This window comes from Tachysurus fulvidraco, chromosome 25 (genome assembly GCF_022655615.1).
Source record: "Tachysurus fulvidraco isolate hzauxx_2018 chromosome 25, HZAU_PFXX_2.0, whole genome shotgun sequence".
Lineage (NCBI taxonomy): Eukaryota > Metazoa > Chordata > Actinopteri > Siluriformes > Bagridae > Tachysurus > Tachysurus fulvidraco.
Genome location: NC_062542.1, coordinates 13848801 through 14137158, shown reverse-complemented (window position 1 = coordinate 14137158; position 288358 = coordinate 13848801). Strand labels below are relative to the sequence as shown.

The 288358-nt window shown below is 38.6% G+C and overlaps 9 protein-coding genes across 29 annotated transcripts in view; 2 read left to right on the top strand and 7 right to left on the bottom strand.

Moving 5' to 3' along the window:
- prex2 (phosphatidylinositol-3,4,5-trisphosphate-dependent Rac exchange factor 2) overlaps window positions 1–51654 on the bottom strand; it is a 106537-nt gene extending 54883 nt beyond the window's left edge. Inside the window, exons 1-17 of the mRNA XM_027174633.2 lie at window positions 51135–51654; window positions 32847–32918; window positions 32142–32264; window positions 28802–28906; window positions 26841–26942; window positions 23192–23353; window positions 18927–19060; window positions 18734–18837; window positions 14668–14817; window positions 14251–14395; window positions 8913–9013; window positions 8518–8621; window positions 8348–8397; window positions 3627–3702; window positions 2790–2862; window positions 1472–1614; window positions 128–220 (exon numbers count right to left, since the gene is read on the bottom strand). Coding sequence (XP_027030434.2) covers window positions 128–220; window positions 1472–1614; window positions 2790–2862; window positions 3627–3702; window positions 8348–8397; window positions 8518–8621; window positions 8913–9013; window positions 14251–14395; window positions 14668–14817; window positions 18734–18837; window positions 18927–19060; window positions 23192–23353; window positions 26841–26942; window positions 28802–28906; window positions 32142–32264; window positions 32847–32918; window positions 51135–51260 — 1863 coding nt within the window. The 5' untranslated portion in view covers window positions 51261–51654. The remainder of the gene's footprint in view (window positions 1–127; window positions 221–1471; window positions 1615–2789; window positions 2863–3626; window positions 3703–8347; window positions 8398–8517; window positions 8622–8912; window positions 9014–14250; window positions 14396–14667; window positions 14818–18733; window positions 18838–18926; window positions 19061–23191; window positions 23354–26840; window positions 26943–28801; window positions 28907–32141; window positions 32265–32846; window positions 32919–51134) is intronic.
- An 8819-nt stretch (window positions 51655–60473) lies between these two features.
- tnfrsf11a (tumor necrosis factor receptor superfamily, member 11a, NFKB activator) lies at window positions 60474–73792 on the bottom strand. 2 transcript variants are annotated; one of them, XM_027177371.2, is made up of 10 exons: window positions 73565–73792; window positions 68551–68629; window positions 68121–68246; window positions 67023–67166; window positions 65543–65627; window positions 65079–65152; window positions 64887–64988; window positions 64763–64812; window positions 63529–64249; window positions 60474–61361 (listed from the first exon to the last, which is right to left on the bottom strand). In XM_027177371.2, the coding sequence occupies exons 1-10, from the start codon at window positions 73637–73639 to the stop codon at window positions 61300–61302; spliced, it is 1518 nt and encodes a 505-aa protein (XP_027033172.2). In that variant the 5' UTR covers window positions 73640–73792; the 3' UTR covers window positions 60474–61299. The 2 variants fall into 2 exon arrangements, with proteins under 2 accessions (XP_027033172.2, XP_027033142.2); XM_027177341.2 differs by having other exon boundaries at window positions 60474–61366; window positions 73565–73791.
- Window positions 73793–78473: 4681 nt separating this feature from the next.
- relch (RAB11 binding and LisH domain, coiled-coil and HEAT repeat containing) lies at window positions 78474–121577 on the bottom strand. 8 transcript variants are annotated; one of them, XM_027174586.2, is made up of 29 exons: window positions 120962–121574; window positions 111582–111671; window positions 108453–108524; window positions 108247–108302; window positions 107979–108092; window positions 107125–107307; window positions 105458–105549; window positions 104923–105216; window positions 104559–104634; window positions 103360–103455; window positions 99714–99826; window positions 98682–98772; window positions 97776–97847; window positions 95534–95674; window positions 94999–95163; window positions 94360–94507; window positions 93991–94147; window positions 91728–91851; window positions 91554–91602; window positions 89112–89191; window positions 88577–88683; window positions 86530–86629; window positions 84477–84559; window positions 84040–84103; window positions 83780–83918; window positions 83150–83266; window positions 80492–80580; window positions 80083–80153; window positions 78474–78984 (listed from the first exon to the last, which is right to left on the bottom strand). In XM_027174586.2, the coding sequence occupies exons 1-29, from the start codon at window positions 121401–121403 to the stop codon at window positions 78864–78866; spliced, it is 3546 nt and encodes a 1181-aa protein (XP_027030387.2). In that variant the 5' UTR covers window positions 121404–121574; the 3' UTR covers window positions 78474–78863. The 8 variants fall into 8 exon arrangements, 6 of the variants coding, with proteins under 6 accessions (XP_027030387.2, XP_027030379.2, XP_027030389.2 ...); XM_027174578.2 differs by lacking the exon at window positions 84477–84559 and adding an exon at window positions 85629–85711 and having other exon boundaries at window positions 120962–121573; XM_027174588.2 differs by lacking the exon at window positions 84477–84559 and adding an exon at window positions 85629–85711 and having other exon boundaries at window positions 105458–105546; window positions 120962–121573.
- A 1048-nt stretch (window positions 121578–122625) lies between these two features.
- Window positions 122626–135777, top strand: LOC113660126 (centrosome and spindle pole-associated protein 1). Of its 6 annotated transcripts, none has more exons than XM_047808645.1 (30): window positions 122643–123230; window positions 123700–123772; window positions 123865–123968; window positions 124997–125077; window positions 125598–125693; window positions 125949–126295; window positions 126404–126502; window positions 126855–126928; window positions 127122–127218; window positions 127478–127535; window positions 127801–127815; window positions 128047–128357; window positions 128468–128586; window positions 128872–128959; window positions 129546–129660; window positions 129962–130109; window positions 130418–130570; window positions 131129–131241; window positions 131322–131462; window positions 131577–131714; window positions 131807–131917; window positions 131998–132064; window positions 132251–132377; window positions 132631–132761; window positions 133474–133611; window positions 133910–133953; window positions 134102–134165; window positions 134348–134442; window positions 134823–134961; window positions 135269–135777. In XM_047808645.1, exons 1-30 carry the CDS (start codon window positions 123189–123191, stop codon window positions 135478–135480), a joined length of 3540 nt encoding a protein of 1179 aa, XP_047664601.1. In that variant the 5' UTR covers window positions 122643–123188; the 3' UTR covers window positions 135481–135777. The 6 variants fall into 6 exon arrangements, with proteins under 6 accessions (XP_047664604.1, XP_047664601.1, XP_047664599.1 ...); XM_047808643.1 differs by having other exon boundaries at window positions 128014–128357; XM_047808646.1 differs by lacking the exon at window positions 127801–127815 and having other exon boundaries at window positions 122644–123230.
- A 365-nt stretch (window positions 135778–136142) lies between these two features.
- On the bottom strand, window positions 136143–182271 carry arfgef1 (ADP-ribosylation factor guanine nucleotide-exchange factor 1 (brefeldin A-inhibited)). 6 transcript variants are annotated; one of them, XM_047808637.1, is made up of 40 exons: window positions 181926–182271; window positions 167777–167807; window positions 166873–167029; window positions 166104–166250; window positions 163764–163943; window positions 163576–163629; window positions 159010–159289; window positions 158196–158312; window positions 157780–157967; window positions 155945–156078; window positions 153434–153668; window positions 152940–153039; window positions 152339–152478; window positions 152089–152197; window positions 149599–149800; window positions 148509–148620; window positions 147415–147620; window positions 146582–146666; window positions 146207–146372; window positions 145636–145787; window positions 144555–144683; window positions 144259–144417; window positions 143962–144106; window positions 143682–143772; window positions 143539–143579; window positions 142845–143014; window positions 142572–142723; window positions 141503–141675; window positions 141214–141374; window positions 140698–140828; window positions 140370–140499; window positions 140142–140277; window positions 139903–140041; window positions 139717–139801; window positions 139466–139586; window positions 138998–139137; window positions 138748–138916; window positions 137882–138020; window positions 137563–137680; window positions 136143–137476 (listed from the first exon to the last, which is right to left on the bottom strand). In XM_047808637.1, the coding sequence occupies exons 1-40, from the start codon at window positions 182047–182049 to the stop codon at window positions 137321–137323; spliced, it is 5604 nt and encodes a 1867-aa protein (XP_047664593.1). In that variant the 5' UTR covers window positions 182050–182271; the 3' UTR covers window positions 136143–137320. The 6 variants fall into 6 exon arrangements, with proteins under 6 accessions (XP_047664593.1, XP_047664595.1, XP_047664594.1 ...); XM_047808639.1 differs by having other exon boundaries at window positions 139487–139586; XM_047808638.1 differs by having other exon boundaries at window positions 139732–139801.
- A 4531-nt stretch (window positions 182272–186802) lies between these two features.
- On the bottom strand, window positions 186803–211148 carry cpa6 (carboxypeptidase A6). Of its 2 annotated transcripts, XM_027170433.2 has the most exons (11): window positions 210857–211147; window positions 203410–203485; window positions 199662–199786; window positions 199063–199177; window positions 195370–195471; window positions 195179–195283; window positions 191689–191799; window positions 190464–190554; window positions 188262–188464; window positions 187855–187939; window positions 186803–187559 (listed from the first exon to the last, which is right to left on the bottom strand). In XM_027170433.2, exons 1-11 carry the CDS (start codon window positions 210955–210957, stop codon window positions 187369–187371), a joined length of 1305 nt encoding a protein of 434 aa, XP_027026234.1. In that variant the 5' UTR covers window positions 210958–211147; the 3' UTR covers window positions 186803–187368. The 2 variants fall into 2 exon arrangements, with proteins under 2 accessions (XP_027026234.1, XP_047664317.1); XM_047808361.1 differs by lacking the exons at window positions 199063–199177; window positions 199662–199786 and having other exon boundaries at window positions 210857–211148.
- An 11562-nt stretch (window positions 211149–222710) lies between these two features.
- hephl1a (hephaestin-like 1a) lies at window positions 222711–237798 on the bottom strand. Of its 2 annotated transcripts, XM_047808720.1 has the most exons (20): window positions 237249–237797; window positions 234468–234712; window positions 231822–232034; window positions 231556–231732; window positions 231077–231331; window positions 230259–230430; window positions 229957–230096; window positions 228859–228990; window positions 228572–228777; window positions 227962–228115; window positions 227596–227808; window positions 226634–226844; window positions 226403–226542; window positions 225613–225741; window positions 225410–225510; window positions 225045–225270; window positions 224720–224859; window positions 224474–224627; window positions 223416–223448; window positions 222711–223268 (listed from the first exon to the last, which is right to left on the bottom strand). In XM_047808720.1, the coding sequence occupies exons 1-20, from the start codon at window positions 237407–237409 to the stop codon at window positions 223210–223212; spliced, it is 3261 nt and encodes a 1086-aa protein (XP_047664676.1). In that variant the 5' UTR covers window positions 237410–237797; the 3' UTR covers window positions 222711–223209. The 2 variants fall into 2 exon arrangements, with proteins under 2 accessions (XP_047664676.1, XP_027029214.2); XM_027173413.2 differs by having other exon boundaries at window positions 228572–228990; window positions 237249–237798.
- A 7489-nt stretch (window positions 237799–245287) lies between these two features.
- Window positions 245288–248849, bottom strand: LOC113658273 (serine/threonine-protein kinase pim-1-like). Its single transcript, XM_027170617.2, has 5 exons — window positions 248560–248849; window positions 248137–248261; window positions 246525–246575; window positions 246022–246400; window positions 245288–245918 (listed from the first exon to the last, which is right to left on the bottom strand). The coding sequence occupies exons 1-5, from the start codon at window positions 248624–248626 to the stop codon at window positions 245779–245781; spliced, it is 762 nt and encodes a 253-aa protein (XP_027026418.2). The 5' UTR covers window positions 248627–248849; the 3' UTR covers window positions 245288–245778.
- LOC113660098 (polyadenylate-binding protein-like) lies at window positions 248699–253457 on the top strand. The gene is made up of 5 exons (XM_047808425.1): window positions 248699–248711; window positions 252253–252424; window positions 252620–252770; window positions 252887–253069; window positions 253323–253457. The coding sequence occupies exons 2-5, from the start codon at window positions 252297–252299 to the stop codon at window positions 253410–253412; spliced, it is 552 nt and encodes a 183-aa protein (XP_047664381.1). The 5' UTR covers window positions 248699–248711; window positions 252253–252296; the 3' UTR covers window positions 253413–253457.
- The last annotated feature ends 34901 nt before the right edge of the window (window positions 253458–288358 follow it).

The following is a 288358-nucleotide window of genomic DNA, read 5'->3' as shown; positions in this document are numbered from 1 at the left end:
GAAGGGTGTCCTGGATGTTGCACTGAAATATCTTGAAAGGAATGTTCTAGAAAAATCTATCCTAGCGTAAAAAAAACAAGCCCAGACTCACAGCAGAGATGATGAGGAAGAGAATTTGCATATTTACCTCTGCATGAGATCCTTTTTCTACCGACTTGATAATAGGAACTCTGTTACGATCCTCGAGGGTGAAGCCGTACCCTCCGTCACTAGGCCTTATCTACAAGAAAGAAGAGCAGCGAGTTTACGACACGCGATAATGCTGAACTGAGCACAAGACTCGCAGAAGTGCTGAGCAGCCACAGCAGCTACACACTACATCAGGGATACTTGAGGAGAACTGAGATGGTGGTATGAAGATAGAAATAAATCTAAGCTCTGGATAAAATTCTTTTCTTTAACACTAATATATCGTGTGTTAATCATGATCCTGATTGTGTATATTAACTAGTTACAATGATATTTTAAATCCAAGAATTTAAAATCCAATATTTTTCAATGATACTTCATTTTTCGCTCTTTTAATTGAAAAAAATGACAATATTTTAAAATTATTTTAAAACAACAGTGAAAGCAGCAAGTGCCGTTGTCTGTTGCTACAAAAAATATTTGTATATTTTTATTTATCTATTTTACCCTGTTGCGCTTTAAATGTAGTCTGCATTTAGATCGTTATTATTACAAATTTGTATTTTATTTTATTTTAAAATCTTATTTAAAAAAAATAAAAAAAAGCATTTAACATGTCATACTGTGTATGATTGTGTATGTGACTCTTGCCTGTGAATTTTGCCTGATTCAGATTCAGAATGATTTATTGGCTCTTTATAGCCAGAACGAGTTCAATCAGAATCAGCATCTGATTTAATTAGAAAACTTTCCAACATTTAACACTATGAAATTTGTGTATGATGTAGAATAACAGCTTGGCCTGCTATGTTATTTATCTCCAGTATAGGCATTAAATCCCATAAATAATCTAAATTATAATCCCTAATCTCTAATCCATAATCCCATCAAAATTATAATCAAAATCTGGAATTATGAAACAGGCCACTTATTAAATTTATTCACGGGTTGAATTGAGACTACTGGTCATCCATCCGTCCATCCATCCGTCCATCCATCCGTCCATCCATCCATCCATCCATCCATCTATCTATCTATCTATCTATCTATCTATCTATCTATCTATCTATCTATCTATCTATCTATCTATTTATTTATTTATTTATTTATGTCTCAATCTTCATGTTTCGCTGAAATTCCACCATTAGTGCTGTACAGTATCGTTTCACAAATTCTCTCAGCTTTTTAAACACAAGAGCAATAAAAGACTTCATTCATAATTAATAAAATCCAATATAAAGGTCAAAGTCAAGGGACGAGCGGTGTGACCGAACAGAACGCCACCCAGCAGCACACGGTAACTAATTTCAGCTGTGCGACATTACAGCCGTGTATCTCTCACCAGCAGAGACTTAGCGATGACATTTTCCACTATTTTCAGATCGTGCTTCATGGGCTTGTGCTTGGTGTTTGATCCCTCCATCTCTTCGTCGGCGAAAAAGCGGAACAAAAGTGGCTCGTCCTTGAACTCGCTCTTCTCCAGCACTGGGAAAGACATTAGAGTTAAAGCGTGTTCTGTATTCAGACAGTGAGGAGAAATAAATCAGGAAAGGCCGAGCTTTAGGGAAATAATAAACAGACATGAAGCCAAGTTACGATTCTCACCCTGAACTATTATTTTCTTTTCCCTATAACAGCACTGATGTCCTGTTGTGCTTTATTTGTTTTGTACTACAATGTTTATCCATTTTTAGTTACATTAAATGCTGTCTCACATCTGTGAGACAGGGTTAAAAAATTGGTAAAAAAACAGCTGTTTCTTTTGTATATGTTATCTTAAATTAAATATGACTCTTACTGAAGTCATTAGATTTTCTTTGATAATCTGCTTTGGTGCTTAAGCTCTGATATTTGGTACTTAATTCAGGCCCCATGAACATGAAGACTAAACCATAAGCAGTTTCTGTATTAGAGACACTCTCTCTTTTCTCTCTCTTCTCTCTCTCTTCTCTCTCTTCTCTCTCTCTCTCTCTCTCTCTCTCTCTCTCTCTCTCTCTCTCTCTCTCTCTCTCTCTCTCTCTCTCTCTCTCTCTCTCTCTGGTGGTCAGGATAGTGGGGGTTTCTCATTGCTGAGAAAATCCCAAGTCAATTGTCTCTAAAGCAACAAGACCTAATGTCATTTTTTTTTCTATGTGTAAAACACCCCCAGAATAAAAAAAATAACAAGAATAATTTCTCCTTATTTTCCTCCATTTAACAAAATCAGCCGTAACGTCAATTTCTTAGGCATATAAACAAGTGTAATAACACATCGGCATGAACGCCTGCGATCAAATTCGGTCCCGTTTAATGGAAATAAATCCATCGGGGTCATTATGATCCATATATTCTGTAATTTGTCCCTTATTTGTGGGCAGTTGGACAAAGCTCTGTCCAACATATAATGACAAATGAAGTGTGAGTCACGCATGATGTGGAGTTTGGCACAGCGTGGCTCCGGTCTTAAAATACAAGGCTTGGAATCGGTAAACAAGAGGTCACTATGGCGACAGAGCGTTCACTGGAACTTACAATCAGCTGGACTAATTGGAGAAGGTTTGCAATGATTGGCTCCAAAGTAAGGTTCGGTTTAGGAGGCGAAATAATACAGAAGGGAGCCGACGAACACAGTGAAGCTTTTTGTTGTCTTTAGGAAGTGAGAGTTGCCAGTCATACTGTACCATGATGCATGAATCCGTTGTCGCACAGCTCCACCCCCAAGATCAGTGCTTCTTCTCTTGTTCGACAGTCACCCTTGAAAAGAGAGAGAGAGAGAGAGAGAGAGAGAGAGAAAAAGAGAGAGAGAGATAGTGTGAGTAAAAAGACAGCCTTTATTGTCTGCCCTGTCCTATTAAACCTCCAGACACTCACAGGCTGTTTATACTGCACGCAAACCCAGTACATTTACATGAAAAGTGACTGAAATGAGCTGAGAAGAGTCAGCTCACAGCCCAGGGTCATCAAGTGACACGTCTAAAGAAATGGCGTACATACATCTTTTTTCTTTTTTGTTTTTTTTTAATAAATAAGTAAAAAAATAAAGTGCTAATTCCTTTTATGGAGAAAGATCCCTTGTCAGAAATTTTGAGTTTAGCTTCTAATTTACCAGCTTACTGAATACTGTGATAGTTTTAAAGCTATGACGAACCATCTGCTAAAAGTTTAAAGTCTGTAAATGACTGTAAAATTGCTCTGTTATTTAAATGGGCAGGGTATTCACGGTACAAGATGAGCAATAATCCACCCACCGTCGGTTTTACTATTTTACGATTTGACCACTGTCTCGATTCCGATGAATGCAAGTCTTCATTACCAGAAAAAAAAAAAACAACTTTTTGCTCAGGCTGTGGTTTCACTGTTCTGCTATATTTCAGCTTTATATTTGTATTTATAAAAACACAGCCATCTTTGCATCTAGACAAGAATCTCTTTCTTTGGATCACTTCATAGCAAATTAAAATTTTCTTTTAAAAACAAACATTATAGATACAGGTATTTGATTAGAATTGTGGTCTTACCTGCGCTATGAGCCAGTCGATCAACTTGTTGGCCATCACTACAGATTTGTATGTTCTTAAATGGTAATCTTTATCCCTGAATGTACAAAAAAAAAACAACAGTTACTTACAAACAGCAGGAAAGTGATTCTAACCTGACCTCTGACCTCTTGGTCTGAGCTTTGACCTCTTGACAAGGCCGTTGAGAGAGCTGAACTTGGCTTTTACATCCTGACAGCCATTTCCTCTACATCCATCACGACATACATCAAGACTCACTTCCTGCCTTTTAGGCCCCACTTTCTCCTTCACATCGATCCTGAGCAGAGCTGTTCTGACACACGGTTACGGCGTTAACATCAACGTACTTAAAGAACGGAGGATCTCGTTTCTACAGTATTCATTCTTTCATTCATTCATTCATTTTCTACCGCTTATCCGAACATCTCAGGCGTCATCGGGCATCAAGGAAGGATACACCCTGGACGGAGTGCCAACCCATAACAGCGCACACACACACTCTCATTCACTCACGCAATCACACACTACAGACAATTTTCCAGAGATGCCAATCAACCTAACCGGAGTACCCGGAGGAAACCCCCGAGGCACGGGGAGAACATGCAAACTCCACACACACAAGGCGGAGGCGGGAATCGAACCCCCAACCCTGGAGGTGTGAGGCGAACATGCCCATTTACTACAGTATGATAATTTGAATTTCTAAAAATATGACTGTTTTTTGGTGGAGTTTCAGCCTTGGCACAGAAATATTTCAACCATGTAAAAAAAATGCAGTGGTAAAGTAACTGAGAAAAAAAGGGAAACTGTGACACAGAATTTGCTGAACTTTGGCATTGAAAATAAAATTAAAACATTAAAAATCCTCAACATAAATCCTCTCTACACTACAAGTGTTTGGCATTAGAAGGGCAACTTCTCTCAACCCCACATTGTTGACAATGGAATTTTTTCAAGACCCATAAAGTTGCTCTTGGCAGCTTTCAAGCTCTTGATTCGCTTATCTTAAAAGATCCAATATTTAAAAAAGAATAGTAGGATCAAAAGGTAATGAAGGGCTGAACTGGTGGTAACTTTTACAATCTTTCAGCCAGCTGAGGTTAGAAGGTAGAAGCGCCGATTTGATTATGTGATGTGGGGGAGTTGGTGGTGGGGGTGTTGGATTTGTGGCTGCATAAAAACTGGGAACGTGAGAATTTACAGTGTAATGAAGCTGAGATTTTCCCATGAAGCCAGGAATCTCCTGAGGTACACTCGGTGTGACTTGGATTGAAGACTGGACTGGAGGTCTTTCCCCAAACCCCTGGCTTCTCTACACACAAACAATTCAAATCTAAAGCATCGCTACTCTACAACATAATAAGCAAGGATGAAAATACTGCTATTTTGAAACAAAGCACAGCGCAATGTTTTCGGTTCTTTCTTACTATAAATTTCCTCACAGCATTCTGAGTCTCTCAGGAGGTTTTGGCACTGGCCTGTACACCTCGCCTTGAGCCATAAATTTTAACCACCGTGACTCGTTCATCTTAGCCTCAACCCAAAGCTGTCACAAATGAAGGGACAGCAGCCATATGCCTCACACCGGCACAATGTAATCCACCAAAGCAGCAGGCACGAATAGGTCACTCAAATCCTTTATCACCTTTTTAGCCTGTGCCAAAATAATAACAAGCCTGGATTTACAACTTCTTTTGTGGGTTTTTGATTGGGCCTGTGCCTTCTCTGTAGCTTTCCTTCCACCAAAAGTTTCTTGCTAATTAGACTGCAATCCGGAAGTCAAAGCAAATACACTGACTCATACACAATGTCTAACACACACACACACACACATACGCACACATCGTATATGTCCTTGAAGCCGCTCAAGTAAAAATACATGCACACACTCTGACACAGGCAACAAAATGACAAAGTACAGTCTGTCTTAAAAAAAACAAACAAAAAAACACATTAAATAATTTGGCAGACGCCCTTATCCAGAGCTTGATCATGGGCCCAACAGTGGCAGCTTGGTGGACCTTGGATCGGACTCAGAACCTTCCGATTGGTAGCCCAACACCTTAACCACTAGGCTACCACATGCCCACGTTAAAACTAAAAGTATGTTTAAGTTAAATTAGTAAATAGTGAGTGCTAATCAGTGGTAATGGAATTAAACTGTAATTATAGCCATGCAGAGGCTTTCCTTTCTTTCTCCCCAAATTTCTCTGAGGTAAATGTCCAATCTTCCAAAACAGGAACTAACCCACAATAAACAACCCAGTAGTACATCAACACTGATTGTGTGCTAGTCCAGACTTGCCATCCATCCTCTTCGACATTCATAGCTATTAGCGTTATAATTCAGATTAATATGCTTTTAACTAAACATATGAATAATAAAGGTCTGAGTTTTAACATTTAGGTGACTAAATATAAAAACACAGCATAAGCTAGTTAGATAACTTGCTAATATGTTGGTAAGATTTTCTCTTTGTTTAGAGACAAAGCAAAGCTACTGTATGTTGATCATGTAAACATGACAAATCTGGAAGATTGGACATTTACCTCAGAGAAATTTAGCGAGAAAGAAAGGAAAGCCTCTGCATGGTTATAAACACATTTTATTACCATTACCACTGATTAGCATTCACTATTTACTCATTTAATTCAAACGTACTTTTATCTTTAACGTTCAAAGATACTGATTAACAATATTTAAACTAAACACATGACTAATAATCATCTGAGTTTTAACAATAAGCTGACTGGGAAATATAAAAACATAGAATAAGCTAGATAATGGCTAAGGATAACAGTTTAGCTAGACAACATATAGCCAACAAATCATTTCGAGTGAAAACAAAGCCATCAGACAAACATTTACCTCAGAAAATGTGTCTATTCGAATGAAAAGCCTTTACATGGCTATAATTACAGATTCGACCCGGGAAGTCAATGCTGTGGTAAAACATATGGATATTAGAAAATAACGATAGAAGAAAACAATATACAGTAAGTGATACTATGATATTTACTTTGTACTGATGTTTCGGCTATCATGGTAACATAAAAACAATAAAAAATCCATGGTTCCACTATGAAAATTTTACAATAGTACATTTTTATGGTAATATCATGCTACTTTTTGTTAACTGAAGGCATTCACTACACGGAAATCAAAAACATGTGGCGCACACTCCTTTTTCTCAAACACAGCTGGTGTATTTTAGTGGAAAAAGTGTGTAATTGCAAAAAAGTGCTAGTGAGAGAGATAGAGAGAGACAGAGAGAGAGAGAGAGAGAGAGAGAGAGAGAGAGAGAGAGAGAGAGAGAGAGAGAGAGAGAGAGAGTATTTCATGACTCTTTTAATAGTGTGTCAAGAAAATTTAATGTTATTCGCTCTGGTCAGTGAGTTGCCCAAAGTCTCTCTCTGCACCTGTTGTGTTGTTTGCTAATGCTAGCTACAGATAAAGACTCTAAGATAAAGTGGGACTGATAACTTAATTGCCTTCACACTGTGTTTAACTGCTCTGCTGAATCGAAGCATTGTTTGCAGACTTTAAAACGTTTTTTCTGTGGTAAATACAATCAGAATTACACGACCGGTCTTTCACACCAGCAAGATGAATGAAAAACACCATTAGCACGGTATGCTTACCATCTGCTCCCAAACAGACCGAAAGCCTCACTGACCATTCAGCTTAGCATGTGAAAGGCAGAGGAAGTTCGATTTTGTCTCTCAAGGTAATGATTGTGTAAATATCATGAAAACGGAAAGCGCACTTGACGTTGTTTTAAAACAACGGTACACTTTTAACACTATTAAGCAGGTAGACGGACAGCTGGCTCTTGTTGTCTCAACTGCCTTTAGTTTGCTGCTAATCTGTAAAACATGGGAGACTTTTATATCTTTATTCAAGGAAGTCAGAATGAATGCAAGATTCTATGATTAGCCTTGGGTTAGCTAACATAAATCTCTAGCTAAAATGTTTAGAAGAAGAATAAAACCAAATCTATTCCAAATGGGTTGGAGTCTATTTCAGGGCCAGAATTTTTTTTAAACTGAAATTTTGTTGAAGAAACTAATTTCATAGTAAAAGTATTTTGGTAAGTTCTAGATGTTTAAATCAGAATTTTGCTTGTTTCAGGGCCAGAAAAAAAAGATTTGTAAACATGATGGTAAATAATGGAATTTAACTAATGAATAATTAGGAGATATATATATATATATAAACATTTATAGCAAATGTTATCAGAATTGTGGTGGAGCCTATTTCAGGGTCAGAAATTATGTAACCAGAAGCCTGAAATAAATAAACTGTCAAGATATATTGCATTCAAATAATTCAAATAGTATTTTATCTAAAGAATCTTTAGGACTATCTTTGTGACCCCTGGACTATAATCATTTTTACAGTGTACAGACTGAACCTTTAAGACAACAAAACAACAAACACAGCATAAGTTAGAATGCATGGTAAGGAAGACTAAAACTAAAGAAATACTTGCAAGTGCATTTTTTTCTGACATTAAAAGGCATTTTAGTTGTAGCACAGTGTCCTCTTGCTATATTTAGAGAGGAATAAGTAGCTAAGCAGCAGCAGGATATCAATCACAGCTGGTCGCGCACACGCGCACACACACACACACACACACACACACACACACACACACACACACACACACACACACAGAGATAGATATAATGGAGCTGAACTGAGAGAGCAGTGATCTTACCTGATCACTGGTGTGAAAAGACTGTGGAGCCGGCAGAACAGCCTCACACCCTGAGGCGAGGGCAAGAGAGATAGAGAGAGAGATAAAGAGAGATAAAGAACGCTCGTTAATAAACAAGTCTGCTATTTTGCAGACTGTAAGAGACACTGTGGGGCATTTTGTAAAGTTACCTTGGAGATGACATCCTGCATGTCGCTGCGTGGATGGTACGTGCCGTCGTCGTAGCGGAAACGATAGAGCACCGGCTCAGATTTGAACTGGTGCTTGTCTGTCACTGGAAACAGAAGAAGACATGGGAAAAGAAATGGCATGATTAGGAAGAAAGTATAGGAAAAAATGTTGGAAGGAAATTTGTGTTGACAGCTCACAGCTCACACCTCTATACAGTGGCACACAAAAAATGGATTCAAATAATGAATAATGGCTTCAACACAGAGTTTTTTTTACTCAGCAGAATTCGGCCTCAGCTGGGAGACACACTGTATTGACTTAGGATTTTTTATTTTATTTTCAGAGATAAAAAATATAGAACAGAATGTTGTATTATTTATGTGTGAATATTTACCGTGGTGAATGATGCCATTCTCTAGCAAAGCCTGACCCAGATGAACACCTTCTTCAGGGTTATCTGTCTCTCCAATTTCCATCAACCAGGCCACAAACTCACTGTGAACACAAAGCAAATTCAGCCAGGAAACACACTCACACACACACACACAAGCACAAGCATGCACACACTCACACACAAACACATACAAACTCATTACACACATATACACTCACAAATTCGAGGAGAAACGCAGTGCCCACGGACATCATGATCAAGATAATTTTTTGATTATTCTTGACTCATGATCAAGACAGGAGCACTTTTTCTACATAACAGTCATCCAGTTGAGTTAAGAATCAACCATTAAAGCAATCCAAACCCACTGCAGGACACACACACACACACACACACACACACACAAAACTAATGAACAACACACAAGCGCCTGCAGCATCACAGTGCGGAAAGCCAGCCATTGATAATGAAACACTAATGTGGTTTTAAAAACTCAATATTAATCACAACAAGGAAGAAAAATAACAAAGAACAGACAAATTGAGACAAATTCTTTAATCTAGTGTTAATCCCAACATCAGCCCTCCCTCTTCCTCTGTTCACTCTCCATCCACTCAGCCACCCACAAACATAAACCCTAAAACACACTTGGCCAGCTGAAGATCAAGCCTGAGGTTGGAGTTTGTGTTTGTGGAGCCCAGTGGTAACAAATGATACCGCAAGAGCGCCATAACACAACAGGCAGGCCAAGTTCAACATGTCTCATCCTGACTCTGACCCTGTGTGTGTATGTTGTGTATTAGGGAGGCTGTGTGTGTGTATGTGTGTGCATGAATATGCACGTGTGTTAGTGTTTTTGTTATATGTGTGTATTTATGTATATATGTATGTGTGTGTTTGTGTGAATGTTTGTATGTATCCATGTGTGTGTGTGTGTGTGTGTGTGTGTGTGTGTTCTGTGTACGTTTATGTACAGTATGCGTGTATGTGTGTGTTTGTGTGAATGTTTGTATGTATCCATGTGTGTGTGTGTGTGTGTGTGTGTGTGTGTGTGTTCTGTGTACGTTTATGTACAGTATGCGTGTATGTGTGTGTTGTGTGTAAGTATATGTAGGTGTGTGTGTGTGTGTGTGTGCTTTACACAATTTACACCCTGCACAATAATTAGGAGAAAACTGCGAACATTTTATTTTTATTATTTATTAATATTTATCCTTTCCTTTAAATGCAGTTGAAATCTCAAATCTGACTAATCAGAAGTTGATGAATTTTCTCTAACAGCAGATCTGACAATGAAAATCACAGCTTTATTTTAATACTATACTATATAGTATACTAGGACTAGTAGACTATACTACTAAGTCCAGTCTTAGTATCTTCTTCTTATCAGTTTTCCTTTACTTTCTTCAGTCCAGAGTTGGACTCTTAAACATTCTGCACAACAACTCTCCGTTTTGTGGACGAGCTCTCAAACCCATCTAAAGCCAACAAAGACACAGCGTACAGCCATAAAGTTCATGACTTAAAATAGCTCTCCACTTAAAAGGTTTGGAGAGCATAGAGAAAAAAATCTGAGACTCGCTCCAAGCCAAAGGCAACATGCTTTTAATCAGAACAACGTCACGTTAGATTTCAAAGAAGAGACAGCAGCAGTGGCCGAGAGCGACGTTTCCAATGTGGCCCAGTTCTTATCAAGAATTGAAGCATTTAGTGAACAGCTAGTCATGATGGTCAGCCTTGGCCAGCCTTGTCCTCGTGGTGTCTTTTCATTTACAGCATTTAGCAGACACCCTTATCCAGAGCGACTTACATTTTATATCATTTTTATACAACTGAGCAATTGAGGGTTAAGGGCCTTGCTCAAGGGCCCAGCAGTGGCAGCTTGGTGGATATAGGAATTGATATCACAACCTTCTGATTGGTAGCCCAACACCTTAACCACTAGGCTATCACATCCCCCAGCTTTCCCATGTTTATTCAACTTTACACGGGTCACTGCACCATCTGGCTTCTGTGATCTCACGCACACACACACACACACACACACACACACACACACACACACACACACACACACACACTGTGCTGTATTCCTCATTATGGGAGCCCAAAGTGTTTCCCATTCTGAAGGACGATTACAATAAAAGTCAGCCACAAGTATGAAGAGTTCTGTTTGAGCTTCGGCTTTTTAAAATCTCCAGTTACAAAATAGACAACAACAGTGCTGTCCTTGTTCACGATGATGTCTGGCAGTCAGATGGAGAAGCTGGCATGACTTAGGGTAATTTGGAGTGGCATATGGTCATTGTCTCGACACACTGAGGAAGCCTCGCTGGCATTATAAAGGCAGTAAAACCCGACAGGCTCCAACTTCTGAATAGGAATCTGCCTCGTTCGTAGCTTCCTCAGACGTTTCAGACAATCACAAACAACATTATTGAAAAAAGAATTTAAAGAGCTTTCCACTTCCTTCTCGTCAATTATCTCACTCTTACATGTTGTTGTGCACAAAAAATCATAACACAGCATCTACAATTTCTGCAATCATTAGGCTACGCTTTTCCCCATTTTCCAAAACATTGTGAACATCTGAGAGTCATCAGAGTTTACAAACAGCTCCAATCTCAGGGGTTCTTTCTTAAACAAAAAGGACAAACACATTTTGTTGTTATTTCTACAGCCCTCAATAACAGGGCATTAGAGATTTATCTGCTGAAAGCTTTCTAAATCGCAGAGTCTGCAAACAAGGCTCATTCCGTACAGCTTACATAATAGATTTGGAATTTCAGGGATTTCAAACCACTCTCTCTCTCACTCACTCCTTTTCTACCGCTTATCCGAACTACCTCGGGTCACGGGGAGCCTGTGCCTATCTCAGGCGTCATCGGGCATCGAGGCAGGATACACCCTGGACGGAGTGCCAACCCATTGCAGGGCACATACACACTCTCATTCACTCACACACTCACTACACACTCACACACTCACTACGGACAATTTTCCAGAGATGCCAATCAACCTATCATGCATGTCCTTGGACTGGGGGAGGAAATCGGAGTACCCGGAGGAAACCCCCAAGGCACGGGGAGAACATGCAAACTCCACACACACAAGGTGGAAGCGGGAATCGAACCCCCAACCCTGGAGGTGTGAGGTGAACATGCTACCCACTAAGCCACCGTGCCCCCCCGATTTCAAACCAGTATTCACTTAATTTCTTAAAAAGAAAAAAAAAGGAAACAAAAAACAAGTTGCGAATACGAATTAGAGACATTTCTTTCTTCTGATGACTAAAACAAGATTATTTCAGGCTGTATTGAGTCTCCACAGAGAGATGAAATGTGTTTAACCCTTTAGTATTCAAAATTAATTTGTAAAGGTTTTGCTTACAAAAGGATCAGAATAAGTAGTTAAAACGACTGGATGACAAAGTCTGTTATTTTAATGTTTAGTTTATGGCAATAAATAAGATACACCAATACAGGTGACAGAATAAACACATTCTTCTATAACAATTATTTTTTTTCTTCAAATATTTGAAGTAGATTACTTGGTCCACATCTAGGCAGAGGTGGAAAAAGTCAACACTTAAAGGTCATCATTTAAAAACAATGAATTCTTGAATTCAAAATACATTTTTACTTGATTGCACAATAAAGTAAAACATTTAAAAATTATTTTGATATTTAAATTAAAAAATTCATTCATTTTAAGTATTGAAATTTATCGGTCATCTGTAATTTTTTCAAGAAAAATTCTAAAATATTTACCAAAAGCTATGGTACTTTGACTAAAAAAAAACGCTAGATATTTGTGTTTAGTTTTTATGACCAGATATATAGTATGCTAATGAAGTAAACAGAACTCAGAAATAGAGAGTATACAGAAATAGCTAGCGTATAACTTTGCTGACTAGCTTTTAAATTTACTTTAGCTATTTACTTTAGGAATCGATGATAGGCTAAACTGGCATTAGCAAAGGAAACACAGTTAAAGTTCATTAATGTTAGCAAAACTATCCGCAGTGGCTGAGATGGATTTCATGCCTTTTAGGTAGGCAACGTATTAAATGTTTTACTGAGGTCCATCGTCACGTTCCTGTGGCTGAACCAGTGTTTATCTTCAGACACACATGAAGAGCTATAGCATTAATTATCTTAGCAATGTAGCATGAGAAGATTACCACAGATGGTACAATTCTTTGTTTTGTTTTTTCACAGATAATCTTATTTGGATGCTAGGAACTGAAACTGTAATGAGTTTGATGGTCTAATTCAAAAATTTAATTAAGAAGACTACAACTTTAAAAAGACTAAAAGAAAAGTATAAACACACCTAAAATAACTTTAGAGTAAGGAAGTACGACAGCTCCTGTATTTTCCAACCCTGTATCCAGGTCACGGTATGCCAGCTGTGGACCTCGAGTATAACCTGTTAGCAGGGTGTGAGGCTGCTGGGATTTCATTTGGCCTGTAGTGTGCTAGAATCTTGATTTAATCAAATCGTCCACGAGAAGCTTGCGAACAGCTTGTCAGTGAAGAAACAAGATTCGTGAAGGTCTGGATTTGATTTCAGCCTCAAGCAGAGGATGAACATGAGCAGTTCTCCTGGGAAAGCTCAGAAGGAAAAGAAGATTTCCAGGAATACTAAAAATGTGCAGGCGATGATGAATGAGATCCTGACTTGAAGCAATTAATAATGCCTGCACTGTGGATATTTTGAATAATGTGTGTGAAGGCACGCCACAAGAAAGGAAAGACTGTTCTAGCTCTAACAATCCCAGTATTTAATTGTATGTGATGTTTCCCTTTAATGACCTTGTTTCCCTTCTCAAATCTCAAAAAAGTCTGTGAGGTGCAGATATTTTTACCATGAAACTTCTAAGAGACAGAGAAAGAAAAAAAACAGATCATTTACCACAGAAACCTAAAAGTGGCAAAACAACAGTAAGAAATAAGCAGGTCTTCTGTTGTTTTAAAAGCTAAAGACCTGCCCACTTCGCTTCTACAGTATTACAAATGTGAAGTCTTTGAAGCCACAGGACAAAGTTCACTTAAAAGTCAGCACAAAGTGAGAGAAATCTTTATTAGAAGCAAATGTGCATCTTTTGTGTCTTTTCCTCAAAGAAATGTGTTTTTCCTGCCCTGAAAATTTGATTTGTATTCAGTCTTATGTTAAGGTTTATCTGAATAATCAGACAAGCCTAGTTTTCATGAGTCAAATATCTAAAGATAAATTTGAGATGTTGTCTCTTCTATCTGCTCTGTTCTACCTAGGAACAAAACCCAAGCTGTATCTTCCTGAGATTCTTAAAAACACCTTGAGTCATGAGACATACCTTCCTAGGAAGCACTTGGGAAAGGTAGTGAGTTTTCGTTTCCTGTCTTTAATGAGGTGGCCTTGTTTGCTCAAGAGGTTGTATAGCTTCTCGCCTTTCTCAGAAATCATCACCCAAGTGTCCTGCTCCATCCCCAACCTCAGTGCTTCAGGAGAAAAAGAAAGAGAAAGAAAAAAAGAACCAGCAATGAGTCATATCCTGCTGTGTGACCGTGAGTAATATTCGGTTTTATACACAAATGAAATAAAAAAGGTAACATTGAATATTTACCTCAGGAAAGCTGGAAAAACAGAGAAAAAAAGCCTCTAGGCTAATTACCACTTACATTCAAACCTTCCGCTAACTGCATCTGACACATTTAATTGGATGGAGCATACATTGTGTTATGGCTCGCTGCCTGTTATTAACATTACTCACATTTTCTCCTTTCTCTTTCCTTCAAAATGGCCTCTAGCCATTCCTGCTTCTCTTCAGCCGTTTTGGCCATGCACACAAACCACTTGTTCTTTGCAGTGTTATGGATTTTCCAGCCATTGTTAACGATGTTCCCGCTGCTGTGGTAGTCCGCTGTAATAGAAAAGTAGAAAATTGAACAGCAAGCTGAGACACTTTCTCTGTCATCCCTAAAATTCTAAAGTCAGAGATATCTTCTAGCAACTGTTCAGTTCAATTCAGTTCTATTCGTATAGTGTTTTTAACATCAGAATTTGCTGCAAACTGGATTACAGGAAAGACTCAAAATTCCTGCTCAGGAACACTGCTCAAAGCATCAACTGTAAACAGACTAGCATATTTTGCCTTTAAATGACTAATATTGTATATAGTATTTGCTTTATTTAGTTGAATTTTTGCTGAGGAAAGATAGATACACAGGGGCATTTTAGCCGCTTTGCAACTCTTTTGTAACACAGAGGTAGAAAATAAAGAACTTGAACTTTTTGTACTATAATTATATACTTACTGTATGTTCTGTAAAGCTGCTTTGAGACAATGGCCATTGTTAAAAGCACTATACAAATGAAACTGAATTGAATTAAACTTCTTGCTTTTTAGGTCATTCAAATTAAAATTGTGTAGGTGGATTTTTTTCCTAATCAAATTTTTGCAATTATTAATTCCAAATTATAAGCATTAGACAAACCTAGCAATATTGTGAAAAGAAGTTCTGGGACAAACAAAAGACTTTATGACTACAGCAGCAGTTTTTAAGTATAGTATCCAGACGAGAAGAAGAAGAGTAGAAGACATATCAGGAATGAAGGAATCCCAAAATTTACTGTAAGACTCAATGTGTACACAAAATGTACTGTAAGACTCAATGTGTACACAAAATGTACTGTAAGACTCAATGTGCACACAAAATGTACTGTAAGACTCAATGTGCACACAAAATGTACTGTAAGACTCAATGTGTACACAAAATGTACTGTAAGACTCAATGTGTACACAAAATTTACTGTAAGACTGAAAAAAATACATTGGGGAAAAATGGTGTTCTCAGGAGTTCAAATATGTAATATGTCATAAAACACTACATGAAAAACTACAAGCCTCATCCATCACCATAATTAGAAGATAACGAAGAGCACACACTAAACTTCAGACTTTGAGTTTATAAATGGTATAAAACTGCCCTGATTACATTTTACAGATCATGCAGTTTCGAACATAAAACAAGTTCAAAACAAAGGCTTCAAATCACAGCAGCACTTAGAAAATGTGCAGTTTCACAATAGCTCAGTTTGAGATTTATTTATTGTGGAACGACTATAAAAGTTGTTCCACTGAGTAAATTTTTCTTATGCTCTACAAACCACCCAGCGATTCGGACTAATGAAATCTGAGGAATTACTCTGTGAATTTTATGGGAGTAAACATGCTAACGCAAGTGAGGTGGTATTTTTCCGCCTCACTCTTTCCCCTGGATTTATAAACAGAGCATTCTCTCAATTTTGATCAATCCTGGCACGTACATAATTTTTTTCTTGCGACTATCGGGCCTGAACGTTGCATTGATTTATATGTCTATAGCTCAGCTGCAAAATCAGGCACACTACACCAGAAACACAGACATATTGATCTGTTTTATTCTACCAGCAGAGCAAGCATGTGGGTCTAAGGTAACCTAGGCAAGACACACAAAATTTCCTGACTCAGAGGAAGTGTAGGTTTTGCTGGTAGCATAGATATATTGTTCTAGAGTCTAAAATCAAGGTGTAATTTTGAACTTCAGTGCTAACCTAATTACTATTAATATTGCCTAATTCGGTTAGCAATCTAGTTTAGCTAGCTAGATTAACATAGCTGAGATTTTAACCAAATATTCATGCTGTAATGTAATACTGAGGTAAGAAAGTCAAACAGTGTATTTCTAAGTTTATTTATTTAAAATGGGAACAGTGGTTATGAGTGATTAGTGACTGGGAAAAATGATATTGAGTGCATGAGTGATACTGTAGGAACAATGGTGATGAGCGATTAGTGATTGGGAACAATGGTGTCCAGTGACTGGTTGTTGGAAGAAAAGGTGACAAATTATTCATCATTAAGAACAATGGTGATCAGTGAATGAATAATGGGAACAATGATGATGAGTGATTGGTATTCAGGAAAACAGTGGTCAGTAATTAGTTATTGGAAAAATGGAGATCATTAAATGGCTGATGGGAACAATGGCAATTAATCATTGTTTGTTTACAACCTAATTTCATGCAAGCGCAACTCAGTCACACTTTATATAACCAACCTATATTCAGTATATAAACACTCAATATAACCAGCAGCTGTGATGCATGCTACAATGACAATACTGCTCCTTAGGTCAATATCATATTAATGAACAGTAGCCAATACTTAATATTTTATCGTTTAAGAATTTTAATATGAACTTAAACTTCTCTATTGATCTTAAATTCACACTGCCATTAAATGAGATATAGACACTTTTTTGTGGAACCAGAAAAAAAAACATGCTACACTGTGCTTTACACATTCTATAAAAATTCAAATGACAAATCTTTCTACTTAACCAGAATATAATATAACAAATCCAAGAGACTTCTATATATAGCTAAAAGAGCCATTTTTTAAGCCACGCATAAACCACACCATCAATCACTTACATTATGTGCAAGTTAAGCTGCAATAATAACTATATTTCCCTTATAACTGGGGAGATTGTGGAGAACACCCATGAGCCTGTGTGCTATATTTGGCTTTGTTTCCTCCCCACGCACAGAAACTGATCTCTATTTAAAAAGCCTGATATTAAATCCACCAGAGGCCAAATTGCTTCTGCAAATATAACTGATAATCAGAGCTCCTCCACAGCCAAGATACACTCCGTTCTGTGTTCAGCAAGAAACTGAGCTAAAAGGATTTGTCATCTTGCCCAAAAAAAGGCATTTTTCTAACCTTTTGCTGTTGAAGCGGTTAGATGTGAACCCCACCCAGCTAGCAAAAGAGCAGCGCCCGATATAATGTCTTGAGGTTCGATACATCAGGCGAAAAATCATCATTTTTTTCCCCTCAACTCATTTGGAAGTTGGTACTCAATCGTACCCCGATGAACAAATGGATTTAGTTACAGCACATTACAGATGGGGCACAGATGTTAAAATATAGTTATACAAAGTGAAATAAAGTTGCATACAACTCAATTACATTACCAAAACCTCAAGGCATGCTCTAGTACATTATCACTCACTAAATTACAGTTTCAGCAAGACATTATAGCTGAACAGGGGACACATCTAACCAGAAATAGCACAACACAATTTGAAAATAGCATAATATACACTAATTTATTCAAATGGGGCTTCGCCTAAATAAACATGCATTCATTTGCATGTCTGAGTTATAAAGTTAAAAAATATGATGCAGATAGAATTTTTAAAAAATCACAATAAAGACACTTTCAAGAAAATAAATAAGTAAATAAATAAATGAAATGAAATGTGTGTGTGTGTGTTTATATATATATATATATATATATATATATATATATATATATATATATATATATATATATATATATATAAAACAATTGTGAAGTGGGTGGAGGTTAGGGCCTTCATCTCAGTTGTTCAAGTTCTATATCTTTTACACATATAAATGGAGCCAGACTCATTTTCAAAAGCCTTTAAAAAGCCACTCCAATGTATCTCACTTGTTAAAGCATGACAGACTGTTTTGGTTTAATTTTCTTACATTTGTTTCCGGGAATAAAATGAAACAATTTGCTGTGATTCTCTGAGCAATTTGGGAAATTTCTGTAATGAAATTCTAATTATAAATATGAATAAGTACACATAATTTACATAATTAAATGAAATATAAGATTCATAAAGTTCAAAAATGAAATCAATTTCATAAAATAAAATAAACTGTCATATATATATATATATATATATATATATACATATATACATATATAAATTCACTGTAAACTATGATACAGACTGTGTAGACCACAAACACTCACCTGTCCCGTCATCTACATTCTCCACCTCCATCACCTCGGTGTTGATTCGTCCACGGAACTGGTACCTCGGACCCTCATTAGCCGCTTTGCTGTTTTTTAAACGTCTGTCAAGAAACGCAAACGTCTCCAGAAAGGTTCCTGATACTCTACAATGTTCTATACAGTTCATAGTTTATAGTTTCTTGAGCCTCACCTGTTCTTCTTCTTGCAGTAGACCAACAGGTTGTCGAAGAGGAAGAAGACCCGCTCCTGGATGTTCCCTGCTGAGATCTTCAGCAGCACACCCTGCATAAGCATCTCTGTACAGCTGTCTGTGATGTTAGAGCCCTGAGCAGCGTGGGAGGAAAAAAAAACATTAGGTTTCAAGAAAACCCGCACAAACAGATCACGCTGAGCTTCAGAAATCACAGAGGAGGAATTTGGAGTGGAAACGTCTTTCTCCGTTGTATGTGAATGGATTCGAAAAGCCGACTGAGTTGAGCCATGAAATGTGACATAACAAAGCTTAGATTGGGACAAGGCCAAGCCGTACAACACTAACTACTACTACAGTCACTAGTTCTCTTCAGGAATGTCAAGCAGCGAATCATCACTTAGGTCAAAATTATAACACATCCAATTTATTTAGTGTGTTTGTTTCTGCTTTGAATGAGCCATTAAAGGTAAAAAAAGGACACAATGATTAAAGAACAAACGTTGAGCATTATAGCCTGCTGCTTCTCTCTTTCCCCTGTTTGTATAAACATTACGTACGTTTCACTCACACGCCATCCTCAAAAATATTTTGAAACCAGACTGAAACAAGTGGGTTATATGAGAAGAGAGAAAAAAAAGGGGGTCAGTAGGTAGGTCTATATTTTTTTTTTTTCCAAATTTCAATGTAAAAAAAAAGTAAATCGTGGCGTCACTGACTGGGTCTTCAACCCGTGCCTTCGGGCGCATCATTGCAAACCTTATTTTGATGCTTATTTTAGATGTATTATTGTGCCCGAGCCCGTTAATATTATTTTATTGCTTTTGTATTAGTTCTTTGAAGAGTTAAAAAAAAAAGGTTAGTCTTAACGCAAATTTACAACCGGCAAGTCGGTCGGAAAAAAAAAATAAAAATATTTGAGTCGGTCCTAAATTGACAGGGTCAGTCAGGTTACGGCAAACAAGAATATTTTTAAGGATGGCCTTATTTTGTCGCCCATTTCTCTCTCTCTCTCTCTCTCTCTCTCATAGGACAAACAGACACACACATTTGTTCCACGCACATTGCGCCAAAACTTTTATGAAACTCCCTGCCTGTGTCTGATTCATCAAAATTTTTATTTGGTGCATCTGTGTTGAATCAGTCATAAAGGGCAACCCAAGTGGTGCAAAATTTGCTAGTCAGCCGCTAGTAGGCTAGTAAGCTAGCTCAGGATTGTGTCCTGCATCTTGATTTGATTCCTTTTATTCCTGGAAAAATGTTCAAGAGGAGTCAATCCTGTCAAAATATGCTTCAACAACGTCAACAACAGGTTCAGCAGTTTAACAGTATAACTTACAAGTTAGTAAATACTGTAGCAAGCTAATTCACTTGTGCTAATAACATAAAAGCAGAATATTACAAGTTCATAGTGAGATCGCAAACTGAATTTATTGCCAAAGTAACAAATCTGAACCACAATAACTTATTAAAATTAGATATCCCAGCAGAGTTAACACATACTTTCATTTTACGCTAGTCCCTATGCACAACCTGCAGCCTTCAAAAGCAGTAAAGCAGTAACATGGTTAAAGTGACCGCAGGAAAGATGTCCCCTGCGTCTCTTCTCAGTTAGCCTGCAGGCCTGTGAGGACATACAGCTGTGCATCGGGTCAGCACTAACAAGCAATCATCTGTCTCTGGAAGGCAGGATGGAAATAATGACTCTCTCCCACTCACTCACTCACACACACACACACACACACACACACACACACACACACATACACACACATCCCATATCACTCCACCCTTCCACCCACACCCTCAGCATGTAGACAGTAAAGCTTAATTGAGTCCCTGTGTAGATTTTTTAGATGAAGACGGAGCTAAACGCTGGCAATTAATAAAAGCAGCAAGACGCAAACTACATACATGATTTCGTGTGTGGATGGGAGACAACATACACACACAAACACACACACACCATACACACACAAACACACACACACCACACACACACAAAGAAACACAAATACAAACACATGAATTTTTATTTATGATCTGGAGTAATGCTGAGGCAAACTGCCATTCAAGAACCACCAATGACAAAAATGGATAACAAATCGGCTTCCAAACATGCTCATAAAAGCTATTTTGGGCGCGGCTGTGCTCAGAACAGTATGTACGCCTAATTGATGAAAGAAAAAGCCTAAAAGAACATTTCACTCATGTAGAAGCTTTGGCCGTGCAAATGTTTATGATTTCTCGCCTACGAGACCGGGTGTGGCGGCTCCAAGGGCTTACATTTGTTGCAGGGAATTAAAAAAAAATAATAAAATCTTCCAAACAGATTTTCAAACAAAAATGGGTCCAAACTCATTTTCCAAAGCCTTTAAAAAGCCACTTTAATGTATGTCGCTTGTTAAAGCATGACAGACTGTTTTGGATTCTGCGGTATGTTTTTTACGGTGGTTGATGTGGATAGAAAACCAGGTTCAGATCATTTCAACATGCGCTGAACTCCACACAAGGTTTTTTTTTTTTTTTAGCAAAATGGCTGACATGAAAAATCAGCTGTGATTCTCTGGGCAAAATCTGATTTTAGCAATTTTCGGTATTAAAATCTGGAATATTAGAAATACACCTTTGTGCTAAATAAAATAAAATAGTACTGTAATATTTAACCAGATAAAGCACTGCTGTGTTAGCATAAAACCTAGCATAAAAACGTTTGGTATAAATAACATCAGAATCTATATGAAATTCCTTAGCTAGCTAGATACAGTTACATAGTTAGCATAACAGTTTGTAGGATTATGTAACGTTAATTAACATAAGTAGCCAGGTTTTCTAGTATGCTAGCAAGCAAACTTTTTATTGCGTGACTAAACCTGGAAAGTTAGCAAAGCTTGTAACATTTGAATAAATTCATTTATAATTAGAACCATAAGTCTGTCAGAAAGTTGACATTTACAAAGCTTTTAATGAGAAAACAAAAAACACACATTTTCAGCCTGCTAACAAACAAACTGATTGTTCTAGGGTTTAACCGAATAGCTAAAGGTGGCTAGCTACACACACACACACATACACACACATCCCATATCACTCCACCCTTCCACCCACACCCTCAGCATGTAGACAGTAAAGCTTAATTGAGTCCCTGTGTACTGTAGATTTTTTAGATGAAAACGGAGCTAAATGCTGGCAATTAATAAAAGCAGCAAGACGCAAACTACATACATGATTTTGTGTGTGGATGGGAGACAACATACACACACACACACACACACACACACACACACACAAACACACACACAAAGAAACACAAATACAAACACATGAATTTTCATTTATGATCTGGAGTAATGCTGAGGCAAACTGCCATTCATAAACCACCAATGACTAAAATGGATAACCGAATAGCTAAAGGTGGCTAGCTAAGATTCGTCTTTTTTATTGTGTCATTTTTTTATTTTGTCATTAAATAATTTTTTAGCAAGCTAGCAAACATTAAGAAAGCAATTTTTTGTGTGAGAAAACCACAGGACTCTGGTGTGAGACTAGAAAATGCTGCAGTCATGTTAACAAGTGTGTTATCTAACATTAAGTGGATTATTTTATAATGTGATTAAAGCCATGCATTTGTTAGTGAGCTAGCATATGTTCAGAAAGCTTATATAACAACAGCAAGTAAGAACTAGAACTAGATCATTGTGACCGATTCAGTTTAACAGAAGGGAAGTGTGCATAAAACATGGAATGATTAAAACACTTGGTTACCAAACATTAAAACTTCTCTTGTCCACCACAACACTAGCATTTCCAATCACACAAGAAGAAGCTTTCATTTTTGTCATATACATTACGCCATAGTGAAATTATTTCTTTGCATATTCCAACATTGGAGGTCGGGGTTAGAGCAACAGTTGCATCTTGGCAGTGCTGGGGCTTGAACCCTGATTCTCCAATAAGCAACCCAGAGCATAAACTGCTTGAGCCACTACTGTCACTAACAGCACTCACAAACATCTATATCCCTCATCGAAGCCGTTAATATTTTCCCCACATTAATACATCAACACAGTTAAGAATAAAACAGCTACAGCATATGTGGTAAATACCTGTGTCAGATTGAAGTGCCACATTTTCTTAAATCCACCCAGTAAAATGAATAATTGTTCATTTTTTTATATCTTTATAGAGCTGAATGCTTTGTTGCTTATAAAATACAGAAACATCTGAGTGAGATCGATGGAGTTTTGGTGAAATGTTGTACATACCTCCCATCCCTCGATGTGCGACTGCCATTCCTCCAGCACCTCCAGCTTCTCCATCTCTCTCTTGGCTTCGTTGATGTTCGAACACACCGCCTTCATCATTTGGAGCGACTCGTACACCATGGAGTAGTCGCTGTGCTTCTTTGGTGTTCGTTTCAGCAGTTCCTGAAAACACACGCACACAAACATATGTACATACAGACAATGTAAGAGAAAAGCATACACATCTGCTTATTCATGCAACTGCTCTATTTGACAGGAAGACAAGTTTTTGACTACAGGTTTGATTGTTGGTACCAGATGGACATGTCTGAGGCTTTTGAATATACTACTGATCTCCTAGGATTTTCATGCACAGAGCTATAGAGCTGAGACAAAATAATATGCAAAAGCAAAAATAAATAAATAAATTCAGTGAGCAACAGTTATGCAGATGGAAAACAAATAAGTACTCAAAAGTCCACTGGGAAAAAAAGTTGAGTTTACTTCACGTAAATGCGTACATTGGGTAGACTTAACGCAATTAGTTTTTCTACATCCAACATGATTCGATTATGGATTTTCAAAGCCCTGAATAAAATACAAACTCACATCTGAGATGGGTATCAAACCTAAAACACTGCTGTTCTGTAACAGACACATTACTGCCACACTGACGTTAAATATTATTTATATATTGTATGTGACTAGGAGCCTCCTGGTGAACCAGGGCTAGGGCTGGGTTCAATTCCCAGGCAGGGAGCTAACCCAGTCACCAAACAGCTAACACACACTGCTGCCCCCAAGCCTGGATAAAATGAGAGTGTTGCATCAGAAAGGGCATCTGGCGTAAAAACCGAATCACTATATGACTATATGTCCATCATACAGCGTAAAAACAAACAACCCTGACAGAAACAGAAAGCAGCTGAAAGAATAGCATTCATATACTAGAATGTACATTTCCTGAAGAAAAGGTGAATGGTGCATGCACGTGGCAAGCTCCCCTCATCGTGCTGAGTGTTTAGATATATGACATGTCCATGTTGTGCTAACTTTTTGATTTCGCTTACTTTGGGGGCGGGGCTACACGTGAATACCGGGGGGTGGGGGTGGGGGGTGCCAATACTTTTGGACAAATGTTGCTACTGAAATAAAACTTTGTCTGGAGTAAAGGAGCTGGTCGAGTTTGGTGTAAATCGCTCAAAAACTTGCCGAGTTATAAACCTCCAACATTTATAATGGAAGTCTATTGGGGAAAAAAAGCCACTTTGAACTACTGGGAATTCCGGAATTCCAATCGCTTATAAAAGTCATAGCACACCTCTCCTCAATGAGCCGGTCAATTTGACACCTCATTCATGAGACTAAAACAAAAGCTGAGGGACAAGTTACGTGCTGAAGTTTTGTCCGGCACAATAACAAGAATGTTGCTACGTGAATTCACTATGCTCACTCTACATTATTCAATCTAGACATTACAAACCTGTTAAATTATGTTCACATCAGCAACAGAATCATGTTTTGTTGAGTAACATCATATTTTTATGTAAACTTATGTATATACTGTAATATGTGTGTGCAAAAGAAATACATTTGTTGTCGTGTCTGGAGATTGAGAGTTGAAATTGAATCCCAGAGATGCCGCAGCAATCCGTACTGTAGCTGGGATTTGGCTGCGTTCTCTGTGTGGGAGGAGCATTCGTTCTCTCCCTAATCAGTCAAGCTGACACTAGCCAATGGTAGATGTCTGTGAGCTCATATATGTATAAGAAAAAGATGTGATGGGCTTCTCAGAGGACCTAACTGCTGTGGGGAAATTTGTCAAGACCAAATCAGGGAGATAAATAAGTAACCACTCTTTCCAACTGTGGTCAGCAGAAAAGCATCACAGCCTCAAAGACTCAAGATTCTCCAATCGCTAATCTCCGATCTCAACACACAACTAAAGAATGTTTTTAAACAATGTGTGATTTTCACCGGTGAAAAAAAACAAGGCCAAAACAGCATTTAGAGCAGGGGTGTCAAAATCTGGCACGTGTAATTATATTTGGCCCGCGAGATCATATCAAATGTGCATTACAGCTGACTAGGCCCATGCTCCACTAATACTATAAATCCCAGAATGCCTTGCCACTGTATTGACGCGTAGTCACGAACAGCAAGCGCGCCTCATTCTCTGTTGTCTGTCGTTAAAGGCAGGATCTCCGATTTTTGAGAAATGCTTCAGAAAACTGAGTCGGGCTGTTAATAAACAAAAATCAAAACAAACGTGTAGCCAATGAGCAGAAAGGGGCGGGGCTTGTCAATATGGGCAGAGAGAGTGTTCAGTGCGCATGTGTGATGTTAGCAGAAAGCGGTTTTAACATTGACATGGAGGGTAAAAACAAAGAAAGAAAGAGAAGAAAGGCTTACGGTAAGGCAAGAAGTAGGACGTGTTAATATAGGATCAGCTTTCCAGCGCTGAAGAGAACTGAAGGAGCAGGAAGTTGGCCACATATTCACAGATTGGAGTTTCCCGAGTCAATAACTCCTGAGCTAAACACTGTTACTACACAAATAACACCTCTTTTCTAGCGTAGTAATGTAGAGAGGCAGCTACAACCGTGTTTTGTGTAGTAACAGCGTTTAGCTCAGGAGTTATTGACTCGGGAAAGAACTCAGGAGTTATTACAAATCCTGTGTTTAAGCAAAACTAAAGTTTGTTTCCATATGAAAAAGGTTGAACATTACATATCAGTTAATTGCAGTTAATTTTTCAATAAATATTCAGTTTGGGCTGTGACTTTATCTCAGTTTTATATTTTGGCCCACTGTGAATTTGAGTTTGACTCCCCTGATTTAGAGCATAAACCCTGCTGAAATATACTAACACATAGAGAGCTCCTGAACTCCCACATGCAAAAACCCAAAGCTCCATCATTGTAGCTTAATTCTGATGTACAGAAAGGGAACATAGATCACTATCACTACGCTTAGTGAGAACGCTTATCTGTTCCAGCTGTGCGATCGCAAATGAAATGAAAGCTTCGTTGACATGAAAGAGCAGAATATCGTGGTTTTGTTACGCGCTCATGGGTGTTTAGCCTGAAGCATAAAGATATTGGAAAATGTTCTGGTTCAAAAATAAGTTGAGTGTCAGCAGCAGTGGTCTGCTTACTTTAAACATGGACTGACTTTGCTGGAGTACTTGACGGGACTGTATTGCTGACATTACCGCTAGTGTTATTAACAGGCTATGCTGTAAGTGAGGAAATATTTCACAACTTCAGGTTCAGGCTCTTAAACAAGACTCTTAAATCTAAATGGTGAAGTGGCTCAATGGGTTGTTCGAGGATTCTTTGAATTCTTTATTTTAGACACTGATGTGGAACTTTTAAAGGTTTTCTAGAACAAATCGAAGAAGGTTATCGATCTTTATGGCGTTAGATGAACTCTAAGCTTGGAGGCTCGCTTTGTCAATGTCAATGAACTTAATGAAGATAGAGTCTGTTGGCTGTGGGTTTGTAAAAAGGCACTTTAAAAAAGAAAACAACGAAATGAAAACCACATGAGACTAAATCTCTTCTCATGTAACCCACTTGCTTCAGTCTGGTTTCATGCAGTTGAGTTTTAATGCCCTAGGCAGGAGGTCAGCAGGCCGTAATAAGGGAAATAACAGATTTTCACTTACTCTGAGAAGCAGAGGATATTTGCAGATCCTCTGGATGGGAGCCACCAGGTAACCTTCCAGAGGAACCTCTGTGTTCTTTCGGCCTCCTAACATCATGCAGTTCTAATGAGGAGCAGAACAGTAGGATAGAACCAAAGAAAGTCAAAGAGCCAACAGAGTGAGAGAGAGAAAGAGAGAGAGAGAGAAAAAAAATGGAACAGAACCAATGAGCCTTATAGTGTACCATAAAAAGCTAAGACGAAATTAAAGAGGAGCTAGACACAAACAAAAAGCGCTTGAAGAAAGAAAATCAATGGATGTCATAGAATCAGAGAAATAAAAGAACCAATAAGATCTGAAAACATGCTGTAGACTAAAGAAACAAAAAGAAACATATGTAAAAATAAAAAAAAGTAGAAATGGTAGACGACTATTAACAATTACACAGAACTTGAGAGTACAGAGAGAGGACGATAATAATGAAACAGAACTAGGGCTGTGCGATATGGCTGAAAACTGTATCATGATATCAGTGTTTCATATTGGTCAATATCGATAATTATTGATATTTCTTATGACCCATTTAAAATAAGGACCAGGAGAAAAATATATTACATTTAAACATTTTTATTTTAAACGTATAATATCCAAAAAACTGCCATACTGGCATGCTGACTTTTCCTCTTTTATTTACAATTTCCTCGCTCGCTGCGGCTCATTTTCTGCTTATCAGTCACCAGTTACTGAAGAGGAATCCAGCAGACCAGCACAAGACTACGATATGGGGCAACCAAACTTGATACTGTTACATGATTGGCTGTTAGTGTGTCACTCCCTACGTTGCTAGGTTACCAGAGAGTGAATGCCTTTGTTAATGCAACCAAACTTGTTTTCTTCCGACAAAGAATAAAAAATATCGAACGTTTTATCGAACACATTTTTTAACGATATCGATCACGTGTCTATCTCGATACATATCATTATCGTTTTATCACCCAGCCCTAAACAGAACCAAAGAGAACAAACAAATACAGGACCAAATGGCTTCAAACCAAAAGTCAGTAAGAATATCAAGCAGGGTCAGAACAAAATCTGAAATGTACTAAGAAAGAAAAAGAAAAAGAAAAACAGAATCATCAAGTTGTGAGTAAGAACCAAATAGCAAAGAAAGATACAGAGAACCAAAGAGACAAATCTTAAAGGCAGTGAGACAGGGCCAAAGAAAATAATTAAAATATAATAATAATTCCACATAAGAGAACCATAACAAAACCAAAGATTAACTAGACACATCCAAAGAGAACCAGATCTGAGCCATAAACACACAACAAAATGCACAAAAATAGAACAAAGCAGCAGCACAATAATAATAATAATAATAATAATAATAATAATAATAATAATAATAATAATAATAATAATAATAATAAAGTAAATACTAAAGGACAAAGATTTAAAACAGAATCATATGGCACAGCAACGGGAATTGTAGTAAGACAGAACCAAAGGCTCAGCTGCTACAGTATACTTTGTGTATAATCAGATCTTCAGCAGCTTTATACAGTACACCACCAATGTTCACAATGTCAAGGCCATAAACTGCAGATTCAATCAAATTCTTTTAAAAGCATCAAACGTGCTACTTATTCCTCATCTATACCCCTATTATTAACTTCTAATATATTTAAAAAGCACATGAAGGATGTAAAGATCATCCCAGGTGGAAAGTGGAGAAAGAACCGTGGTTTGTCTTTGCTATTGTTAGAAATAAAAAGGTGGATTCATACAGTAGGTCTGCTCGGAACCACAACCTGGTTTTATGAAGCTTTAAAGACATGAACGATTGTCAAGTGCACCGAGGTGTGAGTACTGTAGGTATGCGAGTGTATATATCTCTTCTCTAGAACCTATATAGTGTATAATAATCAATACTGTTCATTTCAGTAAAGGAAGAAGGGACTGAGATTGATGCGAATACTTACCAGAAGACACGTGCGAACACTTCGGATCTTGTTAAGCTCCAGCAGGAGTCTCTGGGCTTTCTCGTGGTTTCCACAGTACTCATCGTAAACCTGAAACCTGGCTCTCTGAGGACACAAACAAAAATACACACAAGAACTTTAATGCTACTCAGGGTGTGTTACAGTTACTTACTCTGAAATTGAACTTAAGCCCACTGGAATATGGAATGTCCATCCATCCATCCATCTACTGTATATTCTGTATAGCTTAACCCACACTGGGTTCTTGGCACAAATGAGTCCTTCCCAGGGGACTTGGGCCATAAGATAAGGGATACACTGGTCAGGGTACAATCTCACACACACTTACACACCCACTCACACTCTACTGACAATTTAGAGATGCCAATCAACCTACAGTGTAAGTCTTTGTAGTCAATGTAAGCAGAGGAAACCTGAGAACCCAGAGGAAACCTTAAAGCACAGGGAGAACATACAAGCTCCACACTGAGCAGAAGCAGGAATCAAATCCCCAACCCCAGAGGTGGACAGTAAGCTCAATGTGCTAACCTAACTGCTAAGCCACCACGTTACAGTGGTACAGTGGGGATTCTGTGGTTAAGGTGTCGGACTACCATTTGAAAAGCTGCGAGTTCAATTCCCAGGTCCACCAAGCTGCCACAGCTGGGCCCCCGAGCAAAGCCCTTAACCCTCAATCGCTCAGTCATATCAAATGTAAAAAAAATTAGATAAAATGTAAGTCACTCTGGATAAGAGCATCCACTAAATGCCCTAAATGTAAATTTGACAAATCTCTTGTTCTTTCATTAGTAAGAGACCACAAGCATGAACTACATGTAGATCTCAGTGGGGAGTTTAAGATTAACTCAAGGTGTGCGTAACCAGACTCTGAATACACAGAACTTTCTACACATAAATACTGATTCATCTTTAGACTCAAGACTTGCAAAATTTACCAGACAGTCCTAATTTTATTACACATTGTAACCTCAGCGCACTTAAAGTGCAACTGTGCAACCTGGTGCAAACAGTGCAAGACAAGACAAACAAGACAGTGCAGGACAAAAGACAGTGCAGGACAAAAAACAGTGCAGACAAAGTTACAAGACAATACAAAAAGTACAAAAAATGCAATACACAAAAGACAGTAAACAGTAACAGAAACAGCGCCGACCGACCAGCGTATATACTGTATGTAAATACTGAATGTTCAAACAATATTTCGTGCAGTAACATTAGAATGAACACAGTTTCTTAGCAGCAGGTCATTTGCATAATATATAGAGTTGTGCAAAAAACAGCAAATGACTGAAATATTGTATAGTATGTGCGTAATGGCTGAGATATTGTACAATATGTGCAAAAACAGCTGAGGGTCTATGCAGTCCATACAGATGATGTGTGCGTATGTTGTGCTCAGTATAGTACAGTCCAGTTATTGAGAAGTCTGATGGCTTCTCAACATCAATTACTGTTTACTTTTAAAGTGATGAAATGAAATGTTTGACCACACGAAATATCCAATGCTAGAAATAAATAAAACACACTATGGATTTTTGTTACTTTGGCTTTTTGTGGAATATGTGTACATAGACGCAATACAGAACCCTAGCAGATTGACACACACTCGAATACTTAGCTGGAAAAAAAAATGTTTTTAAATCTAATCCCATCAGTCAGTGTGACAGAGTCTATTTGCTGTGGTCAGTCATAGAGAGGGTGATACTTATTCTCAAAAATAGCAGCGGTTATCTTGTGATTGCTGAATTATGTTTTAAGTAATGGTTGGCACTAAAAGATTCTGCCTATCGTCTTTGCGCAGGCCTACCACAGAGGAAGTGTCTATTTAACTTAGCTTGGCTTGATGGTGTTATTACAGCTCATGGGAGGTCTAATAGTGAGAATTAGCATACTGAGCCACCTGTCTAAGTATAGAATAGTAGATTAGAGATTGTACTCTACCCACTGTGATGGACTGTCCAGATGTTTGGCGATAGCATCGTGTCTTAGAGGTGGCCAAGACGAGCATATGTTATAGTTATCCAAAAAAAAACTTAAACCCTTATAATGACACCTGTGTCTTGGCAATTTATAAGGCAGTTATAAATTCTGTATAAGATGTCTGAAAAAATTGAAATTTTGTGATTTTAATCTCATCAAGTATTGTGTAGCTTTTCTCCATATACAGTAGTTAAACCCACTTTTAATGTAGCTCTCTCTCGGATCTTGAAAACTTCATATCCCCCAGGATATATCACATACACATGGAATGTACCATGAATGGTTTTTTTCACTGAGAGATAACCCTCCCGAGAGAGACTACAAAGAGACGAGGATAAGAAAAACGAGGGCTCGAAAAGGGACAGGACAGAACCATAACCGCAGCTGCACCCACCACTTCAGCCTCGCTACACACTTTGTTATAAAACATGTGGCTTTTCAATCGGATTTTTTCAGTCACGCTACGATTCGATGATAAAGTAGAAGCAGAACTCAGTGCTACAGAGCATGAAGTGTGTAAAAGTGTGTGATGTGGATTGTGCCATGAGAAAAATATTCTAAAAGGAGTAAATTATTGCAGGATTAAAAAAAAAAAAAAAAAAACATAAAAGTTTCCACAACATTAAGAACAAAGTAGACTGAAAAACTGGCGAATGTGCATTGTCTACATGGATTTTGTAAAGAGACGCAAAGGGGGTGGAGCTAAACGTTTGTAACGCTTGTTAATGTTGCTCATATGTCATAATTACGTCATATTTTATAATGAGGCTAAAGTCTTTAGCTCCAGTGAACGCTTACTAGCATATAAAAGATAATCTAGTACAGGAACACTAGCTGTTGTGTAAAAAAAGCTCATATAAGCCACGCCCACTCAAACACTTCTCTGGATGAATCTTAAATCTTATCAGTTAACTGGTATTTGAATTTTTTAATTCTTTAATCTAACTAAAATTGACCTTTTATTGGTTTATGGCTATAAAAAAATAGAAGTGCATATTCCATTTTTTTGGCCTTTGGGAAATATTTATTGGGAAATATTTATCATATATAAATAAATATACATTGGAGTTAAATATTTGTTATCACTTTCCTGTCTGTGCTAAAGTGACCAGAACTGTAGCTAGTCTCATATTTAGATAATGGACATAAATACATTTGATTGCTTAAGCAGTAACCAAAAAAACTTCCTAAAAAAGTGAGTATGGATCTGAAATGTGGTGAACCAGTTGATGATTCCTGTTTTTTTTTTGTTTTTTTTACTTTATTCCAGAAGGTAAATAGAAAGAATGAGAATGGGAAAGAAAAAATGTCATCATGTGTTTGATCTTCAGACACTTACAAAGTGAAGGAAGCAGCGTCCAATTTCGTGATGAGGGTGTGGGTCCGGCTGCAGCAGCTCCTCCACCATGGTCAGGAAGTCTCTGTGCACACACCGGATCTCCTCCAGGTTGGAGAACAGCACCTGGTGGGAGCACATACAAATTTAATAATACAAATCCATGGATGTAACAGAATGCATGTGTCTGAATTTTTGAACATTTTTCCTGGGTGATAAAGAATGGTTTCTGTACCCGATAATCTAAAACAGTCAGCAGATTTAGACTAAAACTAAGATTAAGACTCAGAGTCCAGTCTAGACACAGTTGAGTATCTGCTGCTTTCTACATTTGATATTTGTTAACCGTAACCTCTTTGTGACCCACAGCATCACATACACACACCACATCCTCCAAGAAAGACTCTGCTGTATGAGCCAAAACAAGCAGGACGCACAGATTCCATGTTTACGCCCCAAAGTAAGCAAGCGCTGTGCGTCACAAGCGCTCGTGGCCTTGCGACAAATTCTTCAAACTCATCAGCCTCCCCCGGCTGAAATAAACTCCAGCTGCTTCCTGTATCATCCTGTCTTTTCACCTTCATGCAAAATTAAACTATTTACAGTCTGGATTTAATTGCAGTCTGCAGTGTTTTAGTGGATTGCACCGATAACATTAGTTTTTCTTAAAGTCCCCAAAATATATCATGGTTTAAGGAGCAAACTTACCTTAACAGTCTCTTCTGTGATGTTTTTATCAATTTTAGTGACAGCATACTGGTTGAGGCGATGCAGGAATCCCTGTTTAATAAAAATAAACAGAAGAAAGCAGAAATAATTAGATATCACATATAAAGCAGAAATTGTAGTGAAAAGAGAATTATCTTATCAAGAGTCAAATGTCAGTAGAAAATATCAAGGCAGAAAATGAATGAAACACGTTAATTAATCAATCAACAGCAGAAGCAAGATTACAAAGGCGATACAGATACAGGAGCACTATACTGTATAAGCTCAAGGTTTGAGACAATTTATGGAAAAAAAAAAAAAAAAAGCAAAAGGAGCCGGAGGTTCCTAGTTGTTTAGAACAAACCAAGCTCAGGAAGTCAGCAAACCAAATAAATCATCTCGCAAATGTCGGCGAATGCTGACAAGACAGATTGTTGCATGAGGAAAGTGTTATCTGTTCTTTTATTTTATCAGCACCACACATTCGCTTCTGCACAGCCAGCAAAATACCAAGTCTCCTGTTTTATTGCAAACACTTGAGGTCAATCAGGTTTGTCCTTTTTTTAGATTTAGAGATCTTACAGAATCAGTGTACGCTTTTTAATCTATCTGACCGTAAATGAAAGCAATCCAACTAACCAATGGCGAAAGTTTGATTTTGACATTGGGTGGGACATAATTTATTTGACATTGGTGGGGACAACATTCCCCGTATTTTGTGCATAAAACTGTTGTTATGGTAACCTGCATAATCACGTTGCATATTGCTTCATACAGCGGAATATAGCTGCAGCCGACCTCAACACATTAGCGAGAAAGACAAAGCCAATCAAACAGCGACGTGGGTTAGAGAGGCAGGACACAAAGAAGGCAAAGGCCAATCATTTTAGAGAGTTGATTTACAGAAGCGGGATTCATTGCGGGGGTAAATCTGTTAACCGTTCGTGTTCCACAAGTTGCGCTATTTTTTCCAGAACGCCGTTGTAAAATATTTTCATCTTATTTAATGATTCCTGGATAAATGTTAAATGAAATAAGTAAAAAAGCACAAGACACAGACGGATATCAGTGGTTATGTATAAATATACATAGGCTTGGTCGAATTATTGCTAGGGACAATTGAGTGTTCCCTGGATATTGGTAGGGACATGTCCCTACCGTCCCTACCCAAATCGACGCCCTTGCAACTAACAGCAAAGATTATTAGATTGGTTAGTTAATATTCAAGAGCTTTTAAAACCCTTTTCCTAGAACATCGGAGTTCAATTCCATCAGCAAAATGGAAATCGACTAATCGGATATTTTCTATCAGTATACAGAATAAAGTTACGTTTATTGTTTTATTTCAAGTCATTACTTTGAAGCAAGTTGAAAATTTTACTCGATTTTTGATTTGAATTGAAGAAAAGTTATTCGTATATAAAATAGCAACAATTCAGTAAATTTCGACACACTAAAAAAAAAATCTTCCTAAGTAATTATAAGTGTGTAACTGCTCTTTTGAACAATTTGTGAATACATTTGTTTTTATTAATTATTTATAATAAATTCTAATAAGTTCATATCCAGGTCAATAAATGAAGGTATGAGAATTTCAGAATTAGTAACTTTGAGAGTTGGAACATTGCTTAAACCAGACGTTCAGACCACAATAAAACACTTTTACGGTAAATTATCTACAGTGAAGATCTACAGATACCGATTTCACTTCATTTTCTACATTCGGGCTCTAAAACGAAACACGTACTCAAGTCAATAAGGGAAAAAAGTTACATAATTTTCTAAACTACAGCTCGCTTACATTTGAGGACAAAAATCAGATACGCCTCCGTCCCTGAGGGAAAACATTCCCATCATCCAGAACGCCTGCTTTCCCAGGAGGTTAAAGATATTCAGTATCCACTATCCACATATATTCACTATGAATAAATCCAGATTTAAACTGTTCCTAATTTTACTTGTGGGTAAAAAAAAAAAAAAAAATTTAAGGAGAAAGAAGTGTTTTGTGATCATCAGTGACAGATCTAATAAAGCTGAGACACTAATCCTGCAGCAGGGCTAGAACACGTCGAGCTTCTTTAGCACAGAAAATCTGCTAAATACTTTAAGATTTAAAGCCTCTGAAAGATGTTTTATTTTGTGAATACGCATTTGTGTCATAGGATAATCAAGCTCTGTGGATCTGAGACATATTGAGGTTTCTCTGCTTGACTGTCCTACAAACTATTTTAATGACACTAACATAAGAAAATAAGGCATTTCCTGTTAGCATGTCTGTCCCAGATCTGCTGATTATCATTCTCCAATCTTCCTGGGATGATTCCAGTAAAGTACACAGCCAAATTAGCAGGTGAAGTCTCTCAGCTAGCATGCTAATTACAGAGCACTGAATCCACTGATTACAAGTGGCTCACATATTTCAACAATTACATTTTTAAATTGGTTCTGAAGGCAAAATGTACGATAGAATAGCCATGGCATGGACTAGACTGAATAATAAGATTCACTGTGGCTAGCTCTTTAGCATTTATTAGCCTTTGTGTGGCAAAGTGGTATCTGATTAGCAAGTCTAATTCCTACACCAATAGATACTGAATAAATATACACATATACTTTCTTACTTTGAACAAATTGGACTTAATGAATGCAGCTTTTTATACCAATTCAAATAATCAAAATTTCACTGCATATTCAGGTCACTTTATTGACTCAAATCCTATTTTTTTTTAACATAGTAATATCACTAGAGGTCAAATGTCTTGCTTAGGAGTATCATTTGAGCAAATCAGAAACCCAGGTGATTTTGGTTCATTGATGCATAAACTACAACCATCTCAGAACATTTTAATTCCAGGCCATAGCTCTGTTCCAAAGAACCCACAATTTTATGGTACACTAAACCCAAATTCCAAAATGCTCTGCAACCATGTTATTACAACCCCAGTTCTCTTAGCAGAACAGATAATTGCTTGCATTTTCCCAACCAATCCAACAATCCATAACATTTTTCTCTTGCTTTCCTGTACAAAATGATGCAGAAACAAAGACTAAAACTGAAGTGAGGAAAAACAGATGGTCAAGTTTAGCATTGATTTGTGTGAGAATAAAGGATCTGGGGTTTATGCTTGTGTAGCGTGAGCCTTGTATTGTACAAACCACTACACCGATAAATCAGCCGATTGTATGTGATTGAAGATGTGAAGGTTGGCTAGTTTAGTAGAAGTTTAGAAGAATGATGGCGCTGACCACCAGCCAGCAGTTTTCAATTTCAATTCAATTTAATTCTATTCATTTGTATAGACCTTTTAACAGTTGACATTGTCTTAAAGTTGCTTTAAAGAAGCATAGAAACAGAATAGAAATGGTAAAGTTTAAAAGTAACTTACAATTTATCTCTAACACTTACCCCTATCCTTTATCCCTAATTAGCAGGCCAGTGGCAAACTTACTGAGATGCTCTGGGGTAGAAAGAGAGGAAGAATGAGAGGAACCAGACTCTGAAGGGAACCCATGTCTGAAGCCACTGTTTTTTGGTTCGCAGGAGCTGCCTGGATGTTCAGTGGATGTTTATTCATACATTCATTCATTTTCTACCACTTTTCTGGTCACGGGGAGCCTGTGCCTATCTCAGGCGTCATCGGGCATCAAGGCAGGATACACCCTGGACGGAGTGCCAACCCATCGCAGGGCACACACACTCTCATTCACTCACACACTCACACACTACGGACAATTTTCCAGAGATGCCAATCAACCTATCATGCATGTCTCCCCGAGGCACGGAGAGAACATGCAAACTCCACACACACAAGGCGGAGACGGGAATCGAACCCCCAACCCTGGAAGTGTGAGGCGAACGTGCTAACCACTAAGCCACCGTGTCCCCTCTCACTGATTTAGCAAAACCAATTTTGAAAGGAAAAAAGAAAAATTTTATTGCAAAATATCTGTAGTTTCAGTGAAAAATGTCCTGTCAGAGTGTGTGAGCTAAAAACAATGCCACAGTGATAGAAACAGCTGTACAATGTTCGCAAGGGACCACAATATAATCAGTCCTGAGACTGGAGCTATAGTCTGGAGACTGTGGAGAAACCGAGCACCAGCTTCCTGTCAGTCTGTCTGCCTGTCTCACTATGTAGCTCCAAAGAGGGACGATGAACATCAGAGCACCGAAAAAAACACATGCTTTGTACAGTTCAGAGCCCGGATGTGCTTTCTTCAGGAAATTCTCCACTTGTAGGAGACCAGCACAATCAGAAGCAGGCGTCACAGCAATCAACTTGCCAGTATAGTTTTGGAATGCAGGACAGGAAGGAAAAGATGTGACTTTTTGACAGCTTGCTGGAACACCAACACACATTGACTGGCACACAGGAGTTTAGTGACAACAACAGACTTCATTAGAGACCGAAGTCTGTTTAACTTCTCACTAGTATGTACTCTGCAGTCAAAGAAATACAAGACACAGCTGATTCAGGACTCAGGATAGATATACTGTAGAACGGATAGAGACAAACTAAAAGAAAAGCAAAACAGGAAAAAATACTTGCTTTTTTCAAAGTGGCCTTAAGTAAAGCAAAAACAGTACCTCATGGGCATCCTGTCCTGGCAGACTATAGAAATAGTTCAGTCTTCACACACACACACACACACACACACACACACACAGAGAGAGAAATGCTTCGCTTGGCCGGTGCTCTGTGGAGGTTTGGAGCAGAAAATGCAGGATTTATTAGACACAGGCCAGACAACTGTCTGAACTAAAACTCAGTAGCTTTTCTCAAATCACAGTCAAATCTCTACATAATATTTTCCCAATGCCTGGAAAAACGTCCGTCACACAATACCTGGCTCCCTTCAAATCATCACTTGTTCTTGCACCTGCAGTCACGATTCAGCATTCCTTCAGGAGTTAGGAAGAACGTTTAGCAGGTGGATAACACAAGTCTCCGAGGCTCACTTGAGTTCACATGGGTTGCTATACTGTTTATAAGTTGTTCTACTACACCACTGTTAAATGCTTGAATCTGATTGGTCAGAAGGTGTTTAGTAATTTTCTACTTTCACCCACATCTCCAGATTCCCAGACCTTGAAGGATCAGAGCTGTTTTGTTGGCCATAATATTAGGTAGGTGGATTTAATGCTGTATATACAACACACACCAGACAAGAATGAAAAAATATCTATAATGCTGTAATGTGTTTCTCATAAACTGTGTATATTCAACCTTGTTAAATAAATGGATGTATGTTATGCAACACATCTCTTTAACACCAACAAATTTCATTCCAAGGTCATAATATCACAATAACCGGAAGATCTCTTGCTCCTGCACTTGTTATCTGGGTCTAGGTCTAAGAAAACAACAAAGATACTGAATGAACTGAGTGCACATAAAAAACACAGTCTTCCCTTCCTGACACAATAATATCCACAAGAGTTAATCACATAAGATAATATACTGTATAATAAATAAACACATCTATTTTATGTATTTAAAGATTTTTTCCCATATTTCAAAGGCCTAGGAATGGGCTAAAACCTAATACTACCGATCCAATACAGACATTTTCCCCTAATAATAAAAAATAAGCTTAATAAAAAAATATGAGAAATATTTTCCACTTAGTTTATACAAAAAATCGTAAGGAAGATTTGTGGATTGGTACAAATCCAGCAGTTAAGGCTAATATAAGTCTAATATCTGGGATATTTAGTATCCTGTTAGTACAGTGGCTTATGTTTTCACCTCTGGATCTTTTCCATAGTTTTCATAGGAACCGAAAAGGTATCATTTGCGACTCATTGGGATTGTATATCATTAATTTACACAAAATTGAAGTGGGGGGGGGGGAGATGGGGGCAGTACAGCTTCCCAGACTTGATAAAGTTACTTGCATAAGTATTTGCCCCGTTGCTGTGAAACTTTACATTACCTTCACTCAGAAGAATCGTTTGTGATATTTTCTATGCATCACATATGAGATAAATCAATGAGCGCTGCAAGGAATATGAATGAGCATGATGCATTACACAGAACTTCTTTGAAAGACCAAAATCATCTTCAATATTGGAAAAAAAAGATAATTTTAGTAAAATGAACCTTGCGAACCCTACATGGCTACCAGCTTTTCTTAGCAAACTGTTGCAATGCCTGTATTGTTATATTGCCACGTGATTGGTCACATGATCAGTGATTGCTCAGATGAGTTGTTCATCACTGTCAATCAGTATTACATTTTTTACTTCAACACTCAGATTTAACGCCTTAAAAGGAGTTTCACGTTTGCATGAATTTTTTTAATCCCATTTCCACTGCAGGAATCTTTTTTGTTTACTTGTTATTGGATTTTTTTTTTTTTACAAGATCTGTTATGTAACGTGTTACATGAGTTCATAACAGGGTTTATAAACAGGAACAGGGACAGCAGTACATTCTGTGCGAATAAAGAAAGACTTGTCATTGTGAATATGATCATTAGAAACAGACCGCTTTTGTTTCAAGACGGTTCAGTGATTCTTTGTTGTTTTAAGTAGTACGGAGTCACTAATTTGGTGTAGACAGCAAATTCTCTCCGAGGATCAGTAAAGTGTTTCAAGTTCAAAAAAACTTTGTTATTCTTGGTGGTAAATGCCATTTAAGGGATAAAGATGTTTTGGTGTGGTTTTTTTGGGGGTTTTTTTGGTGATTTAACATTCTGGAGAGATAATTTCACCCTTATCACATGGGGGGTGAGCTGGGTGATAACGTGAATAGGCTATGTCTGCAGGGTTTAATGAACCGGTGGAGTGTGAAAGCAGAGCAACAACCAGGAAAGTTTATCGCAAAGCTGAAGCAGCAGAAGCTTGTTTACATTTTGAATGCTAAAATCTGTAAGAATTCAAAAAATAGAATTCCTGCCAGCTGTTATGAGCAAGGTCATAGTTATGGGATCTGTGGTGTATGTAATCTCGGTCTCTCCTCAGTAGGTTAAACATGGCAAAATGGCTATCAACTGCAAAACAAAGGTTATCTGTCACAACCAGACCAAACAGGATGAAAGCCACGTTTGCGACTCCTTCATGAGGAGGCTAACAGCAGGTGACCGTTCGCATTCATGACTTTAAACAGAAAGTCCTCATGTGGGTTGAGGCAGTCAGTGCAGTGTGTGGGACCGTTGTTTTTTACAACATTAAAAATGTATGGCCCAAGCACACTAACAGTTACAGGAACTCAAAGATTTTTACATTACTTGCGCAAACTTTTATGGATATGTACAGTACTTGCGAGATGTGTTTACTGTACGTGCCTGCACCAGACAGGAAATGGATGCTGATTTTCTAGCTGTGGAGGAAAAGCTTCATTTATCAGCCCTGTTTCTGCATTGCATCAACAACACAGAATGCTATCCCTCGGTCTGCATACAGGGTCCACCAGCAGCAGCGACTATATCAGGCTAGAGAGACTTTTTGTCTAAAAGATACACAAGGACAATGGTGTCTTTTAGCGCAGCTCTTGACAACACCAGGACTCGTCTCAGCCGCAGCACAATGTAGCTACAGTGCTGGTAAATGTCCACAGGAAGGACAGACTATAAATACAGTTCTGATCATGTTCAATCTGTCCTTGGATATGCTAAAAAGTCATTTGCAGTTGTTCAAAGACTTCTGTGTGTATGCTATAGTCAACTAATGGTCCAAAATCCTACCACAAGACCGCAATGTGATTTGTTTTCCAGGATTCATTTGGTTGTATACTTATAAAAAGTTACATAATCTGTCATAAAGTTATTATACATATTATATTTAAGCTGTAAATCTGACACATAATCTGTCCATTATTTGTCAGTATGTACCGATAGGATAAACAATTAAAATAAAGCAGAGTTTGATAGGCAGCTCATGACAGAAACCGTCTCAGTGAGATGGAAGAGCTTGGGAGATCTCAAGCTCAATTCTAAATGAATCCACAGCCTGGTAACCAACGGAGCAAATCTTGCCTTGCTATCTGGTTGGGAAGGATGGCACACGATCACTCTTTCCTGTCCATCACAGTGACACTGCCCTGTTATGTGTCTCAGACGAAGCATGTGATATCCTTCAGTCTCCCTGGTTGGTAGCTGTCTTATGATAGTCGAATGACGTCCTCCTAATTGGAACGTATTTTGAAGAAGCCTACTGATAATGATTTCTTCTTTGGTAGAGGGTCATGTTCATCCATAGTGATGCTACTGGTAAAAAGTTGCTGGTGTCAGCCGAACACATTTTGGCGTACTCAATTCAATAAAAATGCAGCCTACAAGACTACAAATCTGGGGATTTCTTTCACTTAAGAAGCTTATACCATACATACTCCACTGGCTTCTTAGCTGCCGGGTCTTCGAACAAAGGAAGTGATTTGGGCTTATACAATGTCCTGTATTTTAATTCTGTCTCACCAGAGTTGCTTTTCGCAAAGCCTTTATAGCGGAAAGAAACACAGATAAACAAGGATTCAGGAGCAAAATACATTTTCACAACACCAGCTCCAATTACACTCTTAAAGAAGCATTAATGTTCAACAAATTCACTGACTAATAGAATTTACCTCAACAGTCAGCAAATCCTACTGAATATGCATTAGAATGAAGCTTTATATTTACTCCAAAGCTGATTATGCAATTCCATGACTGGCTGGATGTTGATTACGCTGACTAAGCTGGACTTTCTGTTACAAGTCTCGGTTGCTTTTTACCAGAACACTTTCACTGTCATTATTGTGCTACTGATTAGAACCTTGGTAACTATGAATGACCCACTTTTCCGGGAACAACCACTTTGAAAGTTCGACTTTGCTTTGAACCGTTGTCCTTGATTTTTTTATCCCCAATCCCTGTCACAAAATTGGATGCTGCAAATTGTGAAAGGTCCCCAAGAACCTTTTTATGTAAGTCCTTAGAGACAGGCATGAATGGGAATGAAAAGGGGAATGGCCGGGAAAAGGACCCCTTCGAAGGGCTCTGGGCTCAATGCCATCTTTGTATAATGGTAGAAATAGTGGCCTTTGCTAACCCGCCCAGCACGCCAGGCTCTGTCCTGTTAGAGCCTTCCTGGCTGAAAGACTAGCACAGACTACAGGAAGAGACATGTGGATGGCACCCTGCGAGTTCACCAAAACCAGAGATCAAACTTGATGAGCTATCCGATTGATTTGTCCTGGATCCATCCTAAAGCCATTGATTGTTCGGTCTGTAGGTTAAACCAAAGGTGGAACCTTTTTACTAAAGATGTATGATACAATTTCTTTAGATTTCTCTTCGAAACTGCTGAAAGCTTAAAATAGCCCACACAATGTGCTATAACACAGAGCAAGATTTATTGTAAATTAGTGTTAGGTCTACATAAAAATTGGAAGGAGGGTAAACAAGAAGTTCAATTTTAACATGTCAATATAACCAGGTTATAAATTACAGAGTTGTAAATATGGATGTTTATTAGAACAAAGGTTTGGTAGCATTTCAGGTGGTGGGCATTCTTTTGAGATTCTTTTGCCTGGCATGCTTCAACACTAGCTTCAAACATGCAACAGTAGCTTGTATTAATGCCCATTTCACGTAGTTTGGAGCCTTCACAAGTGGGCTTTGATGCCCCTCTAAGTGAGCACCTGTCACAAGGAAGGACAGCTGGCATGAGAGGACACATAGGCATCCTATTCATACACCAGCATAAGGATGCATTTACATAAGAATCGTCAGATCCCTCTAAATGTCTGTTTGTCTGTTTGCTGTGTTTCCTCCTCAGGCAGAGTTCAAATGCAGTGACAAAGAGGTCTGAGTCTAAATCTCTCCAAAAGCACAATGTAAAGCAAACATGCAAGACACGGGGTTGCATGTTGAACCAAAATTGCATGCTGAGCCAAAGGACTGAGCTGTAGAAATGTAAAGTTCATAGTTTTTTTTTTTTCAAATATTTTATATCTTAGTCTAGGATAATTGTGGTTACATGTACAGGTGATTTCCTGATTTTCTCAGACTTCAGAAACTTTTCTTTTGTATTGTCATCGAATTTCTCACCAAAGAATTAAACAGCTTTACATGAACATACACACCCCTAAATATAAATTATGCTCTCATGCTTTGAATTCGGTAAAACAGTCTAATTAAGTGAGAAAGAGCGTAAAAGACGAGGCTGCAGGATTTAAGTATTAAGTATTATTCTACGTGTTCTATGATCCTCCTTGATGGTTTCTAAAATGTTTGATTCACAATTGTAATTCTGATTCATTGACTAATTTGTTTTGCTTTTTTTGCCAAAGCTATGGAAAGGAGCAACAGCACAGGAAGAACAGAGCACAATGTAAAGCAGGGGAGGGCCAGGAAGGAAGGAAATCCTGCTTGCCATGAAACAAAAGCAAAAGGAACTCACCGACTGGAGCCCCTGAAAGCTCTCAGTAGCCCGCCTGACTCTTCACAAACCATGTAGGCTAAAGAGTGCTAAATATGCCATTAAGAGAAGGAAGATATATCCTAAATATCACACCTTATTACGTCTTGTATAATTGTTGGCTCTGCTGAAGTGTCGAGGGAAATCTTATTTTTGTGATCGAAACCGTGTAATACAAAGTGTATCCATAAAGACACCTTTCAAACACTTTCTTCCATTCTTTCATGGGAAATCGGATAACACCTGCATGATGAAAAGAAGTCAGAGATTCAAAAACAAACAAGACAGCGAATATATAAAGCTACATCATGTGGGAATCAATAGCTGTCTTTGTATGGCAGCTCTTTGTGTCTGTAGCCATTGGGGAAGACACACAGCATGCTATGTGACAAGAATATTCAAATCAAAGTGGAAGAACTTCTGAAGATTTTTCAGCAGAATAGACTCTAGAACAGATTGTCTGTTTGCTGAGAATAATGCACTACACACAGGCAGGGCGTTGCTAATTAGCATTTCCGACTGAGATGAGTCCCCTCAGGCTTAGCAGTGGAAAAAGTAATGTATGCATATTACAGAGACAAGAATCTAAACAATCCATGTAGACTGCATCAATCCAGCACTTCTGGTCAAGGGGAAATGCCTGACGAACAAATTCAGGAGAAACAGCAGAGTAAAGACTAGTGCTAGTGTTTGATTAGCCATGGTGAAGGTGAGGATGTTAGCTGTCAGCGCTCGTCTCCTTTCCAATTACAGCTGACAGCTTTTGCAGAGCCTCTGACAAATTACAGAGATGACCATGACTTCTTCAGAGCAGTGAATTCTTTCAAACATGTTTCTCTAAGCACTTTTCAGTGTTGTATAACCAGCTGTATTGCCAACATCTACTGAACATCTACTAATTGCAAGCAGGCACACATAGATTTATAATCTAATTTTGCCTGCTACAAGATTTTCAGTCACGTAAACACCATAATGCAAAATCCTAACTTGGAAATTTATATTAACACATTAATATTTATCACAACACAGTTAGTTCGAATTCTAAATGGATTCCTGCTCGATACATACGATCACTACATAGGGTATAATAATAATAATAATAATAATAATAATAATAATAATAATAATAATAATAATAATAATAATAATAATAATGGAGATCTTGTGGTATATTTTTGGTACAATAACATTTAGTATTCAGTAAATAAGAAAAAAACAGACGTTTAGCACACACCTATGTCAAGATGAGTCTATTTAGTTACTTATATTTTGTAACAAACATTATCATTAAATAGTAAATATATATATATCTATATATTGTAGCGTGTATTTCACATAAATACTCACATAAATGTAAACATGGATTTTAACCTAATAGTCAGATTATAGTAATTGGTGCATTTATACAGTTAATCTGTTCTAATATCTTACTTTTAAGGGTGAAATAATGCGTTTTGTACAATTTGCATCCATAGAAATTAGAAAAATCAACAAACAATGTGCTTCCAATCTGAGAAGAAATGAATAACGTGATAAATTTAACATACGTACTCTGTCAGTTGAAGTATTTTTTAAATAATAGTCATGCTGCTAACACAATGCTACCATGCTAAAAGGACTCTCAGTTCTTAGATTAGTCTACTGAGCATTTTTTTACTGTAGGCCTCGGTTAAAGAAAATGCCCTTTAATCAAAGCTGCTGTTTCCAAAACAGCAGGAGTGAAGATTAACTGGCAGGAAGATGTCAAGGAATGGGGTGAAGTGACCCCAGGAGGAGGGGCAATACCGCGGTCACTGCTTGTTCTGAGCATTCATACCCCATTTGGCTTCAGTCCTCGTCACATGCTTGAAAGTAATACAACAATTCGATTGGCTGCTCCTGTAGTAAACAAACTCCAGTGGGAGAAGAAAACTAACATGTGTTTCCAGGTCTATAAGGCACCTACTGTACTGCAGCACCTCCGACTTTTGGCATTAATAAAATATTCAATATAATATAGTAAAGTAAGAGATAAATACTCGCCTCTTTGCCTTCCTTAAGCTTTTCTCTACTCTTTGAACCTTCTGCTAGGACATTTAAGAGGAAGGGATTCATTTTTTCCCCATGGTTTCTGTCAAACTTCAGAATTAATAAAAAGTCTATGTTGTAAGTTATTTTAGACCGAAGTCTGGACCTCTGGATGGTTTGGTTTTTTTTTTTTTGGTTGTTTGTTTATGTTTTATTTTACCTTTCCTACCATGCAGAAAAACTTGCATGCCAAGGCCCAGTCAGCAGTGACGGTGGATCTCAGCTAACCTCAGAACGGCTCAGAATGAAACTTCTGCTTGAGGTTTCACCGTAAGCTTAATTTTCTGTTATTTTTACTTCTTATTGAGAACTTACATATAATAATAGACACTTGATACGCGCTATATGGCCAAATGCATGTGGACAGCTGACCAGCACATTTTGAACATTCCAGTCCAGATTTATTTTCAACATTGTGGAAAAAACCTCCACTCTAATGGAAAGGATTTCCACTAGATGTTGAAGTGTGGCTGTGGGGATTTGTGTTGATTCAGCTACAGGAGCATTATTGAGATCAGGGACCGATGTTGGTTCAGAAAGTCTGGGGTGCAGACAGTGTTCCAGTTCATTGCAAATATGTTCAGTGGGGGTGAGTTAGAGTCAGGGCTCTGTGCAGGACACTTGAGTTCTTCCACACCAAACTTGGCAAACATGGTGTCTCGTAGGAGGTAGTTTTCAAGTAATGTCATTTTGACATGTGAAGTGAAAGCCTCCATGAAAGCGTGTCCTCTGTTTCCTCTATCAGAGCATTTTTATAGTTACAGGCCTGAGTGGCTACTTGTGAAACATTCATGTAACATTTGAAATTGGCATAGAAGCCTATATTATCGCTCGATATATACACAGTACATTACAGCACAGTGGAATACTTTTCTTAACATATCTCAACAGAGGAGCTGGGTTTAGTGCAGGGGCAGCAATGATACAGCACCCATGAAGCAGAGAGGGTTAAGGGCCTTGCTCATTTGCCCAACAGTGGCACTTGGCAGTGCTAGGGCTTGAATCCTGACCAATTCCAATCAACAACCAAGAGCCTTAACCACTTGAGCCACCACTTACCCAGACTGCAAATGGACTGAAACTGCAGCATAGCAACAACAGCAAACAGTAGCACAGCAACAAGCAAAACTGCTAATGTTAGTATTAATTAATAAAATTAATTAATTAATGATATATACATATATATGATATATACTATAGTAATGATATATACATATATATGATATATACTATAGTAATGATATATACATATATATTGTACTTTATGCAAATCTACAGTAGCTTACTTGCTTATTTGTTTAATTTAGCTGACATAACTTGCAAGAGAGAAAAGAAGGAGAAAATATTTAATTCGTTTATATTATATAGACTTTCTCTAGCAGTTTAGAGCAATTTATTGAAGACATGCGAGTAGTCTAGTACACATTCTGCGGTCTGATATGTGAAGCGATTGGCGCCTCAGCAAATAAAATTGTAATACTGGTCCTGCTTACAGCCCTGCATGAGAAACATGTGACCTGCCAAATGCGAGTTAAATGCTAAAAGATTTCTCACATGAGACACAGCAGAAGAGATTGTGCATTGATGTAGGCCTATTTGTCATATTTATTTGTTTGCACATGTTAATAATCTATGAACAAATCAACAAGCTCAAAAATATTTCTTTTTTAAAAGCTCCAAAGAAATTAAGTCTTGAATAGTGATAATATTTACTAGCGCTCTGGGTCCAGTGCCCCTGATGAGAGTGTTTGAGCTTATCTTTAATGATCATTTTATTATGAGCTTTAAAAAAAGAGGAAAACAGAGTACAATCTGTAACATAACATTTAGCTCAGTTGCACAACTGCCTGTGGTGCATCCAATAAAAACAACACTGTAATATTATACATTTCCATGCTAAATATTTTTTTTACTCTGGAAACAAATGTTTCACTAGAGACCCAAAGGAGTAGTATACTGTACATTAAAACACTGCAAAGCCCCACAAGGAAGATAAAGCCAATTTCTTTTTTATGGTGCCACGATTTAATTTTTATGTGTTTCATTATCCAGCTTAAAAAACATGACATTGGGTGGTCAAGCCTTCAAGCCACAGGCCATTGAAGAGGAAAATGTTGCAGAGGGACTAGTTAATCGAGCCGAGGCTCAGTGGAACACACTCTACTCACAGGCAAATCTATTTTTCTACTGAAACCAAGCCGTTAAACGGATTTCCTTTACTCTCTCCCACATGTAGGCTTCATTAAAAAATCAATTAGGTAATTAAATCTTACATCAAATCAACAAAATGGGTTTTCCAGTACACTTGCAATGCAAGGACAGTTTTATACACCTTATACACAGACATGTCAAGATTCTTGGTTTCCAAATATATAAAATAAACAACTTCTTAAGAGACTCCCGCTATCAAGATGAACAGTTACATAAGAAATTCTAGGGAATTCATAGACACAGCCCTTTAGGACACTTCCTCTGTCTGAGAACCAGAGCCAAACACACTTTGCTAATTTTTTACTAAGACATTAAGTAAGATATTTTTTTTAGATTTATTCTGATTCTTAACCACATCAACCCATGTATGTATTAATTAGAGTAGGTTTCATATCATGTCTGACTTTGCTTTCTGGAATTCTCTCAAGAATTCTCAAGAAATACTCCAGCAGGATATATGGTTTATGCAAGAAGGCACCAAGCCCAGGCTCTCACGTCTGAGCCCCCTATGGCAATTTCTCCAGGCTTGTCTACTAGGAGCCAAAAGGTCTAGCATATACCCCACCCACCCAAAACCTAACAAACACAAATGCCCTCTGTTCAACATGGCACAGATCTCTTGGTACCTCCAGGCAAAAAAAAGCCTGAAGTAAGTCAATGATTTCTTAGGGTCGACCTCAACAGGCCTTCAGGGTCAGAGAGGAAGTCTGGTTAAAAGGGCTGGCGTAACTAATGAAGATGAGCTGTGAAAATGCTCAGTCCCACACCTCATGTGGGACTTGAGAGAAGTCTTTAATCATTGATGCCCTGGATGATGTTTTCATTGGAATCTTTTTCTTATTTAATGATTTGCATAGGAATATTTATCATCAACAAATCAAGTGATCAACCTACACTGTACACATCATGCTAATACGACCATCAACGTCATGACACTCATTGTCTCGTAGACTTCTAACTAGCCGGGTCTCTGACATAACTCAGCTTAATTGCTTTTCTGGACTGCGAGCCCTATGTCTCGCATCAACGGCTACTACTCTCTTTAATGTGACACTGAACATCGGTAGAACATGGTGAGTGAAAAAAAGAGTCTTATGCTCTAGTTTTTTTAGGAACTAACAGTCAAACATTACCTTCTATTCAATGGCATTGTGACTGCACCAGTAGTGTCACCCTATGACATCAGAGCCGCAATTATAGCAACAGTAATCTGTGAATAGCTGACACAGATTGCTAATAGGAAAAGAGCTTAGCTGTTAAGGTTCATTGACAGTGAGCAAAAGGTGGGGTTTAAATCTCAGGACTGAAAACCACTGTGGGTCCCTGAGCAATATCATTAACCCCGACAGATTCATTCCTCTCTATGCGAACACTTTCTTCTGGGAATCGGGTGTGAGAGAATCAAATTAAAGCATCGCTGGTGAAAGGTTACTCTAAAACAAATTTCAAGTATCCTGGAAGTTCCTAGTATTCTAAATGTATTAATTTCCCAAGGGACATATTAAAGAATATGTCCTGCTCCTTAAAAAAGTTAAGAGCTCCTGCTCCTTAAAAAAGAACCGAACACCCTGTATACGCTAGGAAGATGATTTCTAGGAAAAGCGGTTGTTGCATTTTGCCCGAACAAAAACAATCCCCCGTACCTACATTGAAACCATCTGTGGTAGAGGAATGCGTACAAACACATGGTGTGGGAAACGACTCTCCTAATGACACACAGCACAGTGCCCTTAGCCCTGCTCTAAAGTACAATTCCCACTGTTAACTGGTGGGAAAAGTGGATGCTTTTCAATATACAGTATGTACGCCTGTACTTTTGGGTCTTCAGAGTACACCTGATCTTACATGAGCGATCTTATAGAGTCTGTTTCCTTATCCAAGGCACGGAAATGACTCTTTTGTCTCGGATATACAGCAGCATTTTTTTAAAAACCATTTCCTCAACTTCCTGCCTTTGACTCTCTGTTTATTCCATAATACCATTAAGCATGTGCTATTCTTCCAGTTTTAGAAGGGATTTAAGCCTGGGATTATATAAAGGAGTTAAAGGAAGCAGTGACAGTCCAGGTGCTTTTAATACAGAATCTACCTGTGTTAGTGTTGGTATGCTGCCACTGTTGGGTGAGTGTTGTGCTTGGTACACACACATACAAGTTACACATATTTGCATGTATTTGCCATTCTAGACAAGATGGCAAGCTTTGAGACATTTCCTCCATTAGAAAACTTGATATGGTCACATTTTGCCCTTCTATCCCTTCCATCAATGATATAAACACATCATAGAAAGACCCACTGCATAATAACATATAGCATCATCTCATCTGTATAAAAAGACACTTTATCTTTTAAACGAATAATAGCATACCAGAGAGTGTATCTAGTCACTTTATGAATGAGAGCCAATGGAATAAAAAATCCACTCATACAGTTGAACACAATGGCAGGTTTTACACTGTTATGTCAGTCAACTCCTCCATTCCTCCATTAGAAAGCCATTCTTTGTTAATGACACCTCAGTGAATACGATGTATTGTACCCATGTACTACCCATAAGGCTTTGAACACTCGCAAACGCCAAACCCTGTCAAAATAGTCTTAGGCAAATGGGGTTCCCCAGAGGTTCTTTGGATGGTTAAGACCTTAATAGCAAGGAAACATGTCTAAATGGTGAAACCACCAGTTCACCAAGGGTTCTCCCTGATATTGTAGAATGGCACAAGCCATATATAATATAATATAATATAATATAATATAATATAATATAATATAATATAATATAATATAATATAAGGTCCAGATGGGACTTTTTGCAAACAAATGTATGTTCCATGGTTAAAAAACCACCACCAACAAAATCCCTAACACATTCTGACTAAAGGACTGAACATAATTCAGTTTAACTGCTATAATGAGCTTAAGACTTTTGACAGACCAATCCACAGATTAAGCCCAGGTTACATTAAATTGCTCACTTCAGCACTTTTTCTTGCTCTGCCATATCAAATTAAAAGCCAGTGAGTTGTTGGTTTAAAAACTTGAGTTAAGGAATAATTCAGATGCATCAAGAGAGGAAAAAAACACCGAAATGTGTATAAAGTTCTGGTCTGCGTTTACAACAAGTTCTCAGATCTGATTAGTCAGAAGGTGTTCTGTTCATTTCCTATAACAGCAGCTCTGAAAATAGTTTTGCACTTGCGTGTCATGGGAATGATATGGAAGAAGACGTGATCACAGGAACTAACTTGAAATGCCACAATATTACTATAAAGTTCATTATACTGTAAATGGAAAGGTTTTAATAGCAAATTGCTCTGGTGTACAGGAATAGGATGTACAAGAGGTGCTGTTGTAGGGAAAAATATAGAGACCTATGTCAGGTTAAAAAACAAAAAGTTTATCAAGATAAAGGTTAAAACAGCTCAAGACATACAGAAAAAAGGAAAACCATAAAAAGATGATTTTGTCAGCAATATCATACAGTTACTTTGGATTACTGTCTTATGCAATAAACCATGGTAATATATCTGTGATGTATATGTGATATATTTGTTATATGGTGTATCTCTGGTGTCTAGGTGAGATAGTTAGGCTTTATGTTGCCATACCGAAAGAAAGTGTAGGGTCTCCACATAATCCCGCTCAGTGTGCAGCAGTTCCCGCAACACGCAAACGCGCAGGCGCAGCTGCTTCTCCACATCCTTTGCGCTCTCCGCTTTACTCTCCTCACTCATCTTACTCCTGAATGCTTTTTAACTCAGATTTAAAAAAAAAAAAAAAAAAAGACCTCCACAGGTCTCCTTGAAACAAAAGACTTTCCGACAGAGACTTTGTGAAAGTTTACTCAGTCGAGAAGTCGTAGCTGGAGAGATAAGAGCATGATGAAAGCTGTCCGGTTCAAGTCGCAATAGTTCAAAGAAGCGGCGAATAAATAAAGCAGCAATCCAGAGGAAGGAGAAATGTCTGGATTTCTCTCCTGAAGTGTCCAAAAGTGTGCAGCAGTGGCTTTGTGGCCATCAGTCATGATCTGTGGTCCATGTGCCTGCCCACCATCCCACACACACACACACACACACACACACACACACACACACACACACACACACACACACACCCTCCTTCAGCACTGCAAGGAGAGGAAAAGCTCAAGCCTGGGGCTTCATGCCAGCACGGTGCAGGGGAAACACTGCTGATCACATGGGGGGCCATTACATTCCCACACTTTCCCACACTCCAACTGCACCTCAGATCTCTCTCTCTCTCTCTCTCTCTCTCTCTCTCTCTCTCTCTCTCTCTCTCTCTCTCTCTCTCTCTCTCTCTCTCCCTCTCTCTCTCCCTGACACACACACACACACACACACACGCTCGCACACACACACACACTGGCCTCATTCTCCCAAGTGGGCTGTGAATGACATCTAGCTATACACAGTGGAGTGGGATAAGGTTCCTAAAAGTTATACAAGACATGCACAACACTTATGTTTTATAAGCAGTGTAAAAAACAACAACAATGCTTTCATAAAATGTTATAGGTTACAAAATGATCAAGGCAGCATTCTAATATTCTCCAACATGGCGAAATCTTCTTAAGTCCTTTTTTTAAACATTGTAACTCTTCCTTTCTTTAATATAATCAACTTTCAAATATTCTTCAGTATTGTTAAATATTATGGATTCATCCTCAATATGAAATAATGTTATAACCGACAAGGTAATCAAACATTACGAACTTTCTCTTAATATGTTATACAATTACAAACTCTTCCTCAATATAAAGTTACAAACTCTGCCTCATTATAAAGTAGTTATAAACTTTCCCTGTAATCTTACATCATGTAGTCTTCCTAAATACAGTCTTATATTATGAACTCTTAACCAATATACAGTAACATCATAAACTGCTTTCTTGATGTCACCTAACATTATTATCTCTTCTTCAATATAATTCAGCAATATACAGACTTCTTTATTATAAGCAATGAACTTCATTCAAATAAATGAACTCTTCCTCAATTAATTTACAGTCTATGAGACATAATCCAGTATAATTTAACGTGTTGAAATTTGCCTATATAAAGTTAAATAGATTGATAATGGTTAAGTTTAAATAATATTAAGGTCTTGCACATTTAATGGCTTCTGTACAGATTTGTGGTTGGAAATTAATTAATTAATTAATATGAGGTAGGAGTCTTTGAAATGTGTAGACATGAGGGTGCAAATATGTGGTGTGTTTTTTGGTGTTCAGTTATATAACTGCTCTGGACACCAAAAAAAAAAACAACACCACTGAATAATGAATAATCTAGCATTAAGAAACTCTTCATCAAAATAATCCACATTCTGATGGCAAACTCTTCATTAATAAAATCAAATATTCTCTAATTCTAACAGCATCATGTGAGATCATCATCATCATTATTTTTGCTTCAACGGCATACAACATAGGTGGGTTGAGAATTGGTGAGCGTGAACGCCATAGTACAGTATATGATTTACAGATATGACATCATTCTTTCATCCAGGAAGAGACAACTCTAATCAGCTTAGGAATAGTTTATCATAGAATAAATGTGATCAGTAAAATAAATACCCCTGTAAAGTAACAATCACCCTGCTTTAGTAACTCTCTCTCTCATTTTCTACCGCTTATCCGAACTACCTCGGGTCACGGGGAGCCTGTGCCTATCTCAGGCGTCATCGGGCATCGAGGCAGGATACACCCTGGACGGAGTGCCAACCGATCACAGGACACACACACACTCTCATTCATTCACGCATTCAAACACTACGGACAATTTTCCAGAGATGCCAATCAACCTACCATGCATGTCTTTGGACCGGGGGAGGAAACCGGAGTACCCGGAGGAAACCCCTGAGGCACGGGGAGAACATGCAAACTCCACACACACAAGGCAGAGGTGGGAATCGAACCCCGACCCTGGAGGTGTGAGGCGAACGTGCTACCCACAAAGCCACCGTGCCCCCCTGCTTTAGTAACATGTTAACATAATAACATTTTGGGTGAAAAATATTGTGACATTTCACGAGACATTTTTGTTATTTTTTTTCTTTTTTTCTTTGAAGGAAAAAATATAGATTTGTATATGTGAAATCATAATCATGGAGTGGATTTGTTGCAGAAAATATTAAACCGAACCTATTGCATCATCATCTCGACATCTCACAACGGGCCAACATTTAGCTGTTCTGCTACATTAAAAGTAATTTTCTCCATCATGCTATTATTTCTAAACATCTCTCTCAGTTACTTTGAAGTGCACGACTCATACCCACTTGTGGACCAACAGAGCGTGAAACTGGCTATCAATAGAAGAAATAGACTGCAGTGATGTTCAACATTAGCAGCAATTCAGCCTGATAGAACATGTGATAGAACATAATTAGTCTTTGATGACTCTGAATGCTACAGAGCATTTTTAATAACCGAATAGCATCTTTATTTGCACAGGGTATTAACCAGGAAAAAAAAAAGGCCCCACTGACTGGTTTTCCCATAGACCCTTTTTTTTTATTAGACTGATTGAAATTCAATTGTACAGCTCCACATGGAGGGATCGAGCTCTCGCTGATGAATCAATGGCTGCCTGCTGACTCCGGTGTTTAATGTGGGCCAAATTAAAATAGCCCAATATATCTGCAGAGTCAAATATATGTTACCGTACAGTCAGTAGAGCCCATTAGAGGATCATATTTTATGCTGTTAATAATATAAAAAAAATTAATTTATTCATCAGTAACAATTTTATTCTGGTGGAAACAAAGTGCACACACACACACACACACACGCACACACACACACACACACACACACACACACACACACACACACACACACACACACACACACACACACACACACACACACACACACAGCTAATGGCTATTTACCATAGCCAATCCACCAAGTGTCATGTTGAGGAAACAGTTTAGAGGAAACTAGAGAACCTAGATGATGCTCACACAAAACATTTGATACAGACAGTAATCCAAACTCAGGGGTTTTCACGTCAGCTGTTACAAAAGATAGTCAGAAGGCGACCTTCTGAAGTTCTTGTGTTAAGGTTGTCCCCTTTAGGAAGCCCTTAAAGCCTTCAAGCAAATTGTTTCCATATCAGAAATACTTCCAAGAAAGAACATTTTAATAAGAGTTAAAGGTTGAGGACAAGATTGACGAAACCCTTTTATTAAAAACAATTGACAGTAGTGTCTTTATGGATGTTGTAGGAGAACAGGAGAGCTGTGGTTGGTAGACACTGCCCTCTTATGCCCACTACTATTAACACAACCGGATATAAAGACCCAGCTCTGTTCTGCTATGGGGGCAACTATGTATTAATTGATTGATCAATTGATCAATTGATCTATTTATCTATTTATTTATTTATTTATTTATTTACTTACTTATTTACTTTTTAAATTTACTTATTTGCTTTTTTTTTCTCTTTATATTTTGCTCTCATGCTTTAATTCAGTTTAGAGCAATGAGACACCACAAATCAATACAATGTTCTTTAGACTGATCTTTTCTCCCTTTAGAAAACCTTATCCATCCTCATGGGAGTAATGATCACACCCATGAAAAAAGTGTTTTACTGTGTTGTTTAATTGTCCAGTAGGTGGCGCAGGTATGCTGTCGGCTGTTGTCAATGTTGTCGGCTTATAAATACAAGACTTGAGAGAGAGAGAGAGAGAGAGAGAGAGAGAGAGAGAGAGAGAGAGAGAGAGAGAGATGTTGATCGAACAAATAGGTACAGGCCAAATTTATAGGAACTGGACAGATTATTAGGTACAGGGCAAATTATTGGGAACATGCCAGTTTATTAGGAACAGGTCAGAAATATCGAATAGTTCAAGTTTATTAGGTCAATTTTGCTAAAATACGGTGTCATAAAGGCAGTAAATACAAAATGACTTAAACACAGGAGCTTATAAACAGTGCTAAACTGATTAGTAATTAAATAGAAAATTTAATGGGAATTTTTAAGCCGCCTGTATGCAAAAAAATAAAATCACACAAAGGCTCCATTAAGGAAAGCTGAAGAAATAATCTTTAATGATCTGTAACTATTTAAACTTTGGCATATTTTGTTTTATCAATTTTTGATTTTTTATTTATTTTTATTTATTTTTTTGGAAGCCCTTAACCCCTTGTTGTTCTAAAGCACAAAAAGCACAAAAACTATGCATGTATCACCACTTGACATCACCACTCTTAATTTGACAATAAATAAAATTATTTTTCAGACCTCCTGCAATTACGCTACAGACCACTAGGGGTCCGCATAGACCTGGTTGAGTTACACTGAATTAAAAGATGCAGTCGTGTGCATTAGCAAACACTGTGTGTGATTATTATTATTATTATTATTATTATTATTATTATTATTATTATTAATAATAATAATAATAATAATAATAATAATAATAATAATAATAATAATAATGAAAACTGCACTCCAACAAAGCTTTCAGTGTATACACTCAAGCCCTTAAGACCATTTTATCATCTTAACTGACGTTTGTTAAATGATAGAAAGATAGCCATTAGAGTTAACATGGCTTTTTGAGCAGAATTTACATCAACATGATTTTCTGTTATACCTGGATGCACTAATGGCTTATGTTTCTCTCAGACAGGAAGCAGTTTGTGAGGCTAGGAGGTCATATGTCCGGCTTTTATCCACTCTTTACTAGGGCTCTACAAGTGTGTGATCCCTGCTGCTTTTCTTACTATTCACAAATGACTGCATGTCTGGTGTCATGTCTGTTAAGACACAACGATGTTTGGCCTCATTTCCAACAATAAAGAGTCATCTGTTGACCAGACGTGGTATATCTTACAACCAGTGGATATATGTATAAATCAAATTAGAGCAATTTTCAGTTTCAGACTAACACATTCATTTGTCAGTTTGTTAAGAAGCATGATTCGAGTGTTAAGACTAGGTCTCAGCCACATTATTTAAGAGTGCTTGAGAGGTATCTGAACCTAGTTAGGAGTAACAAGATGGCAGCAGAGAGGCAAAGTCCATGCACTTTCAGACCAAAGTAAGAATTAGTTTGAATTTGGATACAGAAAAATCTCAAAGTATTTTTATTGTTACTGACCAAAAAAAAATTTGATGCCTTCTCCTACACCACAGTTTGGTTTTATACTTGAATCTATTTTTTAGCATATTTCTATCTCTTAATACAGCTGGGAGTGCAATGTACTGTAGAATGACGTAATTCATCATCTAAATTACTTAATTTAAGTTTATGGCTTTTCTCAGATGCCCTTTACAGTGGAGGGTTAAGAGCCTTGCTCAAGAGCCTAGTAGTAGCATCATTTGAACTAGTCTCAATCAGTAGTCCAACATCTTACCCACTGAGCTTCCACTGAGATACAAGTCATGCTGTCTTGAAACTCGTAATTAAATGGTGTGCAAATTGTTGTAAAATATAAGCTGCCAGAAACGGAATGGTAAGAAGATCATCTTGCCTCACCCTCCCTACACACAAACTAATACTTACCACCACCAAAAAAAAAAATTCATCTGGAAAGTGCATTCTGTCAGAATAAACACGATCCACATCACCAAAAAAATGCTTCTTTCCAAGCAGCTATCAACAGACCCATGCACCACACCCACTCCCTGAATGTTCTGCACTGACATCACTTTAAAATTAAGCAGCAGCTTTGGACATTAAAAAAAAAATCCTTAAATAATCCTTACTAATGCAAATTCCTTGTCCATGTACAGTACACATGCTTGGCAGAATAAAGGTATTTGAAAAAGTAGGAATGAGTGTGTGAAGGTGTGTGTGGTTGTGCCCTGTGTTACACCAGCATGGCTGATCATCCGTGGCTAGACTATGACCCAGTTCATATGGATTAATTCATTAATTACTGACAGATCAATTAACATTCTTTAGCACTGCAGTGTGTTTGTTGTTCCTTATAAATCCCATTCAATTCTAAACAATTAGTCTGTTCTTTTTTCTAATCTTCCACTTTTATCCAAAGCCATATTTCCTACAGTACATACACGAGGTTACATGTTGATTTGTGCTGTGTTCCACCTTTCTAGCTTGTTTTTATTTTTCATTTCTCAAAGGGCTTTTCAAGTCTTCAGGTCACTAGCGGTGTCATGAAAACAAACACAGCCTGCTTTTAGCTTTGCTTTGAATACCTGTGGTTTAGTGTATTTACTGGTGTTTCTGTGTGATTTGTGTGTCTCCGAGCCTCCACCCATTTTACAAGCTCTGAAGAGTCAATAGTGAATCTGTACGTAGGCCCTCGTGGGATTATAGCTCGTCTCACAGTTTATGATCCTTCACCTCAGTTTTTATGGAATTTGGACCTTCATTTAGATGAAGCATCAAACCTGTGTGGATCCTGAGGCATCTAAAGATGAATCAGCTTCAGTTGGACTCTGCTACAGACATTCTAACAGGAGATGCCTACTACATGTGGACTTTAAAAACAACAAACTCATCATCGATACACAATTGTCGGACTGTATATTTATAATCACACCATCCAGTGACATTCAAATGAAGATGAGGTTCACTTTTAAGTCTGGTTCCTCTCAAGATTTCTTCCTCTTCCATCTAAGGGAGTTTTTCCTCACCACAGTCTCCTCAGTCATCTCAGGCTTATTCATTGGGGATAAATACAAACACATATAAGTCTAATATTAATCTTAAATTTCTCTATTAAATTAATTTTCATACAATATTACATTTTTTGGGGAGCATGGTGGCTTAGTGGTTAGCACATTCGCCTCACACCTCCAGGGTTGGAGGTTCGATTCCCCGTGCCTCGGGGGTTTCCTCCGGGTACTCCGGTTTCCTCCAGCGGTCCAAAGACATGCATGGTAGGTTGATTGGCATCTCTGGAAAATTGTCCGTAGTGTGTGAGTGTGTGAGTGAATGAGAGTGTGTGTGTGTGTGCCCTGTGATGGGTTGGCACTCCATCCAGGGTGTATCCTGCCTCGATGCCCGATGACGCCTGAGATAGGCACAGGCTCCCCGTGACCCGAGAAGTTCGGATAAGCGGTAGAAAATGAATGAATGAATGAATAAATTACATTTTTTTTGTCTCATGTTCTGTAAAGCTGATTTGAGACAATGTCCATTGTTGAAAAGCTCTATAGAAATAAAATTCAATTGAATTGAATTTGAATTTGTAGTAGAAGTCTCCCGTGTCCAGTAAGTTTTCTTGATAACATGTCTATGATGACTATGTCTATGACTCTGTACATTCACACAAATCCTCCAGCATACTTACTCAGGCTCTCCTATACTGTACACCTCATCTTCTCACTCCTGTCCTCCGATACACCCAGATCTCTGTCCTCTTCCCTTTCTTTCTCTCAGAACTCCTCTGACCGTCTTTATCTCTTTAACCTTTTTTTTTTAAAACTCTAACACAAGAACATTTCCATCAACAAAGTGTGCTGTAAAAAATCCGGTAGTTTCCACACAAGCGTCATCAGCACCCATGTTTCCAGATCAGGATTTCTCCCTGACACACGATCCAAATATGATGTGTTTGGACATGGGGAGCATCTGGGGAAAAAAAAAAGGATGAGCGTTGACCCCAGACTTGATCTTTAGAGCTCAAAGCTACGGTTATAAGCTACCTGAGATTACCACAGAAGACTCATTTACAGTGATATCTTGGGACCAGTAGACTTTACACAAAGCTGATCTTAAGTGAAATTTATGAAGATGCAGTTTTCCTGTGCTGGAGCGAGACTTTATTCGTCGAGGATAGTGGGCATGATTTATGCGGGACAATATAACTTGATAAATTATAAATTGATCTTATGTTTTATAATGTCGTTTAAGTAATTCATTCAGTGTTTGAGTTGCCATTGTGTGAGATCTGAGACATTAGAAGCTTCATCCTTGCCTTACGGTCTGAATCACCTTTCAGTAGACAGAGTCAATTTTGTGACTACTTTAGCTGCAGATTTTACATAGTATACTGTACTGTACCTTCTGTAGCTTCACCTAGAATCGTATAATCCTTTTAAGTTATAAACATACTCTATATCTTTCTTTATGCATAAGCATATACATTAAGTCTAGTCAAGAATATACTCATGTCTTTAGTACATGATCTATCATGAGGAACATCTAGCAGTTTAGGCATTTAGTGCATCAGGTTCCAACCCTGGTCCTGGAGAACCTCTGTTTTTAATGTTTCCCCTGCTATTTATCACACCCTGAGAGTCAAGGACAAGGACCCACTAGCATTCAAGACCATAACACTGGGTATTCACCAGATACAGTATTGAACACCGGTGTGATGTCAGTAGACAAACCACCACCACCCCCATTCGTGTGCTGGGGACGCCTGCGGTCACTAGTCGTAAATTTCAGCTTGACCACCTGGAACTAAACAGCTCTCATTCGGTCACTCTACTGTCCAGCACACTAGATGGCAGGCTGTCTCTATTCCTTTATCTTTCTGATTCCACCGCGTGTGCTAATATTTCTCCTAATGCGGACCATATGCTGGTCAGTCATAACTTCCTGTTTTGTCCAAGACAAAAGCATCAGTTTTTGTAGGTTGTTACAGATCCTAGTGGGAACAGTGTGCTGATTGGGTCTTTGCAATCAAGTCAAAGGCTTTTCATGTGGTGAAATGTTTCATGGTGACCTTATGACAGCTGCTCTCCATACACAGCTGTAATTATAGCTGGTTCAGGAAAGAATTTGAGGTTTTACTTCATATTCAATTAGCAGGGCTTGCACTGTAAATAGTTTATCTTAATACAGAAAAAAAGGCTTTGCTGTTGTTTTTGTAAAAAAAAATAATTATATGGATTTCTAGTCTCATATTCTGTAATCATTGTACACACACACACACACACACACACACACACACACACACACACACACACACACACACACATTACACATAGATCTCTATGGCTACACTCCTTTTTATTTCAGTGAAACTGAATTGTCAGGGCGGTGACTAAAAATGCCACCATATAGAACAAACAAACAAATCTAAAGAATATCTGAAAATCATAAAATTCCCTGATCAAAAAGTATATAATATAAAATACATTTTATACAAAAATAAGCAAACTGTCCTGCATGGTTCTTCACATTCAGATTTGAGTTGTTCCTTTTGGTCCATGAAGCGATCTCTCGAGAAGACGTTGTGCTCTAGCTCGCCTTTAAAACAGCTAAGAGCGAAGGGACATCCGGGGACAGGAACACTTTTGTTTGCCCTTCGGAAAGTTCTGCTTTCTCTGGATCTGTGATGATTTTGTTTGGCAGATGTCATTCAGCAGTTTGGCTCCTTGTTCCATTGATCCACTGTGTTTATTTGGCCTGGAAAGTTGTTCTGCAAATTACAGTCTGTGATGTATTTCGATGTAGAATTAACAGACAAATCATCATAGCATTAAAGCATGTAGATGCTGATTCCAAAACAACACGAAACATACTGTATATACAAATATTTAACAAATGCACAGCATTTTTAACAAACAGCACTCTGGATGCTTGGAAAGAAATAGAAGAGGAAAATCAAAGCTTCAGACAGAGAGATTTAACTGAAGGCGCTGGTTTGTCATTTCCTGCACAGGTATATGTCTCTCATGCTCTTCGGTGTGTTGGTAGGATTTGGGCATATTCTGAAAGCCGCATTCGGCCGACTGCTCCTGAACCGGACTGGCGTAAGGCTCTTCGTCTCCGCTGCTCCCCAGTGACGTCTGGCTGACGTACACCATGATAACATCACCCGTGAAGTTCATCACCTGGCCGGTGGAGATGAATGTGGTGTTGTTGTTTCCTGTCACCTGAGCTGGCAAAAAACACACGCAATTCAAATTTTAGATTCTTTTTATCTCTTGGTTGTAGACACACTTTATTTAGATGCTTATTTGTATATGAAACCCCTCCATTGTCCTACAGTGCACTTTTACACTTTTTGTGGAACACTGTTACAACCTGGAACTAAAACTGACTTCCTTCATTTTATTTATTTATTTATTTGTTTATTTGTTTATTTGTTTGTTTGTTTAAATTTTTTGTGGGGGCTTATATTTATCACAATTATTTAACGAATGAAAAATAAATAGATAGATAGATAGATAGATAGATAGATAGATAGATAGATAGATAGATAGATAGATAGATAGATAGATAGATAGATAGATAGATAGATAGATAGATAGATAGACAAACAAACAAATAAATAAACAAATAAATAAAACACATAGGCATTTTTAATGAGGTGATTATTTATGCTGAGACATTTACAGACTCGAGGACAGTTGTAATGTATGCTTGGTTAGGATGTATTTTATCACACTAATTTTATTTGTGGTATTTTTTTTAATAATGTCAACATTTTTCATTCAAAATGTGCAAATGGTTTGATGAATAAGCTGACTAAGCTTATCTGCTATGCTTACAGCTCATTTCTCTTTTCAAACTGTTGCAACAACATTGGAAGCACATAATCATGTAGTGTGTCCTGGTACTGTATGCCGTAGCTTTCTCGTTTCCTTTCCATGAACCTAAAAGGCCGAAGCTGTTCCAGCATGTCAGTGCTCCTGTGCACTAAGCTAAGACATGTTGTGTTAAGGTTGGTGTGAAAGAACTCCTACACCGAGACGTCTGCTGACTCAACCCCACTAACACCCTCGGGATGAAGTGGAACACAAGACTCTACTCTAGATATCATCATCCTACATCAAGACCCGATCTCACTAATGCTCTTGCGGATGATTGGGTGGAAATGGGCAAAAAGTCTCTAGTGGAAAGCCTTCCCAGAAGTTTGGAGTTCATTATAACAGAAATAATGGACTATATCTGCAAAGGCAATTACAAAAAGCACATTTAGGTGTGATGATCAGTTGTGTACAAAAACCATTGCTTTGGAATATTGTGAAATCTGTGGGTAGTCTGTAAAATACGGCACTAAAGTTTTCCTTTCCTGGAGTCAAAGCCGTATTAAACATGCACCATGCTGGCATGTGGTAATAACAATGATTTGCATCTCGTGCCAACATGTCACCACTGTTAGGCTCAGACGTCACATTAAACCATTGGCACAATCCGATTTTTATCATTCGAGGAAGGAAAAAAGCCGCTGAACGTAATTTGTGCCTATCTGTGTACTGTACATTTCACGCCTGCCTCTACATCCGTTACTTCAAACATCAGCTCTTAGTTAGCAGAAGATATATTTGGATCTTCTGGGTTAAAAAAATATACATAGTTTCCTTCCGCCGAGCACGTCGACAGAATTTTAGACAAGTTCCCTAAATAGGGTGGATTATTTTACTTCAGCAGGCACACGACAGAGAGACAGACTGGCAGTGAATCATTCTTCATACATCTTTTACTCATTAAGCCATGATTTATCACGTGCCAGAGCCCCGCTGACCACGTTGGCAAGGCTTGTTTTTTTTTGTTTTTTTACCAGTGCTGTTTACTGGAAAATCATTTATGGAGGAGCCGTGTTTATTTAATAATATATCACTTAATATGCTCTAAAAGGATGTATTAAAAAGGACTGTCAAGAAAAGAACAAAACCCTGTGATTCCTTTACGGTTTTCTTTCCGCAACGATTCCACTTAAAACACCACAAATCCTACACTATGGAGTGAAGTTAGTTAATGTTATGGGAAAAGGGGTGTTTATCATATCATACTTTAGGCCATATATATTGCGAAAAAATATACAGTAAACTGCACCAATAAATCACGCTGCCCCTATGACAGCAAACAGGACAGTTAATGACATGGTTGCCAGACTCACTATTTTTAAACCAAACTGATGTGTGAATTTTTAAAGTAGCATAAATGTTTCTTTTAATTTATCTTGAGGTGATGTGGTTATTAATGAAGTCCTTCCCCGATAAAATCTAACGTCACGAGTCAGTGTAGTGCAACAACAATTGAAATTTCACCATTTCATCACCTGGATGTTTTTATATCTACAGCAAACAGCCTTACCACAGGTAAGAGCAGCCTCAGAGCTCTGGCTTTGGATTTCCAAATCCACATCAGTTTTGGGCTGGTTTTTATCTGCGCTGGAGATAAGCAAGAGCCCCTGGTTGTTGCTTGGGCTAAGAGATGATAGCACGACAGTGGAATCGATGCTGCAACATTGCGGTTCTTTCCTGTCAAATGTGCTTGTGTCACTTTGTATATCCCTGACCTCTGACGTGGCCTCCTTCCCGGCTGCACTGCTGTAGTCCAAGTAGAGCTCCTGAGAGCCTTGCAGGCATCCAGGAAGGCTCTCAGTGTAGCAGTTCCCACACAGAGGAGACTCTTTCAGGCTCACTTCGCCTTCCTTCCTCGGTTGGGCGACCACGTTCTCCCCCTGAGCACAGGAGCAGCAGCCGGCCAGGCCTGTAGCCACCAGCTCACTGCAATCCTCGTTCTCTCCCACCTCCATCGGCTCCTTCATGATCAAGCAGCTGCAGGAGCTGCCAGGAAGCGGAGAACCTGGACCCTCAGAGCCCTCGCTGGAGCTGCCTGATGACCCATCGGCCTGATCCCGTTCCAGCTGAGAAGAATGTGTGGTTTTCTTGTTTCCTTGAGCCTTGTCTAGGCCAAGGGAATCACAATTGGCTTTGGAGCACATGCTCAGATATTCTGTGGTTCCTTCATCCCCCTGAGCCGTGATCTCGTACAGGGGGCGGTTGCTATGGTACGGTGGTGTTAGTGTTTCCTGGGGATGGACAGAGAAATAGTTATGAAAAACTTTTATTTTTAGCAAGATACATAAAATAAACCTAAAAAAAAGAACTATATTAATCGTTGCTAAGGTGAAGCTTTCTATAACATCACGATATCTCGTGTCATGGACATTCCATCACAATAAATGACACTAGAAATGGATAAATAAAAATAAAAATACAAATATCGTACTGGCGAATTGCTCTGATATAAAAGGGAACAAAATGTTCTTTTATAGTCTCGTGTAACTTAAATGCATTGTAGACAACAGTGTGCTTTTAATGTTGAGGCAACAGTTTGAGGAAGGAGCACACATGAGTGTGATGGGTCAAGGGTTCACGCCAGTTTCCTTCTCTTTTGTGGAGAACCTTTAAAAATGTGTGATTTACCAATCAGATAGCTCGGATCTAATGAGACACTGTTAGCTTCTGCCTGTTAAATGATTAATCGACTGATAGACATCGTATAAAATCTGAGCCACGATTTTTGCATCTTGTTTACTTACTTGTTGGATTCTGCTCTGTTTAATATTCTGGACACAGGTTTGTAGATTAACTGTGAAAAAAAAAAACATCAGCAGCAGCACAGAATGAAAATGTCAAATAAAAGCGTTTCTCAACCAATCGTACCTGAGAGGATGTTAATTTTTTCCTTGTAGCAGGAAAGAATCACTGCAAATATGACGATTATGGCACAGGGTATTGCCACAATGACCCACCATGTCGAAGGCTCTAAAGAGCGAATGCAGAAAATATAGATTAAAACCTGCATATATCTCATTTCCTTACTGCTGCGTTAAACAAACATGGTAGATCACGTACCAGAAGGCGGTCCACACACCACATCTGCTTCAGCGCTGCCCGGCTTTTCCTCAGTCTTGCTAATGGCTTTACAGCTGAAAACAGATCAGACTTATCAGCACAGGACCCTTCAGCAAAAACTGCCACTTCTTTTTTTTTATCAGTCTCGATCGTTCCACATACGGTTACCACAAAAATGGTCGACTAAGGAAAATAAGCTCTTTCCAAGGGAAGTGGTGGAGAAATTAGTCATACTACCGCAGTGTGGTAAGACTGCGGGGGCTTTTAAAGCGCCTGTGACCTGAGAGCACCGCCAGAAAAACGGCACTCGTGAGAATGAGAGCTGTAACTGCACAAATGAACCTTGTGTGTGTGTGTGTGTGTGTATATGATTCTGTGTGTGTGTCTGCAAAACATCATTTTAAAGCACAGGCTACTGACTGCAGTTAATTCGAACATCTCCAATGGCTCGACACGTTACTCACTCTGTCCATTTCTTGCATGCTTCTGCTGAGTTGGAATCAGAGAAATATCCATAGTCGCATTCCTTACATGACTGTTTGCCAGGTTCTTAAATTACAAAGCAGAGAAAAATAACAAAGCAGAAAGATATTAATGTACTTTTTAAGACACAACATCATGGTTTAACCACATAAACTGAGAGCATGTTATTCATCTTAAAGCAAATTTTCAGTAAGTACCATAAAAAACTGAATAACTACAGGAATACTAATGGGGAAGGAATGTAGTTACAAAAAATGACGAGGTTGACGGGCAGTAGGACCAGATACAATATCTACTACTTTAGGATTGTCCATTTTCACCAGTAACACCGCAGTATGTAAATACACGTTACTAGACTAGAAAAGGTTAAAATCTTCCTAAAACTGGGGGATGTGGTAGCTCAGTGGTTAAGGCATTGGACTGCTGATCAGAAGGTCATAAGTTTGAATCCAAGGTCCACCAATCTGCCACTGCTGGGCCCCTGAGCAAGGCCCTTAACCCTCAATTGCTCAGTTGTATAAAAACGTAAGTCACTCTGGATGCCAAATGTAAAATGTGTCTGTTTATTTCCTTAGCAGCATCTTTGATAGTAGTTTTGGCCACAAGGTTGATATATATACTGTATATATATATATGTGTGCAGGTTCTAATGATCATTACACAACAACTTTAGACAGGAACTTCTAAACTCGACGCACTACAAAAACAGATTATAATAAGTGTTAAATTGTTCATTTGGTTCAGTTTATTTCCCCTTTTTGGAAGTCTCACCTGTAAACACTGTGTCACTGTTAGAGAAAATGCTAGAAGTTTTTTCATCACGGTAAAATGTTCACGATGGACGACTTCGTGTGTGAGAAAATAAGGCTGTGTGTACAGCTTGTATAGACGATACACGACATTACACAGAACTACAAATATATAAAGTAAAAAGAATAAAGAATGAATTGAAAGATAGAAAGAGAGAAAGAGATATTGATAGACTTGGAAAATTGCTGTGATATAAGAAAAACAAACTCGTCACGATGTGCTGTTATTGTTGTTGTATTGTACGAACAAGCTTTAGATCTAATCTAATTAAAATCTGTATAATTAAAGGATCGAGTCGAATTAACCTTCACATAGTTAAAAACATTTCATATCTTTATCACCACTGATAAAATGCATAAGATCATCCAAACGAATGATATCGCACGCCATCGGTACGACGAAATCTCAACATCTGTACACTATGGTAACATCTCCTAGTTTGTGTCAAACCACAAACCACAGCAAGCCACCAATTCACCGAGTTTGTAATTATGAGTCATTTATTTTGAGTCACATCGATCCTTTTATGCTGGAAAAGAACCAAAATCAGCGCTAGTAGTTTGTGGAGTAGTTCAAGGCACTCATTTGTCAGTGTATCAAGAAAAGTAACTAATAACATTTGAGTTGGATGCAATGTGCATAAGGTCTTACCCCCTGCGAGTCCTTGGCCTGGAGGACAGGGTTTGATTTTATCACAGAACTCGCAGTAGGTGGTGGTACACTGGAAGCCGTCTCTACACCGACACGATTCAAGCTCTGTGTTGCTACTGGGAGTGGGACGAAAAAATCCTTTCCCTGTCACGGAGGGAGAGAGAGAGAGAGAGAGAGAGAGAAAGAGATAAAGAGAGAGAGAGAGAGAGAGAGAGAGAGAGAGAGGGGGGGGGGAGGAAGAGAAAGAGAGAGAGAGAGAGAGGGAGGAAGAGAAAGAGAGAGAGAGGAAGAGAAAGAGAGAGAGAGAAAGGAAGAGAGAGAGAGAGAGAGAGAGAGAGAGAGAGAGAGAGAGAGAGAGAGAGAGCTCTATTATGGCTTTATTTTACTGTTCCCACTTGAAAGTATTGGCACCCCCATTCATTAATATTTGGTGAAGCCTCTAATGGAGGATTTTTTTTGGAGAGTAACTTTTGTCACAGTTTTTTAACAAAGATGGAGTTCGATCTTGACGTTCCTTATAGTTTAAGGGTTGCACCTAGTTTTCAGTCGGGTCCAAACCCCAAAAATCTGGCAATGGCAAAACCTTTTGCTTTGTCTAATGATATCTGAGGTCATCTTGGTGAAAGTTTTTATCTAGTTTCAAGTCATAACCTCCTGGCAGAAGTAACCAGTATGGAGTCTCTTCTCAGAAGCCACTAAACTGGGAGGGAAAAAACCTAAAGCATCAGTGTTCCACTATAATATGTGTTTTTTTGTCTTTTCAACCAATGGCACTGATGGCTTGCATTTACAAAAGGTGTTGTTTTGCGACTCACGTGTCACTTTTCCATTCTGATTGTTCTGACATATTTTTTTAAATATTTATTAATAGAAATTCGGTGTCCTTGCCGTAACCTCATATTTACACTCTGTCCACTTGTTCATAAGGTTTCTGAAATCTATGAGAATTTTTTATTTTATATTGTTACGTCATCTTATTGTGTATAAAGTGTGTGTGTGTGTGGGGGGTTTCAGTTGGAGGCGAATTTTAAAGGGTGGCAATAATTATGGAGCTGATATAGCTTTGAGCCAATGGAATAATAAAGATGAATATCTGACCTTCGTCACAGAACTTCTGTGGAAGACACGCCTCCTCGGTGTTATATTGTGACTGGTACTCGTTCTTCCCACACGGCCGACACTTGGTGTCACTGTCCTCGGTGCAATAAGCAGACAGATATGTTCCTGCGTACAGGAGAAAGACTTAAATGTATTTATCTTGTTGAAGTTGTTCACATAGCTCCTGCATTATTCAGAAGCAGTGCAGAACCACTGAGCTGTTTTGATGAAGCAGAGACTAAACTGAGGTTTTTTTATCCTGGAAAAAGGGTTGTGTGGCTACGTGGGTGTTCCTCTTTTACACACACACACAAATACACACTTCCCCTTCAAATCTCAAAACATTTCAAAGCTTTATTCAAAGCTTTGTTTTGTACCAAAGTATTCAGAGTATTCTATAGCAAATGGAAAGGATTGGAAGATTATTTACCTGGTTTGCACATGCTACAGCATTTCTTGCTTTTCCCGAGGTACTGATTTGGAGCGCATGTTGGTTTGGCGTGTTTTCTCTGCAACAAAAATAATATACGAGTCCATTTACATTTACATTTACAGCATTTGGCAGACGAGTACTAAATGTTCAATCATGGGAATTTAGTCTGATAACCGATTACACTTAAACTGCGATGCTTTTCCTGTGTGTTGAATTCTAAAGCAATGTCATGCGACATCATGTGTCATGTGAGATGTTATACTAGTCGAAATGCGATCCATACGGTCGCTACAAGACCCTTTACAGAACATACACGCTAAACCTCTTTATAGTGTCAGAATCAAGTCTCGTGAGGTTTCCTGAGGTCATGACCTCAGAGAGTGTACGGGGTTTATAGCCACTAACCACTTCCCTGCTGATACCACAAAAACGTGCACAGGTTTTTAGCCGGAGAACAGTTTCGTCAACTAAAATGCAGAGTAGTAACATCCAAACTAAGGCACTGAATCGCCAAGATCAGCAGAAAGCCACGTGTTCCACTTAGTCGACTTTTTTAATGAGCTGCAAACGATATTTGGGTTCGATTCCAGAAACCCGGTTTGTTGTGGCCACGTACCAATGAACTTTGTAATTTAGTTTTATTATTATTATTTTTATACAGTGGTTATCACAGAAATAACAGAAATGATTGAACGACTCTCTAAGCCTCTGCAGACTCGAATTAAATTTACATTCGTTTTTATTTATTTGCCAGAAGCCTTTAACCGAAGCGACTCACGAGTCAAGCCGAATCCGATCAGAGCATAAAGTTAAGAAAGTTAAAAGCTCCAATAATCGCTGGGAGTTGACCTCACAACCTTCAACAACACTCCATGTGATCTTTTGCATCTATACAACATTTGTTAGACTGTATATTTATAATCACACCCCCAGTGTCACCCATATGAGGATGAGGTTCCCCTTGAGTCCGGTTCCTCTCAAGGTTTCTTCCTTACCACCTAAAGGAGTTTTTCTTTGCCACTGCTGCCTGAGTCACCTCAGACTTGCTCATTTGGGATAAATACATACACATTGTGAACTAAATCTATCTAATATTAATCTTGAATTTTGTATTCTATTAATTCTTTATATTATTCTTATAATAACCCTTTGTTCTATGTTCTGTAAAGCTGCTTTGAGACGATGTCAATTGTAAAAAGCGCTATACAAATTAACTTGAATTGAATTGAATCGAATCGAATTTTCTAAAACTTTACAGAAGTGAGTTGTTAGTATTTCCCGATGAATTTTATTTCCACCGGATTGTGGTTTAAACATCTAGAAGAGTAAAAGCACCCTGGAATATTTCTGGAATGAAAGGCTTTCATCCATTTCATCTTATTTCATCCATGGTATTCAAATATTCATTGATGATTTCCACTGTGTTGCATAAATGCATTTTAATTAGTGGTTTTTACATTTACATATCATGTAAATAATTGACGCCATGACCTGAAAAAACAAAATGATTTAGAAAGACAAATCATACAAATCTAAACATATTGATGTTTGTGGCCTCCGGAAAAAAACAACAACTTCTGAGTGGCATTCTGAGTTGCTTTTCTGCTCACCACAAGTTTCTGGCTGCAAAAATGCTGCTTACTCAACGTTCTTATGGTTTTCTTTCTCACATCCATTCTGTGTAACCTCTAGAGACTGTTGCATGTGATACTCCAAGAAATCAGACATTTCTAATCTGAATAAGAAATATGCAAATCTTCCTGATGAGAACCAACGACCATGCCATAAAGATTTTATAGAATTTAAAAGGTAAAGGTAAATATTATAGAATTATTACGTTTGAGTAATAAATTTAAGCAGAAGATGTGTAGAGTTGAGCTGAGAATAGTTGGAAACTTTCTACATCTAATTGTAAAGGGTGAGCTGGATCAATGTATTTAGGCACTTGCAGTATATACAGTATATATACATATATGTGTGTGTGTGTGTGTGTGTGTGTGTGTGTGTGTGTGTGTGTGTGTGTGTGTGTGTGTGTGTGTGTGTGTGTGTGTGTGTGTGTGTGTGTGTGCATACTTTATTTGTATAACAATGAATATTTTTGTGCACTTGCTTTTAATGCAGCACACGTTTAGAGTTTTGTTACAATCTGCGAGTGGACAATGAAGACCTAGTTAAAAATATAAATATATTTGATGGAATTTGTTCCTTGTGTCTTTAGCAATAGTGGGTTCATTAAAATAAATGAACTGTAAAAATGTAAAACCGTAACTGGTATTATACAGTGACCAAAAAATTGTTTTGGAAATTCAAATTGCAAGAATCACAACAATTCCACAGCCATCAGTGGAACTATATGTGAGCAGTAGTGACTCAAGCGGTTAAGGCTCTGCGTTGTTGATTGACGGATTGAGGTTAAAGCCCCAGTACTGCCAAGCTGCCACTGTTGGGCCCTTGAGCGAGGCCCTTAACCCTCTCTGGTCTGGTGGTGCTTTATCATGACTGACCTGATATGACAGGACTGATATGTGACAAAATAAAGGCTTCTATTCAGCCGAGGAAACACTTTCATTGTAGGTACTAAATTAACAACAGGGATGTGGAAGCTTAGTGATTAAGGCATTGGATTATAGAGCAGAAGGTTGTGAGATCAAATCCCAGAACCAACAAACTGCCACTTCTTGGCCCTTGAGCAAAGCCCTTAACCCTCAGTTGCTTAGTTGTATAAAATAAGAATAAATATGTATAAGGATAAGGATAAGGGTGTCTGCCAAATGTAATAAGATCGTGTTTTGATGTATTATACAGTACATAAGCATTAATTTCAGTATAAACATGTCTTAGAAAAATAAATCAGCCTAGAGTGTGTAAAGGTTTGACTGGAAGTGTATATAACAATATAACAACCTCTCTTGTCCAATTGTATGCTTTGTGCTATGATAGCATAAGTATGCCTGGAGACATGTTTCATTGTCTGTGTGGTTTCAGAGCCTGAATTCAAACGAAGCGTGAGAATGGAGACAGGAAACCCAAAGGAATGTCCAGAACTCATTTCTTATCCCTCTGCATCCAACAAGCAGGGTATAACAAGCGACATGAAATATTTTTGTTGACTAAATATATAAGAACATGGTCAGTGACACCCTGAATAATTACATGTTAGAAAATAAGCGTACAACGGTGACTGTTGTCCCAGCATTCAACCGTGTTCAGCTCGTCTTTCCAGAAACCGCTATATCATTTCAATCAATCTTCTGTTACAAACTGGGTGCCATAAGAGAGAGAGAGAGAGAGAGAGAGAGAGAGAGAGAGAGAGAGAGAGAGAGAGAGAGAGAGAGAGAAACACAGAGAGAAGTAGTTTTGTTTGTCAGTATTGGATCTCTTGTTTGAAACAACAGTATTACAGTCATGTCCATCACTCACGCAAGAACAACATGGTGCATTTTAAAAACCAGTTTTCCTCCAACCGCAGATTTTGCATAACCGCTACGGTGAAAGTTTAGACCTACTTAATTTAAAGCCTTGTCTATCAATGCAATGCATGTCTTCTGTTTAATTAAAAATTTAAGACTACTTGCAATGTGCACCTTGTGCTTAATAAACGTGTCAAAACAAAACTTCACTGTGGCCAAACCTTCTCATTCCTGTGAGAATCGCCTTCTCTGAATCGCTTCATCTCTCCGATTCGGTGCCGTCTGTCGAGCACAAGTTCAGACCCGCAGGTCTGTGATGCAACGTTAAGCAAGCTCGCATGCTTTTCCCTCAAGGGTGCAAGAGATAAGCAAATTACACAGCTATTCAGTAACGGGATAAAAAATAAATAAAGAATGAATGAATGGCAATTTGTTTAAGTAACTTTCTAAGACTTTGAAGCTACAGATTTTTGGATCAGGAGATGTTTTTGATGGGGATGTTCATAGTTTTGAACAGCTGGGGGTTTTTGAGTTACAGTTTTATTTTCACAGTAAGCTGTAGACAGTGACAGGTGAATGCAAATTCTTACATTTGATGAGATACTTCAATACTGGAGGCGTGCGTGTCAAAGTGAACACAAGCTTCAGGTCATCCTGGTGTGCAAACGAACATGGCTTAAATGTTTGGAAGGATGGAAAGGTTTAAAGCAGCGGTTCTCAAAGTGACATCTTGGAACCTCAGGCGTTTGTGATTTATTCATTTTTGTGATTTTTGATTTATTCATTTTTTGATTATTTTGTAATTATTAGCTGTTTATGGCTAATTCCTGGACATCTGACCTTTGACCCCCTAGTTTAATGGAGCAAATATAAAAATCTGTACATGTTTATTTGAATCCCAAAGCATTCATTCAGATAAAGAATCCTACTGAGTATGATCGCAAAATCAACCCCCCCCCCCCCCACACACACACACAGACACCCATCCACCCTCACACAAACACCCACACACATACACCCACACACACACTGTAATGGCAAGAAACACTTCCACATGTCAAGTTCCCAAGTTAAAAAATAAATACGCAAAAAAAGAGGCTGAGTGAGACAGAGAGAGAGAGAGAGAGAGAGAGAGAGAGAGAGAGAGAGAGAGAGAGAGAGAGACAGAGAGACAGAGACAGAGACACAGAGTTAGAGACACAGAGAGAGAGAGAGAGAGAGAGAGAGAGAGACAGAGAGAGAGAGACAGAGATAGAGACACAGAGAGAGAGAGAGAGAGAGAGAGAGAGAGAGAGAGAGAGAGAGAGAGAGAGAGAGAGAGAGAGAGAGAGAGACAGAGACAGAGAGACAGAGACAGAGAGACTAACAGAGAGATCTGGACTCATTTACAGCCTGTGGTTGGATCTGGATGTAAACCAACATCCACTGATTCCAGTAAAACAGTGCAAACAGCTCTGCACTTTAACTCCTTGTAATGACCATCTCCATCATCTAATGATCTCTGACAGAAATCCACGTGATTAAGCACAGATCATGAAGCACACATAGCACATGAGGCTAATATGCATGAAAAATAATGAACAAAAAATGAAGAATATTACCTGGATACATAAGGCAAAGACCAGGCAGTAGATCCAACCTCGAAATATCCAACTGGTGGAGAAATAAGCTCTCATGATGTGTGTGTAGTTAATACAGTGACCAAGTGAGATGTGTTTGTTCTCTCCCAGGCTTCTGCTCCGTGTGTGTGTTTGTGTGTGTGTGACAGGATGCCCTTAAAGTATGTTCAACTCCCACATACAGTGGGAACTTCACTATACAAACTCAGAGCTGCTTCTCTTTCCTCTAACAGCTAGAAGGGGAGGGGCAGAACTGTAAGTAGGCGTTATGTGGGCGGGCCCCATTCTGAACCACTTTGCTATTGGTGCAATGCAAAAGTATGCAAATGACATTGCTCCACCTTCGGTGCCCCGCCTTCTAAAGAGTCAAACCCTTAAAAAAAACAGCAGCTTATGCATTATATCAGTGTTTGGGGGATTCAGATAAGTAAACACACCATAAGTATATACATTTTTGTATATAACATTAGTAGCTTTTTTTATGTATTTTTTTTTTTTGCCATTCATGTTATTATAATTACTTATTAATTATGTATTTAGAGCAATATTGAGTTCTGGGTTCAAGTAGTCAATTAGTCAGTATTAAAACTTTAATTAAAAAAAAAAAGAAACACTTCCACATGTCAAGTTCCCAAGTTAAAAAATAAATACACCAAAAAGAAGCTGGATGAGACTTCAGAAAGAAATAGAGAGAGAGAGAGAGAGAGAGAGAGAGAGAGAGAGAGAGAGAGAGAGAGAGAGAGAGAGAGAGACAGACAGACAGACAGACAGACAGGGAGAGACAGACAGACAGGGAGAGAGAGAGAGAGACAGAGAGACAGGGAGAGACAGAGAAAAAGAGAGAGACAGGGAGAGACAGAGAAAGAGAGACAGAAAGAGAGAGATAGAGAGAGAGACAGACAGAGAGAGAGAGAGAGAGAGACAGAGAGAGAGAGACAGGCAAAGAGAGAGAGAGAGACAGAGAGAGGAAGAGAGAGACTAACAGAGAGAGACAGAGAGAGAGACAGACAGAGATCTGAATACTGACAATTAGTCAGTATTTAAACTTTAATTAAAATAAAAATAAAACAAATGTTGGTAATAAGGATGTATGAAACTGTTTATGTCATTAAAATATATATCATATATATTAATAATATCCAGAACATCTAAGCACTACTAAACACTACCAAATACAATGATTGTTAAAGTGGGGTTCATAAATCAGATCCATGGAGCCGATCATTTTTATGATGTTAAAGTAGTGATAATTACAACCCACAATAACAAGTCCTTATGTTTATTATAGACGTAATTAGTTATTGTAATGAATAGTTGCCTTTGACCAGTTGCTTGAACTGAATGTGTTTAATCCGAAGCTAAATATCTTCAAAAAGTCAAATGATGTCAACTTAAATATAATAGCAAATATTAATGCAAACATGGTCTCTGAGTGGAAAATGCTTTATATGTGAATCTGAGCTGGTCAGTGGGATTAACTTTACAGTTCTGCCCTACAGGTAATACTGTTGATAGATAAGGCTTAGTTGTAAAGTTTTCTGACATTAATGCATAATTGCCTTCATTTAATATAGATGTAACATTTATACTGTGCTCAAGACAGCCAGAGACACCACCAGTCGCTAAGTAAAAACAGATCCGTGTACAATAACCACATGATTATTATGTTAGTGATAGGTAGACTAAATAAGGTGTATGTCCTTGTGTTTTCCACATACATCCTGAAGGTTTGCATCTAATGTTAGTGATATCATGCAATGCGTACATACGGTATGTGAGTGTATTTTTTTTTTTTTTAAATTGTCATTTGTTTATTAATCTATCATCATTTTTATGATTAAAATGATAAACTATTACTCTACAGAGGACATAACCTCAAAATTGGCTCTTTTAAATGAACCAGATTAGATTATTTCATCATATACAGTATATTAAATAAACAAATATTACATTACAGGTAAAAAAAAACATGCGATTATAATCTGTACTTTTCCTGGTAATGATAACATGTCAGGGCAGCAGGGGATCAACAGTTCATCCATAACAAGACCTCATGGATCATGTATGGGCAATTTAGTAACATACTGTAGCAACCCATCATCCGTTATGTTTAGGTGGATGAGAGGAACACTGAGGTCCAAAACTCCTTGTGAACTACAACCCGGGTTTAGTGATCGACTGGAGCTCGCCCAGAGTCCCTGTTTCAAGGTTCACGGATCTTTATTTGTCACGTGCATATTACATACTGTACATGCAATGTAATTTAATTGTTTTCCTGTAGCTACTCGGCCCAACAGCGAAACATCAACAGAACCAACAATAAACTAAGGACATACCCACACAATAAAAAAAGAAAAAATAGAATATAACACACATAGTAAAAGTCTATGGAGAAATGTAATGAGGATGAGAAGCAGTGTGTAATGTTTTCCCCCGATAGTGCAGTGTGTGTGTGTGAATGTGTGTGTGAGGTATGTGAGTGAGGAATATGTGGACTCATTCAAATGTCCTCGTTCGGTAAATAATATCGGGATCTGGTTGTTGACTGCTTGGAGTATGGACTGCGTAGGTTTTCTCCAGGCTCTCTGGTTTCCTCCTACTGGCTATGTAATATTGGCCATAGGTGTGTGTGTGTGTGTGTGGTGGAGGATCCACCGTGATCCTGTCATTAAGGATAAATGAATAAAAATGTTTGCTCGGTTTCCAACCACTTTATTGCAATACAGAGCCAAACTTTCTGTAAATCTGGAACAAATGTCAAAACCATTTTGCTGGATAACGTTATTAAATACCACCAAAACCAATAATAGTTTCTCTTCCCGGACATCCATTGGAGTGTCTCTTATGGTGTAAACAAGCTGCTACAGTCAACTCCATTAGAAACTATTACACTAAGCTCAGCCCACATTTCGAAACACCTTATTCCAGGTATGACAAAGGCCTTTTTGTCTTTAATATCATAAGCCGACACAAACGGTAGATGACAGAGATAAAATTTGATCTCAACCCTTATCTCGTAAACCTACCACCTGCCTTTGCTTTGCACCTGTCTACCAGGCTGGATAGGGGCCCTTCCCATCCAAAGTTTAATGAACTGCTCTTCCTAAGTCTTTCAGCCTCTGGCATTGTCCTTCACACACTTCGGCTCCTCCTGCGAAACCATTACTGCCTGATTTGAATAACTGTCAGCTAAGGTGCTGTTTTTTTTTTCCTGCTGGTGCTCTCTCACCTTAAGAAGAGTTGTGCAACACTACATGCAAATCAGCACATTCTCTGGTCGTTCATCTAAAAAAAGATGATCGTGTTTCAAGATCAGGTTTTTTTTTTTTGGTTACGAAGTATAAAAACACATTCGGCAACTTTCTGCAACATTTGCGGGTTTCTTTCATGGAGAGAAATATATGGATCGGTGACAATGACAAAAAGGGAACTTGAGAATTTCTGTTCCGTTATGCATGGGGGAGGGAGGGGGAAGACAAAAAAAAACCCCAAAAAGACACGAGTATTGAACAGCACCTTCGATTGTCTCTTAAGCGTACGCTGTATTGTAAAACTGTACAATGTTTTGTAACCTCGATGTGTAGCTTTTTCTGTGCAGGAAGTGCACCTCTATACTATTATTTAAATAATAGAGTAAATCATTTATTAATAAAATATATAAGTAATTTAAATGGTACGTAAGATGCCGTTCAATCATAGGAACAATCTGTGTTGTACATGTTACCATAAAAATTGTATATTACAGACTACAAGATTTTTTTTTGTTGATATTTTTCATGACTTAAGATTTACAGCACAATTTAAAAAATGTATATATGATGTATTTAAAAAAAAATCATAATAATAATAATAATAATAATAATAATAATAATAATAATAAAGTACAGGCAAATCCTGCTTGTGAGATTCTCCATGAATATGGACACCTGCCAAATTAAACATAAATCTCTGGGATGTAAAATAAAAAAATCTCGTTATAGATTAGAAGTTATAGAGTAAACAACAACAACAACAAAAAAGCAATGAAAACACACAGAGGCTTAAATGTCCCTGTGGTTTGGGCAACGTCTCCACCTCCCTCTCTAGCTTTGGAAATGTTCCTGTTGTCTGACTCACGGTGTGCTCGTGACTAAGACATCCCACCTTACGGCATCTCCACGCACTTAGTACCGCATATAGAAAAAAGATCTCTATATCACGAAGCCTGCGATCGACCGGTAAGCGCTCGAGACTTCGAGCCGCACCCAGAGATCCGTGGAGATGAGAAAGCAATGAAAAAAAATTTATGCAAATATTCCTGGGTGGGAGAAATAAATAAAAACTCAGCAAATGTACTAATCAGGATTAAATGTTAATGATTCACTACAATATGCAAATCTATCGTTGAAAGTCGGAAGGAATGTCTTTACGCGACAGACCGTAGGCCGGAGCCCTCAGAAACAGCTTGTGAACTTTGAACCTGTGGAGATGAGAAAGCAATGAAAAAAAATTTATGCAAATATTCCTGGGTGGGAGAAATAAATAAAAACTCAGCAAATGTACTAATCAGGATTAAATGTTAATGATTCACTACAATATGCAAATCTATCGTTGAAAGTCGGAAGGAATGTCTTTACGCGACAGACCGCAGGCCGGAGCCCTCAGAAACAGCTTGTGAACTTTGAACCTGTTGCCGTTTAAACCAACGGAGAGGGTTTGCTGTTCATTGTTCGAACACCTGCCTGCTGATATCGTATCTTACACCACCTTCTCGTTTATAGATCTACACACAACAGTCCTTCACTTTTTTTTTTTTTTTTTAATCATGACACCAATTTCCAGTATACAGGATACAGGTATGTTCCTTCTCAGTGTATTATACAGTTATTTACGGTTTTGAGCATATCCAAAAGGGGAAAGAAACCCATTACACACACATATAGAAAACACTGCAACACATGAAAGAGCGCAAGACAGGGAAGGAATCCGTTTTCCACCATCGATTCAACAAAGAAATAAAGAAAGAAAGAAAAAAATTAGAAAAAAGAACGAAAGAAACGTAGTGATGGTAATAAAATATCCCAAAAAAAAAAACAAAAACAAAAACAAAACAACAGAAAAAAACAGTGCAAATTTCTTTGGATGTTTTTTCATTTAAGACATAAATAAGATATAAAACGGAGCCTATTTAATTTAATAATAATAATAATAATTAAAAAAAAAAAGGCAGACATTCGACATCTTCAAGTAGGAGGTCCCAGACAACAGAGGCTCATGGGAAACTTCCCCAGCAGCACTCGCTTCACTTCTTTCTCTGGAAAACGTTTGCCAGCATGGCGCCTGACGTGGTCAGCTGACCCATCTTACTCAGGAACTTGGTCTTTGCGTCTTCACCCACCAGACTCGCTGCGATGGACATGGACCTGAAACAAAGCAGACACACAAATATTAGCAAAACAACAACATGTTTCCTGATATGTACTTAATAGTACTTAAGTACTAGTACTGAAGATTGTTCTTAAATCCCGACTCTAACTAGGTTTCTGTTTGCCAGATTAACTTTATGAGAAGTCTCTCGTGCCGGATTTGCAGCCAAAGATTTTACTGTTTGACTGGAGCAAAATAAATAAATAAATAAAAAGTGAGTTCTGCAAATAATGATGTTTAATGATCTGTATGATATATATTATAAATAACTGGCTGTTTTTTTACTTGTATAGAAGCTAGAGAGCTAAATGTCTTGTCCTATACAGGGTCATGGGGAGCCTGGAGCATATCACATGGGGACTCGGGGCACAAGGTACGGGACATTCTGGACAATATTGTAGGGCTCAATAACACACTCATTTAGACAACTCAGAGATACCAATCGATCTACAAGACATGCCCCGTTAGCATGAAGAGAACATACAGCTCAGGGGCAGAGCCAAAGGGGTGTGAGGCAAAGGCTAAACCTGCAATAATAATATCACAGCCGTTATAGGACTGTTCCCAAAAGTGAACACAACTTGGTTTCGATCGAACGAGTAGCATGTTTGATGTTACAACAGAGACCCCCTGATAAAAATCTGGAATACTAAGACGAGTCAAAGTGAAGTTTACAGAAAGTGTAACAAGATGCTGTTCTGCCCTGAAGCCAGAGACTTGAAAATGGACATAGTTGGTTCGCCATAATCACAAGTGCCAGAGCCAGAGGCATTCACGCCTGATTGCTAACCCCAGAGACATTCGGAGTCAAACAAACGCTAGGCTCCAGAAGGTTGGTTTTTACAGAAAACAATAAAGCTGTCTTATTTGTAATTGTGACTGATGTGTATTTCTATCCTATTCACAATTATGTCTTATTTCAGCCAATATTAAAACTATGCAGGATTGTATTTTTGTTCTGAGGAAACTACTAGGATGTGATACGAAACGAAATGATATTCATCTCGGGAATCTGAGCAAACGAAGGCTTTTAATAAGAATAATAACATGTAGGACGGACACACGGACAGAAAGATGGGACAGTAAGCGCTCACCCTTGTGCCTCTCCCATGGCTCGGTTTTCCACCTTCAGCTCACACTCCTTAATCATGGAGCTGAGAATAACCTGGCGGAGAGACGAGAACAGAGCGGCGGAGTAAAATTAGAGCACTGCTGGGAACTGTGACACCATGTGGCCTGGCCGTTAGAGACACATCAGATGAGCATTAGTAGGCCAAAATAAATAAATAAATAAAAAAACACACATATTTTTTATATTAAAATATTAGCTGTAAAGACGGGAGAATAAACTGATTTCAGGTGACAGTGAGTTTTATTACAACACATAAGTAAGACTTGTAAGAGAGGCTGAGAGAAACGATCATGTCTACATACGAGAACAAATCTGAGAATCTTAAAGATATATAATTTAGAAGTGAACTCAAAATGTTTAGCAGGTTCTACCTCATGTTCTGGAGAAAGTTGCTCCATGTCGGTTCTTAGGCACCGCAGACCAGGAAGAAAATGATTGACCATGATCTCTTCCGAAATGACTGATTCGTGAGAGTTAAGGAAAAGACCGGAGCGTGTTGGAAGAATAATGCAGATTAACAAAATAACAGTGATGTAAGACTTGCGATGTCGGCATTAGACTCCTTCTGCGCTGATGGAACCGCGTAACACCAGAGATTAGCTACGGGGTTAAACACATTACATCAGAAAGTAGAAGAAGTCATAGATTTTTCATTTTATTTACCGTATCTACCGTATCTCAGCCACCGAGGATAAACTTATAAGCTTATTTTTTCTAATGACAGTATATAATTTTTATGTCGCTTTGTAGAAGCCAACATTCTGTTTACCTATTTATGCTTAGACAAAAATTTATCAAGAGTAACTCCTCCTAGGGCTTTAGAGCCACATGCACTCCCATTATAAACTTTGGAGGTTTAGAACTCGGCAAGCTTTCGAACTATCTACACCAAACTCGGCCAGCTCCTTTAGGGTGATACTCTGAACAAAGTTTTACATTGGTGTACCGACTGACCTTTTGGTTGTCCCGCAGCCCCGCCCCCAAATAAGCAAAATCAAAAAAACTTTTTACAACATGGACATGTGACATATCAAACCACTCAGAACAATGAGGGGAACCTCCTCACTGGTATTCTGATGACGTCACATGCTCGTCTCCACTTACATCCAAATGTTTTGGCACCCTAGCTTTCTGTCCACTTGCCTCCAAAAGTAACACTGACCCTTATGTCCACTTGCCTCCAAAAGCACCGGCCTTTGCGAATACTTGCATCGTCAAAGCCAACATCGAGGTTCGTCGCGACGAACTTTACAAATCTAGTTAGATATTGAGATGTTTGGACTATTGGTCACATGAATGTGTGTAAACAAAAGCATGTCCAGTTGTCGTTAAATATTTCTGAGATATAGTTTAATAGTTTTTCTAATGTATTGCGGACAGAACGGTTTATATTATTATTTAAGGTGTGGGGTTGATGTTATTTGGGAATCAGGTGTGACCTCAAGAGAAATGAAATATCTGGAACCCTGTTGCTAGTCTCTGCTTTGATTATCGAAAAATAATTGACATTAGTCTTTTAAAAACACTTTTCTGCTGAGCTCGTATCCAGACACCATGGCCCGCTATTTAACAACCCCTCATAGATAACCAGCTATTTGTTTTTAATATTCACTTTTTTTCCTCTTTCTTTCTTTCCTTCTTTCTTCAAACCAAAAAATAAATAAATAAATAAATAAAAAATAAATAATAAAAAAAAAAGACAAGGTGGTCTTCATGATCCCTTTCAGTCTGTGTTGAAGGAGGGTCTCTCTTTCACCAAATGGAGAAAACAACACGGTCCTCCCTTTTGTGAAGCACCACAAAACAGGACCTACAGATCTCCCACACGCTAGACACCGTGGTTAAGAGTCATTCACACGTGACAGGACTGATGAAATGGAAAGAAAAGCGAGAGACAGAGACGACAGAAGACAAGTTCCTATACGGATATAGAGATAGGAAATAAAACAGATGGACTGACAAAGACAGAAATGCTATTAGAAAGGAGTGAGAAAATGAGACAATGTCATAAAAAAAAAACAGACAGGAAAAAAAACGAAAGAAGAAAAAAAACCAAAAAAAAAACACCTACACATAGGCATGTGTGCTGGGAAACCAGAGCAGTGGGCCGATCCCGAGGCGCTCGCTGCCCACCGCAACATCAGAGAGCGGGCAGCGCTGCGCTTCACCATCCACCCTGCAATTTGCCATCCAGAAATGGCTGAGGTTTATTTGCTTTCGTTCCCTGCCAGCGTGACACGTAAACATTTTGAAAACGACGCCGTGCTTGGAAGAGGAGAAAAAGCCGACGTAGAGAACAAAAAAAAGAGAGAAGAGAGAGAGACACAGAGAGAGGGAGACAGAGAGAGGGAGACAGAGACAGACGGAGATGCCGCGTCAGCCGCAGAGCCTCCAGTCTGTTTAAAATAGTTGAACAAGACTCAAGAACAGGCAAAGGGGAGAGTCAGTAGGAGCTCAGACGAAGATTTACAGGGAAGCCGAGGGGCACAAAGGAAACAGCCCTGTGACAAAAAGCTTTATGGAGACCTTCACTCCTGCTCCACTGTCCTTCCTCTACGGTGCTACTTCTGACAGTCGTTCATTCGGAAGTAAAGGATTAGGAATCGGGTCTGACGGCGACTCAAAGCTAATCGTCGCATCTGAAGTTCAATAACAATTAGTAACAATATCGATGACTGGAAATGAAAAGCACAAAAGCGGGGATAAGAAAAATCTATAGATTGCGATACTTGGTGTGTGTGATATATGATGATAAATGGGTTTTAGAACGTTAATAATCACAAGATGTTTCAGATTATTGTAGGACAAGCAGGCAATAAGACCCATTAGACAAACAGACAAAGTGAAGGTCAGAACGTTTCCCAATACCCGTGTGTCGGAATGTTCGCCGGTTGTTCAGTCACTAGAATGAACCTAAAAGTCACAACAGTCTGTAAAGTCTTCTCTCGGAGAACTCGGAACAAACCAGTTGTGAAGGTTAAGGAAGAGATTGTGAGATTGTTTGCAGTTGATGAGAGCACAAAGGATACAGCAGCAGGAGAGAGCGCTGTAGGCCTCGAAGAGCTGACCTGCGATGTCCATGCGCTTGTTCTCCACCGTCTGCATGTTGTTACTCATAGCCAGCTTGTGCAAATGTGGAAGGACGACTGAGGACACAAGGACAGACACTGTGTGTGTGTGTGTGTGTGTGTGTGTGTGTGTGTGTGTGTGTGTGTGTGTGTGTACTGCTGAAGCACATCTCTATACAGAACAGATGCAAAAGCAATGAAGAAGATGGAGAACAAGAATGAGAAGGAGGAGAAGAACTAGAAGAAGAAGAAGAAGAAGAAGAAGAAGAAGAAGAAGAAGAAAGTGGTAAAGGAGGAGGACGAGATGGAAAAGAAGAAGAAGAAAAAGAAGAAGAAGAAGAAGGAAGTGGAGGAGAGGGAAAAGAAGAAGAAAGGAGAAGGAGAATGAGGAAGAGGGGGAAGAAGAAGAAGAAGGAGGGAGATGGAAAAGAAGAAGACGACAGAGGGGGAGGGGAAGAAGAAGTAGGAGAAGAAGAGGATAGAGAAAATGGAGAAAGAGAAGAAGAAGAAGAAGATGGAGAAAGAAGGAGAAGAAGAAGACGGAGAAGAAGATGGAGAAGAAGAAGAAGAAGATGGAGACCTCACACTTACACTCGTCTCTGAACCTGGGCTCTGCATTGGGTCCCACTCTGCCAAACGTCTTAATAATCTCCATGTGTAAGGAATGTTGGTCCTGATACACCGGATCTTCAAGAAAGGAAGCCAGCTGCATTTTCACTCTTTCCAGTAACTAATAAAAAACCCAAAACAAAACCATGATGGCTGACACGAGGCAGTTTAACGGCGCACACACAAACCGCTACAATACGACGTTTACAAAAGTCATTTTAACCATGAGAGCTGAACAGTACCTCTCTTTGTGTTACAGTCTCCATTATAGTGCCGAATGCAGGGATAGTGGAAATCCTCACAGAGCTGGAAGCATAGAAAAGACCATCAGGATGCGTTCACAACAAAAAAAAAAACAACCCCTTTCCCCAAAAAAAACCCACAACACAACCGTCCATCAGCCCAAGACAAGCACTGATGGATCATGTGGTAAGCGAGAGAATGGATAATGTCAGACGATCATGCCAACGGCAATATGGGAACATACTACTACTGTGACAAAGCATTTATATACACAGTATATATATATATATATATATATATATATATATATATATATATATATATATATATATATATATATGTATATAAAAAAAAAGAATAATGAAGAATTATTAAAAAAGAATGAAGAGACAGGATATTATTGGTGTTAAAGATCTCACGGCTGAGTTGAACTCACAATTCGGGACCACTGCACAAGGTAATTAGGGCCGGGGCTACCCGCTTGTCAATTAAGGCTTCATTCATGCCTCGAAGGATCAGCTGCAAACCGGGCAGATGCAAAAGAGAGACCGGGATATCAACATACACGCACACACACACACACACACACGCACACGCACACGCACACACACATGGCCCAGGACCTAGCAGGGTGAGGACTTGGAGACAGAGATAACAGAAGGGAAAGCTACGACTTTGGACCTGAGGACAGAGGGGCAAGCATGCCAGGAGCCACACGGACGGACTGACGGACGGACAAGATGTCTAGAGCATGCTGCTGCTTTAAGCGAGTGGTGGTTAATGATGATCGTGTAGGTGAAAGTGTTAGTAAAACACATGCGTCACACTTGAACAAAAAAAGAAATAAAAAGTTCCTTCAAGCCTGGGTTGTATCGGGAAAGCTCAGACGGAGCAGATTTTAATCCGAAATAAATATATTATTAAAGTCGTATGTCTTGTTTTTGCATTCTCAGTCCTATCTGATATCCGGTCTAACCTGAAGCACGTGCACGATGAACACAGACAAGACTGTCTTGAAAAGTTTCCGTCTATGAATGTGAAAGGAAAATTCTGAAAATATTTGCATCTTTAATTTGTTTCTCAGGAACGAGGCTACAAGAGACGGACGTGTGAAAATACTTTTCTGTGATAAACCTATTAAACCAGCCCTCTAATTAAAAAAAAAATTAAAACCAGCCCCCTAATTAAAAAAAAAAATCCGTGTCCAGTTAGATTTATATATTTGATTTAGAATAATTTTATAAAAAGAAATATTACACACATCTGCCTGTATTCCTGGAACTAAATGTACAGAGTACAAAGTTTTTAGAATTTATGTATTTGTTGTTGTTTTTTTAATTATTATTATTTATTTAGGTTTAAAAAAAAATTATATATATATATAAAATTTATTTTGAATTTATTTTGAATTTATTTTAAATACCAATTTGTTTGCTACTAAAACCTGAAACGTGTAAGTGTTCTTGTCTGTGGGAAATTGTAGCTTATACAGATTTTTTTATTCCGAACGATGAGATGGATTTAAAGCTTCCCGGGAAAACCGAGGCAGAGGGAGGTGTGTGAGTGAAGGAGGCAGGAGGAGACTTACATTTCAGGATCACTGGAGAGAGTGATAAGAGCCGGAACAACTCTCTGAGCTACTAGGGTTTCATTCACCCCCTTCACCAACAGCTGATTGGTCAGATCAGGGGTGATGTCACACAGGACGCATGGAAGGAGTGAGCAGAGAGTCATGGAACACCACGAGAGAGAGAGAGAGAGAGAGAGAATGAGCGTGAAAGATAGGAGGAAAACAAAAAAGAGAGCAGAAGAAGAAAAAGACAAAAAGAAAAACACTGGTAAAAAAAATAACCGCAGCACTGACACACACACACACACACACACACACACACACACTCACACACAATGTAACCATAACACAAAAGAAGTACATAGAAGGAGCTGACCACAGACTAATGAGAAACAGAAAAAAAAAAGGTTCAAATCAAAGTGATGTAAGAAGCCACGCCCCCGGCGCTACATTACAACAACAACCATGACATAGAGCTGATTTATGCTTCACTTTAACTAGCATGATTATTCCACAGGGAAACAGGGGAATGAAATGAGAACTTCTGCTATAACCATTCAGAATGATATCAGCAAGCGTGCAACAGAGCGTGCACACAAAACACACACACACACACACACACACACAAATATGCTTTATGCTTTAAGCTACGGCAGAGTCGTAAACTGCTGGACATTCAGTGAAGCGGCGTGTACAAGGAGCACAATGCAAGACACGGCGCTAGAGAGACGGGGATCAGCAAGACATCATTCAGTCATCATCATCAACATCATCATCATGACTTAAAACATTTAAACAATGCATGGTAGGTTAAAAAAAATGAGTCGTCGGTTAATTACTGATAGTAATTTAGAGCTTCAAATTGTTTTCTCTGATTCCTTAAAAAGAAAAAAAAAAAAAAAAAGAGAAAAAGTCTGACCTCAAACATGCGTGCGGCGGTGCAGCGAACGAGTGCGGATGTGTGAACCACGCCGTACCACAGTACGGTCAGCAGCAGCTCGTGGTAGGCCGGGTTTGCCCTGAATGCACAAATACACAAAGAATCAGAAAGATTGTCACATTCCTACTTCTTAGTCCAAATCGGATTTCTTTTTAGGCAAACACTGATGCTTTTTTTTATAATCCTACAAGGCATCAGTCAACACTGCGTTCCTCGCCGTCCTTTATAAGGAACCGGTTTGAACGTTGATATGAATCAAACTGAACCCTGGTGTCCAGCTGGACAGATTTCTCACCTCCCATCGCTCCTTTCTCTAGCAGTTTCTGTGTCAGTTCTCTGATTCCAATCCAAAAGACATAAAGTACATAAATACCCCACGTCATACCTAAACAACTCGTACTTAAGACCCCAAGATATCTTTTCTTCACTGAGTAATTTGCTAGTTAAATATGTTAGTTAATAACATAATGACTCAAATGTTACTGTATTCTTTTCTAGGAATTAACCATGACCCGGAACGCTCCCAGACTAAATTCTAGGAAACGTCAGTTTTGAGAAGCGCTGCTACCAGCGTGGGATCGATCGAAGCACAAGGTTTCAAAAAGTTTCATTCGATCCGGTTTGACGAGTCGACGGAGACTTGAAATCCTGCTGGAAAACGTCTCTGAAGCATTTACGTCAATTTAAACTAGATTATTCTTATTATTAAGAAGCAAGGTAGATCTAGTTAGTCGGATCGGATACAATGCAGCAGCGAGCCGCCAATTTATAACGCTTTGAACCGCAACGGCTTGGACTCCGTCCTCTTAAATAAAGGTTTCTTTGAGAAAACACGTACGCCAAGTTACATTGAAATGATTTGAACGCATTGTTGTGAATGACTTCAATTTCATTCTAAACGCATTGTCTTCCTTTTGCCTTGACAACGCTGTCATCGGTTTAAAGCACAAATTGAGCTTGAAAGCAAAGCAAAAGGATGAATAGAGTGTATTCTTCAATAAATATTATTCATTCATTCATTCTCTACCGCTTATCTGAACTTCTCGGGTCACGGGGGAACCTGTGTCTATCTCAGGCATCATCGGGCATCGAGGCAGGATACACCCTGGACAGAGTGCCAACCCATCACAGGGCACACACACTCACATTCACACACACACTCACACACACTACGGACAATTTTCCAGAGATGCCAATCAACCTACCATGTCTTTGGACCGGGGGAGGAAACCGGAGTACCCGGAGGAAACCCCCCCGAGACACGGGGAAAACATGCAAACTCCACACACACAAGGAGGAGGCGGGAATCGAACCCCCAACCCCGGAGGTGTGGGCCGAACGTGCTAACCACTAAGCCACCGTGCCCCCCACCAATAAATATTATTTGGCTGTTACTTTTGTGGCTTAGTATCAGATACGGACCTCCGATCGTGGGGACGGAGACGTGCGATACATCGTACGCTTAGAATTTAATCCGTGAGGAAAATTTTGTAGAATGAGAATTTTTTCGGAATGAGTCTCCGGTACCAGCGATAAAGCTGTCAGCGTATCCGACACGGAAACGTGGTTTGTGGTTTCTCTGGAACGGGACGAGCCGCTTGTTTTCGTCTCGGTGATCTCAAGAGTAAAAGAGAAGCGAGAGAGAACGGAAACCTGCTTGATTCACAGGCATATCGAATGTATCTATAAACGTCTAACAAGTATAACGTGTCCTTTATTCGATTAAAAAATAAATAAAAATACTGCACTAGAAGTGGAACAAGACACTTCCTGTGATCCACGTTTAGGTGAAAACGTATCTTGGTGATGAAGTCACAGACTACAAAAACTACAAAATAAATGGTGCATGTTTAAAAAAAAAAAAACCCAGCAACAACGATGAAAAGAAAAAAACAAACAACAAAGATAATCTTATTCCAAGAAAAGTGACAGAGGGAAAAAAAAAAACAATCGCATTTAACCAGATAAGAAAGCTAATGTTGACGTAACAGAGCGTGATGTTTACGACTGCCGTATGTTTTCCTACCCGAGTTCTACGAAGGAAGCTTTTAGACTGTCGAGAGGGGCATGAGAAAGAGACAGAGTAGTCATAACGTCCTCCAGGAAGCCCACTAACAGCTTTCGGTCTTCATCCTGGTGCAAAAAAGAAAATGACAGTAAACTTTGCTTATATGATTCGGATTGTCTGCGACGGAATGAGAGAGATTATACAAAATGTCGAGCAAAGTAGATTAATGTTGTCTGAAATAGGTTTATTTATATAGGTGCGGTCAAATAACCAATAAATAGGGAATCTAGGAGAATTATTTTGGGGTGGAAAATAAATAAATAAATAAACAAATAAACAAATAAATAAATAAACAAACAAATAAACAAATAAATAAATAACTATACAACACACAGAGTTATAATTAGAAACCTTCCCAAAAAAAAAAAAAAAAAAAAAAAAAAAAGTCTACCAAAAAATAAATAAATAAAATAAAAATATATATAAATTTTCCAAAATATACAAATCATTTTCCAACGACTGTAATAATAAAAAGGTGATTATGATCACTGACCTGGTTGTAGCACGTCAGGACCCCTGTTGCATAGATGGGCACGGTCGCCTTGGTCAAAATGCCATTACCAGCTGTAGCATCTGTTTAAAAATATAAATAAATAAATGAACTAATTTCTACAAATCTATTCATTGTTTTTATACATTTAGATTTATTTAGGAAATAATAAAATAGAAAAGCTTTTAGAAATGCAGCAAGAATCTCTAAACTACAGCTGACTCCCCCCCCCCCCCCAAGAACACTGAAAAACATTTATTTGTTTGTTTGTTTGTTTGTTACCCACCGACCTTTACTTACTTTGTTTATTTATTCATACGTTTATATATTTAATAACCTATTTACCTACTTACTTGCGTATTTGATCATTTAGATCAGGGGAGTCAAGCTCAAATTCACAGTTGGCCAAAATATAAAACTGAGATAAAGTCACGGGCCAAACAGAATATTTATTGTAAAATGAACTGCAACTGATCTGTACAGTAATGTTCAACCTTTTTCATATGGAAACACACTTTAGTTTTGCTTAAACACAGGATTTGGAACAACCAGAGCTTGTTATTACAAACACATAAGAAATTCAATTTGAAATAAAAGACACATCAGTTGTGTTCATTTCACAAACTTTGACCCTACACTTTATGACAAACTCTCCCTCAGATTTTGCGTCTCTGCTGCCACAATAAAGCTTTACAGCCTTTACAGCAGCTTCACTTTTTGATTTAGCTTTCATGAACGTAGTCTGCCGGGAAACCAGACTTTTTTTCATCTCCTCCGCCTTCTGGAGCTTCTGCTTTACGTCCAGGTCCTGATACTTCTCATAATTTATTGTACCAGCTCCCAACGTCCTCTGTTGGACGAAGCCTTTGGACGTCCACTGAGCCGAGGTCGACTCTAAGAATCCTGAGACATCTCCAGTTAGACTGTGTGATACTAAGGAGATCCGAAGTCCATGATCCTTACACCAATACAACATTTATCTGACTGTATATTACAATCACACCCCCCAGTGTCACCCATATGAGGATGGGTTCCCCCTTGAGTCCGGTTCCTCTCAAGGTTTCTTCCTTTACCAATTTAAGGGAGTTTTTCCTTGCCACTGCTGCCTGAGTCACCTCAGACTTGCTCATAGGGGGATAAATACATACACATTGTGAACTATATACATCTAATAATAACCTAGAATTTTTATTCTGTTATTTCTTTTTCTTTTATTATTCCTTATTTCTTTTATTATTCCTTATGTCTTCCTTCTGCTCTATGTTTATGTTCTGTAAAGCTGCTTTGAGACAATGTCTATTGTAAAAAGCGCTATACAAATAAACTTGAATTGAATTGAATAATGTTTTGTTTCATAGTGTCTTCTTATGTTATATTCTTTCGTTACAGACATGTTAGCTCCGTTAGCACACAAGACAAACAGGCCTGTCCATTATATCCGTGAACAGATAATCTGCCTCCCTCCTGTCCTGAAAGCTCCTATTGTCCATCTTTCGTTTGCCCATTTTTGTAGAGGGTGGAATTAACTTGCCCGATGTGACTAACATGGTTGTTAACGACTGTCAACAGAGAATGAGGCGCGCTTGCTGTTCGTGACTACGCGTCGATACAGTGGCAAGGCATTCTGGGATTTGTAGTGTTAGCGGAGCATGCGGCTAGCTAGCTGTAATGCACGTCTGATATGATCTCGCGGGCCAAATATAATTACACCAGAGTTTGACACCCCTGATTTATATATTTATTTATTCGCGTCTTGATTCTTCTCGATCTTTTCGACTTCTTCAACCTTGCGTAAAACACTGAAATACAAGCTTCTCGATCCCAGTTCAATTGACATTACTTTTAAATCCGTAATTAATAAATACGTATTAAAACGTAAAAAAAAAAAAACTATTAGATAAACGATATTCATTTCAAAAACTTGGAGAATTAGCCATTTAAAGAATATTTTGATTATGTATAATCAAATATGTGATTTACACAAATAATATACAAATTATTTATTTAATTATTTATTTATTTTTTAAATAGAAACATTTCCAGCAGGAATTTTTTCTCTCAAGTATAAATTGGACGTTTACGGATACAGTGGCTTTAAAGCTAAATTTTCCCCAAGCCTGCTACATACATAATACTCTCACTCGAGGATTGCAGAGTAGTATGTTTTTCTTTAAAGTTTTTATTTAAAAAAAAAAAAAAAATTAAAAAAATTCTCGACCGACTTGTTTTAGTCATGAATAGAGAAAGCTGACGCAGACCTGCGAGGAGCAAAATTCGACCACAAGCATGTTTAAAAAAGAGGACTGTTCAAACACCGGGTGAAAAACCTCACTTACAATCGAATGTAGAAATACAAATTTAACACGATATAACGGTGCTTGTGTGTGTTCTTTCTCCCGCTGACAGGAAAAGTGTTATTTTTAGGGGAAGTGAACTCTCACTTACCCACGTTCTCCTCGGATAACCGCAGGATTTCTTGGAACTGAGGCTTCACCTTCGGGATAAGAGACAGAGAATAGAAAGTCAGACAGCTCGAACCAGCAAGGCGAACTCCTATCGCTACGGCCAAAACCGAGTGATTAGACACGAGTTGCTAAATATAGATCTGCTCTGATTCACCTTGGTGTTAGTAAATGTTTTCCCGAACGTCCTGCACAGCCGCCAGAAGAATCTGGAGAATTCGTGCACGCAGGTGGTGGAGGCCACGTTGATGCGGCCGACGATCTCAATGAGCTGAGGAAGACTGTGGAGAGAATGTAGAGAGGGTCACATGCTAAAGAAGACCTCACACACTCACTCACTCACACACTCACTCCCTCACTCACCTCACTCCCTCACTCACCTCACTCCCTCACTTCACTCACCTCACACCCTCCCTCACTCACCTCACACCCTCCCTCACTCACACTCACTCACCTCACTCACCTCACTCCCTCACTCACCTCACTCACCTCACTCCCTCACTCACCTCACTCCCTCACTCACCTCACTCCCTCACTCACCTCACTCCCTCACTCACCTCACTCCCACACACTCACCTCACTCCCTCACACTCACCTCACTCCCTCACACTCTCACTCACACTCTCACTCACACACTCACTCACTCACACACTCACTCACACACTCACTCACTCACACACTCTCACTCACACTCTCACTCTCACTCACACTCTCACTCTCACTCACACTCTCACTCACACTCTCACTCACACTCTCACTCACACTCTCACTCACACTCTCACTCACACACTCACTCACTCACTCTCACTCACTCACACACTCTCACTCACTCACACACTCTCACTCACTCACACACTCTCACTCACTCACACACTCACTCACTCACACACTCTCACTCACTCACACACTCTCACTCACTCACACACTCTCACTCACTCACACACTCTCACTCACTCACACACTCTCACTCACTCACACACTCTCACTCACACACACACTCTCACTCACACACACACTCTCACTCACACACACACTCTCACTCACACACACACTCTCACTCACACACTCACACTCTCACTCACACACTCACACTCTCACTCACACACTCACACTCTCACTCACACACTCACACTCTCACTCACACACTCACACTCTCACTCACACACTCACACTCTCACTCACACACTCACACTCTCACTCACACACTCTCACTCACACACTCACACTCTCACTCACACACTCACACTCTCACTCACACACTCATACTCTCACTCACACACTCATACTCTCACTCACACACTCATACTCTCACTCACACACTCATACTCTCACTCACACACTCATACTCTCACTCACACACTCATACTCTCTCACACACACTCATACTCTCTCACACACACACACACACACACACACACACACAAACACACACACACACACACACACACACACCACCATCCAATGAACAAACAATATCTCAGGATTGTCTCTGATCTATCTCAGGATTGTCTCTGATCTATCTCAGGATTGTCTCTGATCTATCTCAGGATTGTCTCTGATCTATCTCAGGATTGTCTCTGATCTATCTCAGGATTGTCTCTGATCTATCTCAGGATTGTCTCTGATCTATCTCAGAACCATCCCAGCTTATTAAAAACAAAAACAATAGTTTGACTAAATCAATAAAAAGTAAGTAAACGTCATGGAACACAATGTAAGGCTTTGAATGGAAAAGATTGCAAATCTAGAAAATGTACTGTTTCCTTTACTACCTACAACAGAGAGAGAGTGAAAAAAGAAAGGATGGTAAAGGAACAAAGTTTATAGCTGATATAAGATAAAGACAAAAACAGAAACTTGTCTTGTGGACAATCCACAGCCGTAAAGGGACAAAAATAATAACGTGTGAACTTTAATGAATAAATTGTATCCGCTGACCATTCGTATAAAAATAACGAATCTTTGGGTTAATAAAAGTTGCTCACGAATCACAGACCTCTTATTATATATACTGGAAAACAATAAGTTTAAACAAGCCAAATTTTTTCCTTGTATTTCTTCTCAAGTTTTTTTTTTTTTTTTAAGTTTATACAGAGTCCACAATTCTGAATTTTATTATTCTTTAATATTGCCAAACCATGTAACACGAGTTCTGGCAGTACAGATGGATTGCTTCTGATGATGCCAAACACCACACAGAGTTAATCTGAACTTAAAAAAAAAATAAAATAAAAGAGAATGAAACAGAGATAGAGAAAGAGTTTGTTTGCTTTCTCCTTGTTGCCACATTCTTGTTCTGTCTCGATTTTAAAGGGAAGACTTGTTGAAATATATATATAAATAAAAAAAAAAGAGTGTGTGAGAGAGAGAGAGAGAAAACACGAGTGTGTGTGTGTGTGTGTGTGTGTAAGCTGACTCACAGTTGATTGACCACCCACAGCAGGCTGTCCCACCCCGTGGTACCCTCATGTTGGAGCTGATGCTCATATAGCTGCAGAAGTGCACCCAGCTGCTCCCTGCTGCCCACGATAAACGCCACGTCCTGCAGAGGAGATGCCGGGCGCGGGAACCGGGTCACTGTGGGGTCAAACACACACACACACACACACACACACACACACACACACCAATAAGAGCTGGGACCATATGATCACCCGGCTTAACCGCTGCATGGGAATGACAGGGAACTTTTATAGCACACCAAAACCAAAGCAAGGAGCTAAGTGTGTGTGTGCGTGTGTGTGTGTGTGCGCGTGTGTGCACGCGCGTGTGTGTGTGTGTGTGTTCACCCTCGATGGGAATAACGTCACTCTGTAGTGTGGCTCGGCTGGTGAATGGTGCGTTCTGGAGCACCACGCCGAACAGCGGAGGGGTTAGAGACTGCAGAGCAGAGAGGAACACGTGCAGCTTATGTTCATCCAGACTGTGTTCACCCTGCTACAGAGAGAGAGAGAGAGAGAGAGAGAGAGAGAGAGAGAGAGAGAGAGAGAGAGAGGAAAAGAAAGAAAGAAATATGATGAAAGAGCGAGAGAGAGAGTTATTATGACAGACACATATACATCAGTAAATTAGCTCTACTTGTTCCAGATCTGCACTCAGTAAATCATGAATAACAGTTGGGTTGTGCAGCTGAATCAGAATGAAGATCACTTTTGGCAGCACAATTTGCACTTACTTGAAATACCACATGATCCAATTTTACCCTTCAATAGGACGTGTTCTATTCATCATAACGCTGTCAGTTATTTCTACAGATATGCAGAAAACTTTTAAATGAAACTCAAAAAAAAAAGTATTCACTGTGTGAGAGAACATGAGAGAGACTATGTGTCATCTACTTTACCTATTGTATTTAAGTTGCGTGTGTGTGTGTGTGTGTGTGTGCACATGTGTGTGTGTGTGTGTGTGTGTGTGTGTGTGTGTGTTACCTGTAGCAGCTTCTCGAGGCGGTTGAGCAGTGAGGGGATGAGCTGAGACTGCAGGTTGCCAAGCTCTGAACTCCATGCAGCGAAGGCAGGAATAAACACCTGATGTGTGGCACCGACTACTCTCTCTGACAGATCACCCAAAGACAGTAGCATCAGCTCAAAGCCCTGTTTACAACACACACACACACACACACACACACACACACACACACACACACACCATCAGAATCCAAAATACCTTAAAAAACAGAATGGATTAAAGTCCTGCATCAGTATGGAAAGTTCTGCGAGACTTCAGACACAGTGATAAGAAAGCCAGAACACACACACACACACACACACACACACACACACACACACACACACACACGAGGTATCCAAGGAAACATACAAAGATATAGACACAACAACAACAACAACAACAAAAAAGGAAAGGGATGAATATATTGTGAAAGAAATACAAGGCCACACATTGAAACACAAGATAACACACAGGGATACACACACACACACACACACACACACACACACACACCTGGGTGTATTTGTCTGGGTCGTCAATATAGCCCATGATGACACCCAGACTCTTGACAACTGCCTCTCGCACCATATCGGCCTTGTCCTCCGCCAACATCTGCTGCAGCATGGAAAGCACCAGAGAGCTGCGGATCTCCTTCTGTACGTACACACACACACACACACACACACACACACACACACACACACACACACACAAACACACACACACTGTGGTTTAAGGAAAGGTTATAATTAGAATTGCAGAATCTTCTCGGTATCAACACTTTCACAATCACAAAGCTAAACACACAAATACGTAACAGCCTGTTTCTCACTAATGTGGCACCGCCTCCACGTACAAAGCCGCACCAACGCTTCGACTTGTTTAGAAAAAATTCTCAGAAGCACGGGAGTGTCTACAATTGCTCTAGGTTACAAAGATTGGTTAGAAGTGTGTTTCTATCATGATGGGAGTAGATCTTTGAAAGATTTCGGGGGCAAAACCAAGTAGAAAAGAAGGAAAAAAGAAAGAAAAAGAAAATATCTATTTACAAAAAAACAAAAAAAAAAACAAGGAAAAGAAGAAGAAAAAACGCTAACCAATTAAAATGAATAATAATTTGGAGTTTTTTTAATACTATGTTTTGTGGTATTCATTATTACCTTTTTAATAAGAATTGATTAACACTGTAAAAAATAAATACTAGAAAATATGTTCTTTTATTAAATGTTTGTGATACTGCTATTAGCTCTAAAACTCAATACCTCACAAAATAAACACGTTCAAATTTAATTCCCACAAAAATCCGATTTTCTGTTCTTTTTTTCACTCTTTCTTTCCCTTTTTTAAAAAACATTTGCCCATCTTCTTATATTTAGCTGCGGAAGTCCGAGCAGATCCTTCGAATTTTGACCGTAACTTGGTAATAATATGGAACTTGATAGTACACTGTTATTAAGTCATTTTGCAATTTTATTCTGCACAAACTTGGACCTTTAGTTATACCAGTTATTTTAAACGCATATGGTTTATTTGTGTGTGTGTGTGTGTGTGTGTGTGGGGGGGGGGGGGGGGGATGATTGTTCCTGGAATTGTACAAGTTTCCGAGCCATTTTAGCGACTTGGGCCAAAGTTGTGTTTAGGAACAAAGGACATCTAGACGACGCCAAGTTAGCTGCCACAAACTAATCAAAATCCACTGTGATCCGTCAGGGAGGCTCTAGAGATGTAGTAAAGTCTGAGCTTTTCACAGAAAATTATAAGACGATGCGGCGTCTTCAGAAATGGTTGTAAAATTGTTCACAATTTTAAGAAAGGAATCTAATTGATACAATTTTCCAATTTTGACCCAACTCCAACGATTAATGGACGTCTACTTCACCCTGTAAGCTTTTCTATAAATACCGGGTTAACATTAAACTACATCCAGTTCTTTTCCAGTAATGGAAAAATCTTGATAATGTGGTTTACACACTTACTGTAATGCATACAAATGAATCCCACTTCACTGTGAGGACATCTTGTTCAATTGAGAATCACTTTCACATAATAAAGTTGTGAACCAAGAACCACTGGAAATAACTAGAAGTTATAAAGCACACAGTTATACAATCCCGCTGAAGTAAAATCCGATTGACTTGTTGGTCTATTTTCACAATATTTAAAGGTTTTTTCTAAATTACCCACAATGCCATTTGTCTGAATTTTTAAATAGGCTGATGCAGCGGGGCTTTAGACCTTTAGCCTGCCCAGCTCACCAAAGCTGCCGCTAACAAACAGCATAAACAGCATCACCTCGAAGATCGCTAAAAGTCATACCTCGATGTTATAGCTGAAGACTGAACTTCCATATTTTTCTCCTATTAAATTGTATTGAACCGTTTGCTGGTAATGACGTCGTCTGACAAAAATACAGCACCAAACAAAATAGTAGCATCAGAATCGCTAAATACGTCATAAATATAAATAAAACTCTATTAATTTGGTCAGGGTGTTGTTTGTCCATGAGAACTGCTCCGCATGTTTTATAAAACTGCTGCAAATCCAAAAGGTTACGCGATATATTGTAGTTGTTTAAAGCATGACCGTTAACATTTGGAGTACATTTGCTGAGGGTGCGAAAATCCTGACAAAATGAGTTGTTTACGTTTGTGTGCCGACATGAACGTTCATAAAAATGCTTAAATGGGACTGAGCGATGGATTCGACGACCCCCTGGGTGTGACGTAGTCTCGTCAGTTAGACGAATGAGTCTTACCGGCAGATAGGGGGCCAGCGCTCCACAAGACTCCGCCACCAGCAGCCTTCTCTCTGGGTACTTGTGGTTTATCTGAACATACACACACGTACACACAAAAGCAGCCAAGTCAAAGAAGACACAACATGATAAAGTGAATCCATGGCCTGACCACATGATTGCTTTTCCCTTCATCGTGTTTACCAGCTTCTTCCCTCACATGACCGATCGTTGGATTGCCAAAGAGAGCTGAAAAGGTCTGTTTTGTGGTGTTGCTAAGATAAACAGGTGTACACTTACAATTAAATGAAACTACAAGGGCGTTTAGGGCTAAGAAACAAACTCTCTGAGGCCGTGAGGTTGGCTATGACTATCGCACAGGCTTTGATGACCAAACGGGATGATACACATCTGTAATACGACGAGTGCACTGTGTCTGTTTTTCTCAAAGTTATGAGAATCGAATGTGAGAGGAAGAAAACAACTTGTGAGGTCTGTTTGTCTGATCGTCATGTGGGAACACTGCACTGTGTTTAAATTAAGGTTTGCTTTGTTTTAGCAACAATAAAAATGGCTAAAGTTATAAAAGTATATAGTGATAAACACACGATAAACATTTCACACTGAATAACTGATCAGAGTTAAAACGATTTAGCTTTAGGTCTGTGTATGTAGGTTATATAGCTTTATATAGCAGTGGGCTTGGTGGCAGAATGGATGCGTATACCCTGAAATTAAATTGGGGGGTGGGGTGGGGTTTAATTAAAGGGTTGATTGTTCTATTCAAAAAGCTATACTGAGGAACAGAGCCAAATTTATCACTTACACACAACTGTGTATGTGTGTGCTTGTATATCTGTGTGTGTGTGTGTGTGTGTGTGTGTGTGTGTGTGTGTGTGTGTGTGGCTTAGGGGTGAAAGAGCCGACCTGTTCCCAGCACTGTGGTAAAAGTTCCACCTCCACCCGCGTTGGGCCCACATGCCGTGCAAAAGCCACACAGCCCATAAGGATCATTTGTCTGAAGGAGGCAAAGAAACAATGGTGGAGTGTTAGCAGTAACCACAGCAGAAATGAAAGTTATGTTAAAAACAGCACTTTATATGAAGCGTACTTCGGTGTCTCCTACATTACGAGTAACGGCAGTGAAGCTGTGAAACGGTTACGGTACTTTAACAGTGAACGGAGAGCTCGATTGAACACATCTGAAACATTATGAGTAATATGTGAGGTGTAGTCGGGAACTGGAGTATACTGGGAACTGCTTACTCATGCTTATTTATTTATTTATTTATTTTTTGCATTGTAAAATTCCAGTAGTAAATGCAATGCAATACTGTACATAGTACAATACATATAGTACACATAGGATCTACTCAAAAAAAGCAAACCTTCCACACATCTCGGATCACTGATGACCAGAGATCAGGAATAGAGAAGCAGAATTTAGCTTAAATGCTGCCCCAGCACCCAAAAGATCTCCGATATGCCCCATCCTATAAAGTCTAAAACTTTTTCCCCACATGGTTCTAAAATATGCTACATTAAGAGCATATAACAGATGAGGCTAAGAAAAGCAGAAGAAAACTGTTGGGAAAGTGGTCAGTGTTAAGGGGAAGATGGAGGAAACCAAAAAAAAAAAAAAAACAGGACAATTGTAAAAGAAATCCAGTTCCAATATGCAATAGATTTAAACCTGGGGCAGGTTCACTTTCCTAGAAGAGATATAGTTCAAAACCGAGTAGCTGAAGGTCTAGTCATAGCCCAGATTTCAGTAGAAGAACTGAGAATCTGTAGCAGGAACTGAAATGTTTGTTCACCAGTAATCTCTATGCAATTTAACAGAGCTTAGGCAATTTTGCCAGGAAAAATGAGCAAAAGGATCAGGCTCCAGATGAGTAAATCTGGGCTTCACTCTGTAACTACACCCACACAAACAGAAACACACACACACACACACACCTCTGCTCATCGTCTGGCCTCTTGATGAGGTTGAAGAGGATGTGCAGTAGCTGGTCTCTCTCTTTGGGCTCAGGGTGGAGGCAGGCTGTGCACAAGATGAGTGGAATGAGTTCCTACAACACAAACAAACACCAATGCAGGTGTGAGATTCAAATAAATACACACACACACACCTGTAAACACACTCGCACCTCCAGAGGGGAAGCAACAGGACACACTGGCACATGAGGGTCAAGGATACAGGGAACAACACAGGGTTCGCCGTCAACACAAAGGAGAAGGTCTGAAAGTGTGCGCTTGGGTGTGTGTAGTAAAAATACAGCAATATTTATGTCCTCTCAAAAGCATGGACAAATATTTGTGGAGGTTTTCTGACTTAGTTTTTAAATGGTTTCTATATTCAGCTGCTAGTCATGGTCATAAAAATCCCATCATCGTGTCACACACTGGGCCGTACGGTGGTTACTTATGACGCAGTCGTTCCATTTGGGGGTCGCGATGAATAAAGGAAAGCGCAGTTCTCTTGAGATTAATCCCTATCAAACACTGCTTGGTTCACAGCGTACACACCTTCAGGGCTGGGTCGTAAATAAACAAAGCTGATGAAAACACAAAAACAGGAAAGTTAAACAAATCTGCGGTGAGACTTCAGGCAGATTGACGCCTGTGCCCGTTTGTTTGTACTCCTCTTTTATTTCCTTCACTTTGACGGTACATTTTCACCTGCCAAGAGTTCTCTGTAACACCCCCTCCCCTCCCTCCTTCTGGCCTTCTGCATCACACTCCAGCTATGCTACTTATGTCCCTTTGAACTGAGTTAAAAGCCATAGCGTGTAGCATCTGGAAAAGGAAGACATGCATGCAGGCCGTTGGGAAACATTTTATTTGGCACCGGTCCACACGCTGATGTGCGGCGTACAGGAATAACTGTATGCTCCGGGCAGTCAATAAAAAAAGGGGGAGGGAAGTGACACACTGATCAAAAATATGCAAGGATGAACATATGGCTTAACTAAGCTCACAGTTAGTCTCTATTAGAAAATCTACATGAACATAGTGCCAAGATTAACGAGTTCATAAACACTTAACGCTGCGTGACTGAAAACAGACGTCTCGGTTATGAACAAGTCATTCATGCTTTTAAGAACAAGGCATTCATGCTGCGTAGAGAGACCCGATGCCGCTATTATTAGACTCGACCCGTGTCGGGCGTCAGGTTTTCGGCTCTAAGTGGACCCGTGAAGACCTCTAGCAGAGACCACACCTCCTTCACCAAGACTGATGCAGATATACAGGCATCCCTAATAAAGTGGTGCTGAGAGCATGTTTACATGACCAGGCCAAATCCACCAAACAGGAGGACAAATTATCCATTGATAGACGCCGATAGATGCGAGTTGAGTATGCTGACTTTGTATGCTGTATTGTGTCTGCCAAACCAAAACATTTCCAATGAAAATGCACATTTGAACAGTAATGCAAAGAATTTCTGGAATATCAAATGACTCACTAGAGCCTACAGCAAAACAGGTCCTGCAGCTGGGAACATCACGACAGGATGCTGACAGACGTTCTACGTATTACTCACGGACACTTAACTCTGTCCTTTCTGAAGAAATACTTATTATTTTACTAATATACAGGATGAGCGATAGTTCTGTAGAAGTCTTCAGCTATGGCATCTGCTATGTACAGTATATTAGCTATAAATGACTTGGACATGTTAGCTAAACAGTACTTGGTAAAAAAAAATGACTCCATATATACGGTTTATACAGTTTTAGGCTTTCGTGTGTCGACGGAAATCTATACGTCATCGCACCAATTTTAAGTAAATAATGTGTTCTGTTTGCTGGCTGTTCAGAATTGCAATTTAGATATGCTTCATATTAGCGCTTAAGGCTTCTCTTATTTATTACAACGTGGTAATCAGTAACTCAAGTTTCCGGGCAAATGTTCATAGTCATTATCTCTGCAATAACGTGGGCTTCGGTATTAAAAGCCTGTAACTGCAGCAGAACAGACAGGTGTGTAACTAACACTTACTTATTAGCCCATTGTTCTGTGCAGGGTGCCATATCACAGAGCCTCAGAGTACGTGTGTGTGTGTGTGTGTGTGTGTGTGTGTGTGTGTGTGTGTGTGGTGTGTTAAGAAACTGGACAGTTGGGATTAACAGACAAAGCTCAAAGTCCATTGAATGAAGGCAGGAATGAGGAAATTCCATGTCCTTATCCCGCCCGTGTTGTTTGCCTCAAAAAAGTTCTCCTGTTGTTAGAGAACACCACTATGCAAAGCAGGGGCGCAAGAGACATAGGTGGCGTCTACCCAACAGACGTGTGTGTGTGTGTGTGTGTGTGCGTGTGTGTGTGCGAGACAGACTCCGTTTGCACAAATGCATGAATAAATGTTCTATGAGTGTCGTCTAACAATGTAGAAGGTAAAGGTGGAATGAACATGAGACATCTTCTGTACTAAGATTTTCTGGCTCATACCATACCTAGTTCACTAGGACTCTTAGATCAGAGACCATACCTAGTTCACTAGGACTCTTAGATCAGAGACCATACCTAGTTCACAAGGACTCTTAGATCAGAGACCATACCTAGTTCACTAGGACTCTTAGATCAGAGACCATACCTAGTTCACAAGGACTCTTAGATCAGAGACCATACCTAGTTCACTAGGACTCTTAGATCAGAGACCATACCTAGTTCACTAGGACTCAGATCAGAGACCATATCTCTTTCAATGAGTGACACAGAGACCTCATCTTTACTTGGACAAACACAGAAGCCACAACACAGAAATGGATGCAGAAGCCACTCCTCCTTCACCAAGATTGTTCCAGAAGCCACATCTCCTTCACTGAAACCAAGGAGGAGGCCACACCCCATTCACTGATGCCACACCCGTTCACTGAAGCCAATGAGGAGGCCACACCCCTTCACATAGGCCACACACACTTCACCGAAATTTACAAGGAGACCACACCCCCTTCACTGAAACTGAGGAGGAGGCCACACCCCCTTCACTTGGGACTGATATATGTCTGCTTAATTGGGACCTACAGGTACAGAGAACACGCCTCATAAGTTTGATTGACACTTTCTTCACCAGGACAAATAGGCCACACCTCTTTTTATGTATAAAAAAAGTCTTTGTCTCTGGCTGAAGTATGGTTAAAAATGTATTTTACACAAAGTTATTTGTCATGTTTTAATGTTACCCAACAAAAGAAACTTCTGGTTTCTCTCTCTCTCTCTCTCTCTCTCTCTCTCTCTCTCTCTCTCTCTCTCTCACACACACACACACACACACACACACACACAAAGTGAACAGAGGAAGACTGGCATAGCAGCGTGCATGAGTTTCACTCACCTGACACAGATGCACAACCATTCTCTAATGCAGCAGAGAGACATGCACCAAAGCAGGAGAATTAATGAGCAAATGCAAAAAAAAGTCAATAAAAACTAACGCAGAAGTGAAAGACAGGGGACAAGAGATGTGAATTAGTGAAAGAAGATGAAAAAAAGTCCAGTCAGTGCTGAATTCTAATAGAAGACAGCAAATAAAAAACAACACCAACATGTGGTTTGGCCATGAAAGAGGCACGTGTGTGAGTGTGTGTGAGTGTGTGTGTACCTCACGCTTGGCAAGCAGGACATTAGGGACAATGTGAGGCAGACAGCGGCCCAGCATCAACATCACGCTCTGCTCACTGTCAGCGATACGTGACACCTAATAAAGGAACACAATGTTAACACACAACCACAGTAAAAAAAAAAAGAAGAAGAAGAACCCTAAAAAAATAAAATCTGTGATTAAACAAAAGCCAAACATTTCAGTTCTTTCTATTTTATCTTAATATTTGTAACAACCTTTCTATTTCTATACAGAAATGTTTAATTTCTAACTGTTATGGAAGGAGACTCTGGTCAGAGTTAAAGCTACAACTAGATTCTCCATAAGAAAGTCTTCTTCAGGACAGAAAGCTTTGTGTTTCCTTGTTTTTTTTGTTGGTTTGTCTTCATATAGGTGAAGAAACGTGTCTTTGTAGCTGCCATGACGTAAACGTTAACAGGTTCTAGCGCAGACTTTCCACGACACTTAACATAGCCTTGAATGACGCATCAATTTTGACTATAAAATGACTTCATATCTAAAATTCCTATTCGAGGTTCAATTATAATAACATGAAAATCTGCTGAACGGAGTTTTGTTTTTAACCAACTATGCAAACCTCTTTAAAATATTACATTTCATACAGATTAAGGGCTTTCCCCAGGTGATGAAAACCATTCTTTCGTTTTCAGTAAGAGCTGAGCGGGTAAGAATGACGCAAGTGGAGCAGGCAGTGATGTGGAAGGCTCAAGGCCAAGACATGTATGTGCCTGACTGTTCTAAAGAAAAGTTAAATAATTAAATATAGAAATAAATAATGAAAAAAAAAAATCACCTTAGTAAAACCGCCAACCTACGTAAAGCTTTCCACATTTCAAACTACATTTCCCTAATTCTCAAACAATCTGAGGATTAGAATTTAATGTTGCTATATTTTATGTCAGCTAACAATGCTAACCCTCGTCATTACTGTAAAATCACAAGAACATCATGGATTAAATAAAATCTGTTCATGTTTACAAGCTATCAGAGATGTTAAAATGCCATTTTGTTAACAAATGCTGAATGTCTGAGAACTGTGTGTGTGTGTGTGCGTGTGTGTGTGTGTGTGCGCGTGTGCATGAATGCCCAATAACAGCAGTGTCAGGTGGTCCATTAGGAAGAGCTGTTCTGTACATAGAGGTGTGGAGGTGTGGTTGGTGTAATCGGAGTGTGCTCACCTCAGAGCCAAGCCTGCTGTCAGCAGACATTTGACAGAAAGACAAAAGTGCTTGGTGGAAGGCCGGAGACAGCTTTCTGCAAAGAACACACAAAAGCGTGCTTTTACAGGCTTCCTCAGGGTTTGGTTACGTTCACAAGCTATGTGCTAATTGCTCTTTAGCCACTACAGAGCCTGCGTCTAGTGTGTAATCCTGAGTGGATTGTGACCGAATCTGATAAACAGTGCAGTGATGACACCTAGTGGTCAAAATGAGGAACACGTTTTGATCTCACAATTAATTTATTTATTTTTTTTAACAATTGAAAGAATTAAAATGTATAGAACTGACTCGTCTCGGAGATATTACAAAACATTTTTGTCACCTGTTTGGTTGGTCAAACTGTACAGGGCCTTTGCTGTGCTGGTCAGGGCTTTTAAACTTGCTGTGGTTGGGTGTAGATGAAGAGGAATTCTCGGCAGTAGTGATAATGGTGGTGGCGCTGGCGTTAGTGTTAGTGCTAGATTTGGAGTCTGCAGTAGCCTCGGTCTCTGTGACTCCTCGTATGTCCAGATACTGCCCGTTATCAAAAAGACCTTGCTCGCTCTGCAGCCGTGACTCTGTCTCGCCACGCTCCACCGCAGGCGCCGCCGTGTTCCTCTGAAGACCCTGGATTTCACTGAGACATCACATAATCGCCTGATTAAATAAAGTAAATCATTTATGGAGCATAATTATATTGCAAAACAATCAATCAGTCAAAGTAATGCTTGTTATTGAAATAAATACATGGAGTAATAACAACAGGACTAAGGCTGATTTATCTGAGCTTGCATGGGAGAGAAAGGGAAAAGCAATGGGGTATTTTTTTTTTTTTTAAATGATAAAACTTCATGACATTCACATTTTTCATCGCTCACCTTTGTAATTTTTTTATTTGCTCTGCTAGACTCTGTTTCTCACTGTTCAGCAGGCTGATCTGGTACTCCAGCTCCTGCACTACGTCTGTCTGCTTTGAGGGAAAGAGAGGGGGGGGGGGTCTTTAGTGTGTATGTACCTACACACACACACACACACACACACACACACACACACACACACACACACACACACACACATATACACATACAGACACACACTTCTTTGGATTGTTTAATATGCGTATGTATGTATGTATGTATGTATGTATGTATTTTCTTTAGATTTAAAAAAAATATATTTATTTCTTTTATTTTGCTTTAAATGTGATTTAAAGATTACATGAACATATATAATAGTCTATACCTGTAAACATAGCTTTGGCAACATTGTCCTATAACACAGTCATCATGCAAATAATGTTCATTTGAATTTGTGTGAGAGAGAGAGAGAGAGAGAGAGAGAGAGAGAGAGAGAGAGAGAGAGAGAGAAAGAAAGAAAGAGAGAGAAACAGAGAGAGAGAAACAGAAAGACAGATAGAGAGAAAATAAGGAGCCCTATTCTGAATATTATTGCAGTGCCAGAAATGTTGTATTTCTGATCTTTCCATAGACCTTCCACCTCACAATAGAGTCAGCGCTTATGTTATTTATACGGCTTCGCTTTCTGAGTGATGGTTTGGATCAGATCCATTCAGTCGGGCGTTCTCGCGAGTCATATGTCTGTACGTGTCTTACTTCAGTAAGCGCAATGCCACATGAGCTGACTCCGTAACCTGTACAAGACGTCCATTCATATACTATAAATACAAAGAATCACAGGAGTTTGTGAGCACTTTGTGCTCGTCAGTAACAGGTAGGGCGGCTGATTGGATCATCTCTGATTAACAGAAACACAGTTTGAGAGAGTATTTAGTTTATATAATAAAACACCAGCTCTGCAGAGACGTACTCCACTATTGCTGCATTCAATCAAACTAATCAATCGTCAGTCATTCTCTGACTGTAGCTCTCCATAAAGCTTTCAGCTAACAACAACAACAACAGATATGTTATTCAGAAATCTTTCACAGGAGCATTTACTGTATGTGGTGCACAGAAATCCTTAAAAAAAAAAAAAACGTTCACATCTGACAAAAATGTGTGTAAATCCATGTCCGGAAAACGGACACGGTTGGTTTGCGCTACGTCAGGTTACGGCTGACTCTAAACTGCTTGATGTCCAGATCTCACAGTTGGACAGTCATGCGATGAACAATGATTCAGTTCTGCTGGAATCTAATCCTGTTTGCTCAACATTCCCAGAAGAAAACATAGGTTTATTTATCTGAGAACGATTAGCTTCCTTCTGCTGCCCTCATGCTTCAGTACATAAACTAACCAGAGCTAATACGTCTGTCCAGATCAAAACTGGCATCGATACGCAAACAGTTGGAATGATGATAGAATTAGAAATAAACATAATGTGCATGTGAAACTGTCATGGTGTATAATGGAATGTTGGGTGTGTGTGGTGCAGAACAGGGACTCAGAAGGTCTCGAGTTCAAATCCCAGGACCTCAAAGCTAAGGATGCTGTAAATGTGCATGTGTGATATATAACCCAAAGTGTCCGTTACCTTTTTACCTTCTTATCCGATTCATAAAACTAATCGAATCCATGAAATGTACCTGTATGTTCTGCCCAGGCTCCTGGGTAATGTAATCCACCGGGAGGTCATCAGCGTCCACGCCAACAGCTACGTCTACGGTTTCCCGATGTGAATGTTGGCTGCTGCTACAGTTTCTGTAGAGCTGCAGCAGGTCAGGAGGTTTGGGAGTGTTCAAGCCCACGTCATCCCACAATTCAAAATCCTACGCAGCCAATAAACAGGAACACACACGTATGAAGTTATGTAGATGCCACATATAGTACAGCGTGAGAGTAAACATGACCACGGGAACTTTTAGGCGTTTGTGAGAATATTTTCCAGTGTAATAAACCATGACTAGATTCATCCTTTTATACTGTGGCTTGCATAAGTATTCACACACCCCTGATTTCACATAGTGTAGGACTCATTAATCAATACAAAATATACTAGAATACTGAAGTGTGCGTTGAAGAAAAAAAAAAGATATGACATAATTTGATGAACTATGTTGATCTATATTAAAATCATGTAGTCATGTGACCACAATAGAAACAGCTGCTCCTGGAAGAAACAAGACAACCAATAAGCTATCAGAACAGAACAGAAATGCTGAATCACCCTACAGAGCATTGTTAAAAAAAAAAAAAAGGCGGTAAAAAATATGGAAATAATATGATGCTTTAATACTAAAAAAGGATAAATAATTCCGAGTTTCAATCCCGACCTTGTTTTTTTTTTTTTTAACTATAAATCAGTTTAATATTTTTTCTAATCCAGGTCCTTTTCATAAATGAATAAAATGTGGAATGTTTTAAGGGGGGGTGAATACTTAAGCAAAGCCCTGACAGATTACTGCCACATCTCTAGATATGAATAAACTTTAAACATTACCTGATCGTCATTTTCATCAGAGAAGGTGATGGATGACAGCTTGTATTCGTTTTTTAACAAATACTCGTTCACTAAAAAATTTAAGGCTCGTTTCTCCAGGGGGCGGATGGGTTCCTACAGGGGAAAGATTTGAGGAAGAGGTTGAAGGGTGTGTGTGGAGGGTGGAGAGTGGGGCTATTTCCAAAGCAAGCAAATAATGGGGGAAAAAAAAGCAATAAAATTTAGCTTAGAGGTAATCCTTTTAATATTGACATAAAAAGACGCTGACCTGAATTTCAGGACTGGATTTGTAGTTTTTGCGCTCTTGGGACGGGATTTCACACTCTGAGCATGAGAGAGAGAGAGAGAGAGAGAGAGAGAGAGAGATAGAAAAGAAGGACAGTTGGCATGCGAATGGACACACTGCCCTCAGGAGCGAGTCAGGCTCCTATAGCAGTAAGCACCGAAGTGTGTGAGAGCTGTAAAGTACGCCACCTGCAGCCTGAGTCAGGTTGTTGCGCAGAGCCTGAATGGTCTCCTTGGCTTTCCGTAGTTCAAACTCCAGAACTGGACCGAGGGTAAGGGGTGGGGGAGGTCAGGGGTCACCACACACACACACACACACACACGCACGCACAAGCATCCAACCAAGAGAAAGGCACAACCAAAAGAACAAAGTATGGCAATGAAAAACAGATGAAGATAGAAATAAAATACAAGATTTGTTAGAAAAAACTGAAACAGAACCGAAACAGGGACATGCATATTATGGATCTAATGAACGCATGCAGCAGAGATTGCTGGGACAGCTGGCGAATTTTCACACGCAGCATTTGGGGTTCTACGATTCAGCTATCTGCTGTCTGACCCGGGATTTTTTTTTTTTATTATCATTATTATTATTTTTTAAAAACAGAACTAGAAAGTCAAATGCCAAGAAGAAGCTTGTTTATAGTTAACAAAAGAGATTATGTTCATGTTGCTGAGAGATGTTTTGAAATAAGTACAGCACCATGACAGCCCTTTACCACCAAATCGTGATGCGCTGATGCATTATTGCACCTACAAGCTTAAAGCATTAACATACAGTCCCTGGTCTTTTATTCTGTTGAAGTATTTACGAGCGATCGATTCGATCGTCTGAAACGCTTTGCTAGAGCTGCCTCAGAACTGCGGTAGATGACTCCTGCGTCAGCCTGTCCAGGATTTCACCATTTTGCAACTGCAGAAATGAACGCAAAGTCGAGCAAACTCTACGATGTTCGGAGGATCTTGCATTTTTACAAATTACGGCGGATTTTCCGCAGATTTGAACCGAGACGTTTCTTGTGACATCATCAAAGAGCCAAAGCGAGTTCATTGTTACGCGAACATGAAGACAGCGATCACAGAAAGTTACTAAATAGGTGTACATAATTTGTACATATTCTATGCATCTTTAGACTAGTGACGTGTTGGAGCTTTGGACTGTAAAATATATCCAGAAAAACACAAGTACTTCTTGTAAAAAATCTACAAGTCCATGTCTACTGCTGCGTAAGCTCACGTGTGGATACATAAAAATCGAGTACTTAAAATCAGGTCATGGTTTCAGAACCAGCTTTAGTACCATGTCGGTGTAAACTGGATATATGCAGGGCAAGACATAAGCACAAATTGATTAAAGTCAACTCTACCAAATTTCTTAAACTGTTAAATTAATCCACCGGAAAGCATCGCACCTTTTCTTCTTATGATACGTAAGATCTGTCGAAGCCTGCAGCAATCTTGCTACAGCAGCCTTTTCTGAGAAAAAGCACTGGGAGAAGAAGGATGGAGGAGAAGACACTTGGCATACCTGTGCGCTGAAGATCTGCAGAGAACACCAGGTCCTGCATTAAAAATCTAGGGCTTCCTGAATCCAGAAGTGGTATTTACTTCAGGATCGTACTAAAGAACCGACGACATGAGTTACACAAGCTGGGATTGTGTTCGGTAGTGAATTGTACCTCTGCTAAACACTTGTACTCGAGAAGGACTTACAGTAAAGACAAGGACCGGGAAGATTTCCTCTGCAGATCAGGAGAGCATAGGATACCGAATCAACGAATGGTAAAACTTAAAAGCAAGCAATATAAATAATAATAATAATAATAATAATAATAATAAAAATTAAATAAAGTGGCAAAGGGATGCTGGCCTGGAAGGATCAACACAGCAAGGAGAAAAAACAAAAACAAAAAAAAAAACTGGTGTTGGGACTCATCAGAAAGCCAGAAAAACCCCAGGTCAGACAGCCAGGGCTGTTGGATTTGGAGAATTTGCTGCAAGTGTCCAATCACTACTTTCTCTGGCTACAGGCTTTCTCTGCTGCAAGGTTCCTAAATCCCTCTACTTACCAGTGACAAACTGAAGTCCTATATATACACAAAATAAATATCCTAATATCATCCATTAAAATTATAATTGTTATTTGCTATACAATAAAAATAATCGTTTGTTCAAATCCTAATACTCTGCCTCGTTTTACAGAATAATTAACGATTTAAATACGGCTCTAAAATTGGATCTGCATATACACTGAAAAAGTAAAAAAAAAGTGTGTGCACAGAAACATTAGATAATAATAACTCGGTACACACTCGGTTCTGAACCCTGCTTTACCCTGATTCTGAGCTACACAGTTAAATGTTGTGTAATATGCTGATATGTCATATGTCAGTCTGGCTCAGTTCTAATCCCTGGCTTTTCAGTAAAGAACTCAACCCAGCAACCTAGTTGAAGAATGACTGCAAGGCGAAGGAGATATAAACTGCTGATAAAACCAAAATCAGAAGTAGGATTAATTACAACATGACTAATCTCGATGAGAAGTGATATCAGGGTTTAATCTTGAAGCGTCCTGCACTGTGTGTGTTTACTGTATCCCGTTGTCCTGCCCTGTTGCTCTGGTCTTACACCATATTTAAACGGTGTGCAGTGAAGTATACGTGAAGCTTCATATTTCCTCCTGCTGTACACATAATCCTAAAAGCTCATAGCTACTAGACCGCACTAACATACATATTTCCATATACATGTTTTGGTTAGTTAATGTTACGACTGTTTTTACGATGCATATCGATTATAGTAAAATAATATTTTTTACTATTTCTCTTCAACTACTTTAAAAATGGGCTAAGAATGATTCTCATGGAAATCGCAAGAGTCTATGAAACCTATGAAATGCTTTTCATTAGTATTTAGGCCACTTTCAGGCCTCTCCATGGATTCGTCCTGTTCGTCATCTTCAAAGAATGGGGACATTGAGCTGAAAGAGGCCCGAGCTGAATGCGTTCAGTGAAGCACGCTGCTCATGGTCTCATCGTTATTCAGAAGAACTGAGCATCACGTGGACGCTACACTTCCCCCGAACGGAGAGGCTCTGACGTTCCCTGCAGGACTAACCAAGATGTTTTAAAGTGACTATAACGTTAATGCTGACATCGTGGAGTCTTATAAATTAGCCGTACATTTCAGGATGACGAGCAATCAAACATCTGAGCGAACAAATCCCAAAGCTAAACACAGAATTCACTGTCTAATCTGGTTTTTGTTGACAACATCGTGTCCTATTGCACTGCTTCCCGTACTAAATAAACTTACCCGCAACCCTCTCGTCCGTCTCTCTGTTTCCGTCGTCCGAGTACCGTGTGAAATCCAGCGAGTCCAGAGTGCTGATGCTGCCTGCGCGATCTGCAAAGAAGGCAAAAATCAGTTACATCAGCATCTCTGTGACACTCCTCCCGTCGTCTTGACTCATCTACATTCACAACCCAACACGATCTCACGCAAAAACAACTATTCGATGAACAGAATTTTGCAACTGTACGCCAAATGTACTCAGTCAACCAAGATACGTTTTCTTGCATTAACTTCGTCAGATTTTCAGTGTAGCTACACGGCCAATGTAAGAGATGTCATTCCTATTAGAAATGTAATCCTATTGTACCAATTCTTTACTTTATATCCTGATCATACTGTATGATCAGTATCTACATAAGCCTTGTAGTCCGTTATAAAACTAAATAAACATCAGATTGACTTGGGTGATCAGCTAAAATCCTGCATGTTTGCTATTTCCCTCATATTTCTTGCTAAAACATACTGCAACATGTCAAACCATGGATTTTGTGATGAGCTCATGGGAATCTTCCTGCCGGAGTTTCTCAACAAGCTACAAATCACTCACAGAAAGATCCTTAAGCACCATACTGTCTTGTAATGATGTCCAGAGCATTATTTAAATGTCCTTCCATTTACATTACATTTTTCCAGCTTATCCCAATCCAAAACAAATAACCAGCAGGTATAAAATTAACCCGACTCAGAATCCTTTCTAACCGAACACGTGACACAAGAGCATTTTTTTTCCACTGATGCCCTACTTGGCTTGAACTCTTATCACTACATTTATTACCCATTATTACCTTCAGTACTACAAAAATCAGTAACGAAGACATCACCGGAGTTTGAGCCTGAATCCTCACTGACGCTATAAGAGCTCTGATGCTCTCACAGCATGTTCTGGGGAAGATGACAAGGGGGAAACAAGGGAAACACCGAAATGAGATTTACTCTGATTATGAAAGTGGACTTTAATACACACTACTGCCTTCAACAAAGCACTGATAAGGAGTTGTTGTTGACGTTCTGTTGGCAAACCGATCCCTGGGCGTGACTTGACCAGCAATATTCAGCTGGCAGGTCAAGCTAACTGCCTGGTGTAGAGCCGACAACCTGTCTCTAAATGAGCTGCTTGTTGACTTCAGGAGAAAACTTCAAATGTTCACTCAACCCCAGCTCCATCACCAAGAAAGCCCAGCAGCCTACATAGACTAAGGAAAGCACATCTCCCTCCTCCCATCCTGACTGTGTTTTACAGAGGGACCATTGAGATCATCCTAAGCAGCTGCATCACTGTCTGGTTTGGGAACTGCACCATCTCTGAACGCAAGACCCTGCAGCGGATAGTGAGGACAGCTGAGATCATCACTGGAGTCTCTCTTCCCTCTACCATGGACATTTACACCACACGCTGCATCCGCAAAGCCAACAGCATTGTGGATGACCCCACACACCCCTTTACCCTCCTGCCATCTGGAAAAAGGTACCGAAGCATTCGGGCCCTCACAACCAGACTGTGTATAAGTCCTTAGCTCTGTCTTTATTTTATTTTATCACAATCCTGGAGAAACTTTGTCTCATTTCGATATGTACCACGTCAGCTATATATGGTTGAAATGACAATAAAAGCTTTTTGACTTGACTTGACATGCTTTGCTCAGCACCCTAATCATAACTGGTGATGAATCGAGTGCCATTATCATGTGATTTGAATCAAATGTTACAGCTATTTGCTTTCTGGTTCAGCATGCTATTCGTTTTCCCCTGGTAGCTTGTCCACAAAAGTTCAGCTCATATGAAAATATGAATTAAAAACACATTAGCAACAACAGAAGCATTCATCGTACCATGCATGTCGTCCTTTCGCATACATTTCACGAGATAAGGAACGATTGTATGCAGTATTATGGAAATATCATCATAAAGGTTATCTCAGGGCACAGAAAACAAGGCTTTATTCACGCAGCGATGTGGGACATGAGAGCAAATCTTCCTTCTCTTACTTTATACACATTACATATAAAAATAAGGTGCATATTCACTTATATGACTAAGACCATGTCAAGCTTTCCTTTGATTAGAAGGTTTTATGATTGGATGTTATGATTAGATTGTTCTTCTAAAATATCCTGTCGAGTTAGCTTATTATGGTCAGCTAGCTCGCATCAGCTTCGATAATTATACATATTTCTGAACACGATTTAAAAGTCTGACCATCAAGAAAGTTTGTAAACATTTGAAATTGAAATTTCTGATAGAAGCCATGTCAGGCGAACTCGAGATATCTCTAGCTAAGGTTTACAGTGAACATATGAAGCAGTTAAAAATATGGCTTAAAATCCCTGAGACATCCCTCCATGTTAGCTTGCTTTATAACACCAATATATTCAATTATGTAAACATCTTTAACTAAAAAGTTAGTTGATTGCAGCGTTAGCTTAATGCTAACGGCACATAACCTGAACATTTAAGAATCTAAAAAATTCCCACCAGGTTAGGACTTGATAGCTAGCTAGCACTAGCATTAATATTGAAAAACAAACATTTACAAATACTTGTATTCCTCTCAGGAATCCTGTCAGACTAGCTCATGTTATCAAGCTCGCTAGCATTAAGTGTCAGTAATATAAACATTTCATTAAATGGCCTCTCATAGTTAACATATTTACCATAAGGGTCTTGATATCTGATATTCGATTCTAAATGTAGCCAAATTTTAACCTACTGCTCATATTTCCACCTTGTGTTATTTGACTTTTGACCATCTCTTTACCTACAGTGCATCCCTGAAACATTCCACCGTCTGCTTTTGACAGACTATGAACTTATTGTAAAGTCAAAAGCAGGTCACGTCAGTAGCAAAAGCAGCAGGTCACGAATAGACATAGAATAGACATGCTGAGGTAATGACTTTAGAAGTTCAGACACAAGAAGAAAAATAAACACAAATGCTCAAAAGATAGAACTGTGAAATAAAACAGAATGAGTGTAAATCACTTACAGTTACAAGGTAATGCGAGTGAAAACGGCTGCGTTCTGTTCTTTGCTTCGATATTCAGGTCCGCACCGATCTCAGAAAGTCAGATAATTTTACCAAGTAGAGAGATAACACTAACAGCTTTGCTTATGCTAGCTGTACAATCAGGGTTAGTAACATACAACGAACAATAAAACCTTATAATGTAAACCCTTGTACCATGTGTTAGCTGTAAGTTGGGTATGAAAGTTACTGTTTTGAATAAAAATCGCTTGAATTTAATAATAATATTGTGATAAATTATGGCACAAAATACTTTTCTGCGATATTATGGGATTGTGTAATATTTTGTAAAACAGAATTTTTTTTTTTACCATTTGTTTATTTTGAAATGTCTTTTTGTGGACAAAACAAAATTTCATACATTTACATTTATGGCGTTTGGCAGACGCCCTTATCCAGAGCGAATTACATTTTACATTGTTTTTTATTATACAACTGAGCACTTAAGGGATAAGTGCCTTGCTAAGGGGGCCCAGCAGTGGCAGCTTTGGTGGACCTGGGATATAAACTCACAACCTTCCTCTCAGCAATCCAACTAGGCTACCAAACCCTTTTTTGTAGCTTTTCTTGTTGCAATATTACCGGTTTTACTGGTAGTTTGCCAGCAAAAATTATATTCTGTCTTGTAATCCAGGCAAGCGTGTAATATTAGTGCCCACCTATAGGATGCACATCCAAAGTGAGGAAGAAAACCTGAAACTGTTTAACAATCCAAACCGGTGCTACACTTACTGAACAACCCAGAAGACTACGACCCCCAGAATGTAAATCTCCCTCTATCCCACAGGTAGACCTTAGCCAAGATTTCAGCAAAATCTCATTAACCACCCTAGAGTGCTGATGAAATTTTGCCCCTGACTGTGTATACGAGTGTGTGCGGCATGCACAATGACACGATTCAGCCCTAAAAGAGCACAAGGAGGCAAGAGACGAGTCTGCTTTGATGACTATCACACAGCTGCTGTGAACAAATGATCCAATTAGGACACACATTATGCGCACAGCGTTCGTTCGACCGAGCTGCAAATCCTCATCTAAAAATACTGCAGATTTTCACCTGTTTTTCAAACCAACATCTTTTCTCGATCTGTTAAAGTGAAATTCAGCGTGTGAGGAGATACAGTACAGTGAGATCAGGAAATGTGAACTTTTATTGTTATTGCTGTTCAGTGCTGGTAAAGATAAAGACATCTTAAAAGACAACGCTGCCAACGAAGACACATCAAGTCACATTAAAAAAGGCAGTTAAACTCTAATTGTTTATCTGGACAGGTTTTTTGTTTATTTAGCATTTTTACAAGCCGCTTCCTAACGGTCAGAGATAAAGACGCAAGGCTTCGCGGTTTCTCTGTAAAATGACAAACCGCATTTCTTTTCTTATTAACTTATTATCTTCAGAAAACTTGGTGCAAGAAGGACAGCAATATCTTGTTTTGAGGACATTCTCCTAACGTTAAACATAGTAAATATCAAACTATAATATTTTTTTAAACCAGCAGACTTTTCACGATCATTCTTAAATACATTAAGTCTCAGTTAGCTAAACCTTACTTATAGGTATTTATTAAAGAAATTTGTATTTTTACTAATTAAGAAATCAGTAGAGATAGAGAGATAGAGAGATAGATAGATAGATAGATAGATAGATAGATAGATAGATAGATAGATAGATAGATAGATAGATAGATAGATAGATAGATAGATAGATAGATAGATAGATAGATAGATAGATAGATAGATAGATAGATAGATAGATAGATCGATCCACCCTTGAACAGCAGATACACCTTTAATAGGCAAAGCATTTATTTATTTTCTATCTATCTACGTTTATTCTAGAATTATTATACTGTGCATTTATGAAACTTGAAATTTATGAAAGCTCCAGTTGACATTTTGGCAAATATCCCCAGCACACAATAGATGTGGAGCTGGGAGTGTGAGCCATCTGCTACTCCTTAGTAGGAAGTCTCACAGGAAGATGACATGCATTAGTAACAATAAAAGTGAAAAGATCCTGGATTCAATGCACAAAGCACACAAAGGGTCAATTAGACATGCAAATGTTCAACCACTGTGGTCCTCAAACAGATTGGTGGTGAAGCCTTGATGAGTGAACAGTAGTGATGAGGAGTAAAGCTTAAAAAACAACCTATAGCAGTGAACAGGGTAGTTATATACTAGCTAATGCTAGTTGCCTGCTAGTTAAGAAAACAATACGATTTTGTTGTGCACTACTATGTATAGAAGGGACAGAGGGAGATAACACTACTGACAATGCTCATAGTTAAGAAAATCTTTGTAATGCAATGTCCACTACATTTCACGATATACAAAAGATGTTCTTTTAACTAGCAACACAGCTAAGAGTGCAACACAGCTGACAAAGTAACAAAGCCATCACTGTGTAACTGCTGACACAGTGGAACATCGCTGACAGTGTAAGAGCACTGACACTATAACACAACCAACAGCATTAGAGCACTGACAAAGCATAAAAGTTCACAGTGTAACAGAACTGACCATGTAACGATGCATACTTAGTGTAATGGCTGACAGTATAAACAGCTCTGAAACAGTGATAGTGTAAACAGCACTGACACAGTTTAACACAGCTGACATTGGACAGCACTGACACAGTTTAACACAGCACCAGCACAGTGGAGAACAGCACCAAGTCAGTGGAACGCAGCGGACACGGTGGAACGCAGCCGACACGGTGGAACGCAGCCGACACGGTGGAACGCAGCCGACACGGTGGAACGCAGCCGACACGGTGGAACGCAGCCGACACGGTGGAACGCAGCCGACACGGTGGAACGCAGCCGACACGGTGGAACGCAGCCGACACGGTGGAACGCAGCCGACACGGTGGAACGCAGCCGACACGGTGGAACGCAGCCGACACGGTGGAACGCAGCCGACACAGTGGAACGCAGCCGACAGTGCAACAGCACCAACACAGTGGAACACAGCTGACAGTGCAACAGCACCAACACAGTGGAACACAGCTGACAGTGCAACAGCGCCAACACAGTGGAACACAGCTGACAGTGCAACAGCGCCAACACAGTGGAACACAGCTGACAGTGCAACAGCGCCAACACAGTGGAACACAGCTGACAATGTGTTAAACCTATGACACTGTTTACCTCAGCCTACTGTATGTGTTGCCTAATACTGTGTAACAAGAAAGACAGGGTATATCACAGTAGGCATAATGTAACTCAAATGAAAGAGTAACTCTGACACAATTACCACTGACTTTGTAACACAGGAAGAAGACAGTGATACGGTATAATACATCTGAAGGAGCATAATACCGTATAACACTGCTGACACAGCAAAAAGATTAAACCCATGTAGAACACTACACAGAGGGGCACAGATAAGAAAAGAAGCACACCCTGATTAGATAGATTCACTTTCTGCACAGTAAGTAGTCATTTGGGTGGCAAACTGAAGTCATGATATATTTGCATCTTATTTCCATCTCCTGTAAGAACAGCAAAGTTCTCCTGATGAGGTCATTTCCTATAAACCACCAGAACAATAAGAATAATAGAGATTTTATAATAAAATTAAGCTTGTATCTGTCTTTTAGTAAAGTGCTAGAAATCTCAGTGTTAAAACAAAGCAATTCAACTCACTCTCTCTCTCACACACACACACACACACACACTTTCCCACCATGAAAGGAAACGACTGGCATTGTTTTATTATATTACAGAAAGACTTACAGTTTTACACAATTTGTAATGACCGGTAGGCCGCTTGTAGCCCGATTAGTGTTGTCCTTACTGGGAAATTCTTTAATCTAGCAAGTATTTTCACAGCACTTGAGGAAACCTGAACCTCAGCCCTGTGTGCTGTTATCTTACACCAGTACTGAAGTACGCTGTGGGTCAAACACTCCAATCGCATGCGTAACCTTGACAAGAACTCAGTAAAAGTAGAAGCAAGTGGAAATAATCAAAAGCCATGCTGTGAAAGGTAAACAAGAGTCAGAGAAGGACACGGCATCAGAGATAATCACACTCAGCAGGAGGAATGGCGACTGGGAAAGAAAGCTCACGGTTATGTCGCGCACACAGGGTACAAACTGCAAATCTTCCACCGCACGTAGTTACGTACCGATCACATGACCGACACCGTTTTTCCGTTTCTTTTTATCCTGCGCCTGCATGGCTGGGACCATTGAGGGGAAAACTTCACAGGGATCATCAGCAATACACACACATGAAACACAACGTAAAGGAGATTCATCTCTCATCTACTAGTTAAAGAGCACTATATATGGTGTGAATCAAGAGCTTCTGCAACCTATATAATGTGCTATAACTCTAAAACAATGTGGTGCCAAATGATGGCTTTCACACCCTATGTAGTGCACTAGAAATCCACTTTAGCTTTATAATTCCTATATAACAATAACAGTACTTGAAAGGTATAAAATAATAGTTTCTGTACTCTCCTGTACATCCTTTTATAAAATAAAACTTCATGCATCCTATGAAGTGCACTATGGAAGCCGTTTAGGTTTGTCTTCCTGCTCACTATTTAAGTGCACTAGACATGGATGACTCCTACATCTTATATAGTGCTTATATTCGCTACATCGCTTGCACTACATAGGCAACAAATGATCTAATCAGACACTCTGCGTGGATGTCAAAACATTAAACACGGCTTGTTTATTATATGGCGTAGAATAAAGGTTCCTGGTTTCTTTAAAGTGCACTATGTGGCCAATAAGAAGCTATTTAGAAATAAACTTTATACACCCTGTGTAGTGTACTAGATATTTGTGTGAATTTTTTTTGTTTCACAATGTGTGAAATTCAGCTGTTTAACTGTAAAGAGTGTGAAAAAAAAATAAATCCTGTGCTCTATAAACTAGACTACTATGTCCATGTAGTGTGCTGGAACTTCAGCCCCTTATTTTAGCGAGCTATAACAATTCCTGCACCTTATGCACTGCGCTGTGTTTACTGTATGTGGAAGCCAGTGGAATGACACCTACTTTTGTTCCCTAAGATTTAAAGAATACAGTCATAAGCACACTTTATATGTAGCCTATGTAGTGCATTATATGCAGTAAAATGGGCACTATTTGGGATGTCTCCCTAAACCTTGCACAAGTATCATAGGTGTTTTGAAGGAAAACATTTGGAGACAAAAGTCATCTTTTGAATCCTTTTTATAAAGGTAATGTCTAATGTATAAAATATTTCACATGTCTGTGTACAGCCTATAAAAGTGCCCTATTTCCTGTTAACTGTACTGTTTTCTGCACTGTTTTCTACTCTGTATCCTACACTGTATCCTGCTACACTGTATCCTACACTGTTTTCTACTCTGTATCCTACACTGTATCCTGCTACACTGTATCCTACACTGTATCCTGCTACACTGTATCCTACACTGTATCCTGCTACACTGTATCCTACACTGTATCCTGCTACACTGTATCCTACACTGTATCCTGCTACACTGTATCCTACACTGTATCCTGCTACACTGTATCCTACACTGTTTTCTACTCTGTATCCTACACTGTATCCTGCTACGCTGTATCCTACACTGTATCCCGCACAGTATTATGCACTGTATCCCGCACAGTATTATGCACTGTATCCCGCACAGTATTATGCACTGTATCCCGCACAGTAATATACACAGTATCCCGCACAGTATTCTACTCTGTATCCCGCACAGTATTCTACTCTGTATCCCGCACAGTATTCTACTCTGTATCCCGCACAGTATTCTACTCTGTATCCCGCACAGTATTCTACTCTGTATCCCGCACAGTATTCTACTCAGTATCCCGCACAGTATTCTACTCTGTATCCCGCACAGTATTCTACTCTGTATCCCGCACAGTATTCTACTCTGTATCCCGCACAGTATTCTACACAGTATCCCGCACAGTATTCTACTCTGTATCCTGCACAGTATTCTACTCTGTATCCTGCACAGTATTCTACTCTGTATCCTGCACAGTATTCTACTCTGTATCCTGCACAGTATTCTACTCTGTATCCTGCACAGTATTCTACTCTGTATCCTGCACAGTATTCTACTCTGTATCCTGCACAGTATTCTACTCTGTATCCTGCACAGTATTCTACTCTGTATCCTGCACAGTATTCTACACAGTATCCTACACAGTATTCTACACAGTATTCTACTCTGTATCCCGCACAGTATTCTACTCTGTTTTCTGTAAAATGCATAATGATGATGAGGGTTTTGGGGATCAGCACAATGCTCAGATAAGAGTATAAATGAGACCAGACCGAGGTGTGTGACTTACTCAGAGCTCCAGCAGCACTGAGCCCGACACCCTGCTCTTTACAGGCCGGTGGTGTGGCGCTCTGCCGCTCGAAGTTGCCCGGGTTGGAGAAGTAATCACGCAGCCTGGGCAGCTCCCTGCCGGCCTCCAGCATCTCGGTGTGCAGCTCCAAGGCTGTGAGGATGTACTGATCTCGGAGCAGCTGCGCCGCGATGGCGTCCACGGACACCCGCGGGGGCTCAGCGCCGCTTCCCGCACCGAGGCCCGCACCTGTCCTGTGGCTGGACAGTAAAAGCGAGCTGGGATCCGTGTCAGTCGGCGGAGGGGAGAAGGGCCCTGGGCTCCGGCCTTGTGCCTCGTCACTCGGGCTGCGCTGCTCGCTGTCACCACCGTCGCGTCTCCGCCGCTCCGGTTCCTCCTCCGAGTCGCTTGTGTTAAACGGGTTGATGCTCCCCGTCGCCATTTTCTTAAGATTCCAGGAGAAGGAAGTGAGCCGCCTCGCCGGCTGATGGACTGAAGCTCGGGTCCGAACACTGACAGCTTCAGAGATCCGTTCGGCTGAATAGCATTTCAACACCAACACTGCTGTCGGAATTGGTGTCCCACCCGTATTCAGTCGCCCCGCCCTCTTCTCTCGGATTGGCTGAGCAGTTAATACTCAATAAAGCCACTGATTGGACAGTGAACAGGACGTTTTTATCACCATAACAATTATATAGTGTTATGGATGAGATGCTCCTGTTATTAGGGATGATTTGGTTAACGCGTCCTCCATGTTGACATGAGATTTAAATTAGTCTGTAAAGCCAATCATGTTAATATAACATGACAAATTCTGGTACAGTTTATATATTAGTCATTTTAGATACACGGCATATGTTCAATTCAATTCAATTCAAGTTTATCTTTATAGAGCTTTTTACAATAGACATTATCTTGTTTAGTCTAATCTGAACTAACACTATTTATAAACAGTAAACTTCAAAATAAAAAAATATTAATTTGTTCGGTTATCTGAGTTATTTTACATTAATAGCAATTTCACTGTCCAATCGGTGGAAGTGCGTATGAAACGCTGTCATATCATAAAGCAGGAGGCGGGATCGCCGGAATACAGGTAGGGAAACAAATAAAAGGCAACACCTGCCTCGGTTGTACGAACTGGGCTTCCGTCTGTTCCGGAAGTGACCTTTACTTGTTTAGCGTTTACTGGGGGGTGGATTATCTTGTCCGTCTGAGCCAGATTGGTTTTATATATAGATGGACGATTAAGCGTTCTATATATGATCTATATTTGTAGAAACAAAAGCAAGTGACAAAAGAAAAATTGTCGTTTCGAGCCGTTCACTTTAATTTACTGCGGATTATTGCGCCCTCTAGTGCCACTGTAATATAGCAGTAAGCTTCTGGCGGAAGTGGGTAGGACTTTTCCAAATTAAAAGTTCCAAAAGTACAATTCGACACTCGATCACAAGTTGGCTCTTTAAGACATTATTTAATATTGTAAATGATGACCAATTAGACTGTTTTGTAAACTATGAGTTGATGTATATTACCTTTTTTTATAACATCAGCTCAGACATTATTTGCAAATGAGTCTTAGAAACGATCGTATCAATGTATTTTAAATCTGGTACACAAACATAATTTATATCTAATATAAATAATAATAATTATTATTATCTTTGTTATTATCAAATCGTTTTTAAAATCTCATATGAGTCCACACTGATCTGCGTTTTTGGTTAACTCATTTTCCAAAATAAGCTACAAAACACGACTTTTATTTTGATATACCGTTAAGCCTCATTAGCAAATCGCGAAGAAACAGCCGCGGTAACGAAGCTACAACGCTAGATACTTCGTTTTCTACCGAACAAATACGGAGTAGAGGAACATTTTCTTGTTTAATGAAGCCTTCATGGCCGACTCTGGGTTGAAATAGTTAGAAAAGGAGGCTAAGCGGTCGCACCGAGTCCGTTATCTGAGTGTCTGGGAGTTTCAAATGAAGTAAGAATAGCGTGGTTGTGCGTGCACGCGCGCTCGCTCGGTTGCTATTCTGCGGTTGCCAGGATACAGTCGTGATGCTTGTTGGATTGGAAGTCTGATTGGATGCCAGGCTGATAACCAACATCAAGAGAACGTTTTTCTGCTCTCGAGCCTCACGAGGGAAAACTTGCGATGTTTGGTTGCTATTCTGATTCTAAATAAACCAAACAACGTCGACTTTGTCGAAGAAAAATCGAAGATGGTGACAGAATGTGGATACATGCCTTATATGGAAATGAAGGTACTGTGATTTAATCACTGTGTGTGTGTGTGTGTGTGTAAATAAGTGTGTGTGTGTGTGTGTGTGTGTGTAAGTGTAAATAAGTGTGTGTGTGTGTGTGTGTGTGTGTGTGTAACGATCTTAAATGTTGGATTGATGAATCTTGGATTGATCTCTTGTCAATCATGTTTTTAGCCACGCCCCCAAATGCATCTGATCATTAGGAGAAGCTTCATGTTTATAAAGTTATACCTTGGCTTTCTAAGAGCTGAATGTTAAACAGCGCCTGAAAGTTAGTTAAAGCACCATGGTTTTGTGTAAATGAACGTGTGGAAATGATTTCAGCATATAAAATACCATTCAGATCTTATTTAGCTTCACTGCTAAACATTTTTTCCCACAAATTCTACTTAATGCACTTTTTAAAAAAAGTAAAGCTGTATATTTATGAAAACCTCTCTTCTTTTTTTTTTATTTCGTTGCTGTTTAGTCAAGCTTTGCTCAAAATACAGAGGAAAACGAGCCTCCTGGCAAAACTACGTCACAAACCAAACAGAATAAAGGTATAAATCCTTCAGTATAATAACATCATAATTAATGTCCCGGTAAAGATTCGACATCATCGAATTGTTTTGTCTTTTTGTTTTTCTTTCAGATGATGGATATGGTTTAAGTTTGCAGCTGGGAGAGGAATATGAAAGGAAAAAGCAAAAGCTGAAGGAAGAGCTTCGCCTGGATTACAGGCGCTTTGTGTTGGAGGTGATCACTATTCATCTGTTCATCTTTATTACTCGATTCTGGTCAGGGTCACAGAATGGGACAGCAGTCCGTCACAGGTCACTTATTCACAAAGTGCAGTTTAGTGTAACCCATCTACCTGCTGAGCACACAGTGTTTTTCTGAAGTGGGAGGAAACGTACCACAGCTTTTAATACACCAAAAGAACCCAACTGTATGGCTGAAGTCTAATCCAGTTAAATTTGTCACACAGAAATACACAGTTGTTCTCGGGAGCAGTAAAAACATGAAGCTTTGAGTCGGTTGTGTTCCAAAACTAGGCCTGAGAAATATTTTTATACTGATTTGACTGCCTACTAAATAGAAAGCGGTAAAGCAGGGAACTCAGTCGGAGCTTAGAAATATCTGTTATGATGTTATGACCCAGAATCCTTGCAGGGTGTATTTAGTGTTGCCTGGCTTTTACCACACGTGATGTGGAATATCAGCTCATTAACAAGCCCAGGTGAGGTTACCCTAGGTGTCTAAGGAACAGTACAGGCACACAGCAGAGAGATGAACATAGACATGACCCAGTGTGTGACTGATTTCTGCTTCTGTGAAGAGCTCTCTGAACTATTTGCTTCGAAAAAATGGTTCATAGGAATGTGTATTTTAATTCAATTTTATTAATCTAAACTCTTTAAATCATGATCATTGTTTTTAGAGAAATCCAGACATAGATTAAGATCTTCAGTGAGAATGTTGGACGTAAAAGGGAGAGAAATAAATGTCCCTGAGACACGGCTATTTATTTGAGCTGGGAAGTGCATTGGGGACTGAGATCATAGAGAATTAATTAACACCCGCTGACCTATCAGATACGATGTGGTGTAGGTTTGCTATATAACTGATGTTTGTATTAGTTAGAAGTCTTTTTTGTATGCTCATTCATGTATGAAAATTATCAGGCAATTTAATTCTATTTCAGAAATATGATTATAAATTATTTTCATTTTTCTTACATTTTCTGAAGTTATAATAAATCACTCTTTGGTCTTGTATTCTAGAAACAAAATGTCAGTGTCAATGAGCCATTTTCTCAATCCCAAACACAGTCTCTCCTCACAAGAGAGAGAAGATCTACTAAAGTGAGTGTATTTGTGTGTGTGTGTGTGTGTGTGTGAGCAGTAGAGCTGGTAATCAAAGGAGGGAATTCATTATGTGTAAAGCAACACCTCGGGGTCACAATATAGTGATGAGTTTAACACGAACTGGAGTTTGTTCTCACATGTTGACATTGGAAGAGATTTGGTGTCCAGTAGCAACACCGCATTGTCATTTGAGTCTGTTTCTGTTTGGTACGATGCTGTTCTTCATTGTTGAGGTGGACTTGTATCTCAGGTATACTGTGTATTGTTACATGAATGTTGTTAATCTTCTCACTCCTATGTTCAGGCTGTACACACTTACCCAGAGTCATTTGTTATTTTTTTCGATTACTTAATTGTAACCTCTATCTAACACCTAATATCATGAGGCTTTATTATTACACCTCAAACTGAAGTTAAATGAACTGATATAAGAAAAGGTCATTGTTTACTACCCTTTGTGACTTGAATTCATAAATAAATTATTTGTGGTTAAGTTTATTTTGTTTTTTTTTATCAGGATACAATGCAAGGTGAGAGGACTAAGGACTACAGTCCGTTACTCCGAGGAGAGGAGGAACTGCAGAAGATACGAAAAACTTCAAATGCCCCACAGGTTTGTGTTGACGGTGTTATATTTAGACTAAATTATAGTGTAAATTAGCAAATGGGAGTAACTAGAGATGTCAGAAAAACAGGTTCCACCCTCAGCACTGCTGGTGCTCCTGGTGACGTCATATATAGAGTTCATGTGTCTTGATGACAAATTATATAGTTAAAACATTATCCTCATTAAAGTGTAGATATTTAAGTTTTGGGTAAATATTTAAACGATACAATATTAAGAAATAACATGGCTGTCTGGCTCTAGCCCCGGGGAAAAGATCCCTTCATCCCTACAACCTCATACCATCCATCGTTTTCTCCAAAGCCACGAGGACGCAAGAGTCCAGAGAGGCTGAAGTATTCCAAGAGAGACAACCCGATTGATCGTGTGTCTCATGCTGCCCGGATGCCAGCGAGAAGAGATTTGGAGGACATACCCAGACGCTGGCTAAGGAGGTACAGGCGGGAACGCTACAGCTCTGATGAGGAGCTGAGCTCTGATGATGAGGAACAAGAGGAGCTAGAGTTTCTGCAAAAGAGGAGGCCCAGACATCGACCTGAGCCTGCACTGGCTGGCAGGAGACACAGAAAACTCCAACACAGAGCTGATAGGTGTGTTGCAGTAACTTATTCAGTTCTGTTTGCAGTTAAAGATTTGTGCCGTCATAGACGAGACTACACTGAGGGTGTCGTTAAGATGAATGTATTTCTACTGGACAGGTTTACTCAGGAGAACAGAGAAGCGGAGGAACCAACCGTTAATGTAGAGGACCATCAAGAGGAAAACAGACGGACTCCACTGGCACCGATAAAAGCCAAGTACTGACAGAGCAACTTCGTTAATTGCATTTTTTTAATGTCAAGGGTTTAAACGAGGGAATTTTCAAGTGCATTAAATAGTGAATGAGGTAATGCACAGACTAAACCTCTTCTCTTTTGCATTTGTTGTGGTGGAAACATAAGAGTTTGTTGTTTTCTGCTGGTTTTTGAGCTGAGATTCCAGTCAGGCTTTCTGTTAAATCTCAGTCAGGGTGTCTATTAGCAAAAGAGTCGCAGTCAGCCGGAATGCAGAGAATGGATAAGATTTATTAGGCAGCTTCATGGTTAGAATCATCGATCTGTAGAACGATGGGAAGTGGTTTTGATTTTGTGTTTCCTGATTGTCTTGCAGTCCACTAGCACCAGCGCAAGCCAGAGCTGCAAACAAGAGGAACATGACCGAGTTTGCTACAGGACTTATGATCGGTGAGATTAATAGCTTCATCAGCTCTTCATTCCTTTATATCAGTATTTTTACACTCTACAGATGAGAAGTTTGTTCATATATTTGTTTCATATATCTGCAGTGCATTTCTGGGATTTAGGTTTCAAAACCTGTAAATGTGCTGGATCTCGCTTAAATATCGTCGTTTTTTCTTTTTAATCGCTCCTATTATAGGGGCTGCTGAGGGAGAGGAAGCTGTACAGAGAAGAAAGGAGCGCTACAGACAGGAGCTACTGGAGCAAATAGCTGAACAGCGCAAAAATAAGAAAAAGTGGGTGCACTGCACTGCGGAGGAACTCGTTTATCTGCCTTTCATACAGCTATTCTCATATTCCAAAACAATACCTTGTGTTCATCTCCTATGGCTACCGATAAATCAATGCTTTTTTTTTTTTTCTCTTACTAATGATGAGTCACTAAGACCGGTATTTGCCGTAGCCGCATTATCGCCGATTCACTGCATTATGAAATGGACTGAAAATGTTCGTCATAATATCGACGTTATTATTTATCATCGTTCTAATCTGTAGGGAAAAGGAGCTCGAATTGAGAGTTGCTGCTACAGGAGCTATCGACCCGGAGAAAGAGGTATTCGAGACATTACACGATGTCATTCTGTTACACTTCTGGTGCGCTGTAGACAAAAGTTGCTAAAGCATGCGACCTTGGGATAAAAGCCAAGTTAAAACATAGGCAGCTGACTTACAAAGTTACTTGCCTGTCAAAGTGACAAAGGTATTTGTGATCTGAACGCATGATCTGCTGAACTGATCTGTGCACATTAATTGTTTAAAAGCTGAAGTTAAATGTCGATGTGTGGTGTCTGATACCAGCCTTGTGATTGTGTTTTTAGCACCAACAGAAGCAGGTAACTGTGTGGCTCTCTCTTATACTGTAGATGGCAGACTTGTCTTGCTGGTTTATTTTTTTCATTACAAAACATTCCCACAAATTCCACTATAGACTTTTTTTCCTTCAGTACCTTAATTTCTTTTCTTTCTTTTTTTTTATTTTTTATTTTTTATTTTATTAGACTCCTATTAATACAACCTGCTTTTTGTTTCAGTGTATGACCGTGTACCTGCCTGGTCTCCCACAGCCTGACAGGATTAAACAGTTTGGTGCTGTACGGAGGGAGCATGAAGGCAGGAGACGAGACGTGCCCTACAAGCCTGGAACGGGACTGGACACCCTCGGGGCGGACATGAACAAGAGGACACAGGAAGTAGAGAGAGAGCCACCGGAGAAACCCCGCATGGCCTTCCAGTCTCCTATTCTGGAATACAGCACCGCTCTGGGGCACCTGGGTAACACGGCGAGCACCGGAGTCAGAAACGTCGGCGTTGCGGCGTTCAACAAAAACTTGCCCAAAGACTTCTCAGGAACTCTTGGAGAAATGGTTGCCCCCAGGTGCACTTTATTACCCATGTTTACATATTTTAGGATCATTTTGTCCCGTTTGATCAGTACGTTCTGCATCTAACCTATAAACTGTATTATTTGGATTGTTTTGCTCGCAGAGTTGCAAGAGTTGCTCCTCCACCTGCACCCACGCTGTCCGAGGCATACAGCACTCCGTACGATGAAGCCTACTATTACTACGGAGCCAGGAATCCCCTAGACCCGAATCTGACCAACTGTGAGTGGTTTTAACATTGTTTTGGCCTTTTGAATAAATCTAAACTTTTAATAGCCGAATTTAATGTGTAATGACTCTAGTGGACCTTCCCGAATTACTGCCAGTGTCAAATATGTCAAATCTTATTTAAAGGCTTTGTATTAATATTTATAAACTGTTTTTATCCATACTTTGTACATTGTATGGTATGTTGCACCATCCTAAGACAGTATGAAGTCTTTAAAGTAAGAGAGAGTGTGTGTGTGTGTGTGTGTGTGTGTGTGTGTGTGTGTGTGTGTGTGTTAGATGGACCTCCAGCAGAGCACCCACCGCCTAATCTACCAGTCGGAGCATTTAAATCAGTCCTTCAGCCTCCTGCTGGAGTCTTTGCACAGTAGGCGCTCTTTATCCTGTCTTTCAATCACTTGCTGTACATTTCATTTATTTAGCACCTTAGTGATCTTTTCAAAGAAGCTTCCTTCTAATGAAGCCCATTTTTATTTCCTACTCTTAATAAATGACCCTTTCAGCAGGGGTTCTGCATCTGGAAATCAGCCTCACAATATTTTGCTATAAAGCACTGGTCTTATTTGCTATAAGCAGCTTGTGCATAAAAGTCATAGAGCAGTGTAAAATAGGATTAAAATATGAATAAAGGCAGCAAAGAATTCGTTTTTCATGTCTGTTAAGCTTACTGGCCGAAAGTGATGTTTGCACTCTACTACTTTTTTTGTAGACCGGTTTTTCTCACCTAGCTACAGTCTGCTGCAGCGTTCGTCATATCCGATGCCTTGTGCTGTGTTTTTATATAGGACTAAACAATATCGCTTTCCCCAGGTCAGATTTTAGACATCACAGCCATGTCAGTTACTCCTACTCTTTGTTTAGCAGATTTCCAGTTAGACATCAGTTCATGGTTTGTGACCCCCCTCTTTGTTCTATACCCAGTAAATAAGAATACTTCTCAAATCTTTCTGTAGACCAGCTCCACAGTATGGCATTTCTCCTTCTGGAATTGGGATGGGAGCAAATCCTGAGCGGCACCAATATTCCAAGGACCGTACACAAAGCTACAAGGAGGCACTTCAACAACAGGTAAAAGATAAAGTATGCAAGCATGTGCACTGTATTGCAGGCTCAGCACAACTCGGTTAATACTAAAAATACTGAAGACATGCCTCTATGTTACTTTGGGACGGATCACGTTGGCATTATAAGCAAGTATGTAGCGTCGTATTGAAATCTTAAATGTGAGTACCTTGTGAAATACTGTGATAGAAGAAGAGCCAGCCAAGTCAGTCAGTGTAAGGATTTCAGTGTTTGGACAGAAATGGATCAGGCAGGAGTCGTGTTGGCATACGGAGACTAGCGTGTAGTTTTTTTTTTCCTGCCACAGATTGAAGAGAGGCAGGAAAGGAAGAGACGAGAGAGGGAGGAGCAGGAAAGGTACGAGGCGAAACTGGAGGCAGAGATGAAAGCCTATGAGCCGTGGGGAAGAGGAGGCGCTGGGGCTCCACTTAGGGACGAACAAGGAAACCTAATCAGTAAGACCACACTAATGCCTTAATGTTTTCTGTCTGTGTCTTACATGGTTTTGACTTTTCATTTCTGTCAGTTTTTAATCAAATCTAATGATATTCTACAATAGTTAGTGTCCTTTATGTCGTACAGCATCTGTTATTATCCTTACAACGCTGTACTCGATCTTAAAGTAATCGGCAATCCTGACATCTCTTTCGTAATAAAGTAAGATTTCCTTCAAGATTCTATTGCTAAAGCCTCACAAAAGTGTTTGGGGCCAGTTTTGTGCTGTATAAATAAATCTAAGTCCGCTTTCTTTGTCCATGTCTAGGTGATCTGAAGCGTATGCACAGAAGCAACGAGGAGGCATACGCCAACCCAGAGTCACGTAACAAAACAGAAGTAGAATCAGGGGAGTGCACTGGAGCCACAAAAAGGCCAGAGGATAAGGATTTTACTTTACACAGAGCATCAGATAACAAAGGTATACATGTGTAAAACCCTGTGAGATCAGAACTTCAAGGAAAGCTTTGGTCATTTTTTGGTCACAGTTTTTTTCTCTGACCCCGAATGTAGGTGAAATCAGCTAGTGAAGATGGGAATAAAATCAGTATTAAACGTCATATATAGATTTTTAAATTTGTTTTGTAAACAGTAAAGATAAAGGACAGTGAGCTCAGTGAGTTCTGCACTGCATTTAAGTGAGGTATAGAAAAAACGTGTTCAAATCGCGAGTGAGTGAATCATGCACTTTATCATGATGCTAATCTGCTAGCTTTAACCTTCGTTCTAGTTTAGCTTCGTAACTCCCGTTCAAATCTGACACATTATTATTATTATTATTATTATTATTATTATTATTATTAAGCATGATCGTTTCTTGACTACGAGGAAAGGGGAAAAAAATAACTTTTTTTTTTTTTTTTTCCATTTTTATACCCTAGATGGTATTTGACAGAAAACAAAATCCAGTAGTTTAATTTTGCATCAGGTTAAGTAATGAGTTTCTGCATTCGGGTTTTGATTAAATGTCCTCTCGCAGTTTCGTCCTTCACCCAGCCATCACCACACGCTCGAGGAAACGTGTTCAGCGAGCTTCCAACGCCACAGCAGCTCCGTGACCAGGAGAGATACAAGGAGAGTCTAAAACAGCAGGTATAAAGTGCTTTCCATTACATTTTAACCACATTCTTCTGAAAATGATTGAAGAGACCTGGAATTCTGGGCAAACACAGATAGAGGAGAAGCGGAGGATCGAAGCAGAGAGGAGAGAGAAGCTGCGGCTGGAGGAGGAGAAGGAGGAGAAGAGGCTGGCTGAAGAGAGAGTGCAAATGCAGAGGCAGTTTGAGGAGGAGCAAAAGAAGGAAAGACGCAAGGTGTGTCCCCAATCGTCTCTCACAAAATTAGAAATAAGACCTTAATATTTATGTACTTTAACACCCGAAGGTTCTGAAACGTTCAGCATTAGAGTTTGATTTCTTCTTTTGCAGGAAAACACCCGAGAGCAGGAGGTGAACCGGCAAGCTGAGGAGCGGCACAGGGAGGCCGAAAAGAAGAGGCAGGAAAAGAAGGGGAATGACGCATTAAAGCGGCAGTACGAGCAGGAAAGGCAAGCCCGGCTGGAACAGGTCCGTGCAGCAATTTGCTCATTAAGTGTTGTGCGTTTAATGGCACGTCTGTGGTTGTACTGACGGTGCAAACTGTTTTTGTGAACCCAAAGGAGTTCAGGACTCATTCACCACCCATCCCTACAATCCAAAAGAAATTAGGCCACCAGGTTTCTCCCAGACCGCCTTCAGTCAAGAGCCAACGGTCAACTTCAGCTTACTCTGTAAGTTCCCATCTTATGGGGTCTGATGGAATTTGTCAATGAGGAAAAAGCTAGAACGTGTTCCATGTGTCGTTCCGCAGGTTCGGTCTATTTCCACTCCCCAGTCCCCACCTGTTCCTGCACGGAGGAACCAGATCAGAGCAGCAGGTAACTCGCATCACCACCTCAGACTTGCCACACATTTGTAGAATTGTAAGGACATTTTCCTGTACCTCAGAATCACAAAAATAAATAAAGTGAGTGAAAGGATTTCTTTTAGTTACTGTTATTTAGCTACAGCTCTGAGTCAGTGGAAGAACCTCCAGTGGATTGTGTAACGAATGTGTGTTTTAGAGGAACAGCAAGATGTGATCAGGAAGTTATCATTTATGCGTCGGCACCTCCGAAGTGAGCAGAAACGGCTCGAAGGGCAGCTACAACACTCCGACAGAGAGGATACGCAAACTCCCTTGAAAAACAGGTAAATACACACATCATCCTGTGCATTAGCTGACATTCGGTTTACATGGCAGTCTTTTATGGATTATAGTAAATATTGTGTTCTAAAACAAGGAATTTTAATAGTCTATAATCCGTGTGTGTGTGTGTGTGTGTTTACACCAACACACTGTATAATCCTCTTTACTGTCCCACAGTGACAGGGCTTCTCCTTGTACTAAATGAATTGCATGCTAGCATTTTTATTGATTTATATAATTTGTGTGTGTGCACAGAGCGCAACCTCCACTCAACGCCTTTGACATAGCCAGGCTGCGGATGGAGATGCCTGTAAAGAGACCCCCTTCAAACACCAGAGCACTGAACAAGCAGATCATGCACGACTTCAACCAGCTCAAGTACAGAGGTAAAATACAGAGGGCAATATTACACCTGAACAGCTTCACACACCCATGCAAGATACACAGATAAGGGATTAAGTATCCCTCAGTAATGTGTCTAACAAGTGTACATCTGCATTTAAGAGTCTTTTCTGGGAAAAATGTATATATTTTTTGTTTTGTTTATTACTTTATTATTTTATCATTTTTTTTTTAATTAGTTTTCAACAACCAAGTGACAAATCAACTACATTTTCATTTGCTCTATTGTCTGTATTGCATTACATTGGCATTATACACCGATGTGGACATTTGAATACTGACGTTTATTTTACTCATCAACGTTTTAAATTATTTAAATTATTTAACCCTTCAGCGAAGGACGCAAAGGAAAACCTGCACTAATAACATCAAAAAAAAATTGCGGCTTTTCTGAAATTTAATTTAAAGTTATTTAAAGTACATTTTTGATACAATACTAGACACAATACTAGAATTGTATACTTTTAATACAAAAATAGATCCCTTGTAATTATGCAATGGACAATAAGGAGTATCCATTGTATCCACTGATGGTATTTCACCTGCTGTTACAAAATATCCCAAGCACATCATTTAAGCAACGGCAGTGTAAGAGGGATGTTTATTATCTTGCACAAGCATACATCAGGGGTGTTACAGTGATAGAACAGAGGAAGCAGAGCTGACCTTGTGTGTGTTTGTGTGTGTTTCTTACAGACAGCGAGTCCCGTGAAGAAGTAAGGCAGGCGTATCCCGAACCACCCACTGATGAGGCCAGCCTGGAAATCCAGCAGCAGGCTCTGCTCAGAGAGCAACAACAAAGACTCCACAACATGCAAAGAGCCAGAGCTGTCGGTCGGATCCCCAAACACGCACGCATACGATCAAACTCTCTTTATACAGAAGAAATTAATGGGTGATTGGATAAGTGGGTAGACATTAATAAGGGCTGATCTCTATCAAGTTATTTGATTTGAATGTTTGCTTAGCTTAGCTTTATAAAACACACAAACACTGTATATTTAAATCTTGGTTGAACAACATTCATTATTTTCCCCGTCCTAAATTATGGATGCGCGCGCGCACACACACAAACGCACGCACGAACGCATGCGCGCACACACTCTGTATTGACCTTTCTCTTTTCTATTAGATTACTTTGACCTGTCATCTCCCATGAAGCCTGCTCCTCTTCGGGTGAGTGCGAGCAGTGCAGCAGGACCTGACCTGCTTCTGTGTGACCTACATTTCTGTGGTCTTTCAGAATAACTGCACCGTGTTTCCTCTTTCCCTGCGAGCACTGTTACTGACCTGATATTTTTCGATGCTGTGGTTGAACCTACAGAGTAACGGTTATGCCGAAGAGGCCGAGAGAGACACACAATTAGAGTCCGAGAGTGCTTTTATCGGTGAGCTGATCTTTAAATAAAACGAAGATGTTAAGCTAAAGTGACGTTTTACCCTTTTCCCTGAGCTTTCAGTAATCTCGCTCCTCAAACAAGGCTTATGACCAGGCCGCGCTTGAAAGATTTTTCTAAATGCATGGTGTTTGAGTGCAGTGTTGATTAACTTTGTTCTTGTTGCTGTGTAGACGCTAACGGCTGTTCCTTACCCATAACACCGCGCTCCGATCGAATCTCTGCTCGAGAGAGAAGACGGCGTGCCAGGAGGAAGGACTACTCCGATGTAAGTGGTTATAGTGAAACTCCCACTGATGCGTCTTTGCAGCCAGAGACACCTTTTAATTGTGAAATAAATTCCACAGACTCCCATCAGTACAGTTTTTATATGAACGTAAACATTTTATTCACGTATCAGAATACAATTTAAATCATTTGAGGTGTGAATCAGAATGGGACAGAACAGAAATGCTAAAGTTCCACACTACTTGATTAGTCCTGTAATTACATTCATGGCTGGTTATTATTTTCTGTGGGTAAAATTGTTTTTAAATAAATGTGACCCCTTGCTGGCTGTGCTTTACCGGCCCCTGGTGGTCCTCGGGCCTTGAAATGAGAACCAGGTGACGTTCTGAGTGACACTGGTGAATATGGTTTTGTATTCAGGATGGAGAGACTCCCAGCAGAGAGAGGAACAGCTATTCTCTGGGCTCAGCAAACAGCTTCCAGCTGGACCGAGTGCGAGAACTGAACCATCGCAGGATGCGAGTGTTGGATGACATGAGTGAGAAGGACTGGAGATCAGGTGAGAGAGAACTCTGATTATTTCTGAGAGTAAGATGAGGTCAGAACATACAACAGTTGTGCTATTGCTTGACAAGGCAATGCAAATTTCACTAAGGGTTTCATTTAAAACATTTATTTATATCTAAATCATGACCGTAGCAGTTGGTGGGAGGACCAGATCTCGATTTCAGTTCATTCAGCTCTAGTAGAAAAGAAAACTGTCATAAGAAATGAATAAATCCTTGGGGTTTTTTTCCATCATTAATGTAAATGCTCTTAGGTTGTGTGTGTATATAGTAACTATTCTTATTATCCTTGGTTTCCAGGAGAAATATCTGCTGATGAAGGGGATGACCTTTGGCAGTATACTCCGTCTCCACCTTCTGCCGGTCGTGTTTCCACAACAACAGTCGCCACGGAAGCCTGGCTCCGCCCCGGCACCACAGAGGCACTCAAGAAGCTGATGGCAGGTCGAAGGCCGTCCAGCCGCGACCTGCCAAGAAATGAACGGGACGCGCCGTCCACTTACCATGGCTAGTGCACATTCCTAGTTTAATTTCAAACCAAAAAAGGGGCGTGGTAAATTTGCAGAATGTCTTCGTTTGGCTGTCGTGAAACAGTTACACGGGCCACATGGGTCTGAAGCCATGAGCTGAATCTCAAGTGGAGCAGTGTGTGTGTGTGCGCGCGCACCTCCTGCCAGCCAGCAGCAGTGTCAAATGATTTACTGCACACTGTTTCTCTGGTACAGATAACAGTAGCTAACTAACATCGCTATGGATATATGATTGTAAGATAATGTATTTTAAATATGGAATAAATTATTTTTCGACTATTTGGATGCATGTTCACTGAGTACAACTACTGATGTGCCATTTAACTGGGAGAACTGAACAGTTTCTTGTTCGGTATTATTATATCAAGGGTCAAATTTATGAGACTCCTTGAAGCAGGAGAAAAGAAAAGTGTGTGTGTTTGTGCGAGAGTAACTGACACTCCTGTGTCTGAGCTGCATTACCCCACTTCATGTTTTAAAGGCCCTCTGTCACTCTTGTCATTCTCAGCTCCCCCTTTTGTGGCCTTGACTCACTGTAAATCTGACACCTGATTTGACTTCTACATACTTCCAAATGCAGTAGGAATTTTTTTTAGCTTAGTTACACAAAAAAAATGGATTCAGGATCCAGTTACACAATTATAGCAAGTTGAGAAACTTTATTAACCTGTGTGGCCTGATCAGGATGTGTGGGAGCAGAAGCAGTAATGTACACAGTTGTACAGATCGTTTATTCCACATAGAAAACTTTACAGTGCTGTACCATTATACACTTATTCCACCGTAACCAGGAATGCTTCGGCTCATCCGTCTCTCAGAGCAATGGTTCAGTCTGTCCTATAGAATGCAACCCCATCCCCAAACCAAAGAGAAGATTTAAATATATTAGCTTTTTAAATTTGTACACATACAGTGAAGCTTACGTCAGGATTATATATAGACCAGTGACTCAGATGCAGCTCACGTTAGGGTGCAAGCTTTTTTTTTCTTCTTTTCTCTTCCCTTTAACCTCCCCTCAAGTTCCAGTTTTGAAGGATCCCAGATGTTGCCATCTTTTATAAGTTTTTACCTAAAAAAGCATCAGTACATATAAAATGGAATAATCTAACTATATATATATATAGTGTATATATAGTCGATATGGTATCAATTAGAAATCTTATTGGACAATCAGAGAGATGGCATAGTTAAATAAATTATCACAAAAGTAAAAATCTCCAGTGCATTTTGAAAAGGAAAAACGTGTGCAGCAAATTCAGAGAGAGGGGAAAAAAAAAAAAAAAAGATTTAGAAATAAAATCTAGTGTTATGGGATTATTTTACAAGCCACTTTTCTGTACAACTAGATCAATTCAAAGAGCTATTCATGCTAATGTTAGCCATTAGCGGTGCAAAAACAAAACAAAAAAACATTAGAATAATGTCGAGTAACGGCAGTTACACGTTATCCGAACTAATTACTAACTGTTTTACTGGATGGTGACCCCTTTCATCATTCTTCATTCAGCTTTAGGATCGTGTTGAAACAAAGTTTACACCATTTGGAATTATACTCAGGATTCTGAGCTTCTCAGAGGTCGAGGAGTTGAACAGTTTAACATAATCCGGATCTTGAAGGCGATTACGAGTCTTGTACAAACCCACGGTTGTTTCCAGTCTAGATCCGGTCTAGTCTAGAAGTTTGCTACGAGTACCATCGAGACGCTCTTCTAGAAGTTTCCGGGTGCATCCTTTCAGGGCCCCCAGAATGCCCTGCGTTTGGGAAGTAATTAGATTGGACGGCAGATAAAAGGAGCACAAGGGGCGATTTCGGTGGCGGTATCTAGGCCTGGTGCTCTGGTTCCAGCGTGCGAGCGATGTGGAACACGAGCCCAATTCGCAGAAAGAACTTCCTCAGCACGGCTCTCAGCTCAGGGATCAGGTCGAACTGCATGATCTCACACAGCAGTGGGTAGTAACGGGTGGCGTGGGCCTTGAACTGAACACACACACACACACACACACTTTATTTCTCCATCCAAAAATCGATGACATAATCACTATGGGGCTGAGGGCAGCACTCACCCTGTCATCACTGATCTTCAGCACTTTGGTGAGGAAGAGGAGCAGCAGGTTGGTCCAGGCCTCGCGATGACTCTCCGAAGTCAGCGTGAGGAAATAAGCCACGGCATCGCTGCACACGCTGCAGAAACACAGGTGAAGAGATCAAGGTATAAAGCTCTCCAATGTGCTAGTCTCCAAAGAAAATAATATTAGAGATAAACACACAAGTTCCCATGGTTCTCTCATTATATAAAAATAAAACAAAATCCATTGCCCTATTTTCTGGCAATCGAGAGTTTAAATCTGTGATTAGTGTGTGTGTGTCACGCTAGTGTCTTACTTGAGCAGCCGTCTCTGCACCTCCTCCCAGGCGTCCTGTCTGCTCGGGTCAGTGTACATGCGGAAGAGGATGCGCAGGCCACAGGCCAAGCTGCTCGTCTCCTGTTTCAGCAGGTTGGGTTTGGACTTCCCTTTAAAACCTGACAGAGAGAAAGTCAAAATTTAGGTTTAGGTTTTGCGCTCCAGAACAATGACAAAATTTGATGGCATCATTCTGCACTTCAACTTCTCATCAGATTTATTTGTCCAATTGATGTCCTCTAGACTCTGAAGTGTCCCACTCCAGTGAACAGTCAAGTAAAGTTCAGTCTGCACTGTGAGGTAAGCTAAATGCTACTGGTTATTTAAAATGGGGGAGGATCCACACAGTACTGTTACATGTCTTGTTACATTCATTCATTTATTCATTTTCTACCGCTTATCCGAACTTCTCGGGTCACGGGGAGCCTGTTCTGATCTCAGGCGTCATCGGGCGTCACGGCAGGATACACCCTGGATGGAGTGCCAACCCATCACAGGGCACACACACACACTCAATCACTCACACACACACACTATGGACAATTTTCCAGAGATGCCAATTAACCTACCATGCATGTCTTTAGACTGGGGGAGGAAACCGGAGTACCCGGAGGAAACCCCCGAGGCACGGGGAGAACATGCAAACTCCACACACACAAGGCGGAGGCGGGAATCGAACCCCCAAACCTGGAGGTGTGAGGCGAACGTGCTAACCACTAAGCCACCGTGCCCCCCGTTCTTGTTACAATGAAGTCTAATTCTTCTAGGATTTCTGAATTCAGTCTTCTGGCATGAACTAGTAACTCAGTGTAACGGTGTGTAACTCAGTAAAGTGTAGATACGCACCAGCCTTCCACAGCGCTGTCCTCTGTTCATTGCTGGAGTTGAAGGCTTTAGCAAAACGGTGCGACTCCAGCAGGCAGTCCAGCAGTTTAAACAGCTGCTCGGAGGTCAAGTAGCTGTACATTCCCTGATCCTGCGTCTCCACGTGGACGTCGGTATCCAGAGCATCTCTCTGTGCAACACACATTTGCGTGCGGGTGAGTGGATTCTGTTTTAAACCCACGGATTAGAAGTGCTTCGACACGTGTCGTACCTGTGCTGCTGCGAAGTTCTCGGCGTCCTCCTTCTTGCTGGTGGCCGGAAAGAATACGATGTTGTCGATGGTCTGGATGAGCTCCAGCTGCACCACACACTTAATGAGTAGTGCTGCAAACAACCTCTGCTCCTGGACCTCTGCAACACACACACACACGCATTGCTTGCATTAAGGGCGAAGGATTAACTGGGATTAAAATGAATGCACTGGTAAGAATGCTAATTATTATGGACTGAATTTCCATTCGCTCTGTGAACCACGGCATATCGATGAACTGTACTGTACTGAATTGGTAGTCATTTATGGTATGGAAGAAGAGGTACACTACGTCCTGAGCACATTCTCTACTGCTAAAAAATGAGTCTGGACTTAAAATAAACACCCGAGCACAAGTGCAGTATCTGTAAACCTGATTCTCTGCTAATAAACTACACACAACAGGACTTGTGCTGGTTTTAAACTTGCCTGAAGACAAACTGAACTGACTCTGTCTCCGATTGTCTGCCAGCGCCTTCTCCATACTGCTCACAGAGTGTTGGTCCTCTGGCCGGGTCTGGATGTCCACAGACTTCTGGGACATGGAGTCCTGTAAATGTCACACACATTCCATTAATCACTCACCGATATCTGATGTCAGTCTACAGAAGGGTCACAAGCTAAAGGAACGACCACTATGAAGCATGGAAGGTCTAATAGATCAGCTACAAAACTCGGACCTCTCGTTTGCGTACCGGTTGCTTGTCCGAGTCCAGCTGAGTCACGTGATCGCTGTCCGTTCCAGCAGGCTTCCACGTCAACAACCTGAGGGGGAGATGGGACACAAATAACCGACTCGCCCCTTTAAACAGAACAGATGTAGTGCTCACTGACTGGAACCAGAGAGGAGTGTGGTGGGGACTCACGCGTGTGGGATGGTGGTCTTGAAGATGTCCAGCATGCAGTTGCACGTCTTGTCCCATGTCTCAGCCGTGAACTTCTCTCCGTTCAGGATCACTACGTTTTCTAAGCAGTTGGTTCCGGACCTCGCCAGCTGCTCGTTGTCTGAAAAAGAAAAAAAAAACAGATACAATATTAATCCATACTACAGACCACACTGAAGTTCTCTTCATTCTGATGAACCTCATCTGGATAAGTTTCTCACCTTGCTGCACACACCAGTAGAGCTGAGAGAGGATGTTATCCAGCAGAACATCACTGAGAGACTCAAAGTACTGCGTGAAGACGTCACAGATGGCATAAAGTGCGTGGTTGCAGGTTGTGGTCATCCACTCTGCTTTCTACACACATACACACACACACACACACACAGGTTAATCTCTCATTACTCAACATCATGAGTCTACAGAGATAAGATGACTCTCACATTTACCTCGGTCTGCTGCTCCGGTAGCTTCATGTTGTCGAAGATTCTGAAGACGATCCTGAACAGGTCTTGCCACCAGTGTTTCTCGTACGTGTGACCGTAAGTCTTCATCACCTCAAACATCACCGTCAGACCCCTGGGGCAATTTAACAGTTATTTAAAAAGCAACAACAACAACAGTGCATTAATGTTTCTTACTTTGAGAATTTGGGGTTGTTCTGATATGCAATAAACACCATCATTACAGCCATGTGTGCAAAATTGAATGCATTCGATATGTGTGTGTGTGTGTGTGTGTGTGTGTGTGTGTGTGTGTGTGTGTGTATGCACATACCTGGTTCTGACATCCAGTTTGCACCTGTTGATGATGCAGGAGAGCTCGAACAAGATGGGGAACCAGCCTCGCACCCACACCCGGTCCTCTGGGGCTACATTCATATCATCACTTGTGTAGTCTTTAAACGCCTAACAAAGAGGGGAGGAGGACAGACTAGCATGATTACTACATCTTAAGCCTTTTGTTTTTATGTGGCAATGATCTGAAACTCATTAACAATAACCAGTGATCAGGTGGCACCTATCAGTGGCTTTAAAAAAATTAAAAAAAATAGGGGGAGGGTGAAGATCATTCACATTCATAAAATAAAAGATCAGTGTGATTATCATCGACCTGGCAACCCTCGTGTCTTTACACTGGATTCATCTTTATCAGACACGATGACTCCCCTAATCCTCTACCGTTGCCAAGGCTCAGAATAAACTCCGCTCAGTGTGAAATAAAAGGGTTTTGGTCCTCAGCCAGCCTCTATTTATTAAGCAAGATTAAAGTCTTGAGTTCATTAGCACTGACCTGAGGTCTGTCGGAGACGTATTTGGCGCAGTGGCGGATCAGACGGATGGCCTCCATGCTGGTGTCAGGGAACGCTGCGTTACAGGCAAACTCTGACAGACACTTAACGGCGTCCTGGAAAGAGTCGATGGTGGCAGGAAAGTGCTTCTCGAATACATTCGCTGTGGAACAGGAGAAACTGTGAGTGAGTATTCACACCTAAACAGTTTTGACAAAAACCACATGGTCTTAACAGACCACCCTCAGTCTGTTCGGGCTAAAACGGAACACCCGTGTTCTGGTTACTTACTGACGATGTGTCCAGTGGTCTGGAAGGCGAGTTCCACGATGCTCTCGTCCTGATCCGAGGCTGCCAGGTGGAACACAGAGAAAATATTCTTCCAGCCTGAGCGGATGTTCCCCGCCTGCGAGTTCACCATCTGAGCAATGCAGCGTACCACCATGTCTCTGATAGTGGGCGATCTGTGTGAGGTAAATAAAAAAAAGGTGTCAATAACACCACACACACACACACACACACCAATCTATTTTTTTTTTGAGCTAACACACAGACCGACAGCCTGATTTATTATCCACAGTGCTGAGCTAATCGTTTCCTACACGAGTGTGTGTGTGACTGCTTGCTGGTTCGGTTTAATAAGAAACACACTGCGGGGTCTGTATGACCTCAGACGACCTCTGATTAAAGCTGGATTAGGTGGGTGAAGTGATTTTATCGACTTCTACCTAATGCTCGTTCTTTTTTTGTTTGTTGTACGAAGCATCTTTTATTTATATGAATGTAGCGGGTCATTTTGGGAAAGAACTGCTACTATGTAAAGAATAAAACAGCTCAGGATTTTGGATAAATAACACTGATGCCACCATAAAGGTGTTTGTTTTCTGTGGTGTTCAATTCCTTTTAAATTCCTTTTTTTAATGTGTTAATTAACAAAACACCTTCTGATTTTTAACTGTTTATAGTCACGTTTAAGGTTGTGGAACATTTGCAACATACATTATTGCCTGTTATCGCTTACTTTATAGTAACAAAGAGCTTTGGAACTCTTTTTTTTTTAACTCTTTGGAAACACGTTGGAAAATTTACAATTACAAGTGCTGACAACGAAGGCCAACAATTTTACGTAAACGTTTCCTCATTAAAAACTTCACGATTTCCACCGGTACACGTGCGGCTTTGTTAAATTGCGTCACATCTGTCTTGCGTCCTTATGTAGGCTATCAGCTGATACTACAGAAACAATAATATATGTGAAAGAGCATGTTGGTATAAAAAGCTCTATTAATTCTGATTTGTACACAAGTACAATAAAGTGATTAACAACGATAAGTATTAAGGAACAGTGCACAGTGATTACCTGTTCTTTTTCATGATGTGCTCAAACGGCCTTAAGAAATCCTTCTGGAATCTGAAATTGGCTAGTTCTCCTTTCTCCAAAAACTTCATGGACAACTGCCGGAGTGAATCCACAGCGAAGATGGCGACGTCCTCATTGGGATTACAGCCCACCTGAATACAGCATGACGACAGAGAATGAACACGTTCTGCTTCCGGCACTACTCTCGGGACTCGAAAGCCACCTAAACAAACTAAAAATAAAAACCTTTCACACATGGTCTGTAAATCTGACCTTGTTGAAATGATCTCCTATTACTTCCCAGATCCTGGACCACTGGAGTCTGATGCGACCCATGTTGTAGTAGGAAATCTCTACAATCTTCTGCAGGCTAAACATGCGCGGGTGAGTCGGAGAGGCCAGCTCGTCCATGGACACGGCACACAGCCAACGCACAAAATCAACTGCAGAGGGAAAAAAAAAATTCAATAATAAATAAATAATCGTTTTGTTTGCAAATTTATATTTACTTCCACATTAGCAGAGAAAGATTTTTCCACACACAGATTAATTACAGTACTATGTCTGATGAAATAAAATGGACAGAACTGGCAGTTAAATGAGGAAAAATGCCTAATAGGACCTTATATAGTGTTTGTGCACTTATAAGTAACTTTATGTTGATTTCTAGAGCACAATTAACAAAGGACTGCTTTTCAAAAGCAGCTACATGGATATATAAAAATCCAGGATGTAAATTTTAGTACCAAATGCAAGCACCAAAATCTACCTAGGACAATATTAGAAAAAAAAAAAACATTAACTCTTAATACTTATTACTTTTCTAATTAGATGCAATTTGTTTCCAATTAAAGACAAATATTTCTTGAACATTCTTTTGATTGATAGACTGAACCCACTGCTTATTTAATCCTATAGAGGTGTTGTTTTGACTGGCAGTGTAATAATATTTAAGTCATTTACTCACCTATAGCATTACCGTCCAATCGAATGGATCCTGTGAAAATCCTAAAAACAAAGTAGGGAAAACAAAATCAAAGCAATTTGAATAAATAAACCGAAATGACGCGTCTGCGTTGCGTGAACGCTAGAGTAGGACATGAACTGTACCTGTCCACGGCAACCACCACACTCTGAGAGCTGGTCTCACCGATGGATTCTTGAATGCTAGCAATCTGCTTCCGATCAACAGTCCCGCCGACTAAAAACAAAGCAAAAGGATGAACAGGTGTTGTGCATATAAAGGAATAAAACACTTAGTGTCATGGTGTTATAGGAGAATAATCAATAGTGGGGTGGGTGATGTGACGCAATGCAAAAAGAAGCTACTGGAACTACACTTAACTTCAGCAAAAATAAATAATAAATGCAGCACTACTGGTGGACTGACCGATGCCCAGATACTCGTCTGAATTCTGCTCTTTGGTGCTAGTGATGAAACCCTCTTTGCCCCGAACAGTCCCGGATATGTAGCGAGCCTTCACCCCTGTGCCAATGAGCTGGGCCAGCTCTAACTGACTAATGCACTTCAGAATCTACAAAAAAAGACAGACACACACACACACACACACACATCCTCATAACTATGCATTATATAGCAGAATAAGCCTCTTTAGCAAGCAGGTCCCTTAGTTTGTATTCCAAGTGTTTTAGTAACACGATGTAGAAAGTGTCATGCAAAGCTCACCTCATGCCACGAGTTTCCCAGGTAGTTCCCATCAGTGTGAGCCACCGTGATAAGCGTCTTGATTGTATCGATGTTCTTCTGCTTCATCTCCGTGATCCCAGAGCTGGCTGTGAGCAAGGTGAATCGAGCCAGAGCCTGCACGTACGCATCTCTCTCCAACTAAAACCGAGCAAGATTCACAGCACTGCACGTTTAGCGTGTCGCTTCATTCTCATTCTCAACCTTTGCACCTACTAGATGTCAAACAGTGCAACTGATTCAACTGCGCTGCTAACTAGATTCGAGCCAGTAAGTACCTGTATGGAGAAGATGCAGGCTATTCTGATGGCACAGCGGATCCCCTCCAGGCACAGAGATGCTACCTCGGTGTCATCGCAGTCCTGCAGACCCACACTGAAAGCTGCCAGGAATGGTGTCCAGGCCAGCTACAGTGTAATCAAATGTATATCAGTCAGTCAGACTGTCGGAAGCCTTACAGACCCCGCACATCAAAATATATACAACACATGAATGCTGATGTAAGATATAAAGCTTTCGTAATTTCACAAGCAACATGATTGACAGGCAAATAAGCATGCCTCTTTATCATAATCGGTTGGTTGTTGGCAGTCCATTTTACGTTAATTGGGTTTCCTCCTGTTTATGGAGACTGACATTTTGACATCTGAGTATACTGTGCATTTTAAAAAGCTGCCTTCTGCTTGCGTGTACACTTCCACTGCATCTTAATCAGGACCTTCTAAAATAAATTATGGTAATGTGACATTAAACAAAATAAGATATCTAAGCCACGGTATCATGCATTTATGTACTCAGTGGTAGCTTTAATAAACTCTACAAGAAGCACAAAACCTCATCGGTAGTGCATCATTAATGCATCTTAAGGCTAAAAGAAAATCCAAGCACGGAGCAGGACAAAGCGAGTCGGCTTGTGGTGACTTACAGTAGTAACTGTCACCTTAAACTAATAAGTTAATTGGATTAAACCCTTGCATGGAAATGTATGTGACATAAAATCATGAGAAGCTGGAGATATGTGCATCAGACATTATAAACTCCTGTCAGGTCTCGATATGTAAATGAACTCGTTTACCAGGAAAGTGGATGGGGGGCTATTTTTTTTTTTTTTCTAATCTGCATATTCATATCTACATTTCCTTTCTACTTTACACCCAGCTTTTCCTGTAGCTCCTGGGCAAACATTTACTTTATCAAACAACCATTTTAGACTACATATTGCACTAAACTAAACTAGTTTTTAATCTGTACTGGTGCACTGGAATTGCAGATATGAAATCAGGATGAAACCTGAAGCCAGAAACCACAAGCGATATCAAACTCTCAGTGGCTGTGGGTTGAGACCAAGGTGTTTTATACCTTAAACATAGGCCTGACGTGCTCCAGGTGGGTGGCGCTGGTGAACGGGGCCTGAACGTGGCTCACAGCCTCCATCAGAGCCTTAGCTGTCTTCGCCATCTGCTCCATTTCCACGTTGTACAGAAGCCGTCTCTGTTTCTCACTGGCCACGCCTGTTTCAAACAGCAGCACAGAGAGTCATCTTTCTGAGCGACCTCAGAGCAGTGCTCACTGTCTGGTTCAGTGTAATAATAAGCTTCGTAAATGTATTGCACCATGACACTGCATTATTCACCATTTCATCATTTGCGAACAGTTATGCCATATAGTATATATATATATATATATATGATGAATTATATGCCATTATAACGCACTGAAATTCCAGAATAAACAAACATCGATAAACTATTTTGTTAATGTTCTTTCCATAGCTAAATATAACATCCTGACATGTGATGTGATGGCTTGTGAATGCTCACATTATATCGTGTACTCTGCCGTACTAATGGCTCTAATATCATCACGGACACACGCACACTTTCCAGCATTACGAATAAACATTTTTCATAGTGTCGAGTGCTAATCTCACTTTGTTTATTCGATTTGAGCGGCATCTCCTTCGTCTCCTTCATAGATATCTTCTTCCCCGCAATTTCATTGTAGATGGATGACAAATAGTCCTCCGGCAAATCTTTACTGTCATTGATCCCTCTGTTCATCATTATGTATTGCTCTTTTGTCATTTTATTCTTCACCTGTTCGAAGAAGGAATCAGAAACATGACACAGTCACTCCAGCAGTATGTTTCTGATAAGAACTGATTTATTTATATCTTTAATTTTTACATTGCAAGTCACATATTTACTGGGCACCATTTAGAGCAGCATATAGGCAGACAAGTGAAGTGTGTTTAATCAGATTGAGAGGTTCAGTAAACTTGTAACAGCAGACATGATTCACTCACCTGTGGACTATGAAGGTCTGTTGTCAACATTATTATTGAATAAGCAAGGACATACGCTGTGTCAGCACTCGCAAACAGGGTTTGTCTGCAAAAGAAAGGGGGATAAAACGTATCGCAATGTAGTCGCAAAGAAGGCGTGGTCTCTGCTCCTGTCAATCTAGAAAAGGAGGTGTGTTTTCTGTGCCTGTCAGTCTAGAAAAGGGGGTGTGGTCTGTTCTTGTCAATCTACAAAAGGAGGTGTGGTCTGTTCTTGTCAATCTAGAAAAGGGGGCGTGGTCTCTGTTCCTGTCAATCTAGAAATGGGGGTGTGGTCTCTGTTTGTGTCAATTTACTGAAGTCAATCTAGAAAAGGTGGTGTGGTCTCTGTTCCTGTCAATCTAGTGAAGTCAATCTAGAAAAGGGGCGTGGTCTCTGTTCCTGTCAATCTAGAAATGGGGGTGTGGTCTCTGTTCGTGTCAATTTAGTGAAGTCAATCTAGAAAAGGTGGTGTGGTCTCTGTTCCTGTCAATCTAGTGAAGTCAATCTAGAAAAGGGGCGTGGTCTCTGTTCCTGTCAATCTAGAAAAGGTTTGTTTTCTGTGCCTGTCAGTCTAGAAATGGGGGTGTGGTCTCTGTTCCTGTCAATCTAGAAATTGTGGTGTGGTCTCTGTTCCTGTCAATCTAGAAAAGGAGGTGTGGTCTCTGTTCCTGTCAATCTAGAAAATGGGGTGTGGTCTCTGCTTCTGTCAATCTAGAAAAGGAGGTGTGGTCTGTTCTTGTCAATCTACTGAAGTCGGTATGGTCTTTGTCAGTCCAGTAAAGGAATATAGAGATTTGAATCCTCTAATCTCGTACCGTTGGTTGCACTCTAAATATCTAGCAGCAAATTTCTCCATGAGACGATCAATTTTCTGGGCTTCTCCAGGGAGCCTGAAGCCCTCAAGAAACAGGCGCAGGGCCGACACAAAGTCCTTCCCTTGAAAGTCCATTTGGTCCACATAGGCATACATCACTTCCTTGTTGAAGCGATCGTTGTCTCCCAGAAACTCTCCGGCTTGGACCTGTGAAGAAGACGGAGAAATTAGCTATATATTAATTCTCTAAGTCTTTAAAATGTGTCAGGCACTCACTTATATACAAACAAATCTGTAATCTAAACAATGCATCGTTAAATATTAGTAATAAAATGAAAATTAGGCTTTTTCTATATATGTGACATGACAGTATGATATTGTTTGCAGATACCAATAGCTTATAAAACCCTTACAAGCACATTTATTGCTGATATGCATGTGTTAATACAACAGACAGAATTAATTCGTTCGCTTTGATTACTGAGCAATAAACCAGACAAAGCTCTAAATGATGGACAGAGGACATGTTGGTTCAGTGGTTAAGGATGGTTCAGTGGTTATACTGATCAGAAGGTTGAGGTTCAAGCCCACAAGCTGCTGAGACAGCAACAATGGGTCCTTGGGCAAGGCCCTTAACCTCACCTGCTCCAGGGGCGCCGCACTATGGCTGACCCTGTGCTCTGACCCCAGGCTCATTATAATAACCTGGGATATGCGGAAACTGCATGTCGTACTTGTATGTGACAAATAAAATTTGAATTTCATTTGATTTACATTCACGCTACTGATGAACATAATGTGATAAATACACATCTTGGCTGTGACTCTTGAGGCTGAGGAATGGCCCTGATCAGCTCCTGTTTTAGAGCAAATGTTAAGAGAGCTCTTTTACACACTCCGTGACTGTATGGGGAGACTCTTAAGGCCTAACAAAACCAGTGCTACCACTCACCCAAATCGTTAAGCTCTTTTTGAAATGGAAACATTTGGGTGAATTCATCAGGATGAGTAGTGCTTCTTGGTTTACTACTGTTATTAACTACCTTTAGGAATACGCTATTGGCAGAAGATACGCTAAGATACGCTAAGGCTTACAGAATCCAGCCTCTCTTCCTGATGTAAGAACTGAGCGATGTCCTCTGGCGTGGTTCCCAGCATGCCTTGCTCCTGCAGATACTGGATTCCCCTCTTTGGTTTCTTGTTGAACCTTGAACACAAGCGAACACACCAACATGTCACCATAAAACTTGTGAAGTGATGAATTTTCAGACAAATATATAAATAAAACTAGATTCTGCCATAGTGCTGTCATCTTTGCACACCAACATGGACGTGATTTGGGAGAAATTAAGTACTTGGGGGTGTGTGCTGTTATAGGACAAGACTCATTGACAGTGATATATGGCCTTGTGCAAAACTGAAGATTTTAGATAACAGCACATCCTGAAGTGTTCTATAACCCTTACTTTACAGCAATCTGCCAGCAATAACAATCTACACGATATTTACCTATGGATATAAATGTCTGTAAGACAAGTCGATTCCTGTTATTAAATTCCTGTTATACTGAAAACAGAAAGCATGGCGTCCTTCATCCTGATTACTATCCCGATTTCCTATTCCAGTCTCCTTCAGGTTATGTTAAATAAGGCCACGTTCACACTGCAAGTCTTAATGCTCAATTCAGATATTTTGCTCAGATCTGGGTTTTTTTGTTTGGCTGTTCACATTACCTTTTAAAATGTGGCCTATATCAGATACCAGTCTGAATCACTGTTTCGAACTGACCCGGATGCGCAAACGAACAATAACAATGACGTCACACGCAGCAATCCGTTGCGCTAAAAAGTTAGTGAGGTTATGAAATATTGTATTATCTGGTGCAAGCAAACATATGTAATGCTATAATGTGATGTATTCAATGCAAACATTATGAGCTGGTTCACGTAACCACTTTATATAACACTCTTAACACAAACGTTACCAGTCACAAAAAAGAAACAGCTGGTGCAAAAAAAAAAAAAAAAAGCCTGACGAAGTCTGACCTGGTCACTGAAGAAGTCTGACCTGGTCAATTGACCCCAGAAAAATGTGAACAGGGCCTAAAAGTCTATGATGCGTGTTTGTTTGGTGGGTTTTTTTTTTTTACCATCGATTATGCAGCTTGTATACAATGAAACCTTACAGGTCTATGCCTTGCTCGATGATTTCCTTCTGCTGTTTCAGCACTTCAAACTGCTCTGGATTATCCGTGCCGGACATCTGTGTGCTGTAGCTGCCGATGCCCGAGGAAGCTGTGGAGTCCAGAGAGTTAATGCTGCCATAGCGGTTAATGGTCTCTGGATGCTTGGAATCGTTGGCCTCCTGCTCAGAAGGTTTCTCCTGGCCTGAGAGAAAGCGAGAGACAGAGCGAGAAGGCAGTTTGATTCATTAGGGCTGTAAAAGTGTGTTGCTGTACACCGGCTCCTCACACTCTGCTGTCTGTATGAGGTTACAGAAGGTTATTCATAATAAGGAGGGAAAAAAGAAACTCGGAACAGACCACAAGAGCCAGATAAAGGCCTTGCAATCCAGGCCAGCAATGTGTGTGTGTGTGTGTGTGTGTGTGTGTGTGTGTGTGTGTGTGTGTGTGTGTGTGTGTGTGTGTGTGTGTGTGTGTGATGGAGAGAGAGATTGAGAGAGAAAGAAAGACAATGTTCCATGTAGGATCTGATTACATGTAGGAAACTCTTTTAAACATTCAGCACAGAGCCGTCACAGTAACGTGAGAGCCCTTGTTGCTTTCTCGGAGCACAGGGACCTCACACACGAACACCTGCTTCCTCTAGACTCTTCCTCTAGACTCTATTGTGCGTTGAAACAGAGAATGTCAGTCCCTCTGGAGTCTCGAAATTCTCTGTTTCAACGCACAATGCCACAACACTAAACAGTGTTGTGTAAGCTTTGAGGCACAAACCCTGACATCATAATCATCATAACATAGATGCACTGCTTTGTGTCCTTAAAGCTGCATAAGATTATCAAATGTATTTCTTGTTTTATGTAAATATCTGATTTCTTTTGAAGGAAAATGTATTTTAACCGATTGCTGATTGCTGATATTGTTTCCAGATTATTCTGTGTTTAACAGTAAATGATTCATTCATTTGTGCTATGGAGTCTTTGTCTAATTAAAAAAAATAAATCTGCATATTTATTACAAGCACAAGTTTTGTACAAGTTTTTTCATGTTGTTCAAATTAAAAGGTTTATTTTGCTGTGAAGCTTTCAAGAGAAAGAAAAAAAAGATTCTGGTAATCAAAAGGGCCGAAATTCAACACTCAAGACATTTGCTAGGGTTTAGAGAACACGGTGGTCATGAAAGAACATAAACAGTTCAATAAACTAACTATATGGACAGCAGAGAGCACAAGGATCACAGCCTTCTATCAATTATGCTTTAACCTGACATACCGTTACTATAGCAACGAGGCTAGCTAAATCTCAGTCGCTCATGTAATGTATGCTTTTACTTTTATGTGAGTCACAAACAAGAGACAGAGGACAAACAGCACAAGAGCAACAACGAAGCGCACACTTCAGCGACAAGATTGGTGTTATTGGGGGGGGGGGGGATACATCCACGGAGTTTTCCAGCAGTTTGTAACAAGACCTTTAATCTTATAAAACGTGTGTTGTTTTGGAACAAATAGACATGGCTTTCGGAAAGGTGTGTAGTGTTGGAATAAATGCTGATGAAATAAAAAGGAGAGAAATAAACCAAAAAAAAAATAAAACAATGCATTGTATATCTGCACTGTCTGATGAGAGGGTGTCCGGGCAAAACACCAACAGATAAGAAGCCACTGATCCTCGCTAAACTCGCAGCCTGTGTGCTCCATCGTTTAGGGCTTTTGGGCTTTCTCTGATTAGCGAAAGCTCCAGGGTTTGTTTGATTAAGATGGCAAGCTTGCCACAGGCACTTCTGAGATCACTTCCTGTATTTGCTCTAAAACACTGGATTTAATTCAAATACAGATTTCATGCACCAGCTGAAAGAAATTCGGAATGAAACTCTCTCACTTGCTCATTCATTTTCTACCGCTTTATCCAAACTTCTCGGGTCACGGGGAGCCTCAGGCGACATCGGGCATCGAGGCAGGATACACCCTGGACGGAGTGCCAACCCATTGCAGGGCACACACACACTCTCATTCACTCACACACTACGGACAATTTTCCAGAGATGCCAATTAACCTATCATGCATGTCTTTGGACTGGGGGAGGAAACCGGAGTACCCGGAGGAAACCCCAGAGGCACGGGGAGAACATGCAAACTCCACACACACAAGGCGGAGGCGGGAATCGAACCCCGACCCTGGAGGTGTGAGGCGAACGTGCCAACCACTAAGCCACCGTGCCCCCCTCGGAATGAAACTAAATAGGGAAAAAATGACAACCAAAAAAACTGCACACTTTTAAATGTTTTCAGTCGTGTAAATAGTTAAGGTACAGTAATTAATTTCCCACTCCAGTGAGGAAATGCCACGACCACTCCATAAAGCCATGACTAAAACCACTGATAGATAAATGAGGAATTTTCTATCCTCGAGATTAAAGAGAGACAATAGGAATAAGTGGGAATGACAGCAGGATATTTAGAGACGCCTGAGACGAAGAAGGAGCAGGGCTTACCAAGACTGGTCTGAGAGTTAGGGTTCACGTACTGGTCCTTACTCCACTCCACCATGCACTTGAGGATTGAGACAAGACACTCCAGACCCTTCTTTCTCAAAGTCAGCTCCTGCAGTTCGGAGCAGACTCGCATTTAAAACACGGGTCTATTCATAAAAGCATGAGCATTTCCAAAAAGCAAACCTAAATACAGACATATTAATGTATTATATTAAAAAGCACAGTAATTGCACAAAAGTATGCGATTTACCTGTAGTGTCGATGTGCCCAGTTCGTGGCCTCCGCGGCCCTGTGCGATCTTGGACAGGTCGTTCACTAGTCTCTCGAATATATTAGCAGCGTTCAAGTCACAGTCGTAATTCACATATATATCCACCACACTTTGGGCATCTGTAAAACAATGGACACAGAAAAATACAGGAGTTTAGTCTATGGTACAAGTTAGCTGTGATTTAGTGAATGTTCTCGTTTTACAGTGATTACAGTAAAGTGGGCGGGGCTCAAATTTCATACATGATGGCTGCACCAATAAGGCAACTACCAATGGTAGAGAAGAACAGCATATATAAAATGTAACTATAAATGGATAAAAAATAACAATGCATGTCGTCTTTTATAAAGCTGCTTCAGAAACACACACACACACACACACACACACACACACACACACACACACACAATGCTTGGAAAAACATGAGTTAGGGATACACACTGCTCTCCTAGCAGCTACAAAGTGTCACTCCATCACTAGACAAATATTGCATATTTCTAAAATAAATAAAACTGAAACCATGGCAACCAGATGTAAACACGAATACGTGAATGAAGTGGAAGGTCCGGGGGTTTCATACCTGCACATATTCTGGTGAGCGTCTGGATGACCATCCATTTGTGATCGTATGAGCTTGTGGACGTCTCGAGGATGTACAGAAAAATTTCTTTAAAGAAGACCTTGCGGTGAAGAGAAGCATAGAGAATGACTATAGAGAATCAGAGCTTCCTGCACAAGCATGTTTAATAAATTAGCGAAATCTTGCAGGAAAAAAGAAATGGAGGAATATTTTCACAGTAATTGGTATGGCTATACATTCTGCTGAATAAAAAGGAGATGATTAAATTCTTAACAGCCAGAGTTAGTTTTTTAACACACTCACACACTCTCACTCTCTCTCTCTCTCTCTCTCTCTCTCTCACACACACACACACACACAAACACACACAGCGTCTGGGAATGAATTACAAGCTGCCACAATACACCAGACGCAGATAAATCCACACTGTCAGCAGGTTAATAGCAGCAGGGGAGAGATGCATGCTTCATGAGGCACGGAGATCTGCACACTACCTCGATCTGCATTTTGAGGTGGGTTTTGAAGTTGGACAGAAGAGTAAGGAAGATGGACAGAGAGAGCTCGAAGACCTCAGGGACGGACGAGACGCCGTTTTTGGATAGCGCCACGCATAGGTACTGCTTGATGGCGTTGATGAACATCTCATTGGTCTTGAAGATTGGGCCTGCGTTCTGCAGGATGGAGAGCAGCAACTGCAGTGACAGCACTTTAGAGCGCAATTCATGGGATCTGGAGATGGGGGGAGAAGAAAAAAAAAATGAGGAACTGGTGCTGGTTCATTTCTGCTTCACAAATAAAAAGAAAATCCTCCTTAAACATCTTTAATCCTCCCTGAACAATTTAAAATCAATTTCCGAATCAATGATTCATATAGTAAACAATTCTCTAATGAAATCCATGTTAGATAATTCATGATAATGACAAATTACCCACAATACTGTTTGACTGAATACTGAATAATGGAATACTGGGACCTTTTCTGTGAGGCCTTGGATTGCTTATATGCATGACACAGAACTCGAAAAAAATGAAAAACCCAATAGAAAATAAATTCAATATGCATGTTTATTGTTTGTTTTTTCTTTTCTGAGTGGAACTAACTTTGTCTGCCAAGAACAAAACCCAGTTGAACACAAAACTACATGCTAGCATACGTAGCACAGCTAAATTTAGCATAGCATAGTGTACTCCAAGTCTTTCAAAGAATCTGTCTAGGCTTAAAGTGCTGAAAAACTTTCCTCTTAAATGGCCATTAAAGACAGGACTGACTGAAGTTATTTCAAGTGCGTCCCGGATGACTGTTATTTTCGACACCTACTGAGGAAGAACACTTCTGGGTCCTCATTATAGAGGGTGTAGTCGACTTTGCAGGAAGCCGACTGCGGTCAGAACTTTAGCTCCCGATAAACCAGGTAGAAGGCTTTGAGCTCGAGTGGGCGGCTGAGTATTAAGCGTTAACCTTTGCAGTCGTTCCCTGAATACAAACATCATACTTTAGGTTCTTTCTAAAGTTTCCACCTCCACTTAGTTTTGACAAACAGACAAGCAATTAATCTGGTGCTGAGAAGTATCGATTTGTTTTGGGGATAAGTAAGCGTTCTGCGCCGTACATTAAATCTAAACAAAGGCCAGAAATGGATCGTATGAACGGTGAGACAAGCGTGTAAACCGGGTACAATCAGAGCTTCGTAAAAAAACTCTTCTGTTATGTAATAAGGCTTAACACCTTATAACACACTTCTGAAAGCATATATGAGCATCACTGTGGGAAATCTCTGGTGCATGTAAATCAAAGAGCACGGCAGCTTTCGGATGTAAATCTGCAGAGGTGGAAGAACGCTGTGACTTTCAAACATAGGAAGAAAAATAAAGCTCGTACTGATTTTTTTTTGCGGTCTCTGATGACACGGAGGAATGAACAAGACCAATCTACTCACTGGAGTAGGGATTATAGGTTTCAACATAAGACAGTTTCTCCAGGTGGTTTTGTGACCGCAGAAATGAAAGCAGAATCACGCAAACAAAGTGATATTCTGTTGTGTTTGGAATTTTTCAGAGTTAACACCGATATTTGGCAGAGACGCGTTGTGTGACATCATCACAACATGTTGTGTGTTCGGCCAAAGTCCATTCACTTCTGTTCGAACAACTGGTAGGAGTTTAAAAGAAGAATCCATGTCACTGGATTCTTGCCACTGTGCCAATTCAAGCAGTTTTCCAAAAAAAAAAAAAAAAAGTTGGAGCAAAAAGAAAGCAAAATAAAGTATTTTTGGCTGTAACGATCAAAAAAAACAAAAACAAACTGGGAAATCCAGGAGAGTCGGATAAGCAACGCTGCTTTTTGGCACACTGCCCTCACTGCGTTCCTCTTCTGAGACGTTTTAATGCTGCACAGGAAAATAATCGACGACGGAGTTGCCGAGTGTTTTATTCCACTTACTCTGCAGCGACTTAACGGTAATTCCAGTCTCGGTATGACAGACCATAATGTGGTACTATTTATCCATTTCTACTTCCATGTGATGTATCGCTTTATTGTCTTGTTTTTCTTCTAAAAACAGATAAACTGTGAAACTCGGAAACTGGAGACTCCTTCCATAAACGTCTCCTCTCAAAAACAGCATATCAGTCCCAGCGCATTTCTTTCTATCTATACCTTGAAGCAGAAACTTCCGAAGAAGCGGTAATATAAAATGTATTAACACCTTCTGACCAATAGGAATCGAGAATTCAACGGCGCTATGGTACTGTATATAACAGGAGAAGTAGACCGCTAGGATAAATATGACGGTAATAATGACGACTGCTACATGCTAAATCAAATCAGACAAACGATAGAAACCAGACTTATAGATCCTGCGATCTTATTAGGATAATCCGATTCCTCTGTGAATCCATCGAGCAGACCATGTCGGCCATTAAAATGTTGCTCTTTGATCAAATCTGCGTCTTCTTTTACAGGAAATGGCTTCTTTACAGAGGACCTGTTGTTCAAGCTGGCTTACTTTGGATCGGGTGGACCGTCTGAAAGGGGCTTCATGGATAACTTGCAGAGCGAGCGGAACACCAGGAAGGCATCTTTTTGCAAAATGTGTGAGAACTTCGCACCCGGTGCAGGTCCTGTAGGGGCACCAGATTCCTGCAGTGAACAGAGAAAGATGTAGAAAATACTGGGATCATGGACTGATAGACTACTTTTAGCACCATGGTTAATGATGTTGACTTAACCTCACTGGCATTATTATTACTGCTACAGACACGGTGGGAAAAAAGAAAAGAAAAAACTATACCAAAAAGACTAATAAAAATATTTCTGAACAATAACAAATAAAAATTCTACTATATATAATTCCTACATACAGTAGAGGGACATTCATAAGAAATTCAGACAGCATTCGAGTTGTTCTGCATAATCAATGTGTGCTGTCTTGAGGTGAAATTAAAGTTTGCCGAATCTGTACTAAAATACATGTAAAGTAAAAAAAGTTATTATATCATACATACAAACATGGTGTGAATGTGATATTACAGACGTAAATGTGGGGGTCATTTAAATATTTCACAAATTATAATAAATAAATATTTTGTCTATTTCTCACAATTTAGTTATGTTTAATGAAAATGGTACTTTGATTATATGTAAAGGTTTATTAGGCTATATTAGTCTTTTAGGCTTAAACCACATACTATTCCAGACCTTTATTAAATACTAACACTACAGTTTAAATGTTTAATTTCTCCTCTCGAGTCATTTTAAAATCTACTGAAATGTCTTCCCGGTCTTCTGGATTTTTTAGGTCGGAGCTTTCAGTTTGAGACACGGCTCATGGCAATGTTTTCGATGGCAGTGCAAAGTTTTACAGACACAGAGACACAGGACTGTGTGTAACGTCAATATGCATGAAATTACTATGAATTTTACAGTTTGACTTGGAAATCGGACGGACGGGGATGTTTCGGCTCTGACGTGCCGTCTAGTGGAGGTCATGTTTAAAACGAGGTACAGGAGGTGTGTGGCGAGTGCGTGTACGATGTGACTGGTGCAAGCCCATGCAAAATGGTGCGTTGGGCCGTAACACACCAGCCGTGGCATGGAATATTTTCCTATAACGCAACAACAGCACTTCCGAACTGACAGGAAAACCAGTGCAAAGGACGTTCCTTTTTTTAGGTTTGTAGTCACTTACATAACACGTATGTTTGTCATGTTAATGGCTTGGGTTTGTTTTCATACCCAATATAAATAAATGAACCTCATTAATGGTATGATGTAGTTTCATATAAATGTGAGCAAAGTGTCCAAACACTTGTCAAAATGTGTGGTGAGCATATTGTAGTCAACATGAATAAATAAATAAATAAACAAACAAACAAACAAATAAATATAGTGCCAATATCTTCAATATAGTTTGTTTTTTTAACTAATATTTATTTTGTTATTCCATTGACCTAATATAATTAGTCAAATGCTAAGTAGGTTTAATCGGCTTATATTTGATTTACTATAATCCTTATAATAGGGAAAAAAAGATCAATCGGACTTTATTTATAAGATATCTCGACTTACTAATGTCATTTGTCGCAACGTGACACTGCTTGAGACTGAAATAGGTGTTAAATTAAATTCTGTCAGGAAAATGAGAAAAATAAGGAGTTTTATGTAGTGACAAGGATATCTAAGAGTCCTGGCTCTTGGGTCCCGCATTTTTCAGCTCTAACACGAGTCGACTCAGGAAACTATGATTATTAGATAATAAGAGCTCAAAAAAAAAAAAAAAAGCCTGTTAAGACTGATAAACGCATTTTGTCCAATGGCCAATCAGACGATTCAAAGAGTCACCTGAGTGTCGCTGGAGGAGACGGACAGTCTGTCGTCAGGCAGGGATGGCGTGAAGCTGGCTGAGATGGGTGTGCCAGGGATTCCATTAGCGTGGACGTTCTCACTGTCGCTGCTCAGACCACCTTCCTCCTCCAGCGATGTGGGCGTGGCCTCTTGCTCCACCTCCCCCCCTCCACTCTCCTTAGCATCTAAACACAAACAAATAAAAGGTCCATTAGTTTGGTTTAAGACGCATGGGTATGAGAATGCCACCTGCTGTGCCATGCGTTTACGGTCTTGAATTATATCCAAACAAAACAATGTACACAAGAACATCTTAATCAGATTAAACACAGAAGCTGTCCAAAGCAAAAAAGAGCTGGAGAGAAGAACTGCCACAGAAGAGAAATGTACAAACCAAGAATGAGAGATCTCACCTCCTGCCACAGTGCTAATCACCTCCTGCAGTATAGTCTGCACAATCTCCTGAGCTTTCTCCTCATAATTCACGTTCTCCTCTTCTACGGGAGCTCGTGAACCATGCTCAGCCGCACCTACAGAGAAAGCGATGCATTAGGTGCGGCTATGTTTTAAACGATCCCCTTCACTTTATAATTCAAATTTCACAATCATATGCATCTCTCTATTTCCAGACTTTCCTCTATTGGTCCTTATTCCTAAAATGAAAATATTCCTATTTTTTTAACTGCTTGAGAAATCAGTGTTTGCATCGTGGTGGCAGTTTCTAAAACAGAAACATAACCATATATATGAATATCTTTGTTCACACACCATCTGCTCCTCATTAAAGTGTTTGCACTTTCCTAACATATAATAATACGGTTATAACTCAGTAAATACATTAATAAATAATTTGTCCTTTGGCTCTCATTTTTGCATGTTGCCTTTCAGTTTAGCAGCTTGGAGATTAAAGATAAAAAGTTCAATTATACATAATGACTTTTAACTGGTATTTTTTTCTGATTTAAAAATAAATAAATAGATAGGTAGATAGATAGATAGATAGATAGATAGATGGATAGATGGATAGATGGATAGATGGATAGATGGATAGATGGATAGATAGATAGATAGATAAATTTAATAAATAAAAAGTATAATAAAAAAATAACAACAGCAATAATAATACTAATACTAATAATAATATCAATAATAATAATAATAATAATAATAATAATAATAATAAAAAGCGCTCCTTGAAGGAAGCTCAAAGATCAGAAAGATCTTTACTCTGTTCTGCTGCTGTGGCCTGGTCTGCTTCTGTCTGTTCGTTCTCTACAGGACCAAAGTCAGAGCCGTTCTCAGGCTCCGGGCTCTCGTAATGGGGTGATTCGCGCTCTGCCGGGGCACCCTCCACCCCTGACCCTGCGCTGACCTCCTGACCTGATGGACTCTGGCTCTTGGCCGGGGTGTCTGGGAGCTGTTGTAGCTGTGGGGACTCGGGTTCCTGCTGGCTGAGTGGAGAATGCTGTCTGTGCCTCTCCCTCTCCATCTGCTTCGCCTCCTGGAGCTGAACACACACGCACGCACATGAAAACACACAAGGGCTCTATTTAAACACACACACAAACACACACAGGCTTCTGTTACCGGCTGGTAAACGGTATTTATCATTCCCCTGGGCAAAACCACGCTGTGGAGCATCCACTTCTCTTCTCTACACAGCAAGCAAACATCTGCGTTCTCTGGTGAATGTAATAAAAAAAGGACTAAATATAAGCCTGAGATTTGTAGCACCAGTCTATGTGGGGAAATACGCATCTCGTCTATGTTCACTGTCGATTGCATGCAGCTAAACTGATAAACCGGTCAAGAGCAGAGCAGTCATGCTTGATCTGATGTGATGGAGAGATGGAGCACAATTCTGCCTTCAGTCAATCAAACACAGATGGGTTCGCTAACATGACGTCGGGTTCGAAGTAGCGAAGATGGCACTAATGGACAGTTTTTTTCTATTAGCATGCTGTACAGATGTGAAATAAATCTCATTTTAAGGTTGAATAGAGAGATTTAACTAACACTAAAAAAAATGATGTGGGACACAAAGTATTCCTGTATTGTGTATTTAATACGTACATTAAACGTAAATATAAACCAGTCCAGAGTCGTTTTTTGTTTTTGTTTTTTTGTTATTGCGACCAAAGATTTTTTTGTGTGCCTTTTTCTGTAAAAAAAAAAAAAAAAAAAAAACTACTTGAGTTGAAGAAATTGCTAGCACAGGATTTTTCCTTTAAACTTCTAGCAGTGAAGACACACATGTAATTACTGTCTATGATTGCTGTCCTCGTGTTCGTGTGTTATGACGTCCTAAGACTCCTGAGACTCTAAAGCTCTGCCCGAATCTGCAGAAAACCTACGAGTTCCTCTGAATGTCTAGGAGCTTGCTGGATTTTGCGATAATATCTGATGTTAATATAAAAAGACTGATAAGTCATGTAAAAAAATAATTAGTACTGTTGCCATGACAACTGAAATATTTTTCGATAAATTATCATTTTCCCCATACATGGTTCTGTTTAATATTTAGGAGCATCCGTGGAACAAGAGAAGTCTGCTTGTTAAAGCTGCTATAAATAGTTGCTTCCTTAGAACCGTCTTGTTTTTCTCTCACAAAGTTAATAAGAAAAAATACGCAATTTGTGTTACAGAGAAATTCTCCTTGGCTGAGAATTAGAGCCCACACACGTCTTTGTATCCGTTACTATACGAGCCGCACGAGCACATGTGTATGCTGTTACCGTAGAAACGGTAACCGTGTGTGCTCTCGGGTTGACAGGGATGCTTTCTCTCACAGTTGATCGCAGAGACTGTAGACTACTGTAGCTACACTTGAGCATGAGGTAGAGGGTAGAGAGCACATTACACTGGACGTGTGCACTACTTTGTCCTTGATAACTTTCCTGAACTATTTTTTTCCTTCCTTCGTTATTGCCTGTGTTGGACGTGCTATGATAATTATTTTTAATTACAATGCGTATTATAAATGGAATATTCTGTCTGTGTGGGCTGGCTGGGATAATTAGCTGTGAAGTGTGACACGGAGTGTGAAGTGCTGGAGGTGCAGAGCACGGTGAGGAGAGCAGCGTTTCATATGCAGCTCATGGAGGACTCCGTCCAACCCACTAATCACCACAAGCTTCTGTGCCTCAGACGAGCGTTTAAACTTTCAGGAAACGTTTCATAACACATTACTGTGTACTTCCCAGCACTAAATACTCGTCTCACAGTGGCAAGATAGATAATGAGTGCCAGATAGAGCACAAACGTGTAAAAAGGAAATAAGCTCCGCCCCCTCGGGCTCACCAAAATCTATTTGGAAAAACAAAAGTATTTCGCTTCAGGGCAGAAATGAGTGAAATAAGGTAATGCAACTGTGTCATGAGTTGTTGTTGTTTTTTTTGTCATGGAGTAACTCTTTACTCTGTCCTCTTTTAACCCAGAGATCGATTGCCCTGAAACCTCGAAACCCACATGAGGTTCTTTGCTGCTGTGTAATGGTCAAGTAATCAGAGCCACGACTTTTCTGGTCCTATTTGTCTTCACTGCATTTGTTTTACTGCTTAAAGCGCTACGAAGAGAAAGGCTGTAGTGGGAGTAAGTTATTTATTATTCACAAAGACCTGTGTGGAGATTCTTATATGGCTCAATCACAGACATTTCACTCCGTTTACAGTCGCTGAAGTGTAAGGAAATAACGATGGGGACATTCTGGGAACCCACAAAAATGGGTCTATATGAGATGCATTCAAACCTTATCTTTAAGAGAATATATATTTCATAAAGAAGTCATGGAAAGGATTTTATTTTCTTATTGCAAAGTTTATGTTGTGTAATGAGGAAGTCTGACTAAAGATGTCTAAAGACAATTTCTTCACACGGTGAATGTCACAGCAAGATAAAATCAGTGGAAGGCTACACGCCATAGACAAACAAATCTAAACCTAATCGTTTTACTGAGCTTCCATGTAGATACTGAAGGGCAGGTTCGACGTTTTCAACTCAACTCTGCCAATCACACTAACATTAACCATCTGTGAGGTCAGGTATGGAGAAGTGGGCTGTTAGCCCTTTTCCACCGAGGCAGTTTGAGTGCTGTTTCGGAGCCTAATTTAGAACCAGTTCTTTCTTTTTCGACAGCCGAAGCACCGGCTCTGAACCAGGAAAAGTGGTTCTTAAGTAGCACCAAAACGTTGCTGGTCTAGACTTAAGAACATGCTTGCGTCAGGGGCTGTGGGTGGGGCTACTGTTAGCACATTTGCTAGTGTACTAATGTTTAATACACTTACTTCACCGCAATATGATCAATTATCAGCACACATTATAGTAGGTAGCTACATGCTGAGGCTAACTTTTTTCCGCGTTAACGATAAAATAATGTTATGGACATTCTCAATTACAATCTCCGTTTATACAGATTACACGGAGCTGCACATACACGTTGGATTCGCCGCGTTTGGATGCCAATATAGGTTCACAAAGCCATGAGCATTAACAGTAAAGCAACATCTGCCACTGTTGATGTGTTTGTGTTTGTCGCTGCTGTGCTAACGTTGCTGTGTAACGTGACACGCATACAGTGACGTCAGACTCGGCTCTGTGACGGCTCTCTAGCCGATGGAAAGGCAAACCGGTTCTTAGAAGGTTCGCCAGTGGAACCAACTTTGAACCAGCACCAACACTAGCTCTGAACCAGCACCCGGGTCTTTCCGGTGGAAAGGGGTACTGTATTAGAGAGACACTCTGTATTTCTATCTCCAGTGGAAATATTTCTCTAGCACATATCTCAAAGTGCAATATTGCTTTTCAAAGCTTTAGTCCATTTCAGGACCTGGACAAACAATGGAGGCTTTTCTACTAGATGAATATTTAAATCAACATCTCTGAGATGAGGCTCTACAATTACACCATGCTGAACACAAAAGGAAGCACTTTAATATCTTCGCCCACTTTGATTACCTTCAACTTCAGTTAGAATGCTAGAACTGGATCCTTGCTGCACTTTATTGACAATTTTAGACAGAAGTTCTGAATGTGTGAAATAATGAAGCGTGGACTGTGATTTTCATTAAAACCTGGAGATATGGAGTGTGGTGCAATGGATCGGTGTTTAACAAGCAGCCCGTTCTAACATGTCTTTGAGAAAAGGCTTCAGGAGTCAATCGAGTGATGAGCTCATTTCTCAAACCATTACACATTATCAATAGCGACACCACAGATTGGATTCTGTTGTGATATCTGATCTAATCATATGGTGCTGCGAGCCTAAGGCGTGTGAGCTGCTTACAGTTTACACAGAACGTTCATCCTCGATGGTGTGACGCGAGTCATGTCAATGTTCGGCTGCGTATATGAAACAGCCGCTGCTGTCTGTGATTATGATTATAAATAAATAAATAAAAAATGTAATCTGGGTTGGGGTGAAATGATGAGATGATCATGATCCCAGTGAACCCAACTCGTCATCCTCATGCAGTCTAAAGTCAGCACACACAAAAAAAAAAAAAAAAACAACGCACACACTTAAAAACACACCCTAGCGTTACATCCGCACACTTCAAATCTCAAACAACTGAAAGGTAAGGCATCGGTTTGGACAGAAGAGAGACTGCAAGCAAAAATGGATACCGCAGGCACACATCAGATACAGAAAGAAAGAGTGGGGATAGAGAGAGAGAGAGAGAGAGAGAGATAGAGAGAGAGAGAGAGAGAGAGAGAGAGAGAGATGAAGCAGATGAAGCACACGAAAAAAAAAAATTCAGATCAAGCAAACTCAAGGCAGACCCTCTTGCTCTTTACCTGACGGTCACGCTTTCTGGATGCCATAGACCAACTGATCTTGTGATTTGTAAGCTAGGGTTCGAAAAGAAAAGGAGGAGGAACAGGAGGAAGAGGAGAAAGAGGTATCGATTAAGAAGAAAGAAGAGGTTAGATCAAGGCCACATGGCGGCGGGTATTTCGACTGACGGGTTTGAGGTTCGACTCACGGCCTGGTTCTCCATGCGGGCGAATATGACGTTGAGCATCTGGGTGAGTGTGGCTTTCGCTGTCGTCTGGTTGATGAGATTCTTGCTGGCCAGGTAGATGTTGTAGCACGTTCTGACGGCCTGCAGCACCGTGCCCTCGTGGATCTCGATGTGCTGGGAGGTCACCGCCGTCAGCAAGGCCTGAGGACGAAGAGGGGAGAAACAGTTTCAAATAGATCAGTCTATTGCATTAGACAGATAATACATAAAAGTATTTGCACCCCTTGTCAAAAAATTCTACAGTGCAATAGATTATTATTATTATTTTAAGACTTGCCAGATATTATATCAATCAGCCATGATGTGCATCCTTTTATCTGAATTTGTATAATAACAAAAAAAAATCATCATTGGCTTAATTTTGACTTTAAATCACACTAAAGTGATCTGATGCTTGCTTGACTATTTCTGAATTGTATTCAGCTTTGGAGACTGATGGTTTTATTGTTGTCTTTTTTTCATCTTCAAGAAAGGAAGCTAAAAACATAGCTATGGTTAAAAACAACAACAACAACAACATCAAATACAACAGAATGTGTAGGATCGTGAACCCATAATATACGACCTAATGGAATATCGATTAAAAAAAATCATCACGACAGACATGTTGTGTAAAAGTAAAATGAAATAACATTAATTAAAGCTGACAAGTCCTCAGGTTACTAACACCACGAGGGATTAACGTACTCCTCAGAAGCACAGTTACCAGTGCAAACCCTTTTCTTGCTGATCACATGATAAGTCTTTTTCCACATGCTAAGAATAGATATAAATATATAATGCTATATGGTTACAGAATCCTTCTGCATTCCTCAGTCTGCTTATACAATACAGACTGTAATGTTGTTCTAGACCAGTGACAGTGTACAGATTTGCCAGTAGGAGTATTTCAGGTTTAGGCAGTTCTTTATAAAAGACGCATCAACTTCCCGTGATGTGACCGGCTTTGGCTTTTATTTCTGCTGTCAGTGCTACAACTGCTGGAGTCCCTGTTTCACTCTGATCACAATGTACACCTCAGGGGCAAAAAGCACTGTAGCATATAGGAATACCTCTCTCTCTCTCTCTCTCTCTCTATCTCTCTCTCTCTCTATCTCTCTCTCTCTCATTCTCTCTCTATCTCATTCTCTCTCTCTCTCTCATTCTCTTTCATTCACTCTCTCATTCTCTTCCATTTACCCTCTCATTCTCTCTCTCTCATTCACTCTCTCTCTCTCATTCACTGTCTCATTCTCTCTCTCTCTCTCTCATTCACTCTTTCATTCTCTCTCTCTCTCTCTCTCATTCACTGTCTCATTCTCTCTCTCTCTCTCATTCACTCTCATTCACTCTTTCATTCTCTCTCATTCACTGTCTCATTCTCTCTCTCTCTCATTCACTGTCTCATTCTCTCTCTCTCTCATTCACTGTCTCATTCTCTCTCTCTCTCTCTCTCTCTCTCTCTCTCTCTCTTTCATTCACTCTCCCTCTCATTCTCTAACCTCTCATTCTCTCTCACTCTCACTCTCTCTCTCATTCACACTCTCTCTCTCTCGCTCATTCTCTCTCTCTCTCACACACATTCTCTCTCTCTCTCGCTCATACACACACACTCTCTCTCTCTGTACTATAAATCAAATGACAAATACACAATGACCGAATACTCTCAATACACTGGTGAACTTATTCGCCTCAACTCGGTATGCACCAGGAGGAATCGATTTATGTTTGATTCGGTAGGAGTCGGTTCAGACCGATAAAAGGTTTTCCACCATGGGAAAGTCTTCATGACAGACAGTTGTACACAATCCGGTTTCTGAATGACTTGACTAATTGTGTTTTTTGCTTATTACCTCTAAGAGAGTGGAAAACATGAGCTTTGTGAGTAAATTATGTTTAAAGCTGTTATTATGGTGAGTGATAACAGGAAGTGACTTGTATCTGGTATCGTGGGTGGATTGTGTGGCAGTGCTGCAAGTTTAGCAACTAGCAGAGTGTTTGTCGAGATTTCCTGCTGAGCTCTCGCTGGAACTGAGGCATGACTTGGAAGCATATTTTAATCAGAAATGATTCTCAAGATTTCTGTAAAACTGCTATCTGTTGTGGAAAACAAACAAAACTGAACTGAACCGATATCACTTACTACTGTAACCCCATTCCAAATCCAATATAATACACAATATCCCATAAACACCAAACTCCAACTGAGATCAGCTCTTCTGCACCCTGACTTTATTAGAGGCCGTAAAAAAAATGTGCCTGGTTTCACATATTCACTCCATCGGAGTCAAATAAAGTCTAAAAGTAGAAGCCGTTAAGAACCTTTATGATCTGAAGCTGAACTCCCTCGTCAGTCTGCGGGCCCTGGAAGCAGCCGCAGATCGTCTCGATGATCCTGTCGATGAGCTTCTTCCCTGGTGTGGTGCTGTCCGGCGTGCTGCCCGTCAGGTGACCATAAGCTATGAGTTTCTGCGGAAGTCAAACGGACAAATTGGAAACCTCGAAGCCTGCACAACCGGTATACATGTGGAGAATTGCAGTAAAGCAAACTACACTTCATTAAACTTATAGATTATTGATATCAGCCTATCATGTGGCAGCAATGCAATCATAAAATCATGCAGTTACAACTCAAGAGCTAGAGTTAATACCCACATCACTCGAGAATGGGATAAAATGTGATCTAGGAGACGCTCAATGTGCATGAGGTGCTCGGTGGGATATGCTTTTCTGTTTATCACGGCTGTACACAGTGGTATCAAACCGTATCCTCAGAACGTGAAATCCCAGGAGATTTTCTGAAATACTCAAACCAGTCCATGAGAATCTAACAGCCATGTCACATAAGGCGTTTTTCCCCCTCATTCTCGTAACCGGCAAGTTAACTGAGCCGTATTCGCTCTACGCTTCTGACAGCCGATTGGCTGATTGCGTTAAAACTCAAACACTCTGATACGACGGTTTGTACAGATTCTATTCCTAATGCAGTACACAGAAAGATGATCGTGAAATGTTTACAGAGTGACATGTTAGCGGTGTAAGCGTGCGTCCACCTGTACAGCTGATAACAGGTTCTGGAGATCTCACTGACCTGTAAACAGTCTAGTGACGTATTGACGATGCGAGGACATTTGGACTGACAGGCTAACTCGAACGGCAAGAAGTACTTATCCGCTTCGATGAAGGTGGTCTTGGATTTGATGGGAGGCAGGGTACTGGAACTCGACTTGCTCTCTCCTGCAGGGGGGCTAAACGAGAGAGGAAAACGAAATGGAATCGACTGCATCAACAAAGTCTGGGGCAGAGCAGTCGAGCGGAGCGTCGATCTTTACAGAATTAAACAGCGGATAGAGGAGAAAGCAAGCTGGAAGGGAATTGGGATGAGAATGAGAATAAGAGAGAAGGGAGGAAAAAGATAGACAGAGACACACAGTAATATTGGAGGAGTGGAGGAATCGGGAGAGGAGAAAAAGATGACAGCCTTTCTTCTCTTCACTCGTCTACTCTCCATCGCTCCCTCGCTTCCTCTCCTCTTTCTGCTTTCTTTCACTCTCTGTCTCTCTCTCTTCCTCTCCCCTATGACTTTCACGTTCTCTCTTTATCCCTCCCCCTCTGTCTCGCTCTCTCCCTCCCCCTCCCCCTCTCCATCTCTCTCTCTCTCCTTTATCCTCGCTCATTAATCCGGTGACAGAAGGATTTGACCCGTCACGTTTTTAATTGCTGGAAATGAAGCTTTAGCAGGATCACCAGGGAGAAGAAGACAGCAGCTGCACCTCGTCCCTGCTCTTTTATAAAAGATATATTAAAAAATATTAAAAAAAAAAAAAAAAGGCAAGTGGAAATCTCTCTTTGTGTTAAAGTAAGAGAAAGAGGGAATAAAAGGGATATTATGATGGTAAGTAAATGTGATGGGAGAAAATAAGGAATCCAAGTTGCTCTATTAGAAATAAGCTTTTTGAGAGAAGTCTATAATAAAATAACAAAATTTTGCTCACCTTAATTTCTCCGATTCGGCTTTTATTTCCTCTGTGGAGGACAGAAAACAAGACAGACACAAGATGAGCAACGTCACAAATAAAGCAAACGAAACATTCAATTACGTAAAAAAGCACTCAAACCAAATCTACAGAGACGCTCCTGCGCTTTCCCCCATTTCCGAATTTCACCTCCTCATGATCTGTTTGTTTCAATTGACTGACTGATTTTTAATGTACATTTTAGAAACTTCCTGAAGGTAAAACTGAATAAAATCCCATAGCCGGATATCGGACATGACGGATGCTACAGAGAGAAAGACCGTGGTACGACGTTTAGGATTACACACAGATGTTTCGGCTCGCTCAGAGTGTTTACTGCTGTAAGCGACTTCGAACAGGGAAAAAGCCTGAAAAGCTCAAACAGCGACTACAGAGGAAGATTCACAGGAAGGTGTGAAGAGATGGCCGGGAGAGAGGGAACGACACGATGGCCTTCGAATCGAAAAGAAACCAAATCAATTAAAAAAAAATACAATCGACAGCTGGCTTTGTGGCCGACGGCAGGATTTAACCAGGTGGAGATTAAATGCACGCGGTGATCAGCGGCCCGAGGATTTCAGGGACAGAAACAGAAAGGTCAGCCGTGGAAGTAACACAGCAGTACAGAGAGAAGGGTCTCAGGCCTCAGTATGGACACCGGCAGAGCTGAACTCATTACCCGTGTCAGAGGAGGGCGATATGACAGAAATATAAGACCGTGATACGTCAAGCTGTTTCAGTGATACATTACATAATGATTTATTACAATATATATGTGTAACTGACTGCCTGGAAATCGGTAGTGTTCAATAAAATACGTTAGAAATGGAGTTCACAGGCAAGAAAACACTTTTCAAGAATGTAAAGATTTAAAATGGTACCAAATTTTACCAGTTAAAAAAAATCATTGTAGAGATTTTAAATAAATGACTTCGAATGAATTTTTAAACAATTAAAAAAAAACCCACAAAAATAATAGATCAATATCAACTTTTATCATTTAACAATGAAAATGTTTCTACATCAAATCATCTGCCAGCAGTTTGTTAGGAATCAAATTAAATAAGTTAGTTCCAATAATAAAAAAAATGTAATAAAAAAACGACATTTTACAAAATTTTTCGACTTGATTTTATTTTTTGTCACGCAGTTCTACAACTTAGCTATATTCTGATCTGTTTGCAAAGACAAGAATATTATAGAGTATTATATTTGGGGGAAAAAAGTATTAAAAAAAAAATATTTCCTCTGAAAATGTGCGAACACTAAACTCTTTAAAATGTGTATCTCCTGTTCTCATCTGTGTTATGTATAATTTATGGAATTAAACACCTTTTTCAGTATTTAAAAAAAAAGGTTTGTTGGCAATTTGTTTGCCAACTTATGTATCAAGATAAGTATTGTGAAAAAACTATGTCCTTAACAATTAGCCGGTGTGTGTGTGTGTGTGTTTGTGTGTGTGTGTGTGTGTGTGTGTGTGTGTGTGTGTGTGTGTGTGTGTGTGTGTGTGTGTGTGTACAGTTTCCTCCAACAGGCTGATCACGTAATGAATCGGTCACTTTAATTGCATTTCCCATAGTGAGAATCTCTTATAAAGGGGTTTTTTATTGAGCACGTATCTGATGCACTACAATTATTCTCTCTACATTTATGTCTATAAAACTAGCGGATGCTAACAAGCTGTAGCGTTTCTCACTGCTGCTTGTTTCAAACAGGATAATCAGTGTTGGGGGAAGATAATCTGTTATTGCTAAATATATTAGTCATTTAGAGATTCCGTTAAAGTTGTAATGTGTGACAGCTTAGGAACGAATCTCCCTAATTAGAAAATGTGATTCTGCAACATGGAAAAGAAAAGCGACACGTTTAAAGTGAGCAATAAACGAGTGCTTTTATAAATACGTTAACTCCTTACTATTTACTACAGCTGACATTCGGAGGGAACCGAAGGATTTTGTTTTTTAAACTGCGCTTGGGAGCATCGCTGTCAGCATAACTACAGCTACTGTGCTCTGCACATCTTTGCTTCATTATATGCAATTTTTTTTATTATTTTATATTGTTAATGTAAACCATGACCAAGTCCCAAGGAAGTGAGTTTTCTTTTTATGGTATAGAATGAAATGATTTAGACTTTTTCAACTGGTTCAATTCCTCAGACCTTAGGCACACTGAGAAAGCCAAATGATTTCTCAAATGATTCTGCAAATGATTCCTTGAATGATTCTTATGACAATTCCAACAACCTACAACCTACTGATAACTTTTCATTTCCTGACTTATGGCATGTACAGTGACAAATATAAATGATTCCTCAAACGATTCTGCAAATGAACACGCTCACAACATATTTGATATGTTTGTTCAGTTAATTGAATTCCAACCTTTTCATTTCTTGACTTTTCATAACAGATACGGTGACAAATCCAAATGATTCCTCAAAACAATTCTCAAATGATGTTTCAAAGGATTCTTCAGACCATTCTTATTTTCACATTTCTTGACTCAGTTGACACTGTACAGCAGGGGTGGCCAACCAGTCAGAGACCAAGAGCCACATTTTTTACAGTGTTACAGCAAACAGCCACATCATACACATTGGCACACTTGAACGTCACCCCCCCCCTTGACATTTTGAGAACGAACTTTTGTTGACACAAATTGTTTACTCAAATGATCTTGCTCCTACTGGGAAACTTTGAGGTATTTTCATCCCACTCACATGCGTGTTTGACGAAAATACCGTATTGAACTCAAGCGAAGCGAACACGCACAATAAAAAGACACAAACACAAACTTCGATATGCACGTAAGAGCCGCATGAAACGGGGCAAAGAGCAGCGTGCGGCTCGGGAGCCGCGGGTTGGCCGCACCTGCTGTACAGCAACAAATCCAAATCATTCCTCATATGATTCCTGACTATGAGTTCATAAGATGAAGGTATGTAGCTAGAACAGTTAGCTTTCTTTGCTAGTCGTTTCTTTGCAAACAAAGCACATGCGGTATAAAGTCCACTGCAGGAACCAAAAAAAATTTAAAAAAATCCCATTATACACATTCTTACTGAGTTTCAATCCTTTCTGGAACTGCCATGATCTTACTATATGAACCTTTGGCTTTGAGCTGCAGGAGAAACAAATTCTCTCCTCATCCAAACACACACACACACACACACACAAAACGCTGCAGCCTTGGCAGCTCTCCAGCACTCACATTAACATCCAAAGAATGGAAGAGCACACACACACACACACACACACACACACGCGCACACACACACACCCACACTAACACAAACAAACAAGCACACACAAACACTATGAGCCTTCTGTGTCAGGCCAAGGCTTTAGCTCTTTAAGGCCCTGCTTGCAACACAACTGATAACAATAACAAAATCTACAGCAATGTACACAGGAGAACATCACGTCTGTGGCTTGTCACGTTGCCAAGAAACTAGAACCTGCAAAGCCATCTTGTCTGAAGACTGTCCCAAAGTGGAAAACAGTCATACTGGATCCGACAAAACTGATGTTCATATATACTACTGTGTGTTGTTCTTCTACTCAATACATGTGATATATTTATTCAAGTGTGCTCATGAATAATCGTTATAAACAAATTTCATCATCCAGAATAAATACATTAAAAAAAAGACAAGAACTTGAGCGTTTTTAGTTTTTCAAGTTCAGAGGGTCAGGAAATGCTTGGTGGCGCTGGCGATCGGAACGACTCTTAAAACTGAAGAAAAGGATTTTTATTTTGGAGGTAAAATAAGCAAAATAATCAAACGTTCTAATTATGAGCGGTTTGTGTCCCAGTGGATAGCGTAGTTAGACAAACCAGTCCAACTTCCCTGTCAAAACCGTCAGACATCTCGCTGTCAAACCTGCCGAAGATGATCGTCTTCCCTCTCTGTATCGCTCCTTCTCCCGCTATCTCTCTCGTGTCTTAGCTCTAGTGAATTATGAAGCTGAAAGATGTGAAAAATGACTAAAATCTCATTTCTTCTCCAAATGTCATCCTGCTCAAAGCACTCTGCACTATCCATTACACAAGAGGGAAATCTAATCACCTGTTCAGGTTCATTTTAAACATACGGGCCACAAGAGAGAGTGAGAGAGAGAGAGAGAGAGAGAGAACACCCCCCCCCCCAACCAAAAAGTAATTGTGGGAGAAAATGGAAGAAGAAAAAGCAAATGTCTCTTGTGGTTCCAGTTCTCGTTTGCTTCAGCGTGTAGCTTTGACATTTAACGGAGGAAGAACATACGGAGGCAGCTTTTTGTTTGAGTGGAAAAAATGTGACGTACATCCCAGAGGTTTTAGCAAATGAGTGCTTGAACTGCTCTCACCTTCACGTACGTTCCAGCTCACATGGGACGGTTTTATCTCTCGAGTTAATTCAATAAACTCAACAACCTGGCAGCCTGGAGAGCGACTTGCAGTCACCAATGTTTTACACTGAACATCAATTAGACAACGAACACTTACCACACACACACACACACATACACTCTCTGCTACATCTTCATCTTCAGGGGAAAAATAAACAGCAGGTCCAGGCGAAAGCAGCGGAGTGTGCCACAAGAGGAGCAGCTGGGAAAGCAAAGAGGGTAAACACACACACACACACACACACACACACACACACACACACACACACACACACACACACGCACGCGCGCCTGCAGCCTCTGTAACGAATCAAATGCCAACCTGTCAGTCCAAACACAACTGTGATAATGAGACGGCAGGAAGCAGAGAGCTGGGCATTCACTCTTCGATATTAAAGAAAGTTAAGAACTGGACAAGTGCAGAAAACAAAATATATCCAATTAGCGTCAGGTGAACATGCCTTGTTGATGAGAGTTCAAAGGAAAATGACCAGACTGGTTTGAGCTGATAAGTGGATAATGGCTCAAATAATCTGTCTGTACAGCTGTGATGAGTACAAACGCATGTCAGCAAGCAGAATCTTACAAAAGCAGTAGTCCACGTCAGGTTAATCAGACAACAACAGCAATCCTAGGCTTACAGAAGACGATGAGTTTGTAAACGATCATCTGATGGATTTATGAGTTCACCTTGGACAAAGACTGCAATGTTTTCACTGAGGCTGAGCTGAAACCACAACCACACTTTCTCTTCCTATATGCGCTTGAGTAAATAAATATCCTTTGTAGTAGCTGGGCCTTAGTACTAAAGTCCCCAGGTATTAAAGTTACCAGTTTGTTCACATAACGGTCATGACTAGTCCGTGGAAGAATATCCAGTCCACAGAGCGACACGCCAGGGAAACCGCTGACTAACAAGCGGAAGTGTACACCGAGGTTCAGCTCTGAGCTCCACTGTGTTTCTCCTGAGGGAAGGAATGTGATGTACTCCGTCATCTGGACTTTCATACAGGACCAAAGCACCGAGCAGACCAGCACAAATTTTCCGGAAGAAAGCTGTGGGTCTATATTGGTCTACATCAAACACCACACACCCACAAGCCAGAGCATAGCAGTTTAAGATGAATGGGAATCGATCCTGTGACCTTTTGGTCTCCTATGAGCAATTTCACTATTATAGCATGAGGCACAGATGCTTTAGAGAACCTCAGTTTAGTTGAGTAACAGGAAGTGCAGAATCTGACATGTATGAGGATGGTAGATGTTCACTTCTGATTTCACCTCTTGATAAAGTGTCATGAAAATGCCACGGGGGTCTGATGGTGTATTACCAAACATTAGTGTTTTAGAAAGTGTTATTACAGCTCATAGCAAGAAATGATGGTGATTCAAATAAACGAGTTCCCGGTGTCTTCTCCCTCCCTGCTCATCCTAAAGTGTTGGAGAAAGACTAGTGCTATTCGGGGTACGACAACGCACTCCAGTCGTGATTCAATCCATTTGATTCACAATAATGGATTCATGATTCAGTTAAATTTTGATTCATGAATCAATTCTATTTGATTCACTAGCTACATAATTCAAACCTATTTGATTCCTGATATTGGTTCCACAATTCAATTCATTTTGATTCATGATTCAATTCAATTTGATTCATGTATCACACCATGTAGCGATGGATTTCGAAGTTAGACATAAAATGCTACTATGCTGGAAAAAAATTATCGAGTTCAGCCGCTTAACAAATGTTAAATAAACGTTTCCTCAAAAAAAAAAAAAAAGCTTTTAAACTAAAAATCAAACATTGGAAAGTGGGCAGAAGAATAAAGCTATTATTAGCCAACACCTTCTGACTCATCACACCAGTGCTGTGGTACAACACAAATACTAACCATTCTGGACTTGAACACCTTTTAGCTTTCATCGTTTCGACTATACAGTACTTTCTGCAGCTAACTTTCCACTTTGTGGTGCATGATGGGACAGCTAAATGTCTCCACTGAGCAATTTGTATTTCCTATTGCGAGGACACCAGACAGAAATGTTTGCTCAGAAATCGTTTAAGCACAAGCGAACAATCTGAGACACTGCTTATAAATTTCCGGGACTTTCCGCTGCATTTGCTTCTCTCCCGTGATGGTCGTTGAGAATGAGAATTTAGGTGCTTTCTCTGGCAACATGCTCTGTTGCTATAACCTTCAACATCCTTGCTGTCCAAATCGGTTTGTCACGTGTTGTCGATAGAAACGATCCTACAAGCATAATCGGTGCTTCGTGCTCCTCTGTTGCCGTTGCTCTCACTAGCGGTCACATACGAGGCCTGAACAGCACCTCTGCAATCAAATAAGCCTCTAGGCTTTGCATATTTCAAACAAGACACCCTTCTGTGGAAGCTTTGCGTGTAACCACAGACACGATCCAGACACAACGATTGGTCACAGACACGACGATTGGTCAGGCCTTCTCCTAGAAGAATGGAAAGAAAAGCACCACAAAACCACACAGTCTCCTGACGGTGTAACATGCAGGTGCTAGTAATTTATATTCAGTATCTTATGCTACACTGCACCTTTCAAACAGTCTGCTACGTTCGGTCTGCTCGTGGGTTATCTTAGGTGTCAATCAAACACATAACCTTCCCGTTATAACAGTCCTCACTTCCTGCACTGTGAAAGGAGGAACACTGAACATTTACATTTAAGGTGTTATCCAAAGTGATTAACATTTATCATAGGGGGTTTTTACACCTGGTCACTTCATGTGTTTTCTCTGATCCGATAGTTATCTGATTTGTTAAAACTGTTCCATTTACATCAGGCCACATAAATGCGTCTCAGCGAATTGGATATCAATCCGATCTTTTTACTCCCGCCCAAAATGCAAATATATTTTACCTCATTTCGGGGGTAATTGAAAGGGAACACGCTTTGGTGTATGCGGTTGCTACAAAAAACAGCATTTACTGTTTGCTGCATTTTCGCTTTCGGCAGCAGTGCATTTTAAGACCAAACGAGACACCTGGGTGAAAGATCGGAGCCAGCGCTGTTGGGAAAACATTTGTTTCTGGCATGATGCATGACTCGTGAGTTACTTGCGAGTGACATACTTCCATTTGGGAGGAGTATAGCACTGGGTGAAAGGTATTCAGTAGCAAGTTCAACATCCAATGGAAGAAAAACCCATCATTTCTAATAACAATGCAAAAGGTCACATTTGGTACAGAAAAATCCTGAAGTTGTTTTTTTTTTAAGCCTGGATCACGATCCATGACTCGACAAAAGATTATAAAAAAATATAAGTTTAATAATAAGGAGAAATCCAAAAGGAATCCTGGGAATGACCCTAGAAACGGAGCACTTAGAATACAGCCTCATCCGAGCATCTTCTCTGCTCTCTATACGCTCGATCCAACTTAATAATTAACTCACAAGTGGATATTCCTCACCGAAAGGTGAAGATCCGGTGGTCTCTCTTGCTTCCACACACACCTCCTAATCGGCAGCTGCTCACAGTTAAGGAGGAGGTGGGAAAGTGTCTGCGTCGATTGTGAAGCAGAAGCTGCAAAGCACCAATTACACTTGAACACATGAGGCAACATGTGGGTTGTGAAAGTGCACTTGTATGTGATGTGGATAATTATACTGCTGCTGCTAGGACAATGCTTATGGCAGTTTATTTTTTAAATGCACATACTCGTGTGTGTGTGTGTGTGTGTGTGTGTGTGTGTGTAGACATTAAATAATGTTAAATTTACTAAGTCTTTTTTTTTTTAATTATTACACTCCGTAGAGAAGGAGCTATAAAGTCACATCCAGACCACACAGTGCCATCCTTTTCTTTCGGCTAAAGATAAACAGCGACGTAAAAGCAAACCGACCGGCATCTGTCCACACACACACACACACACACACTCACACACACACACACACACACACAAAAAACACCCCGTGTCGTAAACATCTTTGTTTACCCGGTAGTGCCTCCATTGTAGGGATACGAGGTTAGACTCCGGCCATGTTTTCCATCAGCTTCATGTTGTCTAACACTTCCACAAGCCTGCGATTTGTGTTGATTCAGTTATTCTCATTAACTTGTGCTGAAAGTATGATTAATTCATCACATCCCGAGATCGTATGAAATACAGTAGCTGAGCAATGGTGCATTATTTATCATGCCGTACCAAAGCGTGCAACAACAAACGTGTCTGAGAGTATGTGTCTGTTTCAAAATTTTCACCAGTTAATAATAATAAAGCTCATCTAAAATATCACGGTTTCACGGTTTTGAGCCCCAAAACAATCAAATAAACAAATCATCCTTTCGTTTAGTTCTGGTCAGCAATGCCGTGTTCTTCTGTGTATGATAAAGTAAGGAACGAGCTACGACAGGCAGCCGAGGTAACTGTGCAGCATGTTTACAACAGCAGTAGATTACATAGCCAAAGGGTTTTCAGCATCCCCTGAGAGAAGAAACAGAAGTCGCTCTAGCATGATTTAGGACGAGTCCAGAGGGATCGGGTTGCAAAATCCAACCTACATATTTGGGGGATTCTAATGAGATTTTTTTTTTTACCTTACATTACAAAAAACTGTACAATGATGTAATCAGCCATCTCATTAACCTTACAAACCTCATGCTTCTGTATAGTAATTTTAAGCTTGAACCCTGACCTTTGTATTCATGGGTTTTCTCCGATCCGATAGCTATCCGATTTGTTAAAACTCTTCCGTTTACATCAGGCCACATAAACGCGTCTCGGCGAATCGGATATCTATCCTATCTTTTGATTCCCACCCAAAATGCAGATATATTTTACCTCATTTCTGGGGTAATTGAATTGGTACACGTTTTGGTGTATGCGGTTTTCAGAACGCAATCAAAAAGAAGACGAAAAAACTGGTTATGAAGGTTATGCTACAAAAAACAGCGTGTACTGTTTGCTGCATTTTCGCTGGCAGCAGCAGCGCGTTTCAAGAACCGACGAGACACCCGGGTGAAAGATCACCTGGAAGTGACGTACTTCCGTTTGGGAGGGGTATAGTGCCGGCGTATGTGGCTTGAACAACCACATGCATTTACACCTGTCCAGTTTCATCTGATCGGATTTATATCCGTCTCGAAAACGTTTCGGAGGACATTTAGAAAAAGGACTTTTTACCATCGGATAGCTATCAGATCACAGGAAACGCATGAAGTGACCAGGTGTAAAAAGCCTGTGAGCCTTAACTCTTGAGCCCCCGCTGCCCTTATATTTTCTAGTAAGAACGCTGGGGTCAGAGTACAGAATCAGTTGTGACAGAGCAAAATATAATCTCAGGGGCCCAACAATTGGCCCACAATTGAATCCTGTCCTCCTGATCAATGGCCCGCAGATTTAAGCTACTACGACAAAATAAAATCTAATTTAGAAGCCTTCAATTGACACTAACTTGGTTCAACTCACCTGAGCTCACATGGTACTGAAAATAGAGCATGAAGAAATTTACGTACATTTTTTTACAGGACGTTTGTTACAAAGCAACTTGATTTCTGCATCAATTGCATCCATCCGGTGTCTTTTAAATTGATCCAAATCATCAGATCTGTTAAAGAACCTGCTGCTGAAGTGAAAGTGATTTTCTCATCAGCATCAACCATCTGCAGGAGATACTGAGACCCAGTGTGCCATTAAACAGTATCAACAACAGCAATTAAAATCAATTCAGTGTCATCCTAGGACTAGTTAAACAGCCCACCTTTGGATATCTTCTCCTATAAGTGCTCCTCCATTTCACACACACTCAATCCATTCCTCTCTCCTTATTTACTCTGTGGATGAAGTTTAATGATGTCTTCCAGACCCCCTCTCTCTCTCTCGCTCCCTCTCCCTCTCTTTTATAGATGAATCAGACTATAATAAACGAGTAGAAGTGGCCCGAGGTTTAAAGAGAGATGACTAAACGCACACTCCGAGCAGCTTATATATACACACTAGCTGCTTGTTTCAAACCTTTTTGGACGTTAATGAAATATGCTGCTATGTCGAGGAAGTTAAACCTCCTCGACACTGCCTTAAGACCTTAAGAGCCATGACACTGTTATGAATAAGACATGGAAAGACCTGTGGTGACGGAATGAAAGAAGAACGAGGTGATCAACATGACCGATAAATAATAAATGAGGATAGGCCGAGCTTTAGGATAGAATTTAGGGCAGACAAATAATTAAAAAATTATACTAACAATGTATAACTAACAATTATCAGGATCTCTCTCTCTCTCTCTCTCTCTCTCTCTATCTATATATATATATATATATATATTTGTAGTTAGATGTATAGAAGGTTTTGTTTTGTTAACTGCTGAAATAGATGTTAAGGAAAACTCCATAATCCAGAATGTTTGATGTGAATTAATCCCCATTTTTTCCAACTCTAAAATGTGTAGACATGCATTCTGAGGAAAAAAGAAGGGAAAGAAAGCATGTGCCTTCCCCGTTTTGTAAGAGCTCATTGTGCTTGATGAACAAAAGAAGCTCTCAGAGGCTCAGGTTCAGTTGTGTAATCTATAGGGTACCTGGCCCTGATTAATGAGACCGTGTCACCTGGACTGGTGACAGTAAAAACCTTCCTGAATTAAAGCCATTTATTTTGGCCAAATGAACCATACATATACAAAATAGGTTTGAATCTCCTTCTTTTCGGATGTGCATAATTTACCTGCTCTACTGCAGCCTATACGAAATGCACCACAGTTCGATATTTTCAGTCATACTACGGTTCTGTTGACTTTTTCAAAAGGCATTAAACCATTTTCTAGTGCAGCGTTTGTGTGATAAGATGTGCTAGAAAGCAAAATGTGTAAAGGTTAAAAAGATAAGTTAAAAAAAAAAAAGAAAACCGGAAGTAATTGTGTCAAACATATTTTAATGGGAAGCGACATTAGAAAGGAACTGAAGTTGAAAGCAATGGAGTAGAGAAGTATGAGATGAGAGATGTAGTGTTAATAAAAAAAATTACGTTTGTATGAAATGGGAAATGCAAGAGGACTAAAGTATCTTAAAGTGTAAAATAGATCTTTTTACAATTTTCATGTTTATTTAAAACATGCGATTACAAACCAAGATTTTCTTTTACATACCGCATATTCAAGAAGAACAAGGAGAAACAGAAAAGATTTTAAAATGACTTATGTAAATAAAAACATAAATAAGGCACTAATAAAATTAGAGAGGCGATTTTGCATTTCTCCTCATTTCCATTTTCTCACAGCCATCCCACATTTCATTAATGATAAAACTCTTTAATTATGCAGCACTCACAAACAAGGTTACAGGACTGTCTAAGAAATACAGCGAGCCACTCATATGAATTTGTTAATTTTATGACATCATAACTCATTTACACAGACCTGAGAACAACTTAGTATCTCACTTGGTCCTTCTTCGAACCCGTTTGTGTGACGTCGCCTATGCCTGTTTTCTACAGTACCACCACTCCAGATGTGATAGCTGTCACACCCCTAATTCACAAGTAACTCATTAACTCCAGACCTGTGCACTTCAGACGTCAGTGCCCCTTCAAGGACATTCCTTATTCTGAAATCCTAATATTTGAATATGCTAGGCAGACAAGGCATTGCTCGATAAAAACTCTCAAGCGTATGATGTAAAGAAACATGGAGCTGAGGAATGTGAAAAACGAGGCATTGGTGTAATCCACAGGCTGGTTCGAGATTTTCCCTCCCTCCCTCTCTCCCTCTTTGGGGGATGCTGAACTGGGACTTTGTGCTCTGGAGCTTCTTGGCACATTCGCTAGAGCCGCTGGCTTCACTTTGAGTACGCAGCCAAGACTCTGCTTGGCCCCGATATAACCCACTGCGAGCGTACTCTCCAAATGGCCACAGAAAAACTAGCCTAGGTGACATTAGCACAATATTCAGGTTTCCTTAACAACACTAGCAAAAATCCAGATTATAGCTTTTTTCTCACAGAAATAAAGAGCATCCAATTTACATAGAATGGTACGCAAATCTTCTTTAGTAATACTTCAATGAAGCAGTTAAGCATAACCAGACCATGGCATTTCTTTTAGAATGCTTGACTCCCTTTCTGTAACTCCTGAAAGCCCCATCTCCTCAACTCAGGAATCCTTCGCAGGAACTCAGGAACCCCCGTCCTTCAAACTACAGTATCAGACCCTTCACAGCAACAGGTAGAGACCTCTTTTGGAACACAGGAACCCTTCTCAGCAACCTGGGAACCCCCTCTCAGCAACCTGGGAAGCCCTTCTCAGCAACCTGGGAAGCCCTTCTCAGCAACCTGGGAAGCCCTTCTCAGCAACCCTTTTCCAGAAACTGGGAAACCCTCTTTCATCAACTCAGCCTACCCATCTTGGTAAATCAAAAACCAGTTTAAGGAACACATTTGCCTCAGGGGCATAAAGTCTAGTTTTGGTCCTAAGAATAGTACCAGGAACAATGTGACTTCCTTTGGCAGAGGACATATTTTTTTTGCATGCTAGGCTAACTACACCGAAGGTTGAGTGGTCAAATAGAAGATTAACCCAACACCCAAAACTCTTACAGTGTATACTTGTATACGAGTGTGGTTTAGGTCATCGTAAACGTTCCTTCATTACGAGGGGTAAATCAAAAGCTACTGGAAATTTTCATTAACACTTCCAGAACTCCTCTAAAACTTCATGTTTGCTGGACTGGAGGTCATGCATTCAAATCATAAAATCCACAAGAATACCAACGTTAACAAGGTCGATATCCTAGACCACAAGACGATGCGTATTTTTGGAATTACGCCACATACATGACCTGAGATCTACCGTTAATAAGGATGTTGGCAGGAGACATCTGACACATTAGAGCGATAGACAAAATCATATTACTTACACTTTCAGGACAGAACAGATTCTCAAGTGTGAGATAGTAACATTATGGAGTTGAAATATTTCTTTCACCCAAATCCCACTCTAATGAATAATCTCTCAAAGTTATTTCTCAACGGAATAACGATCAGGACACACGCCTGGGAGTGGGTGGGACGTATCACCTCCAGAAAGTGTGTAATTGGATGAAACCAACACTAGTACAAGATGAGTCATCATATATTTCATATCTTTTCTCAGGAAGGAAGAAATGTAAAATTAAACCGATATCATCTCTATAAATCCTACTTGAGAGGTTTTCTACGTAAACTATTGTATTTATTTCCTGAATTCTAAAACAAACAAACAAACAAATAAACAAACAAATAAACAAATAAATAAATATATAAATGAGAAAAAAGCTCTCCAACACCAACTTCGAGTGTAGTGTCAATCTTTATGGAGTTAATCCCTGCTGTATAAGTCTCCATGAGAAGAAGGTGGCTAAAAGATAGCAAGGTGGCTAATGCTAACAAGCTGTCAAATAGGGCAAAGCACCTGCTCATTTCCTTAGCTTGCTTTCTGTGCATCAGGCAAAGCAGGACACGAGATTATACACTGACATAACAACAAACACTCGCTTTCAGCTTTAATCTGCCTCCAGGATGAAGGGTGGTTATTAATTTGCCCTCGTCGAGCGAGAGGAACGTAAAATAACTTAGTTCAGTGTAATCCAATGCTAGCAGGATACTAGCTAACAGTTGTGTGTGTAGACTTTAGCCAGCTGTATTGAAGGCTGGTTTACCGGGAAGATTAGCAAGGCAAAACCACGAACTGGTTAATTCCGCCTTTTAACACTGTGTAAAAATGTCAAACCTACCTAATGCAACCTCACAGGCTTTGCGCAGCTGGGAGTGATGCGCCTTCTTCACCTCCTTATCGGCTAAGATCTTCTCCAGAGCTCGGGTTAAAAACATGTTCTTCGTCTTTTTGCCTTCATACATGACGCGGTGTAAAAGGTCCGAGGAGAAGATGGACCGGAGGAGGAAAAGCTGTCACTGACACACAACTAAATGCCCTTTTCGAAGCGGCCTGCGAGCGCTCAGCCTGAGGAGAGAAACATAAATAAAGGCTGAAAGGTGCGGAGAGGAGAAAAATATCCTTCAGTTCTCCATTAGCAACCAGCCTGCGCCATGTTGGGCGGAAACGACGTCACGGAGAGAGAGAGAGAGAGAGAGAGAGAGAGAGAGAGAGAGAGAGAGAGAGAATGAATGAATTAAGTTTCTAGTTTTGGAAGTTTTAGTTTTGGAAATTCTTTCATTTAAAACATTTAATTTAAAAAAATAATAATTCATTTACTTTCATTAAACTTTTCTTTTTTTTTCTTTCATTAAAATGCTTAAAAGTATTAATAATAATAATAATAATAATAATCTAACCTTAGAACTTTTAATAAACAAAATTTTAAAAAATGAAAATAGTTTTTGAAAGTAAAACAATAGTATTTGCAAGTTTGTTAAAAGAGAGCGTTATTTTGTTCATATGACTCAATTCTATAAACTTCACAACCCCTACAAACCTTTATACATTTATTCATAGTTTTGTCATTTTCTATTTTCTCTTCATATTTCTCATCTTGTATTTTTTGTACAAACTAGTATATACAAATTACTCCATTAAAAAAAATATCAATAGGGGAAAAAAAAGATTTTTATTGTTGCATGTACTAATCTTTATTTTGTTGTGTATTCCTTTTTTCCTGTTGCTGTGTCATTATAAGCCAGCATTAATTTATTTCCATTACAGAATTGGATGAGGGAGAAACAGAGAGATTATGCACTTTTATTATATGGAACTCTTTTGTTGTGTAATGTTTGTTGTTCTTTCATTATGAGTTATTGTTGACTTTATTAAGCACACCTACTGTTCCCATACATGTCTGTCAGTATAGTGTAAAACTTCAGTGGCTCTCTACACTGAAGGACGGGGCAGAAACATTTAGCAGCAGTTCATCTGAAGAGGAAATTTATTACATAGTATTTATAGGGCCTTAATTAGTATATGAATAAAAGCATTAATTTAAGGTTTTAGGAAATATTTTGTTTTGTCTTCACACAAATAAATGAAGATATCAAACCTAAAGTATTATTATTATTATTATTATTATTATTATTATTATTATTATTATTATTATTATTGAAGTTTAATCTGCAATCAATTTAAGTCTTCCCTAATCAAAAAAAAGTCTTCCTTGTAGAAAAATGAAATGAAATGTTTTGGTGGTCTATTTGCATTTAACACTATTTAGAAATAAATCGTAAATAAACCTCCAACAGTTACAAAGCTCTTATATCAGCCACATAAATCATTTTAATGCCCTGGAACTAAAATATTAATGTATAACCTGGTAATAAAGCTCTGTGTAAATAAAAGATCTTCTACACCTTTCTTAACATTTATGTAGTTGAATGAAAGTCAGAAATTATATATATTTAAACACATTCAAGTATTCAATAGTTTAAAAATGAACTTTTTTAACTAATGAAAAATGCTGACCATAAATTTGTCATGCTGAGTACTACATGGATAGCAAGTGCGCAAAGCAGCCATAAGAAAAATATTATCTCAAACGAACCCAGAATCCAGGCTTTGTGGTTATCTAATATTGAATGATGTTGGATTTAATAATAATACAAACTAATTTACAATGTAATAGCTAGCTAATTTCACTAGCTATATGTAACTAAAAAAATTTAAAAACTTGCTGGCTAATTTAAACAATTAATTTACAAATCTTTACTAGCTAGCTACTTTGACATGACAATTTTGAAAATGTAAATATTTTACTAATTTAATATGGTCATTTGGGTTAAATCATTTTGAAAACTCTTGAACTTTGAAGAGAAATGTTGATATTTTATGTACCGCTTGTCCTGAATGATCTCCAGCAGAATTAGAAAATAAAAGTCTTTGAGAAGTAACAATATTACTTAATTATATTCCACTTGTGAAGATTTGGGTAACTTTATCTGACCCATAATGATCCCTACTGTTCTCTTCTTTTCTATAAAGACAAAAATTCCATTAAAACTTTTTTTTTTAATTTTGCACTAAAGCTTTAATAAATTCTCCATGACGGTTTTAAAAGTAATATATACTGTAAGTTCACAGCTAATGAATTTGTTATAAAGGAACAAAGTGTCATGAACCTGGATCAGGCTAGATGTGTGTACAGGTTTTATTTGAACAGACAAACAAATGTGGAATTCAAAGCATGTGGTCAAGAACCAGGACCAAGACTCCAGAATGTAAAAATTTGTATATTTAAAACGGTTCATGATCATTTACTGAAATAAAATAATTAATTTACTTTATTTTAAATGAATGAATAACTGCCTAAATATGAACAGAATTAATAAAATTGCTGGCATGTGGAGCTTTCTAACCTCAGAACTTACAGTGTGTGTGTGTGTGTGTGTGTGTGTGTGTGTGTGTGTGTGTGTGTGTGTGAGAGAGAGAGAGAGAGAGAGAGAGAGAGAGAGAGAGAGAGAGAGAGAGAGATCGCCAACAGGTGTGGCTAATTAGAATCTGGCTATTGACCATGTGACAGCCTTTGTAGTGGAGGATTCTGGGTGGAGGCGCACATGAATCTATGTAGATTCTCATAATAATGTGTGTAGATTTTTACTTTATTCACTTTATTTCTATATCTTTTATCCTTTTATGCCTATGTTTGGCTGCTCATACAAACCAATTTCCCCAGTGGGGATTAAAAAGTATCTATCTATCTATCTATCTATCTATCTATCTATCTATCTATCTATCTATCTATCTATCTATCTATCTATCTGTCTGTCTGTCTGTCTGTCTGTCTGTCTGTCTGTCTGTCTGTCTGTCTGTCTGTCTGTCACTACATTCAGTACTAACCCCAATGATAGATAGACATGATAAATAAAAAAAATAATAAAACCCTATAAATTAAAAAAGACAACAAAAATAATAATGATAATGATAATAATAGTAATAATAATAATAACAATAATAATAATTTCTTTTGTTCTTAATTTTCAAGAAGATTTGATTAAAATCCTTGGTGTTTCTTATACAGTAGTTAATTAAGAGAAGGTTTACCTCCATCTTGCTCCGACCAAAGTGACCTTAACGCACCTGAAGCCATAATTACGACTTCAAAACTCGTAATTACGACTTCCCAGGAGCACTCAAACAGGTAATTGGTGAGGGTGATTTGGACCTGTGATTTGCTGGGGCTGATGGGAAATGTAGTCAGGAGACGAATCGGCATAGTCATGTCACATATACAGTAGGTACAATGTGTAGAAATACACCACCATGGTCCAAAGGCTCTAAAGTAATATGAGCTAATGTAAAATATCTTCCAAAGCCCGTATTGTGACATAAATCCATCAATAATCATTCATGAAACCATGAAGCTCAGATAAATAACATTATTTTATCTGAGACTTTTACCTGAGCCACTTTACTCTCTATAATTATACCCAACAGATGAATAAAGATGAGTCAAACAGGATATGAGTGGAGAGTAAACAACATGAGTCAGGAACACGGCATGATTCTGTGAAGGTCAAAATGTTTGGAGTGGTTGTAGAGGAGCTTATAGTGTTTTTCCGCATTATCATTATAATGATGAAGCATGAATATATGTGCTCTCGTATATGTGTTCAGTATATGCATTGGTTCATTTTAAATATCACGTCAAGTGGGACAATACCTTATCGTTTATATGGCAACAACTCACACAGAGGTTTGTATGGAGGACACTGTAGGTTAAAAAAAATCAGAGACTCTCTACGAGGAGTTGTTTAATAATTTTTGGAAGAAGGCTCCAATGACTTAGAAACAGTCACTGTAGACTGGAGGTCAAGATGTAACTACCTTTTCTATGTATGGAGGACTTTTTGAGTTCTTGGAAACATTGACGTCAGGAAAGAAAAAAGAGGGGCTGTTGAAAGCTGTTATCAGGAAATGTAACTATAAATGGATAAAAATTCCAATGTCATTCTTTCAATAATTTGTTAATTATTTTATTATAACACACATTCCAAGTGTCCTATTCCTTACACAGTGAAAGTATAAACAGTTTTTACAGCAAAGGTTCATGTGTTTCAACAGATAAAAGATTAAGAGATTAGTTTGTCTGTAGACAGTAGCACAAGATGAGCTATCCTTTCCCTACCTCTAAAATTCTCACTAAGCAGATCCATCGCCCTCTGTAAAACTCTCTGCCGCATCCCAAACACACAGCAGTCTTTTTTTCTTGTAAATGAATTATTAAAAGCAGATTGGAGTTTCAAAGGCGACGAGACGGGGCTTTCATTTCTGCGCGCCTTCAATGGGCCTGAATAAATCTGAAAGATGAGACTTCATTACGCAAAGATGCAGTACACGTTCAAAAAGGGTTCATCGGCTGATTTATCGAACTCTGATGCGACGTTCAGATTTATTATATGATCTGGCAAGAGCCTGATTAGATAAGTCATTAAACTGTAACTTTTGCAAAACTGCAATGCTGCAGCAAAAACTTGAGCAGATTAGGCTAAAGACTGTTTTCAGGTATCATTTGCAGGGATGTCAGACTTTTTCCACTTTCTCTCTCTCACACACACACACACACACACACACACACACACACACACGCATATATTTGTATATATGTAGATTATTTATATACGTAGATGTATTTAATTTTTAAGAAAATCTTGCAAAAAATCACTAGTATATTGTATAATACATTTATTATATATCATATGACTGTATTACAATAAAGATCAGTTATTAGCTTATTTCACATTGAACCCAGTCATTGATTAGATTATTTCTGTTACATAGACATCCAGAATTTTTAAAAAACAAGTACACAACATTTACACTCTTTGGTCGGTGTTCTTACATACTGTACTGACTTGAGGTTCTTGTTTCAGCAAGTGCTCAAAGTGGTCTGATTTAAAAACAAACAAACAAACAAAAAAACTGTACCAGGTTTCACAAACAGAGGCACTTCTCAAAAAAGTGCAATGGCAAAGATACGATTGTCAGACAAATGAGGTAAAAGCCTTAAAAATCACTGCATGATAGAAATGATGTATTATGTATTCAGGTTTCTTTGTTGTTTTTTGTATTCTCTGCTTTTAAGTATTAAAGTTCTTCAGCCAAATCCATTTACAATGTTCCAGCATCATCTTTCCTGCAGGTGTGAGTATAGGTACAGGCTTGTGCTCTGAGCTGGAGCACATGGCACACAGTGTAGAAGAGAGAGAGATAGAGAAAAAGAGAGTGCTATTTCATCATCTGGTGCATTTCTTCAGCAGGCCAGAAGCGATAGCTCTTACTGCCCTCATGGTCTCTGTGCACGTGGGAGCAATCAGGGCCTCTGGCAAGAGGAAACCATAATGGCCTGTATCACGCAGTTCGAAGGCGAAAGCGTAGGGGATGCCGTTCTTGTAGGCCCAGTCAATAGAACTCCCTGAGCTTACATCTGTGAAAGCAAAACGAATAAAACATTTTCGATGCTCTTATCAGGAAGCAAAATCGAAAAATGCTGAGTTAGTGCATGAAGTGCTAAGAAGATCTATAAGGAAATGAAGTCGATAATTGGTCGATAATTTGTTTACCAAAAAAATTTTTAAATTCAAGTTCAGTATGCAGAAGAAGAAAAAAAACTATGTATATATGTATTTAAATTATTTCTAAACTAACTAGCTGTTTGGTGGATTTTAGTAACATAATAGTACTTGTGTTCTACTTACTCCTACTTGAATGACATTACTCACACAGTGTGGTGGAGGCAGGGCCGTATCTGTATCTGACGCCGTACGCGGAGTACAGGGCACTCACTGCATTCTGCGCTGCTGTTTCCTGTGTACAAATATGCTTTTATAAATTGCATTAAAAGTTTTTTGATAATATATACAGATTTGATATATTTTCTTATTTCATTTTAAATGTAGTATTTCGTAAATGTAGTATTTTTAAAAAAATTGTGTTGCAGATTGTTATTATATAAAACCTCATAAAAAAGCCAATGCAGACAAAATAGCTCCCATTTTCACATTGATTTGGAAGCTTGCTTATGAAATCACTGTATCTTTAATAACTTTCGGAGCAAAAAGACAGCCATTTCCAAATAGCCCAAAAATGACAACCCCTTAAATAAGGAGACCTGCAGCTTTTGACTCACCACACAGTCAAAATTGGGGATGGTGCCATATTTGTAGGAGTAGGGATAGAGGAGCATCTGAGCGTAGGCGTGGATGGATATGTAAGCCTTGGTGTGTTTCTTGTGCTTGCGCAGGAAACGGGAGACGGCCTTCACCTCGGGCTCGGACTCTGGGAATGGGCCGCAGTAGGTGTCGTCACAGGGGTGTGTGGAAGCGCCTTCTTCTGTGGGAGGCACAAAGGAAATGTGTTATCAGGATGGCTTTTGATCGTTTTTTAGTCTCTGTGTTGGAATTCAGGGACGATGATCACGTAAGGTTTTGCTGAATCACGTCATGCCTTTGTGCCGGCTGTATTTCAAACTTAGTTGTTATGAACACCGCTGCATTCACGGTAGCCTTCACCGAGGCAGCAAATGTTTGTGTGTCCTTCCATTAGTGGTAGGAATGAGAAATTATATTCCCATAGAACTTTACTTTTCTTTCTGAAGAATGCTTTAGAATGAATAACTGCATAATCTGAGACTTTAAGCAGTTAGCGGTATATGGCTAACCCCTTTTCTTTCTTAATTATAGTCGTGTATTCAGATTACCAAACGAATTAGCAAGGTCATATTAAGATATCTAATATAACACAATAAAACAAGTCAATGCTATTTGTCTTGTAGCTAACTGGCTAGCTCACTATTTGGGAAAACATGGTGTACCTTAATTCATATTCATACATGAATTTTGTATGAGAATAACAATGTAAAGATGATTAATAGTTTATCAGGAATCGTTTTATACGGACTATTTCAATTTATCTCAATGTAATGTCAATCAAGCAAATATATCTTGACTCTTATTATGCTCCTTCAAACCGCTAGCATTGTTAAAGATAAACCCGTTAACAATTTACCATGTCTGCTTCTCTAAGATAATTAATTCCCACACAGTATTGTTTCAACCAAAATCCTGACCTCAGTGGATAAATTTAGTGGGTCTGAACGTAGGCAGAGTTCATAATAAGCATATACAGTCTACTCAATTGTTAATTAACACACTGTGTAAAGCAACCTGTGAATCTTACAAAACAGCACATAAAACTTACAAGTGAAGAAATGTAGATGAATATAAATATGGTCACTGTTTAGATAGATACCTTGAAATAAAAGGCTGGAGAAAGGTTGAATTAGTTGTAGCTTAGTGTGAGATCTCCAAGCAGAAAGGAGAGAACACATACACATATGCAACTCTTTTCTGAGCAGGACAGTTATAACTTTGTTATTGGGGACATAACTCCTCTTGAGGGTTTTCCACAAAAATCCTGGCAGCCAAACAATTTTCTATATATTATACATCAGAAATGCAGTCAGGTTAGACTATATTAGCCATACAGCTAGCATTCAAGGTAATCATTTAAAAGAACTAGTGTTTTGATCCTAATTTAAAACCCTCTCAGAAATCATGTCAGGTTAGCTTATGCTAATCATGTTGCTCATAATCATGTTACTAGCATCATGATTTTTTCTCTCAGAAACCCTGTCATGCTGGATAATGTTAGCCATAAAGCTAGGATTGTGATTATGACTTACAAGAACTAGCATTTTGATTATGACTGTCTCAAAAGTCTTGATAGGTGGGATTATGCCAACCATGCTAACCATGTTAGTCATGATTATGACTTAAACTCCTCTCAGAAATCATGGCAGGTTAGCTTATGCTAGCCTTAGTGATAACACTGTTACTATGACTTAAACGAGCTTGCAAGAATTTATGATTATGACTTAAAGAAACAAAATCTTTACAAATACATAAACATTTACAAAAGCCAGTGATCTTTTTTAAAGACTTTTTGGAGGTTTATTAATGCCATTTAATATATGCCAAATTTCCATGCAGTTTTACACGTTACCTATTCTTTCCAGTAATCCATCCATTCTTCCAAAAAACTGCTTTCCTCTTGAAAATACATTGAATTGTACTTTCTGTTTATTATTCGGGTCTATTGAGGCCTGAATAATATCATCTTTGAATCAAAACCATACGTTATGTGGAATATTATGACCAGGTACATTTGTTCATCTTTAATCAATTTTCCCTACATGTGACAATATTGTTACATTTTGCATTCTTTGACTTTTACTTACTGCTAATAAGCTGCATTTTACATCCTGCCCTGAATAAATAAATAATGTTTATTTATCTTTTTTTAGGTCAGAAATATCTTTTAGTCAACTTACCGCACCATCTCACTTTAAAGTTTCTGTTGGCGTCGACACCCCTGCAGTGGTACTTGGCTTTTTTGGATCGTGTTTTCCTCCAAAAGCGATCCTTTAATAAAAAAAAAAGCTTAAGCATGTAATATGAACCCAGCAACCACTGAACATTCCTCAAATAATAGCATTTGATTATGTATAAGGTTGGGAGCCATTTCATAACATTCTGGGTATTTGATATTATGGGAAACTTATTATTATTATTATTATTATTATTATTATTATTATTATTATTATATGATTATCAGAGAGTTCTCAGAGATAGTACATGGTTTCATAAAGATTCAAATAATTTCAAGGTAACCAGAATGTTAGGGAAACATTCTGCAAACCATCACCGGTTACCAAACAATTCCTTTGAGGTTTAAATTATTTACAATTTATTGAAATGTTATGTGAACTTTGCCTTGGGAAGGTCCCAAGAACTTTAAATAATTTAAGGGTTATCAGAACATTAGGAGAATGTTCTCCAAACTATCATGAGTTACCACAAGGTTTCTAAAAAATTAAAAGTTACAGGAAAGATAAAGATATGTATTTGTTACTACAAAATCTCCTGCCAATCGGTGTAGGTTACTGCAAGGTTCACAGAAAGTTCAAATAATTTAAAGGTGACCAGAACATTAGAGAAACCATTCTTTATACTATTTCGTTTGAGATTTAAATTATTTAGCAGCTAAGGAAATGTTAGGGAACATTGCCTAGGGAAGGATCCCAGATAATATAAAGGTTAACAGAGGAATGTTCTCTAAGCCCTAAACAAGATTCCTGAGAGATTACAAGAACATAAAGGGAACAGAGTACAAGAACTATTCCAGGTAAGTGCAAAAAATTCCATGAGATTTAAATAGTTTGAAGGTTACCAGACCATTAGCAGAAGGATTTCTAAACCATCACATGCTCTAATAGAGGTTTGAATTATTTAATTATTACATTTATGTTTGTGTGTGTGTGTGTGTGTGTGTGTGTGTGTGTGTGTGTGTGTGTGTGTGTGTGTGTGTGTGTGTTTCTGATTGTGCAGCGACCTTGGCTATGAGAAAGGTGATACATAATTTAGTTATTGGAAATTAAAATGAACATTCTGTCCACAGAAAGTTTTGTAAACCAATCGTTTTGAGCAACATTTGTAATTTTTCTAGTTGCCTAATCAAAACAATGCTGTGAAAATGATCAAGGAGAGCAAAAGTACACTTTTCCAGCTGTAGTGATATCCATCCACGTTGAACACAGGCATGATGTAGAAGTTCAGCTGCTTTAACAGTCGCCTCATGCTGGAGTCGTGCTGATAGGAGTTCAAAGCCTGTACACAGAGACGGCGGGAGGCGACACACACACACACACACACACACACACACACACACACACACACACACACACGAATAAACAAAAAGAAGTCTAATCTCCTTCAGAGACAGAGACCCAGTGCTATAATAACTGCACAAGGTCAGACACTGGCGACTGCTGAGGTAGGAAAGTAAATAATCTGACGCTAGACTGTCATCTTTTGTGCACTCTTTATATTTGAATCTGAGTTATTGCAGGCAACTCTATGTTTTTATAAAAATTTTTAGAACAAACTCTGATTGGCTGGTTAGATTGTAATCTTTAAAATCGAGAATTTTTTCATTTCATCACTTTCGACCTTGGCAGCAAGAACAGTGTATAATTTACAAAGCACAAAATCATATTGGTCTAATCATCAGCTAGCTTGTTCATATAAAGGTTCATAATAAAGCAACAGCAAAAGAAAAAAGAAAAAAAAATGTTTTTTCTATTGTTATTTTAATGATCCTGAACTGTGTTAATTAGCTGGTAGGATAAAGTAATGAGAGGCCATTATATAAATATACTGAATATATATTAATACTGAGACAGAGAGAGAGAGAGAGAGAGAGAGAGAGAGAGAGAGAGAGAGAGAGAGAGAGAGAAAGCGAGACACACAGACAAGGTGAGAGAGAAAGAGACAGAGAGACCGAGAACGAGACTCAGAGACAGAGACAGTGAGAGAGATAGAGACAGAGAGAGAGAGAGACAGAGAGACAGACAGAGACAATGAAACAAGCAGATAGGTACTGAAGGTGACTTTGACATGTTTAACATGCTTTATTCTGATAAATGTATAAGAACGGTAAAATCAATTACAATGATTTTCAATCACTGCTCACACAATGTAAGCAGTTAGACACAAAAATGGGTTGTAAATGTTGTAATCAGTTCCAAGTTCTGACAAACTCCAGAGACTTTGGGTTAAAACTGATATCCTGACTTATTGTGTATCTGTGTTGCATTTACTCTATCATACTGTATTCTATCAGCTGTTGTTTTAATAATTATATATATATATATATATATATATATATATATATATATATATATATATAGATAGATAGATAGATAGATAGATAGATAGATAGATAGATAGATAGATAGATAGATAGATAGATAGATAGATAGATAGATGAGAAACACATACAGTTTAGTGAAGAAAGCTCAAGTGCTTGCGGAAGTGAGATTTAGTGAAAGCCATCAAAGATGAAGGATAGTGTTGTTCCTCTGCCACACTGTGGCATAATAAAGGTACTGAAACACAAGCATCAAGACACTTTTCCATCGGTTATCAGAATATAATTTCAGTACTACATATTACGCACAAACAAAAACTGTAGCTGCTTCAGAAATTCTAGAAATTTGAAAACAGATGCAAATGTCCAATTTTGTTATATTTTAAAAACAATCATTTCCCTTCTTCCTTTCCTTTTACTTCTTTTCTCTTCAGCAGTAATCTGTCTGACATCTGTTTATTTTTGAAAGCTAATCAGTTGGATTATTTTAAAGTTCTCAAATTCTTACTTCTGTGTGAAGAGCAACAAGGACTTAGCTTAATTTGATGGACAAAAGTTACGTCATTCTTTCATAAATTTGAAAATAAATAAATAAATAAATAAATAAATAAAGTAAATAATAATCATCTGGCCACATCGTCACATTGTACTTTTTGTTGCAATTTGATAAATATAAGAATCAAAGAATTTAAGTAAGGCATCGTGGACGTTTGAGAAATATAACTTGATTATATAATTATACCAAATGATATTAAAAGCAACTGTATTTCATTATCATTAAAAAAGATAAAAAATGACGTGGCAATAAGCATCAAATCGAACATCCTTGCTTTAATACCTCATTTAATCTCTCACTCACTCACTCACTCATTTTCTAGCGCTTATCCGAACTACTCGGGTCACGGGGAGCCTGTGCCTATCTCAGGTGTCATCGGGCATCAAGGCAGGATACACCCTAGACGGAGTGCCAACCCATCGCAGGGCATACACACACTCTCATTCACTCACACAATATGGACAATTTTCCAGAGATGCCAATCAACCTACCATACATGTCTTTGGACCGGGGGAGGAAACCGGAGTACCCGGAGGAAACCCCCGAGGCACGGGGAGAACATGCAAACTCCACACACACAAGGCAGAGGCGGGAATCGACCCCCAACCCTGGAGGTGCGAGGCGAACGTGCTAACCACTAAGCCACCGTGCCACCCCCCATCTAATCTTTTCTATTAAATCAAATGACTCTAATCTAATAACCTGTACATTTAAATCTACTTTTGATAAGAAATTTCTCCTTTCATATTATTGTCATAAGGGAATCTTTATCTGCACAGCTCCTGTCTATTTCTATCTCTGAAGCCTGAGAGAATATGGCTGGATCATTTTATCACCCTGGAGCTTCACAGCTGACGTGAGCCGAAACTAATGGTGCAGAGTGGATTTTAGTCTGTGAAGAACTCTCTTGGTCTTCCATCCAGTTTTGCTTCAGGAGAAGGGATTATACGGTAGCAGTCAGAAATTTCGACATAATCTGCTCACAAAAAGTTCTCTTTATGTAGTATCTTATAATAATAATGAAGATATTAATAAAAAAATATCGCTGAACTTCTCATCCCGGAATTATTCCTCTTTTGGGAAGGCTTTCCATTAGATTTCCATTCCAAAAGTAGACATGGTGTAGTCAAAACAACCTTGAAATGAATATGCTAAAAACTGTGAAGATGATAGTGGATTTCAGGAAAAACCCTTCATCTCTTCCTCCCCGCTCCATTCGCAATAGCCCTGTGACAGCTGTGGGGTCAATCAGGTATCTACTGTAGCACTACCATCTCACAGGACCTGGAGGGGAAGACCCACATAGACCCCATTTTTAAAAAAGCCCAGCAAAAGGTTATACTTCCTCTGCCAATTGAGGAAGTTTGATCTACCCCAGGAGCTGATGATACAGTTTTACACAACTGTGATTGAGTCAGTCCTGTGTACATCCATTACAGTCTGGTTTGGTTCAGCCACCATATCAGTAGGCTGCAACGGACTGATAAAACAGCTGAGAGGATTATTTGTGTTCCCCTGCTCAACCTACAATAAATGGACATGTAACATAATCAAAGACCCTTACCACCCTGGACACAGTATGTTTGGTCTGGTTTCAGTGAAAGAAAGTAATAACACTAGAGCATACAGAAATATTCTTAACAATTGTGTGCTTCCAGCTTTGTGGCACCAGTTAGAAGACGAACCACTTATGGGTGTATATGGGTGAACCGCTTAAGGCGTATACATACATTTCTCCAAATAGTGTAAATAAGGATGTTTAGATGATGTCAAACACTTACTTCCTTCACAAACCACTGACAGAAGGCAGGGCCGATCCATTCCCGCGCATGAACGCCGCAGTCCATCCACACGGCCTTCTTACTGGTCCGAACCCGGTTTCCTAACTGATATGAGAGAAGATCGGTGATGTCAATAAAGTGTACGCTTATCAGATGATTGTACAACATTATGTTTGGTGTCTCCACTTTACCTGAAGCACGTAAAGGGGCCGTCCTTCATAGGACCGTCCAATAGAAAACAAGTCCACTAGGTGTGGGTGTGTCTGGTTCATTTCAAACATCCAAGTCTGGATCTGTAAGAATTTTAGAATTTATGATTATTTATATGACAGTTCACATATAATTACTGTAACTCTCTAATGAGTCCTGCTGTATAAAATGAATAAATGGACAAAAGTGATGTGTACATACATATATAGATTAAATGACCGATTGTTATTTTATCCATAAATTGTTGCATTTAATGCTTCCACTTATAGCTTGTTACAAAAAAACCCCATCCTTAGACTTTACCATATCCCATCTTCTGACTGTTAGAAAGCACTGACACTGGAGACTCCTTCCGTAATTTTTAAATAAATATCTCCTTACACAAACAGTCACCATATCAATCATCATTTAATGTTTTTTTCTGTTGTACACAACACATTTTACTATTTAAATTTGCTTATTAGTCCTCTTCAATTATGAACCGTTAGAACCGATAACGTGTTAGAATGAGCATGTTAATATAACTGTTTATGTAATCATACAAAATTAGTCAACATTTTCTGACCAACCAGAATTAAGAATTCTTCAGCACTGGGAAAAATGATCATAAATAAGTCATAATCATCAATTTGTTTGATGTTTTTATACAAAAAAAGGATTTATTAAAGTTGCCTTAAAGTTAGGGTCTCCGATTTTTGAAAGCCAATGTTAAATCATATAAAATCACCAACACAAACACACCCCTAACCCAGATGGGTCCCACCCCTGTATTGATAGCTCCGCCCACACATACATACTCAACCCAGTTAACTAATGCAAAGAAATGTTTCTTTATCATAGCTGAAGAGAAGAAAAATACGATTGCAGATAAACAAACAAACAAACAAAAATGACACACAAGCATAATCATGTAAAGGACGGCATATATTAGTTCTGTGTAACAAAGCAAAACCAACGTTACTCACCTATCGAGAAGGAAAAAAGCGCCTCGGCGTCTTAAATAAAGCATATTCACAGATTCGAGAGTCCCGGGTCAATAACTCCTGAGCTAAACGCTGTTACTACACAAAACGCGGTTGTAGCTGCCTCTCTACATTACTACAATATTAAAGAGGTGTTATTTGTGTAGTAACAGCGTTTAGCTCAGGAGTTATTGACTCGGGAAACTCCAACCTGTGAATATGTGGCCAAATTCCTGCTCCTTCAGTTCTCCCCAACGCTGGAAAGCTGATCCTATATTAACACGTCCCACTTCTTGCCTTATCGTAAACCTTTCTTTGCTTTCTTTCTTTGTTTTTATCCTCCATGTCAATGTTAAAAACACTTTCTGCTAACGTCGCATATTGACAAGCCCCATCCCTTTCAGGTCATTGGCTACACGTTTGTTTTGTTTTTTGTTTATTTTTCGTCTCGACTCAGTTTTCTGAAGCATTTCTCAAAAATCGGAGACTCTACCTTTAATTTGTGTTTAAAGTTTGAAAATATGAATAAATGTTGATTTATAGCTAAGAAAGTATATCAGTAATTGATAGACATTTGATCTGACTTATGTTTACCTGCTGATCACTTTTTTAATATATATTTTTACAGTAGCAGAAAATAGAACGACAAACTTAGACTTCTAGCTTAGAAACTGTAAAGTAAAAGTTGATAAGCATGTGAAGGCAGAGAAGCCTGTTTTCATTCTCGGTTCAATCATCACAATACCTTAAGATCGCTCCTGCTAACAAGCCGCCATTATTTATTTAACACTTCGAGGAATCTGGTGCAGCTCCTGTCAAGATGATGACAGAATGTTCCCGAATATCAAGACGTGTGCAAGATGTGTTATTAAAGGGAGCCTCATTCATCAGTGCATGGATTGTATGGTCTTGACTACAAAGTGATCTGAGTGAGCATGAAGGAGTTTGTCTGAAGGCTTGAAGCTCTGTTTGACACAATGTGTGGTGTGGAAATATAAAACTAGTGCATTAATATATAATGTGAGAATTCTGATCTGTAATACAGTATCATTGGTGATTCGATTCCAGCCCTGGGGGTTTCCACTACTGTGATTAAATAAATAAATAAAATAAAAAAATTCATGAACTAAAATGTGCATGGAAGATCCAACATCCAGCTGGAAGAGTCTCTAATCTTTAAAGGAGGTTTCACCAAATAATAAATGTGTGGGAGCCAATAATTTTGAAGTCTTTGTTTGGCAGGAAACTATTTGCACTACGTTTATTGGTAAATAAACGAAAGTGAAAGTGACGTGACATACGGCAAAGTACGGTGACCCATACTCAGAATTCTTTCTCTGCATTTGACCCATCCAAAGTGCACACACACAGCAGTGAACACACACACCGTGAACACACACCCGGAGCAGTGGGCAGCCATTTTTATGCCGCGGCCCCCGGGGAGCAGGTGGGGAGTTCGGTGCCTTGCTGAGACTCGAACCCACAACCGTAGGATTACGAGTCAGACACTTTAACATCAACCATTAGGCCACGACTTGCCCCAACACAACACATCTTCTATTTCTAGAACTGTTGGGTTTAATAATAATAATAATAATAATAATAATAATAATAATAATAATAATAATAAACTTTTTTTTTCTATTGTGTATTTAAAAGTACCATCTCAAAGTGCTTCACAGAAGAAAAAGGTAACATACAATTATACAAATAATACGTTAAAATAAGTAAGATATAAAAACACACCAGATAAGAATATAATATCAAAACAAGTAAGTTAATAAAATCAATTTCAAGTAAAAGCTACCCTAAAGAAATAAGCTTTAAGGGAGGATTTAAAGACACTAATGGATTCTGCTTGCATAATCTGAACAGACAAGGAATTCCAGAGTCTTGGAGCTACAGAAGAAATTGCCCTATCACCCTTAGATTTTAAACAAGTATGTGAGACGATTCAAAGGCCAGTTTTTGAAGAGTGGAGAGCAGGGGTGTAGGGGGCTAAAAGCTCAGTAAGGTAGTGAGGAGCCAAACCATTCAAAGCTTTGTAAGCAAGCATAAGAACTTTAAAATCCACCCGAAATCTGACGGGAGCCAATGTAAGGACTCCAAGACTGGAGTGATGTCATCCCTTGTACTGGTTCCAGTCAGGATTCGGGCAGCTGAATTTTGAACCAGTAATAATTTAGTGCTCCTGTATGTTTAAACTCCACCTATTAGTCATTGTATAATATATTATAAAATGAATGGATTTTTCCCTTCGTATTTAAATTTTTGCTTATTTTTCTTTGAGTGTGCCAATAATTATGAGTAACTGATGAATTACTTATTCAAGTTGTCTTGAAAGCAGGATAAAAAGCTCTCAAATGTGAGCCCTGGGCTCCACTTGGAGAAGCAATTGGATTATAATTGAAGGTGTCTCTTGTCTAGGAGGCTGATTGGGGATAAAACCCATGAGAGATCTTTCATTTGAGGTGGTTGCTTCTGATGATACGTGGTCTGATTCTGGAAGCTCGCATGTCATCCTGGTTTGGATTTCTAACAGGACTGAAGTGCTTCTTTGAGTATCTTTGCTTCTCGATATGAACACGGACATCCTGCTGTGTCGATCATGTTGAGTTTTTCAGCGTGATCGTTTAGCTTCATCAAGACTAGTCACCGTTTGTCATGAAAACATACAAGAACTAATCGAGATATCTCAGCTTCTTTCCTCACCTCCTCCAGAGGATGATACACTTCATAATCATACCGGAACACTGATCTGCGCTTTCTGTTTGACCGATACCCCGTCTGTTTCTCCATTTCCCTCTGCACGTCAGAAATAAGCAGTCTGTTGGGAACAGCAGGGGGCAGAGTGCAGTGAGACACCAAAAAAAATAACTTTTCACACAATCTGTTACTTTACAGTGTTCAAGAACGATACACATTTATACAGGCTTATAGCAAAGGAAGAAGATGACAGGAAATTGTGCAGCATATCATGGGCTTATGAATCAAAATATCTAATATAGGTTTCTGTGACCAAAAAAACCCACCTCAGTAATATGTATGTTTATTCCGTTTATTCCCATTACCGAATTTATTTGAGCAAATCTATTTATTTATTATCAGAGCATACCCAGATACCAGTATATATAGTGTATGTCCAATGGGAAATGTTTGAATAAAAAATGAGGGGAATTTTAGCCAAAAACGGCTGGATGGCTGATGCGTGGAATGTATGATGAACGTCTGCCCAGACCGGCATCCAAGCCATGGGCCTGCAATAATCTTAGACAACTTATGAGGACAGCAAGCCTAGAGGAAAGTCTTACTCATGCTGAACGTGCGCCCGTCTGAGCAGATTTTTGAGACGTGCTGTCTTGTCTCGTCCCACATGGACGTCTACCTCTTTTCCCTCGTGGATAAGGTTAGAGCTGCTGGGCTGCCAGAGGTCCACCTGCACAACATCATGGGGTCAGATGCAGCCAAGGACCCATACGATATTGATATCGAGATTTACAATGAAAGCTTTAATGACATCAGTAACATCAAAATTTTATTGGTGTGCGTTTGAAGTTACAAACAGAGAAAGAGAGAGAGAGAGAGAGAGAGAGAGAGAGAGAGAGAGAGAGAGAGAGAGAGAGAGAGAGAGAATGTGTGTGTGTGTTCTAACAAGCCACACAGTCCAGCAAAATGAAAACATATGGTGAAACCCCCTATAGTATTCCATGTCTCTCTTCCTAATCTGCAGGATCATTGTTCTTGTCTTACCAACCAGCTCCAAACATGACCTCTATAAAGCTACACACAGGCAGAATATAAATCGCTCGTCTTTTTCCTACAAGTGTCCTTCGGTTTCACTTTAACGTTAAAAGCCACTAAGGGTGATGATATCAGCAAGACTTAATGGTTAGGACACATGCCTTACACCTCCAGGGCTCTGTGATGAGGCCGGGGTGTCCCCCAGGCTCCAGTTTCTCTGTGACCCTTTGCAGAGAATGGAGGCATGGATGGAATCAGGAAGGAGGCTAATACTTTTGCTCAGCACTACGTTAATGCTCCAAAAGTCTTAACGCTTTGCTCTGAAGCTATTAATAAATCAAACAAAGAGCTCTGACAAGATACAGAGAAACTCCCACCAAATTGTAGGCATCGTACTCCATGTATGTGTGTGTGTGTGCATGTGTTTGTTTGTGTGTGTGCGTATGTGTTTGTGTATGCATATGTATGTGTATATGCGTGTATGTGTGTGTGTGTATATCTGTATATGCTTGTGTGTTTGTGTGTGTGTGTGTGCCTAATCCCACAGCTCTAGCTCAACAGCTGCATCCCATTTCAGTACAGCAGCATGTTTGCTTGCACACTCACCTTTTAATGCCTCAACTGTTTTTACACACTCGACACCGGAGAAAGTTTAGAGTAATTAAAGTTCTCCTTGTTCTACTAGAATCGTGTCCCTCAAAGCGCTAGAGTCCGGGTTTAATTCAGAAGTCCTGGCTCTCTAATAGACCACGTTTACTGATCGTTCTGATAAGCTTTTCAAATTTCAATAAAATACCTTGGTCCGTTTTTATGCTGCTTATGATGCTGTAATTCAATCTATATTGATCATTCATAACTATTAACAATCTCAAAGACAAATGAACAAAAATAAAAATAATAAAAAATTTGATTATATAATGGCTAATAGAGTATATTATATTATATTAAAATTATTATATTAAAAATAACAGTAAACCGTTTTAGAAATTTAAGACATTCTGTTGATGTAGTAATAAATGTCATAGTACAATTTGTTTCTTTCCAAATTATTGGCATCCCCACATTTATTAATTTTTTTGTTGGATCTTGCCGGCAGCTCCTTTACAGCTTGAGTTCTTATATATAGTTTGCAATAACAGACTTTCTGAAGCTAAGAGCAGATTAAAACAATAAATTGGAACATTGTAGCTTGCTTGCATTTATTCTAAATACTACATATATTTTTGTATAAAGTATCTGATTATTTATATTAAAATAAATACTTTTGCCAAAATGATGTACAAGCTAAAGTTGTCATTAATTCATAAATATTGTTTTTTTTGTCTGTTATTAATAATGGAAGTTTCCTCAAATAATTATTCCTAATAATTCATTTAAAATAACGATTAGCTGTTTTTTTAAGAGCAACACAATCAGGCAACGTTTCCTGCAATCCTGCAGTAGGCAAATAAATATGATATGATGTTACAGGCAATGCAAATCTGAGGCAATGTCCACAATGTCCAAAATGTCCAGCTGCCACAATAAACAAACCCTAACTAGCAACTTTTATACCGTTCTGATTCCAACCTGCCTCGTGTTAGCGTGAATCATCTCTAAGTAAACGAAAGGACCTACAGGCAGCTGTGCAAACATAACATACTTGTCCCTGAAGTAGCAGCTTCCAAAGCATGCCGAGTCAATTTGGGCTCGAGGTCAAGTGCACGTTTCAAATATTTGTGACGCTTTAGACGAGACGAGACACTACGAAGTTTTTTTGTCCTTCAAGCATTTTTAGATCGTTAGAAATCTTTCATTAAAATACCGCAAATTTCGCCTTTTAGAAATAATTTTTAAAAAATTCCTTTATTTGGATTTTACTGCTTCTTCACTCACAATCACATTTGTATATTGTATATAAAATGTGTGTAAAATTTGCATTTATTCCAAACATTATAAAGAAAAATGTATCCGGTAAACACAGTGATACAACTAAATAAAATATTTATGTTAATCACTACATCGTTTGTGTCCAGATTTTGTAAGGGTGCCAACAATTATGGAGTCACTGACATAAGGAAACATTTCAAATGCCTAAAAGCTTAACTTAATACCTTCAACCAGCGCAAGTGTCTTCTGTTTTATTCTCAAACAAAACTAGAAACTAGAACAATCCGGCTCTTGATCCTGTAATAAGAAACAGCAGCTTTCTCTGTTCTAAACAGAACATAATTATTCCCAAATGGAGAATCTCTTGAGTGACTTGCACATCCTCCAGACTGTGTTTCAGTTCCACTGGTAACACACAAACTCCGGTTATCTCTGTATATCGCTTGTGATTGCCATTACTTGTTCTTCATATTCAAATTTTATTTAATGATGATACCAACTAACTGTGTTCAATGGAGTTAAAATATTTAAATTCAACGATGATATCAATTAATTTGACTGGAAGTCTGTTTTATCTACAGCATTTTTATTTTTATCACATATACATTATAGCACAATAAAATTCTTTCTAGACCCAACAGTGGCAGCTTGACAGTGCTGGGGTTTGAACACAGATCCTTCGTGCAATAACCCAGTGCCTGAACCGCTTGAACCACCACTGCCCCATTTATTCTGCTTAATGGTCTGGTCACTTAGACAGCAATCCACATGTAACCATAAGACATCCATCTATCTATCTATCCATCCATCTAATAATGCATGGAGTCTATCCAAGGGGACTCGGGCACAAGTTAGGGGACACCCTGGCTAAAGTGTTGACTCATCGCAAAGCACAATCTCTCTCTCTCTCTCTCTCTCTCTCTCTCTCTCTCTCTCTCTCTCTCTCTCTCTCTCTCTCGCACACGCACAGTAAATACAATTTAGAGATGCCAATCAGTCTATAAGTAGCATGTCTCCTAACTAGCTAACTAATAATTCAAAACAATGGGGATTCCATCATATTTATTCATAACTGCATTAAACTGTAAAACAAGAACTACTACGCAGTGACAACTTCATACTGTAACACACCCACCAGCTGTGTCATAAGTTATCCAACGAATTGTTGTTGGCACAGGCTTTACGTCGGATGCCCTTCTTGACACAACCCTCCCATTTTATCCAGGCTTTCAAACGACACTTCAGTGTCTGGGTTAGCACCCTGCCCAGGAATCAAACTCTGGCCATGGCAATGATAGTGCAGGATCCTGACGCTGGACCACCAGGAGGACATTGAAAATGATCAACGAACAAGCGAGGAAGTCACATAGCATACCCCGAAGCAGACTTCACACTGTGTGTTACATGTACAAAACTGAGGTGTTAATGAGTAAAATAAAAATGACTTACCGTTATGTTCTGGAAAAGCTGCTGGAGATAATGGATCTCCCCTGGACTGCTGGGAATTATTCTCAGTACCTGATCACTGCAATAAAAACAAGGTTACTAACATGAAGGTCATAAATCAGACAACGATCGATGGTTAATGCGCACACATTTATAATTACAGTCATTACGTTTACATGCACAGGTGGTCCGAAAGTATTAGACTTTTAGTCATATTGACACATGATCAGTTAAACAGAGATTGACATAATCCAACTACAGGATTCTAATATTCAAGGATTATTGAAATCCTTATCAAACTTTTGTGACATCTCCGAAGACACGAGTGATGCTAGATTGACAACGGAGACATACATGGAAAAAAGAAACAAAAAGGTATAAGAAAGAGATCTCAGTAAAGGTAGTAGTTATAATTGTAATAGTTCGAAATCATTGCGATGAATCTATTTTATTGACCTTGTTGTAAAAGCTGTATTCGCTCGTAAGCACAGAGCAAGCTGCAGGCCTGAAGCACTGCACTGTTTGATAATTGCATTATCACTGTGGTAAGAATGTATTGCATGAACCCGGAGGGAAATTCCAAGCATGTGCATTCACATTGTAAACAAACTACATCCAAATGCTACGATAAACTATTATTTATTCCAGGACGTTTCTCAGAAGAAGTAAAGTGAGCTACTGTGTACTCGTAATCAAGTGGAGTTCACGGATAAATCATCCTAAAAGTCAGAGCTAGAGTGTGAAAGTTTCCAAAGCATGAGTCAAAGACCTACTACTTTCACAGGAAAAGGCCCATAGGCGACGAAACGATTTTGTGACTTGGTGCTAACTGATTCAAACTGAAGATTTAAACAAGAAACATGCACATTAAACAGATTTTATTCCAGTTCAGTTTATATACAGTATAATAAATCGATAATATCAGTGTCGTCACATAATTTGTTTCGTCGATTAACGATTGAGATTAGATTAAAAATCTTTTTTTTTCATGTAAAATACATATAGGTCTTTCTAATCAGAAATATAACCGGAAATAACCAGAAAGTTTATAGCAAGTTTTAGAATTGTAAAAAAAAAAAAAATAGAAAAGAAAAAAGAAAGCAAATAGAGGAGATTTGCCATTTCTTAAAAATTCGATATGTTAGGTCACAATGATTAAAAATGTACAACGTAGTTGCTTTTAACACAAAACGCGGAGTCCATGCCAGGTCGAGTGCACACTGTCCTTACAGCAAAAAGGGGAAAAAGAGGGATACTGCATCTGATAGGTTTCCTGTGGGGTCTAAGATTTCCTTCTAAAAACCACAAGGAAGGTGAATTGGTGACTCTAAATTGCCCCTAGGTGTGAAACTGGGGTGTAACTGGGATCACATCCATGGTGTATTCCCACCTCGTGAACGGTGTTCCTGGGATCCAACAACCACAATCCACAATCTGTTCCACCAGGATCTGAGGAAGCCCAGAGAGCAGATAAAATGACTGACAGGAGGTCTAATCCAAACACAAACAAGCATTCTCATACACACAGTACTCAAGTTCTGAGGTCATGGCTTAAACCTAACCAAGCCATGACCTCACATTCTAAACGTCTTCCAGGTCAGTTGTATGAATAAACCCAAACCCAGAAGTTCCCTTCTGAGTCTGGTCCTTCTCAAGGTTTCTTCCTTATGTCATCTCTGGGAGTTTTTCTGCCACCATTGCCTCAGGCTTGCTCATTAGATATATATGTTACAGATAAACAGTAACTTAATTTTAAACTTTTTAAATTTTATACTGCTTCTATGCTTTCTTAAAGCTGCTTTCAAACAATGCCTGTTGTTAAAAGCGATATACAAATAAATAGAAATTTTAAAAAAAAAAATTTTTTTTTAAAAATTTTTAAAAAAAGAAAAAAAAAGAAAAAAAGAAAAAAATGCCTTTAAATGCACCTTTATAAAAAAAAACGCACCTTACTTCTAGCACGCTTAGAAAATTTAACTCTAAAGGGACAATTATGTAGGTGTGTTTTGGTGTCTGTTTCTGGGATATGACACAATACAATATCTGCAAAATAGCACTTCTTGAGCTGCGATGACTCATTTTGCACTTTCCTTTAATCAAATCAGTCCACAAATCTCAAACACCTATTGACAGCCCTCTACCTGTCTTTGTTTTTAGTGAGCAACATCAGCCTTCCAGGCGAAGAGGAGATGAAAGATGGTCTTTATGGTTTGGCTGACACCGACACGTTCCATGACAAAGGCTGGGGGAAAGCAGACAATGACACCATTTGCATCACTGAATACCTACTTCTAATATTAGCAAGGGGGTAATAAGAGTGCAGCAAGTCAAAGCTGCAATTGTACTCGCAGAGGGAATTGGCGATTTCTTCCCTAATATACACCCTGCGGCACTGCGAGCAACCGAGGCTGCTCCATGATGTCACAACTATAGTGTTTCCTTTGTGCTGGGCTGATTTGTGTCAAATGGTGTGGTTGGAATGGTATTAATGGTATTTTTTTTTTTAGATAACCTGCAGGGTGTGAGGTGAGCTCATACCTGCAGAGAGATGATATCTCGTTTAAAAGGAAGAATATTCCAATGCAAACTCTTAATTCAATTAAGCTTCTATAATGATATTGACAACCTCTAAACAAGCTTACTTAATCAGATTATAAGATGATTAGTTAAAAGAAGCAATTGTCCTTATTTATGGTGGATTTTTTTTTCTAAACATGACAAGAATTATCCTGGGAGAATAAAGGTTATCACATGATAGTAAAACTGACTACAGGATTTATCTGCACAGTTCCTGAGTATATGAGCTTCATGTTAGCCTAGAAGTGATCTTAGCCAAACATAATTGTTTGCCTAAATCTAAAAACTACTTTGCTGGACAACTTAAGCTATCCGGATAATATATTTTCCATTTAGCCTACATTTGGCTAGCTAGGTCAGACAGCTCCTGATGGAAATGTAACAATGTCTTATCTAAATAATAACTAGCTTTGATTCAATAGCTCAACTTAGCTACTGCTTGGTTAAGCAGTATATAGCCACTAGCAGCTAACCTACTGAGCTAGCATGAGCTTGTTATTAAACAAGGCTAGTTTCTCAGGTCTCATCAGTCATGCTAGTCAGCTAAGTTAGCTTGGTTGCTGTTACTTCTCCAGTACTAGGTATTTGACTACCTGATTTATTAAGCATTCAATAAACATGCTCATTGTGTTTAATTATGCAAACACGTAACATTGTCAGACAATTGCTGGCACCAGCTGACTGCCAGGTAGTGCACACCTCACATTACACACGTTACATGCATATTTGTAGGGTCATGTCTGCTGAATATTATATAAATAGGTCATTGGCTTCTGACGGATTTGTTTGTTGCCTCTGAGATTGCAGACTCCTTCCCAAAAAAAAACCTCTCTTCACAAAAATTTCACACATCCAAAAAAATCTGTTACGTTATTCATAAAAATTCTGGTCCACTGTTGAAGTATAGTGTATGTTATCTTAGCTTTGGCATAACAGCCATAAATAAAGGAACAAACCCAAACAGATCATATATCAATTTGGATATTAAAATCTACCCCTGTGCTGTAATGGCTCACACACTCCGCTTGCCTTATTTTACACCCTCTGAAAGGTAAACGCGAGCTATAAGCCGCAACACAAAAACAGTCATCCCTACTGGAATTTACTCCAGAGTTCAAGCACGTAAGCTGCCACACGACCTTTACAAACCGCAAACCTAAATCAACAGCATCTACAAACACACATGACAGGGAAAGAAAGACCAGCATTCCTACAAGTTGTATTCAGCGTGTCTATACTTGTCTCGTCCACGTCAGCGGACACAGAGCTGTCGTGCTATTTTCACACGTAATTAAAACGTCGCTATTAGGCATGAGCTCATAGATGATTATATGATATACCATGATATGCAGTATACAACATTATCATATGCAATTAAATGTTTTAATATCAAAATCAGAGGAATGAAATCAGACATTTTCGATCAGTGGGTATAAACAAAAGTGTGAGACGTGTGTTTTTCCCTCTGTTGATAACCTTATACAGAATTTTAATGGTTAAAGTAAATACCTTCAAATTTTCTAAGCTCATGAATTTGAGTGAATTTGTGTGAATAAAACAAACTGGGTTTTTTTCTGAACTTCCTATGAATAAATAATACCTACATAAACACTACAATTCTTAAAGCCCTTAGAGTCTACTGTCTGTCATATGAACTTCATATTAACCACCATTGTGGAGTTATGACAACAAAAAAGGAGCAAATTCCATTTTTTTGGCCTCCGGGAAAAGGTGTTAATTAAAACATTACTACCAACAGGTTTTGGCCACGCCACTTACAGATATATTTACAGATATTTAAAGTACTAAACAGATAAAGATTGTGTCATTGTGTAACACACCTACAGCCCATGGTCTAATGTTTCTAGGCTCTGTCACTGGAATGGTGTTTGACACCTAACTCTAGTTAAACATAATTACATCTGCTGTACAATTTAGAATTTATATTCTTTGATATTATGGGGAACAGCATTTATATTCAACATTTATATTGCCTGAGTAGGTAGACAGCAATGTAAAGGTGATGTTTGTGAGATAAAGCCTGCTCCATACGGAATATATCAGTTACAGCCTTAAGATATTTAGCGCTTCTTCACAACTTGGTATGATTTACAGCGTGCATTGTGGCTTTTATGTAATGGCCCGTGCTCTTTTTTTCTTCTGTTATTCCTCCATGCTTTGACACAGTAAAGCTGGAATCCTTTTAACAAAATCCAGGAGCATAGATTTATGAAAATATAGGAATCCATGTTGATTGGCTTGCTGCCTTTCATCTGACGCTAAAGCACATCTCAGGCTTGGTGATATAACGTAGTTCACAATAATTTGTTTCATATAATAATGTCATATTAAATAGATTACTGTGTTTTAACCCCATAATGTACGTACAAGCGTCTCATCGATTTATTCATCTCAAACCATATTTCCAGTATCTAATAAGAATTAAAATTATTACACTACGGCAAATAAAAAGCTGTCACTTCCTATATTGCTGACCAGTTTCTGCAAGCATGAAAAAAAAAACCCAGGAAATCTCACTATGAATGTCTGCCGTGACACTCATACTGAACATCCTTTCAACACACTTAATACTGTTTCATTTATTGTACAGAAACATTGATTGATAATCAGTTTGTCTCAGGGTTCCTCACTGTCTTATTTCTTTTATTATTCGTTATTTCCTTTATCATTAATTATGTCTTCCTTCTGCTCTATGTTTATGCTCTGTAAAGCTGCTTTGAGACAATGTCTATTGTAAAAAGCGCTATACAAATAAACTTGAATTGAATTGAATTGAATTGAATTGTCTCGGTAGGTTGTCCCCTGCCTCTGTGTTCATTAGGGATTTTGATCTTAAACAATAAAGACCTAATTATAAACTGATTATTCGTACATGCCTAATCCGTTTATTTTCTCCTTGTTACTAGTGTCTCCTTATGTTTGACCAAACAAGAAAATAGAGTGTAAAAATACACCAGAGGCTATCTGTTGGCATTTAAGGCATACGTGTTTAAAATGTCACATCAGCTATCTCTGTGTTTACTTTGTCAGCGGAACATTTCCTACTGCTCTTTCACAGCTACTGCTAATTACTTCCTGGAACAGCTGGAAAAAAGGAGTTTTTTAAATGTATTTTTAATGCATTTCTTTCTACTTTATGAGAAATTCTGCGTACAAGTGCACGTGAAGCTCAGAATTGGAGATTAGAATTATTAGAATTAGAGTGAAAGTAAGGAAAACGTAACAATTGCAGCTTGTTAGTTAGTGAACATAAGGAGATTTATGAGATGTTGAATCGAAAATATTTTATTGATATATAATGTTCCAGCATTGCATTGTTTTGGGATCTCAAGCGCATGAGCTCAATTTCTTCATTTCTGTGATTTGCCTGAGAAGGACTGCTGGAACAGAGCAATACTCTCTGATCAGAATTGAAACTGTAGTAAAGCCTTGATTAGAGAAGCAGTCCAAAATGACTGAGAATCACCATCAGCTAAAAGTTCAGACAATCATACTTTATTTCCAGTGAAGACACAATCAGAGATGTTTTTAGCATGAGAAAGGTATCCAACAGTTACTACCCAATTCTCTTCAACACTAAGTATTATTATCTAGAATCATGGCTGGTTCAGTGTTCCCAGATAGTCTGTTTCGATCTCATTCGTGCTTTTAAACCTGCCACAAGTCACAATAAACCATCAGCAACCTGGATCTCCTCCAAATGAATGTTAAGACTAGCTCTGCACAAATCATGAGCAATCAAACTGCAGTCTGAATGATATCAACCAGCCCGTTCTTTACTCTGCCAATTCTGTCATGTTATAATAGGCCTTTTGGCAACTCTAGAACTGATTCTATCAAGGCTTTGGTGGTAGGTATTTAATGTTATTAGATATAGCTTAATTACAGTTTGGAATTTGGACTCCACAATCAAGAACCGCGCATGTGCCAGACCTTTTTTTTTAAAAGTGCTTCTACATTACTCAATATTTATGTGACATAAATCACATGCAACTATCACTAAGAATCTTTATAGTACTTTGCATAACATTTATTGAAAACTATTTTAGTAGTCTCTCTATAGATTATGGCTATATTTACTGGCTGAAATTATTTCTTGCAGCTACTCCATGCACAGCATATATATTAGCATACAAAATAATATCATAGTTTTATTTAGACATATAAAAAAAGCTGTAATATACTTTTGGATACAGCCTTCAGATATACACATACACTTTCTTCACAGGTTATTTTGTCAGTAGAATTTCTGAATCCTGACTCGGTACATAAGAGTCGATTCACACACAAGCATGATTCGACTAATTAGAAAAATGAATAAGAATTAAAAGGAATTGCGTACAACATTGGGAAAACGTAATAAATGTTAAATGACAACAGACGTACAATAAGACGAGATCATCACTGCTAGAGAGTCTCAGGAGTATCTCATTATAAAGCTTGAGCAATATTTTTATTATGGTAAAAATCTCTGTTTTTCATCATATCAAGTGTAACACTATGCTATGGCTATGGTGCTATTTAATAGTAAATTAAATCTTCTATATGGCGTTTTTATGGATTACTTAACAATATCCAAAAACTTCCCAGCGCTGTGCTTTACGTTTTTATGGAATTAAGTAAAATATTTACTTGTATTCGTTTCTTGGAATCGACTCCTCAGCTGTTCAATACAAATCGACTCAATTTTATATTCTCCTTAGGTTGGTATTGTTTCCATGAGGAATAGCAGAGATAAGAAGAAGAAGAAAAACACTCTCTTATGTGTACTTAGTTTCACAAGAGGGAAATTAGTGAATAAGTGAATAAGTGAATAAGTGAATGAATGAATGACTGTGTCAGCTTCACTCACCCCGAATAGCGGTTGTTATAGAGACGGGCGCTCGTGGGCTTACAAAACACAATCCATCCGAGGAGAAATGCAGCACACGCGCTCTTAACTTCCGATGCCATGTTAAAGTAATAAGGAATAAAGCGCTTTGCTGCAGGTTCCTCACATTATCCAGATCTTCATGGAGAGATGAGAGGGAATGCTCCCGGGTTTGGCCCTGGTTCACGGACTGTAGAGGTGTGATAAAGCTCAGGTGGGGAACATCGCGCGCTCATCTCGACTTTTTAAAGCGCGTGCGAATCGCACCACGTGACCCGGTGTCCCGTTTTGGGCTAGAGCATTATAACGGGGTTGCCAGATTGGTCTTAGAGAACTTTATCTGTATTGTGAATAAACACGGTTATAAGCTTGAAGATTGAAGAAAGAAAGAAAGAAAGAAAGAAAGAAAGAAAGAAAGAAAGAAAGAAAGAGTGACGAATAGACAGTCAGTCACTGGCAGAAAGGTAGATGAATTAGAATTAGAGAGATACAAGTAAATAGATAGAGTGTGTGTGTGTGTGTGTGTGTGTGTGTGTGTGTGTGTGTGTGTGTGTGCGTGTGTGCGTGTGTGTGTGTGTGTACGAGTTTGGTATTGATACACAGAAACCCAGATACATAAGAAGAATAAATCACATTTATGGTTAAGGTGTTGGATTACTGATCAGAAGGTCATGAGTTCGAATCCCATGCCCACCATGCTGCCACTTCTGGGCCCCTTAGCCCTCAATTGCTCAGTTGTATAAATTGAAATAAAATGTAAGTCACACTGGATATAAGGGAGTCTGCTAAATGCCATCAGTGTAAAAGAAGGATGATGTAATTTTCCCTAGCTAATTGTTGGGCATTATAGCAACAATTTTTTTTGGACAATTTAGGAGGTCCTTAATCCACAAATTTATTAAGCTTCAACTCCAGATACGCCTGATACAGGTAATAAAGGCTGTATGGATATAGAAAACTCTGTACTATTTTGAACTTTTTTTTATATCGATGTCCAAAACAATCCACAACCTGTTTTCATGCACTGTTTGAATACTGACTTTTCGATGTCTGTTGCCAGGTTTGGCAAATAGGAGTCTGGTACCTCCATGATCTGTGTTGTGTTAATAGTTAGTTAATAAGTATATGCTTTCATTCCATAAAATATTAGAAAAATCGCTTAAAACTATACAAAATGTGCAGGACACAGATTACCAGTATACACAAGAGAACCCCAACTAGATCTGTGTTTTTCATGACATGAGGAGCGCTATTTGATTTACTGTAAAAAAAAAAAAAAAAAAAAGTATGTTTATGTTTTCCATACATTTTATCTTCTTCATTTCTCTGTGGAAAGCATAACAAGATTTGATTTGCATATCGCTGTGAAGGGATTCTCTAAACAGAGGCCTCCTCTTGACTTCTCAGTCCCTACATGCCTGCAAAAGGTTCCTGTATTTATCAAAGAGTGCTGAGATTAAAAGTCTGACTCTCAGGCTTTGTGTCTGAATGGCAGCCGTACATTTTTCACATGCTTTGCTCTCTGTCAACAGCACACCACCTGTTTGTCACTCAGTTGCTTGTGCAACAAATGACTGGCTGAAACACACGCCGGCATGACAGCATGGTGCCCAGATTGTGCCAGCCCCCTTGCATCCACAAAGGGCGGAAATGCTACTCTTTTTTGCCTCTCGCTTAAGGCACTTTAATGTACGAAACAGACTGGAGCCTTTTAGATATAAACAACATCAACTGGAATTCAATTAAAAGCCTATTAAATGATGTTCTCTCACTTTATTGGCACAAACCTCAGTGGCTATTTGCTCTGTATTTATTCATCCAAATGGGTAAAAGGGGAAAGGAACGAGGGCGTATATGCTGCAAAAGCCATTATAGTAATTCATTAGGCATTTACTTTACCCTCTCCACTGACTCATTGCAAATCATGGACTTTGAACCTGCAACCTATCAGTGACTCATATATAAAACAAACATATGTTAATTTCTATCTCTAAAGTTACAACTTTACAACAAGAATTCTTCCTAAAATACTAGGGTTATGTGACTATTATATGGATGTCACATTTATAATCCTCTTATTGTTAGAGTTAAAATAGGTGAGCATGCAACCTACAAATCCCCTGAATGACCGTTGACAATAGAAATGATAATGAGCACATTAATATAAACCTGAGATTTGACAGAAGATCAGAAGAACTTCTGTTACAGGAAATTAATCATCAGAATCTTCCTAAACAGAGTAAAGAATCCCAGTCTGCTGTGGCATAACTGCAATCAGATAAATCTGGCAAAGTTTAATAAGACAAGAGGGATTTGTATGATCTGATTACAACACTAAAGCATGTGTGTGTGTGTGTGTGTGTGTGTGTGTGTGTGTGTGTGTGTGTGTGTGTGTGTTATTTAATCCAGTCATAATGTTTAGACTATAAAATTATAGATGATGTAATTCAGTGCCGAGAAAGCACACAAAAAATAAATCTACCACCCCGGCGCTCCTCGTCTGGGTGAGGTAATACGAAGACGTACAAGCGTATCATTATCATTAGGTTCTTGCTGAGCTCACCTGAGCTACGTAATCAGACTGTTTAGTGGATTCAGCAGATTCTGTCTCCGGAGGTAGGAAAGAACAGAAAGGTAGATATGTTGGTCAAGGGGAAGGAGTAAAAAAGTATTAAACCCCTACTGAAGCTAAGACGGTAGCAGGAATGTTAGTAGAGAAGAAGAGTATTAATGTGTGTGGAAGATTGGTGACATGACAACCAAAAGAGCCATAAAATAGAGCAACAAAATGCTGAAAAGAAAGAATCATAATTATCTGCGTAACTCCGGACAGCAGATAATTATGTTTCTTACTGTACAGTATGTAGACTCATATTTCTGTAGAATCATATCTCAATAGATAATTATGATTATGTTGAGTTCATTGTGCACTTGAAGTCCTAGTCCTCTGTGTTGCTCTATTTTGTGGATCTTGTGGTTGTAGAGCAGTGGTTAAGGCTGTGGGTTGTGGATCAGGGTTTAAGCCTCAGCACTGGCAAGCTACATCTGATGAGCCCTTGAGCAAGGCCCTTAACTCCCACTGCTCCAGTGGTGCTGTATCATGGCTGACACTGCATTCTGACCCCAACCTCCCAAAGTTGGGATATGTAAAGAAAGAATTTCACTGTACGGTAATATATATGTGACAAATATGTCTATGATGTGTGATGAGCAGTTATGTGTATAAAAAAATCACAGATGTGATATTTAAAGTTATGAATAAAGTAGCACTGCTTAGGTAAGAATGTGAACGTACAAATTTGTTGTGCAACATAGCTATCATCAATTAAATGTCACCGTGGAAAATTACAGCATTTACTTTCATTTCATTCCAAAAACCTCTCAACCTTTTCGAAGCCGCACTAAGACGTTTTTGCTATCCGCGCCTCTGGGCTGCAATATCCTGAAGCTAAATGACCCAGAGGTGTTTGTGAGTAGAGACGTACAGTCAGGAACACAGGAACATATTCACAAACTACTGCACAGATTCTACTCAGGGTTTGTGGCAGGATGGAAAAATGTGCTTACGTAAATAAAGACCATAAGGAGGCAGGATTTTCTTGAGTACTTAGAATTGGGCCTCTGAAAATGTCCTTAAAACAAACATGGCTACAGGGCTGTTCTGTGGTGTGAGGTTTGGACCACCTCTGTTTTTTTTAATGTAGGTTTCCTCAGACCAGTATGAACATGGAGCAAGAAAATTAGGATTCACAAACTTAGACAACACATAAAGCCACAAATTCAATTCTTATTGATTGTTAATTTTGATAATTTTTTTTATCATCTTTAAAAAATATCAAATAAAAAAATATTGTTGTTAAAGCTTTGAAGAAACATTTATTTTCATTGAAAGAAGAAGTCTACAGCCGCTACACTTTTCCATCAGTCTTCAAGACTTTGTGCTGTTCGTTTTCTCTGTAACATAAATACTGCTTTTAATGTCTTATAAATTTAAGATATCAGAGAAAAAAACGAAAGGTTGAGGTAAAGACTGCTGTAGCTGATATAACGTTAGTGATAACAGAAACTCACTCTTTTTGTATGAAACCCACGGAAATAAATTGATTTTAAACAAAATATATGTTTCCTGCTTTAGTTAATACAGAAACGACATCGCTGGAAATATTTATGGGAGATGATTTAAACATTTCACAACAGTATGCTCTGTCTTGTTGGATATCAATCCAGTATCAAGGGTCAATTTTCATATCAGCAATTTCTTTAATATTCTAAGTAATTTTATTAAAAATCGTAATGTAAAATCTTGGATTAGTCAAAAGTTATTGAAAATTGAAGCAAGGCAGTCTTTATACTAGAGCAGCACCTTGAAGGCAAAGAAGATAATTTGATGGTTGAAGTTGAACAGCAGAGCTATGCTCGTGCATGCTGTCTGCGTAATCTCTTTTATTGCTCTTCATTTTTGCTTTTGTCAGCTCGGATGTTCAATGTTTTTCCTCTTGAGACTTTTCTTTTCTCAGCCTGACAATGACAATAAATTAAACGTGTTGCGATGTGCAGTCTTTTTACATTGTACTGCCTGATGCATCAGAACCACAATGAAGCTCTGTCTAAAGTTCACAAATGGGAACCAGCAGGAGAATCCAAAAAATAAAAATAAAAAATGAAACCCCTTACGTAAAATGGAGAGATTCGTGTGAAACAATAGATTGGTTTCAACTGCAAGGGCTGTCCATGGACATGTGAATGTCACCAGGCGATTTGTTCAGACAGCTTTATGCTGATTTATGAGCTTTGTTTCTGCAAAGTGCACGTGCAGCCCGCTGTGTCTGGGATGGATTAAATGAGCATGGATTGGTTTAGGACTGAGCTGTTACCAGCGAGGTCATGGTGGCAGGAAATGAAACGAGAAGTGCACGTGAAGTTCAGCCTCTTGTCAGACAGGTTATTAGACTTCCTGTCCCCTCTTGTCGTCCTGCTGCAGGTCTTCTGTTATTATCTGATTCACCGGAACCGATGAAGCAGCGACAGCGTTCTGAGCCACGGAGCTCTTTAAAGGGAGCCAAAGCCACATGTTTGGATGCTTTCCCACTCTCTCAGCATGCTGAGCAGTTGGGTTTCATGGCGACATTTGTGAAGACTGTCTCTCTATGTAGCTATTGTGTTACAGCGCTGAACTCCAGACAGAACACTTTTGTTGCAGGAGGTATTAAATCATCGGCCTGTGGGAGACTTCAAAGCTCGCTCCTCAGATCTAAAAGGCTCCGATTAAGCTTTTCCAAGGCGCTGTAGATGAACGGATCATATCCCTTTTCTTCAGGCCCCCTTTCCTTTGCTCTTTATAGGGTATATACGATCCTGTCCACCTTCCTGTGTTACCACAAGGCACATTATCAGAGCCTGTTTACTAAATACGTGGTGTTGATTTCAAAGTGTAACCATAAATGCATTGATGAGTGACAATATTAAACAGCTCTTGGGTTGAGGGTTTGATGGGCATTTTAAATTGGAAATCATGAAGATGAATTACTCACTGTTCTTGTGGTTTACTACTTTCTTCATGGGCAGGCAACTGTATGACAGAGAAATCTCAGGATCAGTGCTGCTATTCTACAAGATCCTCCTTTTTCACCCTTATTCTTTCCAATTAACATTGACCTGAGTTCTCAAATCTGAACCTGGTCAGAAAAGTGACTACTTTTCTCAGTACAACAGCAGCTCATACATTAGTGTCACTGTAACTCAAATCACAAATCCACTGTATATTAATACACAGGTGCAGAGGAGATGTTCAGCCATAACATTACATCCACCTGCACGATACTGCATATGTACTTCTTGTGCCACCAATACAGCTCTGACACATAAAAGTATGTATCATCAACAAGGTTTCCCAGCAGAACATTGCCCAGAGCATTACACAGTCACCACTGGCATTCTATCCATAGTACATCCTGAACTCATCTCTGATGTAGAGGAAAACATGATTTGTCAGACCAGGTCACTTTCTTCAATTGCTCCATGGTCCAGTTCTGATGCTCACATACCCATTGTAGTAGCTTTCAGCAGTGGACAGCCATGCAGCCTGATAGGACAGGACCAGACCAGACATCAATGACCCTTGGGCATCTATGACCTTGTCGCCAAGTCATCTAACCATCACATTTTGCTTAGATCCTTTTCAGTTTTCCTGAATCCATTGCATCAAATTTGAGAACTGACGGTTCATTGGTTAACTAATTTATCCCACCTTTTACTAGACAGATGGTCCTGTAATAAGATAATCACTTCACCTGTATTAATGTTATGACTGATATATATATATAAAACATTTTAGGAAGGAGTCCCCAGTGTCAGTGTAAGTTTCTTGATTGATTGTTTTCCAATAACAGCACAGATTTGCTACCTACATAGCAGAGGTTAAGTGTAGGTACATAAGGGCAAGTTTTAACAAGTATGTTGTGGGACATTGGCAGAAAAATAGCAAGCACATTTTCACAGCATTTGGGTCAAAAACACTACAAACCACATCTAAAGGCTTTCAGTGAAGTGGCCCAGCTGTGTGTTCTGGTCTGCATCATGATGGAGATACGGTTTCATCAGGGTTGAGCTGTAGCTGTGTACTGGCAGCCAGATTTGGATGAGTTCATCGCCATCATTCCATCGCAATATGAGGGAAAGATGAAGTTGTAAATGCGGGCCAGAATACGCCATTTGCTTTCTGGGAGACTTTGAATACCAATGAGTGTTCACTTTGAGAAGGAATGAAATGGAAAAGATGATAACATTTTAATATCCAGATGATCATTCGTTGATTTTTATAAAACCAAAATGAAAGCGAAATGATTGACAGTTCTAAATCTGGGGCTCGTCTTTTCCCGTAATAAGGAAAGAGTTGACAATTGAGATTGTCAGTGTGCAAAATACAACTATGCAAGAATGTTTTCTATTTTTTTTAAACAAGACTATTATTCAGTGTCTGCTTTGTATATAGTGCTGGAGTGGTGCTCTTTCTGTTCCAAATAAAAACCAGCTGTACAAAAGATTTAAAATAAGCATTGATGCACCAATGGAGAAAATAGCATCCCTGAATATCTGGTCTATTTAAAGCCCTTCTAACAGACTTTTAGGAGATCCTTATATATGTGTGTGTGTGTGTGTGTGTGTGTGTGTGTGTGTGTGTGTGTGTGTGTGTGTGTGTGTGTGTGTGTGTGTGTGTGTTTTAAATATCATCTGTTCATCTGTGAAATATTAAGTCCTAACCAGAATTAAAAGAGCACTTTGCCATGTAGCAGATAGACTGTCCAGATAAGTGCGGGTTTTCATCAAATGTAGCAGACAAACCAAAGAGCTAGAGACTGCTCAGAACTGTGATTGTCAAACTAGACAAGATTAACACACAGGCGAGAATACACTCTAGATGGGTTACCATGCACATTCACCCTTAGGAACATCCTATTGGAGGCGTAAGGAAATTGGAGAAACCCCATATAGACATGAGAACATTGGAAACTCCAAACAGACCACAGAAAGAGCTCAAGATCACTGAAGCAACAATGTTTCTATACCACAAACATTATTAATATATTTGTATAAAGCTCTTTTGCATCTATTATTTAGTTTTTATTTGTATTTGCACAGAAGTTTCTTGTCTGGGCTGGACATCTGAGTTACAACTTCATCCCTAGTACTCAGAAAGAAGGTATGATTCACACACAACGTTTTTTGGTCAATTTTTAGTTAAATTATGGGACGTAATGTGACCGAACCCTGGCCTACTTAGTGCCGTGGGATGTGGGCTGGAATGAAGCAACAGAAGCATTCACCTGAAACATCAAAAGCATCAAAGCTGTTCTCTGTCATCAATGCAGGTCATGGTCTGCCTCGCCAGATCTTACATTATTTTCCCTTTTTACATTCTTTTTTTTTTTTTTAAACATTTTTTACTCTTTCACTGTAAAAATAAATGTTTAAATAACAATGCTGTATAATTGATGTGTAAAATAAACTGAAAAATACTGCAACCACTGTAACAAATATATCATATTACAATTTATATAACATTTTGTTTGAGAGTCACGAGCTGAATTTTGCCATTACAGCTGATAATATTGATATTAGCATGAACATGGATGCTGACTATCACTAATGCTAACATGTACCCTTCTGTTAAATCATGAATGATCAACAATTAATAGAGTTCATATTCATTTATATCTAATGATAAATTAACCAATGATGTTTTCTTCAGTTTGTTGTTAGTAGATTGACAGAGATACAGGATTGCTAGTTAGCCTATCTATCATGCTAGCTAGCAAAAAGGCATGCTTTTTTCTCTCAGACATTTCTAACAGGATGAATTTTAGACCTCAACAGATAAAAAAGTCAGACATTTAAACTTTTAGTAAGTATAGATCTAAAGAATGGAGAAAACAACAGACTAGACATCTGATAATTTATTCTTTAGTAGGTTGTATGTTGTCATTTCCTACCACAGAAGCTATGCATAAAGGCTGAAATGATAGAATAACCATACTTATTGAACGTTTTAGTCAGAATAAAATCAGCCAGGGTTAACCTACATGTTTCATTTGTGCCGGCAAAAAGGAACGATCAGAAATGACTGTTCCTAATAAAACTTGAAAGACATCCACAGACTACAGAACTTCATAGAGGCCACAGAGACCAGTAGTATTTGGTACATTTTGTACAATTTTGTTCCCGATAGTACAATCCGCCTATATATAAACCCAAACTCTTCTAATTTAATTTTTCATATATATTTAGTTGGGTTCGTTCCTTCTAATAATCACAAGAAAACAGTATAAACTTTAAAGGTCCTACATTTGACCAAATAATTGTTTTATTTGTTATTAATTAATTTTATTGATAAGATTAATGGTTATCATCTGTTCATCGTTATATCTTAGCATAATCAAAATAATAATATTCGATCATTTGGCCTGTTCCTAATATTCTTGCCTGTTAATAATTTGCTTTTGCCAACTAACCCTAAAATCCGCAAATATCCACTAGATGGCGACTTGCGCGTCTAATTTACGATTCCACACTACCCTAAAAGCACTAACCCGCAATTCCGCAGAGCTCCACTAGATGGCGACTTGCGCGTCTAATTCACGTTTCGCCCTCCCGTCACAACAGACGTAGAAGAGTAGCGTTTCAAAACATCCGGCGAGATTGAGGGGGAAAATGGCAGCAGATAAAAGCTCGTAATTGTTGTAGCGTTCCTACATGCACTAATAATTCTTGCAGACAACGACACTTGAGTTTCCACTCGTTTCCCACCGGCGTGCACCTGAGAAATAAAGCATTTTAAAGAGTCTGACTAGTTTTATGATGTTTTCTCTTATTATTTGTTTTTACAGTGTTGTTTTAACAAACTTTTTTTTCCTCACATCATCCAAACTGACTAATTTTCAATAACTATGCTGTCATTGTAAAAACTAAATGGATTATATATTGGACAAAATATTTAAAAAAAGATACCTGTAACAATGTCTTCCTCATATCAGTTTATTAAGCTTTGAAGACCAAGTCATCAACCTTTGTCCAGTCTCCTGTATTTTCTTGCTAGGAAATATTCACTAATATCTTCCTACACTTATTCTAATGTAGTCCTTGATCTTTGGCAGGAGGCACAAAGAGATGATTCCTCAAGCTCTGAGGAACAAAACATCCCTATGGTCCAGAACTAGCCTTTAAAAGAAAAAGATCAAGACTATGTTTGTAAGACATCAGAATGTACTACAGACACCTCATATTGTTATATGACCAAATTTAAATGTAAAACTTTGTTAAATGGGTGCACGGTGGCTTAGTGGTTAGCACGTTCGCCTCACACCTCCAGAGTTGGGGGTTCGATTCCCGCCTCTGCCTTGTGTGTGTGGAGTTTGCATGTTCTCCCTGTGCCTCGGGGGTTTCCTCCGGGTACTCCGGTTTCCTCCCCCGGTCCAAAGACATGCATGGTAGGTTGATTGGCATCTCTGGAAAATTGTCCGTAGTGTGTGAGTGTGTGAGTGAACGAGAGAGTGTGTGTGTGCCCTGCGATGGTTTGGGACTCCGTCCAGGGTGTATCCTGACTTGATGCCTGATGACGCCTGAGATAGGCACAGGCTCCCTGTGACCCGAGAAGTTCGGATAAGTGGTAGAAAATTAAAATGAATTCTATTTTGCTGTTTATACTTTATTTTTAAACGTAAATGCTCACACTAAAGGTGTGGGCATATCAGGTTCTGTGGGAGGTGGACCAGCAGAAAGAAGAATTTCTGAGGTTCACCATAAAAAAGGAAGAACCTGAAGATGAAGTCTACCAGTGTAAGCAAGCAGAATGCACTACTTTTATTATAGTGTTTTATTTTGTGCCTAAAAGTATTTAAAAGTTAATGATCTTTGAATTGCAGGTGGAGCTACATCAAGTTTGGAGTTTATTATTTATAAACCTAAATAGCCTTAATATATTGGGTTCATGTTCATAATTATCTATTACTACTAATAGTAACAGTATCAAAAATAGTAATACGATTTCTAATATCATTTTACCACTGTGTATTTTACCCTGTACCTGGAACTTATTTCTGCTTTGTTTAAGATATACTGTATGCCAAAACTTATCACAAATCTTTATGTTTAAATAGTATCCTTAATTGAGAGATTGCCTGACCTGAATGTTGTAGAGCCGTGTCCACGAACAAGGCCAATCAAGCACACACACACACACACACACACACACACACACACACACACACACACACACACACACACACACACACACACACAGGTACTGTATTCACAAGCATGCAGCCGATAATGTGTGAGTGCAGAGAAACTCATCTGTGTGAGCACTTAACATGAAAGTATGTAAACTAAAAGAGGAGCCGCGTAGAGGCACTAGGGTATATATTGAGGGGAATTTCTTGGGGAAGTTAGAACTTTTTGGGGTGCATGCAGATGCTCTTTTGGGTTTTCTATCTGATTGCTTTTGACTTAGAGATTTTCTCCTTGAGCTCAATGGAATTGTTGGCTGAGTGACTACAATAAAGAAGTTTGCTCATTCTCATTGCTTTATTTGCATTAATTATGGTGTTATCATTCAAGTTTAGTTAAATAGCTAATATTTGACCATATTATATTATAAGTACAATTCACCCTGTGATATGTCCACTTGGAGATGGGCTCTAAGTTTCGACACTGCAAGCACTGAGACCTTAATGTTTTCACTCGCTCACTGATGTCTACACCTTACTTGTGAGTCCAGATGACTCACAAGCACCATGAGCTCATTTCTGGCTCATACTGCTCCGTGAAAAAACGCCATAATGTAGTTCACCACTTGCATTACAGAGCAGCAAGTACATTAACAGAAACCGAACTAGATTACATTATACGTGTGTGTCTTCCTTTATGCAGATTATTTTAGTAGGTTATGAGGTACTGATATAATCAGATATGAAGATGTGTTAGTCTAGTGCTTAAGGTGTTGGACTAATCGGAAGGTTGATAAAAAGGAGCACCGGATGTGAGGAATACATGAGTACCAGTACCAGAGTTTAAGCTGCAGGAATTATTTTACTCAGCAATGCTATCTCCAAACACACCAGCGTTTGGTTTTCTCATAAGAACACTTTCCAAATACACCAGAGAGCTTCTGTTACACAAATACATTTAAAACACACAAGTGCGTTAGCAAGAAACAGTCTGCTGCTCTCTAGTGAAATCACAATATAAATGTCAGTGAAAGAAAAGTGTCATTTTCAGATTGTCACACAACTCAAACTGTCTTGAGTTTCTTCCTCCAAAGTGAAAAAAAAAGAAATCAACCTCCTTATCACTTCGTCTTTATTGCAAATAATAATAATAATAATATTAATAATAATAATAATAAAAATAATAATTATTCTAGCATGCTTCAACACTCCAAACTATCCGTGATGTGTTTTTTTTTAGCATTCAATCATTAGAACATTTCATATATCTATTTATATAGTGCTAAAATACTGAAGAAGACAAGATGGTGCAGTTTTGTGAGCAGAAAAAAAAATTCACATTTTAACACTTTTCAACAAAGAGGTTAACATAAGATGTATAAATTTGATCAGAGCTTTACAAGCTCAGCTCAGAAGAAGTGTAGATGTAATGCATAAACTGTACATGTGCAACACTACGGATTTGGAATAAAAAAAAAGGTTACTCTCTCACTTTTTTGTGAGTTACTTAGTGCATTTACTTGTGTACTTTCTTCTCTTCCCTGTTTCCATGGAAACCTTAATTACTAGTGAAATCACTTCGGACTGTTCTCTTGAATTGCCTCCTTATCCGAGTCATTGGAGCCAGAATGACAGAACGACGAATAGCAGCATTTGTGGAAAACTTGCACAGCCTGAAAAACAGTGTATTTAAATCAAACAAACAAATAAACAAACAAACAAAAACAAAACAAAACAGAATATGCCCGTAAATAACCAAGAAAAAACGAGATCTTTAGATTATTGATTTCATAGCATTTTATAAAATAAAATGAACCTACCATGTCCACTTGGTCCGTCGTTTGAAACTTTAGCTGAATTAGGATGAAAAAAAAATATTCATAGTCACTTATACTAAATGGCAGAGAGTTTGTCTGTGCTTTAAGAATAGCTTTTATTTTATACTGCAGTTCCTTTTGGCATAAATACAGCTTAGAGGACAATTAATATGGTATAATTCTATTTAATATAGTCCTGTACAAGTCCTGTCCTAGTCTTTATCCTAATACAAGTCCTGATTTTGTTTATTTAGCTATGTATTAGTTGTATACTGCAATACCATTATCTGTATTTGGTTTTAAACCAGATAGTTGGTAGATATAACTACCAACACAGCCAGAATGATGTTCTAACCCAGTCGCTATTTTTATTTGTCCCTGATTTTAGTTGGTTCTGTGTCAATATATAGCAGTGTAAATTAAAACTCCTGTAAAGTCTTGTAATAAAACATTTGGGACTCCAGTCCCAGTGGATGGCTTTACATTAAAGCAGATGCCTAGTAAACCTGGCAAGCTTTCTTAAAACATTGACTAGTACGTATATACTATTCTGTAGTGTTCTATAGTACGTATATACTATTCTGTATTTGTATCTTGTTATCTGTATTTGTATCTCGTTACAATTGTCCAGAATTTGTTTTTGTTTTTTTGCTCATTTTCATCAGTAACCACTTTGTACATTTTAGGGTTGCTGTGGATCTGGAAATTATTCCGGGAACACTGAGTTTGGAATACACCCTGAATGAGACACCAGTCCATCTTACAGCTTTATTATGTAAATTAGCAAATTGGAAATAATCTAATCATTGATTTAATTCAAGAAATTGGGTCTTGAAATTTTGAGTCAATTTACAAATAAGTTTACCCATTTTTTAATTTATTAAGCAGATTTGTTTAAATTGAACAGTAATATATCAAGTTCTGTCGCTAAGACAAAAACAAACATCATTTCAGTAAACATCTTCTATGCTTTGCTACATTTGCTACATTATGGCAGTACAACTCATAAGACCAATATCTCAGAATATTTCCCAGAGCCAGAATTTTTTTGTAAATCTAACCATCGATGGTGAAGGTTGTCTCCATGCCGGCGTGGATGTGGTCTGTCACATGGCAGTGAAGGAGCCACGTCCCAGGAGTTCCTGCTACCAGTTCCACGGTCTTAAATGTCCCGGGGAATAAGTCATACACGTCAGCTCTGTGGGGGAAATCCATCTGAGACAGGAGAGAAGTGATATTAATTACACAGTATACATAATAAAAAGGTTATGTATATAAAACCTAAATACAGTTAAATAAATGTATACCTTGTATATGAAGCTCTGAGCGTGAAAGTGCACTGTGTGCATATCTATCTCATTTCCCAGTCCCATTAAGTACCATTCAGTCTTATCTCCTTCCCGCATCCTCAAGCCAAGTAGATTCGCATACAGCTTTCCATTTATGCCTGATCAGTGCATGGAGAAAAGGATATCATAAGAAATCAGGCAAATTCAATTTGTATAGTGACACATCACTAAGCAGCTTAGAACTTTGTATTAATGTAGATTTACTGAAAAAGATAAATAACCACTTTCAGTCTAGGGTTTATTATATCAACTAAATGTAATTTTTTGGCTAAAAGTGACTAACCGTGCATCATGTTACTCTCCATAAATCCTTCATCATCTTTGTCGAAAGTTTCTTGGCTCTTGTTCAGGTATGTTTCCATATTGTTCTCTAGATACCAAGATTCATTTTCATCAAAGACCATAAAGAGCAGAGCGAATTCTTTATCCACGTCTTTACGACGTCTGTCTTTGTCTAGAGTCCCTTTACGACACACAACCAACGGTCCAACTAGGCCACTAGCCAAATCCTGTCAAGGTCCACCAGACACAACAAAAATAATACAGACATCAACATGCATTGTTTCCCTTTTAATGAAAAGAAAACACACCTTGAAAAGAGGTAAGCCAGACAAGAAGGCAGTCCTAGCGTTAAAAGGTATGCTGTACCTTGACAAAGTCGGCTGATGAATAATAAGCGAAGGTTATACAGTTGGGATCGGTGCGTCCAGGACCTGAACTGATAGTCCAGTTATATCTCATAACCTCTTCTAGAAAACACACATACACACAAATATTATTTAGCATGCAAAGTAATGTGTTTGAGAATATCATTAATCATCAGTAATCTGTATTTAAAATGTCTGGTTTACCAGGAGAAACAGGTGGAAGGTGTTGTTCATTGGCCTTCACACCATGAGCATGAACTGAATATGGCCTTGTGGCTTTGTTCTTAAACACAACCTGCAACCTCTCACCAACCTCTACCCTGAGAATTGGACCTGCAAAAAAAAAAAAAAACCTAAACTCAGCAATAAATGATCCAATCTAAACTTTTCTTTGTTGATGGGGTCATCCCATTAAGGAACATCTTTAGACCTGGGATGTTGCTGTATCTTCTAATCAGCTTTTATTTTAAAGCTTTGTAAGAACCGCTTCATTATTTTTAAAGGTTAAAAATTTACCCTGGCGACAAGATAATTAACCCTAGGCATGCTAATTATAATATACTCTTATTATTCTTATTATTGTTATTATTTTTATTAATAACAACAACAACAACAACAACAACAACAATAATAATAATAATAATAATAATAATAATAATAATAATAATAATAATAGCACTACAATGCTCCAACACAGTTAGGCTGAATCCTGAATTATTTTTTAATTTACTACATAGAGTATTGTAGTAAATTAGTAGATAAATTACATTTACCTGATATTTTTACATCTGTTATTATTAAATGTGTTTTTATTAAATACCAAATTTCCTACATTATTTGAAAGAACTTTAAGGAGCACAAATTAAAAATGTAAAAGTAGAGCAGTAAAATCTTAATATTTTAATATATTTATATATATTTTTTGCTTCATTAAAAGCATTTTCAACTAAGTATACAAATAGTATTTACAATGTAAAAACAGTGTGTATTGTACCCAGAATGCCTAGATGCTCTTCATCAGAGCCTCTGTGCTTCTTGGTTGTAAAGGTGTCATCTGTGTACTGGCGATACACCGCCTTTTTGTATTCGTGGCCAATCCGGCTCTCAGATTTATTCAGGAAAATGTTTCCAGGGCTGGGGAAGGAGATGGAAATACAGAAAAAAATATCAAATAATGTGAGAGATTTGTACACACTGTATTTGGATCCTAGTGACCAACACTGACCTTTCATTTAGAATAGACATATGTTTCATCATCTCCCATGTCCGGTTCGGGGCGTAGTTCCACACCACTTCTTCAGCAGCCAAATAGATATATACATCAGGCGTAAACTCAGATTTAGGTTTCTGGCTCTGTGTGCAGCTCTTGACTGTGTACAGATGACGCATGCCACCACTGTAGTGATCGGTTGTACGACAGCTCAGCCCAAAAACACCTTGAGTTAAAAAGTCCAAGAGCAATGTCAGCAGTTTCGAATGAAATGATGATTCATTTAAATTCATAAAGCAAAGCATATCGACATAAAATCTGCCTTCTATAGAGTCACAATGTGTGAGTTGACTTTAATAAATTCTTGCCATACTTGCATGACTTGTCGCAGGACCAAGAGATCACTCTCATAATAATTGTGGCAGTAGGAAGGGTATACTTATTTATTCACCACGTAGTTTATGAGTATTGTTTACTTTTTAAAAAAAACCTGAAATCTGAAGCGGTTAAGGCTCTGGGTTGTAAATTGGAGTATTGGGGTTCAAGCCCCAATACTGCCAAGCTGCCACTGTTGGGCCCTTGAGCAAGGCCCTTAACCCTCACTGCTCCAGTGGTGCTGTATCATGGCTGACCCTGTGCTCTGGCCCCAACCCTCAAAGTTGGGATGTCAAGAAAGAATTTCACTATGCTGTAATGTATATGTGACAAAAATACGGGATTCTATTCTTTTTTTGTCATCAACTTAGGTTATTTATTTGTGTATGGAGTTTAGTAAGGACCTCACAATTGCTATGTACAGATAAACAAAACACAGAAATGAACTAGGGTTGTACTTTCTTTTTCACAGGACTATACCTTGAATGTTTAAACCTGAATACAGATACGGACATGGATATTTTGAGCACTAAACTGGTACAGATAATGGCAATATTTCTATTATGAACATTTTTATTATTATAAACTTGAAGCTAGATTACCATTGTTGTCTGGTACCATGGAGACAGTGACACTGGTGTGAGGAAACAGGTTGAGTGTGTCGTGTGTAGTGCCTTCCCGCTGAAACGTGTTTCCCTGGAAGTAAACACCGTGGATATCCACCTCTGTGCCCAAGCCCAGCATGTGCCATACAACATGATCCCCCTCACACAAGTCGAGGCCAGGAAGGTTCCCGTACATGTAGCCGTTTACACCTGAAAGGGAACACACACACGCGTACACACACGTGTACACACACGCACATATCGGAGTGGGTTGAACCGAGTACATTGTAATTGATTAAAAGAACATGTACATATATACATACTGTTTCATATTTGATATATACAAACAGCCGTAGTGCTTACAGTGCATTTTGTTGCTCTCCTGAAATACTGGATCATCTGGGTCTGAATCATCACTACCAAACTTATCCGTGTTATTTTGAAGATACCATGAGATATTCTCATCGATCACAGTGAAGAGAAGAAAAAACTCTTTCTGCACCTCTGACCCGATTTTCTACACAACACACATACAAACACAAAAAGATGGGTTCACATTAATACAAGAATATCATCATCTGTGAGGCTTTATTCATTAATGAAGTAAAAAATGTCAATTTTCTGGATAGCTTTACAGAGAGGGTGAAGACTAACATGTGATCATCTGACACATAGAGATCTCACTTTACTGAGGTCTGTATTTTAGAGAGAGAGAGATAGAGTGTGTGTGTGTGTGTGTGTGAGAGAGAGAGAGAGAGAGAGAGAGAGAGAGAGAGAGAGAGAGAGAGAGAGAGAGAGAAAGAGAGATATTTATATACTTATACTGCTAAATCCCATTTACATTTTTCCAGGAGTTTTCACTTGCCAGGTTTGAAGATTTGCTAACAGTAAATCTTTCTGTAAATCTCATTTGTTTGTAAACAATGCTCATTAGATGAATAGATGAACTGATGTAGGTGTGTTGTAAAAGTACCTGTCGTCCACTCTCATCCAGAACTCCTTTCTTGCACACTTGCAACGGTCCCACCAAACCAGAGTTGGTGTCACGGACAGGATCTGTAGCAGAATAGTACAAGTATGACAGACAGGGTGGGTCACTGGGTGAAGGACCTTCTGTCACCCGCCATCGATATGTAAATGTGTGACCTGGTGCGACACTGGCACCTGCTTTCTGAGAACCTGAAAAGGGACAAAGGAAAAGTAAGATGCTTCCACTCAACCCGAGAGGGCTGTGTAAACCAAAGGATGTGTTTGTCTTACCATCCTGATACATGGCTCCTTCGTAAACTTTATCATACGCCAGGCCATGAGGTTGTAAGCTAAAGTTTTTGAATGCCTTATTCCGAAAAGTTACCACAATGACATCTCCAGGTTCACCTCTAATCACTGGGCCTATGAATGACAAAAAAGATGCAGGGAAAATGACCCTGATACAAAAGCATGCCATTTTTTAAAAATGACTAGTACCACATTAATCACATTTGTCATTGTTAGATATGAGAATGTGAACAATGACATGACTAATATGTACTTTCTGTGTAGTTATCGTAATTTTTGAATAATCGTAATTTTTTGAAAATTGCATTCCTTTTCCTCACAATTTTTTTTATTACCATTTCATGTTCACTTTTATTTTAGCACAACTGCTTTAAGGCATGCCTAATCCAAGACAAACTGCTGCTCATAGAACAATACTTAGCAGCTGAAATTGCTTATACATGAACATTTACGGCATTTAGCAGACACCCTTATCCAGAGTCACATACAACTGAGCAAGGGTAAAGGGCCTTGCTCAGGGGCCCAGCAGTGGCAACTTGATGGACATGGGGTTCAAACCCATGACCTTCCGATCAATAGCCCAACATCTTAACCACTGAGCTACCACATCCCACTTGCTTGTAGGAGTGTATACATAAACATACCCATAGTTTGTAGTGTTGGTTCAATGGTTTAGGGCCTAAATGGTTTAGGCTATTCATCAGAAGTCTGGGGCTTCAAACCTGAGCACTACCAAGTTGTCACTATTGGGGTCCTGGGATAACAATGATCTTAAGGTGCTGTATCCTACTCTCTGACTTCATAACAAACTTGGATATGCAAATAAAGAAGTACAATATGCTGTAATGTGGTGAATAAAGGTTTTGTCTTCGGATGGTCGCATTAGTATATTAGTATAATATAAATTTGAGTGTATCATCATTGTCCCTAGCTGCTGGGTTGAGAAACAATTGAGCAACATCTCCAGCACTATGGTCAAAAATGTATAATAGCTACACTTGTGGCATGCTCTGCATAATAGCTACACTTGTGAAACAGTTAGTCACAGCATATACACTTCTAGAAAATGTGTCAGTTTACCCAGAAATCCAAGATGGTGTTCTGAGCCATGTTGTTCATGCTTGGTGGTAAATGTGTCATCACTGTAAGCAACATATCTGACTTTCCAGAACTTCCCTCCTAGCCTACCAGCCTCTTTACTGAAGAATTCTGCAGCCATACTGCAGTGGGAGAAACAGAAACCATACACACATACAGACATATTTAAAAGTGCGTTATGACATTATGACATTTACAGGCTCTATGATTCTGTATGTACAGGCAGAATCAAACCAGTTGGTTGTGTGATCACCACCACAATAACCATGTGCAAGTATATTCACCTTCCCTCCTTGTCCAGTTTTTCACCTGTGAATTTATTTATACCAGAAGGGCCGTAATCCCAAATCACCTCCTCAGCAGCGATGTAGAAATGTCTTTCATGGCCGGGAGGTACTGTGGGTGCAGATTTACCCTTCTCACACACAGACACCTCGTAGAAGCCCTGCATACCTGCTGCTCATCAGCAGTGGGGGGGAAATGGAGGATGTGGTATAAGGCAGAATTCTGATTTACATATGAACTTAAAATACATAATCCACTTACACACACACACACACACACACACACACACACACACACACACGCACGCACACACACACACACACGCACGCACACACACGCACGCACACACACGCACGCACACACACGCACGCACACACGCACACACACACACACACAAAGGCAGATGGACCAGGTGCATTCAAGAGTTCTATTTTTGTTTGAAGTCTAAAATGCTCTACTGAATTCATGCTATTTTACTTTCAGATACCATTGCAAAGTCTGATCTGTTGGTTTAACCAAAAATAAAACCCCACTAAACTTAAGATATAACATAAATATGAATATTCTGATTGAATAAATAATTATTGTGTGCATCAGAAATGGGATCCCATGCAACACACAAAGAAGCCTTCATTCATTCAAATGATAATGATAAAGATAGCTGCTTTGCTTTATACCAAATTGACATCTTTCATATGTATTTTTGTGTAAGTTTGGAATCCAAAGGCTACAGCTATTAATTAAAAAATTAATAACTGATGTTTTATTTTCTCCACCAAGTGGCTTTTATTTAAGTTATAAAAACAGAAAAAAATACCTTTCATGTGATCATTAACTTGGCAGCTTAACAGCCACTTCCCTATTGTCATGGGAACCATTTTTGCAGTAACAAACGTGGCAGGAAATAGGCTGAGCACATCCGTACGGTGGCCCCGATCGAGCAGGGTGTGACCATGGAAGTAAGCAGAATGAATATCTACCTCGTTTCCAATTCCAAAGAGGTGCCAAGAAACAGTGTTTCCAATGCACACATTCAATGTCGGCAAGTTACCAAAAACATAACCGTTGATTGCTGGGAAAAGAGAAAGAAATCATTCAGAAAAGTGACACACTAGAGGACTTCCCACTGAAACTGAAAATACGGATGTAAAACTGTCTTTGTATTACTTGTCAGTGGAACTGAAACGTACTAAACGATTAAAATAAAGTCTTTGTACTTATTTAACCCCTAGATTAGACGCTGATCTCAACAATCAAAGTCTTAAACAAAGAAAACACTAATGCTGAACTGCTTACAGTGCATGAGGTTAGACTCCTGAAATTCTTCGTCTCGTTTATGATTAGCAGCATCAGGGCTGAATCTGCGAATGTTCTCATCAAGATACCAACTTAAATTTTCATCTACCACGCTGAACATCAAGAAGAACTCCTGATCCACATCAGAGCGCTTTACTCCAGTGCTGTCTAGAACTCCTGAGAGCAGAAGATGTATGATGCACGTTAAAGCAATGTTTGTGTTGTGTGATACATATGCATTTGCAGAAGTGTGTCCTGAAGCGTACCCTTATTGCAGGTTAACAGAACCCCTATAAGTCCTGAGGCAATGTCTCTAGGTGCCTCTACATGGGAGTGGTAGATCCAGGTGAGGCAGCTGGAGTCAGATTTGGTGGGGGCGAACTCTTCTGTCACCTTCCAAGTGTATGTGTAGTTTTCACCAGGAGCCACAGCATCATCTTTCTTAAAGCGACCAGATGTACCATCCGGGTAAAGTGCACCTGGTAAACAGTACATATTGTTCTCAACCAACACAAACATTTCTACAAATTAGTAGAACTCTGGAAGAGTAAACTCACGTAATATTTTTGGCAAGAATAAGATCATTAGCTAACTAGCCAGATAGTATTATAGTGTGTTTAAATAATACTCTGGCTAGGAAAAAAATTAAGAAAATGCCTCCTCAATTCCCTCTCAGAAAATCTGAGTAATATATAATATGTAATATAATAATATATATGTAATGTATAATTAAAGTTGATGATTAATGATTAAATTAAGTTTTAGCTTTCTACAAATCAAAAATTTCATATATCCTATTTTTTTATTGTGGCCGGCTTGTACAAAAAAAAACACAAAACATGGATGTTCTGGTAAAATATGCTTGCATTAATCCGATAGAGAATTAACTTTAAGTTTGTTTCTTTAGTATATTTTCCTCACATATCCTGTAAACCAAGCTCATTGTCATGTAGTCTTGGGTGTATTTATAGAGTGTCTTTCCTGTGAAAACATTTAGCAGAGCTCAATTTGACCAGTATACTTTACCAGTATACCACTGTATCTATCTCCACTTTTTGTTCTCCTTGATATGCAATAAACTAGGTCTGAAAACCACAACATGGTACTCTCCCATGTGTTATATTTTTGCCATCACTGCGTTTTCTGACTCACTGCGTTTTCAATGCTTTAAGAATAAACTGTAAGTTCCCTGAAAGATGGATTGCCATGTATTCTAAATATTTTACAGTTAATTTCCTGCCAGGCTGAACTTTGGCACCACTTCCAACAAGATTGCCTGGTCATAGAGGTCAAGGTAAAACGCTGAGATACGTGCTGACTAGCTACGTCTACGCCAGTAAATTCTGTTATTTCTCAGTTTCACAATATGGGCAAGCAGGTCCACAAAAAAACTACACACCTGGATAATGACAAACATACACTACAATGAATGAAGACAATGACTAAAGATAGGAGAAAAAGTAAAACTTAATGTAACTTATGTTGCCAGTTTTATCCTGATCAAACTAATCAGTGAACCCTCGTGCCCTGTGACTAGACTTGGGGTCATCCTGGAGGAGTCCAGTGCCATGGAGAGAACATAGGTTTTGAACATAAGATTCAACATAGGACAAAATTGAACAGTCAGAGGATTTGCAGTGACTTTATTCTCCTGGCACAAGTGGATCTGAAACTGGGCTCACAGAATAAATATCTAATTAGATGTTCTGCACACTGTAACGTTTTATCCCTTTAACTTCACCCATCTATTTTTGCACAACATGCAAAGTCAACAGGACTCTGAACAGTCTTAAAGTTTAAACAGTAATCATTAGTGGGATTGAACTGTCTCTCATTGACTGTAGCATATTGTAGCATATCACATAGCATATTGTGGTCACAAAGCTCAATGGGCAAGGTTTCCTCTGAGAAACTAAAGATTGCAACAGCTATTACACATGAATGTAAATTAAGACCAATGTCGCAATGGATGTGGGAAGAGTTGCATTCGAATTCAGACTGCGAAAAACCTGCCTAACAAACGTGAAGTTACTTGAATTCCTACTGTTTTAAAGACATTTTCTGGCATCGTTGGCAGAAAAAAAAGGATCCAGGCCAAAATAAATAGCAAAAAACCATGCCCTGGGATTTCACCGAAATCTCCTGACGGCAAATTATGTCCTGTTGATGAGTACTAAGAAATGTCATCATTATAAATTATTTACACTAAATTTGTCATGCCTTTCCAAAAAACAAAAACAAAAAATCAATAGATATAGTCTGAGGCCTAAAGAGCTTATCCAATTAGCTCTGAAACAGAAAACAAAATCAATACAAAAACATCTTTACTAAAAGCATAAAATGCTGGACATGACTGATCCAGTAAAGGATCTTTGTGTGTGTTGCCTCTCATTCTGACTCATTTTCTCTGTCCAGGTCATTCCCGGAAACATACAGAGAGTTCATTAGGTTATTATTAGAGTTTCTGTATGCTGTTGCACAACTGAAGGATTCTGGTTTGTACATGAGTTTGAAAAGATAATGCAGATAAGTGATAATGTTGACAAGTGTTAAGAAAGTAACACTGCAGTGTAAGCAGATTGAGGTGAGTTTTGCATGATACAGTATATGCACTTTGTCCAGTGCAGGAAATTCTCTAGATCTCATTACAAATGAAAGATTCACTATGCAATACAACAACAGTATACATATTATTGATATATGCTTGTCTGCAATCCCTTGAAAATGTACTAAAGGACAAATTGGTACGTTCTAAAAAACAAGACAATTTCTTATAAAGGTCATTTTAAAAAGGTTTTTGTCTTTCTGTCTTGTATCTAGTCACCAAAAAGAAAATGTCACACTTGTTAGAATACTTGTGAATGTGTGTTTCACAGAACCCTCCTAAAATCAACAACAGAGACCAGCCCTACCTTCAGAATCCTTTTCATAGAAGACTCCATGAGGATGGACTGAATACCGTCGAGACGCAAAGTTTTTCACGTGTACCACAATGTCATCACCCACTTCAGCACGGATCACGGGTCCAAGGATTCCCAACCATTCTGGCTTTTGGACCTCAGTAGAGAAAGTATCACTTGTGTACTGTTTATAGACAGCTTTTTTGTACACACTACCAATCCGGGTCATACCCCTTTCCAGAAATATGGAGGCGTCCCTTTTTGAAATGAGAGGAGAAACAAAAAAGGAGAAAGAGTAGTCATAAATATCATAGATAAATATTTTTAGGGCAAGTCAGCTAATAACATTCATGGTTTTAAAATGTTATACATGGTTATTATACATAAAGCTGCTAGCATACGAGATGCTTTTTACAGAATGTTTTTTTTTTTACCCATAAGTTATAAATGAAATTCTGTGTTACATCAGATGATGCAAAAGTAAAATAATTTTATGAAATGTCATGAAAATAAAATATCAGTATATAAGTCTATGCACATAATACATGTACTGGCTCTGTTTTATTAGAAGCCAAAGTCATTAAATCCATTAATCAACTGGCAAAAATCAGTTGAGTGAATAAAAATTTTGAAACGTCGCAATAGTGATTTTACTGCAGGATTTTAAACTGAATAAATGATTCACAATAATAAGATGGTGTTTGGAGATGCTTTAAACTGGCAAATAAATAATAAAAAAACACTGAAGTGCGAGAAACCATTACAGATCATCTAACAATGCTAGAGACTTAACAATAGCAACATGGCAAAAATACATCATGATGCTGGACAATAACAGAGACTCCTGAGTAAAACCATAAGGCACTTTAAAATAGCTTAATGGTTTTTATTTCCTGTTTAACAGAAACCAGAAGCTGCACTAAATTTGAAGCTCAAATGTGAACAGGGATTATAATGTGCAAATGGATTCTATTGAACTCCATCCAAAAGGTTCTGGCACCTCATAATCCACCCCTGTCTGTGTTAACAGTTTATCACATCCCTTACCAGAGTCAGTTAAACAAAAGACTGTCATGTGAGCTCTGAATTTGCAAAAGATAACTTGGGTTAAGTCCAAGTGTCTGTTAATATGGTAATCTGACACCACACTGATAGTGCTTTGGTGTTTTTCAAATGTAAAGGTCTAACTTAAAGTACCCGTTAGCATTTGAAATGGTCTCAGACATTCGAAATTGTAAATCCTTGCTCTATTCTAATACTAACATTCACAAAAGATGTAACAGAACAAAATTTGGTTTCAGATGTAAATGGCCACATTGATTCGCACAAAACAGGCTACAGTCAGGGTACTGTCCAGGGATGGTGTTGCCTCATAAACTTATCTATAGACACACATATAAAACTTAAAGGTCGAATAGGGTGAAGGATTGTATATAACAAAGCCACACAGCTCAGGAATGAAGAAACCACACACTTTCTTTTTTTTCATTCACTGATTTGTATTCACAAATCTCTGGAATCTCTGGAAAATTGTCCGTAGTGTGTGATTGCGTGAGTGAATGATTGTGTGTGTGTGTGCCATGCGATGGGTTGGCACTCCGTCCAGGGTGTATCCTGCCTTGATGCCCGATGACGCCTGAGAAGTTCGGATAAGCGGTAGAAAATGAATGAATGAATGAATGAATGTTAATAAATCTGGTTTGCCCCAAAATCCATGTTTTGACTTCTTCTATTGTGTGATATCTGACCTCAGTCAGACCACAACAAACTACAAGAAGGTGGTTTGGAAGGTGCCCCTAAGGGTGGTCTTAAGAGCTAAACAGATCGGAATTATTATTATTTTTAGAAATGATCAGTTAAAAGCTAATTGCATCACTGAAAACGGTTCTGTTTTGGGGAAGTAAAAAAAAAAAACTAAAACAAGTTAGTTCCTGTTTCCTCTGTATTTTTTTTCACTCTTGAAATGACCATAATGATTCATATGTCTTGAAGACTTTAACATTGTGGAAAGCTTGATGTTTTCTGTGCAAGACATTTATTTAACATTTATAGAAGTACTCTTCTGTGTCTGATCAAACACACATGCGCCTTAAGTCTGGCTGCATGAAAGTACCCTGCTGCATCCTGCCATCTGATAAGAATTAAAAACATGCAGCAGAAACATCAGAAATCAGTCATCTAAAACGGGAACAAGTTGGTTCTTTATGACTGACTCTCTCATGGGTAAGACATAAACTAAAAAAGACAGTGAATTTAATCTGAATAATCTGTGAGTATGAACTGAGACGATTCTGCTTTTTTCATTCTGATACTTCTGCTTAGCATGCTTCTGCACATCTGGCTCACTTTCTGGATCATGAGAGGATAATCTAATGCTGATTTGTACTGAAGATCCGTTCACCACAACAGTAAAAACAGGGTGGTTTCCCATTCCGTTTTCCTCCTCTCAAAAAAGTCACCTCAATTGAAATGTAAATACATCCGCTTAACCTATAAATTTGCTTTCCGAGAATATCAGTTATTAAAAGCGACATGCAAATACAGTTTAATGGAAGATAAACAGGGTGTTAGATGCAGTGCCAGACATGCAAGCTCATGGATGCATCCGATCAGTGAGATCACTCACAGAGAGACGTTTGTGTTGTTGTTATTTTCTTTTTCTACTTTTCTTACCCCAGATAACAAAAAAAAAGCATATATTGAAGTCAAAACGCTTTTATTTACACCAAACATTATGTAAGCCACTTGACATGTTCAAATGGTGTCTATTAAATACAAAACAATTGAACTTACGGGTCTTGATCAATTTTCTGGCCATTGATAAGATTCTTTCCACTCGCTGCGTAATTCCAGTCCACCTCCCGAATCCCGAGATAGTATGTCCTCGTAAGACACCGGCACGAACCCAGAACGGTCAAAAACGTCAGAAAAAAACTCACGATACTTCCATTCATTGTAGGAACAGTCGCAGATGAGACGAATGCTCAGTTTTAGCTCGTTTTTTCCCCCAGTATGAAGAGACGCGAATGAGAAGAGCAGAAACACGCGTCCGCAGTCCCAGGACTCTCTCTCTCTGTGTGTGTGTGTGTGTGTGTGTGTATGTGTGTGTGTGTGTGTGTGTGTGTGTGTGTGTGAGAGAGAGAGAGAGAGAGAGAGAGAGAGAGAGAGAGAGAGAGAGAGAAAGAGAGTGAACTTCAAAAGTGAAAGTAAAGAGTAAAGCCTCGTCACTGACACTGACAGTGACTCAGTGTAGACGTCCTGTTTTTCTCTTTTGAGAAGATCGAAAAAGTGATAATCCGCACAAGTATAACGGTTATTTTCGGTGTATCCGACAGAGTCAAGCTTTATGGTGGCTTTCCGGTTACTTGTTTCCTGTCTTACGTATAATCAAATCTTATTGGCCGGGCGCGTGCACCTCATATCACACGTGCATATCAGCAACTACTGCAACTATTATATAATACTAATATTGTTGGTGATAATAACAATTTGGTCATCAGGACGTATTGGTGGCTTAGTGCTTAGCACATTCGCCTCACACCTCTAGGGACGGGGTTCGATTCCCGTCACCGCCTTGTGTTTGCGCGGAGTTTGCATGTTTTCCCCGTGCCTTTGCATGTTTTCCCCCTGCCCGTGAGTTTGCATGGCTTCCTCCGGGTACTCCGGTTTCCTCCCCCGGTCCAAAGACATGCATGGTAGTTTGATTGGCATCTCTGAAAAATTGTCCGTAGTGTGTGAGTGTGTAAGTGAATGAGTGTGTGTGTGCCCTGCGATGGGTTGGCACTCCGTCTAGGGTGTATCCTACCTTGATGCCCGAGGACGCCTGAGATAGGCACAGGCTCGGGTGACCCGAGAAGTTCGGATAAGCAGTAGAAAGTGAATTTGTCCACTCATTCCTACGTATATCTATGTTATGATATAAATGTTTGACTATTTAGGATGTAAGAATCACTAAGAGAAGTTGCATGTTTTAATTGATTACTCCACTTCCTTGAAACTACTTGATAAATACATATTGATCTTACAAAAATACAATATATTTGAGTCAACTGCAGGATAGCCACAGGAATTTTGTTTCCTAACTTTAGCTAAAGAGATAAGCTGTAAGTGATTTGCTCAACATGAGAATGACTAATTTGCCAGATATCCTGTACAACAATAGACTTTAAAAAAGCTAAGAGCAATGCATGTGTCTAGCACTGACAAAGCTCTGTTTAGGAATGTAGATTCAATCCATCCTATTGTTTATCTTTGTTTCCATCATACAGCCCAAACTAGGACACGTGGCCTGTCTCAGTCATTGGTTGAATCTTTGTATGCACTGATTGAACAACAACAACAACAACAACAAAAAAAAAAAAAAGAAAGAAAAAAAAAAGAAAAAAGAAATACTTTGGCAATACTTAAAACACCCCTGAAGTAATTAGACACTCTTAAGAGCCACAGAAATACAGTTTAATCTGCATCTCTATTGTAACAGCTAGTTAGAGCTCATGCACAAAAAGCCCTTGTTGAGCTATGAGCTGAAACTGAACAGTGTCTCACACAAACATTCAGAGCAACTGCTCTGTAATTCCACACCGGTCTCTCAAAACCAACTCTGTCTGGAGTGAACTGTCTGCATAATCAGAGGAATTGTTCTAAACGGGAATTTGTTCTTTATAATGTCTTAAAAAATATCCTAACTGAAGTTTAATCTTAAAAATAAAGGTGCATTTTTTGGAGCAAAGCCAAAATTAAATGAAATAAAAATAGATAGATAGTTAAATATTCTGTATATTTGTACTGAAGATATAATATATGACACTGTGTATATAATGTCTATAGCACCTTGTATTAGGGATGCTCCGATCAGGATTTTTGCCGAGTACCGATTTTTTGTCATGGTGATCGGCCGATACCAATTCCGATTCTGATGCTTGAAGTTTATATAACCGATATGTAAACTGTCTGATCACCCTTAACTTTTTTCCAGATAAAGAAATGTTGCAAAGTTTGGTTACTATAAATGTTGCCTTTGTTATATTTTTTAAGTAATATATCTAATGTAACTATAGTTTTAACAGAGTACTAATAATCACAAAAAAGTATTTATTATACAGTGATCATTTTAATATGCCTTTACAATGGGGTTTATGCATAACACTATGCACATCAGGATACTTAATATGAGACAAAAATTAATAAACAAAATGGAGCCGGCTGATGCAACCCACAAGGTTAACCCTTGATGCAACCCATTTAAACTCATAGGGGATACGATAGTGCTCCAAATGTCAGTAGTTAAACTCACCACGGTCACATGTTTATGTGGCTGTAGACGATTTGATATAACTCTAGGAGAGCAACATCAGTAAAATATTAATCATTTTAAATCCAATGTCTTCTGTGACTGACAGAGGCTGGTGGTCAATGCATATAAATTCCATTATCTTCACGGGTTATTTCCTTAGCTTTCTTGCTCTCTGGTGTGTACAGTTCGTGTTTTCTTAGAATGTCTATAATGGATGGCTGAGTGAGGGTCGCATTATTAGTTACCGTTGCCTTTTCTGCATTTTCCAGTTTTTCGTATTCGCCATACGACTCGCAGCGTTCTTAAGTGCCGAATGAGGTCTGTTATATTAAATGTTTTTTGGACAATGCACCTCCATGTGAGATTTCTTTGAAACATAAACGGCAAATAGCGAATTTTTCATTGTTTCTCGAAACGCCATAGTAATTCCAAAACATTGGCGGCGCAAAAACATTTACGTCCCCACTCATAGTCTACGATCGTTTCCTAAGATCGGCCAAGCTTAACGAATACCGATCGAGTCATAAAATGTGATTATCAGCCGATACCGAACTTTGGCCGATCGATCGAGCATCCCTCCCTTGTATATCTTGTATATCCATACCTGAATATCCATAGCATATTCATCTGTATACTATCATGTTCATACTGTAAATACTGTACTCATACTGTACTGTAAATACTGTACATCTTGCACTTTCTGCTTATTGCAATTCTGGTGAGAAATCAAAATGTATTTTGTTGGCTTGTACTTGTAGATGTGTAATGACAAGGTTGAATCTAATCCAATATAAAGATAGATAGATAGATAGATAGATAGATAGATAGATAGATAGTTTATTATAATTCTTGAAGTCATTACTCAACCCATTCTCATTTTTGCAAAAATGAACTAATTCGTTTAACTAATTAAACTTAATAGTTAATGATAATAACAAGGTCAATAGAACTAATTCATTACATAATATGTTAAAAATAATATGTTAAAGAATGCTTTTCTTATCTCTGTCTTTGTCTAGATGCATGTCTAAACATATTTAGTAGGGATTCATTCTGTTTTTTGCTCCTCTTGAGTATTAAATCTTTTCCTGCATTCACCCAGTTCCTATACATTATTAGCCAAAAATACTGCACTCACCTTTCCTAACAACTCATAAGGCATTAAGTCCTGAAGCACGTTCAAATATCTCATTATCCTTGATACCTAAATACAACATGCAAATCTGGTTATAAAACCAGCAACACGAGTCTTTTATGACAGATGGTCATTCAGACTTTTGTTCCTCAGACGTCCATGTGTACAGAAAAAGTAAAGAAAAGGGTTAAAGTACACTGAGATCTGCTGAATCTGCCCTTTACTTTACATCACATTTGACACACCTACAGGTATGTAAGATTATAGAAGTATATCTAACAGTAACTGTTTAATGTTGTTACATCCAGGGACATATTTGTACTGTTATCTGGTGTTGGAATTGTGTGGGGGTCTCCCCCCCCCCTGTTTCTTTTTTGACTCCTCCCACTTACCATTTAACAGGTAACTGATTGATTGCCCAGCTGTGCCAGCTTACCACTCACGAGTGAGGCTGTATAAAGCCAAGAAACCTGGGTCAGAGAAAGAGAAGGAAAAAATGCTTGTGTTGGAGGCCTGCTCAGATCGTTATGATAGCTGTTATCTTGTTTGATGAATATGTTTTTTTTTAATGTTAGCAGTTACTTTCATCTGATTGTTCTGTTTTTGTGCTTTTGTTGATGGTATGGTACTGTAGCAGCACAGCGTTACTAAAGATGAATTTACTACCTTAAGTGAGGCTTATTTGTTTTATTCTCTTTTTTAATTTGTTTGGAGGTTGTAGGTAGGTGTGGGTGACATTTTTGTTTATTTCAACTTTTCTCTTGTTTTGTGGTTTGAAAGGGAGTTAGGAAAGTTTATTTATTTTCCTTTTTTCTCTGTTTATTCGGTGGTTTTACTCTCTTAGGCAGCCTGCCTTGTTTTGTTCTCTCTCTCTCTCTCTCTCTCTCTCTCTCTCTCTCTCTCTCTCTCTCTCTCGCTGGCTGGCTGGCTGGCTGGCATATAAGTTTTGTAAATAAACTTTTGAAGGTGCTGTGGCAGGGCTTGGACTGGTGGTTTAAAATCATAGTTACTGATAATTAGGCAGTGTGGATGAAAATTGTTTTTAATGAGATTATGACCTATAACATAGTACATGCGAGCACTGGTATATTATGTTATGTGAACTTATTTCTTGTCTTTATCTCAAATGTTTTTAAATAATTTTTTTTTTGAAAAGCTTTAAACATTCTTAGAAACACTTTGCAATACAAAGTAGACTGTTTCAGTGTTCCAGCTAGACACATCAGGCCATTTTTAGCAGTTGATCTATACCATGGAGGGAAAATTTTGAAAGAGTGAAACTATTTGTTCTAAAATAATTTTTAAAGAATTGGCATTGTAGTGTAAAAGAGGCGTGTCCACAAACTAATGTATACTGATGCATGGAGTGTGTGAATGTGTGCTATAATGCACTTATATTTGTAAGCTATTCCTTTACAAACATTAGCTTGTTAACTAGCAAAACTACCATAAAAGTTAAAACAGTAATCTTTTAGCTTTGTTCAGTTAATAAAAGGTCAGTGACTAAATTCAGCCAGAATGATGTAGTAAGATTATATCTCCACCCGCTTCGAATGTTATCACACTATTGAATGGATGTTATCAGTGGTTAATGGGATCATCGATATGGTCCAGTTGGGGCATGCTGAAGCGGGTGCTGCATCACAGACTAAATGCTACATACATAGCGTGTTTTCTTTACTTTGTCTGTTGGTATATGTGTATTCATAAACATTTTACCTGTTATAACAGGAGAAAGGAAGAGATGGGAAAAACACATACGCACTTCACCAAGTTCCCCAGGGATTTTTCCCACTAAAATCCCTTGAGAAGCGATATTCAGTTTCCAAACAGAGGTCCCACGCAGTGACAATACAAAATCGCATTTTTGTTAAACAATCACAACAACATTAGATCAAATTAAATAAATATGGAAATCACTGCCAGAGTAATTAAGAAAAAGAAACACAGATAAACAAATGTGCAACAACTTTTGTGGGTGCCACATATGCAACAATACACTATATGTTTTCAGCATTAAAATATCTGTTTTTCAGTCAGCAAAGCATGCAACAACCAGAGATTGTTTATTTTTAACATGAGAAAGGTTTAACTTTATGCAGATATTGAACAACTTGGTGCAGTGCCTATCCTCTCTAGGTGCACTTTCTACTCTAGACAGAAGGCTGATACTGTACCTGGCACAAATGCTAACTTTGTATCATTCACTGCAACCTAATTATTTAGTACTTTTACAAATATACTGATGAGATAAATAAACAGGTTTCAGAAGAATACTTCCAACCGTCTGCTTGGCTGATCTGCACTTTATTCTTGGATATTTTTTGGCTTCTTCCATGGCAGGCAGTTTTGTTTTACCTACAAGTTTTATGGATACAGTTTTACAAGCTTCTCACGTACAGCCTCAATGCCAACTGAGTGTTGTGCCTCCATCTACTGTAGATTTCACCTTTAATGTACACATCACTGGTTCACCATCACTAATTAAAAGACAGTGGCTGTGCTCCAGAGGCAGCTTAATTTTGAAAAGGGCTAATTGGTTTCAGTGGTAATGCTAGTAAAATATTGCTATTAGTATTAACTTAGACTCTTATTTACTGTCATTGTCCCTTGAAGTTTAAATCTTTCATTGTTTGAAAACTTAAGGGAATAGCTTTGATTCTGAAGGTTACAAAGTGCTAAATTGGAGACTCCATGAAATCCATGAAAAATATGAAACCAAAAAATAATGCCATCTTTCAATATCACAGCAGAGTTGTACCTTTTCTTTGTCTTTTGTATGTTTTTCTGTGAATGACCTCTCCACTGACAACTATTCATTAGCCATTGTAGCTCTCAAACATGAAAGCAGACAGGGCCCAGAGAGGACCCACATTTTCAACAAATGCAAGAGCAAATGCATATTGTAGGTCATCTGAACTTCTGAACTGATTTAACGTAAAGCTCAAGAGCCTCATGGGCTTGGTTAGTATCCTCTGGGCTAATATATATGTATATATATACAGAACACACACTTGTTACATAAACACAGACTTTTATTTTGTACACAATTAATTGCTGGACAGCTCTAAAATTGTCATGTGGTGTAAAATTGGATTGTTTGTATAATTAATATATGTAGAGATATTGTAATATTGACTCAAATCATGTATAATAATTATATGTAGAGATATACTGATAATATTGCTGTAATAAGGAATTATTTTGAAACATAAAACGTGTATAACAAACAATTTCCCTATTAAAAACATATTAAATCTCTATGAAATACATGTAAACAAAATGTAAATAATGGCACTAAATGTAAATAAATCCTATATGACTAGCATATGATTTAATCTAACAACATTATATGATTTGTATATGAATATCATATATGTCCTATATTTTCTGCTAATACCATACACCGTTGCATACTGTCGTCATGTAGATTTCATATAGGACTTCTTACATGGGTGTTTTTTTATGGGTGTTGGACTTTCTGCACTGCTGAACGTCTCTCTCCTCTACTTCAATTTGAGAGCCGGAATGAACCTTACTGCCCTTTAAAATGCTCAGCAAGAGAATAATAGGGTTCAGTAATGGCGCGTAAGTGTCTTAACACACACACATGCTCCACAGAATGGTGTCAAATCCAAGCCCTGATATAATGACATCCAAGTCAAGCCAGAATCTATCACAATCAACATATTTTATTGTGAGTATGTTAATCTTTCCTTAATTTTTTGATCACATCACAGAGCAGAGTCATGTACAGTAAAGATGATGGTGAATGTAATCTGAAATCCAAGTATCTTTACCCAAGCATCACACACCACACTCTTGTGGACAAGTAGAGCCACTCTCTGTTCCTGTTAATGTATTTCACTGGAGATAAGGGACGATTAGAGACAGTGAAGCTCATTGCACACAGTGTAATTGCGCCCACATTGATCTTGTGTGGCTTGAACATCAACTTGGGCTACTGTTTAATAGCAAATAAATTTGAAAATGTTCAAAATCTGGATGATTTTATGTCACTGTCTGTCAGGGATGTTCTTGCTACAGGGATATTACTAAATTCACTAGATCATAGCCAATAGCCTAATTTAAGTGTGAGTCAAATGTAATAAGGAATTTTCTTGAATGAAAAAGCATGATTTCTTTACGTTTTTTTTATGCACAAACAGACTTGTTGAGGTTGTATAGAATTCGTAATATTAGTATGATAATAAACATAAGTAGACTGCTGAGCATGATTCTTAATTGTGCATGAAGTGTGAGAAAATCTGGTCACTCTAAAGAATTCATTAGAATTTCAATTAAATTTAAAATGTATGGGATTGTGAATAAGGACTTTTTCATTTGTCGAATGTTGAAAGGAAACCATTGCACTGAATTTTAACTCAAGCACTTTTATTATCATATCATATTATATCAATATATCACATTCAGTAACTTGAAGCATTAAAGCTTTGCTTTCTTGTTACGTCCGTTGATCATTTTCAATGGACGTTAACCTGCTTTTCAATACAACTACAGTATATATGAATATTTACTTTCCTGGCAGATGAATGAATAACGCAGTAGAGTGCCTTCTCATTTTTTTATCCATGGATGGTCTGTCTGGCACAGTTGTCCACTGTTGCATAATATTAGACTCCTTCTGAGAGGTAGAGAGACACTTTGGAGAGTGTAGCGATGCCAGATACGGCAAAGGAAAGCCTGCACAGCCAGCGCCTCTCACAATGGTTCATCATACTCATCTACATGGAGGTCTACATGATGCAGTGCAGGCACAAGATTGACAAATATGTCAATAATTTAGAATTTGAGAGTTTTTTTTACTCCTGCAAAAGTTCCCTTTGTGATTCTGATTTTTCTTTTTTATTCTGGAGAGTGAGATCATTAGATAATTAGGGGATTATGACATGGACTAATGTACAGGTGAATATGGAGTGTAAGATTCTTAAAAAGGCATAATTATCCAAAATTCTTAAGTCATGCAGCTTCCAGCCTGGCACACACTGCGATACTGCTCTTGGACATTTGGTGCCTAAAGGTACAAGATCGAGCAACAAACAAACATCGGCACCATCTCAAAAGTGACTCTCCACTGCATTTTCTTTCATTATATCACATATCTATTATGGACTTACCTGGGCTGTAGGTATAGGGAGTTTCCTTCAGCAGGTCGCCAGCTCCAAAATCAATGAGCTTCACCTGAAGCGTCTCGGTGTTGACGAGGATGTTCTCTAGTTTGATGTCATTGTGGAACACTCCTCTGGCACAGCAATGACAAGCTACCTGAACCACCTGGACCATGATGTCCCTCGCCAGGAGTTCAGGCAGCTTACCTCCGTGGAGTTCACAAAAGTCCAGGAGGTCCATGCAGGGGCTTGGTTTTTCTAATATAAGCACCAGGTAGTCCTGGACCACAACCCATTCCAGCAGCTCCAGGATTTCCGGGCAACGGACTGGCTGGGAGACCATCTTCATCAGTCCGACCTCAACGGGAATGGGAGTGGTCTCTCCACTCTACAATTAGAAGAGACACAGTTACCATGGATATAGAGTCATTACATTTGGATAAAAGAGATTAAGGCTTCAAGCACTTGTTATTTGGACAGTATTGCTTCTCTGTTTCTTAGAATTTACTTACGATGGCTATCATTCCCAAGTAAGGGTCCACCTTGGAAACTTTTATGGCAACCTGTTGACATTCAAAAAACAATTAGACTCTTACGGGTGTCAAAGTGACCACTAGGGGATGAATCAAATCCTCTAAAAACACGAAAAAACCTATTTACCTAGTAAAGTTTATACTCTCAATGTTTTTTAAGCCCACACACAAAGCATAATATGATTCACAGCCTTCATACTATTAGAAACTGACCTAGGTGGCGCTAGACCAGTTTTTCCCTTACCTTTAGACGCTTCCCTTTCTTCACTGGGGTAATATATTCCAAAACAAATATTCCACAAAAATCCACACAGGTCCAAGGAACTGGAATCTGTAAGCCCTTTAATCCAAAACGCTTTGGTCGCGCCGCAAATATTCCGTTTGTGTTCCGAAAACTGGAAACAGTAGTGCGCCATCATCTTGTTTTGCCGCTCTAACGTCTCATTGGGGTATTCAAAAATTCTAAATTTACGTCATATTTATAGCCCAGAACCTAACGAATCAAACAAGCCCTCACTTGAGCCAATCGGTGCTTGTATTGCAGAGATAGACGGCTGGGAAGCCAATGATGTCATGACATAATTTTTGGGAACCCGCATTTGACTGACAATTACTCCTTCCAATAGCAATGAAATGGGCCGGGACCTCTACAGCTCTTTAGCCAATAAGCGGACGATTCCAACGATACGCAACGTGCCGTGTGTTCTCTGGCAGTGTCTGCGTGAAAAAGCTGCGCAGAAGAATTCTTGCGTGATCCTTGACCTTTTGTCACTCTCACAGCTCAGGGTGTCAAGTTACAGGCCTGTTTTCACAGCAGACTTGTAGACAGAGAGGCTCTGTATGTTTTAAGCCTTTTAAACTGAGCATGCAGTCTATTAATTCAAAGTTATACAGTAAACAAGTACACAAAAACGCTGGACCAGACGATCATGTCTGTAGAAAAATATTTTTATTGAAGCCATTTTTGGGTCTTTTGACTTGAATTTTTTTTGGTGAAAGCCAAGACATGTGGCTATGACCCTCAGTTGTTATTTGGTCCCTAACATGTTCCAGAAAAATAAGATTAATCAGTTTATCAGGTAAACAACCCAGGCGGAAATGAAAACCTTCCATTCCAGCCTCTGTAACTTTGCGCTAGTAAGGCCTAGAATCAATCTGAAACTAGTTCCTGAACCTAGAGAACATCTTCTTTCCAATGAGACCAGGCTCACCCCTGTGTGTCAAAGTATGTGGAAGCTGTACCACTTTTTGTTGGGTAGGTCATGTAGGCGAAAAACCTGGTCCTGAAGAGGTTGGAAAAAATGAGGTCCAGAAGAGGTTAGAAAAAATGTTTACTACAAGGTATAATACTTGTCATCTTCTGGAGGTCGGAGTAGATGCAAGTGCCAAGTTATTTATTTATCTTATTTAATTTCATTCAAATCATCAATTTAAAACTTGGCAAGCAAAAAGACATTAATTAATTGAATCAAATAATCATACATTATTCTTATTAAGAATTATTTGTATGACTAATCAGCTTCGCTTTGCATGGAACTTGGAAAAAAAAAGTTTTAAAATCTTATATATACACTGTGTATGTCCATATTACCTCGGTGCCATCCGACAGTCGAACCCCTGCATATACTGCACCTTCACCTCCTTCACCCAGCAGTTTGTCTATTGAGTACCTTGACTTGATCTCCTCCACCAAGTACTCAAGTCCTCTGTGCTCACCTGTGTTGTTAATAACAATTATACCATGAGTGACCTTTTCTTTCTTTGTTTATTTTTAAGGCCTGTGTCTCTAAGCATTTACCCAATAGAGTTAATACTTTACAAGGCTTTCCTTCCGAAGAGCTTTAATACAATATAGAGGTATGTGTAAGCATTTAATTTGCTATTAAATATGTATATACATTTATTTTGTTGGATATTTTATGTGGCTCTGGTGCGTTTTAAAATAATTAAGCCTAAAGATGTCGGCTTCAATGTTACTGCCTTATACCTTAAGTTGCTCTGTACCCTGACTTACCCTCTGCGCTCACGCTGTCCATCTCCAGAACAATTGGCGTCTCCATGCGCTGTGCTTCAAATGTCATTCTCTTCGTTGGTATTAGAGAAAAGGACTTTCAAATAATAGTTTTTGTAAATAGACGAAAAGCTTTTCAAGACGGAGTGCAAATAGTCAGTCAGTGTGTTTTTAAAACGTGTTGTCAAGGTGATTCGTACAATAACAACTTAAATATAATCATGTACGTAGCCGCGTCAGTGTTTTGATTTAAACTCAGCAAATTTTATTCCGTCCATATAATGACATGATATCTTCATTATAAGATTCAATACACTGTAGTTTACAAGTCTCTTTATTTCAAGTCTCTTCGGTCATGTTGGATCAAAACACTTCTTGTGTCTCCTGTACACTGTTACATATCTGTGTATTGTGATGAGATGCTGGGAATCAATAAAACACTTCAAATATAATGGACAAATTAGGAAAAAATCTGTAAACTTAACCCCATTATTGTTTACCTTCAAAAGTGAATATCATCAACTTTTAGCTTCACTTTGTCATTTTGCTTCAATCAGTGGACTTTTTATGAATACTGTACAAACAACTATACCATTAATAATCAGTCCAAAAAGAGATTTGTAACTTACATAATATTAGACTCCAGTAGCATGTGTGTGTTTGTGTGTGTAGTCAACCATACACTTTACACACCTGAACTCCTACAATAATAGCCTTTTACTGATAATTTATGATGCTTAATGATCTAATTTTCAGTAATTATGTCAATTTTTCCTTTTTATACTTTTTTGTCTTTTAGAGACAGGTTGTATTACAGTGCACGTTGCAGTGATTGTTATTGCACAACGATAATTCACAGTAAATTCTTAAAGTTTAAATAAACATGCACTTGCATTTGATTATATATATATATATATATATATATATATATATATATATATATATATATATATATATATATATATATATATATATACACACACACTGTATATTTATTCATTCTAATTAACAGGTCAAAGTCATTTTCCTTCAGTGAATTAATTTTCGTTCTGAAAGCAACTTTAGTTGAGAAGGTGGAAAAAAGCACAATTTTTAGGTTTCTCTCATACAGTTTTAGTACAGGGCTTAAAACCATAAACGCTATAGAGAACATAGGCTTTTAAATGTATTACAATGTGCTTTGTAATGTGTTTTGAATTGGTCTGAAAAATAAAAGACTTGACCAATAAGTTATTCATTTATTAGTTTATTATGGACATGTGTTAAGAATTTGTTCAGGTGATGATTGATCAGAAATTTGTTTATCTATAAGACACAGATCAGACAAGATAAATCAAAAATAAATCAGAATCTCTCTATATTAAGGACATCACAGGCTGTTTACAGTATATACGTACAGGCATTCTTACACAACCTGAGAGGAGTAAAGGGAGAAAGGGAACATATACAAGAAACATAAACCTGGTTATCAATCTCCTTCTCACAAAGATAAAAGAAACAAAACAAAAACTTGAAATTTAGCAGTAGACACATGATATAAGCAATATAAAATACTGCTCTGTGTGTAGAATTTTTAATCTAACAAGCAACATTTTACACATTTTACTGTCACAACAAGATCAGTATGGCAGAAAAAGAAGACAAATATGAAAACAAAACAATAAATACAACATAAAAAAACAACAAAGATACATACAGAGATTTATGCAATAAAAAAGGGTAACCCGGGAAACTTTTATGGCAATCTGTTGACATTCAAAAATCAATTTAAAGTTATTTTTACTACAAGGGATAATTCATATAATACTGATCATGTTACGGAGGTCGGCACAGATGCAAGTGGAGAGGTATTTATTTATATAAATTAATTTCATTCATGTCAAAAATTAATACTTGGCAAGCAAAAAGACATTAATTCATTGAATCAAATAATCATACATTATTCCTATTAAGAATTATTTGTATTACTAATAAGCTTCACTTTGCATGGGGAAAAAAGTTTTATATTTCTAAAATTTTATATATATGTGTATTTCCATATTATCTCAGTGCCATCTGACAGATGAACCCCTGCATATACTGCACCTGAAATGCTTTACAAAAGACTGTAGATAAGAAAAATCTTCATACTTCATAAAAGTAAATAAAACAATCCTTCCTTGACAACACTGGAACACTGCTATAGAAATTGAACAATAATTAAATACATAAAAAAAAAGTTATTACATCCATCTAAGTAAATAATGTACAGTACTTTATGGGTTGCAATGTCAATTACAACCACTAGATGGCAATCAATTACAAGGAATCAGTGAATTTTAGCTCGCATGTGCACACATTAACGTGGTCTGTGCAAAGAAAAACTTACATTGATGTAAAACAAATAATTTCAATATTTAATAAATATTTGACAAATTACTTGACAGATCTAAACACTAGTATATTATTTTGCTACAAATAATACCATTAAAGTTGACAGCAGTGCAAGTAAAAGAAGTAAACCTGTGCATGAAAGAAAACCTATACATCAGATACAGTGTTAAATAGCATAGTGTTATACAGGGCTCTCAAATTTTGAAGACAGGCAAGGGTGACATCTCATACAAATTATTTGTTCAATTTCTTATACAGAAATACTACTATTGTGTAGTCTCTTTTTTTTTTTTTGATTGGCTGATAAGTCTCAGGCTCGACTAAGAACCTGAGAGACGCGCTTGATTCCTGCCCGGTTCCATAGAGACAGCGGTGCGGACTGATACACTTTGGGCGCTGCGGCATTTTAAATACATGATAAATAGTCAAAAAGTTTTTCTGCGTGAGAAATACGATGAAAAGACCAAAATGCGTGAATGTCACTCTCAATGCGTGACACTTGACAGCCCTGTTTATATCAAAACATCAGCACTTATTTGGCTTGATGATGTCACTGATGGAACTACAGTATGACTCAGCAGTGTGGCCTCTAGTCTTCAAACCATCAGTAACAAGTGAGACATAGACATTGTAGTGTGAGGCAAGTTTACAGCGATTCATAGCCATTTTAAAACGAGTTGAAGTTTATCAGCAGTATTTAACATCGCTTCTGAAGCTTTTATTAGTGTTTTGCCAGCATTTCATACAGCATTGTACCAGCATTTTACCAGAAGTTTTAAAGTAAACAACAGCATCCAAATTCCACAATGGTTGCAGTGTTTGTTGGTGATCTTCACCCAGACGTATCAGATCTGATGCTTCTAAATTAATTCAGTAATGCAGGACCAATTCAATCGGTCCACGTCTGCAAGGTCAAGGAGACCGGCTCGCCGCTCTGCTACGCCTACATCAACTTTTACCATCGAGCCGATGGTAAAACAAAGCAGACAGGAGAACTCTGTTCTCTACACTGTTTCTGCAGTTTAATATTACAATCACAATTACATGCGTAATTTACTGTAGTGTTTTATAGTTTTAGTATGTGGATTATTTTATTAGATTAGATTGAACTTGATTGTCGTTACACACGTACAAGTACAAGGCAACAAAATGCAGTTTGACATCAAACCAGAAGTGCAATAATCATCAACTGCAAGATGTACAGTATTTACAGTATAATGAGTTATATATAGAGTATAATAAACAGATACTATATAGTCTTGTTTTTTTTATTATTGAAAATTATTTTTTATTGATATTAATGACTTATTTCCGTTCCTTCAGCTGAGCGAGCTATAAAGACTTTGACTATCAACTTTGAACTTCTTATGGAGAGACCCATGAGGGTCATGTGGTCCTGCTGGGATCCCACCACAAATATTATTGAAGGGTGTAACATCGTCATTAAGAACCTTGATCCGTCCATTAATGGAATGCTCCTGAAAGGCCACCAAGTGTAAGTCACGTGTAAATTAGTATGTTTTTCCAACCAGGGTTCAAATATCAGGGTTTTTTACATTCCACTTTAACTTACTGCTTAAGATTTATTGAACTCTTTACATTGTTGACACAATTTTGCTGCCGAAGACATAACTTCTAACAGCAGGGTTTAGATAAAGACTTTAAGAGCAGCTTCTCTGTTGTGTTACAGCACCGTCGAGTACTTTAAGTCTCGGGAGGAGCACAAGGTTGAAGACAAAAACCAGGGCAACAACTTGTACATCAAGAACCTGGATGACAACATTGACAACGACTGCCTGTACATGACATTTGCACAATTTGAAACCATCAAACGTGCAAAGGTCACTTACAGCTAATATTCACTCCATTTTATTCTCAATAATCTCTATCCACTTCCCCTTACTGAGTGAAAAGCTTTCTCTGTGCTGATTGTTCCTCATGGTCCTGCCTCATACAGGTGATGAAGGAGAATGGGCGTTCAAAGGGATTCGGCTTCGTCTGTTTTACATCATCCGTAGAAGGTTTGGAGACAGCTGCCCCAGTGGATGGTGTGGTGACAGCTGCCCCAGTGGACACTGTGGAAGGTGTGGTGACATCCACCCCAGTGGAGACTGTGGAAAAAGCTCCAGCTACATTTGAGGTACCGAACACATCTACATCTGTGTAAACTGTTTAATGATAATATTCTACATAATAATATATAATAATATTAATAATAATAATAATGTAGGATAATGTATGATAGATACAGATAGAGCATGCGCGCACACACACAGATTTTTTTATTTATTCATTTATATATATATATATATATATATATATATATATATATATATATATATATATATATATATATATATTTATTAATTTCTGACTTCTGCATTTTCTTTCAGGAAATCCTGGAAATGAAGCATAGAAACAGCAAAAAGGAAAAAGGGGAGAATAATAATAATAAGAAGAAATGTCACAGACAATTATTTTAAATATATTGTAAATATATTGTTGTTTGAATTTTTAATACATTTTAAGAATAATCTCTGTTTATGTGTCTTTATTTCCAACTCAAGAGCATTGAAATCTAAACATTTAATTATCTAATAAAAGATATAATCTAATAAAATAAATATACAAATATAATAATAATCTAAACTTTATAATACATTATTGAACTCTACATTGTTAGCTGCTAAAATCCCAGAAACAGCTGGACCTTGGTTCTTTATCTAACTCGGCCAAATAAATCCTCTTAACAGAATGAAGTTTTCACTCAATGGGGATAATTTGCTGTTGTGACAACGAGCATGCTATCTCAAAAACCTGAATAATAATAATAATAATTTTTATTATTGTTATTATAATAATTTTAATATCTTTGCTCTGAACGTAGAGTCAATAAAAGTTTTTGTGGATTAATTGCAGCTCGGTCTGTTTCGTGTACAGATGGAAAACGACAAGCCATTTTGAGTGGAATTCATTATTGCAGTTGGAGCTTGTGCTTAATGTACTACATGATATCAATGGGTCATGTGAACAACAGGGTAACTGAAAGTTTGATTTAAACAGGGATCTCAAGTTTTGAAGACAGGCAAGTGTGACATTTATAACTCATAAAACACCACGATTGGCTAGTGTCACTGGTGTTGATAGGAAGAGGAAGAGAAAAATGATGAAGAAGAAGAGGAAGAAGAACTCAAGTGCAATAATTGCATCAGTGCATGGGAGGGGAAATGGAGGGGAAAATATGAAAAGAGAAAGATACTGAAAGAGAGAGAGAGAGAGAATATTCTATGCCTAAATAATTTTTGAGGAACTGTCATTCTAGTGTAAAACATGTGAGTGTTCACATAAACTGTTGTATACTGATGCATGGAGTGTGTGCGTATGTGCTATCATGCATATATCTGTAAGCTATTCCTTTACAAACATTAGCTTGTTAACTAGCAAAACTAGCACAAAAGTAAACTAGCATAAAACAGTAATCTTTTAGCTTTGTTCAGTTATTAAAAGGTCAGTGACCAAATTCAGCCAGAATGATATAGTAAGATTATATCTATTGTTCATACCAGGTTTCATTTTATACTGACAAGCCACAAACTCAGAGAGAGCATGCAGGTTTTTGGAATATAAACCTCCCATGTTTATAAGTCTCAATTTAATCAGGAAATTATTCTATTTACTGTCCTTCATTTTGTCAAAGAAAAAAAAAAGCAATTTCACAACAAAATCATTCATGACTTCCTAAATGCTCAGTAAACAATCAAAAAAATTTGTAGGCTGGTTTTGTCATAATCATGTCAAGTATATTCAAAATTGGATACCTGTGTGTCATGCAGTACACTTTCATTTCCATCTCATCTGTTGAGTTTTCTGTAATTCACATTCATCAGAACCACAGCAAGCTTCATCCACACACATGCTGAGGCACAGCAGAATGAATGAAACGCTGTCAGAAAAATGAAAGAGAAAAAAGAAAAAGAAAAAAAGAACTGTTCCTTTAAACAAATAATACAATGACGGTAATATCTGGTTTATACAATGAGACTTTAGCACTTCACGTATCTGCTCACAAATAAAGGGTATTAAATTATATATAGACAAAAAGTTAATTGTAAGCTTAAACGTCTTGTAAAAAACAGTTAGGTAATCTGCATGAAACAGAGGCAGTGGCAAGACTTCACATGCTTCGTTTAGGGTGCGTCTCAATCAGCCACCTAGTTCAGCAGTCAGGACACTGATCAGGGAGTCACTCATTTTAAGAGCATTTGTCTCACTTTAAAATAGGCTCGCTAAGAAAACCCCACAATGTACCGCAAAAACTGGTTAATGTTCATGATTACAGTGTTCTCTTACTTGCAATGACAATGGGAAATTATATTTTTGAAGCCTCACACTCAAACAAAATGGTGGATGAACTCTGAACTATCTACAATTGTTGAAGCTTTATTGTGATTTATTACATCAGCAATTTTTAACTTGCTAGTTCTCTATATAGTTTGTTTGAGTCTAATGACTTAAGTGTCAATTGATTGATTTTACATTTACTAGCTAGCTGACATTCCTGCTTGAAGCGCCATGACAGAAATGTGTGCGTTTAAGCTAACAAGTTTATATGAGAGATTAAACCTTAATATTTGATGATTTTTTAAAACAAATTAACGGTGAGAAAATATACACTATATAAATTTTACCTTACCGATGCTACAACTTGTGTTGTAAACAAAGAAAGCAACATCTTTTAAAAGATTTCAACTATTGCAAATTTTGACTTTTGCAGGTAAAGTGATCAGTTCTTCTCAGAAGTCTTGAAAGAAATTATCAAGAAGAGAAAAAGTGGAGAAAACTATTTGTCAATTACTGTATGTTACTGTAATTACTTAAGTATGGTAATGATTTAAATGATCATTTCAGTGAGCATCTCCACCTTGATAGCTGCTATTGATTGATTGTTATTTCAACTGACACAAATTGAATATAATTGCTTTAGTCCAGTGGACTGACCGTTATCAACGTTTCAATGTCTTTTGAATAAGACAACAGGATCTTTGATGCCATGCAACACGTGAAGAAGAAAGGATTCTCTCTGCTATTCATTCTCAATTTTCCCACAAACTGATATAAACACATTTCTCATTGTGCCGATTCTGTAAACTCTGCATTTTTTGCTGTTAGCACTTTATAGATCTGACAAAGCGTTTCATTTGCTCAGTGTGCTGTTAAGAAGTCCTGCAATGATCTCAGGTAAGAGCCTTTTAAAGGCAGAAGTAAAAATGCCTTCCTGCACATTCCAGAGTTTATCAAGTTCAATCTGTCTCTCGGGCTCCACGAACAAGTGTGAATGATACGTGCACCTTTTATAACTTCTTACTAAGGATTGTACAAATTTGTACAAGCTAAAGTTGATCAAATAGCTGACGCTTTTTAGTTTAGGTATAGAGTTTAGGTTAGTCGTTACTTCATTCATGAATAATGGAATCAAATCATTCCTGTTGGTTAGAAATCTTATGAATTGTGTATGAGGTTGGAGTTAATATTTTCCAACATGTAAGCTTAGATCAAAGAATGTCCTGGAGAGCTGTTATGAACCAAAATGTATTATAGATGTTGACATGGTGGACCTGAGATGTGAGGTGCTTAACTCCTTCATCCTGACAGCTGCACTTTATGTCTAACATTGCTGAATATTAATGCCATTTCTGTATACGGTTTGTGTGAGTCTGAGTTTGCGTTTGCTTGAGTACCACAGTAAATACAGGAAATTACAACACCACCAGAAATTGAGTCATTTGAGGAAATATAACGACTCTGACACACTACACATAGGGATTCATTCTAGCGAGTCCTAATCGTGCCTCACTGGTGTACATGATACTGATCCACCACATAGGGAGCCAACTGTGATGTTTCCAGTCAATGAGCCATGTTTCTGTTTTCTGTGTACCTTCCCTGTGTTGTTGACCTTTTGTGATTCTCTCTTTTGACAATTGATTGTTTTGGATTATCTCTGGCCAGGTCTGACATTTTGGATGAAAACATTTGACTGCATTGAACTATACTTCTATAACCAATTCATCTCAGTATTTCTCAGATTTTTGTAGAGAGACAGAAATTGATCCAAATGTTAACAAGACTGTGTGTGTTACAGGCCTCGGTCAGAAAGGCTAAGATTACTAGTCCTGTTAAAACAGGAGAAAGAAAGGGATGTGTGCTCGGCACCAAGTTCCCAACTGGGTATTTATTAAACAGGGATCTTAATAATAGAGTTATAAACAAAGCTTTCCTTTTTTCACTCATTAAATACCATCTCAGCTTTTACATTTCTTACAAAGCAGTTAATTTAATCCAGAATTAAATTGATTAACTTTACAGTTCTCAACATGCCGGAGAGGCTAATGATATAATTTTAATAGTTACACACTTTAAATCATTCCTTTAATCACACACTTTAACTCATTTCTTGTTATTCTGTGGAATTGATAACACTAAATTACTTAAATGACAATAGCTAGATGTACAGCCTTGCTAAGTGAGAACATTAACACTGGAACCTAAGTAAACTTGGTCATAAGCATGAAAAGGCATAAACGTCAAACATCAAACACTTGTTACTGCATCACAATCTAAATACCACATACACAGTGTGTTTTCTTGACTTTCTCCATTGGTGTATTCATAAACATTTTACCTGTTATAAGAGGAGAAAGAAAGAGATGGGAAAACACGTGCGCACTTCACCAGGGATGCAGTTTTTTTCCAGGGATTTCAGAACAGCGTAACAGATATTGCGTCATCGGGTAGGCGTGGCCTATTTGATAATCTAACCCGTAGTTTTTGGTTGTTTATTTGTTTTCTAAAATAAATCTATCTGTATGACTGTTTTGTCCTTCGTAGTATGCTATTTTTTTGAAAGAGGGCGTTTTTTCAAGACCTCCGAAAACACGCCCACTTTACGTTGTGGTAACGAAACCCCTGTAATTTAGTGAATTCACCAAGCTCCCCAGTGGGTATCGCAGTATCGCTCATTTACATTAGATCTCCCAAAATCCCCTGAGAAGCGATATTCAGTTTCCAAATACAAGTCCCACGAATTGACAATAGAAAAACTTATTTTTGTTAAAATAAAATAATCACAACAACATTAGATTAAATAAAAAATAAATATGAAAATCACTGCTAGAGTAATTAAGAAAAAGAAACACAGATAAACAAATGTACAATAGCTTTGGTGGGTGCCACATATGCAACAATACACTATATGTGTTCAGAATTAAAATATCTGTTTTTCAGTCAGCAAAGCATGTAACAACCAGAGACTGTTTATTTTTAAGATGAGAAATGGTGAAATGGCTCTAGGTGCACTTCCCACTCTCGTGTTGTAATCTAACGGAGTAAAAATACTTCTTTGCTGTCTTTGCTACCTAATTATTTATCATTTTTCCAAAATACTAATGAGATAAATAGACAGGTTTCCACTCTTGCCTGAAGAAAGTTTATATAATCCAAGCTTTTGCTTCCTCTCTCCATTACACATGTTAAAAATGCAGCCCAATCTGATCTAGCAGCTGTAACTAGATGCAGATTCAGACCAATACTTCCAGCCGTCTGCTTGGCTGATCTGCACTTTATTTTTGGATATTTTTTGGCTTCTTCCATGGCAGGCAGTTTTGTTTTACCTAAAAGTTTTGTGGATAAAGTTTTTACAAGCTTCTCACGTACAGCCTCAATGCGAACTGAGTGTTGCTCATTTTCCGGGCAGTGTGCTCTTTACATACTTCAGCATATACCCTCTTCTACCCTTACTATTATATGCTTTGTAATCGACTTCTTAATAGCAACTTTAAGATGCCCCTGGCCCCAATCTACTGTAGATTTCACCTTTAATGTACACATCACTGGTTCACCATCACTAATTAAAAGGCAGTGCTAGGCTGTGGTCTCTGCTCCAGAGGCAGCTCAATTTTGAAAAGGGCTAATTGGTCTCAGTGGTATTGCTAGTAAAACTTTGCTATTAGTATTAACTTAGACTCTTATTTAAGTTATTGTCATTGTCCCTTGAAGTTTAAACTTTTCCCTTGTTTGAAAACGTAAGGGAATAGCTTTGATTCTGAAGGTTAGAAAGTGCTAATACTGGAGTCTCCTTCCAAAAATGAAAAATGAACTCTTTGAATGCTAAATGAATTTTTTTACCCCATATTTTCTTTATATATTGTTATTTTAGCACAGAAGATGAACACTGTGATCTCTGTTGTCTAAACTGTTTTATGTCCTAGTGATTTAAGTATATTAAGCTACTTTTGTCCACTAGATCACTGGCTACAGGGGTGGCCATCATGAAATTGAGGCCACAGTTAACTTTGAACTGTGGCAATTGCGAAAATTAAAGAAGCCCTTCAGAATAATGTTTCGGCCACTAGCTTGTTAAAAAGAGCCTTCCTTATGGGTGTTGTTATCAGATTGGTGGTTCCAATGGCCTCTTGTCCTCCACAGGAGCTGTTCATCCCACTGCAATTTCTCACTGTCAGAGTTTCTGCACTGGTGAACTTCTCTCCTCTACTTCAATTCGAGAGCAGGAATGAACCTTACTGCCCTTTAAAATACTCAGCAAGAGAATAATAGGGTTCAGTAATGGAGTGTAAGTGTCTTAACACACACATGCTCCACAAAATGGTGTCAAATCCAAGCCCTGGTATAATGACAACCAAGTCAATTCAGAATCTGTTACAGATTTTATTGTACTCACAGTAGTTGTGTTGTAAGTTTTGGATCACATCACAGAGCAGAGTCATGTAAACATGATGGTGAATGTAGTCAGAAATCCGAGTATCTTTACCCAAGCAACACACACCACACTCGGTCTTGTGGACAAGTAGAGCCACTCTCTGTTCCTGTTAATGTATTTCACTGGAGATAAGGGACGATTAGAGACAGTGAAGCTCATTGCTTTATGAAGCTCTCTGAACACAGTTTAATTGCTCCCACATGCACAGTTAGTGCCTAATTGCTTAGCACTGCTTAGCCTCCATCCTGTTCTGGATTAAAGATGGAGCTGCTATTTTTCTCCTTAGTATTTAGGATTCAGGCCCAACACCCACTGTATATACAGTTTATACTGTAAGTCTACAGTTTAGGATGCATTTGATGGAAAAAATCAAACCAACATTGTACTTTATTCCCAACATATGCTATGAAACATTATGTCCAAAATGTATGAGTGAAATCTGAATACAAAACAAAACAATTTTGGTCATAGTTTAGTTTAACAGTGTTAAAAAATAGCAGTTATCAAAATTGATAATGATAAAATGATTCAAGTTCTTGTAGCTGGAGAGTTTATGGCTCTGTGGGTGAGCAGGCAGGAGGTTTGTCCTTTACAGTGGTAGCTCATTAACGTCTGTGTGATGGACTGTGCAACCTTGAAGTGGCTCAAACACATCAGAGCTGAGAGCAGCGGATTAATCACCATGGCTCCTCTGTCATCTGGGTGACAAAAAAGCCAAAGGTAGGAAGCTTTAAGAACTGTGAGCAGGTCAACTTTATTCACCACTAATGTTGATCTTTACTACGCAACAGAATCCTGGCTTTCATTGTGAGATTCCTTACAGCAAGGAAAACACAGAAGAAAACAGAGAAGCAGGGATCAGGTCAAACAATACGTTTTTCTTTATTCCTCTTTAAGCAGGAGGCAAAACCAATGTACAAAGTAAGTCATAATCTCAACAGAAAACTTGGTCTGGAGTGGAGCTGCAGGCTTGGTCAGTGTGGGAGTAGGGCGGAAAAAGGTGGGGGGTAGCGAGGCTGGCCCCAGGAGTGACACTTTGCATCTTACACTATTGGCTATGATCTAGTCAATTTTAGAATATCCCTGTAGCAGACAAACAGTGACATCCAATCGTTTTAATTTTGAACTTTTTCAACTGCAATCATTTAGATTATATTTTATTATTTGCTATAAATCAGTAGCCCAATTTCATATCTCAACTCACATGACATCTCCTAAAGCATGGCTCCTCTGCAGATGCTCTGCAGATCTCCATTCACAGATAAAGGGTTTTTCCTCAGAAGACTTGTGCTACATTTTGAATGTCAGTCCCTATGTTTAACTCCTCTGTGCTGAATGTCAGCCAGCATTTGTTTCTGAAACTAAGAAGGAAACCACTGCACTGAATTTTACCTCTGAAAGAGTCTCACTATCTGTGGCCTGAGGAAAAATTTATTCTATCTTTAAACATCAACTATTTCCTCAACTTCACTTTTATATTATCATATTATATTGATATATCACATTTAGTTACTTGGAGCTTTAAAGCATTTTCTTGCTACTTCAACTGATAATTTTTAATGGACGTTAACTATATATAAATATTCACTTTTGTGGCAGATGAATGAATAACGCAGTAGAGTGCTTTCTCATGTTTTTTTATCCATGGATAGTCTGTCCAGCACAGTTGCCCACTGTTGCATAATGTTAGACTCCTTCTGAGACGTCGAGAGACATTTGGGAGAGTGTAGCGATGCCAGATATGGCAAAGGAAAGCCGGCACAGCCAGTGCCTCTCACATTGGTTCATCTCACTCATCTACATGGAGGTCAGGCATGATGCAGTGCAGGCACAAGTTAAAAACAGCATGGCTCAAATTTGTCGATAAATGTATAATTTGAGAAGGTTTTTATTTACTCATGCTAGTCTCATTAAATGGTGAATAGAGACAAATCTACAAAGGTTTGGAAGAACCTTACAGAAGATCCACTGCCCCTTGAGCCAGTTGAGGTGGATCAGGCAGCTTCTGTCGATGCCCAGTTGTCAGCTCAAGCTAGAGCTTTTATAAAACACATCTTACTTGGATGAAGATTGAAACCCCCAGGGAAGACCTAGGACACAATAGAGAGGTTATATTTTATGCTATACAATTACAGTTTCAGAATGTCTGGGAATCCCCCACAAAGAAATTGGAATATTTGACCAGGGAACATATGAACATATATTGGCTGACCTTCTAAGCCTGTAGAAGTGGGAAAAATGTGATTACATCCAACTCCTGGAACCCCTCTGGTCCCTCTTACATGATAAATATGATATAAATATGATAGAAGTCCCTGATTTCTCCCCTGCTGAATGTAGTTATGTTGCCTTAACAAACAGCAATAAATAAGATCTTTGCTATGCATGTACAAACGTCAACTGTTGTTTTGACTCTGACCTTACTTCGGTCCAAAGGTTAGTCCTTTAATAATATGTAGCCCAATGTTAATTACAGTATGTCAAAACCATGTCTCGTTTTTTAAAGTGTTGATTTTCTGGTTGCACAGTGGGTAGTTTGAGGAGAAAAAAATAGGATGCAGTTGTCTTTCAAATTGTTATCACTCTCAGTATTATATGTGCACAGTGTGGCATGGTTTAATAAAATACAGCACCTACACTCAAGCTGACCTTCACAGCGACATCTGTTAATGTGAAATTGAGTCATAGCACAAGGCTGATTTAATAAAAAAAAAAAATAATAAAACAATTAAAATCTACCTTCAACACAGCCCAGATGAATCCATGGCTTTATTCTTAACAATGTTCTCAAATCAAGCAGAATGCATCAAGCAGAGTGCTTATGTGTTCATTAGTGTTTCCTGGAATGAGCTGGGCTGCAGATTTGAACCTGCACTTAACTCCACTGGGTAAAAGTAGCTGAGGGTGGCAAAACTTTCTATTATTTGGCACAACGTACCAATTTATTAAGTATCCTGCAGAGATTTTACAATCACAAGTAAAGTAGTAGTAAAGCAGCTGCAGAAACCAGTAGAGGAGTAGAGCAGGAAAGGTTTGTAGTGGATGCTGAGACCAGTCATGGGCCAGTGCACTGTGTCCCGGTGGAGTCTGCAAGAGGGAGCAACAGTCAGCAATGTGTTGACCTGGAATTGTTGAAGCGCTCCACCTCTCTGCCCTGTTGCCAACATTTTATATGCTGTTCTGAGAGTCTGAGTTGATTTGGTTGGTAACTTGAGACCACAGATAGTGTGGGAGTGATGGATAACAAGCTAATAAAGATCCCAGCTCAACTGTGAAAAGATGAGAGCAGATGAGCAGTAGCTTTGATCGCAGATACACAGATACTTCCATGTAGCACACATATACGAGGCTGTTGAAGAAATATAAACAGCATAATACTTATTGTGCATGTGCAAATGTGACTATAGGACAAACTAGACTGCTTACAGGAAGTGAGAAGTATACTATTCTGTTATTTTATTTCTGAGCCGTTAAAAGCATAGTACATTTGAAAGACAGCTTTAAAAACTTATTATATGTTTTTCTGGACATAGATTTTCTGTAGCACTTTTCCTACAGAGAACCTTCACCCAGCTTGAAGCCTATTCCAGGGGACTCAGGGCACAATGGTTACTGTTTAATGGCCCTTTTAGAAAAAATGCCTTTGTTATTTTTAATACTTATGAAGTAAGCAGGAAAGCATTTGTTATTTAACCGACATGCTAGATTAATTATACAAATGAATCGTGACTGTCCACAATTGGCTAATCGTTTTTTTTTTTTTAATTATTAAAATTTCATTATTTGACCTTTATTTCAGCAATAAGAGGCTCAAGATATTGCCGACATCTCATTAAGCACCCAGCCGCGCATAATATGCATATGGACAAATACAGAACCACATGTTCTGTCATATTACTTGTTTTCTTAAGCTGTTATTCAGTTTGTGTATTGCACCTAGAATCTTTATTTTCATATAATTAGTGTAGATGCAAGTCTGCTCAAGTCCTGTTAATTTGTCAAAAGGGTTGACATGGAACTGAGGATTTTCTATAAATAAGATCAGTAAGAACTTTACAGGAAAGCTGACTGTTATTTGACTGTTATTTGTAAAGTGTATTATTTTAATGCAGAAGTCCCAGTTAAGAAGGTTATAAGAAAGTGATTCCTAAAATGTATTTTAAATGACCAATAGTAGAAATGTCAGTAATGGTATGTGTAGATGAATATTTGTTTGACTGTGTAAAAAATAATTAACATTAAGAGATTTTAAAAAAGCAAATACATTAGGAACTTAATAGAATTCAGTGAGAACTGAATCAAATACAGTAGGAACTGAATCAAATGCATTTGATACTTAATTAACTGCAGTAGGTACTGAATCAAATGCAGCAGGTACTGAATCAAATGCAGAAGGTACTGAAACAAATACAGTAGGTACTGAATTAAATGCAGTAGGTAGTGCTTAAGTTAGCAAATTAAGACTACTAAAGTGCAACACTTGAGGCAGTCGTGTAAAATTGAGGAGTCCCTCTTGCCGGCTTGTTGTTTTCTCTGCACTTGCTATTGCAAAAAAAAAAAGAGAAAAGAATGAGAGACAGATGACCAACAAGGCCAACAAATCTGATCCACTGGGAATGATGTATCAGAAAGTGTTATTGTTAGTTAAATAGAATAAATGTTCACACATCTCTGCTGTTGCATTCAGAATTCAATATTTGCTTGAGGGTCTAATGCATTTTTCATAAGAAAAGCAGCCTTTTCATTTTTAGATTCAAACAATTCAAGTTTGAAACTCATACAATACTATAAAAAAACAGCCAAAGGCAAATACATCATTAGATGCTAGGGCAGTCTTTTGTGGATTTAATGCTCTTGTCCATGCTAACTTTGCATAAGGTCGGTGTTACTTGAGACAGACAATAATAACTGACAGATAGTTACAGATTCTCTTTGTCCTCCTGATGGCACTGTAGGAGTTTAAATAATACATGAAAAAAGGACAGCCACTAACATTACGGTGTGCCATATTTACACTTTTCAAAACTTTTTGCTTGGTCACTGAGATTGTTAAAGATGATTTCAGAAATCATATAGAGAAGTTAGTTATAGTTAGTGATAGTAATAGTAAAAGTCAGTAGCCTTCTGCTTCTGCATAATAATATTTAATTTATTAGCCTTTCCTAAAAGTATTGAAGTAGACCAGACAAAATAAAAAACAAATAAACCATAATTTACCGCTTGCTGACAAAACAAGTCTTGTTTTGCTATGTAGCTATTCAGTGCATTGTAGCGTCTTGAAGAAAACATGTAGCCATCTCATGGGACAAATCTGTTATAACCTTTTATTCGGCATCAATAGAACTGCAAACTGTCACCTGTGTTTTATTTCACCAGAAGAGGGAAGAAAAACACTTTTGTCTGATGAACTTTTGTCCTACCCCGTCATGAAGGCCATTAAAAGATTTCTGAATTTGTGATATTTCTCTCAGCTTGCTGTGATTGTCTCACAACCCTGATAGCAGGAAAGAGGAACAAAGTCACTACGTTTGTGCTTTGACACATTGTCATATCAGCAATATTTACACGCATCTCTTGTCAACAAATTTTACTGAAATTTCAGTCTGTCCTGTAGGATCTTATTTGGAACACATATTTTATTGTAAATAATAGATGGGTATTATTATTATGATGGAAAGCTTAAGAAGACACACTTGTAAGGTAAAGTGTGAAAAAAGAAAGTAACTACAATGAAACGTGCACCATTAGGATTGTTAAAAATATCAGAATGAATTCCCGTGTTGAACTTTAAGACATTAAAAAATCTTGATGAAAAAATAGTCCTTCAGGATAGGACTCATGAATGGTTCTAATATATGAGAGAATGCCTAAATAGTATTTTATTGGGAATCCTTTGAGATTTTATTTTTACAAGGAAGCTCACCAGTGGTGAATCAAATGATCGACGGTTCAAGTCCCAGCATTGCCAAGTTGCCAGTGTTGCCACTCTTCTCAACACAGTGAAGAATTTTATCGTGATGTATTGTATTGGTAACAAATAAACCTTCTTCATATTAGCTCATTTGGAATAGAGGAAACTGATGCTGGCCAATCAGCACAAAATGCACATCTGATGGTTGACGGTGGCACATACATTTCAGTAAGTTACGCCAGTCTTTATGGCATGGTCACGACATGTTTTTAGTAGATGATCTGTCAATCAGTGGCAGTTAGAATGTGACTTGATGTACATTTGTGTAGTATGGCTACAGCTAGAGCTTTTCCCATGCTGGAAAGTGTGGAAAATTATTACTGAGTGCACTATTAATCATTGAGCATGCTTATTAATCATTGGAGATCATATTAAAAGCTCATGCTTGGTTAACAAACCTCATCACCTGAATCAATGAAGCAATTAAATCCAGGACGGGGAACAGAGGAGAAGGCATAGCACTGTATCTCTTGCTTTCTCTGTGGCTGTGAAAAAGTGCAGCATGGTGTTTATCGATCCTGTATTCACCTTGCATGAGTGCAGGATCATTTCCTCTATTCAGCACAGAAACGGAATCTGAGTCAGCAGCTTTCACTAGGATCCATTTATCTTTGGGGGGGGGGGGGTGCACTTACCTGGTTCTACATTGTACTCAACTCTAATGTGTCGTCTTGGAACATAAGCTGGTCGCTTAAATTGTGCATAGAGCAGAAACATTAGGAAGCAATTTGTGGCCATTTAACTGATGCCACCAATGCGCAGAATTAATTTCGATGCAGTGGTCTCATCTGACACTCCAATGGCCAATTGCAGTCTTTAAAATCAAATGCAAATACACGTGGCTTAAGAGATCAGGGGCACCCTCAATTGGCTACAAGTTGTTGGCTGAATAAATGATTAAACTCAATAAATACATTCTTTCATATTTATTTTTTGACACTGAAGAGATAATACATTAGCTATCTAACCAGGGGAATTGGAATGTATCCCAGCAGCACCAAATGAAAACAAATTAAATCTAACGCTAGGCAAAGTGCTATTAATGCTAGTCATCAGGTGCACCAGAAACCTTACTGTAAGTGCGCCCATATATCCGTACTTCCTAAAGGAAAAGTGTTTCTGATTTCTCAATATTCATGACCTAATGCTTCTGCTGAGATACCGAATTCTAAACAATCAGCACTGCGCTGTACTATCATGCAACAGGGCTGGGATGGAGCAACTTGTGTAAGGGCTACATGTGTTAAATGTTGTTCCTAAACTGCACTTCTTTAACAACAACATGGTTAATTTAAAAGTAAAACAAGAAAAAACAGCTGAATTTTTTTTGGAAAAAACGTTTTTGCTGGCAATCAAATGCATCATGTGTTGAATCAAATGCATTATGTGTTGAATCAAATGCTATAGGTACTGAATCAGATTTGGCAGGTATTGAATATATTGCAGTAGGTATTGAATCAAATACATTATGTGTTGAATCAAATGCATTATGTGTTGAATCAAATGCTATAGGTACTGAATCAAATTCGATAGGTATTGAATATATTACAGTAGGTATCGAATCAAATGCAGTAGGTAATGAATCAAATACAGTGGGTCCTGTCACAGTACATGATTTTGGATACAGGTGCTGACTGAACAAAGACCATAATAATTGGGGGAAGTTGTGGCCTAATGGTTAGAGCGTTTGACTCCTAACCCTAAGGTTGTGGGTTCGAGTCTCGGGCCGGCAATACCACGATTGAGGTGCCCTTGAGCAAGGCACCGAACCATTTTTTAAAAATAAATTATCAAACAAAAGCCAGCTGAAATACAGGAAACACAGTTCTATATTCTGCATCTGTCACAGAGGAAACAGGTTTGCTCTTAGTAGTGGTACAAACACCACATAATACACTCTGGTACATTAGGTAACAGAGGGTTGAATAGTTAAGCAGGCACCTACAGTATCTGACTGAAGCAAACTGAAACTTTAAACAAAAGAACAACGAACAGATGAAATGAACAAAGAAAGATAAAAAATAAATAAATCTCCAATAAGAAACAGCAGTAAAAATTCTTGCAAACAAAAAAAGACTTAATAAATGTTCAATTATGACTTAATTTAATAACCGTAAACCATAAATTAATTTAATAATGCATTTACCTTCTTAATTCAGACACATCCATTCATCCCAATACGCTGACAATTCACCTTACTGATAAAAATACACACAATAGCAAATTATTGCCACAGCATATGGTGTTTCATTATTTTTCCAGATTATCACAGAAATTTACAAAATAAATGTTGCACACAATCATTGATCATCAAATAATTTCTCATACTACATCCACAATAAGATTCTTCAGAAAACCCTATTTAATCATCACTAATTACAATCTGTCTATGGTAAGAAATATCCAAGAAGAGGAAGTTTTCGATGCAGATGGCATTGTGGAGTGTTTGCACAGATTTGTGGAGGATGTGATGTACCTGCCAGGATCTAAATTAGCAGCCCAGTCAGAAGAGAGTGGTCCTGCTGCTGGGGGAGAATCTGCTCAGTGTGTTTTGAGTTGTCTGGCTTCTGATGAGTCCAGTGTTCTCCAACCGTATCGTATATGCTAGATTTGCTAACTCTCTCTCTCTGGTGTTGTTTTATGCCTTTGTTTATATCTATTTTTCTTTTTATAGCTGTTGTTACTCCTGCTACTTTTTCATCACCTGTCTTCTAAAAGTCTACACATCTAGTGGACTGGGAAAACCCACTGGATGTCGTTGTGGCCAAAACGGTGGCTAAAAATCTTATTTTATGCTAATACAAATGTTCATATATCAAAATACAATGGAAACATTTTAGGAAGCTTACTTTCTAAGCTTAGTTTGGTTTTCTGGGCTGTTGTTTTTTTTTTAATAATAAAAAAGTACTATGCACTAAAAGTATGTGAACCTTTTATGCAGAAAAAGTTTATAGTATATAAAAAATTCTTGAGGCATTACAGCTTTTCTTCATTCAATTTTTGTGTATAATTCAAACTATAACATGTAATGTAGCATTTCCCTAACTTATATTTCCACTTTTCCACAACTCCACCATTCTCAAAAGTCTAAAATGCTGTTGAAGCTCTCACAAAACTTCTCCCTCAAACAAGCAGTTGCGAGCAATGTTCACGGATCCACGCATACTTTTGGGATTCTCACTTATGACAACATACTACACACTAATTCTGACCTTGGGTAATATATAGAACAGATACTGTATTAGGTGAACTAGGATGCAGGGACAATCTTTGTTAGTGCTAATAAACAGTTTGGATTTGGGATTAATCCATTCTTAACATTCTTGAAAAGGCTGAGTGTCGGTTCTGAGACCAGGACCATGACTATATTTATTAAGAGAGCTTTTCAGAATAAAGATGCCTTAATGTGTTGTCCAGACATATCACATGGATCTCAGTTCATCTGAAATGCCAACCAGAACTGGTTTACTAATTTTGCAATCAGCAACAAGAAAACAGACAGTTCAGACAATAAGTTGAAAACTATTTAACATTCAGAATAAACATGCCACACTAAAGTAATAATCTTCATATATAAGTTTTGTTCTTTCTAGATTTATGATGCCGGACTTTAGAGTTATCATTTTAGAGTTGAGACCAGAACTGAGCTCTGAACTCCAGTTACTCACCCCAACATGACCTTTCTTAATCCTGGTTTGATATAAGGTGTTTATAGGTCCTTAAAAATGCAGGCAATGGAAAAGCCAGTGTATACCATAATCTCTTTGAAGCTGTATTTATCTGAAGAAAGATTAACCAGGTAAAGGATAGATGTTTTGACCATAAGCCGGTTTACATAAGAGATATCATGTTTTATTCAAGTGTGATGTTTTGGATCATTTCTGAGACCTCATTCCTGAGGACTTTGACCTTTAATATATGAGTTCATTATATTCCAGCGTGCTCAGTGAGGAAAACTCATAATAAACTCAGGATATACTCATAACTGCCTAATCTGATCACTCAGAGAGATAGGCTATTTGGATACAAGTGAAGATTTATTTTGTAAATTACAGGGAGATCAGTCTAAAGGGCAGAGTGACATTCAGACCAGAGACTGAGGACAATGGGGGCAAACAGATATTAGTCAGATGTTCAGAGAACACAAATACTGAGCTAAGGCAAACTGAATGCAAAGTAAAAACAGTAAAAAGCACAATATTTAACAAAGCTTAAAGTGACAAGAGACTAGCAGGACTGAGTGTAAGGTGGATTATATGGTAGTATCTCTACTTCTGGTCTCCTAGTCCTGCTCATGATCTATCTACTTCCAATTCCAGCTCATGTCCAATCCAAAACCAGCTGATCTCTCATCACATCAGGGTGATATGAGCTTTAATCTTGTCTGCTGACTTAAAAACCTAAGGCGCAGTGATCCCAATGAAGTTCAAAAAACTCCTTGGCCTTTGGAGGGATGTGAGGTCACTGATAGGTGCGAGACAGCATCAGTGTATCTAATTAAACCTAGCTTGCATGCTGTGACTCTAATTAATGGTGATGGAGCTGCTGATTAACGCAGTAGAGACTAATTATGAAATGTTTTTTAATGATGAAGTGTATGGCCTGTTGACAGATAAGTGAGCCGCCTCCATTAAAAAGAGCTAGGACGACGAGCTGCGTAAAATTTCCGCTGGGTGAAAAACAAAAGAAAAGAAAAGACAGCAACATGTTGAATGCTTGCAAAGTGTTCTGTGCACATCTGTACTCCTTTCTTAAATCATCAGAAAGCAAATAAATAAATTGTGTGTAAACAGTAATACATTTTTAACTGCACTTTTCATTTATCTGTACTGGTGTGGGTATCGAATCCCTGGTAGCTGTCACTCATGCTGCATGCACAGAATGAATAATGAAGTGCTAATAAGGGGCAAGTCAGCATGTTGCCTATTAAAGCTCTCCTCCTGGAGTTAGATCTTGCCTCTCATTTTAGGAAGAGCCTCGCAGTACAGAAGACATTTCACCGTTTGGAGCCTATAATGCACAATGTCTCCATGCAGCCCTATTTATCAATGTAACAACAAAACAGCTGTACTATTACTCTCTTACTGTCTTTGTCCCTCTCTCCTGGGGCTGAAAGGCAGTAACAGAGTTCAGGTGCAGTTTCCTGATGATGAAGTGGTTTAATAAGCAGAGCTCAGATGAATTTGCATGGAAAAGTCAGATTCTGAAAGCGTTTGTTTATCTCAGAGATGTGCTACATGCATTAATCATTAGCACTCAATGCTAGTCAGCTAGTCAGCATGGAGGAAAATTTCTTTCAGAAGATCAGTATGACACCTCATATTGATGTGTGGCTTTTTAACAAAAAGGCTTTTCACACTGTGCTAACCCAGAGGTTATTGTCGCTCTAAACCTTGCTTTAGAGCAACTTTCACATTTTTATTGAAGCGGGTTAAGTAGTACCAATTTTTACATTTTTGAAACCCTGCAACGAATCAGGGTATGTGTAGAGTGTGAAACTATGCAGTGTTAGAATGCTACAACTAGATGCTTGTCAACAGATTTCAGAAATGATTGCAGTCAGTGTATCTTGAAGAAATTTCAGAATTTATCTATGTAATCTGATATTTGATATCAAATCAAGTCTGGCCATCATAATCAGCTCAGTGGATCAGACTCAGCCACTGTAACTTTGGACAGCTTAGAAGCTTAGATCTTATCCATGCTTACAAGTTACTGTTATTCTGATGACAGTTAATGTTTTTCTTTAAAAAGACTTGAATATGCTGTGAATACTTATGTACATGTGATTTTTTTTTGTTTTTTATTTTTACTAATTTTGAAAAGATTTCAACCAAACTTATTTCATGTTCTCATTATAGGATACTGTTCGTTGAATTTCTAATAATTAATTAGCAAAACTTCAATTAACATTAAATTTATAATCAACCCCAAAACATAAAACTACATTTAAAAAAAAAAAAAATCTGTGTTCAATGCCGTGTTTTCATTGCCATAAATGAATTAATGCATTTAGTCCTCATAATGGGAGATGAGATTCCCAAAGCTTTAAATTGGTCACTATTTCTGCACGTAGGAGGAAAAGATGCTGAAATAACTAGGTTCAGACAAATGAGATTATAAAAGTCTACGTTTTAAACACAGATTGTTTATTTCCTCCCAAATATTTCAATTTATTTGGTGTTTCATCCTGGGTATTGCATTTTGTCTTTGGCTGGAAGATTAGCTGAAAGATTTGGCTGAAAGATGGTTATTTGCTCTGTTGAGGTATGGGGACAGAGGAATATGCAATCTTCTGCCGCAGGGTGTGTAATTTTATATCCCTCCTGACAATAGTGTAATGTGAACAAATGAATGGATAAATTTGGAGGCGTCACTCAATTTAAGTGTAAATGAACCCAATTATTTATAACACCTACCATGAAACAGTTTGGGGAGATGACACATTGGTACTGTTTCTTTGGGAAATAGGTGAGAAATAATATTGAGAACACATCCAACTACAAAAATTATATATATATATATATATATATATATATATATATATATATATATATATATATATATATATATATATATAATTTGCTACAACTTGGAACCAAATCCTTTTAGAGTTTGCCAATTGAGTAACTTACTTTTACATTTTTCTGCATTTGTATCACTATTGTTTAATGATTTAAACACATTTTTCTTCAAAGTTAAAACTCAAAGTTAAAACCATTTTCAAACCGAATTTCTAAACCCCTGAGTTGGTGTTGTTTATAGAAGGCTGCTGCTGATGTTGGTCTGAACGGTTCAGGAATTACCGTTAAAATGTCAGAAAGCATTTTATAATTCAAATAAAACTACTCCCCCTCACTCTGCCCCTTCAGGTGCACTTCTTCTGCTCTGGACACAGGAGCCACTTTAGCTGTTTATCTAAGATTAGCCAGTCTTTCAGACCAGAAACAGGGAGAGAACAATGATTATTAAGCACAATCCTGCAATGTTTGTATGATTGACATACTGTAGGTAGGCCTTTTAACCTTTATACATTTTGTGTAGGAAGTGTGCACTTTAACAGTGAAGCGTGTAAGCACAGTGGAGTTATCACTCAAGAGCAGTTTTTTCTTTTTCTTTTTTTTCTCCTCTGTTAACATTTCAGTCAGCAAATTTATAATGACTGACTGCTCCGATGTTAACTGACCATGTCTAAGCCCCACCCTTACACGGTATTATCACAGGCTGGCATTTTACTTCAAATCCATTTTCAGATTTTCAAAAACATAGTTATTTCAGACAAGCACACCAACCCAATTAACAAAAAAGGTTCTTTAATGAGTTCAAATATCTTTTTGATATTGAATTATATACCCTAACAGGATAACAGGAAGCGTGCCTCTTACACCCGCTGGTGAGGCCACGTTCCTGGATTTACTGTATATTCACAAGCCCAAGAAAGACATTTCGCTATACTGTACACTTGTGTATATCTCCGAGCACAATAAACCTGAATTGGGTTTATTTTTTCCTGTCTGTCTCACTTTCTTATTAATGGCATCATGAAAGTTCCAATCTGTTTTTATGATGCTGAAATTGTATTGAGTATGGTTCTTTGGAGACACTTAGTCTCCGGTAGGAGGAGATTGTGCTGCAGTGCTAGTGAACAGTACTGCATGTGGATGAGGGAAAGGGAGATATTTGGTCTCGATCACTCATGCACATGGAAATATAGAATGACAAATGTACAACATAAATCAGCCTGCTGGGGAAAAAAGATAATCCTTTAAACTTCTAGTCAGAGAGAGAGTGCCTCTGGAGTGCTTCTGGTACATGGAACATGGTTCACTTTTTTTAGTATTATTGAGTATCCCCCTTACAGAGAGTGTATATATATATATGAAAACTATGAGAACATTTATTGAACTTACACAGCAGCATCAAAGGCTAAAGCAGATAAGCATCCTTGGACCTATTTATCTTACACTTCAAGTGAAATAACCTGAAAATAAATTCTACACATAATTCTAGCAATTTATGTGTGCAATAACATGTGAAAATATCGCTATACCACAGCACAGCATTCTATCTGCTACAAACATGTCCAGGGAAGCTGTTCGCTAGCTGTAATCTAGACTAGCTTAGCTATTTTTTTTTATTTCTTTTGATGTGTTTGCATATTGTGTTATATCTAAATCTAGCTAATAGCTAATAATCAAAATGGTGTATAACATAGCATGAAATAATATATAAGATATTGTATGTAGAATAACTAGAATTAACATGAGCTAGGGAACCCAGCCACCAATCTGCTGACACAACAATAGCATTTGTGCTTAAACAGCTAGCTTGTTCATGTTAGCTTTCTTTATACAGTATATTGATGATAATGGGGTTTACTTTATCCTAGCTTTCTTGGTAAATTAGCATAACTGTTTGAAAAATGTGTTCTTCAGATATCTAAAAATCTAGACTAATTACTTATGTGTATTTATACTCTTGTTCTTTCTACCACTGTTGCTTACTACATGCCAAGATTCACAGACTGTTTTCGCAGCCTGTACTGTACCCTTCTGATATCACACCTGCACCACTTTCGGTGCAACAGATGCTCTGTTAATTATAGAGAGGTCAAAGTTATTATCAGCTATAAAAATCCGTGTTGTCTGATGCACTCACTTGGAAAACACTTTTTAAATCCACAAAGACAGCTGTGGACAAAAACAAGATGAAGAGGTATGTTAGATCTAAAGTGCAAATAGTGGGAATCATGAAGGTCCTTGTATGTGGTGTTTATCCATATACTGTGTTTGTTTATGGCACACCATAATGAGCATCAATAACATTAAAACCACAAACAGGTGAAGGGAATAATATTGATGGTATTAATATATGGACACCTGTCGAGCAAGGGGTGGGATTTATATTATGCATCAAGTGAAAAGTCAGTTCACCAATTGTTTTGTTGGAAGTAGGAAAAATTGTAAGGTGACTAACAAGCGTTAAATTGTAAAGCCTAGTTAACTCAGAGCATCTCCTAATTTGCAGGCCTTGTGAGGTGTTCCTGGCATGCAGTGGTTAGTACCTACAAAAGTAGAAGAGCCCAGTAGAAGAAGTAGACCATGGAAAGACAACCAGAGAACCAGCGACAGGATCACAGGCTTTTAAGGCTCACTCCTCTGCACAGGAAGAGAAGACTAGCCCTTCTGGTCCGAACCCACAGAAGATCATCTGTAGGCACAGTACTGGGCAGGTGGTTTTAATAATATGGCTGATCAGTATAGATATAAAATGTAAAATGAAAGCTAAAATGACTAAAAAACAGAAATATGATTGTGTTTGAATGTCCTAATGCTGAAATGTGATCAGCATTTTTTTTGCACCTGAATTCATGAATATTAGATTTCTAGACTGTATGTCATAAGTGCTATGAATAGAAACAAAAAACAAACAAAAAAAAACAGTCAATGCTGTAAAATAAATACATTTTAGGGAATAGGGATGTTTTATCATTTCGTTATTTCAAAACATGCAACATGCACGCAATGATACTGTTCTGCAACTTTTAATTCTTTCTCTATGGTAGAAAATGTAGATTTATGTAAGTCTAATAAAGATTTATTTGAAAATAATCAAGAAATCTAATACTTGCAACTGAAAAAGGTTATGATTTTATATCTTCAAATTGAGAAAATGCTGTATTCTTGTATAGATAAAAACAATTTTTCTATTTTAAATAAGCTTGCAAAAAGTCTAACAATTGATATAATGATTGTACTTATGTTTATAAAATATGTCTGGTTATTGAACACTGTAAGGCTCACAATTTTTGTGTCCACAGAGCTTTGAGTGGAAATCCTCTGAGCTGGTGTGCTGTAGCTATGAGCTGAGAGACTGTCAGTGTTTTATCTGCATGTTCAGTCAGTACATCTTCCTCTGATCAGCTTTCTCCCACTCTTTCCTGCTCCATCACTCTTCCAGGCTTCCACTCACACCCTCACTCCCTCTGTCACAGCAGCAGACGTTCAGGAATCACTCATGTCTGGGTGGATCCACATGAATACATGCAAAAGCGTGAAAGAAAACCAATAAGTCAGCTTTCCTTCAACTTGGAAGTTCAGCATGCCTGAAAGTAAAAAATAAGACTAAGTAAATACTTCATTAAAGATCTTGTGCACTTATGCACTTCTGTTATTAGGTGTTTAGGCTCCCCATATTGACCAAGGCAAGGAACCTCTGGAGGAATCTGATAACATTGTCAAAGTGTCAGGTAAAACCTATATACCTATTTATCTATATATATTCATTCATTCATTCATTCATTTACTACCGCTTATCCGAACTTCTCGGGTCACGGGGAGCCTGTGCCTATCTCAGGCGTCATCTGGCATCGAGGCAGGATACACCCTGGATGGAGTGCCAACCCATCACAGGGCACACACACACACACTCTCACTCACACACACACTCACACACTACGGACAATTTTCCAGAGATGCCAATCAACCTACCATGCATGTCTTTGGACTGGGGGAGGAAACCCCTGAGGCACGGGGAGAACATGCAAACTCCACACACACGAGGCGGAGGCGGGAATCGAACCCCCGACCCTGGAGGTGTGAGGCGAACTCTCCTCAAAATAGTCCTCAACCAGCCTTCAAATGTTTAAGGCTGGTTGAGGACTATTTTGAGGAGAGTGTTAAATCTATAATGAACTAAGATGTTACGCTAATTTATGAGTTGCTCAGGAGCTCCTGGTTACGGGACGCTCTCTTGTCTCTTACAATCACTCTTTCTTGTGTCACCCAAATGAGGATGGGTTCTCTAGATTCCTCACAAGGTTTCCTCATCATATAATCTCAGCCACAGTCGCCTCAGGCTTGCTCAACAGGGAAAAATACAAATAAATTTAGTTTATAATATCTAATATGTATAAAGTCTAATATTAAATGTTGAACGTTTTGTACTATATTGCTTATATTCTGTAAAGCCGATTTTAGACAAGGTCCAAAAAGTGTAATCTTTGCTATCAGGTGAGTTTGCTATCAATGGATGTATTGATATTGTATTTAACATCTATCAAATTAAATGATTTGGTATTTTTATTTTTTAGAAATATTCTTGCAAGAACGATTTACTATAAAAAGACAACGCATCAGCTGCATCAATCCATCCATTCATCCATCCATCCAATTTGTTATAAAAAATTTAAGTAAAAAGTATTAAAGGTTTCTGTAATGAGGTGATAATTTAGTGCTGATATAATGAGTCTCTGGAGTCAGAGCTTTGTAAAAGTCAGTGCTTTCCATCAGGGGAAAGGCTTTAGAACAGGGTTCAGGTTATATATGTGATTTCTGGTAACATGACATAGTGTGGAGTGAAAACCAGAGAGAGCTATAAAGCAGGTAACTAACTGGACCTGCATTAAATGTAAATGGATTAAATGCAAATTAAACTTCAAATACGTTAAAAGTACAAATTGAACAAGTTGTTACACATTTTTGTGAAAAAATGCACATTTGTGTGCTAAAGTACCAATATTAAAAACACATGTCATTGTCCAACCTGTATTGTCTGATTATTTTTAAGAAATAAAATGCATGTTACAGACTCTATGTTGCTCTGGGTTGACAGGAAGTAGCAATCAGATTGATTGATGACCCTCATCATCAAACGCTTATGGCTCATGATTTATTTATTTTAAAAATGAATAAAGACCTAGTTTGTTAAATCAATCTACAACCTCTGTCTAAGATAAAAGAAAAAAAAAAGGAATATTAAAGAGATCAATTACTGAGCCCTTTCCAATCCACTAGTGGAAGCGCTCAATATGCGACAGTTTATTCGAGTGACTCTGTAAAAATATCCTGCAGGTCAGTTTTGTCCCTGCGCAAATGAGCAACGTTGTCAACACTGCGGAAGTTTAACAAACCCATCTGTCACCGCAGACAGTCAGAACTGAGGAGTGCAAAGCCAATTTGATGCTTGACTACCCTTCTTAAAACCCACAAGCGAATATTTCTGAAGGTCTCTGTAGTATGGCTGGTCCAAACAAATCTGGCAGCGGTGGGTGACTGAGTTTTGTAAGAACGTCATCCCCAAAACTGCTGAATAAACAAATGTAAAGGCAATCATGTCTAATCATCAGCAGCTCTGACTTTGCACTGGGAAGTGTGTAAGAGCTGCATTTTAAGAGCAGTACAAACAGGCAGGGTTTCATGTTGCCTTTAAAGGGAGAAGAAAGAGGTTTAGAGCATTATGAAAGCTTTGAAAAACTAATGGGATTTTTATACTTAGCTGAGAACGAACATGACGCTCTGCTTCTGTAATAAAATGTTGGATATTATGATGACATGAACATTATTTCACCTAGTACTTGCTACCTGTATGCCATGTGGCAGACACCCTTATCCAGAATGACTTACATTCATCTAATTTATACAGCTGGGCAATTGAGAGGCCCTACAATGGCAGCTTGGTGGATTCAAGCTCACAACCTCTCAATCAGCAGTCCAACACCTTAACCACTAGGCTACCACATGTCACTTTCCACCACTCAATCGCCAGAACAATACAGTGTTCTAGATTTTCTTTTCGGCTTTACAGGACAGACTGTAGAGTAAACAGTGGTGGCTTAAAAGGTTAAGTCTCTGATCAGAAGGTCAGTGGGTCAAACCCCAGCACTGCCACCTTGCCACTGTTGGGTTCTTAAGCAAGGCTCATGACCATCCGATCCCAACTTAAGCTGGGACACTGTATGTGATGAAATTAAATTTACTGTCCTGTAATATATATGGGACAAATAAAAGCTTCTTCTTTCTACTGATGAAAGTTATGAGCTAGCCCGGATCCAAGATGACAGATTTATCATGGATTTATGTTTTTTTTTTTCATATCCATGGCAAATGGTTTGTATAAGGTTTGTGGCCACAAGTCTAATATAAAATATGTCAGGACTCTGTTGGATTTCATTGTGTTTTCACCTCTGTTGATGAACTTACACAGAATTTTAGTGGTTGATGATAACACTTTCAAATTTATGAAGGTTATGAACAAGCACTTGGGACATTTTAGAGAGAAGAAATGGATTTGATATCAAAATTTACTTTGAAGATTCTTTGTGGGAAGAAAAAACTAACCTTTCTTTAGTTATTCAGTTTAGACACAAACAATAGAGTGACAAGATTTAGCCTTTCTATATTTCCAGGACTTGTCCAAACAGGTAGGTGGGGAGTGTTGACATTGTGTCAAACAGTACAGTTAGGCAGAATCTGAAGATGTTAGTCACGAAGAAGGTTCTGTGTTGGCAGAAGGAGGGCAGTTTGCATGGATCAGGACCATTTGTCCTGGAGATTCATTCCAATGGGGCAGCTGGGGCTTCTTGGCATCAGATACCAGAGTCCCAATTAGATAGAGAGGCTGAAAATAAAAAGCAAATAAACAAACAAACAAAAACATGCACATTTATTGTCAGAAATCCTGGAACCCAGGTGTCTGGCTGATGTCCGTGATATGCGTCCATCTCGTGTCTTGTGCGCCTAACGAACAGCCAATGATGCGAACACCTGTTCGTCTGCGCTGCCTTATGATTTACAAATCATTAAATGTTTGAAGGATTTGAATGGATAAAATTAACTGACCACTTGTTAATAAACCAATATTTGTTCAGAGCTTGATACTATATCAGCAAAGACCCTGGATTACAGAAGCTGGACAGAGCAGCAGCATGTTTGCACTGGGATTACATCATTATTGCTCAATGTGTGTGTGTATGATGGAGTAACAGGAATCATCCAAATTTAAAATAATAAAAAACATAGTGTTATTTCCTTTGTGTGGATTGACATGTAATCCATATGGTTTGGCGGAAGGTTCTTAAATGATTCTATAAAGAAAAACATTTTTTGGTTCTTCTTGGCATCTTATTTGTTAGAGCGTAGCCACTTGCTTACTCAGTCTTGTGCAAAAAACATAGGAAAAGTTTGTATGTATTTGAAAAAAAGTGAAAAAATCTTCTGTGCAACTCGGATAAGTAACTCAGTATTCCTGAAGGATGCAAGTGGGAACTCAAAGTGTGTAGAAGCTGGCTGCTCCGGGAAACACGTTGATCAAAGCCATTAATAATCTGAACCTTTAATGACTGAAATTTCCTGGCAGTTTCCACCATTACCTTTAACACTTATTTTTAAGTTTAGAAGTGTGTACTTTAGATTGTTGACTAATCTCATCAGCTATTAAGTCTTTTCTACAGTAGTACAAAAGTGGAAAAATCTAATTAGATGATTTCAGTGCTTCTAAAACCATCAGCCTCAGAGATAGATGTGAATTATGTGAATGAAATTCGAATCGATCTGGAATCACGGATAAAGTCGGATCTGCGTTTGGTGTTGGACTTGATAACTTTTATCCCCCGGTGTTACTCTACCCATAGTCTGTAGTATTTAAGTGCCTCAGAACATCAGATGATGGGACATCTCCTGTTCAGAGGTATTATGCCTTATACCTTATTACATGCTTTAGCTTTATAAGGGATTCATAATCACTTGACATTTTTTTATTATAATGATGACAAAAATTCTTGCACATTGTAGGTTTCTCAAATTCGTACAAATGAGACAATATTTGCATGAATGGAGACAGAAAGATAGATGTTTTAGGAAATTTCTTTTTCCTTATGTATTTCCATATTTCCACCGGGAAGTGATTGGAACCACAGATTTTTGGGTTTAAACTTTTGATTTCATTTTAATACATTTAGTGACAGATAAATTAGAAAAGCCCACAGAAAAAGAGTACCCTTTGGATTGAATGTAAATAACGATATGCAAAAGCCTTAGAAGAGATAGCTTGTTCTGACCTTTATTTCACTGGGAATATATATACATATATTTTTTGAGTATTCTCCAACTATATATTTTATATGTGAAGAAAGCATTTCAGTTTGAATTAGATTGTTGAGCTGTGTTGTTTGATCATATTCCCCAAGCAAAAGAAGAATGAGAGCTTCTTTCAAATTTATTTCATAGGATGTGATGGGTTAGGGAGGGCACTCATACTTCTGTACATACAGCATCTGTGTGAGAATTGCAGCACATATGATGATCCATCTGCCATGGAGCACAGATCCTCCTACATCTCCAAAGGTGAGTGTGAACTCCCATGGGTGTTAATTCCGAGCTTTTGCTCTTGATGGAATGTGAATGAGCTCCTCAATGTGATCATGCATAATCAAGCCCATAAAACCAGTGTGCGCTCTCTCTCTCTCTCTCTCTCTCTCTCTCTCTCTCTCTCTCTCTCTCTCTCTCTCTCTCTCTCTCTCTCTCTCTCTCTCGCTCTCTCTCTCTCTTTTCCACCCACTTCTATGACTTCCATGTTCTCCTTTTAACCCTCTCTCCTTCCTTCTTTCCTTCCTCACAGATGAAAGAGTATAAATTGAGTTACAACTTGAAAGGAAATTATTAAGGTGGCTTTCACACTGCTAACATTTGCTGTGGTCTGAAGCCAAGTGCGATTGCAATGTTGGTCTGATTCTATCAAACTCCAGTGCATTTGTGTTCATCTTACATCATCACAAACCTCCAAATGTATGTTTTTTCTTTTTGGAAAATATGTTGGCACTATTACGTGCATTAAGGCATCTCACTTCTTTCTTCCTTGCCACTGTCAGTTCCCCTGCCACCCTGCTAGAAGTGTGTTGTGGAAACTAAAGACATCATCATCTAATAACTAATAGAAACTAATAATTGCATTCAGGTCCACAGGAATCACAGCACAGTTCTACTGCAAACAGACTTGTACAGCTTCAGGCTTCCTGGTCTGCATGACAGCTTTCACATTGTAGTTTGGATATGTAATTGAACCATGACAGAAATCTGACATAATAATACGCACAATATCAGATGACATATTAACTCCTTTATGTGTGTGTGATTCTTATTATGCCATCAAATAGACCTTGTGTTTCAATGTCATGCTACATAGATATTAAATTTTAGCCCTTATCACAACCAGATATTGTTCAAAGAATCATTTCTCTCTTTGTCTCCTTCTATTTTAAACATATTGATTTAGTACACCATGTATGTGTATGTGTGTGTCAGTAAAGCAGTATAAAAAAATATGTTGATGTGCTTGATAACACACACAACAGAGTCTCTCATGATACACGATGAGAAATTTTTCTACACGCCAATTAAATGCTTATAGATCGTGACAGCTGACTTTGCGAGCGTTATATACCGGTATCCGAACGTTCAGGCCTCTAGTTCAGTATCAGTTACTCAGAAGAAATTCTTTTTTTTCTCTTTATCTTTTCACACAAGCTCTACCTGATAACACATGCTTCTTATCTGGTACCTATACAGTATATTAGATCCTGCTTTATTACACCTTCGCTTTTCTGGTGATCCGTTTCTCTGAAGTTTTCAGGTATTGTTCATTTCACATCCTTTCATTTCATGTCATGGCTGCCATCGTGAGCTTCATTTCCAATTTCACTTCATAGACTGTGATGAAAGTTTATATAAAGCATCTTAAGCAATTTAGCATTTACCATCTCAGAAAAAACAAAAAAAATCAAGGTTGTCAAAGGGTGTAAATCACTCTTAATATTTTATATTATATTCCTGTAACATTACAGTAACATTACATGAACTATTTTGCCCTAAAAGAACTAATGTTGATTTACTCAAGCACTAATGATGAACTAATAAAGAGTTAAACTTAACTATGACGTGTCTTATGAATTCATGAGTGAATAACAACCACCTCAATTACATGTTAGAACATGTTTGTTAATGTATTATCACTTGATGCTGCATAAAAATGCATCAAAGCAACAAAGAACCGCACATCGCCCCTCGAGAGACACAGCACGGAAGAAGCAGCAGCGATGCTGTCAAAAACGACAGACAGAACCACTGATTTAAAGTGCAAGACGGAGCGGCCAAAGGCCCACCAATCAGGAGCACTGCTGAGTTCCTCACCCTTCAGCAGAAGAAGACAACAGAGGGCTAGTCCCTGCAACCAGGAAAAGGTGAGCTCTCTGGTGGTTGGAACTAACCCTGTGTTTCTGTCTTCTTCCACACAGAATCTACGGGATAACGGACCAACTGTCTGCCTGTCGAGCCTCTGCCAGTGTCCTGGGACCATGCTGTCGAACCGCGGCCAGCTCCGGGGCCTGCCAGCCTGCCCTTCTCCAACCCAAGTCATGCAAAGTCTCTCCCCTCTGTTACTGAAGTTTTGCTGCTTTTTGTTAAATAATAAACTTTCTCTTTCATTTATCTCCCCCTATGTCTGTTTCCATGTTAGAGTGCCCTAAAGTACAGAGACATTGGTTGTTAGATGGCTAAGTTTAGCTCTTCATTAGTGCATGCTTTAACACTGCAGAAATGATTCTTACAATTACAATCCCAGCTGTTTTGCTATATATTTCTTTGATTATTTGTTGGTTTATGTACATTTGCATCCAATTGGAAACAAATCTAACTTATAATACATGACAAGAGACGTGTGTTAAATAGATTTGTCTAAAACTGTGCCTTTGTGGGACTGATTTCTTTGTACAGTATTACATCCCACTTCCTTTTAGCACATTGTAACACAGATCTGTTGTCAGGAGCTTTAATTACACAAGACTATTTGTACTTATTCACCTACTAGATACTGATCGCTATACGCTGGTAATACATTCCCTGACCTTGTCTCACTGACCTGTGTGGAAGTAGCAGTGAAATAGGCAAATTGATGAGCCATTATGTAAGCCCAACTCGCTATTTATCAACCCTTCGGCTATTTATTTTGACCCAGCTGTGAATTCATGAATGCTAAATTTGCTTTTAACAGAAATGTCACACAGTGCGGCCTTGTTAAAGCTTGTTGTGGAGTCACTCCAGAGAGGATACACTGACTTGAGTGTGACCCGTTCACACGGAAACAGTGACACGGCACAACCTTTAGAATAAATGCTTCCTGTGCATACAGCCATACAGGGGTGAACGTAAGGATGGAAGATGAACGTTATCAGGCAAGAAGAGGTTTGGCTGCATCTGTGATCCGATATTGTATGGGATATTAAGGTACTATAAAACAGTTAGTATAATATTTCGTTTATTTAATATATGTGCTACTAATAAACATATCAAGTATGTTTTTTGCTTTAAACTGTAAGCGCGTAATGTGAGGAATAGAAGACTAGTTACTTTGTTGTAATAGAAAACGAATCAGTGATTCGGTTGTAACCTGCCGTGATGCAGAGATACTCTTAACCAGCTAAACCACTGTGCTTTCAGGGGTTTCCTTAAGGTAATCCTGTTTCCTCTCCAAGTATAAATACATGCGTTGTAGCTCTAAATTGTCTGTTGTGTGTTGTGATTGGTTGGTAGGATGTCTAGGATGTCCCCTGCCTTGTGCCAAGAGTCCCCTTAGATAGACTCATGAATACAATTGACTCCTAATCAATACACAATTGTCGGACTGTATATGACTAGAAAGAACATTATTCATAATAACACTCTCTGGTGTTTATAACAGTTTATAATCACACCCTCCAGTTCACCCAAATGAGAATGAGGTTCCCTTTTGAGTCTGGTTCCTCTCAAGGTTTCTTCCTCTTCCATCTAAGGAAGTTTTTCTTTCCTCAGTCACCTCAGGCTTGATCACTGGTGATAGATACAAACACATTTAAATATAAGTCTTGTATTAATCTTGAACAGTTGTAGAACATTAATCTTTGTATAATATTAAACTTTTTTATTATATTTCTTATGTTCTGTAAAGCTGCTTCAAGACAACGTCCATTGTTAAAAGCGCTATACAAATCAAATAAAATTAATGGAATTGAATAGACTCCCGGTTCCCCGGTACTTGCAATCCTGTGTGTGTTAATTAGAACAGAAAATAGATGAATAACCAACATTATTAACTGTTAAACATGGCACTAAATGTATCCTTCATGAGATAAATATAATATATATTTTTTAGGTATAACCACAGATTAATATCTGCAAGGTGAAGTTTTAATAAACTACAGTCAGTATGTTATTAAAGCCTGAGGAATGCTGAGTGTGTACTTGATGGTTATTTATTATACAGTGTATATTGAAAGTTGACAGGCTGAGAAGGTCCTGCAGAGTAAACGCTTACATTTCAATTCTGTTGAGGATTGACATTACGCTGCTAATCAGCTGGAGAGAATACTGTTCTAGGGCTGCCTTGATTAATTATGTCACATCAGCAAAAGATTTTTTTCCTGCTACAATTTGCTTTGTTAAATTGATTGAAAATGAAAATGATCTTTGACACGTCTGGTAATATAAATGTTGCTGATCATTTTTATAGCGAACAAGTTCAATTCTCTGGTTTAGTCAAAGAAACAAAAAAAAGACACTTTTATGGATTAAACTTTAAAGTTTTACATTTATTCGTTAAAATCTTTAACATTTAATGTTGATATTTAATGCAGTTTTTCATGAGCTGAGAAGACTGATCGTGAAAAACATCTCACGTTGAGTGACACGTCAGGATTTTGGTTAATAATGTGTAAATGATTAAGAGTAGATGAGTAGATTATGTTCATAAGTTGGGTTTTAAAATGATACTTATCGTAACATAATAAGGACTATGTTTATTCTGGATAAGTTCCTCTTTAAAGTAGTGAACATTTTTTGTTTGGTCACTTTTCTAGATGTTGTGAAACCTTAATGCAGTGAGATTGAACAGTTGAGTCATAGAATTATTTCTGGACCACTTTATCACCTAGTTATTACTGCACAACATACTGTAGCAGTCTAATAGAAGTCCATTGGGGCAGGTATCAGGTTGCCCCTCAGTTATCAAAGGCTTACTGCCAGATTAGTCTGTAATATAACACAGTTTGCAGAAAAATCTATACCATTAAAGCTGTGATGTAGATCAGGAAACACTGCGGCTCTAGGAGGCGGTGTGACTTTGGCTGCACTTGAACTGTCCTGCGTGATGTAATAAAGGTTAAGGGCGAATATTAACCATATATGCTGTTCATATATGGTTAATATTTGCCCTTTATTTTTATTAAATCACATTTTTTAATTAAAGTGCTGCTGTTTTTTTGTTGTTGTTTTTTAATAAAATTTAACAAAAAAAGAAAATCAAATTTAATCAAGTTATGAGTGGAAAAAAATCAACAAATGTACAAGGAAGCAAAGTTTTTCAAAATTATTGTTGTTTATGAATACGGGTCCCACAGACCTGAACAACATACAAGTGTTAAGAGGGACATCTTTGGACTTCTGGTGCACTGAAAAAACTGCTTATACCCGTTAATGTTTGCTAATGCCATTATTATGCTCCTCAGGAGCTCTTGGTTGCTTAATTCCACTCAACTATAAACAGTTGTAGAAAGTACATTATTTCAATTTTCATTACTTAATGCCCAGTGTCACCTAAATGAGCATGAGGTTCACTTCTGAGTCTGCTTCCTCTTAAGCTGTATTCCTCATTTCATCTCAGGGAGTTTTTCCTTGCCACCGTCACCTCCGGTTTGCCATTAGGTTTAAATATTTCTTTAAGTTTAAACTTTATCATTTTTATTCTGTTTCTACAATGTTCAGTGTTAAACGTTCTATACAAATATATTGAATTTAATTGTTCCACATTGCTGAACTCGATTAGAAAACCATACTGGTCTTTAATAAAAACCTCTACAGATATTACAAATTAGCAGATTATTACAAATGCCTATTCCTATGCACTATTCCACATGCCTGCTTTCTCTCTGTTCATTACATTTTAAATGTCTGCATTTCTTTATTTTTATCTTTTATTTCTATCTTTGCATGTACCTGTTCTTATGAAAGCACTTATTCCTGGCTTTCCGAATTTTTCAGACGTTATTGTCTTTGCATACGGTGTTCCCATATTATAATTAGCTGACATTTTCATTTTGTCAGAATGTCCTGCACTTTTTTTTGTCACAACCAGAGTGCTTTCTTCCACACTTTCTTTACCCTCACGTTCATCTGAATGCTGGTTTATTATCCATCTTGTCGGCTTCGGCAAGCCCTTCTGCATTTAACATACAGCTCTGTAGACGACTCGGTGATGTGTTCGAAATGTTAAAGGAGGAATGACAAAGGTCGCAAGGAAAGGAAGGATCTCTCTTGCGCTGCTGGTTCTGACTGTTAATCAGGGTACTTTTTTCCGCATTGCTCCATACATACTGTACACCATGTATTTTCTGGACGCCATTGTACAAAATTTTGCCATCTGTATCTCTTTTTTCTCACTGTTGTTGTAACCGAACCTTCGCCCACATGTCTTCCTGCCTTTAACACGTTTGTTTACTCTTTTGGATTTGTGTCTGTTTGGAAAGCAATTTAACGCTATGTCATGTATTTCAAAGGTCTTCCATTAAAGACATTTGTACATGCTTATTGATTAAGTTGTTTGTATGAATGCTCATAATTCTGTTTTTTTTAACCCAAAGTACTTGTTTACTGCACTCAATCGTTTCTCTCTGTTTATCTCCCACTTGCAATGAACTCTGAAAAATAAATACTTTGACAAACATAACTCTTTTTAATGTTTTTTTATTTGAAACAAGGTTTTCTTTTATAGATCCTGGTCAGATTAAACACACAAGCATTTGAAGCGACTGAAATGGCTTCACATATTAAAAATCAGGAGTATAACGTGAAAATTGTACAGAATCTGAGAGCTTCCAGTCCCCTGCTGTGATCTACAAGAAGTAACAAGCTCAATCTTGATCCTTTTCCTGACTTTTAATCTTGAATATATCACAGATTTTCTTACACCGTCTCAGATTCTGTTCTGCCTCCTGCAACCTCCTGTTTCTTATTCACAAACCCAAATCCATCCAGGTTTTTCCTTGTGATCATATTTTTAATTGTATTAATATTGCAAAGAATAATTGTGTGAATTTCATTAAAATTGAGATTTTTGTAGCTCAAGAGAGATATTCCTGGACACTTATAGAAAACCTCAGAACTAGCCGAAACTGAATCAAATCAAGATTGAATTTTAAATGAAAGGGAGTCATATTCATGTATTGCGTTAATGATTAAGATGTTGTCTGTAAGACCTCATGTAAGGACCCATGAGTTATTCTTATTCCTACACCTACTGTCCAGATCTGTGTGAAATCCTTAATAACCGCACTAAGCATTTCTACCTGCTGCTTTTAGGTTCCTGATCATTACAGGATGTATCAGCTGTTACTTTTTAAAATTGCTTCGGTTTTATCGCATTACTCTGAGTCAGCAGTCTTGACCTCATTTACTATATAAGCGCTTTCCTACCAAATGCTACACTCGGGAAGCCTGAGAGCTATAACTGCCTGAATATGGTACCTTTTTTATACTAGGTTTAATAATAAGCAATTGTTTCTGGATGCATTCATAAAGGTCAAAGTAAATGTGTAGAGCTATAAAAGGGCCGGTACGGATAAAAAAAAAGTGTCATAAAGATTTATGGTACAGGAAAATAATATGAGCATTTCCACAAGATGTGTGACTTCAATGACTTCCAAAAATGGCTTTCAGGAAAAGGGCAATGCATGCTGTACTATACATCAGCTATACATCATCTTTAATTTTGCAAATCAGCTATACGATTTAATTCTTCTGCCATTTTCAGTCCTATCACTAAGCATTAATAAATAGCACTCCATCATTAATATTTAAGCTCCACCTGCATCTGTGTTTCAC

Coding starts and splice junctions, on each gene's coding strand:
- LOC113658273 (XM_027170617.2), bottom strand. CDS start 248,626: ATGACATTTGAAGCACAGCGCATGGAGACGCCAATTGTTCTGGAGATG. Junction 246,576..248,136: donor GACTGTCGGATGGCACCGAG/GTAATATGGACA, acceptor GAATGTCAACAG/GTTGCCATAAAAGTTTCCAA. Junction 246,401..246,524: donor ACTTGGGAATGATAGCCATC/GTAAGTAAATTC, acceptor TTCTAATTGTAG/AGTGGAGAGACCACTCCCAT.
- cpa6 (XM_027170433.2), bottom strand. CDS start 210,957: ATGGCATCGGAAGTTAAGAGCGCGTGTGCTGCATTTCTCCTCGGATGG. Junction 199,178..199,661: donor CGGGCGCACGTTCAGCATGA/GTAAGACTTTCC, acceptor TGTTCCCAACAG/ACTGCTTATTTCTGACGTGC. Junction 187,560..187,854: donor CCCTGCCTCCACCACACTGT/GTGAGTAATGTC, acceptor TTGCTTTCACAG/ATGTAAGCTCAGGGAGTTCT.
- hephl1a (XM_027173413.2), bottom strand. CDS start 237,409: ATGAATGGAAGTATCGTGAGTTTTTTTCTGACGTTTTTGACCGTTCTG. Junction 226,845..227,595: donor CATGGTACCAGACAACAATG/GTAATCTAGCTT, acceptor TTTTAACTCAAG/GTGTTTTTGGGCTGAGCTGT. Junction 225,511..225,612: donor CCTTCCACCTGTTTCTCCTG/GTAAACCAGACA, acceptor TGTGTTTTCTAG/AAGAGGTTATGAGATATAAC.
- relch (XM_027174586.2), bottom strand. CDS start 121,403: ATGGCGACGGGGAGCATCAACCCGTTTAACACAAGCGACTCGGAGGAG. Junction 104,635..104,922: donor CAGTTTGACCAACCAAACAG/GTGACAAAAATG, acceptor TGTTCTTTGCAG/AAAGCTGTCTCCGGCCTTCC. Junction 91,603..91,727: donor AAACATTTACTAACACCAAG/GTGAATCAGAGC, acceptor CTTATCCCGAAG/GTGAAGCCTCAGTTCCAAGA.
- LOC113660126 (XM_047808643.1), top strand. CDS start 123,189: ATGGTGACAGAATGTGGATACATGCCTTATATGGAAATGAAG. Junction 123,231..123,699: donor TGCCTTATATGGAAATGAAG/GTACTGTGATTT, acceptor GTTGCTGTTTAG/TCAAGCTTTGCTCAAAATAC. Junction 129,661..129,961: donor AGGAGGCACTTCAACAACAG/GTAAAAGATAAA, acceptor TTCCTGCCACAG/ATTGAAGAGAGGCAGGAAAG.
- tnfrsf11a (XM_027177341.2), bottom strand. CDS start 73,639: ATGAGAGCTTATTTCTCCACCAGTTGGATATTTCGAGGTTGGATCTAC. Junction 67,167..68,120: donor ACAGAAGTTCTGTGACGAAG/GTCAGATATTCA, acceptor CCTCCGTGACAG/GGAAAGGATTTTTTCGTCCC. Junction 64,250..64,762: donor AACAGAGCAGAATCCAACAA/GTAAGTAAACAA, acceptor GTCCATCCCCAG/GAAACACTAACACCACCGTA.
- LOC113660098 (XM_047808425.1), top strand. CDS start 252,297: ATGGAGAGACCCATGAGGGTCATGTGGTCCTGCTGGGATCCCACCACA. Junction 252,425..252,619: donor CTCCTGAAAGGCCACCAAGT/GTAAGTCACGTG, acceptor GTTGTGTTACAG/CACCGTCGAGTACTTTAAGT. Junction 253,070..253,322: donor AAGCTCCAGCTACATTTGAG/GTACCGAACACA, acceptor ATTTTCTTTCAG/GAAATCCTGGAAATGAAGCA.
- arfgef1 (XM_047808637.1), bottom strand. CDS start 182,049: ATGTATGAAGGCAAAAAGACGAAGAACATGTTTTTAACCCGAGCTCTG. Junction 167,808..181,925: donor AGCCTGTGAGGTTGCATTAG/GTAGGTTTGACA, acceptor TGTCCTCCACAG/AGGAAATAAAAGCCGAATCG. Junction 138,917..138,997: donor AGAACTTCGCAGCAGCACAG/GTACGACACGTG, acceptor TGTGTTGCACAG/AGAGATGCTCTGGATACCGA.